Source organism: Pholcus phalangioides, unplaced genomic scaffold, assembly GCF_987345545.1.
Source record: "Pholcus phalangioides strain wild (caught in Gottingen) unplaced genomic scaffold, Ppha-v1.0 ptg000039l_1, whole genome shotgun sequence".
NCBI lineage: Eukaryota > Metazoa > Arthropoda > Arachnida > Araneae > Pholcidae > Pholcus > Pholcus phalangioides.
The window spans coordinates 29,623,991-29,829,605 of NW_028301625.1; the positions used below are offsets into that span (position 1 = coordinate 29,623,991).

The following is a 205,615-nucleotide window of genomic DNA, read 5'->3' on the forward strand; positions in this document are numbered from 1 at the left end:
GCCCTTCCAAGAATGTGACCATGCCCCATTTTGGGCAAATCTTCAAGAGGCAGCAGAAACAGAACTCTTTATACCGCCTTCTTGTGCGACAAGGGCCAAAAGACCAAGAAGGGAAGTGACCCCAGATAGTGCCTTGATACCCAAGGTTTAACGGAGGGGGATTCCCCGTCCAAACACAATATCTGCACCTCTCTCTCTCTCCTCCTCGTCTTTCATAAGCCAATAAGTCTTCAGAAAGGCATAAAAATGTAAAGGTCATGTTAAATGTCCATTTATTCTTTACACTAGTCTTTTACGTTCATTTTATATTAATTTCTTATTGTTTTTAGTATATTAAGTACTATATTTATTCTCTATAAAATGTGTTTTTGGTATTATTTTGGAGTGTCTAGGACTAATTAATTGAATTTACATTGATTCATACAGAAATAATTGCCTCGGTTTTTGTCGGTTTCGGATTTCGCCGATTGTTTTCAGGTGGAATATCGATGAAAACTAAGATATCACTGTATGCAAAACATTTTTTCTTTAATCAAATATGTTTCATATATTTTATTATAGAACAAATTGCATGACTAATTTGGAATAGAAACAATCATGTATAAGAATTTTCACTTTGCAAATACTAAACAAAAAATATATATATATATATATGCTCACCGTTCTCAGTCCTCAAGGTCATTTTGAATTTTATTTATTTTTAACTCTGTGAAACTGTCTAAATTTAGTTTCTGCCGACAGATAAGTATAAATAAGTTACTACCAAATGTTTACAACATCTAGAACTGATTCTGAGGTATCTCTGTGAACATTTCATTTAGCTAGCTGGACTTTTTCAAAGTCCTGCTTAGTGTCTCCCATAGGCGACACAGGGACTGAGGAGGTTACTATATCTAAAACCAGAGGTTCCAAATCTAACTTACATTTTGCGTAACACTTTCCTTCTAAGAAACAAATATTATATTTGCGCCCTATCTCATGGTCACAAAAGTCTACTCCTGTATTGTTCTAGATGTTTCGCTATCAAAAATGTTTAGTTAGTCACTGAAATGTAATTTTATATTTAAATACAATTTGTATAACAAGAGATTGAACTAACTTTGGATTAAAATTCTCACCACCTATAAGAAAATTTCACTTTTTTAAAGCTATAAGCAAAGTTAAAGGGTTTTTTTTTATATTCCTGTGTTACAATTTACATTATTTTTACGATTGATTGGTGTTATTATATTTATATTATGTTTGATGGGTACTTTTTTGTTTAAAAAAAGATGCTGTATCTTCAAGTAGCATCAGTTCATTTCATTTTTATCTTCATAAGAATCAATAGAAACACAAAAGAATGCAACAGATCAAAATATGGCTTATAAAAATACAGCGTAACAGAATTTTTTTTTTTTCTGCATCATTTACTTTATGAGTAGTTTCACATTTCTCCTGTTGTTCACAAAAAAAAAAACACAGAATAGTCTTAATCTTACAAATGAGCAACAGTTGCCGGGGGAAAGGATTGAAATTGTACTCTCCTTCTCCCCTACATTTTTTTTCTCGTTTAAAATTATATTTCCCAAAAAAGAAATAAGATGAGTATTATGATTGATATTTTGTACACACATGTTTGCATTTGTATTTATGTATTTGTACATCCTGGTAGTATAAAGAACTCTGTGAGCACAAGAGTGAATTATCAGTTATCAAAGAACAACAAAGTTCTATTAATAAAGATTGAAATCCTATAGGACAAATGTTTTTACAACAGTTTAGTGATAAAATAAATCATCATTTAACCAAGCAAAAAATACTTGAAAAAAACTGAAATTATTCTCAAGAGGTTTAAAAAAATAATCTTGTAAAATGTATGTTATATGTAATTTGAAAAAAAAAAGTATAACTCAAAAGCATTTTCCATCATGTGTTAGCCACTGCTCTACTATAAACAAAAAAGTAACTATTTTTTCTAATTAGAGCTACTCAGAATGCACTGACAGGACTGACAGCAATTAGTTTTATTTGCTGATAAATAAAATAAATAAAACTTCTTTACAAGATAAAATGAAGATCTACTTAACCTTCAATTATGGAAAACAATAATAATGATGTAGATGATAGATGAGGACCAGAAACTAAAGATTGACCCATCCCTTGTCTGGCTTGACATTTTATTCAAGCAGACGGTGTGTAGTCCACTAGGTCACTAACGATGCTGGAAAAATCAATAGGGTCTTCCATCTCGGGCATCAGCTCCATATTAATGCTGTCGTAGTCCACATCTGGTAACCTTGCCCCGACACTGCCAAAGACAAACCATAGAGAATTAGGTTTCCCTATAGCCTAAATATGTGAAGTGCCTACGAAATGCAATGTGCATTCTGAATAAGCTCTAATTTTTAGTTTCTGAAAATTTCAAATACTAATATGTAAAAAATGCCAATAACAAGAAATTTTACTGTTATGTAATGTTGAAAATATTTTTTTAATTAAGGTCAGTTTAAAAAAAATAGTATTTTTGTGAGGAAAAACAAAAAAAAAATTTGTCAAGCTCTTGCATACAGAAGTAAAAATTTTTTTTTTTGGGGCGGGGGGGGTTATTTCACAACTAATAACTTCTATGAATTAACATGGGGATTGGCTGTTCTAAAGTTCTTAACAGCCCAGAGTTCTTAAAAAAGATTTCATTATAAAATTAAATCAATTTTCCAAAAGATAAATGAAATTATCCATTCTGAAAACCAGCTATGCATCATATATCAGTGGCTGAAATTTAAAAAAATATTAATCGACATTGAGCCTGAATTACTTATGAAAAACTATTTGGAAACTCTTACAGATAACAAAAAGTTTAAAAAAAAAACACCAGATATAACACAGATAAAACTTAACAATAATGCCAAGCTAAAAGTTTAAAATTCATTCAGCCAAATTGTCTATTTTTATGAAATTTATGAAATAAAAGATTGTTTTGATTCTCTCCAAGTAGATATTTGCATAAAATATATAAAACTGGTTCACAATATGTATTTTCAAATATTTGTTTATTTGGAACAACACAGACCATATTGGACATTCATTTCATAAATACTATTAAAATCAGCCAAAGAAGTCAGAAAAGAGTAAACCTAAGATTACAGATTTATTGAAAGAATTTTTACGTGTTTCTGAAAAAACATTGGTCATATGAGTTTGTTACATATATTTTTGCATTTGCAATATTTTTCCACACATGCTTTTTATTAAAATTATAATCTCAATCATTGGTTTTAACAAATAATTAAATCAATAAAATATATTTCATTTGAATACCAGATGAAACAGTTTCCAAGGTAGAACAAGGGAGAAAAATATTTTATTTGAAAAAATTGGTATAGATTTCTATGCTTGCATCTCCTGAAATAATGACTTACTGAGCACTTGTTTGTAATAATTAATATACTATAAACCAAATCAATGTCATCTCTGTTTGGCTAAAAATGCCACATTTCAGAAGTAAGCAGATTTTTCTGAAATAAAATAATTGTGTCAAATTTTATTTGAGTTGCGAGTTTTCGAATCTTTTTCTCTTTAAGCCATCTCAAAGGCCTCTATTTTTATCTTGTCTCATAAAAAAATTAGACTTCAGAATGATGTCAAGATCCAGAGATATTTGATCATTTTTGTTGTACCACTGTCATTTTCTCAACATGAAGGCTAGACCGGGACCTACAGTTTATTGCAGATTTTATATGGCAGTGTGCTAACCCCTCAGTGGGAGCTTCCCTATGGTAGCAAATCTTTTTCTGTGGTCATGCTGTCACCATTTCTGTTGTACCCCCATGTCAGAGAAAATTTTGACAAAGAGGAATTGAGTATCAAACTCACAACGTCTGTAAACATCCTTCGATACTTTAAGCAAATATCTTATAGACCTGGGCTGCCATGCGCCCAGAGATTCTGAATTCCCCATATCATTTCAAACACCTGGAATCAAATAAATCCATGTATTTTTTTAACAATGAATCACCTTTTTAGTGTTCCTCCCCCCTTAAGTGTTATTGAGTGAATAAATTGTATGTTTTGTTTTGGATTTAACTGCTTTTTTTCTAGATGGTCAGTGAAAATTCTCATGGATTTTTTTTACCGAATGAAAATTATGTGAATTATGTTTTGGATTTCAAAATCTTGCAGCTGGAGGGCATAACCAGAGCTTGAGAAAAAAACATGAATTTTTTACTTTTCAACTCTTTAGATGAAATAAGTTTCACGATTGAAGGATTTCAAGCTACTGTTAATGAGTACAAAATATATGTTTTGCCCTTTTGAATGATGGAATCATCAGAGTTAATATTGAGCTAAAATTAAATGGCCAAAGAACTCATAATCCTTGTTATATAACACTAATTATTGGCCACAAAATGTTCAATATGCTTCAATTTTAACAATCTGCTGCATTAAAGAAATCCCATGGAAAATACACATGCCAAGTACACAAAATTTTCGTATCAAATGACATTGCGATAAATTTATGCTATATTCAAGGATTTCATAAATTTACCAGTAATTAAAAATTAAATAGGAAAGTTTTTTTTTAAGGATTAACATCGGGGAAATTTTTTTCGTTTTTGTTGTATGAGATTTTTCAACTGATCTAAGTCATTTCCTTATCACTAATTTCAAATCTGAAATCGATTTCTCTCTGCAAGCTAGTTTTATACAGTTGGATATTATATACTGATACATGGCCAAAGGTCCCGGGCTAATGACTAACAGCTTGCACTAGCTTAGTTGTACTAATATTTAGATTCACTAGTGTGTCAATTTATCAGTCTGTGTAGCTGAGTTTTATAAATTTACTCCAGTGACTACTAGAGGGCAGCACTTTTCTAGTATGCAGGGCATGGCATCAGGAAGATGGCCACAGTACATTTAGGTTGCAGATGCGATAAGAAAATGTCATATTCTGATTTCTCCTTAGTGTTATTTTTGGTGTCAGTTTTAAACTGAGTAGACAAGTGTGCAGGTGGAATTTGTTTCAGATCTGATTCATGACATGTAAATGTTCAAATAGTCCTAATACAATCACAAGGCCACAACAGGCAAAATGCCCAACGAGGTGGCTGAAGAAAAAGATGTCCATAACAAATATGGATGTCGTGTGTAAAATACAGCAACCCAATTAAAAATGCAATTATAAAAAATGTATTCTGTTATGTGGTTGTTGTTCACACCTGTTCGTCAAAGGCGCAATATTTCATTGTTTGTGAAGCATGCTTATAAAGCCTATTTTGAAATTCAGTTTGGGAACCAAGACAAGAAATGGGCCCCTCATATTGTCATAATTACGAGAAAATGCTTCATAACAGGACAAAAGGAAAATGAAAGGTTTTACCTTTCCAAGGGAATTCCAAACCATTGGAATTCCCATATCACATAACTAATTGCTATTTTTGCCTGGTCAACACAAAGGGTGTCGACAAGAAAAATCGGTACCGGATCTCCTACCCTGATACTGCATCCCGATATTTGACAGATTCCACACTCTGAGCAACTCCCAATTCTTATGTTTAATGGTTTTGGCTCATCTGAAAATGAAGACACTCAGCAAGATCAGCAAATGTGTGGTGTTCATGATATCCAGCTTCCAACATCTCAAAATTCCGCATCTTCTGATAGCGAGAATTCATCAGCCCCTCAGTAGTTTAGTCAAGCAGAACTGAATGACCTAGTGCACGATTCCAAAAAAGAAGCTGAGGTATTAAGCCTCCAGGCTACAAGAAAAGAATCTACTTGTGATTCCTCTACTGGATACCTCTACTTTCTGGCTTTCTTTTCGGAAGATGGGCAGTTCATTTACTGGCATGATATCCCAGGTCTTCTCGGAAAAATAGGTGTCACTTTTTATAGTGCAGCAGAGTGGAGGTTATTTTTGGATAACCGTAAGTACATTCCAAAATGTGTATTATTACATAATGTGTATTTGCGAGAAATGCATGAAGACGTTAAAATGGTCATTGACTAGCTGAAATATCATGAGCATATAATTGGATCATTTGTGTAGACCTGAAAATGGTTAACATCCTACTTGGCCAACAGAAAGGACTCACAAAATTTCCATGCTTTCTTTACATGTGGGACAGCCGAGCTCGAGACAAACACTGGACCCAGGAGTGACCTATCTGTAAAACTCTGGAACCAGGCATGCCAAACATTGTGAGTGGTCTAACTGTCAGCTGTGAGAGATGATCATTTCTACTCCACTTCACCTCAAGCTTAGATAGATGCAGCAGTTTGTCAAGACATTGAATGTTACCAATATATAGTTTTTCTTTTCCTGCTTTGTCTTTAGAGAAAATCAAAGCAGATGTATTTGATTGACCTTAAATTTGTGCCCTTGTACCTACAATCCTGAATTTCTAACAAAGATGAATGAAAAGGAGGAGTCAGAATGGCTGTCTTTTAAGGCAGTTATACAAAATTTTGTTGCAAAGAGAAAGGCAGATAACTATGAGATTCTTGTTACTAGAATGCTGTTAGCTTTTCGTGAGCTCAGGTGCAACATGAGTGTAAAGTTTCATTTTTTTTAGTCACCTTTATCAATTCCCCAAGAATCTCAGGAATGATTATATAAATAAAATTAAATAAGAAATCCATCAATTTCAAACAAGTTTTAAGGTGACTGAAAACTGCGGTATTCTCATCTAAATTGATAGCCATACAAAAATGAATATTACATTTCACTTGTGAAACCTTATATTTTTCATTGTTCAGAAATTCATTTCATATTTACATGCAAACATAGAAACAAGCAATTAATTCTGTGATGACAAATAAAATTCGTACAAAAAAAATCTCAATTGTATTTTAATATAATTTTGCAAATCACAATATTAAAATACAAAATTTCTTATATTCATCATGTAAGGAAGTGAAATGCATTAATATTTCTCATACATGAAAAAAACTAGGAATAATATATTAGGTTCAAAGCGCAACAGATACTAGAGATGTCGAGCGATAAAATTGATAATCTTGCCTACCAAACACGAGCTATAATAGATTTAAATAACAATCGACATAATATTGTTTACAATTAAATGAATGAATAAAACAAGAAACACTGAGAAATGAGTTCTTATACCATTTTATTATCAGCATCGATTATAAAAATGTTACACATTTTCAAGAAAACATGGTAAAACATAGTACGAATAAAATAAAAGTGTCCACTTTTGTTTGTTTTGCATGTTTCATTAATAGTTCAATGACGATATGGTGAAGTTATGAACTTTCTTGTTAAAAATTAAAAAATAGAACCTTTGAAAATAGTTATAGGAAGTCTGGCATCATAAGTGTGAAGAAAATAGTGCATATAAAAATAGTGTATGAATTAATAATGTATACAAAACAGAGGTGTTGCAATTTCAAACAAACTGAGAATTTTTTAAATGTCAAAAAAATGAGTCAAGGAAAAAGTTTAATCAAGGTTTTAGATGTAATAGATTCCACTTACTGCATGCGAATATTCTCAATCAAATTATTGTGCTATTCTAATCTTCATTTCTTTAAAATACACATGGGGTGAAAAGCTTACTAAACATCAAAATATTGGACAAATAAAAATCCTTTAAAGATAATGCTACTCTCCACCATTCATATAAAATATCAACAAACAATTAAACACTTCTAGAAATTTTTCATTTGGTAAAGAAAATTAACAAGCCTCTGCAGGAAATTAAACCACTGCTTCCTTGCAATCCAGGCGAGTGCACTAGATCAGTGGTTCTCAACCTTTTTAAGCCTGCTGCCCAGTTTAATTCATTATTGTGAGTCGAAGGCCCAGTCAAATACATGACCAATGGAAAATTAATAAGGAAAAATGAAACGCTAATCACTTGCGGCTCAATTTGAATGAGGTCAGGGCTCAGTACCGGGCCACGACCTCGCCGGTTGAGAAACACTGCACTAGATCACTAAGATAAAGAAAAGCTCTGATCCTTCTCTTCCTTGAACACATACATACAAGGTAAATAGGTAAGAGCGCATATGGCATTTTACTAGTGAACCGTTGATCCTAAAGACATACTTCCAATTAGAAAAAGTATCCAAACAACGTGTAGTACTCAGTGCATTCATGATGCAGGGGTTGTGGGTTGTATAATTATTAAAATGAAATTTCAACTTTTTATACAGACACTTGCACTCACAAACCCGATTAGAAAGTTTCCTTACCTCTTGATGCGACAAAAAAAAATTTAACGTTTCTAAGTGCAATATTCACTGAGATATTTGAATTTGAAAAATGGAGGAAAGTTGGGAGAAAAAATCATTAACTGTGGGTAAAATGGTTTAACCATATTTTTTTAATGCTGTTTTTTTAACAACTTACCTCAATTTTTCAAATTCGAATCTCTCAGCAAATTTGCACTCAGAAACATTGAATTTTTTTTTTGGCATCATGAGAGGCAGGGCAACAACTTTCTAATTGGGTTTTTGAGCACAAGGTGTCCATATAAAAAGTTAACATTTAAATTTTAATAACTACACAACCCCTTGCAACATAAATGCCATATCTGAGTACTACACATTTGGATACTTTTTCTGATTGGAAGTATGCCTCTAGAATCAACAGTTTTGCCAGTAATATGCCATATGCCTTGCTACCTATGCACCCTGTATATGCTGAATAGAACCTCATTAGCCGTCTCACTAGACATCATCCCTATATATCACCATCTGGTGGCCATACTGTTATGAGCTATTAGCCGAATCAGGTGACTGTCCATTGCACAGCTTAGTTTATATATGCTGAAAGAAAGGAAGGAACAGGGCTTCTCTAACATAGTGGTCTAATGCAATTGCCTGGACAGTGTTTTGATTAACCGCAAAGGAATGCAAATTTTTTTCCTCAAAATAAGAAATTTCTACATTGTATTCAGTTTTTCAAAGCCCTGAAAAAATCCTTTGCCTGATATTCTGCCCTCACATGAAAAGGGAGCAAGGTTCAGCATGGAATATAATATAAATACTCCATTGTGTATCATGTGGTGTAGAATCTTAAGGGGAATTAAAATTTTTAATAAACACATCTATGGTTGTTAGGTTTAGCTTTTCTAAATAGATTTCATCTCCAGTGAGACTACCAGTTCATAAGAAATCTATACACTTTTTTTTGCATGGCCTTCTATGTAAAATTTCTTAGAGCAGTAACTTGTGCCGATCTTTTGTATTTTTTGCTCATATCATGAACAATAATACCGTCTTCAACAATTGTTCTGATGGTATCAAGTTCATGGTTTAACATGTTCTGATGTTAAATGCTCTTGCTGCATATGTATGAAATGCTAAACGTCTCTGTTAAAAACAAACTTTATTATTTGCTTGTAATTTATTCAAATTTATTTATTCTTCACTTTAAATAAAGGCTTAATATTTATTTTTATATAAGTGTAAAGGTCAACTATATTTTGAACATAAGAGCAATATACGAAAGAAGTACAAAAGTAGTAATTACAGTGAACTCCTATAAAATACAGCAGAACATGTAGAAAACAAAATATCAAGATACAGAAATAATATAATGTCTTAGAAAGATTTCTGTTTTATAAACAGGCACATCAAAGCACTAATCATCAAACAGATTATCTTTTGATTCCATCTTAGGCAGGTATCACTTCATTCTGTCTAGCATTTATTTCACAGAATTCTGATGCTATAACGAGTTTGGCATTATATCAAACACGGTTTTACACATGTAAGGAAAAAGCCAAAGATTTGATCACTGAAAATTTATGGCGCTAAACAGGTTTGGTGCAACATTGGGGGAGGGACTCTATAAGAAGGTGTGACTGTATGTCATTCATAACGATACATTCTGTACAATACTTTTTTTGGTTTGTTCAGTATCGTTATATAGAAGTTTCAATGTATATTGAGAAACATACTATAAAACTTTATGGTAAAATTTATTCTAATGCAACTACAGTACCATATAAGAAAGCAAATGAAAAAAATCCTCATTAATTTTTATTAATCATAGAATGAAAACATGATTTATCATACAAGGAAAAAATATCTTAATATCATATTAAACAACATAATGCATGTAAAAAGATAAAGGTTTATAAGACATTTATGAAAGTATTATTGAATGATGCAAAATTCTACTTTTTGATTTCACCTCCAGATTTTGAGAAGAAAAAAATGTGTATTGTTTTTTTAACTAGCTCTTACTCAGGCATCACAATGCAAAAGAATCATATTTTAAAAATTTGAGTTTACAATATAGTTCTAGTGATTTTGCAATCATAAAACGATTACAAATTGTATCACAAAACCTCATGTTTAGTTGTTTTTAATTATCAGAAAAGAATCACTTCTATAAATGGTAAACAAATGGTCATTAGTTCAGCAGTTTTCTAAGCTGATTCTCTTCTGAGCAATAGTGAAATAAATAAAATTCTGATTCAGGGTAAAAGGCGAAAATAAGAATATAAAATCACAAATTCACACACAGAAGAGCAGAGAATCCCAAAACATGTTTTATTTCTTTTTTTTTGGATGGTGACTTTTGCACTTTCCTAACTCGATAATTTAAAAATATAAAATGCAAAACAGAAAAGAATCACAAACTAAGTATAGCTATAAAAATGAAGTTTTAGATAAACTACAGGATAGCATCTTATCTTCTTGTCTTAAATGGAAAGGTTAGGTCAAAATCAGCCTGCAGGATATATTGAAAAAGCAAATAAAGTGGTTTATTGGCTTCAATCATTGTTTTCATTAAATTCAATATTTTTAATTATTGAAATGTCCTTTATTCATTTATTACACAGCAAAAATTGAAAAATAGTTGCATTTAACACCTTATTTAATTTTATTTCAAACTAAGTGAATGTGTAATGGAAGTTTAAAAAAAAAAAACTTTTATAGCTCTCTCAAAATTTGACCACTTATAAATGTGCACCAAAAAGTTACTTTTATTCCCCCAAATGGCAATATGGCCAATAAAGTGGCTACTTTTATTGCCATTCAATGATAACATAACAATTTATTATTCTATTAATTATAATGCTATAAGAGATATTGAAGTTCCAATTATTGACTTGTGAAACCAAACATTAAATAAGAGGAAAACATACTGAAACAAGCATGGGAATAGGGTTGTCTATATTTTGTTCATTGTATCTGATCTGATAAAATAAATGAATCCCCTGGCAATAAATCAGATGGAATATTTAGCAAAACCATGCCTGCTAACAGACATAATAACAATTTCTAAAAAAAAAACACACACACACACATATATATATATATATCTTGTGAGGATTCAATTTCATACATTCAAATGTATGATTTTTTAAAACAGAAAATTTCCAAAAATAAACTTCATTTGGTCATTTTTGTTGCACCAAGACCATTTTATGAGCATGATGGCTAATTCAACCTGAACAAATGATTTAATTGAAATTTCAAATGGTTTTTCTCTCGTCTCTTACCATGAAGTTTGGTGTATCAGTTCTGTGTGTGAGGAGATTTTCAAAGTGAAACTTCTTTAGTGAGACATAGCAGTGAAATTTTGTGAGGGAAAGAATGCCAACATAAAAAGTGAAACAGAAGTGCTTCGTTTCACTCAGATCCGATTCCATAGGATAACTGGTGGAGATGAGCAGTTAAGTTGATGGTGGTGTAGAATGTTAAAGGACACATTCAACGATGTATGCGTACATATGCAGGGTAGAGAAAAGTAATAAAATGTCTGTGTTTAACACAAATTGCAAAATGCCTCAGGCAACCTTCTTGGATAGAAAAATGCCGGTCCCCTTCAGTAATTTCAAAGAAATGGGAAGAAAAAAATTTGGGGAATGTCTAATAGGTTCACTATGTTTAGCTCTAGGACAATATCTTTTCTATTCACCTCTATCATTTTTTGACACCTCATTTCTTGTGTATATTTTGAAATGTTCCCATTGTTGGCTACATGTATCCTTCCATCTTATTATTCTATTGGCATTGTATTGAAAGCCATAAAAAATATTGATTCCCAGAGGCCTGAAGACGATGCCTACATCCAGACATCATTGGGCACTGCAATTATAGAGAGCCTCTGCCATGTAAGATAAAGAAAAGAACGCTTATTTGTTGCTGGGGGAAGAGTGTATGCAGTAATAACCCCTACTTGTACAACCCAGAGTAACGCAAACTCTAAGTAGCATGAGCTTTGGAAATTTTTTGTGAAAAATACACATTTCTTTAATTTGAGTATAATTAAATGATAATTGCTGAATTGGTAGTGCTTATTAAGTTATAATCAAGTAAGAATTATTTGGTTGATCAGAACAGTATTAGTACAACATCTGATATTTTTGTAGGCTGATCAAAGTTTCATACCCGCAATTCAACGTTATGCCAGCCTTAAACAAAATTTGTTTAATGTGATGCTTATCAATGATAACTCAAAAGGTTTGCAACTCTTAATTAATTTCAACTTACATTGTTTTCTTGCCACCTAAGCCAAGGTTTTATGAAAACATTTGAAGCATACTACATACGTTTATTTGCACAGATTTCATGAAATATGGATTTTCTCAAGAACCTGATTGCGGCCACGAGGCAACTTAGATTTCATCGCTCATGATGGCACCATTAAAAAAAATGACTCTTTACTTTCCATTTAGTACTTTATACAAGGGTAACTATTTTTTAAAGTAATTTTCAATAAAAAAAAAAACAGGTGTTTTTCCTAAATTTTTGTCTCGATTAACTAATACGTCAACACTACTACTTGCATAGTGTCTTTCTATGCAAAATCATACCCCAACATACATGAATTTGAATATGTGGTTATCATTGGTACCACCTATTGCATAACTTTGGGTTATTACTACTCATTTTTTCTAATATCACTCCAAATGCTCACGAGTGTATATACACTCTTCCCACACCTCTTAATTCCAATAAATTTTATCAAGATCAGTGACATCAAAATCATGCTTCAACTTGCATCCCTTTGCAACTTTGGGTTCATGAAATTTCCAAGCGCATCAAACATGCCCATTTAACCCGTAATGACACAATATTAGGAATCAAAAGTTTTATATCTCATTTCCACTTACACAAACCAACTAGTTTAGAAGTTAGTTGTTAGATTAAATAAACAACTTGGAAGTTTTAACATCTATCATGTAAGATTCTCGCGTATTTTTATATTTTTTTATTTTTTATTTTTTACAATAGCGATGTACTGTGCGGTTGCGTCACCACCATACATAAATTCCATGATTCAAACTATTTCCTAGAAATACAGATATCCCTCTAGAATATACTTAGTTATGAATGACCAATTTGAGTATAAAAACTGAAAACCACAAGTACTTACATTGGATTTAACACTATAAGGACAATTATATGCAAATATTTTATCTTTGAATGCTGAAAATTTGGTTATAAAAATACAAAAATTTTGTCAAAGGCAGAGTCATGTCTAATTTGTATACCTTTGGAGTTTGTATAAGCTGGGTCCACTGCAACAGGGTTTGACAAAAAAAAAACATTCTTTCCAAAACTTTTGCTTTGCCAAATTTTTTTTGTTGAAGAAAGGGATCATTAAGTAGTGGGGCAAATGATCAGCAGATTCATTTCTGTTATTTATAATACATAACAAGATCAGGGGAAGAGCTAAAAAAATAGTCTCCTGTCTTAATTAAGCTGAATAATGGGAAGCTCAAGTATCTTTTCTGTGGTGGTAGACTTTCTCATCACTTTTGAGATCATATGAAAGATTTAATTAGAAATTTTTTTGTTTAATTATTCATGAATGAATTTTAGACCAAATAGATGCCTCATATTTCTAATTAGCAATGTAGTTCTTGAAAGAAACTTCAAATGAACAAAACAGCATTGGAAGATTTAGTTCCTGAATGAAAATTACTGTATGGTGTATACAAAGGCAAGGTTTAAATTATGAATGGTTTTCAAACTTTTTTTAAGGCTGCAGCTAATTCTCTATAGCAACTTATGATCCAGAAATTATAAAATACTCTTATCTCTAATCATAAATTCAAAATTTTTAGACTGAATACGGTATTCCTATTAGGTTTAAATGCTATTAAATTTAATGCACAGCTTCTAATGAAATATGAAGCATAAAATTGTACATAAAAAGTTTTGCAACAACTTCTATACACTTGATGAAGAAATGAAAATTATCTCTACAAATTTTACACTGGCTAAAACATGAAAAAAATAAGATAGCAAAGTTATGTTGCTTGTACATGTCCCAGCATTGCATAGAATTTTATTCAGATACAAAAGTTTTTTGCAGCATTATTTGTAAAAGAATATTTAAAATTTAATTAGTGTAAGTGTTGATCCATAAGGAATTTCAAGACCAATGAATTGGCCATGGCAGTTCTATACCTTGGTCAGCTAAATAACCAGATATGATGCCATATGATGTTATTTGGACGGGATACATTAAAGACTTCATATACCATACTTCAGTGGCTGATATCAATGATTTGAAGACAAAATTCGCAGTTGAAGTTGTGAACTTCAACATATATATGATGGAGCATGCTTGGAAGGAATTGCACTAGCGCTTAGATATTTTGTATGTGACCAATGGTCACTATGTTGAACGTTTCTGACTGCAAATTGGCATTTGTAATAGTTTAATTCAAATGTATATCTGAACTGAAATTTTCTTTTTTTAAATAGTTACAAAAACTTTTTTTGCATATAAATACACCCTTCCTCTCTATGCAATAATCTATATTAATAACATAATATATAACTATATCACACTAGTTCTTCAAAAGCCTAAGTAATTATAATATTATATCTGTAGTTAATATTATATCTGACCAAAATCTCAATCAAAAGAGTTATGTCCTTTTTCTGTTTCCTTCACACGCACACAAGTGACACTTCTTTCAATGATATTATCAATTATCTACATATGTAACAAGTCAATCTACTTGTATCAAGAAACTAACTTATGTTGAAATGAAATGAAAAGAACAGAGATATTACTGAGGTTTTTTAAACAAATTTTTTAAAAAGTTTTATTCATTTACTTATGTTTCTTAACTATAGTGTTTACCAACAGATAATTTTTATTATAAAAGAACTTTTTTATCAATGATTCTACTCAAGCCTTTCTGGCAAAACTTAATACTGGTGAAGCACAAGATGAAAAATAAGTTCTTTCATTGATAACATCCCTTTCCCCCATTCAAGCTAAATATTTTTCATGTTCTTCATTTTATCACATGCATCCACATTAAAAGTGCATATTATCTAAATCTTACTTCAAGTAATTTCTTTAAATATTGTTGTGTATCTTCACATACAAATGCATTGAAAACATTTTTAGTTACAAGTATTGCTATATATAGTTTCCATTTCCACCACTAAAATTCTAAAAAATTGCTAGTTTTCAAAAAGTTAAAAACTTGATCATTTTTATAACACATTATATAAGATAAATTGACTATCATAACGTTTCAGCACAAGTAAATACTTGCAATTTGCTTAAATATATCAATAATAAGAATTTCATTTATAAACTTTCTATTATTTTTTTAGAAAACCTACGAGGTTCAGTTAAAAAGTCACAGTCATGCTCTTTTTATAAGATTTAATGGTAATTTTTAAATAACCACAAATTTGTCGAACATATGTTTTCTACATAATCAATAGTTGCTATGAAAATCTTTTGTAAAGCAGTTTTGTTTTACCAAACTTACTGAGTATAGCAACTACAACAGAGAAAACGAATGAAAACTGCATCAAAATTCAATTTGGAAGTTGTAGGCAAGTATTAAAGGTTACAAAAAGCAAGAACTAGATGAAATAAATGGTTTCAATATGATTATAGCCACCTGATTCAAGAAAAGACTTGTATAAAACATTTTTCTATTCTGTTTCATCTTTTTTGCATACCATATCAAGTAACCATGTACCAGAATTCATATTAACAAATGCATACATTGTGAAACCTTGATATAACAATGCTCTCGAGCCAAGAAAAAATATTGTTGTAGAGAGATTATATTAAGAGTTGTTTAACATCAGACAATAGGCAATTCCAGATAAGGCTCACAAAAATATAGTTGCAGAGGGATTTATCGTTATATCGAATATCCTTGTAGTGAGGTTTCACTGCTATAACCTGTGTTCACAAATATTAAAAAAATACTTCAAATTGTTTTTAACCAAAAAATGCCTAAATATATAAGTTTGTAACAGATTCATTTAATAATGCTTACCACTTGCAAATTCATTGCATAACTTGTACTTAATAAGGCTCTTTTACGTTTGACTTTGAAATATTGTTTCCCCCCCCCCCCCCCAAGAATATGCACAACAGTAGAAATTATTTGTAAAGAAAAAATCATATTCTCTAACTTAAGATGTCTCAAATGTACATTTTAACAAGGTGGCATGTGTAAAAGTGCCTAGAATATTTAAAATTCTTAAAGAAAATATGTGATGAATATATGATCTCCTACCAAGAAAAGGCATAAGAGAATACTTTTTCCCCTCCCTCAAAAAACTCTTTTGAAACCAAACCAACATTTCTTTATCTATACTGTTCATACAACTATAAATGACATAAACCAAAGCTATAGTAAAAATTGATAAGTAGCAAGCAAATTTATTTTTCACAATTTAACTTACTAATTAGAATTTTAAAATGAAAACTATTTAAAAATTGAAAATGCACACATTTCACTCAAGATTAATTATTTTATTGCAACTCTCTGGGCTATGCTCACATAAAATATTAACATCACAATATTCGCATACAAAAAAATACAATGATTTTTTCTGATTATCAAGCTCATTCAGTCATACAAAAAAAAAAAAAAAAACAAAGCATGAATCTTAACAACCTTAAAATTTTTAGAACTGATCATAAAGCTGTATAATGATAAATATTGATAAAATATTTATCAAAGAGTATATTAATAATGTATGGCAGCATAAAAAGGTATATCGCACAAGAAATAATTTTCATAAACCCGCCAAAGAACTTTTAATGATAACTTCTTCGCCACGTAACCTGTTGTGTTCATTTTCTATTATCAGCTCTCGGCTGATAATGCACATATACATATAAATATACCCATAAAATAAATAAAACTGGATAGAGAAAAGTCTTTGGTAGATTGTATCTTTGGAATGTAAACAGTGCATCATTTGAATTCATCCTGCACGGTTAAATATTAAATTTCAAAACTGTCACACATACATACACACAAACACACACAAAAAAGCATGAGTCTTCGTGAAATAGTTCGAAAGACATCTGGGTTTTTCATTTTTTTTTTTTTTTTATTTAAACACCAAATCTTGACATTCTGAAAGCCTTTTTTTTAAAAGTTTAGTAATATATTAAAAAATACTTTATATATCCCCCACCTCAAAAATACATCAGGTGCTATGAATTTCAAAAATTTTGAGAAAATAATCATTTGATCTGCAAAAGCTAAAATGCTATAAAACAGTCTTGGACAAATATTTTTATAGAAAAGGCCTATATAAATTATTAAAAACTTTTTTCCCATACACCATCCCAAAACTCAGAAATATATTTTTTCATATTCTAAGACAAATTTTCTGTTGTCAGTGTTTTTTTTTGGATCAAAGCTTTGACAACACTCCAAACAAGCACATGGCAAAACTGAATGGAAACTTCAGCACAAATAAAATTTTAATGCATTGAAAACAAATCTATGCAAAGAATTTATATCACAGAATATTTTCTTGCTTTGAAACTAGCATTAAAAAGTTTTATAAATTATGAGAAAATGCAATTCACCAATATTCCTACCTGCAGTCATTTTTGGCTTTAATTTTTCAATTATAAAAATTATTGCTTTTTTTTGTATAGGATAGTTTTACTTTTTTTTTTAAACATGGTAATTTTTTTTCCCATATTCAACATTTTGATCCAATAAAATATATAGTTTATTAGTTAGCTGTAACAATGAATCTATTAAATTTATCCAATACCTCTGAATATTTTATAAGCATAACAATTTAAATTTATAGAAACTTTGAAACTGAAATATAAAGTTATATATATTTAACATATATGTACGATCAATAAAAAACATGAACTTATGCTTTTGATCTAGCTTTTCATATTAAAGCATAGAAAATGCCTTTTTATGTTTGATCTTCATAAATAACAAATTCAACAAACTCTCATCATATAGGTCCTCAAAAATTATTTTTATGCCAAATTAAATTGCATCAGTAAAAAATATTTTTGATTTCCAGCTTTAATAATTCATGTGCATATGAAGATGTGCACTGTGAAACAACTTGCACAAATTTTAAAAAAAGATACTGGTGATGAAATGTTTTGCATACAAAAATTATTAACATAATTGAGACACATACAACAGCCACTCCCAGATACATATCACAATTCTCATATGAGAAGAGCTATGGGAAAAACTCACTTAAGCAATGAAAACTGGTTAGTTTGGTTACATAAAAAAACAAAAACATTGCACATGGAATGACAAAAACTTATCACCTAAAATTCTAAGACATCATGATAGTTTTGTTGAAAATGCATAAAAAATGCAGCTTAAGAATACCAAAAGGGCACTTTTCAAATATTGTTAAAAATTCAAACAGCAGATATAAAATGTACCATCATATTTACATATACTTTGTTTATCAACCAATCCTTTAGTCCCTCTCTCACTTAAGTACATTACAAACTGAATTATCTGATTTTCATTGCATATGGCAAACAAATTATCAGTTTCACCAGATACCAGATCAAAAACCACAAAAATAGATCTGATGTTCATTAAAATGAGAAGTCCAAACACGGTTGCCAGTAAACTTGATCCTGGATGAAATACCTGCTTTCCTTTCGATCACACAAGCCTTTCACAGATGAAAATGGGTAAAGACAAATAGTGACTATCACTTACTGCATAGACTGTTCACTTGAAGCATGCATATCATTCATATAACTCATTTCTGGAGACTGTGGATGAATCACAGACTGGGGTGTACCAGGATAGCTGTCGAGACCAGAAGAGCCTGCTAACCTGCAATAAAAGAACATGATGAAATCTGGTTAGGCTGTTTGAATAAGCAAAGTAAATGATGCAAAGTAAAATCAACAAAGACAATGAATTTTCAGCCTCAGACTACGAGTTTATAGCAAAGTTCATCACAACTTGGATTAAATATGTGACCGGAAAAATGTTAAATTGGAAAAATATTTTTCCATCACCTATTCATTCAATTACTGCCAAATTTTTTCACTCGAAGCCATTGATCAGAAATAAAAATGAATGTAATGGTTTCTTTCTGGGAAGAGTGGACACCCCACCCCTCTTAAAACAATATAAACATAACCTAATAAAAAACTGAAATTTTAATTTTTTTTAATTTAAAACTATTTATTCAAATTTAAATACAGCATCCCATAAGCACCTAGGAGATCAGAGAAACTCTGCAAGGTCACAGAGTTCCTCTGTAATTCATGAATTTTAATGCAACCAGTCCCTGCACACACACACTAGGGTTGTACATACATACATTGGGTGACATAGACCCCTTCTCTCTCCTCAACATTTCCTTCATATCTCAAAACTTCTGCAGCATATACAAAAAAATTATCCTGAAACTTTATGGGCACGCCCACAGAATATAATCAAAATACCAATTTGTGGAAACTTCCTTCACATACACCTCCTTTCAGCAAGTAACTTAAATTACAGCTCACTATAAATTACCAACATGTTTCTGAATTTTCATCTAAGTTCCCTTATAATAGGGAAACACTGTCTATTCCGCCAAACTTGGATACTTGATCGACAATTGCGTGGTCAGAATGATGCTCACATCTTTACTATTTCTACAGGTTTTTTGCGTGCTCCATGATCATGACTCGTCGCAACTACTATATTACTCCATCGGAAGAAGCTACTGTCTCGCTGCATCGCTTGGGTTTCTTCTGCCTCTCAATCATGCGGACGTCATCTTTCTCGTTTTCAAGCCAACGTGACTCACTGCTCTCTAAAATGGACTCTTTCCCTCCTGGCTGCCGCTTTACAGAACCTGTTCTCTTACAACAGATGGGTGTTTCTCTGCTGGAATTTAATAGGCTCTTACATCTTTTCACAGGATGCTTGATGGACAAATTCGCAGTCAAAATGATGCTCACATCTTTACTATTTCTGCAAGTTAGTCAAAATCCTGCATGCGATACATATCGTAATTTAAATTTCATAATTTTATTTTCCACTTCTATTGTTGTCTCCCTCTCTTCGATCTCTCATCCAACTTTTGATTATTTCATGCATTTAATTTCTTGTTATATTTAGAATTACACAGATAATATGTTCGCTACTGATTTTCCCTACCTCCGCCAATTTTTGTGTAAAGTTGTTCCATTCAATATATCGTCTCTTCACCCGCTCCCATCCACTACTCACATGTTACTCTTTCTTTTGCTCTCCGGCGATATCGAGTCCAACCCCGATCCTAGAGTTAACCACTCTATTCTTCCCTCACAAATTCAAACCAGATCCAATTCTATCTCTGTAACTGCCAGACCACCAGAAAACTCCCCTGACTCCTTCATTCCTCGCAACTATCCAAGATACTTAAATCGCCTCTAGACAAACTTACTCCTCTCACAGAAACAGGATTCCTTCAACGCACAATTAAATTGATTGTTTCAACGTTTAAGTGTGATGGAAGAGAAATTTTTCCCTATTGATGATCTTCAAGATTCCAAGTTTCCGACCTCTCTTTAGACTTTTGTTCCTCACTCGCCTCCAAAGTAATAGATCTGGAGGACTGCTCCTGCCACGCCAATCTGATTTTTCGTGGTATCCCAGAGGAAGCCTCAGGCATTGAATCTACCTGTTCTCGAATCTAAAATAATCAAATGTTGCTCCAAACTATTAAATATTGAAATTTCACCATCCGATATCGATCATTGCCATAGACTTGGCTCCAAAAGGAGCCTTGGATCCAGAATTTCAATAATTAAATTAAACAAATTCAAAGTCAAATCTGAAATTCTAAAAAACACCTATAATTTTAAAGACAGCTGCTTTTCAGTTTCCGAGGACATTTCACCTGAGAGGTCAAATTTTTAGGACTTCCCAGAAATTCTGTGATAATGGCTTGAAGGTCAACTTATTCCATAACTTCTCCCTTATAAACACCAAATATATTTGGGATTCCAACATTAATGGCATCTCTCCCAAACTTTTTCTAGAGCTAACCCCCTCTTTGACCTTCCTCCTCCCCTTTAGGTCCCACCCCCATGAACAGTGTTCCCTTAGTTTCCCATGACAGGGTGTCAACTAAATACCAAAAACAAAATTCTGTGACTTTTCGGGGACTTTTCTGTGACCTTTTCTCATTCGCAGGGCTCCCACTCTAAAAATTAGAAAAGGTATGATGTATGGGAAGGGTACCCCCCTATAAAACATAATCATGACATAATGTTGAAAAAAAATCCCTATATTTTTTTTGAAAAATTTTAAAATTAATTTTTTTTTCACAGCACACTATTTCAGTATCCTGTAAGAATGACTCAAGCCAAAGCAAAATGATAAAAATGTCTTGGATACAAAAAAGTTTTTTTTGGCCAAAATAGGGTCTTAGCAACCACAGATAATTTTTTCTGCTCTCTTCACAATATATATACAATACACACAGCAAATTATGAAGATATGTAAGTTTTTAAGAATGACACTCTTTTGATATCATGCTGACAGCACAGTGCAAAATGTGTAAATTACAAGGTCTGATATAAATATGTCAAGGATGGTTTTACTGTGCTGTCCATCGATTTTAAAAAGGATTTGTTCAAATTTTAGTCGTCAATGCCATTGTAATCGTTTTGACAAATGACCCCCTTTATTTCTAGCTCTTTACTCAAGCATTGTAAATATTGTTTGTGTCTCTGCACGACCTAAAAATACAGAATAAAATTTAATGCTATTAGGTATCATCAGTCACAAAACCTAGAATAGGTCTATGTACCCAACTGCTTTGTTATGCAAACTACTGTTTAACCTAAACACAAAATGTGCACCATAATTTTAAACGATGAATGCTAGTTACTGTGCAAGACCATGAAGAGTAGTAAATACAAAATTATTTTTTTTCAACCTGGCAGAAGTTTTTAATGACTAGTCTACTTGTAGAACCCTCAAACTAAGCAAATGAAAAATTACTAAACCACCAATGGTCCAAACACATCACCCTCCAAATAACTTTAAAAACAATACAATTTCTGCTTTGGCAGAATCATCAATTGCAATCTACTACATTTGTATCATTTGGCATTATGTCCATGATTCCCTCCTCAATTAAAATCAATTTAAATTTTGTTGATAGGCAGTAATCCAGATGAACTAGAAGAAATGACACAAGAATTGGCGAAGGCATGTATTCAGGTGGGCTTGAAAATGAATCTGCAAAAGACTAAAGTTATGTTCAACCCCTTTGCGTTGAAGAGAACAATCTTGCTCAACAACACAGAGATAGAAGCAGAAAGCTATGTATACCTGGAACAAGAAATTACCATGGACAACAAAATCATTAATGAAATAAACAGAAGGATCAGCATTGGATGGAGCACTTTTGGCAAAAACTGCGTAATTCTGAAGAGTCACCTGTAAAAGATCTCCCCTCGAATTTCCTTACTCAATTAATAATTTTTTAATCACAGAGGTTTCCCATTACAAATACCTGAGTATGATAATTTCTGCCGACCTTCGTTGGAACCACCACATGGATTATATATTTTAAAAATGCCTTCAAAAACGTTTTTCCTTTGTCGTAACCTCATATATTCCACCCGCCACCTCCGGCATCTATGCTTCCAAACTTTTACCTTTCCTGTCCTCTCCAATGCCTACAAAATTTACGATCCCTACATGCAAAATACAGATAAGCCGGAGAGAGAATCTATTCAAAATAAATCTACCCACTTATTTTAAACTGCTGGTCTTCCTCTGTTTCCATCACACAGCTCAAACGCCAACTTAATATCGTTCCACTTACCTCCCATAAATATATTGCTCGCCTATAATTACTTTTCAAAATTATCCATGGCTATTTTAACATTGACACTAACTACATTTATATAATCAAATCTTTACATTTCTCCAATAGACTCAATCGCCCCAAAAAACTTATACCTTTTTTTACATCCCCACATTGCTTCAAATTTAGTTCCCTCGTACAATTATTGATTGGAACAACCCTCCATCAAATTCTGTAGACCATACCTCAATCTCTGATTTTGTATGTAGCATCAATCGCCTATGCAGGAATGGGATTGCTGTTGACTCTTTTCGGAGCAGTTTTGGAGCAGTAAATTTAGTGTTTCGGAGCAGCAATCTGTGAATTCGGAGCAGTATTTCATGGTAATCATTATTACCATTGTCAAAAATGAAAATTTTTTGAACCGAGGTAATCAGATTATTCAATTTTGAACATTTTAACCAGTTATGGGGTTCCGGCATCAAAAATCAGTTTTATACGCTTGATAAAACTTGCATCCACTTGTAGGGACGTAAAAATTATAAGTCATAATCCAAGCTGGGCGTAAGAAGAAAAAGTAAAAGTTTACAAATCAAACAAATAAGCATACATTAAAAAAAAAAAAACCTCATGACATTTTGTTGACTCATGACTCTGTTTTCCTCCAATTTCTCAAGAACACTACACATTTTTTTCTTTCAGTGTTTTCAGACGAACTTGCCCACTTTCGATGTCTACAAAGTTTCTTCTCTTTATCCCCACTTCTATCATTTTCTCTGTAGTGTTCTGCATAGTTTTTAATGATGACAACTGAATTTCCAACTCCCTTTCTTCTGCTTTTAGTCTTTGATTCTCATCTGGTCGTGGAACTTTCTTATCAAAAGTTTTTTGGTGCTGAAGTCTGTCTTGGTACTTCTGATGCGAGCTGTGAACAGCTTTCAGAAGATTGGCATCGACATCAATATCTTTAGCATTTCGAGAATGCTGTACATAAGATTTTATTTGCCTAATGCCATTGATATTTTCAACCGAAAGATTTGATCTATGTTGCAGGAAATGTTTGTTTACACTAATGCCCCTCTCGCAGTCTGCATTTCCATGTGGGCAAGACATATTAAGGCTTTGACAAGCACAAGCAAAATTTTGAACTTTGCACTTCCATCCAAGTTTTTCAGATCAAATATAGACCCCCAATATTTATCTAACCTTTGATAACTCACATGTATATCTTCACACTGCAGAGAAATCCATTCATCCAAGAGAACAGGGGTATTCAAAGGACAAACTGGCGGTAGCTTTGAAACAATCTACTTAATGCATGATAATGATGAGTTTTCCAGTCGGAAAATGGGATGCAAATACTTTTTTTCCAGCATGGTGTTTTCAAAAGGTAAAACTTTGAGCAAGTGCTTGATGATCTAGCACCTAATAGAAATTTTTTGTTGAGAACATTCCCCCAACTCAGCAAGATTGGATTCTATTTCAGCACCAACAACCACATTTTTCCTACAGTTCTCACTGCTTTCTATAGCTAAATTCTGAAGTTCAGCAATTCTAACATTCTGAATATGTTCAGATTTCAGGAAAAATGCCATAATTTTTCTAACAAGAGCTCCTAGCTCATCATACAAAATGTGTATGAGGGGCTCCTCTTTTTCAAATAATGTCAGAAAGCCATTCAAAAAGTTCTGATGCTTCTTTCAGAAACAAAGCTTTCACCAAAACACTTTTATCTGAAAGGACTTCCTGGATTTGATGCAGTCGAGATGAGTCTGATCTGGACTCCTTACTTCTGAATCAATGCTGAATTATCTCTTTCATTAATTCTGGAATTCTCTTTCAATAATTCTGGAATAATTTTCTTTATTATTTCTTTCACTAATGCTGAAATTATTTCTTTTATTAATTATTTCTTTCACTAATGCTGAAATTATTTCTTTTATTAATTATTTCTTTCACTAATGCTGAAATTATTTCTTATTAATGCTGGAATTACCTTTCATTAATTACATAATTTTTAATTAATGCTGGAATTATAACTTTCATTTATTTTGGAACTGAAATTATCTTTCATTAAAACTAGAATTTTTCTTTCATTAAAATTAGAATTTTTTCATTTTAATGCTTTAATTATCATTCATTAAAACTAGAATTTTTCTTTCATTGATGCTGGAATATCAAATAGATATTTTCTGCACACGCGTACTCAAAACTGATTTCCTTGAAATGCTCATATCTCATCGAATATTCAATTGTTTCACTTCCAACTCCACTATGGTGTGTTGTCAAATTTTCTGTAAGTTTTGTAAAAATAGATTATAACTCCATGTTATAAACAAAAAGCATTCAATGAAAATAAGAATTTTTGAAAGAAACATTTATATCTTTGTGAATACATATGCTATTTTTACAAAAATATGTACAAACATTATTCAAAGCAAGTAAAATATTTTGTGAAAGTTAAAAATCATTTGCAGGCTTTTATTCTTACAGAATTGACAGAAAAAACTTTTCGTATTTAATTTTTTGTCTGTCCCCTAAACACTCGTGTGACTGAATCTTCACTAGAAAATGAGTTCAAGCATTATGTTCACAAGCTGAAATTAGAGTAGCTCAAATTATAGAACAATCTGTCCAGTATTTTTCAAAATATTGGAAAGAATGTCTCAACTCTAAAGTAAACACTGACTTATGGCTATACATTATACACAGGGTGTCCTGTAAGTCCAAATTCTGTCTTCATCTCATTAACCATTCATCATAAAGGCATGGTTCTAATTAAAGAAAAATACTCAAAATGTGTTCAGGTATTCACTTGATAATGAAAATAGAGTGTCATAAGGTAAAAAAAATTTACATTTCTAATATGGTTCCTCCCGTCTTCCAACTTCCAATTAGAAAGCTGTTGCCTTGCCTCTCTTGAGGCTGACAAAAACATTTCATGTTCCTAACTGCAATATTCACTGAGATATTTGAATTCACCACATAAATAAGGAAAAGAAGCATCCATTAATTAATGCTGTTGTATTCCAACTTTTCTCATTCTGAATTCAAATATCTCAGTGAATACTGCACTTAGAAACATGAAAAGTGTTTTGCTGGCCTTAGGAGAGGCAGAGCAACAACTTTTTAATTGGAAGTTAGAGGACAGTATAAAAATACAGATTTTATCACACATTGTATTTTTACTATCAACACTGGTGCAGAGTTATTTTTGAACACTTTCTGAGCATTTTTCAAATTAAAACCATTTCACTACCATGAACAGTTGATGGAAAAAAGGCTGAATAAGTACCAACAGGACACCCTGTATACTTTATACGGGTTGGTAACTATTGACTGCCAAATAATTACACACGTGATTCCTTGTGAAAAACTGATTTTCAGTTTGTTCATCAGTGAGATTTTAAAAAAAAATAGAGCCGCCCCCATAAATTCTGAAATTTTGCAGAGATGTTTACTCACCACCTGTTAGTAAAATGAACTCCTTAGGTTTAGAAATTAACCTATGGGGAGTACTTTTTAAAAATTTTGAATTCAGATTTTTGAAATTTATACATTTTAACTTTAAAATGCATGAAATTCTAACAAATGATCAGATATCAAAGTTCATGGCTTATTTTACTGACACATCGTATAAATATTTCTATAAAATTTCAGAATTTCCAGTGTGAAGCAGTTTTTTTTCTCATGGGAGAGCTCAAAAATTGTAATCTGAAAAAACTGCAATCAGAGTTTTTTCTTGTTCACGTTTGTTTACACTATAATTCATCTACTTTTAATTTTATTTCGAAAAACAAATTAACCAGATCAACACAAAATTTTTTGCGTTTAATTTTCAAAATTGAATAAAATATTTTTCAGTCAATTGAAGTCATGTTTGAAAAATTTACTTCAGTGGTCATGACACCCCTTAAATAAAGTAACACTAGCAATTTTGAAAAAAAAAAAGATTTTCTTCCCACTTCCAATTCAAAAGTTTTGGAAGATTTACATGTGGCATCACAGCTTTTGATTATAATTCTGCAACACAATTAACTTGATTAACACAATAAGAAGGTTGAATGAAATCGATCACAGTTACAAATTATCATGATGTAGTTTAACCATTACAGTTTAAAATTTTTATGACATCTCATTTGTTATGAATGTGGTATGAAACAGTAGGCCCATACTCAAAACCATATTTAGAAAGACAGTAAAGAGAGGGCTTTCATTTTGAAAACTAAGGTGGGGGGCATGATTTTTCAGAAAAAAATTAATAAAATATAATAGTATCTCAAAGAAGCAGCAAAATTGGTAGTGTCTAGAGCAGCAACAACCTGAAGTCTGTCTGTTAAGAAGGACCGAGGCACCTCCCACCTTCCCCAGAATAAAACTTGACCAAGTCCTGTGCAAATCGTGCAGGCTAAAAAAAATTTCGAAGGAATATCAAAATATTTCTTGTAACAGCGCGCAATAAAGACCAATTGCAGTCACAGGGAAATTCAAAATCTTCATCCCAACGTGTAGAATTTGGCATGAAACTGACTTGATAGATAACCAATAGAAGAAATAAAATAAATCCAAAATCATTCATCATATTGCCAATTAATAAAATAACTAGCTTGATTAAAAGTTTGAATCGTTCTTATTTCACTGTTCCCACCAGTCACCTTCGTCAAGTTATCAGTTTTACATCCTGCATTGAAGCTTTTCAGCATAACAGTTTTGATGAAATTTTAAAATAACTAAGAAAATCTTGCCGTTTTATTGACCAACATGGGATCTAATTTGAAAGACGGGTAGAAAAAAAAAAGATCACTCAGTAAACATTCAAGTCATTCTTGTCTTTGCCACAGTTGGGATTGGGCATGCTTTTATCATGCTCCGCTCGCTGACTAATAGCAGAAGTTTTATCTGGAACTGTTGACAGGGGATTACCAAAGGATTATCCGTCCTTCGCCGCAAAATATAGTTCCCATATATTGAAGGCTTACAACAGGCCCATAGCCAGATATTTCGTTTGAGCGGGGGAGGGGGGGGATAGAACAATAAATTTGGCCATCCTTTTCGGGCCATTTTCTCACATTTGAGGGGGGCAAACCCCCAAGTATCCCCCCCGCACTATGGCCTTGGCTTACGATGATCATTTATGCAGAATATTTCAATTTTTTGAATAATTGAAAAAATATCGTTCTGAACCAATCTTATCTTTATTTGTTTAAAATTAATTTAAAATATCAGTAACCATTATATGTAAAAAAAGATTTTTCTCAGTGAGATTGGTGAGAATCAGCCATACCTTACCGTGACCGCACATTGGTTGAAAGGCTTCCGTTGTCATAGCAACGTGTGATGCAGTTCCCTCGTAGCTTCCCCTTTACTGCAATGTTAACTTGAAACGAACTATAAAGGGTGGGGGACAACTGTCCCGTGTGGCAGTTTTTAGGTGAGAACCGTTATAAAATTATCGAATTCCGAATTGGTGGGGGAGGCAAGACAATACAAAAATCTTTGTTATGGCCCTGCGTCATACTCCCTCCAGTAATATAAGCTCAATGGATTTCAGCACAGATTCACACATTGAAGCAAAACTTGCATTTGGCGGAATTTTTGTCTGGCACACTCAGCAAATCTTGATAGCAGGGATTTTTCAGCCATAAGTTATTAAAAGTACATACACTTGCCACTCATTTTTTGTTTTGTTTCTTTAAAGAACCTTGTACAAGTGCTCCACATCACTCCTTAATTAAAAAAAATCAATATTTTATTGACACTAAACAGAGAGGTAGCTTCGCTCACTTACGGACCGAAAGGCCAAATTTATTTCGGAAAAATTATGGAAAAATTAAGCAAAAATTATAAAACTTTTTTTTAAGATATTGATTTCTCAAGTCCTCCAGAAAAAATACCTAGTACAAAAGTTTAATGACTTCCAACGACTCCAAATGGGGACGACCAATGGGGGCCAGAGCGTGCCAACTGAGTTGCAGAAAAAACAACGATCGGAAGTTAATTTTGAACTCTAGCTTTTATTCCATAAAAGTTGCAAGGAAAAAAAAAACAAGATCATTTACGATCATAAAAATAAATAAATAAAACGGCCGACAAATAACAACAGGCAATCTCGGGGGAAAAAAAACAATCTCGACATACACGCGGAAAAAAACCAGCCTACAATATATAGCTGAGCTCCCGTGAGGGTGAGAGTACGCCACCGGCGATTTACATATTGTGTCGGGCTGAGCGGTTCCACGTGCACATGTAACAATAGTTGGGAACCTTTGGGGAATTTGCCAAACCTGCCTCTATCTCTTATTTTTGAAACATGTTTATATAGTTGTAATTGTATAATCTTTAATAGAATGTTATGTTATCTTACCTTTTATAACCGTGCATGGTTGATTCAATTAGTCTGTGATATTTTCATTGCTCATAGTCCGGTAAAATGTGCGATCTTGATCACATCGCCATTTTAATTTATTGTTGTTGCCATTCTTATTTTTGTAAAAGTTCCTATAAAGAATCTATTGTCATTTATTTATGTAAATTAGATGTTGTATTTTCCTATTGGCTGTGCTTTGATGTGTATTTTTCTGAGATGGTCGGTCCCAGGAGTTGGATCGTTCCATATTTCCTTTTTATAGGTATAAATATCCGGAGCCACTTCGCATTAACTCGCATTCGTTCTCGCCTTTCAACTCAAAATACATCACTTTAGGTGAAGGTGGTCGCCTTTGGGTGAGTCATCTGAAGAATGAAATAGTTCATCTCTCTGGTGCTATGACATCGCCGGCTGGTTCCGGACCCATCATGCCACATCTCTAGTCAATCGTTGTCGTCCCGGTTCCTGTCATCGTTCATCCGTCCGTCGCATGGTTCCGCATCGATCATTGCTTCCGATTGTCATTTCGGCCGTCGAGTTTTCAGCTCTTACCGCCACGTGAGGCTTCTTCTCAGATCGTGACCTTCCGTTCAAGGTCGATGGCGTCACGGCTCGTGTGACCGATTTCGCCAGACCAGAATCCTGGGTAGTTATGCTGGGTTGTTGCATATAATTTTGGGGGCTCGACCGGGATTTGAACACGGGATCTCTCGTGCAATCGATACACAAAGGAGAGAGACAAATGATTTCAAAGAAATTTCTAGTTTTTAACAAAAGTAAATTTATTAATTCTTTAACAATTAAATAGGTTACGAATAACAGAATTATTTCTCAATTTTCATACCGTACACCAATGCAAGTCCGTTGTCTCATTAATCTAGTCTGACTGCAGGAGTCCGGCGATCATTGTCGGGTCACACGAGCCGTGCCGTCATCGACCTTGAACGGAAGGTCACGATCCGAGACGAAGCCTCACGTGGCGGCAAGAGCTGCAAACTGAACGGCCGAAATGACGATCGGAAGCAATGATCGATGCGGAACCATGCGACGGACGGATGAACGATGACAGGAACCGGGACGACAACGATTGACTAGAGATGTGGCATGATGGGTCCGGAACCAGCCGGCGATGTCATAGCACCAGAGAGATGAACTATTTCATTCTTCATATGACTCACCCAAAGGCGACCACCTTCACCTAAAGTGATGTATTTTGAGTTGAAAGGCGAGAACGAATGCGAGTTAATGTGAAGTGGCTCCGGATATTTATACCTATAAAAAGGAAATACGGATCGATCCAACTCCTGGGACCGACCATCTCAGAAAAATACACATCAAAGCACAGCCAATAGGAAAATACAACATCTAATTTACGTAAATAAATGACAATAGATTTTTTATAGGAACTTTTACAAAAATAAGAATGGCAACAACAATAAATTAAAATGGCGATGTGATCACGATCGCACATTTTACCGAACTATGAGCAATGAAAATATCACAGACTAATTGAATCAGCCATGCACGGTTATAAAAGGTAAGATAACATAACATTCTATTAAAGATTATACAATTACAACTATATAAACATGTTTCAAAAATAAGAAATGGAGGCAGGTTTGGCAAATTCCCCAAAGGTTCCCAACTATTGTTACACACGGAGAATAAAAAGGGGAAAACATTCCAAAACAGGTTTTTGGCACCACATGAACCGATCTGGATCATTTCGCGTTGACAGAAACGTGTTACATAATCACACTACGCGTTTGTGTTTTCCTACCGTGGCACATCAGCTCACGGCCCTGGCATCAGCTACTCTGTCGTCTGAATGCTCCAGTTTGAAGGGAAGCATCGAGCTCGATGAAGGGGAGTGAAAGAAAACAGAAATGAAGAGAAGATCGGTGAAACGCGTGGTGCACAACACATTTGACTCCTCCAGAAGCAGTCGGCCAATCACACCTGACGTAAAACACTGCAGTGAGGCTTGTTGCACTCTCTAGTAAAACAGTCGAACCTGTTTTCTTATTATAGGTGAGTGGACAACGTGTCACGCTGGGAGATTCACTTTGCACAAAGCACTGAAAACCTGCTCCTACGAAAACCCGCCTTAAGAATAATGGGAAGAAAACATGCTTTAAATCCAATTATCCAGGGTTAAGAATATCCAGGGCAGAATTTTTTTTTTTTTTTTTTTTTTAAATTTCCTGTTAAAGGACTTGTGGATATTCAAGGCCTTGAAAATGAATTCTTTTTTCAAGGGCCGTACGAACCATGGGGGTCGCATATACAGACGTCTGACAACCCTACCAAACCCCCCCCCCCCAATGTTTTTTCCATATCTGAGTTCCTTCAGCACATACAACGAAACTTTCCAAAACAAGCTCCATGGGCACACCTGCGCACGTTGAAAAGGAGTCCTTAGTGCAAAACTATTGAACACACTATTGATTGATATTAAGCAGTGTGCACAACAGCCACGAAGCCCTGGGAAGCATACCAACACTGGGCTCAAAACAGAGCAAAAGAGCTGAATAACATTGAATGGAGTGAGGTGTAAGTGATCCAGCAGTTTTTCTATCGGTTCAACGATTGGCAGGACACCGTCGACGGCAGTTTACCACAGTTAATTGCCGTGCATCGCCAGACAGGGATGCGAATCAGAAAAAAACGGTGTCTAAATAGAATTGCACAAATTAGCCCATTTCTTTACTGATTGCATTATTGTGTGCAAACAAAACACATTGGCACAGGTAAAATAAAAAATTAAAAGAAACGTTTCTTATACACGAGACCCGAAGCAATCATGCACAAGCTTGTCACCATATCCCAATGGTTCTCTTTTATCAGCTGCCTCTTGTAGGTACCCAATTCATGGTTTTTCGGTGGCTTCCCAAAAAGTCTGGCAGATATTTTCCCATATACAAGAACCACGTCAAAGCATAAATAGGCTCACAAATCAATATTTTCAACACGCCTAGGAGCCGCAACACATTTTTAAAAACACACTGTGGTGTTCCTTCAAATTCTGCCTAAATGTTGCGTCACAACACCATTAGTGGCAAATGAGTCCGATGTTTGTCTTCCCTTGAACTATCTCGTTCAGTCACATACGTATACCGTATGATATCATTGTTAGTTATAACTAGGTAAAGATCGACGCAAGTTAAAAAAAACTTTCTTCCTTTGCGGGGGGGGGGGGGGAGGGAATCGGTGCCCTTACACCTGGCTCTCACAAGGATGGGCTGTCAGGGCTGCAGTCCCGAGGCTTGGGTAGGGTCTGCCCCGATGTAGGGGGTGACTGCACATTGGCATTGTTCTTTTTTGTAGCTACTTGCCCATCCATCCTTCCAGGGCAAAAAAAAACTGAGAAAGAGAAGAAAAAATATTGAAGCTTTTCTGAAGTCTAGATTTTAAGGGGGGGGGGGAAATAAAAAAAAATATCTCTGGAAAATCGCAAAAAAATCTGACCTTTACTCAAATTTTGCAACTTTTTCTGGACTTCTATGATTTTTTTCTTATTCCATGATGGTCGACACCATGTACATATATTAGTTTTAGATATCCCATTTACTGTCACCTCCACATGCAACTTTAAGGTAAAATGAAAAGGTTAAGGATTTTCGCATTATTAAAAAATATATATTCATCACCAAAATGACCCATTTCTGATTTTATCAGGAAATCTTCCTCAGGCGTGGTGCTTACGTGCAATGCAGTACACACACATTTCTGACCAGTTTCAGAAGCTACTAAGCAATTTTTTACAAGCAAAGCGCTTGAGATGATGCAACATTTTTTCTAGAAATTACAGTATATCATTTCCAACTCGTATCAAGTTCCAATACTGGTAACTTCTAACAAGTTAGTTGATAATATATTTAAAAAAAATCATCAACACATTGAAACTTGGGATCGTGTCTGAATTTGCTTACCCTGGAATATGAGTAACAAGCACTGGTCGTACATAGCCATTCGTTGATGAAGGTTGATTTTCTGAATTTCAAAAGCAAAAGAATGAACAATTATCAGCACATATTTTTTTGACATTTTTTAAAAAATAAGACAATAAATTATTCATCAATAAAAATGACAGATCAGAGATCTCATGGGAATAAGAGAGAATCACAATTATTATTAAAAATCAAGGTTGTTTAGTTATACCACATAGGTTTTCAAAAAAAAAACTCATAAAATTGGCCTAGGTATAATTTTTTGAAATTTTATTGAAAAATATCATATTGGTTTATTAGGAGCCAAAAAATGTTTAATTCTTACCACATTTTCTATTCTTGGGATACATTTTGATGGTATATCATTAAATGGTATAAGATGATATAAGTGGTTTTTTCAAAAAAAAATCTCGTAAAAGTGGCCTGAATAGAAATTTTCTTTCATACTAAGTATATTATAGTTGCTGAAAATTACATACAGTATCAAAATTTCTCATTCTTACTGCATTTTCTAACTCTGCGCTATATTCTGATGCTCTATCTCAGTGTTTCCCAAAGTGGGCAATATCGTCCCCTGGTGGGCGATGGAAAGGTCCAGTGGGGCGATAGAAGCTACGGGTATAACATAGGATCCTATGGGTTAGCTTGAGTTGGGGGGGGGGGGGCAATGAGAGAAAAACATTTCTGAAGAAGGGGGCGATGGAACAAAAAGTTTGGGAAGCTATGCTCTATCGAGCAAATTTGTGAATAAGGACTACATCACACATGCGGTGGTGCTCAGGGCCGCAACTAGGGGGGAGCAGGCGGGTCTTGTGTTCCAGGAGCTGATGGAAGGGAATGTACCCTTTAACTGCTTCTTCATTAGATGGGGGCACAAAAATGCATTCTTGCCCCGGCTGCCAAAGTATCTAGTTGCAGCCCTGGTGGTGCTGTATTATCTTACAGGCTTCCCCCCCCCCTCCCCTTCACAAAGCAGCAGAAACAGCAGTGACTTCACTGTCACGCTAAGGGCAGATGGTCTTATAATCCAAAAAGACACCAGTTGCTCCTAAAGGACAAGGACCAGTGTACTAGTGGTTACATTACCTCAGACATTTTCATTTTCTTTCCATAGGAAGTAGCACATCTCGTACCATATATCACCAACAGGCTTAATATTAAATTATTTTTTTACATATTTTCAACATTACCCCCAGTTAATCAAGGTTCTACTGTACAGTAGTAAAAGCCCAAAATTGGCCAGTTCGTGAAGTGGCCGGTGATCCTTGTCCAAATAATTTTCAGTTAGAAATTCCTTGAAATACGGACTGGGTCACCATTTGGTTAGGATGTACAGTAGTACATGATTTATGAAGAATAATCAGCTATATATACAGGGTAATATAATTAAAGTTCCGATTCCAAAACACGAATAAGAACTGCTGGTCAGAACGGCTTGAAAATTTCCATGGATCCATTGCATGAAGGAATGGAATTTAGTTTTGCATAAGAAAAAAAAATATTTAAAATATACATGTAGATGATGCTGTACTTGGCTAGCGGTATAATCTATTTTGCGCGACTCATTTTGGCACTTCCTCAGCATTAGTGTGTGAAGGTCTGACAAATTCCAGATGCCAGAGTGACTAGAAAATTTGTTTTGGCACCTAAAATTTTATATGCAATTATTTACAATTATTATTATTATTACAATTATTTACAATTATCACAATTATTTTTTGAGCTCTTGTAACTCATGGATTCATTTTCACTTGGCAGTTCACTCACGAGGTTTGAAATATAATACGTATGAGAAATTTTTGAAGAGATTGCGTGTGACGAACAAAAATAATTGTAAATAGCCGCAGAATCCCAAGCAATATAATACATATGCAAGACAGCTTTTCGATGCCAATCTCGTTGTACACTGAATAAATTCATTTTACCAACATTCATTTGTAGAGTAATAAAATTTCATAATTTCTGGCAGGAATTTCCTTTGTCCACGATTTAAATTTTGTGTGTGCATGGTACTCAAGACCAACTTTTTCTCTACTTAACAATTTTTTGCTCAGTCCAAAGCATAATCTGTGGAAAAATAATGGCTCTCCCCATAATCCTGCAGGGCCACTAGGCTGGGATATTTGGTGCTCTGCCCCCCCCCCCTACAGCTCTGTCCATAGGTAAAATGGTAAAAAAGAAAGATTTCTTTCATCATGTGACATTGTACCAGCAAATGCAATGCAGAAAAAAATGCAAAGATCCACAGAAAAAGCTAAATGAATTGAATAATGTACAACAATGAGTTTCTTCAAATCAAACTTCCTTTGACTGTACAAAATGGGTACAGATAAGAAGCAAATACCATTATAGAATATCTGTTCCCTCAGTATTAATGTTCACATAAGAAGCCTGTTCTGTTCATTTCAGCATGTTTTGCAATCATATTAGTTAAATATCTCGCAAGTGGTCAATTGCCATTTTACCACTATAAACTAAGAGACACAGGACATTTATATTTTTGAGAGAAAGAGAGAATTGTGTGTGTGTGTATATATATATATACACATTGAGTGCCTGTTCTTTGCCCTCCCCCCCCCCCTCGGAGAAAGTTGAAATGATGGCCCTGGGGGGAGGATAAGACTATTGAAAAAAAATTTAAATTTTTTAAATGCTAATTTAATCAATTTCTGTGAATTTGAAATGCTTTTTGAAGGTCAAAAACTCAAAATTTCCTTGATTCCCTCAGGGCTCCCACCCTAAAAATTAGAAAAAGTAGGACGGGGAAAAGGGTAGACAACATAAGCACATAAATAACACACCCCTTAGACAACATAACCATAGCATATAATAAAAAAATCCCTAAAAGAGTTTTTTTTTTTTTTTAAATTACAAAAAAAAAAAAAAAAAATTCAGAAGACTTTCTGTATCCTGTAAGATTGACTCGAGCCAAAGCAAAATGACTTAGTTACCAAACAAATTTCGGGTCAAAACAGGGTACTAGCTTTTCTTTTCTCTCACAATATAAATTACATTCTTTTTTTGGGGTCTTCCACAGTCCAGTCTGTCAACTCTCTCTCGACAATGCACACAGCAAATTATGAAGACATGCAAGTTTAAGAATGACTCTCTTTCTAGACCACTTCCAAAAGCGCAGTGCGTACATTACAAGGTCTGACATCTGCTGCTTCCAGTGGCTACCTTTTTTTTTAAAACGGAAACCGACACACATTTGCGCTTTGAAGCTGAAAGACCATTGCAAACCATCTTTCAGTTGCATGATCACGGACCGAAACCCTGATGAGGGGATGATAGTTTAAATAAGGAATTTGTTTAAGTACAGTGGAATGAAACGCTCTTCACTGAAGGAATCATTTCACAGCAAGCAGGAACAAAAAATTTTTGCCGTTCTTTCCGAAATTCCGGACATACTGAAGCAAAATTCGCTATTTGGCACAGAAAAATACGAAAATACACTATTGGTGCAAGATGTTAATTTTGGCACAGTGTGACACAATTGGCACAGAGTTCCCATCCCTGTGTACGGGTACCAAGCATGATACTTTCCTAAACGAAAACTCTGCCACCTCCAAACCGGCCCCTTTTGATGATGTTGGAGGGGTTATTGTGTGTTCCTCGCTCTCTCCAGATATACATCCAGAATCGCTATTCAGACTAAATCTGCTTTCATTCATAAAGAGTACTCGACCTTAATTTTTCAGCTTTGTCCTTAATTTTTGCACACCAATGTATTCCAAGATGAATCACCAATTACATTAGACAATAACTTTCTGGAGTAGCTAAGTTATACAAAAGTACCTGCATATGGAGTGTAATACTTCCCAAAAGCTTGATCTTTAGGTATAGCTGGATACAAATACAGCAAATTTTTCAAATCGCTTATCCTATCTGCAAGGGGCCTTATAGCAAAATCTCTACTTGTGAATGGCTGCACCATGAACACATCTTGCCCATCTAAAAACAGCAAAATCATATATAAGAATACATGTGGGGAAAAAATTAATTTAAAACATTTTTCGAAAATTATAGATGCATATAAATGTAAATTAGTTTTATATTCCATGAAATTTTGTATTACCAAACTATAAGCGCAAGTATAATGATCAATGAATATTTATACAATATTGGTTGGCAGAAACCTTTACAAGAAAATGTAGTGCTGAAGTTTGACAAAAATTATGTTATTCTACGATGTTAAACATCACATGTCCTGCCTGGCTGACTAATCATGGCGGAGTCAAAACTGCTGTAGCTATTAATATGAAATTTGATCAGTAGTTTTATTTTATAATGTAGATAATCGCTAAGAGAAGGGATTTTTCAAAATTCAACATCTAAAGAGTGTTAGGATTGTTTTGTCTTTCAGGCAAATTAAATGAACTCAACCATAACTGGATCGTGATTGATTCGATATGCAAATCACGAGGCGATCTCACACGGTTGTAATGTGTGTGTGTATATATATGAATTGTTGTGATCCTGCTTTGTTTTTTGTTAGTGTTATGAGTGTCAATATAATGTTTGTGTAACGCCCAAGTGGCGTGGTGGTAAGATGCTTGTCTCCCACCTTGAAGGTTGCTGTCCCGGGTTTGAATCCGAGGGAGAATAAAGATAAGATATTTTCTCTAACGAAATCGAGGCAACCACCGATAGACAGTGCCTTCATTTCCAACCCATCTCATTAATGGCAGTAAATTGTAATATAGCGATATGGCCAGAGTTGGTGTTTGGTGAAGTAGTATGTTTGCATTATTTTTGTCAGTATATCTTAGACACGATATGGACTTTAATTTCTCAATGATTTCTAGTGGAGATCAATATGCTTTCGTTAAATAAATCTGGTTATTTGCCAATCATTTTCGTCTGTACTCATGCATCACCACACTTTGCCAACAAGGGTTATGGGCCCAGCCACGAGTGCAGATTGGAAATTTTAAAGGTTGAGTTACGATTTTGAATTGGAAAGCGAAAAAGTCCTGTGTGCAAACATGCTCATACTTTTTCCATTGCATTTGCGACACCGATCGGCAAACTATAATTTTCATCAGAAACTTCTATTTGCAGTCCATAATATCTTCAACATCGGAATTGCTATCGATCAAGGTCATCATTGGGATCTCTGACTTCGTATTTTCACCGATCGCCAGCTTCATTGGGTCTAGCATATCCATCCCTCATCAAGCTCACGAGATCGATGGGAGCTACGTTTTGCCAATTACTGAGAGTTTCTGTCGATCACCAGAAAAGAACTGTCATAGTTTTCACTGGAAGTGTTTATTATGGATCGTCTTGAAATTCACGGTTTCATTGATTAGTTTTTTTCCGATCAAGGTAGTAACCGATTTGTTTCATCAAGGACAGCTTGGAAAAACTGGATTTACTAATGTGTGTTTCATTGATAACATCGCAGAATTAAAGACTGATCGAATCAAAATACCATGAAGAAGAAATTTTCGGGTATGAGAAAAATTCTAAAACTTTTCGTTGTCAATGCTAGTTTTTTGATGGGCTCCACCACCCAAAGAACAAGTTATTGGATGTAGATGGGTTTACACAACAAAACTAAATGAAAGAGGGAAACATTGTTAAATATGAGGCAAGCTTAATAGCCAAAGGTTTTTGGCAAAGAAAGGGGGTATCATATGAGAGGTTTATAGCCCAGTAATTAATTTCAGCATTCGATTATTTTTCTCTTTGTTGGCATGTATGTATGCTTGGTTGGGTACATTATCATTTATATGCAAAGAGTGCATATCTGTATGTGAAATTATTCAAACCTATTTTTATATCACAACCTGATTACAACAGTAAAAATTATGTATTTCTCTTAAAAAAAACCTTTTTATGGCTTACATCAAAGTGGGAGAGAATGGTATTTAGAACTGGATACAATTTTAAAAAAAAAAAACTTTGTGAAATTTAATTGGTGTAATTGTGTTATACAGGAGAGGGAAAACTAATATTAATGTATGTTGATGAAATAATAATTTTTGGAAAAAATAAGCACGACATAGATGAAGCTATAACTATTTTAAAACTTAAATTTGAATTAAAAATGTTGGGTAAAACCAAAAACTTTTAGGTATTGAATTTGAAGAAACTGGTGGTTTCTTATCTATTCATCAGCGTTCATATATTCATGAAATATCTATAATGTTTTCTAAGTATAATTTCAAATTGTCAACATTACCAATTGGCATAAATGCTTTTGTCATGCAAATACATATTATTTGCAAAATACGAGTAAAAATTCAAGTGTTAAGAGGGTTGCCATTGTTAAATAATCCTATGGAAGAATGCATGAGTTGCAAACTGGCAAAAACTAAGAGAAAACCTTTCAAACCTATTGATAAAATTTGATCTAGTAGACCTTTGGAATTATTACACATGGGTGTATGTGGCCCAATGCCTACTAAATCTTGTGGAGGGAATTTATATTTCCTAACAGATGATTATTCTCAAAAAGTGTTTGTTTTCCCAATGAAAAGAAAAAGTGAAATTTTCCAACATTTTGTAAAATTTCAAGAGACAGGAGAAGTTTATAAATTTAATAGTTACTATTTACTGAAAATAGTAACTGTTGGTATATATAATGGAATTTTGCCATCGAATCCTATCTAAACTTGACTCTCCATCAAATGAATACCAGATAAAAGAGATGTCAAAATTTCCATACAGAAATATTTTGGGTTGCCTTTCATTTATTGCAATTAGAATCAGACCAGACGTCTGTTATGCAGTAAATATTTTATCTCAATTTCAAGAAAACCCTTTAATTGTATATGTACTAATTTTTATGCTTGAATAAATAAATAAATTAGACATTGGAACTGTTTATTCAAATTATTAGGATTTGTGCAATATACAAAGGATTATAAATTAAACTTGTCAAAAATTAAAAATATTAACATGAATTATTTTTCTGATTCTGATTTGGCAGCCAGTAGAGATGACAGAATAGGAGGTACACTGATTTTACTTGACAGATCTCACATTTTTTGGCGCACCTTCAAACATAAATCTGTAAGTCTGTCAACAATGGAGGCAGAATATATTTCACTTATTACTGTTGTTTGCTAAAGTAGTAATTTGTATAAAAAATAGTCAAAGAATGTAGACCAATAGGATTAAAAATGACAATGTAATTTACTATGCGATAATCAGACTGCAATCGATTTCTTACTCTCTCCATTAGAGCCCCACAGGACAAAGCACATAGATATTAAATATCACTTTCTCAGAAATCCTGTTCGTGATAAGTACTTTAATGTTAAATTTATGAACAGTAAGAAAAACATGGCAGATACGTTAACAAAGCCTATGACTAGAGAAGCAAAACACAATTTTTGCAAAAAAATGTTTTGAATGTATATGTGTAATGTATAAATGTTATATATTATACTTGATACATTTGTTATATCTGTAAAATTTATTGTGTTATTAGAATTGTATTTTATATATATATTTTGAATCAATTTGCATGATAGGGCCGATTGTTAGGATTGTTTTGTCTTTCATGCAAATTAAATGAACTCAACCATAACTGGATCATGATCAATCTGATATACAAAACATGACGTGATCGCACACGGTTGTAGTGTGTATATATATGAATTGTTGGGGTCCTGCTTTGTTCTTATGAGTGTCAGTATAATATTCACATTATTTTTGTCAGTATATCTTAGGCCAGTATTACACTATAAAAGTTTGGTGTAAAAGTCCTTTTATAAAACTTGAAAAATGCAGCCAATAAGGTCACCGGTTGCATTTTCTCGAGTGTAACCAACAACCTCATTGGTTAGATTTTTCAAATTTTATAAAAGCGATTTTATCAAACATTTATAGTGTAATACTGGCCTTAGACACGATATGGACTTCTCATTTTCTAAATGATTTCTAATGGAGATCCATATGCTTTCATTAAATAAATCTGCTAATTTGTTGATCATTATTTTCGTATTATTTTCATCTGTGCTCACGCATAACCACACTTTGCCAACGAAGAGGTCATAAAGGGGAATTTTCAGATAACAAAATCCACACGAGCTGTGGGTAACAGGTAGGAAGGAAAAAAAAGCGTCAATTTTTGAAGAACACTGACTTTTTGTGACACTTGCTTGATGTGTTTTTTTTTCATTTCACATGAGTGATGATGGCAGTCTTTCCATGACCGATGCTTATGTCCATAACACAACTTGTACAAAAACGAAAAGTCTGCCAATTTCTGGAACGTTTGATGAAAGGACATTCATTGGGGAATAAGTATCTTCAAAATTGATTAAACATGCTTTTGCTTATCAGTAACTTCGACAAAAGAAATTTTGACCACATGCGCGTCACTATAATCTTCAATTATTATCCAAGAATTATTATCCAAGGCTGCTAAGCTATTGCCCTGCACGATAAGACAAATAACTTTCTTGTTACCAGCAGAGGGTTTGTAAAACTTTGAATTTCCCCATTTACGACGTGTGACGTCATTTCGAAAGGAAAAAAAAACAGAGGCAAAAGACTTCATGTCCCACAAGAAATTCCTTAGGGATGGTTTTCATAAGAGGGGATTTTTTTTTTTTTTTAAATGAAGTAGGGAATTTTTAGGGACAATTAGGGATTTTTGTGATTTTCGTAAAAATTCGGGAGATTTAAGAACTTTTCAGGGGGTCGAGGGATGAAGCTAAAATTCGGGAGACTTATATGCCATTATAATGAACTCCAAGAGACTGGAGAAATCACTTTGTAATAATGAAATTTTGTTACAAAGGAATTCCAGATGTTTATATTGTTCCTATGTAAACTTATCTGGGAAATTAGAAAAGTTTTCGTTAAAACAATATTTTTTTCCTTTATAACGGTATTCGTTAAAACGAGAGTCGACTGTATTTCATCTATTGAGCCATCAGTCTTAGAGACATACCCAACTAGAAAAAGTATCCAAATCACGTGTCCAAGATATGTCATTCACGTTGTAAGGGGTTGTATAGTTATAAAAAAAACTTTTTAAACCGTCCCCGTGTGCCAAAGAACCCAATTAAGAAGTTGTTGCTCTGTCTTTTCCGATGCCAACTAAAATAATTTGACATTTTTAAAAATTGAGGAAATTTGGGAAAAAAATAGCATTAAATGTGGGTAAAATGGTTTCCCCGCATTTAATGCTGTTTTTTCCCAACTTTCTTTGAATATCTCATTGAATATTGCACTTAGAAATGTTGAATTTTTTCGGTGAAGATCGGGAAACAACTTTCTAATTGGGTTTTGGGGCACAGGGTGTCTGCACGAAAAGTTATTTTTATTTTAATAACTATGTAACCCCTGGCAACACGAGTCAAATATCTGAGTACTACACATTATTCAGGTACTTTTTCCAACTGGAAGTATGTCTCTAGGACCAATGGTTCGCCAGTGAAATGTCATATGCCCCATTACATATGTGCCCTGTATATTAAATATAACACGGATTGTTATGTGAAATATTGTGTTGTGTTTAAGCTAACTCACACGTTGCTTCATTGATCTGCGAGAGAGTGGCCACATTATGAACCAAAAAGCCACTTGAAGGTAGCTTGTCATCCTACGAAATATCAGATTTGATCCGTATCAAAATTGAAGTCAACAAACTGATAATTTTCTTACTTGAAAATCTGATTATTTATATTTTCTGATGGGCTTGAAATCCTGATAATGAATCATTATTATGTTTTCATGAACAGTTTTGTCACTGCGTACATGATTTCTCTGGAATGAATGGTTCAAACAAATTTAAAATTTTTCCACACGTATTTTAGTTCATTTTTTTAAATTCATAGTAGGGCTACAACATGAACCTATATCCTTGATATATGTATTATTGTTGAAAACGATGCAAAAGGTTGAACTTTTCAATTGCGATTCATTTGTGTGGCTACTCCCTCATTACTACTTCTATCCATGAAGAGAATGGAATTAATAAAACTGCTTGCTACCACTTTTTGAGATTTTTATAATTATAAGAATGCGTATTTTGGAAGCTACAACTGACATTTATCAATGAAACTATAATCATTTACACAAAAAAAACTAATTTGGAAATAATACAAATTTCATCCAGTACAGTAACTTGATGAGTTTACATTGATTGAAAATAATTTATTCTATTTTTTTACTGTATTCTATTAAGTTTATTTTGCTTTTTCGTTATTTTCATAAATTAAAAATTAATCAAATTCAAACATATTTATACTTCAGACAATTTTTGAATAACTATCTTCTAATGGGAAAAAAGGGGAGGGGGAGGAGTAGAAAATTATTCATGTTAGCAAAGGGCCACAGGAATGAGAAATGGTTGAAAGGGGGCCATGGACAAAAAAAGGTTGAGAACCACTGGTCTAATCTATTAGAAAAATGAGAAGATTTCAACATAGCAAAATAAGAGTTGACATTGAAAATGTCATATAGGTGGATTTCAAAAAGCGGGGTTAATCAAGAGATAAGCAGATGTGCCAACTTTTGGAATCCAGAGATTCTCTCAAGGAGGGGTTCTCCTCCCCCACCCAGACCAGATCAAAAAAATATAAAAGTACTCTCCCCAGGTAGGCCCTGTGTGCACCCCTGAGCAGAATATACTAATGTAAAACATTTGCCTCGTCTTGAAAAAGCAACAATAACTTTTGATATGAAAGCATATGACAGTGACAATCAGAATTCACCTTTCCAATAAGGGGCAACTGTGTGTTTTGTTTTTAATTTTTATGCTATCTGGACTGTTTTTGAATTTTATTTTCAATGCAACTGCATGGCGATAGCTTTATATGATGCAATAAGCATACAATAGTGACGGCATAAAACTCTCGCAGATCACTGTATAGCTATCATAATCTACAGCAATATGTAATATTTTTCATAATGTATAGCAGAATCCAGACCAGCCATGCCAAACCAAACAAAAACAAATTTGGAAGCATGGCTGAGGACAGCACAGGCAATTCTGAAGGCGTGAAAGGACTGTAATGAAAGGGTTGGGGAAGTCTACATAAATGCTGAATCTAGCACTGGCAAGCGAGAAATTTGCATGTGAGCAGGCCAACAAGCTTCCAAAACATTACAAGTAAAAAAAAAATCTGTTTTTAGGCTGATGCCAGACAAGTGCAATCATTGCTGTTCGCCAAAGTTGACGAAACTCATAACCAGTTGTCAGACAAGCTATTTTCTATGGAGGAACCATTTATAGAACCAAAAAAAAAAAAAACCACCCATCCGGTCAAGTGCTGCACAATTTTAGCCATCTGCGATTGTCTGGCAACTTTAGTTTATTCTTCATCCCCCAATGCATATGTAGAAAATGACAAATGCACTAAACACTCAATTTTTCCACCAAAATCAAAAGAAAATCTTGTTTTTGGAGTAAAATTGGAAGGAAAATCCAGTAATTAAAAAGAGCAGGAAGATGGGTGAAAAATATGGCGTCTCCCATCTAAATCTGGAGAGTTAGCAGGTCTGGATAAGTGAGTGGTGAACGGTTGGATAAGAAAACACATATTTTGGGACACCCTTGTAATGTTGGAGATATTAAAAGGTTGAAGTTCGTATCCTCCCCTAGTCTGACACCCAGACATCAGACACTGCCCCCCCCCCATTACAATTTTTCTCTCTAGTTCTACTACCAGCAGTTTGAAATGAAGCAGGTTGAATGGACACCAATTTTTCAATATTAGCTAGAAGTAGGCTGACCATCCTTTCTTAAGAAAAATACAAGAAATTTGGTTCGCGAATAGGGGAAAATATGGGACATCCGCACTTTTTGCCAAACGGTTGCCAAATTATGATGAAATTGCCAATTACGACCCAACACTACCCAAAACTTTCTAAAATATCACAAATAGTTGTTTTAAATCCCCAAGTTTGAAAAGATTTTCAGAATTGTTTGTTTGTGGTGATCGAAAATTCTGAAAATTGTTTCTTATGAATCAAGGTTTTTCCATCCTCCCTTCCAGTGAAGGGAAAAGTATGTTACCAGAACATTTCTGCACTTGTTTACATTTTTATTTTGTGCTCTGAATTTTTTTTATTATATAATTTGCAGAGAAAACACGAAAGCATTTTCGATGAAATTCACAGGCCCTGTCCACGTTTTATTTAAAACAAATCAATGTTACTCTCAACATATAATATGTTGAATTAAATCTGTTAACTCCTGCATGGTGCATACGACTGTTCATAGCTACCTGTCAAGTGTGAAAAGCAGCAGGCTGCTAACAAAAAAAAAATTGTCGATAAAAATAATACTCTATCAGAGGTTCCCAACCTTTTTTAGGCCGTGCCCTATCAAAGCATCTCTTAAATCCTGATGTCCCCTTTTGTCTGAGGTCCCCCCATGGTGAAACTTCATAGGTCAAATAACAAAGGTTTTTTTCAGATGGAAGAAACATTATTTTTTGCTTTGGCCTCCTCAAATTTTAAAACCAGGAGTTTTTGCTTCCCCTTCTTTCTGTCTATTTTTACTTAGGCTGGGATTACACTATAAACGTTTGATAAAATATCTTCATACACAAATTGTTACATCGAATGCAACTGATTCATTTATTGGTTGCATTTTTCAAATTTTACAAAAGAACTTTTATAAAAAACGTTTATAGTGTAATCCCAGCCTAAATGAAAAACAGTGGGTCTTAATCAGGGGTTCTCGGAGAGACTTCGAGGGAGGGAGGGGTTCTTGAGCATTTAGCTCATTGTTTTTACATTGCTGTACACAGAATATTATTTTTTAAAGGGTTGTTCATGGTGTTCATTTTTCTTCCTTTTATTGGCACAAGGGAGTCCATAGACTTAATCTAACTGACACAAATTTTCCATGGAACACAAAACATTAAGAACTCTTGGTCAAACCCCTAACACTTAGAGAAAAATAAAATAAGTCATCAAAAACCTCTATAAAAATTAAAAATTTGAACTGATTTAAAAAATGAAGGGAGTTCTGAAGGTTCCTAGCTTCATAGAAAATCCCAAATTGCCCCCTAAAAAATCAAATTGCTCCCACATTGGGAATAACCGCTCTATATGGTTTATGTATGTTGAGAAATACTGCCTCACTCAATATTTCAGAATGCTTCAACTTGCTTTTTATCAAAGTACAGTGCGACAAGAAAAAACCAGTGTTTTTTTTATTATATATTTGACAGATTTTCAAATAAATATGCTATATCCAACTAAATATAAATTCTGCCTGGTGCATTAGTAAGCCACTTGAAGTATTGCAGCATGTAATGTTCTACATAAAGTCTAATGGAACAACCAGTAGTGTTTCATCATTGACTATTTTGTGTAATGAGCTAAAATACACATTAGTCAAAAGATAGAAAATTGTAATTACAATCTCCCTCCTTACAATGTAATACAACTATAGTCAATTCATGACAAGTTGAATTCTGATGAGCTGAATATCTTTCAAAGTTAATGTCTGTTTAAGTTGAAGTTTTTACGCAGCCCCAGAATCTTAAACATTATTTTAGTGATAGAGTTTCTCATTCACTAAAAGTTCTCTTTCAAGTCGAAGTTTTTGAGTATGTAATGAATTTTGAAAAATATAAACTATCTTCCAAATGAAGAATTAAAGGTGTGGCTTACATATAATTCAAGAAATTCTTTTCTGTGAGTGAATTCAGTGTTTAAACAACAGTGCAATTCTTGAATGTGCATAGATTTTTCAGAAATGTTGAAGCAAATGTTTCAAGTTTTAGATTTGAAACTAAATAACAAATGGATGAAAAAACAACTGAAATAAAATTAAAATTTTAAGAAAAAGCTTGTAGTTGAAAAGTAACGCATCCCTCCACAATACCTTAACAATCACAAAAAAAAAGGACATTATTCATGCAAGACTCTCTTACTTAGTCTTTTTTTTACATACAATACTTATTTACATATCTCATTTATAAAAGTATTGTGTATAACGTTGGTACTCATGATACAGAATGCATGTTTTTAAAAGCACTGTTATTTTATAACTATATAAACTCCCCCCTTAAAAAAAAAAATAAAAAAAAATCGGTATTTCTATAATCAGTCAAACTACAATAACTTGATGGTTTTTGTCAGCCATCACACATTAGACTAATTAAGATTTCACTATATTCAAAACCATAAATTTTGAAATTACCTCTTTGTTGAGCATCTGTTACCCATGCAATTGTAACACCACCTAATTCTGAATCACTGAAACGCAGAAGAAATGTACCATTGCACATTTTTAATAACATTTCTTCAGCTTGATGCCTGCCAACAAATCCTAAAATCAACCTGTAAAACATATTCATTTTTAAATACACAATAAAAATAGATTAGAAACATTTATGCAAATAAAAAATGTGTCTGAGTTAGGCACAAACTTTCACAATCATTTCATTGAATTCATTTTTATATCATTGAAAAACACTATTTAGCAACTTATTATCATTACCATTTATTAATCAAATTTTAGTTTTCCACTGCTTTACTAGTAAAATTGTAATAATTATCTGAATAGGCCAGTCAGATAGCTTTTATTTCTGTTGGAGACAATGACAGAATAGAAGGAGTGGTGGTTGGTCACAGAATATTCCAGGGGTGCCAAAATCATTTTCCTTTTTATTATAAACTTACCCATCTACCATTTTTGTTTGACAAGTTATTTTTTACATTATCTGTACATCGATATGCTGTATAAATATAATGATCTAACAATGCAACATTAACATAAATAATTTGTGCATTGAGCCCTAATGATATTTTTCAACATTGAAAATAATTTTTTAGGTTCAACAGTTGCCATGGGCAATCAATTATTTTAAATTAAAAAAATTTATACTCTTATTCCAATGTTATATTCTAATGTAAAAGAGATAAGCCTAAAAGATTCTAATTTAAAAAATAGCCATGGGTGCTTTTTTTGAGCATAATGACCTGTATAACCAATCACAATCTTATATTTTAACTACACTAAGGCTATCTTGTTTGCCTCTAGAATCTCACATGCTGTTCTGCATATGAAGTGACCACATGACATGTTATTTTATGGGACAATTTTTTTTCCACTAGCACTTTCGAAAAAATTTTCTTTTTATAATTTTATCAAATTCATTTGATTTAATTCAATGGTATTAGGTTGGTATAAAATGCATTTGAGGAATTAAATTGAAGACTTGAAATTTTCTATGGAAGCACATGCCTTTGGGCCTTCAAGAGCCCATACCTGATACAAGATATTAAATTTCAAAAAATAATAAAAATTCCAAATATTGTAAAAAAATTTTTAGAAAGGAAAGAATTAAGAGTCAACCAAGACTTTGTTGTGTATTAAAGCAAATTATCTGTTTCAATAAAAAAAAATAAAATAAAAGAATTATCAATTAGTTTAACTTTTTTCAAACTTACCCATCATTCCAGGGACCTCTCAGGTGTTCTTTAGTTATTTTCATAATAGCATAAAACCATTCCCAGAAAGTAAAACTCCTCTCAAGCAATGGTTCTTTGCAAAACTGGGACCAACTTAACATCATTGAGTTATCAGGCAGTTGTGAGTCTAAAAGAATAATATTACGATAAGCAATAGCATCAGGTTCCATAAAGGTTCCACAGATAACTCAAGATTACAAAAACTAAATATTAAAATTTATCACATGGCCCTCTGCCAAGTCAGACACCATTGATTTGACAGATCAGAAGAAAGTTTTACAATATCAAAGCTTTGATTCAAAAGTAGAGACTCATTGAGCTAATGTATCCTCTCCCTGAAATCATAAATTATAATTATGTTCTGGCATTTTGTGTTTGTGGCAGCATTGTAGCATACATACACATTTTCAAAGTGGAAAAAAATGATCTCACAGATTCAATGCACTCAGTTTAGTGAACATATTTTCTTTTTTCACCAACATATAATTTTTTGTACCACAATACTCTTTCAGATATTTCAAAATTAGCTTGACAATATTTTTTTTAATTTAAATATAATACAACATTTTTTATTCAAATAATTAATCTGAAAAATTTATAGTGCAAATTTACCAAGGAGGAAATTAATCTTTGTAGGCTTCATACTCTAAAACAGTTTCCCAACCTTATTTGTCCCATCGCCCCCCCCCCCTTTTTTCAGAAATTTTTTCTCACATCCCCCCCCCCAACGCAATCTAACCCATAAGATCCTGTTATACTTGTAGCTTCTACCGCCCCCTAGAACTTTCCATCGCCCCCAAGGGGACGTTAATGCCCATGTCGGGAATTACTGCTGTAAAGCAGTTTCTCAAACTTTTCGCCCTCTTCTTCAGAAGTTTTTTCTCTTATCGCCCTAGCAAACCTATAGGATTCTGTTACACTCGTAACTTCTATCGCCCCCCTCCCTGGACCATTCCATCGCCAATCAGGACGGAGGGGCAATATTGTCCACTTTGGGAAACACTGCTCTAAAACAATGGTCCCTAACCCTGTGCCTGCAAGTACCTTGCTACTGATACATTTTAGCAAAGCACCCAAAAACTTTTTTACCAGAATTTGATTCTATTAAAATGTCCAGTTCTATTGAAATGGGTGAAAAATTAATGGCTTCATAGCTATAGGGCACGGCTTGACGATTCAAAAAATATTTCTCAGCATCAACCAAATTTTTTAAGAACCAAGCATGATTTCTGCTCACGAAACATGCTCTTAAATCATGTTTCTCCAACACCATACAGGGATGAAAGCGGCACTCGTTTAGTTTGGAGCAGCAAACTTTCATTTTTAAAGAAAAAAAATTTCGAAAATAGAGCAGGACAAAAACAGACTATATCGGCAATATAATGGGTACTTTTCTGTCTTACTGGTAAAATGCTGAAAGTTTTGCCAAAAATATACCATCATGAAATTCGAAAAAAATACTGGAAAAAAAGACTTATTGCCTGCAGAAAGTTTTTCGATGTCTTTACGGGGACATCTAATAGTCTTGAAATTAAAGAGAAATTAACACTATGAGTAGATCAGATTCCTCCCTCCTCGAAATATACCCAATAACATCTGTTGATGTTGCGAAGCTTATCTTTTCCTTTAAGAAATTTCTATTTTGTCCCGACCCACTCATAAATTTTGAATTGCTTATTTAAAAAATTCCATTGGCAATTTTTGATGAAATCTGATGTTGAGAATGAATTTTTATTTTACCTCTAGAGTCAAAATAATGACTGATTCACTTTCTCAAGAAATGTTATTTTAATAGTGTTTGTCATTTTTGGGAATTTTTCTTTTAGTTTTTACCGCATGTTTTCAAATTTTCAGGGCATTTTTTTGCTACTATTTGAGTCATTTTTCAGAATTTTTTAGGTCAAAAACATCTGGGCCTTGCTTATTAGCTTAATCTTTTATTTTCCATGACATGGCTCAAAACCATTATGAATAAGAAATGGAAACACATATGCAAAGTGATTCTGAGGCTGAAATGAATAAATTGGCTCAAGAGAGAGTAATTCTGATGAAAATTTGTGTAAAAGTGCCTTTGAACACAAGTAGGTGCAATAGCTGCCAAAGTACCATTACTTTTTATATATAACGCACAGGAGAAAACTCTCTGAAATCCAAAAATTTGTTTTTGCCCTTTATACAGGGATGCAATTGGTCAGCCTATTCTTTGATAGCCCATGGGTTATACATACCCGTGTAGTACTTTTGTTGCACTTCAAAGTCACGAGTCTTTCCCAAGTCACGAGGTAGCGTGATGAGGAAAAAAGAAAAAATTTTGCGGATACTTTTTCCTCTTGAAAAGGACATGTGAAAATATTTTTATGTGTGCTTTTCTTAAATTCTGGATATTTGACATGCTATCACTGAAAAAGGGCACTGAAACCTAGGGAGCTTTCTGATCGGCAAATCTACGCATACAGTAAGGTCTTGAGAAACTGTCTCTATGATGTACCACTGTTGAATCACTTCGACCATAGGTGATGCCTTTCAAAGATCAAGTGTTATACTCTGACAGTTTGCTCGACTTCTGCCAATCTGCCAGAGATAGTTGTGTAGTCACACTATGAAGACTTCCAAGAGCCTTTAGAAGCAGACTTAAGAATTAGGTTCCCTTGTGACTTTTCACGTATAATTACAACAATTATTACAAGGCAGGAGTATGTTTGTGATTGCTAGGTTGCCAGGGAGTTGCTCTTTCATATCAGATGGTTCTTCCATGTGTTTTTGTACACTGGGACTCTTGTTTCACCGTTCCACACTTCAAAACAAGCCAGAGAGAAAAAGAATATGAAACCAGTAAGAGTATTTGAAATGTGTAAACAACAAGCTTATATAGTATTTAATATAATGAACTTCCTTGATATTTGAGATCATTGGACACTAGTAAATAACAAAGACTGTTGTATGCTTCTTCATATAGTAGATTCCCAATCCAAAGATGAAATCATCTGTTGCTAGTGACAACGATTTAAATGTTTCTGCTAGTAGTGGTAATTTGGAAGGTATGTAGCATATCCTTAATCACCACTAACATCAATTAACTCCATGTCGCGTAAGAATAACATATGAAATAACATGCAATTTATTGATTGAAAGGGAAATTTTTCTATCAGAAAGATGTGAAAAACATTTATGGATAACACTATGAGGTCACGTATATGAGTGTATGTTTTATTACTGATGCATTCTCAAATACTTTCTATAAAAAAAATGACTTGTGATGAATTTGAAACAAAAAGGAAAAAATGCCAAGTGAAAGGTAATAGAAAAACGCAAAACTTTCTAAATATTCGAAGAGGTCACCAACGATAAAGATAAAGGAAAAGCCATGAATTTCTAATGGTTTTTTGAAAATTTTCAAATTTTGAGTGAGGAACTCTGTTTCAGAGTAAGAAAAATCGTGACACCCCCCACTTGCTTTTGCTTTTATCATAGCTTTGCCTTTATCAACGTTGGTTTCTTTTTCAATTATGCCTATCAGGCAAATAATTATTACTTGTTCATACTTTCCACAAAGGGTTTTTTTTTAATATGGTGCAGGTGGTATAATTCGAAACAGCCTACTATAACATAAAAATGATAAAAGCATAATCGTTAAATGCGAACATGTCTTCATGTAACATTACTGTGATTTGGAAAGGAGACATCACGCAGGGTGAGAGACGACATGAGAAAGCTAAATTGATGTGTTTTAAATGAGCGGAGGAAATTCATCTGTTTTTGGTCCATTGCAATATGCTCATTCACAAATAACATCTTCCAACAATCAAAATATATGCCCCTTTCCACCTAAAATTTGAGATTATTCCCAATACGAAAACTTTTCGTAGGAAATTGCAGATAAGAACATTTGTTTTTATGAATCAGTGAATGATATCTAGAATTGTGTGTGTGTTCAACAATTTACATACATAAAAAAAATTTAAAAATTGTTTAAAGGAAAATGAAATAAAATTCGCTAACATCAACATCTGCTTACATCAACATAATTATTTTTCTATAGTCTTTGGGTTTCAAGTTATTGGGGTTCCATAGTATGTTACTTGGTACACGCCACAGATGATCACAAAAAATATATTTTTAACTGTACTGTTTACCCAAAACCACCAACTTACATTAAAATCAAATTTGCATATTTTTGAAATCAATATATTTGAAATTACTGAAAATCATTGAAATCAATATATTTGAAATTACTGAAAATCATTGAAATCAATATATTTGAAATTACTGAAAATCATTGAAATCAATATATTTGAAATTACTGAAAATCATTGAAATCAATATATTTGAAATTACTGAAAATCATTGAAATCAATATATTTGAAATTACTGAAAATCATTGAAATCAATATATTTGAAATTACTGAAAATCATTGAAATCAATATATTTGAAATTACTGAAAATCATTGAAATCAATATATTTGAAATTACTGAAAATCATTGAAATCAATATATTTGAAATTACTGAAAATCATTGAAATCAATATATTTGAAATTACTGAAAATCATTGAAATCAATATATTTGAAATTACTGAAAATCATTGAAATCAAATTATTGAAATCATTTATCAAAAATGTGTATTTTTGAATTTATTTCATGTGTGGACAGTTTTGTTTTTCCTACATCAATGAAAGGATTTTATATTCATGTAAAATAAAGTTGTCAACATTTTTCGAAAAATGTAAATAAACTTTTCCAATTTGACATTATTATGGTGTCTTTTATTGCTATCAAATAATATTTAGAAGTAAAAACGATACAAGGCTTTTTTTCTCATTTATCTGTTCAAAAATCAGATGTTTTCAAGATATTTCTGCAAAGGTTGAATTTTAGGAACATTCGATTTTTTTTAAAAAAGTCTCATACTTATAGAAATATCTGTACAGAATGATTGGTTTTTTTTTTCAAATAGAAAAAAAATTAAGGAATTAAGATGACTCTCTACAATGTATGTGTGAAGATCATCGTGAAATCATTGTTTAATTGAAAAAAAAAGTTAATAGTGCAGTGCATAACTGATGGGAAAGGGCAAATGAATTTTTTTAAAATGAGTGTAATGTGTTTATTGTTGAAAAATATCGATGTCTTTTAAGAAAATTTCCTGACTGGTTACGTGATTCAAATTCTTCAGGGAGAAAAAAACTTCAAAAAACATTGTCACCGTATCTGATCAGATCGTTAGGCTTAAGGAGGTGGAGGTTTAGCACTACTTCCAGTGACGTCACAATGCTATGCAAAGGCCGGTTATATAGGAGGTCGTGGTCAGGTACGACCGTCCATGTACGGTCCCTTTAAGTGCACAAGTTCCATGGAAGGATTGAGGGATTCGCTGTCTTTGTAGTTTAGTGGTCGGCAAACTCATTAGTCAACAGAGCCAAATATCAACAGTATAACGATTGAAATTTGTTTTGATAGCCAAATTTTTCAAATTTAAACTATATAGGTAGGTACATTGTTATTAACTTAATTAAGGTACTCTTCAGCTGGACTTTACTAAAAACGTCCTCGATCTGATTGAGGTACGTTCACTGAGGTCGACCCCTTCCAATTCTCCCATCCACACTCGTCTTTTATACTTGTTTCGTCTATCTTCTTTCGTCCATTCTCTCTCTCTATATATATATATATTCAAACCATTTCAACATACCTTTTTCAGTCCTCGACACAACATCTGCTTTCACTCCACAACGCTCCCTAAAATGAACTTAATAAACAGTTGATTAAGTTATTATTTTACTTGTTGTCTTACAGATATCTGGCTCCCTTCTCTGGGAAATGTGCGGAAGAAGGGTTCACTGTAAGCTCGTCCGACGAGATGTTAGCCGGAAGACGTTGTCGATGAAAGCCCAAGGTACTCCATCTTGTGGGGCAGAAGCCCTAGGAGCATCGTCTTTGGATGTTCGCCCCTGGTGGATTGCTTCAGCAGCGATGACTGATGTTTGATAGAGAGAGGTGGCCACGGGAGAGTCGTCATGAGAGATGATAGTCCAGGAGCATCAGCTTCAGATGTGTGGCCCCTGGTGGATGGCTTCTAGCAGTATTGCCTGATGTTGGATGCGGATGGAGAGAGGTGGCCACGGGTGAGTCATCGTGAGAGGTGGTAAGGTGGTGGTCGAGGAGCGTCATCTTCAGATGTGTGGCCCCTGGTGGATCGCTTCTAGCAGTGTCCACCAACGTTGGTTGGAGAGAGGCTTCGGGAGGCTGTAATGAGAGGTGGTGGCACAGGAGCATAGTCTTCTATTATCTGGCAGGGTAGAGGTTGACGTTCCTTACTTTGGAAAACATTGCATGCCCCTCCATGTTCTGCGAAGAAACTCGTCTTTTGAGTCGATCTACTCCGAGTATCTTAGGAAACAAGCCTCGTTTTCTACAACTTTTTCCCAAACTTCCCAGTTTCGGCCCGAAATCTAATTTTGATTGGTTGCAGAAGTGCAACATGACATCAGCTTCAGGCTTTTACTCTGTTTTTTGTGACAAAAAACCGCGAAAAAGATGATTCACTTGGGAGGGGAGAGAGGGAGAACAAAATGGCCAAAATGCGTGACTGAACATGATTTTGCAAAAATCTGGAACTTTTGTGTGCCCGCACATGGTATTTTGGGGAAGAGCCACACTCAAGGGGCCAAAGAGCTGCATGCGGCTCGCGAGCCGCGGTTTGCCGACCTCTGGTCTAGGGCGTTCACCTGGAAAGTAAAAGGAAGTGGGTTTGATTTCTCGCAAAGGCAGTGGAATTTTCTCTTTCCAAAAAAAATTCATCTTCGCAACAGGCAGTTGTTAAAAATGTTATATGGTACGTCATCCTTTCATATAGTCTCTATGCGGTTGAGTGGTTATCATTGGCGGGTGTCGTCACAATAGCTTAACATTGTGAAAATCTGGGTTTGAGAACTGCAAATGTGCAGCAGATGTGGGAGGGGCAATTATAATTGTGTAAAAAGTTTAAAAGATTGTCACATATTTTATGGGTACGGAATGATTCTTCCCACATATACATATATATATATGCTGTATTTAATTAAATTGACTTTCAGTTTAGTTTTTATATATTTTCAATTTAAAAAATCACTCTTGAGTGATTTAGACCACTGTGACACCACAGTGACTTGAACCATTTTGATTCTCAACCCCCTTGCATTTAATCCACATCATAGAATAACCACGCCTCCCCATAATAACTACATTATATAATACTTATGTAAAAAAAATTCTTACTGGTATGAACGTTACAATCCCAAGAAGGAGGAGCATGATGAAATGATAAATCAGCTGAAATAACCAGAGAGAATTCAATTAGTGAATATCAATGGTAATTGAAGCTCAATACTTATATTTCACAATACAATATTAACATTTGGAATGACAAGAGTATGAACTAATGTTAATTTCTTAGATAAAAATTTAAGATCATCTGACATATTTCTTTTGCAACTGAATTATAAATTATTTGAGATTCTATCTTCGTACATACACTTATAAGAACTATACATTACTTTGGATATTGATAGGTGAAATCAGCATCAATACAAAGATGGAGTGAAACCAGTGTTTTAACATCAATTTCTACATTATGAGTGGGGTTTATCAAGACAAAAACAAAATATATTATCTGAGGATGATGTCACTCTTCGCTATCCATGCAAAGGTTTCCAACAGCTTGCTGATACAAAGATATATTTTGGAAAAAGAAAATTTAACTGCCTCCGCAGGGAATTGAACCCACGTCCTTTCACTTTCCGGGTGAACACGGAATAAGTCGCCATCTGGTGGCATTGTCAGCAATTGTGAACTTGGTCTGAGTTAGGTCCTACCGTCCATGTATCGTCAAGTTCAGTGCAAACGAGCTCCAAGAAAGATTGAGATATTCATTGCCTCTGTAGTCTAGGGGGTTCATCCGGAAAGTGAAAGGACCTGGGTTTGATTCCCCGCAGGGGCACTTGAATTTTTTCTCTCTTTCCAAAATATATCTTCACATCAGCCACCTGTTAAAAGCCTTTGCAAAAGATGTTAGTGATTATAACTTTTGCCTGTGCAGCAGATCAAACAGAAATAAAAATTGAACAAATGGTGTAACTGTTTATTATACAATCAATTTGAAGTACAATAAGCGTTAAATTGTTAGTTGTCTAGAATTTTTAATATGCTCTACAATAAACTAAATTTTAAAGTAATTGGAGTTGGTCCAACTGGGAAAAGCCATACCCTAACATTCTACCTAAACGTCCCCCTCCCCAAGAAGTATGTGACACACCTACACTGGTGAAATTAAGAGAATTTGCAGATTATCTCTAGAACTACTGTACCGATTTTAATGAAATTTGATATGTACATACATTGATACAATACAAAACAAATAACCATTCAATAATATGAATACGCATGCATGATCGTGCATAACACTCGTTGGAGTCGGAAGGTATGGAACAGCGGTTGCAGAATAAACAAGAAAATGGGTTAATAGGGAGTATGGTCCCCTCTTACAGATATACAGGCCTCGCAGCGTGATTTCATACTTGAAATAAGGCAGTTTATCATTTCCTGTGGCAATTGGTCCCACTCGTTCAGCAATGCTGTTTTCATTCCCTGGATAGTTCCCGGAGGAAGGTTGCGAGTTGCAATTGCCCTCCCCAGAGCGTCCCAGACATGCTCTATAGGGTTGAGGTCTGGAGATCTGGCTGGCCAATCCATCCGGCGAATATCCTCACTCTCTAGAAAATCGTCGAGCAGAAGAGATCTATGTGACCTCGCGCTATCGTCCATTAAAATGAACTCGGGGCCAACTGCACCCCTGAAAAGGCGAACATAGGGCTCCAAGACGTCATCCCTATACCTCACACCAGTCATGGTGCCTCTTTCAAAGACATGGAGAGGTGTGCGGCCATCCAACATGATGCCTGCCCAGACCATTAAACCTCCTCCGCCATAATGGTCGATTTCGCGGACATTGAAGGGTAGGTAGCGGGTCCCTGGTTCTTTCCATATGAACGTAAGGCGAGAATCAGTGCTTAGGCTGAACCAGGACTCATCAGTGAAGAGAACGGTCGCCCATTGATCCATACTCCAATCTCTATGCTCTCTGCACCATGATAAATGGATTCTCCTGTCCGTAGAAGTGAGTGGAATGCAAACAGCAGGTCTTCTTGCAAACAACCCTCTCTCATGAAGTCTTTTGGAAACTGTCACCCTTGATACACGGGTTCCTGTGGCTGCATACAAGTCACGAGAGAGCTGAGAAGCTGTAGCACTCCTGTCACGCCTCGCTATAATCGACAAATGACTATCTTCTCTGGCCGTCGTGGCTCTTGGACGACCTTGCCCAGGCTTTCTCTCGATGGATCCGGTATCCTGGAACTGTTTCCACAAGTTAAACACAACGCTGGGCGTTAAATTGAACTCTCTACAAATCTGGACTTGAGATTTGGCCTGCTTCTAGCTTCCCCACAATTCGCCACCTCATTCCATCATCTAAACGTGTTGGTGGTTACTCATTTTTACTGTTACAATTTGAAATTAACCGATTGCTGCTAAATAACACCAAGAAATTTGCTGAGGTGTGCTAGCGAACGAAATGCGTCTTAGCTTATAAAGCCTGTTTCTCTACTGGCTCCGCCTGAATACACGTGTACGCTTACGTATTTGACGTACAAGATTTGCATTTTTGTCTAGAAGCAGTGGTTTTACATTCAGTTCAGTTTTTTTCATGAAGTTCGATAAAATATGCGAATTCTCTTAATTTATTTCACCAGTGTACATTACGAGTACTATGTCTGAGATTTTATAATCCAACTGATTAAAAGGAGATCATGCGTCACTTCTGGAATTTCATCAAAATGTAAAAACCAGACAAAATAAAACATGTTTATAATTTGACAGCAGGCACTGAGTGAAACAACAGTTTGGTATATGAACTTTAGAAGGCTTTTGCCAAAGATAAGCAAAGTTAACCTGGCTGTAGATTGGTAAAATAGAGAAAAAATAATCAAATGTGTGACTAATGATTTATTAAAAGAAATTAAGAATTTAAAAAAAAACACTTAGGACATCAAGACCGTAGCCAGAAATTTATTTTGGAAGGGGATAACTGACATTTTGGATGAGAACCAAAGTGATAAAACAATAGACTTATGCATGCTATTCCGTGTATACCAGCCATTTTTTAACATTTCTGAGGACTGGAATTCATGCTATAGCCTTGCATTATATAATCACAGGAAGAAATTTTGAAAGCAGAATAACTCAAACTGCTCTAGATGGGCATGCGGGTCTATCTTGGCAAGAAAAAGTGTGCCCTTGTAGTAATGAAATATTTTCATGTATGGAAAAAATAAGTGGTAATTAGAGAAAGGAAGAATATTTGGCTGCTATTCGGTATTCGACCAGATATCTGTAAATATAAGCACAACAAAATAATTTTTAAAAATTTTATTAATTGAAATTTTTCCCATAAATTAAAAATTTACTGATTATATTTTATTGTGTGGTGTATATCCCTTTATGTGAAAGGTTGTGTCAGGGTGAATTTCTAGGATAAGGAAAACATGAAACTGAAAATAGAATCTTACTGAACTATATAAGGTGAAAGTGACACAAATTACACAAGTTCACAGAGTCACAAGTACATCAGAGTCAATAATGGTTGACATTTTCTTAATTAGATTTAAAATTGTGATAAGTGTTGAAAAAAATCGATTCTGTAAGTGATATTAAAATATAATGTATTGTTAAATTTGATTGTCAGTATCATGGCAATAAAAATAGTTCAATCACCAGTATTTTAATATTTATTTAAATAACAAACTGCATATTTAAAATTCAATATCAATCACTGAAAATTACCAATAATTTTTTCAATTAAAAACCCTTATTTATAATTCTGATGAATTTTAAGAAGATCAATTTTTGGCCAAAAAATCAGCCAACTATTCAGTATTTGGCCAAATTACTAGGGTCAGGTAGATCTTTGTAGATATTTTGTCAATATGATACAAAAACCTAACTTTTGCATGTTCCTCCTCAACCAGTAATAATACAAAATGGAAAATAATAGTATTAGATTCAGCTTTAGGAGGGAAGTAAGAATGCTTATAGTATTATTTTTAAGTTTGTGTACTTTTTTTAAATAAACATGCATATCATATTTGTCCTCCCAAAAGGACAATTGTGATACAAGGCAAAGGCAAATATGTTACACCTTAGCTATTCTGCCCCTGTATTGTATAGGGAAACTGGGAGGGCATTTTTGACACACACGTATTGTAATGAATCACATGTCCAAAAATCATGCAAATTGGACATAAATGCCCAAGTTGGAGCATAAAATGTAAAGCACTGTCAAATTAACAAATTTAGGTATGGTAAAAAATTGCATTTTTTTTACACAAATTAAGTGATTAGGTATATGTTTGACTTGGAAAATTTATTTAGATATATTTTTAACTGTGTTAATTAAATCTGGTTAAAATTAGCATTTACAATTTCAGAATTCGCGCAACCACATAAGCAAAAATTTACTTATGTGGTAGCTTTTTGACATATTTGTTCACTATTTTATGGTCCGAATTGCTTGAAAGTTACTAAGAAGTGTTGTGCATACAACACCTTTTAGTTACACCAAGTTCACTTAATTTTAAGCCAAAATGAATCTTCAATTAGACCTAATCTGAAACAAGAAACATAAGCCTGGAAGCTCTTGAAACACTTAATAATCGTAACTTGAATGAAGTAAACGAAAGCACAAATAAAAACAGTGTGTATATAGAAGCAGCTGATCAACAAACATAACCTGTAATATATAAACACTTGTTAAAAAGTTTATCATATTTGTCCTCTGAAGTGTATATTTGCCCTTCTACTTTGCAGATAAACAAACACCACAAAAAGTATGATATTAATATAAACATAAATATAGCCAGAAAGGAAATTTCTTCCCCAACAATTTTATATACATCAATAATAAATATCTTCATTCTACAGCAAGTTACAATAAAAGTTGTGGATGTACCTCACAAAAGTTTTTGACTAAAAAAATATAGGAGTCATAATTATTTTAATGCCTTGAATGTTTGAAATTTTTTAAGAGATAATAGAACATGAAAAGATTAAGAAACGAGCAATTCAACTATATTTTTTAGGTTTGGTTTTTTGGTTTGGTCAATAATAATGTGCTTTTTTTAAGGTGTATCATAATTGCCCTCCTTTTTGAGTGTAACATATTTACCCTACTTGACCCTATTCATCCCATACCTAATGGTAATATCTTTGATCGATTTTCAAACTGGTTTTGTCACATATATTGACGTACAGTTAATTTGCAATGCGTCAAATATCTGTTCAAGCCTAAGTATTCTTTCGGCTCCCCAGAGCCTTTATTATTATTTCAGTGTTAACATTGTTCCTTGACTCAGTTTTTTCCCGTCAATCTCTTAATGATCACAGTTGAGATGCCTCATCGAAACACAAAAGGAATTCATTTAAGCTTTCACTGGTTTTCTTTTTTTTAACATTTTCTTATTATTGTAAAGTCTCATTGCAACCCTATAAACGAAAGTTGTTTTTTCTCTTCCCTGTTTTTTTCTATGCTTCTGTTTAGTGATTTTCCCACCACATATCCTCCCCCCCCCCTTCATGCCAGAAGTATAATTGTGTAAATTTTCAATTTTTGGGTTTATCAGTCTCAATTGGATATGTTATTTTGCTATCCAAGTTTTGCCATAACACTTATGTTACCTTTACTGAAACACGTGTTACAAATGATTTTAAGGAAATGACACTCAGAGTAACATGGGTAGAGTAAACATTCAAATGTCATTTCCCACATTTTGAAAATTTGCACGTTCATGCTTCTGGCACACGTGGGACGATATAATGTATTTTTTCTGCTATACATATACAGGGTGGTAACTATTGTCAGCCCAATAATTACATATGTAATTACTTGTGAAAAACTAATAATGAAAAGTGTTTTTCGTTTTACGATCCGATGAATATTTGATGAGTTAAGATGCTCTGAATTTTTGTGATGTGTCATTTTTCTAACATTCAATTACAAGTCAAACACTTAACAAAAGTAAATTTTTCCGCCAGCAGTGGGTTGCCACTTCTTGAAAATTAACCGAAATATTCAATTCCATTAGAATCCAAGTTCTGCCTTCTTCTTTCACAATTGGCGCTTTTTCGCTCAATGTATTAATGTAATGTGATAGTATTTACCTTGTTGTTACATGTAGCTCAGGTGTAATTATGTGTTAGTTTCATCCACTATATTGGCAAATTTATCCCAGATTTGTAAAGTGTAAGCCAAATGAGATCTACTTGAAATTTTTTCAACAGAATCAACACTTTTTTGCCAAAATGTGGTAATTTGTTCTCTTTCACTATCAAATCAATTTTTTTAAGAGAAGTTGCATACAGTGCATTGTGTTTACTATGCAATCATTTTTATATGCTATCGTTTTAATAAGATTACATATTGATCAATGAACCAGGGCAATATTTTTTTAGTTATTTTAAAATTTTATCGAAACAGTCACGAGCAAAAAAACTTCAATGAAAAATTGCAAAAATAGCAGCTTGACGAAGGTGACTTGTGAAAGCAGTAAAATAATAACGATTTGATCAGAAACATTCAATCAAACTAGTCATTCTATACGATTAAATAATCGACGTTTGGGTGTACCCAAAATTCCAAAACGAACATGGCTATACGCGTTTCGGAACTATATGAAGTTCCTTCATTAGTAGAAGAAACAAAGAAGAAAGAAAATATTGAAAAAATATGTTGTAGACAAGAGTCAAATTCAAAATGAACCGGCAACAAAAGAGTAGAGCAAGAGGACGGAAAAAAGAAAAATGGTGGAGCCAATCGCAACCGAGAACGTGATAGTGATGCTGATGGAGGAGAATAATTATTGTAGAAACTGTTGCCAGATTTTTGAGAAGGGTGGTGTGCTAGATAGACCGTTGACCAACTGGTTTGTGTTTTTGTTGATATGGAATGATTCGAAGAAGTCCAAGTCAGACAGTGAGGGACATTTTTGGATCATTTTGGCAGAAGAGAAATCAAATTTATGGTCAAAGGGCCAGCAGTGTTGGGCTATGTATGGATGAGCGGTTAAAGTCTTGGTTGCATACGTATCTTCTATGCTCATTTAAACGGTATTTTAGGGCACGTTTAGTTTGGCCTATATATGATAATCCTCATTGGCATGAAATGCTGTAGATGCCCCAATTGTTGAGTGTGTCAATGGGATCTTTTAGTTGAGAGAAACGAAGTTTATTGACAGGGGTAAAAACCACAGAGAAATTGTATTTTCGAAGGATTTCAGCGATGCTTTGGCTGGTTCAGGGGCGGTCTTAGGGCAGTGCGACTGGTGCAATTGCATCAAGCGCCAAATGAGAAGGGGTGCTGAAACGCGTTAAATAAACATTACTAGAAAAATTATCTTAAAATACGTATTTTTATAAAAAAAAAACTAAAATATACATGAAAAATGACCAAGATGAGAATTTTTTTTCAAAACAAAAGGTTTGAGAGTATATAATATTACGGTTATTTTTCGAAAAGAAAATTGATGGGCAGTGCACCTATATACGCACAGTACATAGCGATTTTGGTCAGATAAAAATACACACTCTCTCTCTAAAGCTCTTTTCGTTTACCCCTGCAGGAGATTTTGGGGGGAGGAGAAGCAATTTCTTTCTTTGTTGTTGTGCAGTAAAAAATAAAAATGATAGAGGAATCGCCCTCGCGGTCACCTAATTTTTCTACCAATGAAAGCAAAAGTGTTTTCCTGTATCGTGGGGAGTATTACAGGAATTGAAGGTGTCTTCTAATGTGGGAAATATTTTGAGCCAGAAGGCCTTTCATGGCTCTTTTTTCCCCGACTTGTATTATTTATTAAAAATGCGAAATCGAATCTCAATACAGTAAAGTATTTCCAAAAAAAAAAAAACATTTAAAAAACGAATGAATTAAAACCTATGATTAGCTGACCATTTTAAATGGGGATCCTGCACTTGGGTCACGTTCCTACCTGTCACACGAGGAGAAACAAAAATGTGCTCACATGAGAAAACCCATGCACTTTAGTGTCCCCGATCACTGGCCAGTCTCCCGACTCTCAGACTTTTCTATTAGTTCAACCAGGGGCAGATCAATGGCACTGGGTGTGCTCTAGAAGGGCGTCAAATCCGAAGTGAAAGGGCAAATAAATTTTGGAAAAATTATTTGTGCTCGCTGTAGAAGGGGTGGCAAGTCTGAGGTAGACAGGGTGGAAAAAAGTTGAGGGAAATGATTTCTGTTCCCCCTCTAGTAGGAGCGCCAAATCCGGCGTGAAAGGGTGAACGAAATTACAGAAAATTATTTCTACTCACTGTAGGAGGGTTGTTATATCCGAAGTGGAAATGCAAAAAAAAATTAGGAAAACTTTTTTGCGCCCTCTGTAGGAGGGGCGTTAAGTTCGGGGTAAAAGGGTGAAAAAATGGGAAAATTATTTCTGCCTGCTCTAGGAGAAGCGCCAAATCCAAAGTAAAAGGCCAAAAGAAATTTGACATATGGTTTGACATAAAATATCGCTGTTCCTTTGAACGCATCAAAATGAAGCGATTAAAACAAACATTTTTTTTTTAATTAGGGAGGTCAGGGGGCCCAAATATAGGTCCCACTCAGGTAGAGATTTTGTCTCGAGCCGACCCTGAGTGCAATGTGTATGTGAATGGGAAAATTTTAACAAACCATACATATACACAGCTGAACATCTTTTCGGAGTTTCATGGATCTTGCTCCAGATACCCGGTGAGTAACGGTAAAGGCTCCTATGAGGCTTCTAGACAGTGTCTCTGTCTAGGAGACCTTGGCAAGGTGTGGCCACAATGAGATTCTAAAAAGACATCTACATCTTTTTCAAGAAACTAATGAGGAACGTATGTCGGAAATTCAACTTAATTTTTTTTCCAACCGACTTTCAAAAAGGGCCAAAAAAACCTCAATATAAATTTGATCGAAATGAAAATCTGGTGATCCTAGGGAAATTTTCGAATTTATTTTTTTTTGTATTAGTTTTCTATGAGTGTTGTAAGAATTTTAATCATCATAAAAAAGTCATTTTGAAGGTTTCAATGTAAGTCATTTCCTCGACGTTAATCTTGAGTAAGAATTAAACAAAACCTATCAAATTTTGCTGCTTATAATCCACAAACTTCGCTAGTGTGAGGGAAAAAAAACACCATGTATAGTCCACAGCGGTATATAACCCACATGAGAAAATTTCATTTATCAATATGAAATCACTCTCAAGGAGGAGGGGGGTGTTGTGTAACACGGTTTTGTAGAGAAAATGTCAATTTTTGTACTGGCATCCACTCAATCTATAAATATTTAAAAAATATGTGTTTTTGTTAATAAATTTTTAACGTAATTACAATTAATGAAACCTCTCTCGAAAAAAATAAATAAAGCCATAGATAAGACGTAGCGGTTTACCCACACTAAAGCCACTTCAAAATAAAGACTCTTCTCATGCTACTTCGACTCACAATAATAAATTCATTTCCAACGTTTTGTTTTTATTTCAACGTAATTTTTTTAAACGTATAATCTACGGACTATACGCAACAGAATAAGTAGGTTAATTGGAACTTTCATGGAAATATGGAAATAAAGTAGTGTACCTCACATATTCAAAACAAGGAAGGGTGGGGGCAGCGGCAAATCCAGTTCGTATAAGAGAAATTTCGGATATGTATCTTCGTGTATTTGAAATTAGGTTTTTTGAAGCTGATGAAATATAGAATTAAATGTATGTTATGGTAAATGTGTGTGTGTGTGTGTGCGCACGCGTTGAATCGGTAAAGCATATTGGTAATACATAATCACCAATAGTCTCAGTCAGTTTGATAAATTTCGCAACATTACCAGCGCAATTATGCATAATTCCTTCTAGACCCTGTATGCACAAACGTGTGAGTTGCTTTTTTCACTTTAGATTTCATTTTTAACTTCAGGGATGTTCAGCCAAAACTTCAAGAATTGTGCATTATCATTGAAATTAAAGCTGAAGCTCCTGATGTTTAAAAAAAAAATCTACAGAGAGAAAAACAACCCCTTCCCAATACAGTCTTAACACATGGGCCTACCCGGGAGCCTCAAGAATAGAAGGGCCTCACGAAAATGAGATCTAGTTAAAATTTTCTAGAATTTACTAGGTAGGGCCTCAGATAAACCACTTGGCCCAGGAGGCCCATGATGCTCTTAAGACGGTCCTTTTCTTGGAGTGTCCTTGAAATGGTTATGCTCAGAAAAAGGAGGAGTTACAAGCGCCTCCCCCCCCCCTCATTCGGCTCGTTTCAACCGCCCAAATTGCCTCAAAATAGTTACGGACCAGCCCAAGTTGCAGGGCCTGGTGCTTTAGCTAGTGTTCGTCTGCCCCTTCCATTTCTTAGTACTGGGTCTGAAAGGGATAATTTCAAATGAAGTTCATAAATCTTATAAATATGAAATAAATCATATGGAAATATCACTTTTTAAATCATTTTTATTATCAGTTTAGCCTGTACGTGATGTGTGTACTATATACACCAATTTTACCATGAAATTCAATTAAAATAAGTATGAAGATAGATCCTTTGTGATGAATATCTTGCATTAAATGTGTGACATTTTGCTTTTTTAAGGTTTTTAAATCTCCTTATTAAATCAAACAAATTGGTTTTTATGCTTTTTTACAAGTTAAATAGCAGTAATCCCATTCTAGAAAAAGTTTTTCTGACTTCGTCACTTAATATCCAACCCAGTGGTGAGCGGGGGGATGGGGACGATCATCACACCAATAGTCTGATAATATGGTAGAATGAATCTATTCCGTATTTTACGGGAAAGTAATGACTAGCAAAAATTCACTGACACATCACTCTGGATTTTTGCCTGGGGGAGGGGGGGGGGGGAATGCGCCGACTACTGTTTTTGCACCGGGCACCACTAGACCTAAGACCGGCCCTGGGCTGATTTTTGGGAAGAAAGGCAAAATGATCAAGTTTTTGTGTGCAGGGTTTAGGCTTGGTTTTGGAAGTGTTTTTAATCAGTTTGCTGTGTAGATTATCAATGAGAGAGCTACGGTAGCCATGATGGACTGCTATTGCTCTAAGGATATTCAGTTCAGCATCGAGTAACATCGGCGAAGAGCAGATATTAACCATTTAAAGGCCGAAATATAAACAAAATCACTCATTGTTTTGAAATTTGGAATTTGAGGTCCTTTTGCATGCCTATGCATAGATCAACTTTGAAATTTGAAGAAAAAAATTTTTTTCTTTGTTTTTCACGATGTTCCATTTATGGAACATAAAAATGGAACATTGGCACTTGGGGAGAGGTGAAAGCGGAAACTTGTTTCGCCTATATTCTCACGATTTTTTATTTCTAGAGTACAGTTATCTCACGAAATTTTCTATTTTGGACTACAATTTCAAATTCGCAACACATACCGATTTTTTTAGCATAAAAATGAGTGAAGAAAATTCAAATTTTTTTATAATGTCCGTGATAAAAGAAGGAAAACATCTTTGATGGACCCGTTTGTCATATTGGTAGCATTTATATATAGTATTTTTTAGACACTGTCCTCGTCGCAGAAACAATATAATGGCCATCAGATGACCTGACATCTTTTTTCAGTTGACAATGTGAACCTGGATGAATAATTAACCCCTCCTTTTTTCGTAGAAGATTCATTGTCACTCCTCTTCGGAATTCCAAATGCAAAATAAGATCTGCTTCTCACAACTCTGAATGAATTATCCCAAAGTGCTATAATGGTTATATGTCATATCTTTTCAAATGAAATCCAGAGCTGAGGTTTTTGATCGGATTTTAGAAAGAATTTTTTTTATCCCAACCATTTTTTTTTTTCAGATTGCTTAAAACTGCCTTTTCTTGAAACCTTCACATGAGTGTTTTTTCTGCCCTAAATTTTTTTTTTAACGCATTATGGGAATTTCTAATACCTCATCATCGATGTTGCAAAATATATATCTAGCATTCTACATACATCAGTTGGAACTGTTGTCATAGATCATTTTCAACAATAACATCATCCGTGATGTTCCCATTTTTATTAGCAAGTAATTGGCATATATATATGTGAGTTATAAATATCCTACTGATTATGTATATATCTAAATGTTTCTAAATATCCTACAGCTTCTTCTAATGTGAGATATCTTCCGGACATGGTTACATACAGCTGAACATAAAAAGACTATGATTACAAATCACGGTTTGATTGGTCTGCGGTTCACAAAAACATTTATTTCCAAGAATGCAAGAATAAAAAGTACTCAACCAATATAAACAATTCAACCCCCCCCCCCATAAAGCACATTCCTGTTTCATATTACCCAGAATTCCCCCCATACACATGTCGAATGATGACACCACCCTGGGGTTCGAACAGGGAAATCGAAGCAGCATACTGCACATTAGATATCTCTAGAATCCAGCTCTCTTGAAAAACCAATGTTCCATAAATGGAACATGCATATTTGAACACACGTAGCTCTTCAATGTTTAACAGTACAAAGAAACTAATTGATTTACTTTGATTGATGTATTAAGTGGTAGAAACACACAAAATAATTTTCAATTTACTTCAAAATTGAAATTTTGGCAAATTTAAATCAAAATGGGGAAAAAATGCCCAAAAAATATAAAATTTCAAAATTCTGTCAGAAAAGATTAAATTAACATGAAGTTTCCGAATTTATTTCAAAAAATACTTTGAACTCTTCTCTATATACGATAAAAAACCGGAAATATTTAAAACAATTTTTATCTGATATTTTTGCAAATAAAAACTATGTTCCATTTATGGAACATTTGCCTTTAAACGGTTAATGGCTCGCTTCACGTATGTGTAGAACGAGGCATACTTTTGTGCCGGAGGATGCACAGAGAGGTTGTGAGGGGGTAGAGAAATAGCAAACGGTTTGCGAAATACAGTGGTAGAGAAAGTTTGTTCGTGGCGAGTGACCAATACGGCCAGGAATGCAATTTGGTTATTGTTTTCTTCCTCTATAGTGAATTGAATGCAAGGGTCGATGAAATTGAGAGTATTTAGAATATGGTCAATGTTAGCGTTACGGTCAAGAAGAACGAAGCAATCAGCTCAACATATCTGACATAAAAAGGAAAACGAATTTCACAGAAGAGTTTTGTTTCAAAATAATGCATGTAGATGTTACTAAGTACAGGACCGAGAGGGTTTCCCATGGCAAGGCCTTCAGTCATACGATAGAATTGTTTGTTGAAAGAGAACATATTTTGGTTGAGACAGACCCGAGTAAGGTCTAAAAGTTCAGATATTTCAAATTGGGAAAAATGGAATTCAGTAAGTCTGGTCTCCAGACCTCGAAGAGCACCTTCCTAATGAAGACAAACCTACACAGACGAATCTCGATGACTCTTCTCTCAGAAAGCGCCTATCAGAAGTTTTGGATATTGAAAATCCCATGGACTTTGCTGAAACTCCAGATCCTCAAACATATAAGTGCAATAGCTAATATTTGAAATTGATTTCTGTGATATGTTTAATTGTTTTTGTTATATTAAAATTTTCATTAATGTTAGCATGGTGTTTATACTAACAATTTTTGTGCAACTGTGTTATTGAATATTGAATAAATGTCTTAATCTCAACTTTGACTGCAGGTCAGTTCCTTTTGTTGTCAAGTGACTTGAATGATAAAAGCTGGGAATCTGGGAATGCATTCAATGCAAACTCATCTCCCCACTCCATGCATGTGCACAGTGGTAACAGCAACAGAGCAGTTGTGGACGAGATGATTGGAATACTGTCACAATATTTTTGAAGGAAGAGCCAGTTAAAAATTTAATGTGCTAGAGGTCGCAATGCATGATAGTCTCACCAAGGACTATTACCACTAAACCACACATGCATTTCTTGTCCATATTCCTCTATGGAATTTCTGATGAATGATGACATACAGTCGAATCCCATTATAACAAACTTCAAGAGACCGTATAAATCACTTCGTTATAAAGGAATTACCGGTTATTTAAAAATGTCCCTATGTAAACTTCTTTGAGGGATTAGAAAAGTGTTTGTTAGAATGAGATTTTCGCTCTAATAGTATTCGTTAAAACGGGATTCAACTGTATTAGAATGTATGTGTTGTGAACCGGGTGGGATGCAGTTTAGACCCCTTCAGAAAGTCACCAACTGTGGCACCTCGGAAACATTTACCTTCTGCTTCAACTGGATTATACTGCCTTCTCGGTCTGCTAGGACTAATCCTGCTTAGTGAAATAATATTGCCATGTTTCCGGTTGTGGTGAAAACAGAGTCGATAATTTTAGTCCAGGGGCCCACTTTAATGGCCGGAGGAGCAAAGCGACGTCCAAGCCCGAACTAAGTTCGGCCTACGGGTGTAGTAAAAGTAAAAAGAAAACAAACAAACAAAAAAAAACTAAACACAATATAACATGATAGGTCATGGTGGCCGCAAGCACGTAGTGATAATATTTTGATTGTAAAGAAAAAAAATAAGTAAGGGGGAAGAAGTTAATTTAAAAAAAAAAATTTAAAGTAAGTCCAAATGTAGTAAGAGAAAAAAAAATTACCACTTTTTTTCTTTCCATTTAAGGGAAAAAAGTTATAGGTGGGAAATTCATCCTAAAAAAAACTCAATATTTTTTATTGAAAACAGGTAGCAGTTTAATTAATTTTTTTTTTAAACTAATAATGAAGTATTATTGTTTAGGAGTTGACTAGACAAGGAGTTATAGAATTTAGGGATAAGATATGAAAAATGTTTCGTACCAATAGTTTTATAGATTCTAGGGGAGTTGATTCTTGCAGAAGAACGAAAGGTGTTCAAAGGTAAAGAATGTTGTTTATTGTCTTGGTGTAATTATTTCTGCCGACCTCTGTTAGAACCTCCATGTTGATTACGTCTTTCATAAGTGTCTCCAAAAACTCTTCTTTTTTTTTCCCTCGTCGAAACCTTAAAAACTCCACCTGTCACCTCAGACATCTCTGCTTCCAAACCTATATCCTTCCTGTACTCTCACATGCCTGTGAAATCTGGGACATATACCATACTATCCCTCATTACTCTCTCCAATATAGACAAACTAGAATCTATTCAAAATAAATCTGCCTGCTTCATTTTAAACTGCTGGTCATCCTCTACCTCTGTTACTGAACTCAAGCACCAACTCAATATCCAACCGCTTTCAACATGCAGACATCTGTCTCAATTAACCTTCCTTTTCTAAATCCTTTGCAGCCCTTTTCATATATTGACACTTCCAATATATGAACAGACGTGCCAACTTTTGAAATCCAGAAATCCTCCCGGGGGGGGGGGCCTCCCCCCGACACTCACATCACAGTCTAGATCAAAAAAAAATTCTGAAAATAAATTTTATTTTAATCAATTAAGAAAAAGTTACATCCTCCTCCCCCCCCCCCTCCAAGGCAGGTTCTGCACTGTCCCTGAGCAGAACATAATTTCATGTCAGTCTTTCCGTGCAGAATAGAGAAATCACATCTACATACTGTTCATAAAACGAGTTTCCTTTCGTGGATGCTATCAGTGATTCTATCATGGGTATATGAACTCCTAAAAGCTTTATATTTTAGCTTTATTATAGCTTAAAGTTTTATATTTTCTTTCTGAACACGTTTAATCGGAAGAAACAATTAAAAAAACAAATTACAAAGCTGCGGACGAAAAAACATGTTTACCGCACAGCTGTTAATGGATTACAATAACAATTATACAGGAATTTCGGCTTATTTTGCAAGTCCTCTTGCACACAACCCCAGTTCATTAACGCTGCCTCCTGAAGGGTCCTGACCCATAGTTTTTGAGAACTCATATATAAACCAAGTTGTTTTTTCAAAAACTTTTTCCTTTTGGGGGGGGGGGGGAAGAGCTGATACACGTCATTTTTTGAGGAGACAAAATGACAGAGCCCGAATTTTACCAACACCCGGGATGCAGTAGTTTTGGCCTGCAAAGTGGGTGGCTTTCTCTCTCTCTAATGTATTAAATCACGTTAGAGGGAACAAACATGATTTCTCCTCCCCCAAAGTGTAAAATTTGATAATTTTATAACAGTGTTTTCATTGCCATCTAAAATTTGATTTCCCAGCTAGTTTTCACTTTTGTTCTGGCATTGGGTTTCACCTACCCCATGAAAACAGAGTCATCATTACAGATCTTCAAGCCACCCGGGCCAAGCAATGCATTGATGTCCTTTACAAGTTAGAAAAAATCAATTTTAATTGCTATGCAAGGTCATCTAAGGTTTCTCACGCTCTAAGAGACCCAGGCAGTGCCCAGGTAAACTCATGCATTAAGGGTAATCCATCCGGAATAAAAGGAGTTTTCAAAATAAAGTATCAATCCACACAACATAAGTATACCCATTTGCAGAATGGTAGCCATCTCTTATATCTGGGGAGATTAAACATAATGTAAAACCATGCCTTCTTGCTCACGCAGTAGCTATTAATATGATAGAAAATGTATTATTACTGTCTCGTGAAGTGTCGGCACAATTAACGGGAGAAGGAAGATTTAGATTACTTTTATTGTAAATTTCATATCTCAGAAATATTTTTTTCTTTGAAATATATCTAATTTTAGTGGTCAGCGTTTGCATGGGTTCCAAATTTACCTGTGATTTTTCATAATTTTTTACCTTGAAAGGATAAACTCATATAAGATATAATTTTTTATATTATAATGATTTTTTATTTATAGTTAATGACTATAAATTTGTGATATGAAATTTTATCAGAAATCATCCATATAACTTCTTAAATCATAATATACAGGGTGCATAGGTAACAGGGTGTATGGCGTATTACTGGCAAACTTGATTCTAGAGGCATACTTCCAATTAGAAATTAGAAAAAGTATCCAAATAACATGTAGTACTCATATATGGCATTCATGTTGCAAGGGCATGTGTGTGTAGTTATTAAAATTAAAATGTTAACTTTTTATACGGACAGCCGTGCTCAAGAATCCAATTACAAAGTTATTCCATGTTCCTTCTGATGTTAACAAAAAAATTACATGTTTCTATTTGCAATACCCACTGAGATATTTGAATTTGAGAAACAGGAAAGTTGGGGGGGGGGAAACAGTGTTAAAAACAGATAAACAGTTTTACCCACACTTAACGCTGTTTTCTGAATTTTTCTGTTTTTGGAATTTGAATATCTCAGTGAATATTGCACTTTGAAACATGGAAATATTTTTGTCTGCATCAGGAGAGACAGGGAAACAACTTAGTAATTGGATTTTTGAGTACAAAGTGCTCGTATAAAAAGTTGGCATTTTAATTTTAATAACTATACAACCCCTTGCAACATGAATACAATATCCACATACTATACATTATTTGGATACTTTTTCTAATCGGAAGTATGCCTCTAGGATCAATGGTTCACCAGTATAATACTACACGCCCTGTTGCCTATGTACCCTGTATACGAAGTGGAACGTTAAGAGACTGAAATAATACTCTATTATACACCAATTTCTGTTCTATAAAGGTACAAATCAAAGCACTAATCATTGAACAGACTGTATTTTGATTGTTTCAGACTGGTTTCTGTCTTGTACAGTGTCCCTCTTAGATAGGTTTCACTGTGTGTGTATCACTGTCTGTAATCTTATATGTAAATACAAAGTAAAATCTTTCTAATCAAAACTAATTGAACATGTTCGGAGTAGCGAAAAATTAGGATAGCCAAAGATGGTCTGTCAAACATGATTTTTTTTAAACATAAATACAAATGGGTAACATAACATAATTTATTTGTCCCCAGTCAATTATGACGTAACTATACAAATTAGAGGTTAACATTAAATTAAAATTAAAGAAATTGAAGTTGAACATAGAACTGCAAGTTAGAAGAGATCCACCCATATAAATCTGATAAACCTATTTAACACACAACAGAGTCAATACAGCCTGGAACCCTTAATTCATGAGGGCACCTACAATAACTTTTCACTGCAATCAATTTCAGCGCACTTTTTTTTAACTGCCCATACTAACATGGTATTGGGAACTAACAGGGTTCATATAATAAGGGGAGGAAGTCTTGCATATGCACATGATTCAAACAACATATTCCTCTTCAGAGCCCTCTGATGAGGGAACCACACCAGGGTGCTGATTTGCTTACTGGTTTCCTTTCCAGTTATGAAAAGTGTTTTCAAGGTATATATAGACGTGCGAACTTTTGGAATCCAGTAATCCGGAGATTCCCCTCCCTTCCCAGTACTCATAGACTCAATCGGGAAAAAAAAATCACAAATTTAAAAAAAAACAAAAAAAATTTTTTTAATCAATTAAGACAAAGTTCCATTATCTCCCCCCCCCCCCCCCAAGGAAGGTTCTGCATTACCCCTGAGCAGAAAATAATTCTGTGTCAGTCTTTCCATGCAGAATAGAGAAATCACATCAATATATTGTTCATAAAACATAAGTGTTTCGTTTGGTGGATGCCATCAGTGACTGATAATCTTGGATATATGAACTCTTAAAAGCTTTATATTTAGCTTTATATATGTATAGCTAAAAGTTTTATATTTTCTTTATGAAGACATAATTGGGGGAAACAGTTTAAAAAACTTCAAAATACAAAGCTGCTGACGAAAAAACTTGTGTTTACCGCATGGCTGTTAATGGAATACAATAACAATTATACAAGAATTTCGGCAATCAATGTCATGCCTCTGATAAATGACTGCCGATAAACACTACGTAAACAAAGTCACGTCTTTGCCAGTTGCTTAAATGCAGTCACCAACTTTTTTTTACGGCTGCTTGATGGAAATGACCACAGCTGTCCTCTATGGGAGTTTTCCCTAATGACGATGGCAGTCATTGATGTCACGACAACATGAAAGCTCGTGTAAAATCTTATTTTCTACCAAAATCCAGAGAAATTAAACAATCCGGAAAGCAGGGGGAAGGATGAAAAATCCGGAGTCTCCTCCCTAAATCCTGAGAGTTGGCAGGTCTGTATATATCAAAGACGGTTTAGAGCACAAAAGAGTCTGTATAGGGAAATTTCAATCATCTCACATATTTTATCTGTCACTTTACGCTGTAAAAATAATATTCATGTTCCTATTTTTCTCAATGAAAAAAAGTGAATTCAGATACATTCAGAAGTTTAACCATTAGCTGTAGAAGTGTAGCATGAAACATGTACATTTCTTTTTCAATACAATCTGGTCTCATGAAAACATTTTTCATCAAAAAATATAATATATAAAATAAAAATACACTAAAATAACATGGAAGCTTGACATTTTAAACTCACTTCTGAATGCTTTCCCAGCTAGAAACTGTAAATTATCTTTACTCAGTTCTCGCCCAGTAGTAGCTTTAAACTTGGTGCTCAGAACATCTGCCATTTCAGTCCAATTCACTTTCTCGGGAACTTGGAACGGCACACGGCCCTGGTGAGAGCCAGGCAAACTATATACCTATGAAGTGATTTTTCGGGGGAGGGAAGGGTTAGTGCTCTAGGGAAGGTTAGTAGTGCTGAGTAGCAAGCGTGGAAACTATACTATCATGCAAAAAGCATTTTTAAAAAATGGCAGCAGAACTATAGATAGAAAGGAAAGGTGAAGCTGATGAAGCTGCTACAGCTGCGCTACTAAAATTAAGCTACCAAAACTCAAACAATGAATCCCATCAAACGTCTTTCTTTTTTAAAAATTTAGCACAATCAAGAATATTCATTTTTTTCCATAAATCACCAAACTAGCCCTATTTCTTCAGAGTAGATAAGAAATTTGTTAAGATCAAATATTCATTCCCATAAAAGTGATTCAGGATAGTGTGAAAGTTCTCACAATGACTAAACACCAAAGTAAAATAAATTTCATAGGCAAGAGAGAAAGACACAACATATATACATTTTTCCATTATCTTTAGTTAACCAGCCTATGTGTACACATTAATCAGTTTCAAAAAAACTTCCATCATTTAAAAAATATTTAGATAACTTCATGTGATTCTATATCTAACCTTCCCCACCCCCCTAAAAAAAACTGAACAAAAAAAAATTTAGTTCGAAGGGTAGATAGAAAATTCAACTTTACTGAGAAAAAGGATTTTCTGGATGTTATGCTGAAACAAATCTTTGCAAAGAAAAGTGATTTGTCTCTTCCAGGAATCAAACCTGGGTCCCCTTGCACACTGGGCAAGTGGACCTGGTTCTGGTGTATTTATTGGCTAATTAGCGACCCAAGTTGCTAACCAATATACCAGAGACACACTTTTTATTTCCTTATAACATGCATTATTAGCATGGAGCACCAGAGGCATAGCCAGGTTTTGGTCAGTGAAATTTAAAAAGGCACCACTTTTTTGTTCCAACTTTAGGCAAAAACTTATGAATTAGTAAACAGAACTTGAGATTTTTCAATTTAAAAAATCAAATTAAATTTATTCTGCTTTCAGTTGATATTATTTTCCAAATTAAATTAATTACTTTTCAATTGATTAATTCATTTAAATTTTTAATTAACTTAAAAAAATGTAAATTCCATTTTATGTTTGTATACAAATGCAAACACCAAAACCAACTGGGAACTGCCTAAAAGGTGGTTGCAGACATGCCATCATTGGCTTAAATTTTAACTGAAAGTTCATTAAATACAGCACCTCATTGGAACTGGAACCTAGAAGGCTCAGGCCACATGAGCCCCCCCCCCCTCCCCACCTCAAGAAGCAACTTTCAAGGTTGCCGAGTCCCTTAGTAATTAATGAATATTCAATACAATCGCAACCTGTATACGTCTTTGTGTACAGTATATACAGACGTCTAGCAACCCTAGACCCCATCTCCATTTTCTTTGTATTAGAGCTCCTACGGCACCTACGAAGAAGCATTCTTTCCGACGCAAGTTCTGCGAGCTCGACAATGCACTTTGCAAATGAAGCCGGGTTCGCCACACTGAGAATCACTCAATAACTTGTTTTTAACCCACAGCGTGGGCAGTTTTGACAGAAAACCAGTTTTTGCACATTTGGGCTCAAATACAGTGGAGAGTTTAGATGCACCTTTACAGATTGCCTTCCGCGCACAGAAAAAACTGATGAGCACTAAGTTTGTCTTCTCTCGAACTCTATCACATGCATGTTCATTATGGTAAAGATCGATGCAATTTTAATAAAATGATAAGCAAAACACTGCAAGAAACTCAAAAAAACCCAATCTTTTTAAAACCAATTTCCATAGTATTGAGACTCTCCCGTAGCTCAGAAGTTTATTGCAACCATCCTTAGAAACTACAGAGTTGGCAACTCTGTGCTTAGAAAAAAATTAGATTAAAAATGATTAAATTAAAAAATGATAGGAGAATAAAATATAATGGAAACTATATATTCTCTCTCTCAAAAATTAATCCAAGATATGGAAGTACAAAAAATCTTCATGCTTCCATTTAATCGCTTTCATCATGTTACACTCTTAGTGTAAGCACATATCACATATACACTACTACCACTCAATCCTACATGTACTTCCAAGACATTTCTCTTATGGAATTTCTAACAAATTGGTGCAGACCGGAAAGTTCATTTTTATATTATGTGTGATCATAACGTAGCTATGATGTCTTAGCGGGCACTTTTTATTTTTCCAAAATAGTGTATGTCCCCAAAACAGAATGTGCCAAAATCTGCGACGTACGTCTCAGAACAATTAGCGCTACTGCAGAAAATTTGGAAGAGTTTTAAGAAAAAGTGCAAAAAAACATTATTACATGTATGTGGATTTTTACCGCAGAACTCGAGTTTCACGGTTTACTGTTGCCCGAAGGCTTTATGACAGAAGACCCGTTGTTTGCATCCTGCTAACTGCAGCACACAAGAGCACGTTTAGCATGGTGCAAACAACATCAGCCTTGGACCAGACTTCAGTAGAGCACCGGGCTCTTCATAGATGAGTCAAGATTCAGCCTGGACACTGATTCTCTATGTACACTTATCTGGAGAGAACATGGTACCCAATACCATCCCTCCCACATCAGGAAAATGGACAACTATGGTGGTGGAGGTGTCATGGTCTGGGCAGGCATGTTGGGGGGCCACACACCCCTCCATGTGTTTGGCAGAGGGTCTGTGACTGCTAGGAGATATCTTAGAGCCCTATGTTTGACTTTTCAGCGGCAAAGTTGGCCCTTGGTTCATGGACGACAACGCTCGTCCACATTGGGCTCACCTGGTCAACGATTATCTGGAAAGTGAGGATATTCAGCGTATGGATTGGCCAGCCAGATCTCCCGACCCCAAATCCTATAGAACATGTCTGGGATGCTCATGGAAGAGCAATTGCATCTCGCCATCCCACTCAGAGAGCCATCCCGGAACTGAAAACTGTTGCTTCAGGAGTGGGACCGATTGCCACAGGGACTCCTCAACTACCTCGTGTCCAGTATGCCGTTGCTCTGCGCGACCTGTCTGACTGAGAGGGGACCATACCCCATATTAGACTCATTTTCGGTTTGATCTTGCAACATGGATTTTGGACATTCCTGCAATGATGAGCTTTACTGACAATCATGTGTGCGTACTACAACTTTTGTATGGTACATCTTTTTCTCTGTTATATATAACTGTATTTGTACCAAATTTCATTAAAATCTGTCCACTAGTTTTTCAAAAATTCAACATATTACGTTAATTCTCTTAATTTTACACATGAGTGTACATTAGACCAGGGGTTCTCAAACTGAGCAGTGGCATCCTGGTGCGCTTCCTTCGTCAGAGGCACCATGGAGAGGTGACCTCCCCAAAAGCAGAATGTGCCGAAATCTGCAACGTACGTCGCAGAACAATTACCGCTACTGCAGAACAATTTGGAAGAATTTCAAGAAAAACTGCAAAAAACACTATTACATGCATGGGGATTTTTACCGCAGAACATTTCTAGTCAGCCGAGGGCTCGTCGCAGAACAGTGCTAAACATTCTGCTTTGGGGGGTGACCCTGACAAAGGTTTTAAAAAATATATTTTTTGGTAAACAGCTCTAGGGAGCCGGCAGAACTCGCGGATAAGTATTGAATAGGGAAAGGGGGCACCTCAGGTGGAAAAGGTTTGAACCCCCTATTCTGGGCAGCTACGGATAAACGATGCCGAAGTCAGCGGCACGAGTACCAGAAGTTATTGTATTAATTGGAAGGGATATGTGAGCCATGAGTTTACAAACACACCAGTCAACTTTTTCCAGGGAATAATTTCTCCAATTTAGCACACTAATGTATATGCATAATTAGACAGTGATTCAAGGGAAAGAGAAACTACACCATAAAAAAAGACAATGATTCTGAGTAAGTCACATTTCAACACAAAATTATGCACTATCAATGTACAATATATATATATTATCCTACAAATATAGATGACTGTTATTTCCTCTCTAATTCTCAGCATTTCAGAACTCTATTGATCCATATTATAGGCTTTCTATTTCACCCATATTTAAGAAAAACTCTGCCAGAACCCTTTGTGTGCTTTATCTTAGGTTTTTTAGGGCTCAAAGGCTCAGAGCAGTTTTCCACCTTTTCCTAGTCTTTGACACCTGCAGATAACGTGGCATTTCTAGGCACTCTAAATCTAGCCCAGCCTCCTATACATAAGGCGGTATTTTTCTAGGAGCTCAAGCTCTACCTAAGAAATCCAAAGAAAAGGCAATAGTTCTTCGAGCTTGAATCCTGGCCATCACTTCATAGGTTCAGTGGTCGCTCCACAGTAGGTTCCTGTGCCTAATTTCTTCAGAATGTGCCTTAATCAAAGCTCTTGATGACCCTTTAGAACACAGTGAGCATTTCATGAACCCCATATCCTCAGAACTGAGGCATCTATGAAAGGTATTTCTAGGAGCTGTACAGAGAACAACCAATGGGGGTGTGAGATTCTGTCCTTTAATAAAGGTGGGAAAAGAGGCTGATCTGAGCATGCTTTCAGATGAAGAGCTTGAGAGCAATTTTCAAAAATTGTAATGTGAAAACCTCAGCCTACTTTTTTTTCTCCTCTTAAATGACTAGTACAAACCCAAATGTGAAACTGCAAGAGGCGCATATATAACTCATCATTTTAGTCAATGAAGGGGTAGAAAATAAAAAATTTATCTACAAAGTTTTTTTAAAGATCAAAAGATATTTAGGAGAATAGGTGCCCATGTAGGTAAAATTTTGATTGGCCACCACTGTGGAGCACTGAGTCGAGAAATTACAGTCTCCCTTAACTACAGCAAAGCATAATAAAACTCTTCATAAAGAAAAGTCCATATAATGTCAATAGACAATTTATTGCACACATACTAGTTAATAGTATGCTGTAACAAACAATAGTTTGGGTACCAATAGCTATTTGATACCTAGATATCCTTACAGCAATCAAATGTCATAGTGTGAGAGAACATTTGTTTTCCCCAGGATGTAATAACTGCTTGTCATAAATCTCTCACCAGACAAAGCTGTTGCTAAAGCACATGAAAATGAATTTTCTATTCATTTTCATGTGCTTGAGCAACAAACTTATTCTACACATTCTCAGTAGGAATAAAATATGTGTGTCCTGGAAGATACTACAAGTCTTTAAAACTCACTGGCTTGTTCTTGTTACCAAACTCAAGTCAATTATGAGCGATGGGGAGGGGTGAAGATTGTTTTAAATGTATGATCAATTTGTGTTTTCTGATCACCTACAAACAATTTTATTTTTTAGCATTTCAATAATCCGATGAGAATTTACGAAAAGTGTTCAATGGTAGAGGCAAAAATTGGATTTTTACCATCTCATCATTTTTTATTCTAATATGCTCTTGCATGACAGGATCGAAAGTGGCGATCATCTCTATTAATCCTAAAAAATTGCTATTTTTAGGTGTAAAATTGTTTGATTTGAACCCCTAAATGCAATGTTATGCTCGGCTAGGTACTTCAAGGAGTACATAATGCATTTCAATACCTTTCACCAGTGTTCTTTTTCTTTTTATTAAACACTGTTGCTTCTTGTCTATGGACAATCGACTGTTTATTCTGAGCTCACACTCGGTCCAGGCTTTGACACTCTCAGCATGTGCAGGTGATTGCTCATAGCTTTGCAGCCTACTGCTAAGATGACACCAATCATTATAACAATCAGCTGGCAATCTTCTTCCGCATTGGTTACCAAATAGTTTGCAACAAGAACAAAAAGCCAAGTCTTTGCTCTTGCTATAAATTAACCACTGCTTTAACATTCCTTCCCCCCCCCCCTCCCAGGTAGGATGCGGCTATACTACTGTGTACAGAAATGTCTGCCGTCCTGGCTTGAAGGAAACTCAAAATTGAGTAGGCTCTTTTTTTATCATGTTTGCCATGATTATGTTTTCTAAATGTGATATGCTTTCTAAATGATTTAAATTATCTGGACACTGTCCAGGATCTACAATAGAAGTCAATAAATCTTTTACCGGGCACTCGGAAAGATATTCAGATTCCTTAAAAGCAATAGAAATATAAAATGAAGAAATAACATTGACGTCAGAGGATTCTACACCCAAAGAAATATACATACTATCAGTCATATTGTTGGTTGCTGAAATTCCGGGCTGAGGCACCTTTTCTTGTGAAATATCATCCACTTCTCTTTTCTCTTTACCAGAAGGCTGAATTGCAGGCCGCAAAAAATTTTCAAATGCACCACATTGTGTGTTAAGATGTTTTCGCTTTTCTTTTTTTTTTTTTTAGCCTTTTCACTACCAGATTCATATTTCCAAAATTTATCACGCTCACTTGATGTCATTATTGCTACGAAAATAGCCTCAAGTTGAAAACTTGAATCTTACGACATCACTCACACAGAACAAGAAACTTAAAATCGCACAGAAACTCTACAAGTATGTTAGATTGAAATGATGTACTGTATAAGCATGCAAAATACAGCGCATCTCGAAAACAGTCAGTACAATGTTGCGTTTTGCAAAAGATGTCAATTGGAACAATAAAAAAACTGTCATTTAACCCTGATGTCAACACCGTATAGAGCAGCGGTTCTTAACCGTTTTTGATTCACTGAGCCCTGAGCCCTTTTTAGTATATAATTTCTATAGCGGAGCCCTACTGCCCTCTTTCTTTTATGTACAGTTGAACTCGATTATATCGACTTCGCTGGTAACGACAACTCGGTTATAACATCATTAATTAATGGTACTAATTTCCCCGGAGAATAACGTTCACAGACCTCACTTATATAATGTCCAGTAAAACGCAATGACCTCAGATATAACACTTTTTCGTAATTCCGTTTTATCATAATTAGGGTCATACTATGGCACGTATATGTACGGAAAATTTCGTAATTTCATCCTTGCCATTTTTTCTTCTATTAAAGGCCCTTTTTTTACAACAAAGCATACTTTAATTCATAGACCTTATTAAAATAGGGGATGGATGTTTGTGTGTGTGATAATTATGGCTATAAATATCAAATCCGTCTCAACTCCTGGGCACACCCAGGCACGGTCCGAGGGCCTCGTGAAAATGAGACCTGGTCAAATTTTTGACAGCGAGTATGAAATTGGGTAGATATTTCTCTCTCTAGTCAAGCAAGGGAGACCAGAAAAATTCACTTTGACCATGGGCCTGTAATGCTGTTGAGACGGCACTGGCTGTGTTAAACATTTTGTCTCAGAGAAATGCATTTTAACTAGACTTGCTGTAGCACTTTATTTCTTGCCACTGGTTATTTATAAGGTTTGATCATTTTTGTCGCACCATGGTCATTTTCTGCACGCAAGTGCTAATTAGACCGGGACAATTAGCAACATTTTAGAGAGAATTGGCGATGTCCTGTATACATGATTTTAATTTTCCGTATTTTTCCTGATTAGAACTTCATGCACACATTATCAGATTTCATCTGAAAACATTTTTCACACTTAAAAGGTCTTGAAACATTGATTTGGTTGTGACGACATCTTTGGTTATAACAACAAAATTTCGTGAAATCGTGGATGACGTTATAATTGAGTTTGACTATTTATTAAATGATTTATTTTGTTTTTCCTCGCGTGGCCGTTAAGCCCCAGGAAGTGCACACGGAGCCCTTAGGAGGGAAACCTCAAAGCACCAGTTGAGAAATGCTAGCATAGAATAAATAAACTTCCCCACTTATAGGCATGTCATTTTTCTCCTCTTAGATTTCCCCTCAGAGCTTCAATATGAGGAATGTGCTGCTAATATTCATCTGACGACATGATGGTTAGTGTATGTTGTACTTGTTATGTGTGTTTATGTCAGCTTATATATGAGCAACATGTGCTAAGGAATGTTTATACAAGTCAGTTTCAGTGGCTGTCGCCACTTGCACTAAGGAGATATTCCAACACAATTTATTGATACAATCTTGAAAGATATAATCCACACGCATATATATATAGTACCCATAAATAGATATTGGAGCAGTTGATGTTTAATGCATCCTTTCCAACTGCTTCCCACATATGCATTCAACAAATAACATTTGTTTTTGTTTCAACATTACTCTTTAAATTAGTGTGTGTATAAAAAATAAATTTTACTTATTCATTACATTTAAATTATTTCTAACATTTTTTGTCAAAATGCAGCAACCTTGTTTTATTATTGAAATTTTTTTTCTATTTTTTTTATTACCAGAAGTGCAGGGCCCAGTATGGCCGCACCTGTTGCACACCCTCAAGGGCAGCCCTGCTGCCATACCATGATTAGCAGTAATTATTACATAAAAAACTAACTGAAATACTATTTCAGTTTAGGAAAATTGTCCACGAAGGATAAGATATCTCTACTATTTTGAATGAAACACACAAGGACACACAGTCTATTTTTATCTGTAGCAGAAGCTTTTTTGATAGTAGCAACTTATACACTAGAAAGCTTAATAGAAAGATTAAAGCAAAAAGTTCTGTGGAAGCAAAAATTGGATTGAAAAGTATAGATCTAACTAATACTAAAAACCTAAATGCTTTCTTTTCATATTTGAATCTGCTCGTGAAGCTAAATGTTGAAGAAATCAAATCAGGCCAAAGGATTCATTTACAGCAGCAGTAACTACTATTTTAAATTCCTTAATGCACATGCTAAATGTTTTTAAACAGACATTTGAGAAGAATCTTGCCATGATTAGTAGTTGGGTGATCAAAACATAACTTATAATTTTTTAACAATTATTGCATTATTAAAGAGTAAAGTTGAATGTTAATGGTAAATCATGCAACTAGAATTTTCACAAATAAAAATGGATCACATCACAAAAAATAACTTTGTGTTAAAATAAAATCACATGGGGGGAAAAAATACACTGTTCAATAATGAACTCTGAAAATAACTATACTTTCAAACACTACAAAACTATATTTCAGATATGAAACATTCTTTAACTGTTCCAATCGGCTATAAGCAATTAATAAAGCTGATTACACTAACTACAGTAATACATTATATATCTATATACTAGTAATATCTGATTATACAGTAGATTCTCACTAATCTGGCACAAAACAGAGCAGGGTGTGCTGGACTATCGAAATTGCCGGATTACTGGAAGCCAATTGAAAAAGCTCATTTAACTTTTTAATTTGCCAGCATTGAAATATACAGAGGAGAAATGCCTATTATGCTATTACTTTCCTATCATTGTTCAAGAATTCACAGCAATATGTCTCTTTTTTACACATGGGTATTTCTCTACAAAGTACAAGGGTTACAAATTGGTTTTAAAAAAGGTTTAAATCGTTCTCGCTTGGTTTGTCAAGAAATCATAAAAATCTCACAAGTAAAAATTGAATGTTTAAAAATTGTTTAGAAGCATCAATGCCAAAACAAGCTCAAAATATAAAATGTGTCAACTTTGAAAATATAAGAAAACCATGTTGCTTGAGAGCAACTTCGCCAAAGAAAGGTTTGCTTGCCAAATGAACTTCTGCACAAAGACATCTTTTCTTCTTCTAAGGAAGGGGGTTAAAAAACCCCAGCTAAAAAAACTGGATTATTGAAAGTCTACTGTAATTCCTCAAACTAAATAATTTTCAAACAACTTTTCCCCATTTGATTTTAAAAAAACAATGCAATGAGACTAAAAAAAAAGCCAAATATTTTTTGCATCTTTGGAAAACTGAAAACTTCTATTCAACTCTGCAGTTGAAGGGTTAATATACACCATTGTATGCTGGTATATACAAACAGGAAAGAAATTCAAAACTAAAGTGAAATAAAAATCTGGTTCTTGATTTAAAAAAAATGCAATACAGTTTACAAAAAAAGTCAATGACAGAAAAAAAATGGACACTTCAATAAAAAAAACATATAGTGAACACTCGTTCTAACAACCCCCTCATCATTCTGTTAAAAATGGATTTATATCAGGCAGTCATTGAAGCAAAAAGGAAAGGTACAGATGTGGCAACTTTTGGAGTCTAGAAATCAGAAGATTTTCCCGAAGGGGGGGGGGAAGCCCCTTACCCCCGCGCTGTCATAGCCATAATCAAAAAAAAATTTTAGTTCATTTTTGAGAAAATTAAAAAAAAATTAATTTCAATGAAGTCCCAAGGATGGTCCTGCATATTTCCCCGAGCAGAATATAATAATGCAAAACATTTGCAGCTCAATCTTTATGCAATCTGGAATGTCCCCAATTTTCAACACAACCATATCACTTAAGCTTTTTCCAGGCAGTCAGCACATGACAGCGTCTTACAGATCTCTTATACATCACAGCAGCTGCTGTAACCAAAGGCAATCACAGTTGCTACTGTGAAAAAGAATCCAGACCAGCCACATGGTGACACACCAAACCAAACAAAAACTGATTTGGAAGCATGGCTGAGGAGAGTGCTGGTGATTCTGATGGTGTGACAGAACTAATGAAACAGGAGCAGGGGAAATTAACATATATATACTGAGTCTAGCATTGTCACGAGTGAGAAATTCACATGAGCTGGCAAACTGGTTTTCCAAAACATTGCCTGTGTAAAAAAAAGGAAAACAAAAATCAGTTTTTAGGCTCATGCTAGATGAGCATGATTATCGCTGTGCATAGAAGATGACGGATGGCATAACGAGTTGTCAGTCGAGCGCTGTTTTTCACTGAGAAGCCCATTTTGTAGTAGAAAAACCACCGTCCATCAAGAGCCGAGTGATTTTCACCATGAGCGATCATCTCTAATTTTATTTGATCTTCATTCTGCAAAGTGCACACTGGAAATGACATTGCAGTTAACACTCGTAATGTTTTGCAAAATAAAAAGAAAATATAATTTTTGGCTAAAATCTGGAGAAATTTCTAAAAATTCCAGAGAGGAAGAGGGAAAAAAATCAGAAATCCGGAGAACTGGCAGGTCTGCATCCGGAAAGTTGTTGATATAAACATTTTTTTAGCCTTATTCTCCCTAGCCCTCATATTCATCTCAATTTCAAAATTTATGTTTATCTAATTGAAAAACTGTGAAATTGGTTTCAGCAGACAGATGAGTATGAATAAGTTACCAAATGCTTGAAACATCCAGAACCAATTTTATGGTCTCATTTTCAGCATTTAATTTAGTTAAGTGGGCTTTTTCAAAGTGTTGTTTATATGCATCACCCAGAGGCAACGAAGAAACTGAGAAGGTTAATGTACCATGTGCTGTAATGCACAGTTGTTATAACGAGCATTACCCATAGTTTTTTTCTAAATGATCTCTTAAAATAAATCAACTTGAAGACATCAGACGAAATTATAAATTTTATATCTGTCTATAGGAAGTGCAGCACAAATACTTCTACTTAAAAAAAATAGTTGGCATTTTTCTTTAGAACTTAAGTAAAAACAGCTTTTTTCCTTCAATTCGTGTATACAGGGTGTTCTGTTAATACACAGACAAACTCAAAGGGTTGTTAGTAGACATAAAGAGGAACAAAAAATTGCAATGGAACATGGTGGTGTAAACCATGTTGGAAGGGTGAAAATTGTGAAAAACGCATGCAGGTTTTGACGTCACGTTGAAACGACAAAAAATATAAAAGTACAATAACTATATAACAATAACTATATACTAATAACTATAAGAAGATTTATTTGAGTAATAATTACAAGAGTTGTTGGAAGTGGCGGCCGCTGATGTCATTGCACAGTCTACAACGATGTAAAAACAATTCCCGGATGGGCTTGAAGCAGACAATCAACTGTTACATGTGCTTACTACTGCGATAGCGCTAATTTACATCGTCCACAGGGCGTGATCCTACCCCAGCACATGCCTTTTGCAATGCTGCTTATGTCAGCAGATATGGTGCGTGAACGCATTCAGCGAACAACTGACATCCACCTTTTGTCTCCTCTGGACTCAGAACCTGCATGTGTTTTTTACGATTTTCACCCTCTCAACATGGTTCGTGACACCATGTTCCATTGCAATTTTTGTTCCTCTTGATGGCTACTCACAACCCTCTGAGTTTGTCGGCCCATTAACAGAACACCCTGTATATATACATTTTTTTTTTCAGGAGCACAACACAATATTTATAGTGCCATAATTTAAAAAAAACTAAAGCATGCTTACAGGTTCAGCAAAGGCGTTGTCCCAAGTTACTGTTGCCCAAGCATGTGGTTCTTGATTACCGTGAACAATAACTACGACAGGAAGTGACAGGGTCTAAAACAGTGGATAAGAAATTGAAATGAAAAAATAAGATTGAGTTTTCGACTGTTTCTAATATATGTATTAGCTGCTGTTTCTCAACCTTAAGATAAAAAACCAGCTCAGTTAATTTTCTTCTGAAGTTAGTGCTGGTATCAAAAAAATATACTTTAACAACTACAACCCTGGTCTAAAGCATATTGAGGCAATTTACAAAATTTTATACCTGAAGAGACAAGTTGTATAATGTGGAGTGTGGCGTATATGTTATGTGTTAATCGGATACTGTCATCAATTTCTCAAATTGGCATGACATGTGTATATATACACATATATATGTTGAGGATCTGCTGCTTGCTGTGGCATGGCTTTATTGAAGGAAAAGCACATTTACACTTTAAATGTTTTTAGGTCAGCAAAAATGTTTATCTGTCAATCTAGATTGTACTGTTTTACTTTATTACTTTCAACATTCTTCTTTTATCACTATATGCGGTCAAATTTAAGAGCTTCCATTCTTTAATTCTCTAAATGCCTTTTTCTTTTCAAGATAAAAATTATTATGCACATTATCTGTGAATCAAAGAGGTTGTGATACACAAACACACTGTTTTATGAAAAAAGGGTATGACATCATGAAAAACAGAGAAAAGTTTCTCTGAAAATTACACCAATTGGTTTACTACCCGAACTGATTCTAACAGGTCTTTGGAAGTGTAAATAAATTTCTCTATTATTCCAAAGTTGGTTCTACAAAAACAAGAAACCGTTTACTATCTGCTTTACCCAAAAAAAAGGTAGACAAAACTAACACCACCATGATCACAAGAAAAAAATTCATCCATAGCTGAAGCATGCTCAAAAAAGGTAGTCGGAATCAGTAAGAAACAAATCCAAAATAGAGCTACCCTAGTGGATTCCGAAACCTGTTGATACAAAAAATTACCGAAAAAAATTTTAAGGAAATCTATTTCATTGATCTCTTGCCGAAAGATCCCTCAATCGATATTTGGATAAAATTGGATATCCTCTTATGCTTACACATAAAAGAAATTATCATTATGTAGCTTGGAAATCTAATTAGGATCCCTATTAGATGGTTTATAACACACCCTGACAATAAGCTTATAGCTTTTGTTTTTAAATTCCACTTATGTAATTTCGATTTCACTAACTTGTGATACACTCTCTAGCATGTAAGCATAATTTAACATATTATATCAAGACTTCCCCTCCCCCCCTACCTGACATATTTCTGAAAAAGCATAGTATCCAGATATGTGTAAAAAAAGATTCATTTCCATCATTTGCTCAAGTTTCAGTTATGACTATAAAAAGTAGGTTCCCCACAGCAATCAGTTTCAAAAAAAGTCTTTCTCATTTCCCAAACTTTGAGCATTCATTAGAACATATTTTAATTTCCCCACAATGTATTGTTAATTGAGAAACCATCCAAGTCGATATTGTTTAGTCCTCTAGTTTCACTCTCATCATTTTCAATGATTACCCCACATTCCCTTCTAACTGGCAAATTGTTAAAAAAAGACAAGATTGAAACTTACAATAGTAACAACAAGTTGATGAAACTGAACACGAAAATCAGGAGACAATGCAAATCAATGGGTTAAAGATGCAGTTTACACATCACCCCCCCACTTCCTCAATGATCCCGATACATAGTCAGACCCACTTTTATTGATCAAAAAACACAAGACAGAAAGAAAACTACAAAACAAACACTATTTTTGACCCAAAGGGATATAATCCTTCCATGGGTAATAAACAGTAACACGAATGAACAATATTCTCAGCAAACTTGAAAGTGTACAAAAACAATACTCAACAATATTACACAATAATATTCAATATCAACTTTTTTTTAGAAAATTCCTTAAATGTTTAAATGTTGCCCCTCTCTCAAATTACAGTGATTAGTTAATTATCAAATAAAATGAACTGTTCAATATGTTATTTCAAATATGCAATTTATTATAGCTCTTTTAAACATATTAGGGGCCGTTCAAGTATTATGCCATCATCGCTGGGGGGGGGGGGTTCAGATTTGCTGACTTTTGATGACAAGAAGGAGGGGGGGGGGTTTGGATAATGCTTACATCATCAACCACCTTTTATGAAAATATGAAATATTTTTAATGGCATCTTACTCAGTGCGCCAAAAACGAGAAAAACCTTTCGATAGTTTGTGGGCAATTGAAGTAGCATCCTCCTATTGATAAGTGCCCTACAGAGCCACTTCAGTGATCTCAATGTTTCGCGGATCCAAGTTATCTGGAAATGTATCCGGGCCGCTTAAGTGCTCTGGAACTGTGCCACGCATCACTGAAATAATCTGAGAATGGGCCGCAGGTAATTTGAGTGATGTAGAACCGCGCTGGGGGCCAGTTAAGTGCTCTAAAACTATGTCACATGTCACTCAAGGGAGCTCTAAATGTGTCACGTATCGCTTAAGTGTTATGGAACTGTGTCTCGGGTAATTTAAGTGAGCTGAAAATATGACACGGGCCGCTTAAATGTTCTGGAAGTGTACCACGGGACACTTAAGCGATCTGTAAATGTGCCACTTAGTTCATTTTTACGAAATTAGGTTTGAAGAGGCCAGGCCGCATCAAGTAACCCCCAGGACCATATTTGGTCTGCAGGCCAAGGAACTTTATGTGATTTATCATTATATGGCTTAGAGGATTGGTTGCAATGAATTTATTAAAGATAAATTTTGAGTTCATAGCCTTCAAATAACATTGAAATTAACAGAAATAGATTATAATAACATATAAATGTATTTTCCTCCGAAATTTAAATTTAAAAAAAAAGTATTTTTTTAAATTAAAAAATTAATTTTTGATTGTTGGAAGGGGACACGAGAGAGCCCCTATGCCCCCCCCCCCCCGGCCGTGTATGTCTCTGATCCCACCAATATGCGTTAGGATTCAGAGAGGCAGAGCTGATGACGAAATTTTGCTGACAAGGGGGGGAGGGGGGTCAAAAATGGATAAAAATTTGCTTACGCAATACTTGAACGGCCCCTTAAGTGAAATCTGTTTTCTATTAATACCATTAAATTCATTGCATAACCTTGGAGCAAGAAAACAAGGATTTTTTTATAAATTGTTTTCTTGGTAATGGTATGATATAGATTTTCTGTTTGCATAGTACTTCTTTGTGTAATTGCTCTGTTGTGATACCAGTCAGGATTTTTATACAAGAACAGCAATACTTTATATAAGTAATGTTGAAGTATGTTAAAATGAATTAGTGATACATCACATTGTGAGAAATTATTAATGTGCAGAATATCTCGTCAAAAAAATCATATAAATGGCTTAAAGATAGAATAGAATTTTTGTATGTTCCTCCCCAGACAGTTAATCCATGTAATATATGTAGGAATACCCATGCATAGAACACTTCTCTCAAACTGTTGCATGAAATAATAGATTTTAATTTAAACATCAAACTCATAATTGCTCTCAGTTTATTAACAATTAAAGTAATATGATCTTTCCATTTCATGTTGGACGAGATAACTAATCCAAAAGATATTTATAATTTACTACTCTTTCTATATAAGCACAACTACAAATAGTATCAGGATGAAAATCAACACATTCATGAAATTTGATTTCAGTTGTCTGAGTATTTAGATTCATTAAATTAAAATGCATCCATTTGGCTGTACTCGCATTAAGTTGTAGTCGAAGGCTCTTAATTCTTTTACTTATGGTGTAAATGTTTCTAAATTTTTTTATCAAATCTTCAGTTGTGTCAGCAGTACAAATTAAGACAGTATCATCTGCGAATGACACCAAATGACCAGAAATATTAAAATTATCTTTTTCATTTATATAAATTAACACTTTCGGGTCTAAGCCCGAGCCTGACTCGGGATGCCGTTTTTGTTCAAAGGAACAAAACATTTAACTCTAGCAGCTATAAAATGGCTGAATATATATGTGTTCTCAGTGTTTTTAAACATAATCTATAAATCCTCTAGTTCCAAAAAAATAATTAAATAAATATATATATATATATATATATATATATATATATATATATATATATATATATATATATATATATATATATATATATAGATGGCAGCAGCCAACCGATGTAGCTTGTAGCTTTATGAAATAATGTAGAAGTATAGTTGAAACACATTTGTCTTCCTAGGTAAGGTAGCCATGTTTGTTGATGACAAGATGATTTTTTTTCAATAAAAACCATTTTTAGATATTTGTACAATATTTGGATAAGTTTTTATTCAGAATTGCTTAAAATTTCATGTTAAAAATGTTTTCTTAGGCTGAATTTTTTTTTTTAAACTCTAAAACATAATAACTAATGAGAAATAATTAAAAAAAGTAATACCTTTAAATAATTGCTATATTATGAAAGAAAAAGAGTTTGAAATTTCTAACTAAAAAAAGTGTTGAGATGTATATATTCTAAGTATTTAAAAAAAAATCATGAAAAGTGCCAAAAACCCTCAGTCCACAGGGACAAACATAGTCGAAATAGCTCAGACCCGAAAGTGTTAAGAAACATATTGGTCGCAAAACCGATCCCTGGGGTACACCTGTATTTATTTTTTTTAAATCACTTATACCAGAGATGCCACTGACACGCTATAAAGCATCAAATACCCAAAATTTCAGGAAAGGACGCATAAAAATTTGATTCATGCATCTTCTGGGAAGCGTTCCTTCCTAGTTCCAAAATTAAAAAAAAGAAAAACCTCCAACTTTTTCCCTTTTTTTAGTCTATCGCAATTGTGTGACCTTGAAAAAGTGGTTTTACTACTTTGTATACTGTACTCTATTGTGTCGATATACTCCCAGGTTGTTGAAGATATTTAGTTTCCCTTAATGAGGGACCGTGTACAGAATTTTAAAAGAGAATTTCAGAGTTTTTACTCAACTGCGGATTTTCTCCCCTCTGGTTACATATCGGAAATTACGGTACTTTCACGGCTATCTGCAGTCATTCAAAGACAGTGGTCTGTATGGCATAAATTCGCATTGTTCTTACAAGATTACGAACACACATTTTCTGAAAAATCGTACAGACATTTTCTGAGATCCGAGGAAAAAAAAACAAAAAAAAATGAATCTGTAAAAAATTGAATATCCACAATTTTATCTAGCTGCTATGTGGTAGTGTCACAGCATCTCATCACAAAAATCATGGGTGTGCACCCAGAATCGGCTTTTGGAGGGGCAGAACGATTTCTTCCACAGAAATTGTTGGTCACTAATGCTCAAAAAGAATTTTAAATTAACATAGTATAAGACTATTTTTTTTAATATATTTTAATTTTCTACAAAATTATTTTCAATTTTTCATTTCCTTATGAGAAGGGGGGCGCTCGGGCACCATACCCCCAGATTTTGCTTTTGGTGAATATCCGGGTTTGAATGCATGATTGCGCAGTGGTAATCGGCTAAAAATACGATTTTCTAAGGTTTCCAATTTTGAGTTGGCTATTCCTTTGAAAAAAGCTCTAGTTGCCAATCACACAAACCTACAACACAAATATGTATACATTAAATTTAAAATCCATACATTATCAGTTTGGAGGATAGATGCAGGGCCGCAACTAGGGTGGGGAAAGAGCAGGCAGGTCTAGTGTCCCCCTCCCGGGCTCTGGGCTAGAGGAGGCATCGAATTCACCCTTTATAACTGCTTTTTCTACATTATACTTGGTGCCAAAATGTGTGTTTGCCTTGTTTGAGAAAGTATCTAGTTGCGGCTCTAGATAGATGGCACCACCTACTGAACACAAAACACGCTAAATGCTGGGTACACACACACAAACACGCTTAAGTTTCATCAACACAAATCTCCAGTATTCAGGTGTTAAAATATGTGACAGTTAAATGGCGACAGATCAGAGTGGTGGACCATCAGGGAGGGAAAAAATAAAATTCTACCAGGAAATTGCTTCGCAAGGATTGGTATGAAATCCTTGCTCGTATGAATAGAGAATCGAAAGATAAGTGTCAGAGAAAGTGTATACTGAAAGAGAAAAATAGAGAGAGAATCTCATTTGCTTTTTAAATTTAAATCAGAAGATATGATTAAAAGAGATGAGAGTTTTTTAAAGAAATGAAAAATCAATCAGAAGGGAATTTATAGATTGATTTATTGTAATATATAAATTTATATATATATATATATATATATATAGATAGATTTATTGTATATTAACAATAACTGTATATAACAATAAATATATATATAATAGATTTATTGTAAATATATAAATGTGTACCTCTAACTTTTAATTACAGTGGATCCTGCTTATAACATTTTTCGAAAAACGGTCATAAAAAACATACGCAGGAAAACACTTCAAACGGGAAATCTTAATAAGAATTAGTTGGGACCATGAAAATCTGTTGTACTGAGTGGAAAAATGTTCTAAATGGGAACAATATAAGCGGGATCAACTGTATATTTGCTTTAGATTTGTTATATGTGCTACATTTCATGTTAAATTCTCATTAATGGGCTTTTTTGCAAGCTTTTCCTACCAGTAGACAATAAAAGTAAATGAACCTTTAGATAGAACATGTTTTTAGAAATGAATTATTTGGTTCACAGAGATACCTCCTACTCAGAACATGGCCCGCTGCTGTGTCTCAATGAAGAGATATAAAATCATAATAAGATATGATAAAATAAAATATAAGCAGATGATATTCTAATATTTTTAAGTTTTTCTAATAAAATATCCCAATTGACTGAATCAAATGCCTTACTAATATCAATAAACAACGCTGTGCTCCCTTTTTATGATTATTTATATTTGTTATGTAATCCATAAATTTAGTCATAGCCATTTCAGTATTCATTTTTTCTCTAAAACCAAATTGACAATGTGAGTAATAATTAATAGCTTTTAAATAGGAATTTTAAGTTGTAGTTTAATCCATTTTTCTATTAATTTCGACCTAACAGGTAATATTGATGTAAGTCTGTAGTTGTTCAGATCCTCTTTGTTACCTGTTTTGTATATGGGTGTGACAATAGATTGTTTGATTTCAGTAAAAAAATTCTGATACTTAGAGATTTGTTGATCAGATGAATTATATAACCGAAGAGTGGTGACGATAATCTTGAGCATTCTGGGTGTTAAGCCATCACTTCCTGCAGGTTTTCTATTTAATGATTTAACCAAATTATCAAGCTGTGTGAAATTAATTTCTCGAAGAACAAATGAATTAATATTAGAATTTTCAATATGAGTAAAATTACTCTCTTGATTGTTTATATCATTTTTTACCATTCTTAGCAAGGGTCTGAACTTAACAAGCAAATTAATCCGTTTCGTTGGGGATTATCTCGAAAGCAGAATATGCTGAAATGTTTGATGTATATTGCATAACAATTAGTGCCGTTGCAGAACAATCTGGAAGAATTTGAAGAAAAGTGTAGAAAAATGCTATTATAGATGGGAATTTTTAAAAAAGAACATTTTCAGTCAGCTGAGGGCTTGTTGTAGAAAAATGCAAAACATTCAGCTTCTGCTTTGGGGGGTGTAATGCTAACTGCACAGCAAATATGTCGCTTATAGCAAGCAGGTATTTTACAGTAGTTGGGATTAACCATTGGTTTAAAATGGAAACTTGAAAAATATATATACAGTAAAACCTTCTTTAACTGCCACCTCCGAACATGGTAATCTCCAAACACTGGCCACAATTTGTTTGAACCGAACTCGTTCCATAGACTTAACATTACAGGTAACCTCCGAACAACACCCACTTTGGCCATGGAGTCAAAAGAAAAAATATGCATATCACTATGAGGAAAAATAATTTTCATGCTGATTTTCAAGGGAGTTTTTCCCACTCGAACTCTATGGGGGAAGAAAATTATGTATGCTTTCTTTTCCTGGGTATAAATGCTACTTGGGTACACTGAAAGTAGTGGAGAGGGGAAAAGAGCCACTGAAGCAATCTATAATTGTGCCAAGGGCCATTTAAGTGATCTGTATATGTGTCCGGGTCACTTAGTGATCTGGAACAGCACCCCGGGTCACTAATGTGATCTGAGAATGAACTTCAAATATAATACATTATATAATTATCATCAATTACAAAAAGGATTACCATTCTTCGTTACATAGATTGATAATTTTTTTTTCAGAAATAAAACGGCTATTCCCAATAACGGCCACATTTTCATGGTCCCGTTAGTGGTTGTTATTGGGAGGTTTTACTGTATATGTAAAAGAATGAGAGAAAATGATAACCGCTCACAACCCCCGGAGAATTGCTACCAGAATTTTTCTTTTTCATGCGTTGTGTTTGTTTCCCCCACCCCCTTTCAGGATGGGGTTGCTCAAAAGCAAATTTTTAACTGTTAAAGTTAAATATAATTTTCTGGTAGCAATCAAGTTTTAAAAAAGTTGGGAAACACTATTTTATATGTCAGATATGAATATAATCTTATATTATCGCTTTAAGTACTTAATTACCCACATTTAATTTTTTTCACTTGAGAATAGATTTAGTGAGTGACCAGATTTAACAAGCATTTTCACTGAAAAAGGACTCCTTGTTATAAGTTCAGTGTTATCACAGAATCGAGCATTAAACTTAGTAAGATGGATGTTCTATATGACACGTCAGACATTGCTCATTAAAAGAATTTCAACTGTTTTTGCAATATTAAATATTTCCTAGCCAAGCAGCAGTTCACTACAGTTGCAGATGTTAAAAATTTCACACACATTCCCCCACCCTTTTTATTTTCAAACCTAAGTCTGCACAGCCATCATATCCATCTGCTGCCAAAAGTATGGCAAAAGTTTATGCTAATGGGTAATATTTTGTTGAATTTTTTTGAGGGGGGGGGGGAGTAATTCCACACACACACTCAACATTTCTGCTTCCCCTTTAAAATTATTCAAAATTATTAAAATTACTGAAACGCCTGCATACTCTAAATGCCTTCTTACACACTACAGCATTTGTTCTCAAAGTGTGTGTCTTGGCTCCTAGGAGCATTGTAAGAACTTGGTATATCACTCATCTAACACATATGAGGTCAGGGTGTGCCAGATTATCAAAAATCACCAGATTACTGGAAGCTGGTTGAAAAGCCATTTGAATAATACGGTCATCATCATCAACCATTTTCAATCCACTGCTGGATGAAGGTCTCCTCTAAATTTTTCCTTGTTTTTCTGTTTGATGCTTTAGCCATCCAGTTGACTCCAACTACTTTTCTGATCTCATCGACCCATCTTGTGTGGGGACGCCTTCGCAGACGTATAACACCACGGGGGTACCAACCCAGAATACTTGTGCTCCATCTGTTGTCCTGTCTTCTTGCAATATGTCCAGTTCCATTCTAAATATTTCTCGTTAAATTTAAACGTTAAATTCTTTCCACGATATCATATACCTTTGAGTGGCTTCTTATCCAAGTGATTGGTTGTCTGTCTCTTCTTATGATGTCTAACATACATCTTTCCAGACTCCTGTGTGTTGTCTGTAGCCTTTGTATTGTCTTGCTTGTAAGTGTCCAATTTAATGATACAGTAAATGTGATTTGTTAGAATTATGAAGAATTTTATCATTCAGATATTATGACTTTTGCAAACTATGAAACAGACCAATATCATAACATGAGTAAAAATTTGTTGATAGTTATCAGGATTTCGGTTTGTCAATTTTTTTCCATCAAAAGTTTTTTTGACTCTGAGGTTGAACCAGATTTTTTTTCCCCCAATAAATTATCATAAATTATCATTAATGCGCTGCAAGACTGTAGGAGGTCAGAAGGTGTACCCTTTCCTTATCAACAATAGTTTCTATACTCGGTTCACAATGCCTTATTTGGGCAGTAATAGCAGCTATATAAATGGTCCACCTATAGTAGAAACAAATGTATAGTAAAAAAAAACCCTTCAGTTTTTGGTCAGTTTCTTTCAGTTTCACAATTACTCAGCTGAAACACTAATATTTTTTTTTTGAGGGGAGGGACTATGAAATGTACTGCACATTAAAAAAATTATAATTCGTATAAAACACAGACAGTTTCATTCAAACTCCTAAAAATTATTCTTCGAACTCCTCCTGATTTTGCCCAATCTGAAAAAAAAAAAAAAAAAACCCCGGGTGAAAAACCCACAAAAAATTACACCTTAAAACTGCACTTACTTCGCAAAATTTTAAGTGATCCGTGGCACATTTAGAGATGATATGTGGCACAGTTTTAGAACACTGGTGCGGCCACCAGTGCAGTTCTACATCACTCAAGTTATTAGCAGCACATTCCTAGATTACTTAAGTGATTCGTGGCATAATTACAGATCACTTGTATGATGCACGGCACAAGTACAGAGCACTTAAACAGATCATGGCACTTTTCCAGATCACTTGTATAACGCACGGCACAAGTACAGCACACTTAAACAGACCATGGCACTTTTCCAGATCACTAGGATCTGCCAAGTATTTGAAGATCACTGAAATGGCTCTGTAGGGGACTCGATAGGGATTGTTCAGGTGCCCAAAAATCAGTGAAAAGTTTTACTCGTTTTTAGCGCACCAAGTAAGACGCCATTAAGACTTTATTTTTATAAAGGGTGGTTGATGACGCAATCATCCTTCAAAGCTCCCCCCCCCCCCCCCTTATCATCAAAAGTCAGCAAATGGGAACCCCCACCATTGATGTAATACCTGAATGACCCCTAACATAAAGACACACAAAAGTTATTTTCTGAAGGTTAAAAAAAAGTGGGTTCAGCTAGCGGCTAGTCTTCCCCCCCCCCCTTCCTGTAAAACCAGATGTAGCTCGGCATCACCTCCTAGAGATAGAAGGCCTCCGCACTCTCTGTTTGTGACGTCAGTAAGTAGTCCATTTTCCCTCAGAATATTCAGGAAAAAAAATTCCCTGCTCATGCCAGTATCAATGTTGTAAGGAAAAGAAATGATCGAGCTTAGAATTGGCGATTTTTATGCCCCACAACCAATCACTATGCGGCTTTTGTGAGGCAATCAGGAAGATTCTACGCCAAAATAAGAAACAAAATACGATGCTGTGTGGCAAACTTGCTAGGTAGTTTGAATGAAGTTTATGGCAAACACTGCAGAGGCCTTCTATCTCTAGGAGATGATGGGCTCGGGCTCTGTCCCCTAAAGCAGAGTTTTCCTAGGAGCAGATTTTCTGTGGCGCGTGCAACGCGAATCACCCAGCGCAACATGCTGTCCACTCACCAATAAGAAAAGCAGTACGACTGTTTTCTTACAGAGCGTAATACGGGTAACAACAGCACCTTACATTGGGCGTGATTGGTGGACTGCTTCTGAAGGAGTTAAATGCATCGCATGCCATGCATTTCACAGATATTCATTTTTGTGTTGTGTGTTCTCTCTCCCTTCTCTTCAAACCAGAGCCTGCAGCTGATAGAGTAGCTGACGCCAGCGTTATATACTATATAGCTATCCTGAGCTGGCGCGTCATGCTTGGAAAACACAAATTTTAACGTATCTGGATCCGATCCCTCTACGTTAATGATGATCTCGTCGTTATGTGGGAAATTCCTGTTTATTTTAGACCCATCAGCTACTGGAAACCACCAGAGGGCCCGCTGGCGTACTGGTAAGGGCCAGAATGTTGGCTTAGTTTGGCAGGTGGGGTCTTACGGCTATCGATTGAGAACGGGCCAGATGTCGGGCTGCTGACGTCCCATATAAATTAATTTCCCTCATGATAACTGTCGCTATTTTCGTGGAGAGATCTGGTTCCAATTCCCATATAGTTGGGATGAGGGTTAATTGTTTGTCTTAAAATTTTATTATTTTTCATAAAAGGGACCTCCCAGAGATGGTATTACAATGTCTCGTTGTGTGGAAAACTTAGAGTTGTACTCACTTGTTTTTGGCGGGGGCTGCAGATCTCCGTCGGAACACTTCATTTTTCAATATTGTTTATTCAATGTTGATGTAGTCAGGAGAGTCTGATAAGCTCTCCGGATTGCGTCATGTTGCCAGGTTTCTGATATATATTTTTTTGTGTGTTTATTTTTGTAAACGCATGAATATGCGAATGTGATGTTTTTGTTGAGGTGGAAAGGCCTTATGAGGACATGTGGTCCTCAATTTTTATGAAATGTATGTGTATAAATTACTCCCTCTTTGGCTAACCAACGCTCTGTCTTTGTAATACTCATTCAACTAAAACCCTTTCCTGTTTCCCGGTATGTCCGGAATCGAAAAAGGTCCAGATCAGCACCAGGCAGATGCTCTGTTGAGGGCCAGATCAACAAGATGAAAGGTTATTGCACTTACCCTTGACGAAGCCAGTGTAACATGTTCTCCTCCGGGTCATGTTTTCCTTAATTAATGTCAAGAGTGTACTTACCTTTAGAGTTCTTAATCTGTTGGTGTCTCCCGGGAGAGATGTCACCTAGTCTCATTGGAGGTTGTTTTCCTTCGTATGTTCTAAGTTTTATGTTAACATAAGTATTTCGTTTGCGGACCTCCGTTGGTAAACTTTCCCAATTGTCGTTGGTCATGTTGGGTGAACCTGGCCAGTTCGCCTGACATATTGCCAAACGGTAATTTAATGTTTATAATAATATTTGGAAATTATATGCAAATTATACCGATGTTCTTATTGTTGTGACGTAATATTTTTCATGATGTGACGGAATATTTCCGCCATCCAAGTGGACCAAAATACTTGTTCCCCACTAGCTTATATATACAAGTTGCGGTTACTGAACGATTGCATTACATCTCATCACATCTCATTGCATTTCTCTTCACCTCACTCGTTTAACGAGTTCGGTGTTCCGATGTTATAGCACAGTGGTGCTAATTTTTCTAGTCAGGTCTAATGTAACGTGACCTCATCTAGCCTCAGGCTTGGAATCGTATCCTATCACGAGTATCTAGTTTTATATTTGTGTCTCGGCAGGTCCGAAGTTTTAATAGTAGCTTTATATAAGAGCGATGGCTTGGTTCTTCTAACACTAACCGGGTGATGTCGAAAAGGTCTCTACCCAGGGTTCCTGGTCTAGTTGGTATCGCCAACTATGTGAAATAGATGTGTCGATAACGGCTGTTCTCAACATCTGCCTCATCGCCGCCTGATTTCCGATCTCCTGCAGCTCTAGCTCTTCGGCACCCACTGGATTGACATCCGACGATTGTCTCTTCTACAGATTCACATCTGTTGCTTTGCCAGACTCTTGGTTCCGATGTTGTGCTAATTCGAAACAGTGCACCTTGAAATGGGAAACACGGCTCCCAGCCGGCTTCACCGATCTCGGGGCCAATGAGAATCTGCCTCTGACGGGTCTCGTCTCAGCAGACATCCACTTCGAAACCAGACTTTGTGTCTCTCCTATAACCATATGCCGAAGTTCCGGACCTTCCCCAGGTAAGTGAAATATATGAAAAAATCTCTGTGATACGTTTATATTTTTAATTTAACGTTAAACTAAATTTTTAATATCGTTGGAAAATTTCTCAATTAATATTGCAACTGTGTTTAGTTTTAATAATTGAATAAATGTCTTGATTTGAACACTGTTGTCGTTTTATTTCCTTGTGCTGTCAAAAAACTTGAGGATAAAAAATAGAATTCGGGAAGTAACATTAAAACGTTACACCAGCTCCTTTGTTATTTTTCGTCGGACGTCACTTCGACACGGTTTCTCATCTATGAAAATAAAACAACCTTTTTCAATTCCAACATGCCGGGAAACCGATTTAGATAATTTAACTATCACATAATGATCAAACTATTGGATAATTTTCCCAGCCTAAGGCCAAATGAAGTGGTTGTATAACGGACAACCGCCCAACTAAAGGGTTTAGTTTAATGAGTATTACAAAGACAGAGCGTTGGTTAGCCAAAGAGGGAGTAATTTATACACATACATTTTATAAAAATTGAGGACCACATGTCCTCATAAGGCCTTTCCGCCTCAACAAAAACATCACATTCGCATATTCATGCATTTACAAAAATAAACACAGAAAAAAATATATCAGAAACCTGGCAACATGACGCAATCCGGAGAGCTTATCAGACTCTCCTAACTACGTCAACATTCAATAAACAATACTGAAAAATGAAGTGTTCCGACGGAGGTCTGCAGTCCCCGCCGAAAACAAGTGAGTACAACTCTAAGTTTTCCACACAACGAGACATTGTCATACCTTCTCTGGGAGGTCCCTTTATGAAAAATAATAAAATTTTAAGACAAACAATTAACCCTCGTCCCAACTATATGAGAATTGGAACCAGATCTCTCCACGAAAATAGCGACAGTTATCATGAGGGAAATTAATTTATATGGGATGTCAGCAGCCCGACCTCTGGCCCGTTCTCGGTCGATAGCAGTAAGACCCCACCTGGCGACTGCCGAACTAAGCCAACATTCTGGCCCTCACCAGTACGCCAGCGGGCCCTCTGGTGGTTTCCGGTAGCTGAGAGGTCTCTGGGGTCTAAAATAAACAGGAATTTCCCACATAACGACGAGATCATCATTAACGTAGAGGGTTACAAAATGTGTAGCGTGATTATGTAACACATTTCTGCCGATAGGCATTCCATTTCAAATCACCCGGCAAAATGACACTCATAGTCTCAGATTTCAATGATTTTTTTTATTGCTTTTACCATCCTTATTAACCGTGTGAAATATTATTTGCATATCTCTAAAACTTTTTGAGAAAAAAATTTAAGTTTATCAAAAAATGATGCAGATGACTTTTCCGAGGCTCAATTTTTAAGCGGCATTGTTTGAGAAAATAAATAATTTTTTCAATTTTCAATATATTCAAGTGAAATTTTCACTAAAGTGTTCACAAAATAAAATAAATTCATACACTTGCATTTGAAATTTACATGCAAAAAAAATTGTAACTCTGTAAACTCTGTTTTTGTGGAATTTGTCGCGTATATTTAGACCAGAGACACAGCAGTTAGCAAAACAACTTTTTATTTTAAATTTCTCCTAAATATATGAAGTAAATGCAGGAGAAAAAAATAGTGGTTTTTTTTACCATTAATATATTTATTTGGGCTCGCAACACAAATTCATCGAAATAAGACTGGATCGCTTCGATTTCAAATCATTCAACTAGATACTGAAATGCAACCCATCATCCTGGATTCCAATTATTTTTTGTTTATTACTTCTACCATCCTTGTTGACCATGCAAAATTTCATGTACATATCTCAAAAACATTGAGAAACAAAATGTTTCTAACCTCACGAATGACGCCTCTTACATGGTTCATACAACATTTCCTAAACAAAAAGTAAGGAGTTTTTAAGGAGTTTTTAAGGAGTTTTCAATCGTTTTTAAGGAGTCATGGCAAACTTCATAATTTACGAGTTTTACAGTGAAAAAAATAGAGGAAGCACAAATGCAAACTTGTTTTGAATCTGCCACACAAACTTTCTTTCATCTCAAAAATATAGGAGCAGAGTGGTTTACAAATTACAACTTTTTCTTTTTGCTACCCAGCATTGTAAGAATTCATAAAATAATAAAATCCACATACAGATAGTCCATACTTTTATATTGTCACCGAAGTGTTATAAAACCTTCAAGTTTTGGTCAAAAGTGTAACTCATTATAGCGTCACACGAATTATAAAAATTCCAATTACTCATTCATTCCCCTCAATCATTCAAAATAAAAAACCAAAGCTGAAAAGGATTTCCTTTACAAAATTATATTTGTCGCAACTATGTATTCACCACTCTTGGTGAAAGTGGATCAATACATACACAAAAGAAAAGTTGTACTATTATGATCTGTTCAGAGTAAAAAAACTTTGTTAAACTTTTATTTATAAAACTAGGTATAACATGAAACCCAAAACTCAAAGGTGTTGGTGAATTTCCACATGTAGTGGCACAATTTTGTGACAGGAATTATAACTTATCTAGGTCCTTCTTTTTTATTTCAATTTGATTGTCAATTTCTTTGACAATGAATAATTCTTCTTTTACTGTTTTTCTCAATATATTGGACTTCAAAAACAAGGAGAGGTCTTTTTTTGATTCCCCTTTCTCTGCCAGCATGTCCGCTTCTTTTTCATTCTTTAAAATGTTTCCTTCAATACACTGTTTTTTTTTCTTTAAATTTGCAATATCTTCTTCAACACATTTTCTCTTTTCCCTCATTTCTGATGATTGTTTTTGCTGTTTTTGACTTTCTAGGTATTGGGTGTATTTTTGTCTGGCAGACGATGCAGAGAGCCTCAATTGCTTTGTGATGGGAACATTTAGAACCCCACCACACAACCTTATGTGATCATACACCAGTCTTTGTGCAATATATGATTCCTCTTTTAAATTCTCAACTTCAATGTCTTTATTCACTGAAAAACCTCGTTCCACAGATGCTTGTCCATGGGACAAGATCAAAACAACTTTGAATACACTCCAAAGTCTATCATATTTTTTTTCACTCAAGTATGAGAAGAGAAAACTGTCCAATGACATAGTTCTTGGATCGAACGTTTCAAATGCAAACCGATTTCTTTTCACAACTTGTAGGAAATCCTCATACTGGTTAAGAGTTTCATCTCCATCTTCATTGGATATTTGTTTTTTTTTCGACAAATAAGATAGCACTCTTCTGAACTTTGTTTTTGCATTTTCTTGGTATGTCACAATGTATCTTGGGTCTAAACATGATGAATTTCGTACCAACACGTAATTTATGGGGCATTTCTCCATAAGTGCCTGAACGAATTTTATTATGAATGTTTGGCATTCATTTTTTAATGTAAGGTGATCTTTATCTGTCACTTTTTTTTGGAACATTTTCTCTTTAAGTACCTCATCCCCAATAAATCCAAAACTAACATTATGTTTTGGTGAATGTAAGCTTTCATCACTGAAGTCAAATTTACAGAGATTTTCCACTGTTTTGATTGCTTCAATGCTGTCATTCTTCATTATTCTAAAGAGCTTAAGGCACTGTTTTATCATTTTCATTGTGTCTTCAGCAAAAAAAGGCAGCAAGGGTTTATCACTCTGGTAAGCAATCAAGAATGGTTGCAAAATATTTGAAATAGATAAGAACACATTAAATTTGATCAAAATAGCACAATCTTTTGAGGCTTCTGAGATGATTGAGAAGGACTTGCATGTCACTTTAGGAAATGTTCTGTTTTCAACTTTTTTTATGTAAGTCACAATATCTTCCCAAATTTCAATTGCTCTCTCAATCGCTGGACAATTTTCAAGCCATCTGATATGGCAAAACTTCCTGGGAAGTTTTTTTGTCTTGCTGATACTGAGAAAATCCTCCCTCCTTGCAGGGGAATCCTTAAAAATCCAGTATAAACTGCTCAATATAGATGATATATTCCAGTTAGTTGCACATGCTCCTTTCATAAAAGCGTTGTTTAATATATGGAGGCCACAACTTCCAATAATCACACATTGTATTCCATATTCTTTTTGCAAGTCATGCTGCAAATTTTCAAAGAATTTCCAGTTCACTGATGGCCCATCCATTGAGATTTGCAACAGTTTTGACAAATCCAATTTTCTAGTAGCTTCATAAAAAGAAGAGAGGAGATCATCAGCCTTTGAGTGACCCAAGAATGCAGAGGTTAAATACTGAGTCCTAACTTTATCATCACCTGAGCTCCAATATCTGACGTACATGTCCATTTGTTTTTTTTGGTTTTTACTATTAAGACTTTCATCAAAAAGAAGAGTATACTTCTCCAGGGCATTAAGCTGTTCTAAAAACATTGCTTGGTAGTGTGGTGCTAATCCAAAGTGACACAAGTAGGCAGCTTTCCTCTCTCCACAGCTAAATTTTTTTGCTATTTCGCTGTCAGGAAACATTTCTTGAAAGAGCTTTGAAGCATCTTCACAAGATTTGTACGAGTAATGATGTTTAACACATTTCAATACCCAAAGAATTTCAGCATCCAGTACTTCTTTCTTTGTTACGAATGAATTCACAGTGTTTTCAGATGTTGGGAGTTCCCCAGAAGAACAAGATGGTACATTTGATGAACATGCTGGGCTTTGTAAGTAATTTGTCATTGTCCCTGCAGACTGCAACTTATTGGTGACAAAACTTTTATGTTTAGCTCCTGAAAAAGAATAAAACACATTAATAAGCAATAAACCTCAAGATATTTCAAAGAAAAACAAGATACAATTCTACTGTCAAATTTAATTTTCAGATAATGCTTTTAGAAAAGAAATTCTTATTGTATCTTTTAATTTCATCTATTTCTCACAATTTTGCAAATCACAAAAACAGCTTCATAACTAAAAAAAAATTTATTCAAATTATAATTTCCTGTTAGATATGCAATTCAACACTGAGCAAAAGCAACTTGGGGGGGGGGGGTCATGTATTCTTTCCCTTTGAGGCGTTGCTATGAAAAATTTATTCCTAGATTAGGAACCTCTATCAAACGTGGCCAAGTTTGGAATCCAGACATTTTTGGGGTGGTACCCCGTCGGGAAGAGCGGGGGGGGGGGGGGAGCCGCCACGATCATAGGCCCGACGAAAAAAAATTTCTTGAGGGAAAAAAAGTAAAAAAAAAATTTCCCAGTCAAAGGAAAACTGTCCCCCCCCCCTCCAAGGCAGGCACTGCATAGCCCTTGAGCAGAATATAATATTGCAAGTCATTTGCATCCCTTCTTGAAAATCAACAACTTCTGATATGAAATTATATGAACAAAGACCATCAGAATTCATCAACTTTTTGATAAGAGGCAACTGTATGTAATTTGTAATTTTTATGCCATCTGGAACTGACGCAGATCTAGAGGGGCGGCGACACGGATCTAGGAGGGGGCGCCTCCCAAGCGCCGCGAATAATAAGGAAAAAAAAATCGTTCTGTCCCGTAAAATACGGGACGATCCAACGATCATTTTTGTCGCACCACGGTCATTTTTCTGCACACGAGGGCTAATTAGACCGGGACCTACAATTTATTGCCGATTCCGAACGGCAGGCTTGTTTTTTTTTATACTCATCGAGAGGTTGGTGCGCTAACCCCTCGATGGGGGACTCCCTGCGGTAGCAATTTTTTGCTGCGGTCAAGTCGCCGTTTTTTTTTTTTTGTTGTACCCCTGTGTCAGGAAAGTTTTCTGACAAGGACGAACCGGGTATCGAACTCGCGACACCTCTAAACATCCTTTGGTAGGCGAGCATCTTATCGACCGGGCTACCGCACCCACGATCCAACGAACCTACACACAATAAATCGGGACACCTCTAAACATCCTTTGGTACTTTAGGCAAGTATCTTATCGACCTGGGCTACCGCGCCCGAAATTGATCATGACAACATATATAATTTGATAACAATCTTTTTTGAAGTAAAAAAACATTTTTTTAAAATTAAAATTTCGAAAGAAAATTTTTTATGAAATTCATCACGAAACATATAAAGTTTTTTTTTTAAAAAAAAATGTTAAAAAAATTTTTTTTCCCGTCTGGGGGGGGGGGGCCCGGCGGCGCAGGAGCCCCCCCCCCCACGTATGTTTCTGATCCCACCAATATGCGTTAGGAGGTAGGGGGGCAGCGCTGACGAAATTTTGCTGACAAGGGGTGGTCAGAGTTTTGCTCACAGGGGATCAAAAATGGCTACAAATTCACTGACGTAATACTTTAATGGCCCCTTATTCTTCATACACGTGAGAGCACGTTTTGATTGGTTAGCGCAAGCGGAAGATGGCATGCTTAATGTATTTTTTTGCGAGCGCAAAATATGCACGTAAAACGATAATTGTTTGCGGAAACTCAAAAAACTGATGTCGGAAAATACGGAATTCCGCAAAAATACGCAGAAATCACGTCTGTACATGTGGTTTATTCCACATCAATTTACAAATATTTAGCTTTACACAAATGCAGAATAATAATTAATTCCATCAATCAAATAACAGTAGATTATAATAGACTGCAGAGATTTAATAAATAGCTATCAAGGGAAAAGATGCAGAAGGATTGAAAAGCGATCCTCACGAATCAAATTACGCACCTCTTTTTAGACTTCGCTTCTTTTACAAAATTTATCTTGCCAAATTATTAATTTTAAATTTGATAATTTTTGGCGCAGCATGGGCATTTTATGCGCAGAAAGACCGAAACCTATAGTTTAGAACCGAATCCGAACGGCTACTATTTCATTATTCAACGGAAGGTTCTTACTACATGTACAGCCGGCTAAATAACATATTTCATTAATTGCTGCTCAATGAATTGCACACAGAGACTATTTCTAAAAATAGTCTATTCAACTAAAATCACTGAAGCACGCGATTTCTATAAAAAATGTTTTCTTTGACAATCTTAATCTTAAAAAGTAAACAAAAAATGAAATTAAGACTTACCTTTCATATGCTTTCTAACAGCGGATTCACCCATGTTGGATACGACGAATATTTTGTTGCAAATTCCGCATTTCGCTTTAAAGCGGTCGCTATCTTGCAGCAGCCATTCTTTATACTCAGTTTTTTGCAACCAAGTTTTATTAAATGTACACTTTCCACCAGGCATATTTGAAAACAAAACCTGAGTTGAGATCCGGTATAAAAAGAAAAACTACATACATAAATCAAAGCAGGACATCACTCAGAAAGCTGACCTCCTTGACCTGAGTGGATAGGATTGTTAATGACCCTCCACACACACAGCCACATTGGATGTTCTAATTCCCCTTCCCTGTTTCCAGGTTTCTTATTACAAAAGATTTTTTTTTCTTTTCTCCCTTTCTTTTTATTTGGGGAGGGGACCCTTATCTCATTTTTCTAAGCAACGCTATTGGGATCTCCATGGGGAATGCCTATTCTAAGAAGGATCATTCATTCCTTCAGAGAAAAAAAAAAACCTTTTTAGGAGTGGCTATAAAAAGTAAGGAGTTATAAGGGCCCTTCCACAGGGAAATAAAAAGTAAGGACTTTTTAAGGAGTTTGTAAGGATGTGCGAACCCTGTCTTAGGCTAACCCCATTCAAGCAATATTATTTGTGAAAAAATATATCATAACTGCAGATTTTCAATACATTCAAATGAAATTTCCACTAAAATGCTCACAAAAAAATGTAGATTATGACTAGGAAAGAAAAGTTAAACCTTTGCATTAAAAAATTAGATTGCAAAAAAATCGTTGAAATTTAATTTTTGATTCTTTTTATAATAAAAAAACAATGACTCACCTTTGCTTTCTCATTTACAAAAACTCTCCTGCTTTTTGCACAGCATATTCAGTGGCATTGAACTCCTCACAGATTTTTTTCTTGTTCCATGAAGCAGGGGCAAGAGTTAAAATTTAGTTTTCCCCTTATTGTGATGGTTAAATTGAGTCTTATTTCTAATAAACTTTATCAAATAATCATATCATTTGCTTTCTGTTAAATATCTTCATTAAGTGTGCTTTGAGATTCATTTTCTGGTAATTCTTCTTCAAAAACTTTACAAACCTTTAATTTTAAAGTGTTAACAGGCAGATTCAACTTTTCTTTTGGCATAGTTTGACCTGCACTGGAGCTAGCCACCCTATGAAGTTTAGCTGATGACTCTTTTATATTCTGTAGAGATGAATTTATTTCTTCAAGTATTTCTTGTTTAGAAATTGACATTTCCAAGTTACTTATCTCTACATCAATATCACTGTTCATCTCTTCACAGTATTCAGTTTCTTTACCTAATTTATTGATGTGTTTATTCACTTTGTCCCTGCAGGCATGGCATATTTTTTGCCCTAGAATTGATTTTGTAAAACCATCTATTTCATTTATTTTCTGTGAAAAATACAAGTTTACTATCCTTAAACCTTTTATTTTTTTCTTATGACATTTAAAAGGATTAAAGCATGCTTTCGGATATATTTCATACTTCTTTGAGAAAAAAGCTCTATGATGCTTACACACAGTAGATAAATGTTCAGAACTTGCTCCACTCCTCAAGATCAAAAGAATGATGTCTGATGGGTCCAATGATGTAATGGAACCATCATCGGATTTTTCACTTTTGCATAACACTTTTTATGACAGTCAGATCCAATTTTCTTTTCCAACACTATAAATTTCAAGTGTCTTTTCTGACATTTTGCTTTGAATTCCAAAATGATATAAAATATTTAGCTCAAATGGAAATTGTTTTATCATACAAAAAATTTGCTAAACCTGGAGTAAGCTACTCTATGGAGCACATTCTCTGTTTCAGCAAGATCATAGTTGAGACTTGCATCATTTGATGGGGGGGGGGGGGCAGTTTAGTTCCAACACTTTTGTTTTAGTTTTCTCAATGAAGCAGCAGCAGTGACTTTATCATCACCTGCTGGGATGATAGTCTCATAATTAAATAAGACACCAGCTGCCCTCTGAAGGACAAAGACCAGTGTGCCATAGCTTATATCTTCACAGAAGCTATAATTATTTTTTACAATCATCATCACAACAAGAAACATCACATCTAATATATCACCACCAGGCATTATATACATTATGTTTTAATTCTACTCTCTTCCATCTGCCTCAGCTACAACAATCAGGTTGTATCTGATAATTATTTCATTCTTTGTGATTTGATGCCTCATATTCTGGCTTTTTATCAGCAATTTTAAATTATTTCTTGGGAAAAATTGATAGGCCTGTGTAAAATATTATAATGTAGAATTTTTTTTTCACACAAGTATAAAACCATTTCATATTTATCATATATATTAAATATATGTTTATTAAAATATATGCTGTAAAAATCAAATAAATTTTAAAAAAATTTAACACTGTTTTGGTAAAATAACTTTATAATTAAGCATGTTTAAAAAAGCTTCAAAATGCATCTATATATGATTAATAATATTATCTGGATTTATCAAATACAAAATAATTCTTTACACAAAAATATAATATCAGATTGCAAAAGTTTGCTTTAGAGACGTCATTCGAAAAGTTAGAAAACATTTTTTTCTCAAGAAGTTTTTGAGATATGTACATGAAATTTTGCATGGTCAACAAGGAAGGTAGAAGTAAGAAACAAAAAATAATAATTGGAATCCAGGATGATGGGTTGCATTTCAGTATCTAGTTGAATGATTTGAAATCGAAGCGATCCAGTCTTATTTCGATGAATTTTGTGTTGCGAGCCAGAATAAATATATTAACGGTCAAAAAACACTTTTTTTTCATCTATAAATATTTCTTATGATGCAGCAAGAGAAGTCCGGTCGATTAAACTGGAAGTATGGTCAATGCCTCTTGTTTTTATCTCCTGCTCCTGCCACAAGAAGGAGTTGTTGTTGACTTGCATTTCTTTTCTTTGTTTTTATTATTACTACTATTCTCTTGGGAGAAATATGTGAGTGCGGATGTTGACAATGCTCAATGTGGGAGGTTGTCCCAGGATTCCTCTGTGTATTTCACGTGAAGTGTTAATTACCCTTTTTATTGAAATAAATATTGTACTTTAATAAAACAGTGAAGTGTTTCCTCGTGGAATTGACTAGTCATCGTATTTGATCTTGGATTTTTTTTCGGACATAGTTTCTGCACACAGACATGCAGTCACATTTTTCTCTTCTAAAGTTGAAGAAAAACAGATTAAGAGAGAGAGAAATAGCAAGTTGAGTTTGATAATTAAATGTCGCTAGCAAGGTGAATACAGGGTAGTGAATAGCTGGAAGGTAGATGGATATAAATTATAACATCAAATCTTCTCTAAGAGCAATTTCTACTAGCAAAATATTAAAAACATAAATAAAACAAGAACATTAGTAAAAAAATCAAAATAACAAATAAAAAAATTATAAAAAATATTGAGAGAAAAATTCCTTTCATAATAAAATAATTTCTTTTTAATAAAATGAAAGAATGTTGACTGACCCAAACTTGAAAAACTAATTCGCCTCCACCAACTTTGAACTGTGACTGGAACAATAATGAAAACTTTTCATCCATTACAGACTGAAAAAAAAAATTATTTTTTATTATATTTTTGAGTATAATGTGATGATTTTTTTTTAAATAAAAGTATAAAATAATCAATTCATAAGATACAATGCATGGATTCAGTGTATACATAAAGGAATGCAGTGGCATAATTTTTAAAGTTGAACTTCTTCAGCAAGACACAGCAGTGAAATTTTGTAAGGGAAAGAATGTCGTCACATCTGATATATACAAACTATATACTCTGTAGCATAAAGATACATTCTCTACCCTATTCTTAGCTGCAAACTTAACACCACGAACAAACCATAGAACATATGGATTTCTATCTATATATTTTTTTCTTATCAATGTCTATAGCAATCTACATGGCAGTATACAGGGAAACAGGGTTTATGGCATTTTACTGGCGAACCATTGATCCTAGAGGCATACTTACAATTAGAAAAAGTTTCCAAATAACATGAAGTACTATGATATATCATTTATGTTTCAAGTGGTTGTATAGTTACTGAAATTAAAAAAACTTCTTATACAGTCCCCGTGTGCCCCAAAGCCCAATTAGAAGTTGTTGCTTTGTCTCTCCTGATGTCAACAAACAAAATATGTTTCTAAGTGCAATATTCACCGAGTTATTCAAATTTAAAAAAGAGGAAAGTTGGGGGAAAACTGCTGCATAACTTTGCCACTGGACTTATCCTGTTACCGAGATCTCTTCCAGCCCAGCTTCGTGGCAGTCTGAAACACTTTATTTTGTGTCAAAAAAGAAAAAAAGAGAACAAACAAAAATTTTTACAACATATTTTCCCTGGACAATTGGGTACTGTCGCGATTAACAAATTTTGTGGTGATTACAGACGAGATGGGGTTGGGAGTTGGAGAAAAGTTTTGGGGTTTCATTAAGACAGAGAATGTACGCGTATAAGGATGGAAGTGTATTTTAAAAGCAATTGGAGAGGGGGCCCATGCCATCTTGTCTGTTATCTTACACTTGCCATATTATGTACACAGGATACAAAAAAACGAGAATCTTATTGTGAAAAATAAAATATCCATCAGAGCGAGTCATCTCGCTTAACACCTTATTGGTGAGCAAATGGGTTTGATAACTTGCAGAGCCAGCATAACTTTGCCAGCATCAGTTTTATTGGGTTGAGTTCACTCTCTCCGGTGTATTTGATGAAAATATACAAAATATTGTGTGGGGGAATATATACAATAAGGGATCACTCGTGCCATATACACATATACACACATTTATATACATATGTACCAGTGTTTAAGCCACGGTCGCATTTTTCGCAGAATGCGAAAAAAGTAGTAGCCACTTCTACAAAAATGCGTACATGAGGTACACAACGAGTAGACATCCAACCATCAATCATTACATTAGGGGTCATTCAAGTATTACGTCAGCATCGGGGGGGAATTTCGGATTTGCGGACTTTTGATGACAAGGGGGGAGGGGTTTGAAGGTTGCTGACATCATCAACCACCCTTTTTGAAGGTATGAAATATTCTAAGCTGCTGACGAAATTTTGCTGACAAGGGGTGGAGGGGTCAAAAATGGCTAAAAATCTGCTGATGTAATACTTGAATGGCCCCTTAGCATTATAGCATTTTGCTAAAGCTTTTCCCCTCATTCCGGGTGACGCACTAGCGAGGTTTGACTGTATAACTGCCAGGCAGAGTTGTCTCGCTCTAAAACTATTTTGGTGAGCAATGTGGGATTAGTTTAAATAGGGAATTGTCTAGAGAGAGCTTTAGCTAAGGATCAGCTTCAGTCTTGTTGTTTTGGTTGATTTGCTCTGGCTGGTTATATTTATATTAAAAAAAATGAAGATATATAAAATAAAAATTACAAGCAATGGTCATTATGAAACCATTCATGTCCTCCCACCTACCACCCCTGCTAGAATAGCAGAATGGAGGAAACTTGTGGTTATCACATTTACATCATTGTAACGGGAATGTCATAAAAATTATTGTTCGGATCCCATTTATACATGCTATATCTTGTACATGTAATAGTAGTGGCAGTCATGTGGATATGATTTGTGTTGTTGTTTTTATCTGTTTTTTCCCTTATTTTCTTAAAATTTGAAACATTATTTTATAAATCTGATGGATAGATTTTTTTTGTTTTTCGTTGGCGTGTATATATTTGACAAGGCTTGTAATCCTTGCTGCTGTGTTTTTGATTATTTGAGTGAACCATTGTTTTAGGAATATTTGTACATGTGTAGATGCTTTGTAAATTTGCACTCTGTGGCATAGTGAACTGGAGTACCCACCATACCACAGGCACATTTGTCTGTTCGGCAGCATATCTGTCTGTGTAGATATATAGGGAATGGGCCATGTCCTGTTATGAAGATTGTCACCTCCCTGTTCCAGTTTAGTGTGGTGTATGTGACGAGGGACAATTTCGTGCACTTTCCTAGCTGTTGTTCCTTGGTCCCAAATTTGTTGCCATTTCTGGAGGGTTCCTTGTTTAAGTTGTCGCTTTAAGAGCATTAGTGGAAAAGGGTTATCAAGTTTATTATCACAGTTGATTGCAGCTTTGGCTAGAGCGAGTCTGCTCTCGTTTCCAATACATGGTCCTTGGTCCAACCTAGGAAAATGTTTTGGTTATCTGATAGACACCACCTCAATAACTGTACTATTGTGTTTCTATTTGTTGGATCTAGAAGTGCTGGAAGAGAAGAGCGGCTATCAGTTCTTATTAAAACTCGTTCTTCTGTTCCCATTGAGTATTGTGTAGCTGCTTTTATCACTAACAATTCTGCTTGAAAGTTACTATTGTTTTTATCTGGAGCTGCTGGTCATGTTTTCTTTTTTTTTGCATTGTTTGTGTATATACAATAGGCTGTCCTGATGCCTTCATTGGTTTTGGAGCCATCAGGGAAAAAACCGCTGTAAATGTGGGGAAAACCATTTTAATCTCATTTAACGCTGTTATTTCCCAATTTTCTTTCATGTTTTGAATTCAAATATCTCAATGAATATTGCATTTAGTAATATGGAATTTATTTTGTTGGCATCAAGAGATAGATGACAACTTTTGTCTCGCCCTCCAAAGAATCTAGTATCTACTTCATCCCATGCAAGAATTGCGAAAAAGGGTATATTGGCCAAACTAGGAGAAATCTTAATATTCAAGTTCTCAAACACCGAAAGCATGTTGAGAAAGGACAGACAAATAGTTTGGCTATTGCCCAACACTGTTGGCAGCTTTCACATAATTTTGATTTTAAGAAAGTGTCTTTTCAAGAAAACAACACATAACTCTGAACTGAATTTTCTCAAGGGATTCTTCCTCAGAATTTGCCAGGATTTCCTCGTTAATGATGGAAGAAACACGCCACCTATTTCGTCAGCTTGGACAGGCTTTATTAACTTCAGTCAAGACAATGTTTAACACTTTGCAACACATGGTGCCCCAAAGACCACTCTGCAAAAACAAAAAAGAACTCTTCGGACGGCCAAACATAAAGATCACCCCCCTCAACGACTCACTTGTGATTTCTGACCACAAGGTCCTGAACCACTGTAGAGCTGAAACGAGTTGACCAGTCAACCCATTCCAATTTTGTCTTAAAAGTGTCAATTTTTTGTATAAACTTTATAATTGGGTTTTGGGACACACAGGGACTGAATAAAAAGTTATTATTTTAATAACTATACAACCCCTTGAAACATGAATGATGTATCTGAGTACTACACATTATTTTGGAAACTTTTTTTTAAACTGGAAGTATACCTCTAGGATCAACAGTTCACCAGTAAAATGCCATGCATGCTGTTTGCTATGTACCCTGCATATTGCTCTTGAAATCGGAATCCATAATGCTGTTTAACCCATTTTAGCCTAGGTTTGTTACCCAACCCATATAATCATGTATCAGTAAGGGAAATCAGGTTTATATGTATTACAGTAAATGTGATACACGAGATATAGTGCATATAAAAAAAATCACCAGATTTATCACATTTACCATATAACGTATATACTACACAAGTAGATAATTCTGCACTCTGTAATAAGGGGTACTGGCATATTTGCACTCGATTGTTCCACCTGCAAATCGCTAAGTTCATGCATTTATAATATCAATCCATGCAATTGATGATCTTTTCATCTTTTTGTTAAAAAGAAACTTCTAGAACTTCATTTCAGAGCCCACTTTTAGGAATATGTCAATCAAAAATACACTTGTAGTTTTTATCAGGCATTCAGTTTTTTTAAGTGTGTCCTGCATCTTTGCACATGAAGAGTTCGCCTGGGGGTGGCACAATCTTTGTTCATTATTTTATTATTTCTATTATGGTAAAACTGACTACTAAATAATACCTTATGGATTAAGTATATATTTATTATCAGTATCTTTAAGAACCATACCATGAGTTTTGCACATCAATTATAAGAACGCAATTTCAATTGTGAATAAATGTCAGAACAGCACCAACATTTTGATATAATTTTATTCCCAAAATATCTTATGCCACACCCTGGTCGATCTCATATAACCCCAAAGTAAAAGGTCTCTCAATCCCCACACATCATTTGGAAATCAAAGCTCTACATTACCAAGATCAAAACCTAAATTTGAGTTTTATTTAGTGATTTTGTGATTGAATGTATACGGAAAGTATTTATCTTCAATATTCAACCAATTTGACTGAAAAAAACCCTTCAAATGATAAAAAAAAAAATCAAAGGCATTCTCTATTTCTCACACAATGAAAGTGTGACTGGTTTACACAACAGTGAACATTGCATTCTCATTGTTTTGCTTTTAAAATTCATTACATAAACATATGAAGCTGTAAAAGCTAGGAGCTAGCCTATTCATTTTTGCTTGCTAAGTTTGCAAGTAAAATTTCTAGCGATACTCCTTCAAATTTTTCAGTCCTTTCTTCTGGAAATAGTAGTGTATCTAGGGGATTTTTTCTCTTAAATCAATGTAATTAATAAAAATAAAAAATTTCTTTAGGCCAGGATTGCACTAAAAGCTTGAAAAATGCAACCAATAAGGGCATTGATAACATTTGCTAAAATGTAATCAAGTCTCATTAGTTGTTTTTTAAAGTATTGTAAAAGATCTCTTATCAAACTTTTATAGCATAATCCCGGCTTTACCCCAGGAAAGAAAATAAATCATACATAATCTCGTACATATATATTTAACACAAATTAATAACAGAAAAATTTAATAAGCTCACTTCTGTGCCCTTTTTTTCAGCTCTTTTAATTTTCCTAAGTTGCTGTAATGAAGGAAAATAAATATCAAAATACTCTTAAATAGAAAACATAAGAGTAAAAAAATAATTACGTACAATTCTTTTTTTTAATAGTATAAAAAAACATATCTTGGGGGGGGGGGGAAGGGGTGTCTTACTGCATATTATATAGAAAGTGCAGGGATTATAAAGTACAATTTTTATTGTTATTCTAGTTTTACCAATCATCTGGCCAATTAATATCTTTGTGTGTTACCCCATTGTGCCTCCTTTTATGAAGATGCAGGTGCTTTTATATCTTTTATTCCCATTTTATCAGAGTGTGAATATGATAAAATATATTTTTTGATCAAAATTTCTTATAAATACATTAAAACTGAGTTTATCGTGTTCTTTGCTGTTTTTTAACCTTTTATTTGGCAATGTTGCTCTCAAAAGCAACATGGTTTTCTTATTTTTTTTCCAAGACATTTTATATTTTGAACAACTCAAACATTTGAATTTTACTTGTGAACTATGCGTGAAGTTTCTACAAGTGCCAGCAGATGACTAAAAGATATTACATGTTTCCTACTTTTTGATAAGTCAAGCGAGGATGATTGTTAACCCTAGGATTTCACTCATATTTGATTGATATTTCACTCCAAAGTGAAATATAAAAAAGAAATATTTTGACGTGCATTCCTAGACAATGATAAAAAGTTACATTTTCAAAAAATAATGTTTTTATACTATTCAAAAACTATGTATTCATATGTATTTTATGTGTTGCCTATAAGGTTACATTACAATGATGAAGAAACTTTGTACAATATTTTCTGTCACTCTCATATGACATAATTGAACATGTTTCTAATGTAGACATTTAATACACTTCAAAGGAAAAAGTTTGAACTCCAAACCAAAAAATCAGATTTTTAGGGGAAAATAATGAAAGAAAAAATAGAACAGTCAATATGTCTTCGAATATAACCAACCAGCAAGTTGAAGATCTTAAATTGGTTTCAGCTTTATCAATAGCAGTTGATGAGTCTTGCGACATAAATGAAATACAGTGCAAGTTTCGTTTTTTGTATGATTTATTTAATATACAGGTCCTAAAGAAGAACGAAAAACTTTTAGGAATGCAGTCAAACCTCGTTAATGAGTCACTCTTGGGGAGACCAAAAACATTACTTAGTAAGCGGAGTGACTCGTTAAACAGAGTATGCCATAGCTGTGCCAATTCCTGCCACAATTGGGACTTCCAAAAAGTGACTCGTTAAGAGGAGTGACGTGTTAACCGGGTGACGCGTTAACAAGGTTTGACTGTATTGCCAATCAAAAGTCAAACACTGAGAGGATATAGCAAATGCTGTAATTGAGTGCATTGAAAAACATCATATTCCACTCGATAAAGTTGTCTCAATTTCAACAGATGGAGCAAAAAGTTTGACCGGCGTAAGAAACGGGTTTGTTGCTATTTTGAACGAAAAAATTAATCATGAGATACTTACCATTGCATCATTCATCAAGAAGCACTTTATGGAATTGGTGATTAAGATTATCAACTCCAGTATAGCTAAAGTTCTTAATCATCGCTAGTTCAAAGAATTTTTAGTTGAAATGGGGAGTGAGTATGCTGCATAACAGTAGATACCTTGGTTATCAAGAGGAAACGTTTTGAAATGTTTCACTTCCTTATTAACATAAATTAAAGCATTTCTCCTTGAGAAGGGTGTTCATTATCCAGAACTAATGAACGATCAGTGAATCCAAAAATTTTATTTCATGGTAAACGTTACATCTCATGTAAATCAGCTTAATCGTAAACTACAGGGGAAAGGAAACAATTTTTTCGATGTTAGAAGAAGTTATTTCATTTGAGAAAACAAATTATCTCTTTTTGCTCAAGATTTTGAAAGAAAAACTTCGATTCACTTTCCAAGCCTGTTGAAACATCGCCAAGAAAATAATTCTGATATTGACATTTGCTATTTCAAAACAACACTTTTAAATATGAGGGAAGCTTTCCTCAACAGGTTTCAGGAACAGCAAAGCGACGTTAGCCTTTGTTAAAAAACCTTTTAATGCTACTGTAACAGAATTAAATTTTTCTCCCTTTAATATTGACATTGGCAACTTTGAAATGCAATTGCTAGATTTAAAAAATAAAGAATTGTGGAGCTCGAAATTTGAATGTCTTTTTGCTGACATAGAAATATTGGCAAAAAATAAATGTGAACTTCGTTCACATCATAAGTGGTCTGCTTTGAAAAACTGAAGAAAGATATGTTGATTTTTAACATCTGGAATAGTATTCCTTACTGATATAATCAGCTGAAAAAACTAGCGTTTGCTGTCCTTTCCTTATTCAGATCTACACATTCATGCGAACAATCATTTTCAAGCATGAACCTTATCAAGAGTAAATTGAGTTGTCGTCTTATTGATGAGAATCTGGAATCATGCCTAAAATTAAAAACATACAAACCTGGCTTACTCAAACTTTCCAAGGAGATGCAAGGCCATTGTTCACACTAGTGTTTGTCAGTCATTGTTATGATTTCATTTTATGGATACCTTACTGTTGCGATCCGATATGTAAATCAGATGCTGCCGATATCAATCCGCCATGACGTCATCGATCATGAGCAGGCTGCCTATATAGAGGAAAATTTCCTCTGTGCACACACGCACTTAATCTTGCCTTCAGTTCGATATCATGGCACTGCGCACTCATGAGTGATGTTTTAATCTTAACTGTTTTATGTTTAGTTACGTTGAGCTCCATTGAATAAATTCATTTTAAACCACTGCATTTCCGCTTCTTAAAACATGGTGACGAGATAGTGATTCGATCCCTGAGACTGTTTTTTTCCGGTGATGATACTCGATTTTGTAACTTGTTGTTCCAGTGATGCTGCTCAATCGTACAAACTTGTTCCAGTAGTGCTGCTCGATTCTGTGGACTTTTTCGTCTATTCCAGCATGGGTGTTGCTGCTCGATGGAGGTAAGAGGATATTTGATATTTCGATCATTCGGTATGGTGTTCTGGCCATTTTTTTGGTCTCCCTCCTTTCTGGTCTGAAGAGGAAGAAATTATGGCATGTATAGGATCAATGTGTGAATATTTTGGGTTCTTTTTCATGGGACCTTTAAAGGGAAAATTTAATTTACTTTTCAGAGGCAAATTGCATTGATACACCCAAGCTAAAAGGTGCTAATTTGATCGCGGTATGCGGTACAAGGACCTTGAGTATAATTCATTCACTGATAGTGCCGGCTACAGTTGCAGATAAGTCTTGCAATGACCTCATTACTGCCCTAAAAAATCCTTTCAGTCCAAAAGAATGTCATTGTAGGTTTATGTATCATAAACCCATGCAATGACCCGGAGAAGGGATAAATGACTACTTTGCGGAACTGCGACGCCTTGCCAGGAATTGTGATTTTGACGCCACATTGGAAGAAAGATTGCGTGATCAATTCCTTTGTGGAATTGCGGATGGGGCTATTTAGAAGTGGTTGTAAGCCGAATCAGAATTAACTCTTGAAACCACTGTGTCTAGGGCCTTGGCCAATGAATTAGCCTCATCACAAGCTCAACAGATACATTCCCAAATGGGCGCTCATGGTTGCAACGCAGGCTTTGTGGATAAAGTGGAAATGCAGGAAAAATTCAAAATTCCAAAAAGGCTTGTTTTGGTTGTGGCGAAATGTATGATCGAGCCATTTGCCATTTCAGACATGTAAATTGTAGATCGTGCGGGGTCAACATTGAAAAAGTATGTAGTAAAAAATCAAGTTCTCATAAATTTCAAAAACAAAGTTTGAAAAAATTAAATGGTGTTCATATAGTTCATCCGAATAGTGTGATGTGATTATTCCTTAAATACAGTAAATCAAATTCTCTCAAACAAAATATTTGTTCGAAATATTGGGGGGGGGGGGAAATCGTTGATGGAACTGGATTCTGGATCTTACTATTTGTTGGGGGAAGAGCATGTTGACTGAGCTGAAGAAAGAAAAACAACGATCGGAAGTTCATTTTGAACTCTAACTTTTATTCTGTAAAAGTTGCAAAAAAAAGATCATTTACGTTCATCAGAAAATACGGTCGGCAATCAAAAGAGAGAGACAATCGAATCCCGACATACATACATGAAAAAAAACAGACATCTCACATATAGAGAAAAAACCAGTCTATATATCCGTGCTCCCGAGGGTGAGAACACGCTGCCGCCGATTTGCATATAGCGTCGGAACAACCGGTTCCCGCACGTGCATGGGGGGGGGGGGGGGAAGAAAGGAAAACAGTCTAACACTATTCCATTATTTTGTTCAATACTTTGCAATCTTTATTTGGCTCTAACAGACCAAAAGTGTATCGTACTGCTGTGAAATTGACGGATTTTCAAAAATTCAATGAAACTCGTGGGAAAATGTGAGGTGCAGGTTCAGTTCAAAAACTGTGATTCAAAGTTGAAACTTTTGATTGCCAATGCCTGCTGTTCCAATATATTGGGTTGTTTGTGGTTTTCTTCCCTTGGTATTGTCTTCAGTGGCATAAATTCTATTTCCGATCCTGTACAGGGCATTGTCGTCGAATTTTCGGGAGTTTTTGAGGAAGGCTTGGGAACTGCTTTTCCGTATCCGATCCCTTCCATAAATAGTTTGTTGTTGAACTTAAAGGGAGGCAGATTTTAGGCTAAAATTGATCTTGCACAGGCGTACTTGCAAACTGCCTGTAGATGAGTCATCTGCCGTGGCACAGACAATCATCACTCACAGAGGAGCCTTTAAGGTTAAAAGGTTACAATTCTGTGTTAATAGGGCTCCAGGTCTTTTCCAGAGCATTATTGAAGACATAATTGCAGGGCTTGAGTGGGTAGTCCTGTATTTTGATGACCTTCTCATAAGAGATGGGTCGCATGAAGAGTTGGCTTCCCATTTGAAAATAGTGTTAACTCGTCTGCGAAATTCCAGACTTCGCGCCAGAAAAGAAAAAAGCCTATTTGGTGTAACAGAGGTGGATTTTTTGGGGTTCCGCATAGATAAAAATGGAATTCATCTTTCTGAGAAAAAAATTGAGGCGATTCAGGATGCCCCATTCCTACTAATAAGCAACAGTTAAAGGCGTTTTTGAGGTTAATCAATTTTTATCATGAATTCCTTCATAATAAGGCTACGATTGCAAAACCATTGTACCGGTTATTAGCTAGTAATGCACTGTGGGAATAGAAAAAAGTTCACACAGACGCTCTAAATGCTCTAAAAAAACTAATCTCTTTCAGTGTTTTGGTGCCCTTTGATAGCTCTCTACCCATAATACTCACTTGTGATGCATCCCCATTTGGGGTGGGCGCCGCATTGAGTCATCAAATGCCAGATAAAAAGGGGAGGCTCCTATCGCTTTTTCTTCAAGAACTTTAAGTTCTACTGAGCGTAATTATGCACAAATCGATAAGGCCCTAGCGATTATATATCAGGTGTCAAAAAATTTCACCACTTCCTATACGGCCATAGGTTCATCATTAATTATTACTGACCACCAGCCATTGTTGGAATTGTTTAGTAGGACAAAACCTACCCCTGATATATCTCCACGAATGTTGCGATAGTCGTTGATGCTAAATGCATACGATTTTGATCTCCTACATCGTTCAGGAAAAAAGATAGGTCATGCAGATACTTTGAGGAGGCTACCACAGCTGAGTCCCAAGTTTAGGGCTCGGCCACCCACAGAGGTTCTTTTTATGAAAGATCTGGCGTGTCATCCGGTTAGTGCAAGGGACATAGCAAAAATGACCTTGCGCGATCCCATTCTTTCGAGGGCACTAAATTTTGTTTTGAGGGGATGGCCAGACACAAAATTAGGTTCGGAATTCAGAGCAGTTTCCTCAAAGCCAAACAAATTGTCAGTTCACTAGAACTGTCTGCTGTGGGGAAATCGAGTGGTGGTGCCTACGTCAGAGCGTTCAATGGTTCTGCGTGAGCTTCTTCTCGCTCATCCAGGAGTGGAACACATGAAAAGCTTGGCAACGCTGCTACGTATGGTGCTCAAATGGACTATATCAAAAATCACGTTGCTGGTTGTTCGCCTTGTCAAGAGACGAGACATGCTCCTCCACGTTCTCCTGTGCACCCATGGGAGGTGACTAGGGTCCTCTGGTCACAGATCCACATCGACTTTGCTGGACTGTTTCAAGGACGGAGAAATTCCTGATTCTCATCAATTCCTACTCCAAGTGGATTGAGGTGAAAGAAATGCCTTCTACTACTGCTGCATCTACTATAGATGAACTCCGAGACATATTTGCCATTCACGGAATTCTTGATGCTATTGTATCTGACAATGGCCTGCCCTTCAACTTTGAAGAGTATGAAGAGAGAAATGCCATTCGCTGAGTGCTCATAGCTCCTCGAAGACCGGCAGGAAATGACCAAGCCGAATGTGCAGTTCAGATGACTAAGGATGCTTTATTACGTATTTTGCTGGGACATTTCGTAAACGTTTAGCACAGTTCCTCCGACAGCAACACATTATGCCATCCTCCGTTACGGGCCTAAGTCCTGGCGATCGTTGCTGCAGCAACGATCGCCGTACGTACCATAATTTCTCATATATAGCAGGAAGCGAGAAAATCTGCAGGGTAATAAAAATCTGAAATTTAAAACGTGAGGGGAAATATTTTTTCCCTTACCACTCCTAATATTACTTTGGGATCATTTTTCCTGGTTTTTGGCATCAGTGGCTTGCTTAAATTGCATGTCAGCATGTGATACAAAAAAATGTTTTCAACCCTGGATTCCATTGGAAAAATTGTATACTATCACCCCTCTCATTTTAGCGGTAGAGTTTTCACACACCCTGTATAGATAAATCTTTATTCCTATGTGCCTAATGCAACTTTTTTTAACAGCATTTTCGAAAGAAAATAAATATTTTCAAGTTTTTTATTTTTTGCACTAAAAAAATTTATACAAAATTCATTAGAATTTCTCAAAGTCGAAACGGCTGGAAAATAGTTGTTGAGTGGGCTACAGCTTTGAAATAGCCACAAAAATCTTCAAAAGTTGATTTTTTTTTTTTTTTTTTTGGGTTCATCTTTTTTGCTCCAGGGGTAACATATGCGTACATTTGTTTTTAATGATTATAAACGATTTTAATGATTCTTTTTTCAAGTTAAAGACTTGAGGTATGTATAAGGGTGCATAATGTAATGGTCTTAGTAATGATATCGACCCTAATTAATGTTTCAAAAATATCATTTTTTTGACATACAACAAAATTTAATCAAAAAAAAATTTTTAATGGTAAGTTTTGAATCAGGTTTAAAGAGAATGAAGACCATGGCTTTAGAATAGAAAATACTACTACTTGAAACATGTTTTTTTTTTCTTAAAAAAATCTCATGAAAGGTTCTGGTCATGTTTTACTCCTGCATTTTCCCACTAGCATCTGGATATCTGACCTAACTATGTGGGGTTAAAAATTTTTGACAAGACCTCCGGAAATACAAATCAATTATTGTATCTGTACATGCAGACCTGTTTGGAGGAAGAAAGGTGAAGCTGTGTATGTATATGCTACTGCCAAAGCCCCGGAACGCAGACACTTTGTGAATTGGCTGAATGTTTTGGCCAACATCCAATTTCCAGAAATGATTCAGGCTTTGACCAGCCAGTTCGCGAAATGGCTGGAGATCCTTGGCCAACGTTCGATGTGCTGATGTAAGACAGTTGATTTGATATAGGTGCTACTTTTTTTTTTCATCACCATGTGAGACATGGCTATATATAATAGCTGTATTAGATTAGCTCTGTGTGACAAGATAAAAAAAAAAAAAGAGAAACAGGGTATCCTGTAAGTGCTAGCACAGCCTTTATCTCATCAACCATAGAGGTATGATTTCAGTTTGAAAAATACCCAACAGGCATTCCAAAATTACCCTGTACCAGTTCTGACAGTGAAAATACAGCGTGTAACATAAGGCGAAATTCAAATATTATGTCAACATCGATAGGGAGGGGGTTTCTAATTTGCTGACTTTTGATGACAAGGGGGGAGGGGGTTTGGATGATGCTTACGTCATCAACCGCCCTTTATGAAAATATGAAATATTCTTAATGGCATCTTACTTGGTGCGCCAAAAACTAGAAAAATCTTTCGATAGTTTGTGGGCACTTGAAGTAACATTCCCTCTATTGAGACACAAAGCCACTTTAGTGATCTCTAAATATTTCGTGAATCGAAGTGGTCTGGAAATGTGTCCGTGCTGCTTTGGTGTGAAACTGTGCCACGCATCACTCAAGTAATCCATAATTATATGCCGCAGATCACTTAAATAATCTGAGAATGTGCCGCAGGTAACTTGAGTGATGTAGAATAGCACTGGGGGCCACTTAAGTGCTCTAAAACTATGTCACAAGTCACTCAAGGGATCTATAAATGTGTCACGGTTCGCTTAATTGTTCTAGAACTGTGTCCCGGGTCATTTAAGTGATATGAAAATGTGCCACTGGTCGCTCTGGAATATTACCACGGGACAATTGAGCGATCTGTAAATGTGCCGCTTAGTTCATTTTTACCAAATTAGGTTTGAGGGAAGGCAGCATCAGATAACCCCCCCCCCCCAGGACCATATTTGGTCTGCGGGACAAGGGCCTCTATACGATTTATCATTATATGGCTTAGAGGGTGGGTCGTGATGAATTTATTAAAGATAAACTTTGAGTTCTTACCATTCAAATAACATTGAAATTCACAGAAATTGATTATAATAACATGAAGGTATTTTCTTCCGAAATTTCAATAAAGAAAATATTTTTTATTAAAAAAAATAAATTTTTGATCGTCGAGGGGGGGGAACGAGCCCTCCCTATGCTCCTGTGTACGTCTCTAATCCCACTAATATGTGTTAAGATTCAAAAGGGCAGAGCTGATGACAAAATTTTGCTGACAAGCAGGGGAGGGGGTCAAAAATGGCAAAAAATTTACTTACGTAATACTTGAATGGCCCTAATAAAAAAATTAAATTTTTACATATTCCCCATGCTCTAATTTCCAATTAGAAAGTTGTTGCGCTGTCCCTCCTGATGCCAACAAAAAAAAATTCCTTGTTTCTAAGTGCAATATTCACAGAAATATTAGAATTAAAAAAACGGAGAAAATTTGGAAAAGTACAGCATCAAATGCAGAAAAATCGTTTCACCCGCATTTAACACTGGTCTTTCCTAAATTTCCTCCATTTTTAGAATTTGAATATTGCACTTAGAAACATTTTTTGTTGCCATCAGGAGGGACACAGCAACAACTTTTTCATTGGAAGTTAGAGAACAGGGGGACCGTATAATAATTTAGATTTTTTTATTTTGTTACACACTGTATTTTCCCTCTCAAAAGTGATAGAGTAATTTTTGAATGCCTGTTGAGCATTTTTTAAATTGAAATCATATCTCTACAATGGACGGTTGGTGAGATAAAGACTGTGCTAGCACTTACAGGACACCCTGTATAATAATATATAGTTTTTCTGTCAAATTTTAAAAAGAGAAAAAAAGATTACCATACTGTGAATGCAATATGATGGTTTGCGATAGCTCATGTGGACATAATCATGAAAAATATGCCAAATGGCAATGACCCCTGGATCATGTCTCTTCTTTTCAAACTTTGATGCTGGGGATCTCCAGCCATTTCATGAACTAGCTAACCGAAGATCAAAATTCGGATTTGTTTAAAAATTTTGCTAAATCAATTTGTGAACTGGCTGATTTCAAGTTTTGGCAGTAACATATACACACTATATTAGTCAGAAAAAAGTAAGATAGATTAGTATGATTGAAAAATGTTAGTTACAGATTACGAGTAGTTTACCCAAAAGGCATTCCAAAATTACCCTGTACCAGTTTTGAGAGTGAAAATACAGCGTGTAACATAAGGGGCCATTCAAGTATTATCATCAAGTATTCATCTTTTATCCAAGAATTGACTAAATTGGCTGATTTGAACTTTTTAGTTCCCTCTTAGCTCTCAACCTTGAAGAATGAGAATCAGTGAGATTTTCACACTGAGAACCAAATTTCTTATAAAAACCCATACACCAAACACATATAAAAGATTTTAAAAAACCTAGAAGAGATATTTTGTTAATAGAAATAAAATCTTGGGGATTCTTTCCCTTTGGAAAAACGTGCCATAATGAATTCAGGGGGAAAAAATACCAATTACCACCAAACAATGAGTTAAATTTGCTCTCATTACTAATCATATTAAAATAAAGCCAAATAAAAAATTGCCACCGGGACCAAAAACAGGACATATGGTCAAAGTTGTCATACCAGCATCAGTTTGTTGATTGGTTGAACTGATGCTGGCTGTTTTTGGTCTTTCCTTCACCAAAATGCTACATTTTTTTTTTCATTTCCTTCATATTCCTTCTTGTAGCTGTATTACAGGTTTTGAATTTGAAATTCTAGCAAAATTTCATGAGCTAAATGGAGATATAAGTAGAATCACAAAGTATTTCTATATTTATCATGTGAGCAAGATCAGAATAAGCAGCACAAAAAAAAAAAAAAAAAAAAAATCAAGGAATTGCAGGTAGAACTCAAAACACATTCAGAAATTACCCGGTACCTTGATATGCAAAAAAATCTTACAAAATATCCTAAAATGAAGTTTGATTGGAAAAACAATATATATAAAGGGCTAATGAAGTATTAAAAACAATGTGCATTAAATCTGTAATAAAGGGTTTATGGAATAGTGGATAGCAAATAATAAAGAAAATGGTGATCTGCTCCTTACCTAATGAAAGCTCAATAGTAGTTTGAGAATTTTTTACTGATCTTGTAAATAAAAATGAAAAACAAAATAGAAGAAGATAAAGATGTAGAGATTATGAAAACAAACCTTACCCAACTAGGAAAAAAATTCAATGCAATAAAAGTTAAATTATTGTATGTATTCTATGTTAAGGAAAATGATTACCAAATCAATGCAATAAGAGTGAATAATTTTTAACTAAGTTACCAAATTATAGAAAAAAGGTATAAAAAGTATTGTTTTTATTTGCTAATTTTTTTTTCACTTAATATTGATATCAGTCTTTGTGGAATGTTCTGTGATCCTTAATAAATTTCATTTTTCCTGGAATGCTGGGAAAAGATCATACCACAACATGCTAAAATCTGGTGTCACTCAAATTTCACATCATGGTTGCTAATAGGGAAGAATGCAACAAGACCTCTCTCTGATTAACTAATCTCAACAATAACACCTAATACAGAAAGTTCAAACTTATGTGACAATTATTGTTTTTCGCTTGATTCAATTTGTTTTATTTAGAATGTGTTATAAATTGACGCGAGAAAATTTCACAATTTCATATATGTCTCTCTCTAACCTCAGTTTTTTTTCCCACCAAACATTCTATCAAAACTTTTAATGTGAATATAAAGCATTAAAAGTATTTATACCAGTCACACAATCTAATTATAAACAGTAAAGTAATAAACAGCGACAGAAAATTGATGGCATAATATTTTATAGTAATACCAGAAAGTCAGTAAAATAATGAACTTTTGAATAACAAATGTTTTTGATGGAATGAAGTGTCTTCTTTATTTATATGGAGAAAACTGTACATAGGTAGGATTTAACAATGGGAAAAAAACATCCAGACGTGCCAACTTTTGAAATCCAGAAATCCGGAGATTCTCCCGAGAGAGGGGGGGGGGTATCGATCAAAAAAAAAAGTGCATAAAAGAAAATTGAAATTTTTTTTTAAATCAATTAAGAAAAAGTTACATTCTTCCCCCCCCCCCCAAGGCAGGTTCTGCATTGCCCCTGAGAAGAATATAATTCCATGTCAGTCTTTCCATGCAGAATAGAGAAATCGCATCTACATACTGTTCATAAAGTATGCGTGTTTCCTTTCGTGGATGCTATCAGTGATTGATAATCTTGGGTATATGAATTCTTAAAAGCTTTATATTTAGTTGTATATACCGTAAAGTTTTATATTTTCTTTCTGAAGATGTTTAATCGGAAGAAACGATTTAAAAAAATTCAAATTACAAAGCTGCGGACGAAAAACCGTGTTTACTGTACAGCTGTTAATGGAATACAATAACGATTATACGGGAATTTTGGCAACCAAGGTCATGCCCCTGATAAATGATTGCCGATAAACGCTACGATAACGAAGTCGCATCTTTGCCAGTTGCTTAAATGCGTTCACAGACTTTTTTTTACGGCTGCTCGATGGAAATGACTACTGCTGTCCTCTATGGGTGTTTTCCCCAACGACGACGGTAATCATTGATGCCACAACAGCGCGAAAGCTCGCGTAAAATATAATTTTCTGCCAAAATCCAGAGAGCGGTAAAAAGGATGAAAAATCCGGAGTCTCCCGCCTAAATCGGGAGAGTTGGCAGGTCTGAACATCAATTTTAAAATAGATCCTTTAAATATACAATATAAACTTTTGTATGAAATGTAATATATGATGTAAACTAATATATGTATAAAGACATAAACTGTGGAATTAACGTGTGATTATTACACAAACTAAAGAACAATTATTAAACTTCTTAATCTTACCATATTTCTAAAACTAACACTCAGCTGGCGTGTAGCTTGATGGTACTCCATAGTTCCCATATTGTTCAATATTTCACCACTCGCTTCACTAGAATAAAAACTGTCCTAAGAAAATGCTTTTATCTCAAAAAATATATATATTTTGATAAATAAAAGAATGATTAAATATATTTTTTTCATAAAGTATTAAGTTTTGTTTAAATTTAAATGTTTTGTGGGTGACTGTTACATTCAAAAGAGTTATTGTATTTTGAGGTCTTTCTCAAAACAATCTTGGATGGTATAACCAAGGTTTTTAAAAAAGATATACTGTGGTGATTCCTTTTCCTAAAATTCAGGCATGTTATACAAACAGAATGTCTAGACAGAATTAAAAAATTCAAAACAATACTGTATTTTCATGCTTAAAATAGAGCCTGAACTAGGGTTGGGGTTTCAGACAAGATATTTATGGATTTCACAGTGCAAAACTGTCTATACATCAAAAAAGCAAAAAGTATAATATATAAGGAGCAATATATTTATTCTAAATCAATAAAGTTAATATTAAGTTTCTGACAAATTTTATAAATTTTTAACCAGCATAATAATGACATTGTTTCAAAAGCATCAAGAAATATCAGTTTCATAATCCGCAACAGCAAGTTTTTTAAAAATGCAGAAACAACTTTCTGCTTCTTTACAATTCATATGTTCAGACATGCTAACATTGGCTTAAAGCACGTCAGTAGTGATGTATGTTCAGCTTCGTCATGGGTCGGTGGAGAACAATCATAGTACAATAAAAAATTATCATTCAAAAATTTTTTAATTTTCAGTTGAAGGTTCATCAAATACAGCACCTGAGGGACACTGGAAACAGGAGGCCACGTGAGCCCTTCATCCCCACCTCTCAAAGCAACCATTTGAAGTCACAGAATCCCTTAATAATTCATGAATATTCAATGCACTCCTAACCTGCATACCCTTGTGAGCTGTACATATGGACATCTAACAAACCTAGACCCCCCATCCGTTTTCTTTGTATCAGAGCTCCTATGGAAAAATTCTTTCTAAAACAAGTTCTGCGAGCTTGATCATGCAGTATGTAAATGAAGCTGTGTGCGGACCTGGCACGCTGAACCATTCAATAAGGGGCCGTTCAAGTATTATGTAAGCTAATTTTTTAGCCATTTGTGCACCCCTCCTCCCCCCCCCCCTTGTCAGAAAAATTTCGTCATCACTGCCTCCTACCTCTTCACGCATAATGGTGGGATCAGAAATGTTCGCAAGAGGGGGAATAGGGGGCTCGTGCGCCTCCCCCCCCCCCTAGATGAAAAAAATTATTTTTAATGCAAAAATATTAAAAAAAGTTTTTTAATAATTTAAAATATTTTTTTAATAATTTAAAATATTTTTTAAATTAAAATTTCAAAAGAAAATATCTTTATATGTTATTAATTTATTATAATTGATTTGTTAACTTCAATGCTATTTAAAGGGTAAGAACTGAAAATTTATCTTAAAAAAATTCATTGCGACCCACTCTTTAAGCCATGCCAAGTAAACCCTTGACCTGCAGACAAAATGTGGCCCTGAAGGTTATCTGATGTGGATTGCCCCTTCAAACCCAATTTTGTAAAAATGAATTTAGTAGCACATTTACAAATCGCTTAAATGACCCGTGGCGTAATTCCAGATCATTTAAGTGGCTCGTGGCACATTTTCAGATCACTGAAATAGGTCTCAAAGATCACTTTCATATTCAAAGATCACCTAAGTAACCCGCGACACAATTACAGAACACTTAAACAATCCGTGGCACATTTAGAGATCCCTTGAGTGACATGTGCCACAGTTTTAGAGCATTTAAGTGGTCCCCAGTGTGGTTCTACATCACTCAAGTTACCCGCAGAACATTCCCAGATTACTTAAATGATCCGTGGCATAATTACAGATCACTTGAGTGATGCAGGGCACAGTTCCAGAGCACTCAAGCAGCCCGGAAACATTTAGAGATCGTTAAAATGGCTCTGTAGGGGACTTATCAATAGGTGGAATGCTAGTTCAGGTGCCGAATAACTATAGAAAGGGTTTTCTGTTTTTGGCCGAATAAGATGCCATTAAGAATATTTCATATTTTCATAAAGGGTGGTTGATGACGTAAGTATCATCCAAACACCCCTTCCCCCCCTTGTCATCAAAAGTCAGCAAATCGGAACCCCCCCCCCCCTTCATCGGTGCTGATGTAATACTTGAATGACCTCTAACCTGTTTTAGCCCACAGCGTGGGGCAGTTTCAATGGAAAGCCAGTGTTTGCGCATTGAGTAGAGCGACCACCTTCTATAGCAAAAAGCCTCCGCTGGTGATGTCACCTAAGTCGTCCATTAGTCATTGAATATACTACAAAAAAGGTAAATATTTCACATACGTCAGTCTGCTATACCCAATAGCTAAAGGTGAAATGGATGACTTCAGTGACGTCAAAACTTCACATGGAGGCTTTCTGGTTGCCGGAGGTATTGGTAGAGTGCTGAGTTTAGACATGGCTTTACAGACTGCCTTCCGTGCACAGACAAAACAAATCAGCTCCGAGTTGGTAATTTTTCTCAAACTTTCTCACAAGTGTATATGAATTCATTGTTATGGTAAAGATTGATGCAATTTTATAAAAATAAGTAAAACACCACAAGAAACTCAAAGACCCAATTTTTTAGACCGATTTCTGTAGTATTGAGAACAGCTCCATAGCTCATTGCAGCCATCCATAAAAACTACGAACAATCTGTAGCAGTATGACAGATCGTTTCTAGAATATTCTTCCATAATCTGGAATCCATATTACTCGTTCAATAAGATTAGGATTAAAAGCATACAAAATAGACTTTCGCGCTTTGTTTATTTCAAGAAATTTCAAATTCTTGATATTCGAAGTCTTACCGAAACGTTCAGATCTGCTTTTAGCTATGAATCACTCAGTCTGCCATGAATGCAATTATCGCTTCTTCTTTTTTTGTAAAAATTCTGCGCTTCAACCTGAATGTACCAGACATTTTAATGCAAATCCGTTTTCACTGTAATAGCATCAATCTTCATAACTTCAATCTCTTCTATGTCCCATCATAGCAAACTAACAAGTTGGAAAATTCTCCTCTTTGTCGCCTCCTCAGGTGTGGAAGTTCTCATGTGCTTTTTTGATGTTTTTTCTCTTTGCTGTTGCGGATTATAAAACTGATATTTCTGGATGCTTTTGAAACTATGCCATTATTATGCTGGTTAAAAATTTATAAAATGTCAGAAATTTAATATTAACTTTATTGATTTAGGATAAATATATTGCTCCTTATATATTATACTTTTGCTTTTTTGATATATCGACAGTTTTGCACTGTGAAATTCATAAATATCTTGTCCGAAACCCCAACCCTAGTTCAGGCTCTATTTTAAGCATGAAAATACAGTATTGTTTTGAATTTTTTAATTCTCATTTTATTATTGGAACAGTGTAAAAACTGTTGCAATAAAATTTGTATTATGAATAGGATTAGGCATTAATATGATGGAAATAAAATTTGTATTATGAATAAGATTAGGCATTAATATGATGGGGGAAAGGACATTTTTTTTTATTTACCTATAGTATGTTTTGAGATAAGAACAAAAGACATATCGATGGCATAGTGTAAAAACCTTGTCAGTTTGCTTCAATTTTTCAGGAGAAGCAAAAAAACGTGTGTACTACTGCATTTACAGTTATATGAATTATGAGGTTTTAAATTTTAGCAAAAAATGGCACTATGTTTATTAATGATGATGTAGAAATGAATTACCTTTTGGGTTTGATAATACGATTGAATAATCAACGTTTGGGTGTACCCAAAATTCCAAAACAGTAGCAGAAACAAAGAAGAAAGAAAAATATTGAAAAAACTCCTTATAGCGGGATTTACTCACTGTTGTAGACAAGAGTCAAATTCTTTGTTGCTGGTAGACTCTTTGTTGCCGGTTCATTTTGAATTTGACTCTTGTCTACAACAGCGAGTAACTCCTGCTATAAAGAGTTTTTTCAATATTTTTCTTTCTTCTTTGTTTCTGTTACTCATGAAGGAACTTCATATAGTTCCGAAACGCGTATAGCCGTGTTTGTTTTGGAATTTTGGGTACACGCAAACGTCGATTATTCAATCGTATTAATGATGATGTGCTTTGTTTGGTTGATGAGATACAAGGTCTACTTTCCACAGACACAAAAACATTATTTTCGGGAAAAATTAACAAGCAGTTTTCACACTAGGCCATCAATGTTCAGTTAATTTTCACTCTAAACATGTATGTACATATCATATTTTTTGCATTATATTTATGGAATTTTATTATTATACTTGTATTATTCTTTGCCTTTCTGTACTGCAACGTGCTGTTTGTTTTTTTTTTTTACTTCACTATAATTGGGCATATGCCTGTTTTGTGAGTTTATCAATTAATAAATGAATAAAAATTGTCGTTAATTAAAATATCACAATATTGTCTAAAAACTGTTAGTGTCAAAATATGACAATAGAATGATAGTTTTTCCTTTAATGATACTACTATTTAAAATCACATGATTAGAAAAACTCATAAGAAAATCCAAAACACCTTAAAGTGTCATTTGATTTTTGCTTTCTATTTTTTGTTAGTCCTTTTGTGTAATTTATAAATTTAATATTAGTTATATAAGTTTAAAGTTGAAACCTAAGTTCATAACATCTTTTATTTTGTTATATTTTTACTTCACAATCTTATTTTTAAAGTATGGTTTGAAGTGGAGATTTCAAATGTGGAATTCTCATTAGATAATTTGTCATAACTGAGACAATGCATTTTTAACTTTTTCTTATTAATTTCAGAACTCACCCAGGTCCAACTTTGTCATTTTTCAATAGTGCAATAGCTTGTGTTTCACTAAAAAAGAAAAATTAATCAGTGCAAAAATATGCTTCGAACATGAACAATTTTTAATTCCAGCCAATGAAATGAAAATTTACTATTAAAACTTAAAACCATCAATGGAAACTTAAAAATATAGGCCTACCTAACAAGTAATTTTTGGTTTCATTGTTAAAACAATTAAATACATTCTAATTTTAAACTCGCACTGTATAGCCCTTCAGTGGTTTCATTGTTAAAACAATTAAATACATTCTAATTTTAAACTCGCACTGTATAGCCCTATTTCACAACGTGGGGCACACGCCCCACAAGGTGGCAATTTAATTTTTAAGCGGGGCAATATTTGAGTTTCTCTATGAAGACATGGAACCTTCTGAATATATTTTTTAATATCAGTTCAAATTTTTAAATAGTTTCTTCCCCCCCCCCTTTTCAGTGAAAGGGGTTTAACTAAGGATTGTTAATGTTTTGTTGTTCCCTATAAAATAAAATTTTTGCTAGCAAGATAAAGTCTACGGAATCCCTGTCTCATTAAAATGAAGAAAAGTAATGGCCACAAACTCTTTTAAAAAATAATATTCTGTGTATAGCAATGTAAAAACAATGAATTAATTGTTTTTTTATCCAAGCTCACAGACCCCCAGAAGTCTCTTGGAGGAACCCTGATTAAGAGATAAGAGCCACTACTTTTTTTTGACTAAGTAAAAGTAGACAGAAATGGGGTGGGGACAAAGATCCCTAGTTTCAAAATTTAAGGAGGCAAAAAAAAAAAAGCAAAAACTAATTCTTTCATTTAGAGAAAAAAAAATTACTGAAGAGGGGGGGGGGGTAGAGTGGTACGCCCTGAAAAAATATTGGGGGGGGGGGGCATCTGGATTTCAGATATGCTTTGGTGAGACATGGTCTAAAAAAGTTTGGGAAACAATACTGTGTAGCTATTTTCATCTGTTTTACATTGTAGAAGAGTTTATTTCATAGCACCTTTGTGGCTTATAAAGGAAGCAACAGCATTGACTTTCTTAACACCTGTCAATGGGGGGAAATAAAAACTGAACAAGACCAGATGCCCCCTAAAGAACAAAATCTGGTGGGAAATCAAAAAGAATGTAACGATATTTCAAAAAATTTATTTAGTTCATTGTAAGGTATGAAAAAACTATCATTGTGCAATGGCTTTTGTTATCCCTTCCAAAATTGTCCTATAGCGATCTATCATATTAAATGTTACTTTACAAAGAGATGTAACAGCATATCAGTAGATTAAAGACAAAATTCCAAAATATTAAAAATATATTTTAGTGTAAGATATTGTTAAAGCAAGGTGTTGCTGTGTGTATCATGGTTTATACTCTTTGAAAGTAAAAAAATTCAAGGAATATTCAAGCACTTTTCCAGACAAAATTTTAAAATTCAAGGACATTCCCATTGCGGTTGATAAAAATCATGACTTTTTGAAAAAGGAAAATTACTGGATTTTATTTATGTTTAACATTTACTCATTTTTAATTTTGTGTTTGAAATGCTAATTTATTGAAGATATATACTTTTTAAAACAATTATAATTCATCATTTCAACTTCTAGACAATGTCAAGTTCTAAAGAAGTCTTTTTAAAAAAAAAACACCATTGTAGTTCAGAATGCAAGTAATCATATATCTAGAGTGACTATTTTATGACATGTATTTTCTGAGACATTCCCATATTTTCATGTAATTTTAGTCATCCCAACTTTTCATGAAAATGTTCCATTATTCTCCATACATTTTCAACAAAGCCTACTGAAATTTTTATTCTTTACTGAAATTAAATATTAAAATCCTTTTCCCAATCCTATGAATTATTAGGGGGACCAAAAAGTAATGTCATTTCTGCTCATGTTGATATTCGTTTGTCATTTATCAGCTCATTGTGTACTTCAAAGTCGTGCCAAAGACATTTTAAGGTTAGAGTGAATTGTTTACTCGTAAATAATTAAATAAAAATTTTTTTGGCAATTTATGATGAAATGGCCAGCCAAATACCAGAAGAGGTACATATCCGGCATTGTATGCTTTTTGAGTTTCACAAGGATAGTAATGCAACAGTTGCTACCAAAAACATTTGCGATGTGCATTCAAGTGCATTAGTCGTTCGTAAATGAAAAAAGGTGGTTTTCTAAGTTCAAATCCGGTAATTTTGATCTTTCACACTCGTATCGGTCAGGAAGACCAACAACTTTAGACAATGACATGTTATGGGCGGAAGTTGAAGTAAATATGTGTCAGACATTTGAGGAACTGTCAAACACTCTTAACCAACCTTGGTCGACCATCCAAGAACATCTGCAGCAGATTGGTAAAGTAAGCAGAGCAGGTGTTTGGGACCCGCATAACCTATCCGAAGAAAACAAAGCTAACTGGCCCACCACATGCAACTTATTGCTTCAGCGGCACAATACAGAAGAGTTTTATGATCGCTTGACCACTGGAGATGAAAAATGGGTCCTCTATGATAATCCAAAATGCAAAAGGCAGTGGCTCTCCGAATGAATCGCCACGCACACACCCCAAAAAAGACGCTTTTGTGTGTTTGGTGGAGTATTCGCGGGGGTCGTTCATTTTGAAGTGCTGAAACCTGGAAAAAATGTGAATGCAGACCTTTACTGTGAACAACTGGATCGAGCAAATCAATCTTTAACTGAAAAGTGCCCAGCAATTGTCAACAGAAAAGGCGTTATTCTGTAACACGATAATGCAAGACGACCCCTGGAAAAAATTAATAAATTGGGGTGGGAGGCATTGCTTGACCCACTATCAAATTTTGAGTTGGCTCTTCCTTTGAAAAAAACTTCTGGTTGCCAGGGCGATCACACAGATCTACAACACAAACATTGAACTTCAAATGCACCCATTACCAGTTTGGAGAATAGACGCAGGGCCGCAACTGGGAGAGGCAGGTGGGCCTAGTGTCCTGGGCTGTGGACTAGAGGGGGGCACCAAATTCACCCTTTATAACTGCTTCTTCTACATTACATGGGCGTGCCAAAATGTGTACTTGCCCCGTTTGTGAAAGTATCTAGTTGCGGCGCTAGATAGATGGCACCACCTACTGAACACAAAACATGCCAAATGCTGGGCACACACACATAAGCACACTGTTAACTTTCTCCAACACAAATCTGACAAAGCTCCCATATTCAGGTGTTAAAATATGTGACAGTTAAATGGCTACAGATCTAAGTTGTGGACCATCAGGGAAGGAAAATAAAATCATTTTACCAGGATAACCAAAGTATGAATAGGGAATGAGAAGATAAGTGTCCGGAGAGGAGATCTGATTTGCTTTAAATTTGATCAGAAACTATTGAAAATGCTAAGATATTCTTAAAAAAATGTAAAATCAATCAGAAGGGAATTTATACATTGATTATTAGTAAACATTTAAATGTGTGCCTTCAACTGTTAATTAAAGTGGATCCTGCTTATAACGTTTATTAAAAACCATCATAAAAAACGTTATAAACAGGAAAACACTTTAAACAGAAAATCGCAATGAGAATTATATTGTTAGGACCATGAAAATAAGTTGTACTAAGTGGAAAAACATTCTAAGTGGGAGAAACATAAGCAGGATCAACTGTATATTTGTTTTAGATTTATTACACGTGCGTAATTCCATACGTTAAATTCTCAGTGCTAATGAGCTTCTTTGCAAGTTTTTCCTTCTAGTAGACAATGAAAGTAAATGAACCTTTTTGGATAGAACCTGTTTTTAGAAATGAATACTTGATTCACAGATACCTTCTTCTCTTACCCAGAACATGACCCACCGCTCAGTCTCAACCAAGAAATATAAGCAGGTGATCAAAGACCTGAAGCATACTGGAAGAAAATTCATAGAGATACCAGTGAATTATGGGAGGGGGGGGGCGCATAATTTTTTTCAAGATAAATTTTTTTTGAGAGGGACCCATTTTCACTCATAAAGGACTCTGATTTTTCAAGTCCAGTGGCATCTCTGAATATATTATGATAATTATGACTTTAAATATTGTATTGTTAACATTTTCCCACCCACCAACCATAGAATTGATAATTGGCGATTTTCCCATATTTTTATCGAGGAAATATAGTCAGCCGACATATATGTAACTAGCATTCATCAATTCCATAGTTTAAAATATTTTGGAGCAATATCTTAAGCATAGCGTTTTACTGCCACTTTTTAGATAACATCTTTTTAAGCATAGAAATACCTCATATATGGGTGACCATGTCCTATTTTGAACATTCTCATAATCATTGTATCATTGTTGCTCTACACATTTTTGCCTCAGTGGAATATGGTTTAGAGGGGGATTTAGTTGAAGGGGAATAAAAATTGATGGAACAAATTCGCACAAACAAAAAATTCAAGCAATAAATGATTCAAGCACTACAATGATTTTTCAAGGACTTGAACTTTTTCTTTCAAAGGGGCTCCAACTCAAAAAATTATAAAAAGTAGGAAAAAGCCAGACTAAAGAGTAGGACGGGGGAAAGTACCTCCCTTAGACTACAATCATAGCATAATAAAAAAAATCCTTTAAAAAATATTTTGTTTACTTTTAAATTAATTTTTTTTTTCATAGTCTCCCATAGAAATGACTTGTTACAAAAACAATTTTTGGCGAAAACAATGTACTAGCAACCACAGATACATCTTTTCTGTCTTTTTCATCACAATATATATTACTTTTTTTTTGTCTTCCAAAATGTAGTCTATCAACTCTCTTCGAAAATGCACAGCAAATTATAAAGACATGCACATTTTTTAAGAATGACGCTCTCTCGAAACCACTTTCAAAAACTCTAAAATTTATAAGTTACACACAAGGTCTAAGGTAAATAGGATGGTTTTACTGCGTTTTCCATCCTTTCTTTAGAGATTTTTTTTTTTTTACATTTTTCTATTCAATACCAGTATCAGGGTTTAAGCTAGATAAAAAATTCCTTTAGCAAAAAAGCAAAAATGAGAGAAAAGCTTTAGCAAATGCTAATGATTGATGGTTGGATGTCTACTTGTTTCGTACCTCCTGTATGCATTTTTGAAAAAGTGGCTACTGTTTCTTCCGCATTCTAAGATTCTTTTGCAAAATGCAACTGTAGCTTAAACCCTGACCAGTGTAATCGTTTTTGAAAAATGAAGCACTTTCATTTCTAGCTCTTTGCTGAGCATTGTAAATATTGTTTATGCCTTTTCATAACTTAAAAATACAGAAGATAATTGAATGCTATTGAGTAGCATCAGAATCACCAAACCTAAAATAGGCTTATGTATCCAAATGCTTTGTAAAGCAAACCGTTGTTTCACCTATACACAAAATGTGGACTATAATTATTTTGAATGATGAATGTTAGTTACTGTAAAATGAAAATTATTTTTTCCAACCAAACAGAAGTTTTTCATGGCTACTTCACTTGTAAAACCCTTAAATTAAGTAAATGAAAAATTATTAAACCAAATGGTCCACATACAACCTGAAATAACCTTAAAAACGATACAATTTATGCTTTCGTAGCACCATTAATTGCAATTTACAAAATTTTTTATATTTGGTAATATATTGATGATTCCCTACTCAATTAAAATCAACTACACAAATTTTGGTGATAGGATTTGTAAAAAAGAAAAGAAAGTGAAACAAAAATTAGAAAGTAGGATATTTTACCAAAAAGTAGGATGAGTGGGAGCCATATTTCAAGGATTTTAAATTTTCAAGGACTATACAAACCCTGTGTATTGCCTTAATCTCGTATGTATAATCTGCAGATGCAAATTTTACTATCTTGAAAAATATTTAATTGTATAGTATATAGCAGTCTATAATCTGCAGGGCATGACAAATCTGGAAAAAAAATTGTCCTGTCAAGTTTTTCAAAAGCCAAACATTCTTAACTCGGCATAAGGGTTAAACACACACATTGTCTCCCCTCCCTAACCATAGCCAGATTAAGATAATTAAAAATAATAAATTTTCAATTTATAAAAATAAAATGAAACAGAGTATCTAAATACAGCACTTTATAGGCACTTGAGCTCAAGAACAAACTATATCTGTAGTATTGAGAGTATCTCTCACAGATCCGCAGTTGAATGCAACCATCCATATAAACTATGGACGATCTTTAGCAGCTGGCAAGTCTAAGGAGCCAATGATTTTCTCCTATGAGAATAACTGCTTTAAATATTTTTTCTGACTTTCCAGGGACGTAATGACATATTTCCCAATTTGTAAAAATTTTATTGTCCAAAAGTTCCAGTTTAGTAATCATGCATGCAAAATCGTAGGCACAAATTTCAATTTTTTTTTAGTCAGGCTCGAAACAAGACACCTGGAATTTGCCAAGTCATCAATTATGAAATCTTAAGGAATGGAAGGGATTGTTTATTATGTTTTGAAGATAAAATGTCGATGTCAATACCTGCATACATAAGTCATCTGTAAAAAAAATATTTTTAAAAATGTTAAAGATTTTTTTCTTGCCCTACCTCTCAGAAAAAAGGCAGATGATGCACAGCAGTACATTACCACTCAAAAGTCTTTAAAAACAATAAATGTATCTAAAAAGACATGAGTGCATTGATTCAGATTAAGAAATACTTAATTTTTTTTTTATCGTGTAACCCGCAGATTATAGGCACGAAAGTATGGCAGGTACAAAAATGAAATTATATCAATACAGATCGAAAAATAGCTATAACAAGAAGATTTGTGAGCTATAACAAGAAGATTTGTGAGCCAAACAATTTAAATTTCAATTCAGTTATTCAAAGTAGTAATTGTGCAATCAAAGTATGTCTTAATAAGTATAGCTAGGATTTTTACGGCCTAAAACCCAACAGAATATGCTGTATAAAAAAATGCATTTACAACCTAAAAATATGCCATTATAAATAGGCTGACCATATTTCCTTGAGGAAAAAGAAATTACGGAAAATCACCAATCATTGTCAAAAACAATGCCAAAAGTACACAAATAAAATTGTCAATTATTGTGAATACCACCGAAAAATTGCTAATTGTGGGGAAGTGAACTAGAAAAAAATGCTTGCGGGAAAAATCCCTCTTCGTTGAACTGCTGAATTATGCTCAATGCTTTAAAAGATGAAAATATGCCTTAAATTCTGAAAATCATGAACAGAATGTCTTTAAAGTACTGAAAATCATGGGAAAATGCTCTATCACATAAGAATAGTGAAATATGCAAAATCATAAAAAGTATGCAGTCAGAAATCTTAAGATCTATTAATAAGTTTTGTCATGTTATATTAATTTTTATGCACATGATGCTTGATTCAAGTATTCACCACTGAAAACTACCAAAAAGGCATTTTTGCCTGACCCAGGCCTCCAGCCCACAGAAAGTTATTAAGAAGTTTAGGTAATGCACATATGTCATCTTTTCATGAAATAATAATGGGTCTCAAATTTTAGAAAGACTGCACTCACACTACCACATTTCCTTTTCGAGAATAAAATGAAAACAAACATTATGAAATAAAAGCTCAATTAGTCACTAAAATTAGTTTATAACTAAATACTATAGAAAAAATAAATAAAAACTTAACAAAATTCATAATAAATCTGAAAATTATAGAAAAAAATTGAAATGTGCTAAATAACCATACCTAATTATTGTCACTTTTACTTGTGGGGGTGTCATATAAACACTCAACTTTGAACCAACTAATAAACGAACAGTTGCTGTAAACCTTGTGTTCGTTTTCATCACTTGTGGGGGCTGCTTTTCTATGATAAAAGTACTGAAATAAAAGCAATAAAATTGTTTCAGGATACCTCATATTGAAAGAGAACTTAAGCTTTTAAATAAAGCATATCTAACCTAGTAACAAGTGACGATAAAAGCCCAGTTATTTGCTGATTTAGAAATGGAAGTTTTTCCATGGTGTTCCCAGACATATTAAGTGGCACTTGGCTACATAACATTTCTACTTGTTTGATCTGTTGACGATTCTGCCAGATTATATCTGCAAGAGCTTCACACCTGAGCAAATGGAAAAGGGGAAAATAATGAAAATACTCATGAGAATCTTATTCAAAAATAAAAAGTAAAAAAAAACTATTAGAACAAAAATTTAAAAAAAAAATCAACAAAGGAGCTGAATTGCTAAAACAATTAAACAGAAATACATTAGATCCAGTTATAGGAAAGGAAGTTAAAGGAAGTCATGAAGATATCAAATACAGTGGATACCACTTATAACATTTTTGAAAAACCATCATGAAAAACATTGTAAGCAGGAAAACGCTCCAAACAGGAAAGCTTAATAAAAATTAGAGTTGGCACCATGAAAATAAGTTGTACTAAGTGGGAAAATGTTCTAAGTGGGAACGTTAAGGACAGGATCAACTATACAAATTTGTTAAAAAAATATTAACACATCAGATAAATTTGCAAGCACAGTAATTCTCCAAATTAGTTATTTGTTTTAAGCTATCAAAATAAAATAAGCAAGAACTTCTAAATCCAAGGAATATGGAAAAACTTTATATCTGTGTTTCTTATAAGCAATAGAAAAGAATTCCAACTGTATTTCAAAAGTTCATTACAACAAAGCTTTAAATATGTTGGGTAGGGTAAAAAATCTATCACTTTGGAAGGGGTAGGGAAAAAAAATGTGCAAAGTATTTGTTGCTTTGATTTAAAAAGAAACAAACTTGATTATTTTTCAATTTCAATGAAAAGTAATTACAGATACTGATCCTCAAATAGTAAAATAATTGCTATATTAACTTGAATCCTATTTTTTCCACCTGGATGCACATCAGAATCAGTGAAAATATTACGATATGGGTACATTCATATAAATACAATAATTGATAGCAAAGTTAAAAACAATTGAAAGGAAATTTCAGGAAAAACAAGCTTTTTACATTCCACTAAAAAGCACATCATATGTAGCTGTTAAGATTCCACATGTGCACTCAGGTTCACTACATACTTATCCAAAGGAATAAAACTTTTTCAATATTAAAATATAATTCACCATTCTTGAATTTGGTCCAAATTATTTTCAAATGGAACACCATTTCCTGCTAACTGCTGTCCTCTTTTCCAACGAATTAGTTCCGAGTCTAAGATTCGTTTCTGTAAATCATTCAATTCTATGAAGTTCTTCTGATGCTGCTCAACCAATCTCTAGAAATATGCAAAAGAAAAATTTTATAAATAAGGATTCATGGTATATAACAGATTTTTCTCATTAATCACCATATAATTCGTATTATGATTCCTATACACTTCAAAATGAATGACAAGATATGCAAGTACTAAACGCAGAAGGTTATAATATATTAATATATTCAACACGGAAGAATATTCACAATTTGATGCTTTTTATTGGTTTTAACCAGGGTTGGGTTTTTGACATGACAAGTGTCAAAAACTGTCTGGTTCAAACCATCAAAAACCCTATATGAATGCTTTTGGATGATATTTTAAATACAACAGGTTGATAACATGATGGGAAATTTACTTTTTGTATATTATGTTTTATTTTTAAACACTTATTTATTACAATAATTAAAACAAAATATCAATTATAATTTGCAATTTTGAATTTTTCGACAGAGTCAAGAACAGATAATATATAATTTTTTGTTCCATTCTATCTAAACCATAGTTTCCCAAACTCTTTGTTCCATCGCCCCCCTTCTTCAGAGAAATTTTTCGCTCATCGCCCCCCAACTCAAGTGAACCCATAAGATCCTATGTTATACCGTGGCTTCTATCGCCCCCTTGGACCTTTCCATCGCCCACCAGGGGGCGATATTGCCCACTTTAGGAAGCACTGATCTAAACTAATGATTACCTGTGTTCAATTTCCTAAGCAAAATAGAGCTGCTTATTCAAAATATGTGTGATAGGAGATCACAGGGTTTAGGATGTTGATCTCAGAAACTTACTCAGTATTAAAACAGTCAAAAACGTCAAATATCAATGTTGTCATTCATGCTTTTGCACTTAGTTATAGGAGCTCTACTTAAGCATCATATGCAATAGGCACAGCTAAAGTAAAGGACATTTTAGTCCTACAATTTAGTATTTTTATTGCTAGCAATATTCTAATGTTATGCACAATAAGGGTATCGTTTTTTTAAGTATTTGTGATCATTTAGATAATTTTATAACAGAAATCAACTTTACATATATGGCATAAAAGAGCTTTTTCAAACACCTATCTTATGAAAAAAGTACAACAAATGTTTATATCTACATACATAGCCTACTTAAGCAATCAAACAAATTTTGGAAGAACAAGAATCATCTTGAATTGAAGAATATCAAATTTCGTAGTTTTTCCTTCAGCTCTTATGTTATGCTCTATTCAATTTGTTTATTTTATAAGAAAAAAAAACATTGTCCAAAACAATTCCGTAGAGAGCAGAAAATAATTTTACAATCATATTAAGAGTATTTATTCTTTGTATAACATAGTGACTTTAAACATTACATGCAATCAATGTGTGTATTTTCAACAGGAATTTTTACATTGAAAAGCAATATTTAAAGTTTTTGACAAAAGTTTATGATGGAGGGTTTTTGACATGACAGTTTAAACCAGTTTTTCAAACTTTTTTGTTTCATTACCCCTTTCATCAGAAATTTTTCTCTCTCATTGCCCCTCAACTCAAGTGAACCCGTAGGATCCTATGTTAAGTCTTTACCTTCTATCGCCCCCTTAGACCATTTCATTGCCCACTTTGGGAAACACTGGCTTAAACTGTCAAAAACTACCATATTTTTGCATCAAAACCTACCAACCCTAGTTCTAACTCAAAAAAAAGAGTAGATTTACAAAGAATTTCCCTTCAAAAAATTCTTCACATCACATGTAAATAGCCAAATATGACAAAATTTTTCTCTGTATGTCACCATCTGGGGGCTATTGTCCTCATGAGGTATTTATTAAGTGACAAGGAAAGGGTCCAAAGGTGTCATCCTCAAAAAGTTTAGAAAAAATTATTACTAATTCTATACTAAAATACTAATATTCATTGAAATATGCACAAAAATATAAAAATATTCAACGGAATTATTACGAGTCACTCAAAATTTTTTTTTTAACATTAATATTTTGAATGTCAATTTACAGGCCAAAAATAAATTAAAAATCCCACAACCCTACAGTATTGAGTGAAATCATTTAAACAGCATATGTGACTATGTACAACATATACAACGAAAGAGGGAAAAAACAGTTTCTTGAAGAGAAATCTAGAGGAAAAATAAGGGAAAAACAGGGGAGCTAGGGTGGGAAAAGAATTTTTTTTTATAGACATCGCCAAGGAGAACGAGAGAAAATGAGCAGCCAACTATTGTAATTTTCATTAAATTTTTGCACCTTTATTAATTGCACTCCACACCTAATTTTGGGATTTTTATGTTTTTCTGGGTGAGATGCACGATGCATATACTTGAAGTTTTTATAATTTTTTTAGGATGACACCTTCGGACCCTTTCCTTGTGAGATAGAAGGCTGCCCATTGCAGTCCCAGTTCAACATACATTATCATACCCCCCCCCCAGGGAAAAAGTTGTATCATTGACATAGGTGGGTGGACATTTGCCCCCTTCACTATATATATCCTTGGTGAACCCTCTCTTTGAGGAGTCTATTCGCTTATGAGTGGTATAGTGCAGATTTGCAGATTGTGGGGTGGGAGACTGCAGTAAATGAAACCAGACATGTTTCTTCCACAAAATTCATCTTCATATCACAGTCAGTTATCTAAGTTTTGTATCTCTAAACAAGCTCAGGAAGTTTGAACTGAAACTATGTAATTTACATTAAAATTGCAAAAATTAATTTCCAAGAGCAGTGGGTGCAAAACATTTTCAGTCTTAGGGCCAGATGTGAAGAACGGCTACTAGAAGTGGGACATTGCTGACTCCGCCAGAGGTGCTGCTGACACACTATAGTGCATAAACTATCTGGAATTTCTGAAAAAGATGCATAAACATTTTGTTAACACATCCCACAAAGAAGAAAAAAAATTACAAAGGAATAAAAAATCTGTCCAACTTTTCTTTTTTCCCTCTTTCTACCATCTATCAAGTACAGATGAAGCAATTTACTGTATGGTATAGATATAACCAATGGGTTTTTGGAAAATAAGATGACGAGAAATCCAGTTGCGTTCCTGAATGAAAGGCTGTATAACAAATTTTCCAATTTCTGAGTTTTTTCCTGAGGATTACATACCAGAAATTATGGTACTTTCACAGTTATCTGCCAGCTTTCAAAGATAGTGTCTGTATGCTGTAGATTTGCTTTGTTTCTACAAGATCACGATTGAAAAATCATAAAAGATTGGAACCCAATTGTAAATTTTCTGAGATCATTGGGAAAACCGAATCTGCAAAAATCTCTACCTTGAATATCTGCAGTTTTGCCATTTAACTACAATGAGGTCATCACTATTTCGCATCGCGAAAATCAAGGGTGTGTATGTAGAATCAGCCTTTCAAGGGGCACAAGGATTTCTTCCTCAAAAATTTTGGGTCACTAACAGGGCGTGACAAATCCCAGTTGCCAGGTCAATTAGAAAGTTGGCATCCCAGTGTTTCATTTTTTAATATGTATGATAACTGAAGTCTTGGGAGGCATAAAATTATCAGAAATTATGCTAGTGTGTCTGCTAGCATAGAAAAGAGTCCCTAAGAAGACTCATAAAAGGCCATAATATAACCAGGCTCATAAATAACAAGGGATTGCTCCAGACAGTTTTTATGAACATTTTCCTTATTTTTGAGAAAAAGATCATTAATTTTGTGAAAAGTAAGTAACTTTTTGGGAAGTGAAATAATCTAGTTAATTAATCACACAAAAAAATGAAATGACAAATTTATGGTTTCATTAATTTGTATTTTGTGAAGGAACTGTTTTTCTCAGATCTAGAATTTAATGAAGGGTGATCTAGAATTTAGTGAAGGGTCTGTTTTTCTCAGATCCAAAATTTAGTGAAGAGGCCAGAAAATGGACAAACGTTTCAGTTACACAGACCCCTAGTAAAACCACCACAGATAAAAAATGCTTGGTGTCATGACCTTTTGCTGGCTCCCTAAATTTTTTTTCCAATTCGTCAAGCCCTGGTCCCTAACACTCAAAAAGAACTTTAAATTAACGAAGTATAAGAAAGAAAATTGTAAAATATTGAAAAATATACAATCTACAAAAATATTTAAAATATCTTTAATTTTTCATTTTGGGGTAAGGGACATGGGCTTTCCATGCCCTCTTCCAAGTTCGCTTTTGGCAAAAATCTGGGTTTGGAACCCATGATTGCGCAGTGGTAATTGGCTAAATACAATTTTCTAAGGTTCTGAAACTTTCAGTTGACCATCCCCCTTTTGAAAAAAAAGAAAAGCTTTGTGTTTCCATGACAATCACACAGACTTACAACACAAATATGTATACACTAAGTTTCAAATCCACACATTAGCAATTTGGAGGATAGATGGCACTACCTACTGAACACAAAACATGCGAAAAGCTGGACACACATGCAGTTTTAGTTCCACAAACACAATAATGCTCTGACATAACTCCTATATTCAGGTGTAAAAATATGTGGTAGATCTGAGTTGCTGACCCAAGGAAGAAAAATAAAATCATTCCACCAAGAAATCGCTTTGCAAGGATTTATATGAATACTTGTCAGAATCATTTGTTTCAAATTAGAACAGAAGATATTATTGAAAGAGCTAAAATTTTTCGAAATGAAAAATCAATCAGAAGAGTTCCTAGATTGATTTATTAGTAAATATATAAATGTGCCAAACTTTTTTTATATTTGTTTAGAGATGTATAACAAGTGACAAATTCCATATGTTGAATTCTCAGTGTGGTTTCATTCCAAATTTCATTTGTAATGGATTTCATTCCAAGCTTTTGCTACTGGTAGACAGTGAAAGTAAAAGCAGCTAATAAGCAGCAGTATAAGCTGACAAATTAACCTATTTTTCAATGAACCTTTGGGCTGAATATGTTTTTAGAAATGTGAATCATGTATTTGATTCACAGGAATACCATTGAATGATTGGGGGGAAGGAAGAGAACCATACTAGAACCATACTTTAATTTTTTTTTTTGAGAGAGAGACCCACTTTCACTCAAAAAGATCAGGTTTTTGCCAAAAAAAACTTTTTTTCCTACTCCTTTCAGCTATCTAGTACCATTATTTAACACTTTTGTTTCTAATAACTTTTTATGCACATTAGAAAGCATATCACTTAAAGGCTTTAAGCTATTTATTATAAAAATTTTCCCTTTATTAGGATTGTACAGTTGACATTCAATTTTATAAATATCCAATTTATGTATCACACGGCTTTAAAGAATTTTCTGGTCTCAAACAATATTCCTTTAAATGTCTTTCCTATTTAAAACTTTCAATTTTACGAACTAATTTTCCACATTCATACTGGTTCGTAAAAACGACTGTACATAAAAAAAAAGAAAAAAAAAAAAAGAGACTAAATTGGAGAAAATTTAGAAGTGAAAAAACAATCTGCACAAATCAATGAAAACCTTGAAAAGTAATAATGTTAGCTGTAAGATATGTCAGATATCAACCTCATTAATTATAGTGTCATAGTGGCTTCCAATTTCCTATTCTCAAGCTATCATGGCCCACACATCCTGATCTAATGCTACCATATGAGAATATTTTTGGTGACCTTTCAAACCATGACTTTTAGAAGGTGTGGATAACATTAATTTTCTTCTAAATTTATAAAGTATAAAAAATTTAAAATGTATAAGGTTGATTTTTGGACCATCATGCTTACTCTTGTGGATCATGATTGTAAAACTTTTTCACTATTCAAAGTAGAGACTGTCTGCTCACAAATGCAGGTAAAGCTGAACATTGTAGAGTATTTGGGGGAGAGGCAGATATTTTTTTTTCTGTTACATTTATGTGCATTGGTGTTCCCTGTATTTTCTTTTCGTCAGCTTAATAGCATTTTCTTCTAAAACCAAATCAGAGCCATCTTAACACAGGCCCAGCTTTGGAGTAGGGCTAAGCAATATTGAAAATGTTACATCATGATGCATAGTCATCCTTACATCATAATATAATGTTATATCAATATGACCCACCTTGATCATAAACAGATACAGACTTGAACTGGGGGGGGGGGGGTGCGAATCATTGAGAGAGTATATATAGTGAACGAGGGGGGGGGAATCGAATTTCAATCTCTACTCTTAACTAATTTTTTAATTAACAGGGGGATAAGCTCCCCCTTCCGGTCAGAGCCTGGGATCTAGGGACCGTACCATAATGTTTTTTCATGCTATAAATTTACTGTAGAAAAGTCTGGCATGGGGCCCACCAAATATCCCAGCCTAGGAACCCTGCTCTAGGATGTGGGAGCCCATGCAACATATAATGTGGGCTGAGTTACGAAGAAAGGGGTGAAATATTAAATTTTCCAAATAATTCATACCTGATGAACATTAAATATTAAAAAGTTTATTCTACCAACTTTTTCTCCATATAAAGGAGAATTTCTAATAATTCCATTTTTGCAAATGTTCTAGACATAGCTACTCCATATTGATTTAACATTGTATACAAAAGTTAGGGAAAAAATTTTGGCAAAAAATCAAAATACTTTTTAGAAAAATGAAATATTTTGATAGTGGTGATATCTAATGGCATCCACCAAAAAAAAAGATAAAGTTCATCAGATGAAAACAGTGCAAAAATATTGATAAAATAACAGCCATTTCATAATGCCCATCTACACAATATGGTCACTATTTTTCAAAAAGAGTTGGTAAAAAAACTAGTTATCCATCTCCTCCTGAATAAGGAGCTATGAATGAATTTTATTCTTTCCTCCTTATCCCTTGACAGAAAGCGATGTCAGCATTCTTGCATGCGTACTTGCTCATAAAATCTGAATTTGTTATACCTGCTGATGTATCGCAAATTCTGATGTCCAACATCATTACACAGAGGCTACGATGCCAATTTAACTAATTGTACCGATTCAGTACCGGGAATGTACTGAATCAGTACATTAATTATTTGGGGGCTCAGCTGGGATCTACAACATTAAGCTATTGTAATATGAAGAATTTCATGATATTATTGACTGTAAAATCGGTTCATGGCCAACCAACAGCATGGAGGTAAATATTGCACTTTTCAAGTATAATTACATTTACAAACATTCCTAAATAAAATTATATTCCAAAATTATCACATTTACTCCGAGGTAGATGACGACTCGCTGTGGGGTTCCCACCGGCGATCCAAGGGATACTATCATTCGGAGAGGAAGGTAACAGGATGAATTCCAGGATCCCCACACAAGTGTTAACAGAATTTAGATAGGACTTCAGCAGCCCGACCTCTGGTCCCGTTCTTACCCAACAGCAGGGAGACCCCATGCTCTGACTGCTAAACTTAGTGAATTTAGCTGGCTCAAGCCAGAATGCCAGTGGGTACCTCGGATAATTTCCAGTAGCCAAGAGGTCCTTGGGGTCTAAACTAGAAAAATTAATGAAAAATGTGGGATTTATGAAGGATCCTAAGTCATCATGTTACAGAATATGCACAAGATATCTAGAAATCCGATGTTATCAGAGTATACAAATTATGCATTCACTATATCAGTAATTTATCATAAATCGAAACATCGCCCAGTCCTACTGTGGAGGCACGAGGCCTATGATTATAGAGTATGAATTTAAATATTGGCAGGCTAGCACATTCAGCCAAGTAAAGGCCCATTGTGCTGTTCAGACAGCCCTGGTTGAAACATTTTTAATAATTTTATAATTATGTTTCAAATGTCTGATTTAAAATGTCTGAGGCAAGAAAGAGCAATGAATGTTTAGAAATAAATGTAACTATACTTAATTAAAGTGGCATACATGAATTTAAAAAACTTCTGGATTGCATATCTTTTAGAAATCAAATATCAATGGTACCAGTGAATGATGAAAGAAAACCAATTTTAATTTTCTTATAGAGGACCCACTTTCATTCCAAAAGAGCCCCGGTTTATTCAACAAACTGGATCCCAGGGATCTAAGCAAGTTAGAATAGTGACATAAATGAATGAGACTTGCCATTCGTAAATGAATGAGTTGCTGCATTTTCTGCCTCAAAGCTTGATCAATAAGGTCCTTCTCTTTTTTCAATTTTGTAACAACTTCAACATTTGCAACATTTGTTGTGAGCTGCTGCTGTATTTGAGCTAAAAAATAAAGAACAAAGTGAAACAATGAAAACAAATTTTCATCCTTTATATCACATGTATATGACAACACTTCCCAATGATAATTGAAAAATTAACGCATAAAATTAACTTCTGTGAGTTGCCAGAAGATAACACCTGATTAAGATCGATACATATCAGTTTTCTTTTAATTATTCATTATACAGAGAAAATTTCCTGTAATGGACACCTCTGAATGGCCACTTTGAACATGGAAATGAAAAAAATACATATTGCAAGATATATAGCCCCACAAATAGTGTTACAAGGATTTTTACCCTAGAACTCTATAGAAAGGAGATTAAGAATGATTTCTATTCCTAGGAAACAAACAGCTGGGTTAAGTGATAGCTTTTCCTAACCACCGCTGGGTGTAATAAAGGATGTGTTTGGTAATTTAAGAATGCATGGAAAGCATTCAATAATGCATCAGTACTACATAATACTGTTCATATGAGAGTGTCTCTTTTTTTGCCTAGACAAATTACATTTCATATCTGCTAGCTTTTGCAGCAGATCAAAGCAATCTGCCTCTTTTACATTTCAACACTGTGTGATTGCAGATAACAATAAGACCACAGTCTTCCCCCTTACAAAAATTACACATCCAAAAGTCAAATTTCAACAATTAACACATATTCAACAATGTCTTGTAAGAGTACAGAACTTTAAAAAAAAGTAATGGATATAAAATAGATTTCCACTCTATGTGTGTATGTTCTCAATACAAATATTCACAATTTGAGTCAAATCTTCACAAAAAGAGAAATTTTTTTTCTCATCTCATATATCAAGAGGAAAGGCTTTCTGGATATTATGCAGAGGAAGCTCTGAAAAAAAAGTTTGCTATCTCGTTCGTTGTTTCTCAAAGTTTGCTGGGAATCAAATCTTTGTCCTCCCAATCCGGGCAAGGGCACTACCAACACACCATGACAGACACAACTTTGCTTTCCTTCCAGCACACGCAGTAGCGTTGTACACCCCCCCCCCCCTGCTATACTGTCACCATTTGTAGTCATTTACTAAAGTTAAGAGAGGCTAAAAAGTCTCTACTTCAGCATGTCACATTACTGTGCATGTTATATGGAAACCGAAGTTGTGTATTGTTAATGTGATTGCCTGGATTACTAGAGAACCAAGGTTGAATTCCTGGCAGAGACAGCAAACTTTTCTTTCTGAGTTTACCTTGCATAATATCTAGAAAGTCTTTATCCTTGAAATTTTGTATGTATATTGAAACAAGTTTAATGACAGACTACTTTTAATTTTTTTCTAAACTTTGAAAATGTCAAACTTGGAGGGGGAAAAAAGTGATTCACACATTGCATAAAAAAAAATAAAGCTTCTTCTCACTAGCAAAGAAAAAAGTTTTGAAGACAGAACCCCTACTAATGGGAAAACTACTCTTCTGCAGTAACAAAAATGGTTTTAAATGTTGGGAAAACTATGTCTTCCTCCCTTGAAAACGGGGTCATGTGAGGGTGGCATATTAAAGAATTCACCAGGGGTGGTCCCACAATTGGCTACTCTGGAAGTGTTTTCTTTCACAATTAACCAATTTGTACTCATTGTATTCATTTGAGAACAGCTTAACAAGAAAACGTGTGTGTGTGTGTGTGTGTGTGTTGCAAATTTTTTCAAAAAAAAAATACTTGTGGACACAAATGGGTCAACTTGAGTTCGTGACCATTATTCTATTGTCACAAAACAATAAAGCAAATACAACAAAACATATGAAACATTTTTAATACAATTCTACACAACCCAAGTAGAATCCCTGACCCCAGCATGGCAATGGTTAATGTTTTTTCTCTGAAGACGGCACCTGTAGTGTTGAAATGCATTATTGTTTTGGTGTATTTGCTTTTTTGTTGTTCTTTTGTGATTATATCAAGAAAAGGATTGTTTACTCTTCCACATTATTCTATTACTCTGAAACATAAGAGATGTTCAGATATATTGATAAACACTATGTCATGCTTTGTGCATTTATCACTTTTCCCACAAAGCACTGGTTATTTCTGCTAGTTTAGTAGAATTGATTCACAAATTACAATGTGGGGGGAAAAACCTGTGTTACTAAAGCACAAATGATCTTTTGACACAGAAATTTCAAGTCAGCATTTGTTTAAAAGCAAAGTGAAAAGTTTTACAGAAAGTTCTCCTCACCAGTAGGAGTCTGTCTAGCATCTGAGCACCTGTGTGATGCCTACTTCCATCAGTTATTAGAAAATAAATTCACAAAACATTACAAAAGGTGCAGCGATCAGGCAAGAATTACCTATCACAAGGTAGCACTAACAACAGAGGACATCATCCCATCGCATTCACAATGATCAACTAAACCTACAACACAATGCTTCTGTTTGCAGACAGAACTCAAGTTTTTCACTGATAACAAATTTTAACAAAGAAATTAAGATCTGCCAAACCCACACAAGCACTGCTACATGAGTGAAAAAAACTGAGCGAGATGTGAAGTAAAAATACTGGATTTCTAAACAGCAATCACCTCCATGGCGACATTTTTTTGCTCCAATCAGTGGCCACTGTTGGGATGTTTCAGGGAAACTATTCTTTTTTATTATTTAACAGTGAAGGTGTGAGTACTCTGATAATAGACCATCTCTCTCTACCAATGTGAAAAGAGGTCTATTTTTGAAGCATTAAGGTTTGGAAACTCATTCTTTTAAGGAACCATACATGGCAACGGTACAGCAAGAGCAGTGAGGTATGTTAACTTGAAGGTTACAGCTGTGCGCTGTTTCCATTCAACAAAGATGCCAAAAAAGTTTTTTTTTTGTAAATTATTTTCATTTTAAAATAGCACCTATGCCCAGAAGGGCCATAAGCTAAATCTATATACATGATAAAATATTATACAATGTCAATAAAAAGATTATGGAAGTATGGTATTTTCCATTGTATGGGTTGCTTTTTCTTCATTTCTCTTCAATTAATACCTCCTAGATGGTTTGTAATCTGTATGAATTATTTGCAGGTGTTTCGGATACACTCCACATGTATTAAGAGTGTTCCTTCAACAACAAGAATTGAAAAATATTGTACTGCAATATATTTTGAAAAACGATTAATACAATATACGTGTTTTCAATTTGCATACTAAGTTGATATTTTTCTATTTTATTCCTTCAAAAAGAGATTTTACAAGTCACAACTTGTGCTTTTTTGCTTCTTATATTAACACAAGGTGTTTTCCTTTGAAGATTGTTTCTTGTGACCCAGAAGTAAAGCTCTTTCACAGCTCAAATATATAATCTCTAAATATGTATCAACTTCTACTTCACCAAACACCAACTCTGGCTATACTGCAATCTACTGGCATTAATGAGATGGGTTGGAAATGAAGAAAGCTGGAAAGACGCTGTCTTTCAGTGGTTGCATCAAGTTTGTTAGGGAAAATATCTTATCTACATCCTCCCTTGGGTTCGAACCCAGAACACTGACAGCAACCTTAAAGGTGGTAGACGAGCATCTTACCACCACGGCAATGGAGCTGTATTGAACTTCTGGTAAACAACAGAGCTATCAATCTAAATGCAACTTACCTTGCCTTTTCAAGCTTTCTTGATACTGTATCACAAATGCTTCTTGCCCTTGTTGCATCTGACGAAGTTCATCAGCTGTTTCCTATAATTAAAAAGAAAAATTTTGACAGATCTAGTATTACCTACAAGCAAAAAACAGTTCAATTTTTTTAATGCTACAGAGAAAATTTGATGTAACTACAGTGTAACTCCTCTAAGACGGCCACTCTGCATTCTGAAAAAAGTGGCCGTCTGCAGAAGTGACCACCTAATAGAGGTTGTATGATGGGAAAAACACATTTCAGGGGGTGTGTCAAAACAAATGTTTTCAATGTCACAAAAAAATCTTATGCTAAATTTATTTAAAATGCCTAAATAACGAATACATATACGGTGAAAAACCTCGCTACAACAATACTCGATATATCGATAAATACCTCTACAATGGCAGTTTTCCAAATTTTGTTTGGAATATAGTCTGTAATGTTAAACTACAAACTTCTCTTGATGCAATGATATCCTTTACTAGGATGAACCCCTCTGTAACAATATTTTTATGTGTATTTTGAAACTGCTAAAACGTTTATTATTTTCATTTATTTTTTTCTCGAAATATTCTTCAGTATATTTTTTTAACTCATCTTCAGTGTTCAACAATGCGCATCAAGATGCGTGGTTCGCGCATCGAAATTCAATTTTACCCCTCTAAATTTCATAAAGGAGTGTGAAAATACTCCTTTAAAATTAAACAAGTACATGTATTTTCTTCATATAATATTTTTTTTTACTCTGTTTTTCATTTAAAAAAAATGCCTCTTATTTTACAAAATTACTCTTTAAAATTTTGGAAAGGAGTGAAATTACTCTTCCAAAATTTTCTTAACATTGATAACATTGCTCATCTCATGTTTCAGTTGTTCCGAGAACATCTAATAATATTGGTATTGGGCTTCACCTAATCACAGCTGGTGTTCTACATCACTTCCTTTTATGTGATAGTGTATAACGATAAATCCTTTTACTGCGCCAATGCAAATCTAACTGAATTTGTTTTAACAGCTGATCAATTAAAATATTTTGCTGCAAATAAATACTCAAAAGCACATTTTTTGGTTAACTACGAATGTCGATTCAGAAAAGTTGCGAATAGCTGCATAAATTTGATGGCACATGATGTGTGATAATAATGTTGTCACTCCATATAATGACAATTCCTCTACAAAGTTGTTTTTTCTTGGTCCGGTATTGTTATGTGTGTCAAGGTTTCACTGTATTTTATGCAGAACTTAAAATACCAGATCATCCGATCAATTCCTTAATATGTATTATCAGGGATCTGTTCTTTTTTTATAGCAAGTACTATACATCTTCTTTCCTCACATTTCTTTTACTCTCTTACTATTGTTCTACTGAATCTGTGTGTGCTAAAAGGTGAAGAAAGTTTACGCAAAGCCAAAACTTCCACAACCTTTACCAATTCAGTAAAGATATAGGTTATTTTGTCTGGTTTACCCAGTCATCCCGGGAGAAATTTTTTAAACTGTCTTATCAGCAAGCAGCAACCATATAACATTAGCCTTAGTCATCCACTTTATAAATGTTTCCACCCTGATAATGTCACACATGAACAGAAAATCTGATTGATCCGAGAAGGTATTTATGCTGATGTATAAAGATTATAAAGTTATACAAAGGGAACTACCAGCTTTGCATGCAATGGGAAGAAAAAGCACACAAAACCTTTTTTTAAAACTCTTATTTATAAGGAAATGGCTGTGGCCAGATTGGCCGCTGACAGCATACAGAGGTGACCGCGGTATAGGGGTGATTTTTGTATTATGTCTATGGAGCCTATTGTACATTCGAAACAAAAACTGGGAACTGAGGAATATGGGTGGGTTGGCTGCCTATGGAAGTTGCACTGTATATTCTGCAGACCAAGGAGAAAAATATCATTGTAGAGGGATTATCTTTATATGGAGAGGCAACATTATCATCACGTGCCATCAAATTTATGCTGTTGTTGGCAGGCCCAGCACCAGGCATGAGGCGACTTCCTGGGACCGATGTTTGACCAAGACGACCATGTTTTCATTCTCACAAATTTTTGCACATTGAAATAATTTTGAAGGGAAAGCACGAGTGGATAAATAAGCACAGGTAAATACAATATTTTTCAGTATTGAAATGCTATTCAATGCTCAATTCATCTGAGCACACCTTCTTTCTTGCACTTCCAAAAACTACCACCTATCTCTAGAGAAGCTGGTTTCTAAAAAAATAGGTTCCTTCTCTCTTTTTTAAGGATCTTTTCACTCTTTATCAACATTTTTCTAATTGACTTTCCTTTTTTTAGTCAAATACCCCAGCATAAGTTTACAATCCTTGTTCATCTTCCAACAAATGCCTCTTTCAGCCAACACCATACTAGAAGTATCTCTAGTGTGTGTGGGGTGCTGTTTGGTTCCAGAGTGTTCTGACTGCCCATTTCTGTGTACCTATATCGGTTCTCTTAATCAGGAGTTTCCAACAAAGTTTCTTGTGGAACTCTTGATAATGAGACTGTTCTACAGAATGCAAATTTTTGAATATTTATCCGAAAAAAAAAATGTGTCCCTACTGCTATCTAAATAATATAATAGCCCCATGGCAAAATGAAAGAGGACTTCGGAACTTATTTATTTTTATTCATGTTTATTGTCATAAATCATATCTTATCGTGAAAGTTCCTACTCAAATGATGTCCTCTACATGGCCCCCAAAAAGAGGGGTCTGGTAGGGTTCCTGCATGGGAGCCTCATGTGATTCTCATCAGACTACAAATATTTCACACTACAAATTCATATTAGAGGGTCCACTAAATATCTAAGCCTGGAGGACCTACTGTGGGATGTGAGGCCATGGGTCTATATGCCATGCCCGGATGAACTCATGGTTAGGACTCACAAGGTTGGAGTGCTGTCAGCCTATTGGGAGGCATATTCACGAATCAGAAACTTTGATTATAACCATCACCAGACAAAAAGCACCCATACAAGAATCCTAATATATGGCTTTGACTGAAATAATCATGATGCCAATCATTTGAATCATAGGTAGGGTGTTCATCTGAGTTGTCAGTGAATATCTTCTGAGAACAATATCAAGCATCCATTCTCAATAGCTAAAGTGAGCATCATGACCCTCGCAAGGGTAGGGCTGGCAGGACTCTAGCACGGGGCCTGGGACAAACCATGTTTTTTTTACATTATAAATTTACTACAGAGCCCACCAAAGATGTCTTAGGGAAAGCCTAGCTCAAAAAAGGGGGGGGGGATGATGAGTACCGAGATGCTCGCAGTAAAAATTTCATTCTTACATGAAATGTGCCCTTTGACTTTTTTTCCCCAGTTGGGGGCCATATTGTCTTTTATTTCACTTGCACAAACCTGTTGTTCCTCTGCTAAAAGAATATTGATATCTGTGCTACTACTAAACCATACATGCACCTTGTCCATATTCCTCTGTGGAACTTCTAACGAATTGGTACATGTTGGGATGTGCGTGTCCATGTTGCGAAGCTTGTTTTTGTGTAATGCTTGTCATAGTGCTGAATGACAAAATAGCATCCTACCTTACACAATGTAAGGAATTTTTTTCAGAGCAGTAATAAAAACCATGTGTACACAGCAGGCGCGAATCTATGGGGGTAATCATCCACCCTCCCCACCATCAAAATATGCAATATTGCCCTAATGCGGTAATTCATGAAATTTTTGTAACTTGTATGATAGTATTGCGTTCAATCGATTCGTTGAAAATCACCTTTATCAATGTTTTTGATTAAATAAATTCAAGAAAACCTAAAAAAACAAGAAAAATCTGTACCAAAACAATTTTAGATAATATAGGGTCGGATGATGCAGAACTCGCATTGGCAAGCAGAGATTGCATAAAAAGTTTCAGTAGAACACTTCAACATTTTATACGATTCCTTTGGCCTATTGGTTTGAAAAACATGTGTAGTATCTATATGAAATTTTCTGTTAAGAGCATACAATTTTCGTTAAGCAGGTTAAGTTCAATCCAGGTTTTTAACGTGTATTTTAACAATGAAATCACAGAACCAAGATTTTTTCCCTTGGAGACAAGTTTTACCGAACTATCAATTAGACATCCTCGGAAGAACTAAAATATGTGACAAGTTGAAAAATATATTGGGGGATATTTGGAATGAAATATAAAAAAATACTGTTGTAGATGTTTCAAAATGTCCTAAAAAATATCCTTATAGAGGATGTTATCATACTAAAGGATATTGTTATATATATATATATATATATATATATATAAATTTAGCAATTAACTATAGGCAATTCCAAACAATATTTGAAATTATCAATGTAAAGGGATTTATAATTATATCGAGTATCACTATAGTAATGTTTCACTGTATTTGAAGTTGGAAGAAAGAGATAGTTTCTCAAACACACAATATGCATACGCGAGACATCAATATGCTAAAGACACAAACACTTCCCGGCATGCGCCAATTTGTTAGAAATTCCTCAGATGGATATTTATGATGAGTATGTATGGTTCAATAGTAATCCAATTCCACTGCTGTGAAGTCATGTGGGCATTGTGATGGACTCTTTTCATGAGGATCCAGGTACCAACCCTGTTGGCAGTTCAATGGTGGTCACTGAAGTTGGTTTCTGGGGTTTTTCAACTTGGAGGCACGAATGCAAGTCTTGTCTCCCATATGAAAAAATCTCTCAGCAGAGAGCAGGAAGATCTTCAACACGATACTTGCATAACATGAAAAATTCTGGCATCTGCCATTTTCACTTCAAAATGTGAAAAACAGGTGGCATCACCAGTATAACACTAAACAAGCATAACTCTGATAACATAACCACATTAAACACACACATGTTCCTGCATGTACCAATTGGTTAGAGCAATTCCGCAGAGGAATGTGAACAAGGTACCATGTATGGTTGATTAACAGTAGACCAATTCCAGAAAACTCAGTGTGGTCTCTAACCTACTTCACCAAACACCAACTCCAGCCATATCGCTATATTACAATTCACTGCCATTAATGAGTTGGATTGGAAACAAAGGTACCATCCATCGGTGGTTGCCTCAAGCTCATTAGGAAAATCTCTCTCCTGGGTTCTAACCTGGGACCGTGACAGAAACCTTCACAGTGGTAGACAAGCATCGTACCACCACGCCACTTGGGAGTGAGGTCTCTAAAATGTCTTTGATGTTTTCTTCACCACCACAAGTGTGTCCTACTATATTACATATGAGGAGAAATTATATGTTTCTAATCTCTAGTCTCTGTAATCACCATAAAATTTCAAAACATTTCGAAAAAAAATAAGGAGCTCAAAGACTATGATATATCGAGAAGCTCAAAGCACATGATTGTCTTTGGGAAACAGACTAAAATGGAACAAAGGTGAAAAAGTGAAAAAAGAAAATTTTTCCCACAAAAAACTGGAGAGATTAAGTACATAATAAGTATCAGAAATTCTAAACATGATTTGATTCTATTCCTTCCTCAATTTAAGATTCTTCAGTACCATCTAAGTTAATATGAAATTACGTCAACACAGGCAAATAAATGAAAAAAAATTTAAAAATGTGCTTCTATGTGCTTTCAACTCTAGGCGTGTTCATATATGCATTCTTCTTACATAAAAAAAGAAAATGTAACAAAAATAAACAATAAAGATTCTAACCTGTGTCTGATGCCTGAGTTTTTCCAAGGCAACATTTATTTCTTGAACAGGATCCGAGGGTATCTGTAAATGATTCGCATCTCCTTGATAGAACTGTAAAAAAATTTTAAAAAGAAAAGTCAAAATAAAAACTCAAGTGACTACTTTTGAGAAGACATCCTTACAGCAGGGAGTGGCCACACACACAACATGTGACATAACCATACCATCTGCATAAATGCTTTGGTGTTTTTATGATATTTAATAATATCTGATGTTAATCCTATCAATACATTGTGGTGCCATGGTATGAACATTTTTGTTACACTGAATTATTTCACGTATACAAAGGTTGTATGAAACATCACTAACATCCTTTATATGCATTGTTGGGCATTGGTATTTCAAGTACGAAAGCTGTATAACTTTATAATTATCGGGTAGCAGCACAAGTGTGGGACAACTTATAATTTATATAGGAAGAATGTAATCAAAACAACTTGTTTTCTTGAGTATGATGACTTCTGTATAAGCATTTACTTTCATTATAGTCATTGTAAGCAGTTATTCTTGCAACCTTACAGAGGCAATAATACTAAGAAAAGGGTCCAGGTGAATGCATAATATTTTTTTCTTTACTCATTAGTGATCCAAATTTTGGTGTATTTCAGCATTCTTGTAATATACTAATGTTTCAAATACCACAAGCAAATTCATGTAGCGTGGTATTTATATAGCAAATACCACGAGTACATTGTGAGGTGTAGATTGTAAATAGTGATGAACTGCAATTCTATTATAATTTGAATGTTTTATAGTCTTTGAACTAAGAAAAAAAGTAGAGAAAAATCACCCAAACTTTCCCCCCCCCCTTTTTTTTTCTTTTTACCGTGTATCATGATCGCGTGACCTTGAAAAACTGGTTTTACTACTTTGTAAAATACTGTATTGATATACAGGCGGGTTGTTGAAGAATAAGATGAGGGATATTTTTGGTTGCTTCCCTGAATGAGGGGCCGTGTCAGAAGTTTCAAATTTTATTATCCTGCAGATTTTCTCCCTTCCGGCTATATACAGGAAATTACTGTACTTTCGCGGCTATCGGCCGGCATTCAAAAACCGCGTTTATACGGTGTAAATTCGTCTTGTTCGTACAATATTGTGAATGCGAGTTTCTTTTTTGCATCGTAAAGGATTGGAACGCCCATTCAAATTGTGAAACCTTCCCGATATCGTGGAAAAAAACCGAATCTGTAAAACCTCGACCTTGAATATCCACAGTTTTGTCATCTAGCTGCTTTATAGTATTCACCATTTCGCATCACGGATGTCTACGCAGAATCGGTTTTTGGAGGGGCACCAGAATCAAATGCTTCACAGATAGTATAAAATAAATTATTTTATTCCAATATTTTAATTCTCTACAAAAATATTTTTAATTTTTGATCTGGGGGGAGGGGGGGGGGAAGGAAGAGGCTCCTTATAACCTCCCCCAAATTTTGCTTTTGGTGAAAATCCATGTTTGGAACTTGCGATTGCGCAATGGTAATCGGTTAAAAATGTGATTTTCTAAAGATTTCAAATTTTGAATTGGCTATTCCTTTGAAAAAACTTCTGGTTGCCTCGACGAAAACACAGACCTACAACACAAATATGCATACATTGAACTTCAAATGCGTGCATTACCAGTTTGGAGAATAAATGCAGGGCCGCAACTGGAAGGGACAGGTGGGCCTATAGTCCTGGGCTCTGGACTAGAGCGGGGCACCAAATTCACCCTTTATAACTGCTTCTTCTACATTACATGGGTGTGCCAAAATGTGTACCCGCCCTGTTTAAGAAAGTATCTAGTTGCGGCGCTAGATAGATGGCACCACCTACTAAACTCAAAACACGCCAAATGCTGGGCACTCTCCCATAAACACATTGTTAACTTTCTCCAACACAAATCTGACATAGCTCTCATATTCAGGTGTTAAAATATGTGGCAGTTAAATGGCCACAGATCAAAGTTGTGGACCATCAGGGAAGGAAAATAAAATCATTTTACCAGGATAACGAAAGTATGAATAGGGAATGAGAAGATAAGTGTCCGGAGAGGAGATCTGATTTGCTTTAAATTTGATCAGAAACTATTGAAAATGCTAAGATATTCTTAAAAAAATGTAAAATCAATCAGAAGGGAATTTATACATTCATTATTAGTAAATATATAAATGTGCACCTTGAACTGTTAATTAAAGTGGATCCTGCTTATAACGTTTTTCAAAAATCATCATAAAAAACATAATAAATAGGAAAACACTTTGAACACGAAATTGCAATGAAAATTACTTATTGTTAGGACCATAAAAATATGTTGTACTAAGTGGAAAAACATTTTAAATGGGTGAAACATTATAAGCAGGATCAACTGTATATTTGTTTTAGATTTATTACATGTGCGGAATTCCATACAGTAAATTCTCAGTGCTGATGAGCTTCTTTTGCAAGTTTTTCCTACCAGTAAATGAACCTTTTTGGATAGAACATCTTTTTAGAAATGAATTATACTTGATTCACAGATTCCATCTTGTCGTACCCAGAACATGACCCACCAATCAGTCTCAATGAAGAAATATGAGCAGGTGATCAAAGACCTGGAGCATACTGGAAGAAAATTCATAGAGATACCAGTGAATTATGGGGAGGGGGGGGGGGGCATAATTTTTTTCGAGATAAATTTTTTTTTGAGAGGGACCCACTCTTTCACTCAAAAAGAACCCAGATTTTTCAAATAACCTGGGTCCCAGGTAAATTAGGGTCCAGTGGCATCTCTGCTACCTGTTCTTGGCATATTTTCTAAATGCGAGTTTTTAGTACCACCATTGGTATTTATTCGCCACGTAAAATTATTATCAAAAAGTTTATTAATCTCTTTAAGTACAGGGTTTTGGCAACAAATTTGGATGATCTGTGGTTGAATCACTGGCAATAAAACTGGCATCCTTGTTTGTCAGTAAGAAATAGAAAAGGGAAAAAAGATTAGTGGCATAATAGTTCATTTTTTTCTTTTGTGTTCCTTACCCTACCCTAAAATTTTGTTAAGATGTTTTCCCTTGTAAAATTGTTTACTACATTACACTTTTGTAGGGTGTAGCATACAAAAAATTAACTTAAAAACAGGAAAAATTCACTTGAATTTTGAATAATATTCTGCTCAAAAACTTTTAATGTCACTCGCTGACATTTGTACTATGTTGTGGTTGACTATATTTGCGAAATAGAACTCAAAGTCTCAAAATAGTTTTGTTTCAGTACAATCACTCTTAAGTGTTCTTCAACAAAAGTATGGAATGAATTACATTTCCTTGTAATAAAATAATTAATATTTGTGCACTTGTATCATTCAACATATTTGAATCGGACCATGCAGTACTGACAGATTACTCTAAAGCAGTGGTTCTCAACCTTTGGAAGCCCATGGCCAGGTAATAAAATACCACACAATAATTTTGTGTAATTTCACTTACACAAAATTTTGTGTGGATGAAAGGCCCGGCCATACACACAACTAATAAAAAATTAATGGGAAAAATGAAACTGCGAATGACTCGCAGCCCGGTGTGACTAATGTTGGGGCCCGGTATGGGCCACAGCCCAGCAGTTTAGAAACACTGCTCTAAAGCACCAGGTAAATTAATTCATTATGCAGATGCCGCTGTACTCTAATTTACCTGGGTCCCGGGATTGGCAAAATACAAATACAACGCCACAAGAGACAAAATGCCCAACGAGGTGGCTGAGAAAAAGATGCCCATAAAAATACGGATGTCATATACTTCAAAAATACAGCAACCCAATTAAAAATGCAATTAAAAAAATTATAAACAATATATACACATGATAAAATATTATACAATGCCCATAAAGAATACTTATGGTTGTCTTAATCTAAGTATGGACAGAGTCTCAATTTACCCCAACATGTTCATTGTATTTCTTTTTAAACGTGTCAATTGTGTTAGAATTTACTAATTCCAGGGGTAAGCTATTCGATTTATTAACAACCCTATTAGAGAAGAATTCCCTGCGACACCATAACCTTGCATTGTCCCTCACCAATCTATACTGGTGTCCCCTTGTAAAAGTGGTCGATTGGCGGTGTACTAAAAGTTCATGTGTTGTCCATCCTATCCATCCCATTGAAAATTTTGATCATATCTCCTCGAAACCTGTGTTCATCCAATGTAAACATATTCAAAAAATGAAGTCTCTCTTCATAACTCAAGCCCCGTGCGCCAATAAGGACATGCGTAGCTCTTCTCTGCACCCCTTCAACCAAGTCTATGTCCCTCTGTAGGTATGGTCTCCAAAACCTTACAGCATACTCCAGTCCAGGACGAACTAAGCCTCGAAAAAGTGGAAGAATGACTTTAGTCTTTTTTGAGTGAAAATGGCTCCTCTTAAAAAAAATTAAAGTACAACCCCCCCCCCCTATTCACTGGTATCCTTGTGAATTGAATAAATAATTTCTAGAAACATGCTCACAATCCAAAAAAGCTGGTAAAATAATTTTTACCAGCTTATAATTAGATTCTTTTACTTTCATTGTCTACTAGTAGAGGAAACTTGCAGAAAACCCATCAACTTTAGAATTTAACATGGAATTTAACACATGCAATAAATCTAAAACAAATATAATTAAGTTAAGCACATAAATATATTTACTAATGAATCAATCTATCAATTCTCTTCTCTGATTGATTTTCCATTTCGGAAAAAAAACCTTAGCTCCTTTAATAATATCTTGCGATTAAATTTAAAGCTAATAATTCTGATGCTTATCTTCTGATTCATATGTAGATAAGCTTATATACACACAGTGAGTATATCACACTATAGTGCATGAGCAACACCTCTGATTACGTGTTATTTTAAATTACATTTTAAGGTTTCATCAGAACTAAAATGACTTTTTAAAAAAAATATACATGATAATTATATATATTTTTTTCAAATGTGGCAGATTTTTTTTTCAAAATGTGACACACACAAGCAAGATGATACAAAGGCTAACCACAACATGAAGAAGCATGGAAAGATGTATGTTAGGCATCACAAGGAGAGACAGAAAATGAATTGCTTGGATAACAAGCAACACAAAGGTATAAGATATCATGGAAAGAATTAAACATATAAAATGGAATTGGGCTGAACATATTGCGAAACAACTGGACAACAGATGGACCAGAAGTATTCTGGATTGGTAACTCATGGTGTTAAACGTCCAATAATACATCCCCAAACAAGATGGATGGATGAGATCTGTAAAGTGGCTGGAGTCAACTGGATGACAAAAGCATCAGACAGAGTTAAATGGAAAAATTTAGAAGAGACCCAACAGCGGATTGAAAATGGTCGATGATAATGTTTGTATTATTTTTTTTTCTTTTGGCTAGAAATGTAAAATTCTTGAGAATAATCATTAGGAAAATATTCGAGAATAATTCTCTGGAAGAACTACTATTTTAAATAACTTGAAAATATTCTTATTATTGTCAATGAGAATATTTTCCACTTATTTATAGAGCCTAATAGTCCTTCTAGAGAAAATTCTCAAGAATACTCTTATAATACATATTATAATATTCTTTATAAATAACTTGAGAATAATACTGGATCATACTGGAGAATATTCTCTGGAAGGCAACTATTATTTAAATAACTTGAGAATATTCTTATTATTCTCGATAAGAATATTCTCCAGTTATTTTTATAGATGTAAAATTCTCTGTAATAATCTTTTGAAAGATTGTCGATAATATTCTTGAAGTTACAATAAATAACTTCACCTTATTTTCACTTGGTAATGAATGTCTCCAAAATTAAAAAATAAGTATGTTTATAATATGCTACATTTTTATAAATAGTTAAAATATATATATAACAACAAATAATGGTAAACTGAATTCATTATATTAACATTTGTGAAGAAGGGAAGCTGTATTATGTTATTTTCTTGCAAACAAAAATAACTACACCAAAATAATACCCATTTTCAGAGGATACAGAACTTAAAAACCGGAATTAAAAATAATTATTCACAATAGCTTTAAATTGAATAGAAAAAAGAAAAAGCAATAATAAAGGTGAATGATGAGAAAAATCATGGATCCTTTGACATGTTTGTACATAACAAATTAGCTAACCTGGTAGATCAAAATACCATCAGTACATAAAGGGTTAAGCAAAGATGAGCGTGGATCAGAATTTATTCACCATTTGGCAACTGCAGAAGGTATGCATGAAAGGGAATTTTTAAAGCTACCCAAATACCAGAAAAATAGGATTTTCTGGAAAGATCAATGTTATAGGAACTCAGCAGAAAACATTGGTGCTGTTACGTGGTGGAGGACTGGAATGAGTTTGGCAGAAGTTGCATTCTAAAATTGCTGCAAGAGCTTTTAGAACCTCATACATACAGCAAAAAGGAATTGTCAATAGAAAGAAGAAAATAAAAGTTTGCAGCCCACAATATTAAACTTTTAAAGCAAGAAAATGAAAACAACATAGATGAATTGAACTACTTGCAAAGAAATACGAGTGATAAAAAATTTGAGTGCATGTTCTCATTGAGTTTATTGAAGAAAATCACACAATCTTCTTTAGAATGAAGGTGATCATAAAAATGGCTCTCTTTCTCAATCAACTTTAACTTATTTTTTGCTTTGAACTTATTTCTGAAAGTTTATCTAATTTCAAAAGAAGTTTTTAAATCTTCAAAAGGTTTCTAAAATCTTAACAAAAACTTTTGAAACCTCGTCATGACAGAGAATATTCTTGAAAATTTGTTATTACGAGGTGATTATTCCAAAAAACAAAAAAATTGTTCTAAATGTTTCAGGCAATGAAAACTGAATTATATTTCATAATATAAACAAAATTACTAAAAAATTTTCATTATTTAAATTAAAAAAGAATATTCTCGATAATTCTCCAATTTTTACATCCAGAAGAATATTCTCGTTCCTTGAGAATATTCTCACGTCACATCTCTACTTTTAACTTAATAATAAAGTGTTACAACTACTGCCACGAAGCTGAGGTGGAAGAGATCTAGCCAACCGGATAATTCTGGTGGCATATCTGAGGTCTACAGAATATGGCCTCTAATATTCAGGAATAAGGACATTTTGTATTTTTAATTGTGTGGGTTGCTGTATTTTAAAAATATATGGGCTTTTTCTCTGCCACCACATTTTCCCTATTGCAACCTTGTATTATGGTTTTTTTCATGAAATTTTCAGTTTTTGTGAAAACCAGCTGCATTTCGCATATCTATAATGTAAGAAAAATATTGTTGTTTGAATGAAATTAACAATGGAAAAAGTATTGAATCACAAACTCAAAGAATCACAAAAAACCGATTTTCATGCAAAACTTTATGCACGTTCAATGCAAAGTAAAGGTCATGAGCTCGAAAATCAGCTTATTTTAATTAGATCTATTTATAATATGAATTATTAGGATTTTACGTGCCATCAAAAATTTTTCTCAGGACTATTGATTACCTTAATAATGGTAACTTCCCAATAATCGCAACATTTCCTTGATCTTATTAGTAGCCGTTGTTGGGAAGTTTCAATGTATATCATGTCGTGAATTCCTATGACTATTCTCAGTGGCCGTTCAAGTATTATGTAAGCACATTTTTAGCCATTTTTGACCCCCTTCAGCAAAATTTCGTCAGCACTGCCCCCACCTCCTCACCAATAACAGTGGGATCAGAAATGTACACAGGAGGGGGGATAGGGGGCTTGTGCGCCTCCCCCCATATGAAAAAAATATTTTTAATGCAAAAAATATTTTAAAAAATATTAAAATTTCGAAAGAAAATATCTTTATATGTTAACTTATTATAATCGATTTCTGTTAATTTCAATGCTATTTAAAGGGTAAGAACTCAAAATTTATCTTCAAAAAATTCATTGCGACCCATCCTTTAAGCCATACATAGTAAACCCTTGACCGGCACACCAAATGTAGCCTTGAAGGTTATCTGATGTGGTTTGCCGACCAAACCTAATTTTGTAAAAATGAACTTAGCGGCACATTTACAAATCGCTTAAATGACCTGTGGCACAATTCCAGAGCACTTAAGTGGCTCATGGCACATTTTCAGATCACTGAAGTAGGCCTCAAAGATCACTTTCATATTCAAAGATCACCTAAGTAACCAACGACACAGTTACAGAACACTTGAACAACCCGTGGCACATTTAGAGATCCCTTGAGTGGCATGTGCCAGTTTTAGAGCACTTAAGCGGTCCCCAGTGTGGTTCTACGCATCACTCAAGTTACCACGTAAAACATATTATTGGGATCAGAAACATATGCAGGAGGGGAGCATAAGGGGGGCTCATGTGCCTCTTCCCCCAGAAGAATTTTTAATTTAAAAAACAATTAAAAAATTAAAATTTCGAAAGAAAATACCTTTATACGTAATTATAGTCGATTTCTGTTAATTTCAATGCTATTTGATGGGTAAGAACTCAAAATTTCTCTTCAAAAAATTCATTATTAACCCCCCCCCCTCCCCTCCCAGCCATATATGGTAAATTCTTGACCTGCGAACAAATGTGACCTTGAAGGTTACCTGATGTGGCTTACCCTCCAAACCCAGTTTTGTAAAAATGAACTAAGCGCCACATTTACAGATTGCTTAAATGACCAGTGGCAAATTCCAGAGCATTTAAGTGGCCCATGGCACATTTTCAGATCACTGAAGTAGGCCCGTGTCGCATCCAAAGATCACTTAAGTAACCCACAACACAGTTCTTGAACACTTAAACGACCCATGGCACATTTGGAGATTCCTTGAGTGACATGTGGCACAATTTTAGACCTTTAAGCGGCCCCCAGTGCAGTTCTACATCACTCAAGTTACCCGCAGAACATTTCCAGATTACTTAATCCTGGCATAATTACAGATCACTTAAGTGATGCGTTGCACAGTTCCAGAGCACTTAAGCAGCCCGGAAACATTTCCAGAGCACTTGAAGGATCTGTGAAACATTAGAGATCGCTGAAGTTGCTCTGTAAGGCATTTATCATTAGGGAAGAATGTTAGTTCAGGTGCCCACAAAACAGCAAAGGATTTTTCTTGTATTTGGCACACACAGTAAGATGCCATCAAGAATATTTCATATTTTCATAAAGGGTGGTTGATGCATAAGCATTATCCAACCCCCCCCCCCCCCGTCATCAAAAGTCAACAAATTGGAAATCTCCCCCATCGTTGCTGACGTAATAAATTTATGACCCCTTATCTTTTAATTGAACATATTTTTATTTTTGAAATACCACAAGGTCAAAATCTATGGAAGTATTTTCAAACTTTTTGATGATGCAGACTCCCTATAGTGAAGGTCAATTCTCCGCGGTCTCCCTGGAGTGAAGGTGAATTTGGAGCACACTCCACCCCATTAAGTTCAAAATGTTTTGTTTTATTTAATTTGCATATCATAAAAAATTGATGTAATAAATCATAATTTCATGGCACTGATGTGTGGCACTTCTTACAATGGTAGTAAATGAAAAAATTATACCACAGACCCCTTATAAAGTACTCACGGACCACATGTTGGGAAACACTGATCAATGGTATACTATAGATGCCAAAATAATTGTTTATGACGTGGAAAATATTAAAGTCTGAGAGTGCCTGCAATATAACTTCTTAGTGTAGTCTGCTGCAGTTATTGCTCAAGTGTGGCAGATACTAGTGCAGTTATAGACACCAAGAGCAAATAAAGCATTGAATAGAAAGAAAAAATTCTAGCATTATCTTTTTTAAAATTCTCTCACTAGAATATCCATTCAACTAATGAAAATATTATTAAAAGGTAAAACTTACATTCACTGCATGTTCCACTATCCTCATTTCAGTATGAAGACAATGTTTTATAATACGCACTAATTGTTGAGGATTGGCTGAATACTTGAGCTAAATAAGAAAAGAATAAAATTCAAATGTAAGGTACATCAGTATGAAAGTTTAATCCACAAAATGCAATACATTATCAGGGCCTGACTAAATCCTACGAACTAAGCTGCAGCAGAAGGCATCAACTGAAGAGGGCGATGGAGGCAATTTTTTCATCATCAAAATATTATTCGCTTACACTTAAAAAATGTCCAGAACCATCACTGTACGTTGTTCATAGTAGAATTTATAAAAAGTATGAAAAATAGGTGTTTTCATTCTTAATCCTTTAAGCAGTACAGCAGAAATCACTAAACCTCCTTCACAATATGCCATCTTTCTATAATGAAGTAGGCTTTCTTCCAATTTTCAGCAGGTGTGAACTAAAGGGTATAGGGAAAAGTGTTCCATTGAGAAATTAAGTTACCGAAGCATCTCCGGGCTTGTCAATGCTAAAATAAGTAGCTTTTAACCCTTTATAAATATACAAATACAACCCCACAACAGGCAAAATGCCCAACGAGGTGGCTGAGAAAAAGATGCCCATAAAAATATGGATGTCATATGCAAAAAAAAACACAGCAACCCAATTAAAAATGCAATTAACACAAATTATACACAATATATACACATGATAAAATATTATACAATGCCCATAAAGAATACTTATGGTTGTCTTATTCTAAGAATGGATAGCTTCTCGATTTACCCCAACATGTTTATCGTATTTCTTTTTAAACGTGTCAATTGTGTTACAATTTACTACCTCTGGGGGTAAGCTATTCCATTTATTGACAACCCTATCAGAGAATTTATTTAGCATTGTTGCTCTAAAAAAAAAATGGTTTTCTTATATTTTTCATTAAAGGCATTTTATATTTTCAGCTCATTTCCGCATCAAAAATACAGTGTATCCCTAAAATACAACATACCATACTTTTTAAATGTTGACAATTTTTTATCATTTTTTTGTCATGTGATGGCATTCAGAGTACCTTATTTGCTACCCCTTAAAACTTTAAGGAGTTTATAACCCCTTATAAACCCTTAAGCTATTCTCTCTCATAACTCCTTAAAAAAATTTCTCTGGATATTTCAATTATTGCCAATTAAATGGTTAAGAAGGTTAGGGCTAATAAACAATGGTATTTTATATTTTTAACGTGGAATTGAAGATAAAAAATTTGAAGATATTATGAAAATTACCTGCTTACAACAAAGAACATTTTTCATTCGGGATACATTATCAGAATATTATCATATCAGAAAGCAAATTTCTATTTGAATTTTGCATCATTTTAAAGTAGTGATTTGGCCATTTTCTCTCTCTCTACATCCTCTTTTTTTGCCATGGCCCTGATTACCGAATGATGGGTATTCAAGGGATATAAAATTTATTCATCATGCGCAGATTGTATATCATATTCTGTATTATATATGGATCGTACATTATATTATTCAAAGTACAAATTTCAAAGAAGGCTATCTTCAAAACATTTCTCATGATAGACATAGCAATTAAGAGTCTATAATCTTATTAATGGTCTATAATCTTAAAATCTCACAAGAGTTCTGCGAACTGGTGGAATACTGTGATCATCATAATATAAGTACGTAATTGCATGTGATGCCAATGATCATCATACAGCATGGGGCTGCTCAGATATAAACCAGAAAGGTGAAACATTGTTAGAATTGTCCTTTCAAGTCATCAAGCACAGATAGAATATATCCTATCTTTCCACAAAAAGGATGGAAAGTTATTGGCAATGAACTGATTCATCTCTACCAAGTCCCAGCCTAGTTTTAATAGACATACCAAAAATATGGAGGAGCTCTAAAGGTATCTTCCCAGCAAAACCAGGAAAAGACACCTATTATAAATCATCTTTCAGAATGATTACATTATCTTCATTTCAATTGAAGTTATTGGAAAGAGTGATACACTCTGGCATCTTCAAGATATTCCCCACTTAATGGGCAAGATTAGTTTGAACCAGCATGGTTTTAATACTGGGTACTCCACTGACTCTCTGCTCTTCATCAATTGACCCGGAAAATTGAAAACACAATTGTCAATGACCATTGGTATTTTTCTAGACATTGTTGGAGCATTTGCTATATAACGTTACTTTCGACTCTATACGAAAGGAACTAATAGATTATAACATTCCACCTATGATAATCAGATAGATCGATCATATGCTCAGACACCGAACAATTACTAATACAAATACAATGCCACAACAGGCAAAATGTCCAACGAGGTGGCTGAGAAAAAGATGCCCATAACAAATATGGATGTCATATTTTAAAAATACAGCAACCCAATTAAAAATGCAATTACAAAAACCAGAAACAAATATATATTTACATGATAAAATATATATTATACAATGCCCATACAGAATACTTATGATTGTCTTATTCTAATCCCAAGCTGAAAGAACTATCAGGAGAGGTTGCCCGCAAGGGGGAATTATTTCTCCATTTTTATGGAACATAGTCTTGATCTCTGATCTAATAAAAGGAACAGGATATACTCAGACTTATGCAAATGATTTAGTCGTGATTGAATTGGATATTTATAATAGGAAACCTCGTTTATTAGAGAATTATTGATAGAGGAAGTCTTTTGCCAGTAAGTTTCATAAAAACTGTTTTTGAAGAATTAAGGGGTAATTGTCATTCTGAAATAATGTTGAGATTGTTTTTGAGAGATGCTTGGTCGGATTCGTTGTGCACTGTTTGGTAGATGACGCAATCGTCTGCAAAGAGTCTCATATAGCAATTGCCGGAATTAGGAAGATCTTTTACATAAATCAAAAATAATGATACGACATGATGTCGCTCTACGCTTGTTAATGCAAGATATACAGAAAACTGGATGTTGTGAAGATATTTATTTTTTGAGATGTTGATTTTTTAAGGAAGGAAAAAGGTAGAGGCAAAGATAAGTTTTTCCTTCCCCAAAAAATCAACATCTCAAGAAATAAATATCTTCACAACATCCAGTTTTCCGTACATCTTGCAAAAATAATAGGCGAGAGAACCAAACCCTGGGCATGCTAGACTTAACTTGGAGAAATGGGGACTTCTGAGTTGGTGAGGAAGGCTTCCACCCATTTAAGCAGTTGAACAAGGCCAAAGTTTTGGAGTTTAAGTAGAAGTTTATTATGGGGCACCCTGTCAAAAGCTTTAGAGAAATCCAAGAAAATTGTATCAGTTTGGACGTTTTTGTCAATACTGCTTGATAAATCATGTATGAAAAGAGCTAATTGGGTAGTTACTGATAAAGATGATCAAAAGCCATGTTGATTAGGGAAAAAGAAATTTATTGAATCAAGGTGTAAGCGAATTTCCTTGGCAACTATGTGCTCAAAAAGTTTGCAGCATGTAGAAGTGATAGCGATTGGTCTGAAATTAAGGGGATTTGAAAGATAACCAGAGATTTATGAATTGGGATTATCTTATTAATTTTCCAGTCAGAGGGCAAGTTAGATGAGTTTAATGAGACATTTTGAAAATAATTAAAAGGTAATTAAAAATTTTATCAGCGCACAAATTTTAGAATCCCATGGGGGCCAGTGGAATGGGATTTCAATTTTTTTAAAAGATTCAGGGGGCCTACTTTAGTGAAGCCGACAGAAGTTGAATAATGAATCAGAAAAGAAGTACTAAGAGGGAGTGGGGTCAGAGGAAAAAACAGGAAAAAGACTGAATAAATTGTGGCGATATCAGTAAGAAGTAAGGTCAATGTTATCAATTTTAAGGGAAGAAGGACCAGCGGATTTAGGGCAAAGAAAATTCCAAAATTTTGAGGGATTAGTTTTAAGGTATTGAGATAAGTAGTTAAGTAATTTGTTTTTCTGTGAGAGATGAGATCCTAAATGTTACGTGTGAAAACAGATCTTATTTCTGAGAGAAAGGGAGTTATTGAATTTGAGTTTGGAGCCATTTCGGCAAATTTTTCTTTTTAAAATGGATAATATCACGATTGATCCAGGGGTAAATATTATTTTAAATATTATTTCAGAAAATTAAATTATTAAAAAAAAAACATTCTTCTGTAGTCTATTTAATTTAAAATTCTTTTTGAGAGTTAGCGACTCAACATTTCTGTGAAAGAAATCCTTGTGCCCTCCTACAAGGGTGGGGCTGCAGCCCTGCGGAATGGGAAAAAATATTTTTTGTATTTTCTACAAATTCATTATAGAAGAGACCCACGGTAAGTCTGGCTTTGGGGCCTGCCAAAAATCTAAGCTTAAGAGCCCTGCCCCAGGATGGGAAAAATTGACCGATTCTGCATACACATCTTTGATGTTTGCAATCCAAAACAGTGACGACCGCATAGCGACTACATTATAAAACTGTGGATATTCAATATAGAATTTTTACAGATTCAGTCCCCTTCTCCACCGATCTCAGAAAAGTTTTTACAATTTGAACACCGTTCCAGACAGTTATTATTTTTCAAAAAATATGCATTCGCAATCTTGTAGAAACAAATTGAATTTACACCATATAGACGGTCTTTGAATGCAGGTAGATAGCCATGAAAAAGTACTGCAATTTCCAGTATATATAACCTGCAGGGGAAAACTCTCTGAAATTGGAAAATTTGTTATACAGCCCCTCATTCAGGGATGGAACTTCATGCCTCGTCATCTTATTCTTCAACAACCTGTAGATTATATCAGTACAGTAAAATGCTTCACCTGTACTTAATTGTAAAAATTGTTTTCAAGGTCGCGCGATCATGATAAGAAGAAAAGTTGGGGGAGGTTTCTTTCTATACTTTCTTTTTCCTTGGAACTAAAAAAGAATGTGTCCCAAAGGACACAAGAACCAAATTTTTATGCATCCTTTTCTGAAATTTGCGTCATTAAAATCTGTTGATCTATTAATATTCTCATTTAGTTTTTAAAACATTCTGTACAAATGACCTCTTTCTATAAGTGTCAGTGTTAAGGAAACTCTAGAATCTTTATTTACTATATCCCCAATAGAATTTCAATGTTACATCGCCTTGAATAGGTGACATTTTTACATTTTACAATTACATCATTTTGAATAGGATGAAGGATGTGACCTTGCTTTATTTTTTTCACAGTTCAAAGCACCTGATGATCTTTTTGTAGAGTTCTACCAAGCTTATGGATTTAGACTTGAAAAAATTCATATAATTACAGCGATATAGAATCATTATCAAGCAATCATGCCAACAATGAGTTTCTTTCATGAAATATTTTCAAATCCTTGACATCCTATTTTTTTTTTAATTTGTGTCCTTCAGAAACAACTCCTGGTGTTCCTCGTATGCCACGAGGCTTGACATCCTATTGACAAGGAAAATATCGCGATATTTCATATATTTTCATCTGCAGCAGTTTCTTTGCTACCGATAGACAGGATATTGGAATCTCGAATATTTATGGAAATCAGTTGACGCTTGGGTTTAGGACAAGGCTTTCATTGGTGGCTTCACAATGTGGTTTGCATTTACTGTTTCCAGTAGTATTTTATATTGCGTCAGCTAAGGCATTGTTGGAGGCATAGTTTCATTCTGATTCACACATTCATCATCAATACTTCACAAATTTTGCCTGGGGTAGTTTTCATTCTACTCTGCATTCTCATCATCAACACCACTCCTTCTGGGTTTGTCTCTCGTAATCTTCCCCAACTTTTGAGACACTTCCTTTTCAGTCAATCTTTTTGTCATTCCTACAGCAACCAATAAGCATGTGGATATTTCACTTTTCAGTACAAACAATTTATGGGACAAAATGACAAAAGTAATTAACAACAAAAGCTGAGAGACACCTGTTGACCAACATCTGCAGATAAGAATGAGAGTAAAAAAGATCTCATGAATGGGGGAAATAACACTATTAGTTGCACAAAGAGACTCAAAAGAATTTGGCCGTGAAAACTGAATTGTGACAACGTTGGTAGAAATTATATGGTGAATGTGTTCTAAAATATATGGGAGGGTCAGTGTGACACCCTTCCATCTTTCTAGATATATCCGTTTGTGTATCTGTTACTAAGAAAGACAATAAAAAAACCTTTGGTATACAATAAGAACATAATTCAGGAGAAGTGAAGAAATTTTAAAGCTTTTGGTCTATACTTACTTGAGATATGAAAGCAGAAAGAACACACAAGATCACACAGACCTTATCTGTCTTTCTAGTGTTAAAATTCAACACTTCTTTATGCAACTAATTTTTACAACTTGACCTTGAATTGTTTCTCAGAATAGCATTCACAAAAAGAATACAATGATGGGTTTATTTTAAGAATATCCAATATCCATTGAAACCTTCAGCAATTTTGAAACAACTTCGATCACAAATTTTTTGTGATCAGAAATAGTAATCAATGAGCATCTCAATACACATTGAATTATAGCTATGGCAAAGTAATTGGAGGGAATGGGGACATAGATATTTGGTTGAGTTTAGACTGAATGTTCATTCAAAATTTTGTCCATGCAAATATTAGTGCCAAGTACAATAGACTCTCACTAATTGGGCTATGCCGGATTACTAAAATCGCTGGATTACTGGAACACAGTTGAAAAAAAAAAATCCATTTAAATAATGTAAACTTCTGTGCAGACGCACACAGGGCTCGATTTCCAAATGGGAAAATGGGGCATTTTCCCAGGTCCTCGTGATTTTTGGGGTATCAAAATTTTTATAAAATATATTCATTAACTAATGAAACATCTTTGACCTATCAAATTAGGGTCCTGGATGTGAATTAACATGTTTTCGTTCTTCCAAACAAAGGAAGCCAGCTTGAAAATGTTGGATTACTGGATAGGCCAGAGTATAGAGACTCTACTGTACTTTAGTATACTATAAACAAGTGTTCAAGATTTGTCAAAACAGAAAGACGAGTTATAAAAATGCTTAAATGACAGAAAAGAACCATCTAGTTTTGCAGTTGATGATCAGAAAATAAAACAAAAATTCCCGAAGCTGAAAAACAATCAATTAAACTTATGTTTTTAAATAATTAGATAAGTTAATAAAAGGTAATTGAAAAAGACCAAAATAAATTTTAACGTTTGTGCAATGTGGCTAATTCAAGACATGGAAGCCTAATGACAATTTCAATTCGTCAAATGGTTAGGTCACTGGAAAAGTTTCTTAAAATTATATCACGTAAGTTTAACCATAGCAAGTGCTGGACAAAAATTCAAACCAAAAACCCAAACAGGTCTGTAACTAGGCTACTTTACTGCACATCAACTTTGGTCATATATCGCCATATGGCAATTTCCAACCAGTGGAGTTGGGTGGGAAATGAAGGCGGTTGCCCCAGGCTCAGTAGGTAAAGAACTTATTTCTGATTTTCTTTGCACAGATTCAAACCCGTGGACCTTGACGGTAACCTTCATAGTGGAAGATGATTGGATTGGGAACAGATCAAACAGAGATTGGGGCCCCGAGCTGAATGGGGGCCTCAAAAACCCTTTTTTTTAGAATAATCCTTTCAAGGGGATCCCACGAAAAGTCTGCCCTGGAGACCCGGGAAAAATATGCTATAGCCCTGCATGCAAAGGAGTTCTGCCTAAACTTGCAACTTTCACGGAAGATTACTTAAAAAAAGGGAAACAAAATACATGTTTAGTTGACACAATCAATTAATGAGGCAAATTTTCAATAAATTGAATAATATCATAACCCATTTTATCTGACATGTTATAACTGCCAACTATTCCAAATTGAAAAATTGTGGTGTCCCTCAATTTTTTTGGCATTTTGGATCATGTCTGGAAATACAGTAGTTTATCAGCTTTTACAAAAAACTACTTCCTAATTAGTAACTTCCCAACTAACTGAAGAAAGCACCTCAATATATGGTAAATAATAACGTTTAAAATTTTTAAACAAAATAATTTTTAAAGGTAGGCTGTAAAATGGTTAAATTACAAAAGCTGGTTTTTGTTAAAATGTGAAATATTTTAGGTAAATTTATATCAGAATAGTGTTAATTACATTAATAAACAATTTTAATTATTTAAATAATCAAAATGATTTTTCAGAATCAATCTTTTTAATGTGAATGCTATTTAAACCTTAAAAAAACAGATCTGAACAAAAAAAACCATGGTATTTTACCAAACTTGTGCAGCTTAGAGGAAATATTGGTCATAAGAAATTTTTCACCTGTCAGATCAGTGGTGGTAGGCCTATATATAACTCTGAATTATTTTTTTTTATAAAAATAGAATAAGATTTTGCTCAAACATGTCTCACAACCCCCCCCCCCCCCCAAAGTCAAACTTGTTTATCCGGATGAATGCGTTAGAATCAATGAAAAATATGGAACATCTGAAATCTAATAAATGCCTGACTGTAATTTGAGTTAATAAATACGATTCATTTTAGATTTGAGCAAACACGGTAAATTGGACATAGTCCAAACAATCACAAACTTTTCTTATCCCACATTTGTGATACGTGGCTGCTGATAAGTTGGCCAATCACTATCTGTAGAGATAGCCATAGAATGACTGATGAATAACGAATTTCGTGAATGAATGAATTCGTATTACAGTAGACTCTTGCTAATCCAGCACATATCAGACCAGGGTGTGTTGTATTACCAAAATCACAGAATTACCAGAAAATCAATTGAAAAAACCTAATTTAAATAAAGAAAAAACAGTGAAACTTCATTGTATGTGAACTTTGTTATATCTGTACCCGTTTAAAGAATAGTTCACCATCCAAAAACGTTTTCTAACTTCTCTTTGCTCTCATGGATAGCAAATTGCAAGGAATCTCGAATTGCTTTGATACCTCACTGTTTTTCCATTTTTGACTTTCAAGCAACTGTAGAGCTTCAATTTTCGAAGCAACCGACAGTTTTTTGATCTTGAAATTGGCACAAATTAACTCGTGCCCAATAACATCAGCACAACCAATGTATGAATCTAGCTGAAGATTAGCAAATGCACACTGAATGCGCTTTGGAGGTTAGATTCTTGGGAATATATGCTCAGTCTTTTCTTCTTGATAAGGTTTTCTGAAAACAAAACAGAACAGAGAAAGTAGGAAAAAAGTGAGGAGCCCTTCTAGTATGTCTTTCAGGTCAATAAAAGGGAGGGGGGGGGCATTATTAGTTGTACCTACACATTGTGGAAAGGTAAATTTACTGGTAAGAAGGTTTAGATAAGATTACAAATAAATTCCTGTTTGAAAACAGGTTGAAAATTTGTTATAGGCATACTTTGCTGAAATTAATGTTCATTATAAGCAAAATGATAGATGAGCAATACAAAATTCACAGGACATGAGAAAATCTTTTTCATATGTAGAAATTTGTAATATGTGTGTTCATTATAAGTAAGCCCAACTGCAATATAAACTTGGGAGCAGTGACATGTCATCTTCTTTGGGGAGGAGGCTGAAAAAAAACGCCTGCCTAGAAATGTCAGATTACTGGACGGGCCTGACTAGCACACAGCCAAATTATTGAGAGTCTACTCTTGTTAGAAGTATTTCTAAGAAGCCTATTGTTTGTTTCAAAAAAAAAACTGGCCATGAAGGAATATCTCCTGTGGAAACCCATGTGGATATTTTACTTTTTTTAACTTTAGACTTTTTATGGATTCCTATCATGCAGCAAAATTACTAGATAAAATTCTCTCCTTTATTGAAGCTTTGATACATTATTCTATTAAATAATGTAGATTACATTTGGTGATTTAATGTGTACTAACTCTGAAATCTCTTGCTGCTTCACGAAGCTTTAAACATAATAGGAAATTATCTTCAGATGACTCTTTGGATGAAATCTTGTTCTCCAATTCTTGAACTAATGCACTGACCAACTGCGCTGCACAGGCATCATGCTGTGGATTATCAGGATCTAGTTCACTCCTGTAAAGTAACAGAAATATAATAAAAGGAATTGACAAAAAAAACTTGATTGGCACAAGATTGTCCAATAAAGTGGTATATATAAGTAAGTAATATGAACTGTCAACTGGATGGCTAAAGCGCATCAGACAGAGCAAAATGAAAAAATTTAGAGGAGACCTTCATCCAGCAGTGGATTGAAAATGGATGATGAATATCAGCATTTCAAATTTTTGTATATTCATATTGTCAAGAACAGTGTTGAAAAATTTGGATTCTTTAATTTAGATTACATGAAAAAAATAGATTTTTCATAATCATTTCTCATATCCTTCATTCCCTGGGATTTTATGGGTCAATGATAACCTCCTTTGATATGAAAAATAATTCAAACTTTTCATATTTTTCACAATAACAAAAGGATTCTTCTCAAACAGATTTTCTTTTTTAAACAAGAAATGAGTGGAATTCTGTGCAATTCACCAATGTTTTGTCTGAAAAATAACACTCACAAAATTATTATTCTATTTAAAAGTGAGAAAATTTCACAAGATTGGTTAAATCTGCACTAGAGTGAAAATGCATCACTAATTTAACTCTCAATTCTTTTTTTTAATCTATTGTTAAATAAATTGTTTTCTATGCATAACAGGAACTTTACTGTAAGCTCAACTCTTTCTCAAGGTCACAACCAGGAGGGTTCAGGATAGTAAGTTTCATGAACTGAGAACCTGCAAAAACTTCAGGTTGAATTTTGGATTGACCAAATATAATTGTGTTAGTTTTTTTTTCATTCTAATTAGACAGAAAGCACGTCAAAAAATTAGTACAATAAATGTCAAACCATGATCCACTGAAGTTAGCATCTGGTGTTATAACCAATACTCATCTTAGCATCCATATTACACAATAAATAATACTATAATAATAATTCAGATCAAAAAGATGCAAAATTGAAAAATTGAAGAAAAGACTAGCACATTGAAACATTTTTGTCAAGTAAATATTGTAATAAACGCATTGTATAAATGCTGTGTAAAATCTATTACTGATTGTAATATTAAAATTGATAATTAACAGGCTTTGCTAATAATGGGCACTTTCGAAATACTGTAGTACGATATGCTTTAGGGGAAATTTTTTGATTTCCAAAATTATACCAAATAAAATTTATAAAAATTTGAGTAAAATACATACTAATATAAAAATTTGCCCCCCCCCTTAAAATATGGGGTCCTGGGCAAATGTCTATGTTTTCCATGCAGAAATCTGGCCCTGCATGTGTCTAAAAAATCATGCCATTTGAAAAAAACAATTTTTATAAATAATATTTCTTGACCCTGAAAACCCAGAATAAATTGAGCTAAGAAAGAGTTACTAGGAATACAACATATAATTACATACATTAACAAAAGAAAACTTTTTCAAAAGATTGATTTTTTTTTGTCATGTTAATTTTAAAAATAAAACTTCCTAACGCAGAATCAAAAACAAATCTATTGTATCAACCTAACTTCTCCATTGGCTGCTCGTAAAAAATATTAAATTCACAATGTAATTAAATAACAAACCAAAGACGGGTTTTGAAAAATACACATATTAGCTGTAAGCATGTACCAAATGAATTCAGCTTTATAATAACCCTTTAACCACTTTGCGATCAAAGGACGTAATATTGCATCCAAACACCAGTCGAATGAATTCAAACAAGTTTACTCTGTTTTCCTTCCTCTCCACTGATAATCCCGAAGCTTTGTTGCAACCTTGTAATTTTTTTTTTTCCTTTTGGTTTTCGTATACCCCATCATATGCAAGGGAAAAAAATCACTTTCTTATAAGAGTGAAAAAGAACAGGTAAGGGTGAAGAGAAATATAACTTTGCACCTACATCCTTATCACCTCTTATCTTTTATACTATCTTACTCTTTTCTTTGTGGTTTTTTCCTTTCCCTTTTTCTACCATGAGGTTAGGTTAAGACACAAGGTTACTATATTTATTGCCGATCTGTCAAATAGCGAGCACCCAAATTTCTTGCAAAGAGGTTAAGACTGGGAAATTTTTGAAAGCATGAATTTTTGTTAATATCTCACTCTCGCACAGTCATTCGGGTTTAAAGGGATAACATGCACCTTTTTATTAGTTGTCATCCTGCACTCTCCTCCAAAACCCCCTGACCTCGCTATGACATTGCACAGATAGAGGCATGTTGGCAAAAGGTGCTAGATGCAGATGGGGACTACTTTAATCCCTTTCTGCCCAACATCCCCATTTGATCCTCAAAGCAGAGTGTTTTGCATTGTTCTGCAATGAGCCCGCGGCCGACTGGAAATGTTCAGAGGTTAAAAATTCTCATAAGTGTTTTCTACACTTTTCTTAAAATTCATCTAGATTGTTCTGCAGTACACTGATTGTTTTCCACATACGTCATAGATTTTGGCATATTCAGCTTTGGGGCATTTGAGGACAGCAAGTATTTTGTATAATGCTTTATATAATATTTTGCTTGTATAATATTTCAGCCCTGCAGCTAGACATTGTATATTTTAGCATGACATCCCTACTTAAAGATTGGCATAGAAAAAATTCTCGAGAAGCCATTTCCGATTTAAAAATTAATTCTTGAAGTGTATCATCTTGTTGGTACTTTTGTTTTCCACCTTATATCATCAGCATTATATTGTTATTTTCATGCAAGTGATTTTTTTATAACTGATTATTTAGATTACTATTAAATGTGAATAACACCATTCAATATTCTGCTTCACTTCAACTTTTCAAATATGTTGTCATATTTGACTGTTCTTAATTGAGGACACTTGTCACCCAGTGTCATATTTCCTGTTGACATATTTAAAAAATCTCTGAATATTTTTAATTGGTGCAATTTCAACAAAACATCCCACTATTGAAATGGAATTCAAACCACATCACGGGGTGCAGGCATTAAGAGGTTAAGGACTAACAGTATTTAACATTTGTGTAGTTTTTTGTTTCTGATAATCAGAAATGGCATAGTGTTTTGGTTACCTTACACTTTATTATTGCAACAATATAGCTACAAGACGATAATTAAAAATATCGTCAAAATACAAAGGTAGAACTGGAAAATTACCATGGTTGCATTTCAATCCATTCAGCCAATGCACACCGTACATCTATAGGAAAGTTCTCACCATACACTAAACCTACTTGCTGCAAAGCTTCAACATTAAGTTGTTGCACTTTTGCCCACCTTGACATCTAGAATGAAAAAAAAAGTAAATAATGGCACATTCAATTATCCCTGAATGTGTGTGATGAAATTTTTTTTTTTAATTGGAAGCAATGTTCACAAATATGCATCAAAATTCAATTTTACTCCAAATTTTGCTGAGTGAAAATGCTTCAAATTTTAGGTTTTTTTAATAGAGTTATTTACAAATACAAATATTTTTGATAAAAAAAATAGCCCTCTTTTTACATGATCCCTTAATAGATCGTCATGATCCCTTAAAATTTTGAACAGAAGTTAAATTACTCTTAAAAATATATTTTCAGATAACACTACTTGAAAGGCATATAAACTGAAGAGCCAAAAAAACTGGTACAGGCATGTGTATGTAAATAAAGAGATATGGAACCAATCAGAGTACGGCGCTGCGGTTGGCAACGCCTATATAACACAACAAGTGTATGGCATAGTTGATAGATCGGTTACTGCTGCTACAATGGCAGGTTATCGAGATTTAAGTGAGTTTGAACGTGATGTTATAGTCGGCGCATGAGAGATGGGACATAGCATCTCCGAGGTAGCGATGAAATTTGGATTTTCACGTACAACCATTTCACAAGTGTACCGTGAATATCCTGAATCCGGTAAAAAGTTAAATCTACAACATCGCTGCGGCCGGAAAAAGATCATGCAAGAACGGGACCAACAACGACTGACGAGAATCATTAAACGTGACAGACGTGCAACCCTTCCGCAAATTGCTGCACATTTCAATGCTGGGCCATCAACAAGTGTCAGCGTGTGAACCATTCAACGAAACATCATCAATATGGGCTTTCGGAGCCGAAGGCCCACTCGTGTACGTACCCTTGATGACTGCACGACACAAAGCTTTGCGCCTCGCCTGGGCCTGACAACACCAACATCGGACTGTTGAGGACTAGAAACACGTTGCCTGGTCTGACGAGTCTCGGTTCCAATTGCTTTGAGCTGATGGACGTGTACGGGTATGGAGACAACCTCATGAATCCATGGACCCTACATGTCAACAGGGGACTGTTCAAGCTGGTGGAGGCTTTGTGATGGTATGGGGCATGTGCAGTTGGCGTGATATGGGACCCCTGATACGTCTAGATACGACTCTGACAGGTGACAGGTACGTAAGCATCCTGTCTGATCACCTGCACCCATTCATGTCCATTGTGCATTCCGACAGACTTGGACAATTTCAGCAGGACAATGCGACACCCCACACGTCCAGAATTGCTACAAAGTGGCTCCAAGAACACTCTTCTGACTTTAGACACTTCCGCTGGCCACCAAAATCCCCAGACATGAACATTATTGAACATATCTGGGATGCCTTGCAACGTGCTGTTCAGAAGAGATCTCCACCCCCTCTTACTCCTACGGATTTATGGATAGCCCTGCAGGATTCATGGTGTCAATTACCTCCAGCACTACTTCAGACATTAGTCGAGTCCATGCCACGTCGTGTTGCGGCACTTCTGCATGCTCGCGGGGGCCCTACACGATATTAGGCAGGTGTACCAGTTTTTTTGGCTCTTCAGTGTATGTGCCATAGATGAATAAAACTGACAATAAAATTTAAAAAAAAAAATTTTTTTCTTATGAACTTTTTTTTTTGTCCCGAAATTTTTTCAAGTTTTAAAATGTCCACTCTGTTAGTCATTTGGGAAATTTTGTTTTTATACCAGATTAAATCTGATAACACTTTTCAGCTCATTGAAAGGTTTACTTTTAATGCTTGATCAACTTTTTTGGATTTGACTGCTGCAAAATGACTGAAATATTCAAGTTATGTCTTTAGTACCAGATTTTTCTCTGTCGGATATCCACTCTTTTATGTCATTATCATAAATAATTACAATTTTTTTTTCATCCATATCAACATCAAGTGATAGTACATGGACATATGCTTTAAAATATAAAAACAGTTTTCATCAATCATTTAAATTTATAATGAAAAAATAATTTAGGCTAATTTGTCCACTCTGTTACAGCTTCCAAAAACTCAAGCAATGCAACAGAATGGAAACTATGATTTAAAGTTTTCTTAGTTAAAAGGTTTTGAAATTTTAAATTAGATTTAAGTTATATATTCAATTTAAACCCTTTACCACATCCTCCATCATGTTATTTTTTCAGTTAAATACAGAAGTAAAGTAGTACAGATTGTTAAAACCACTGCCAGGCACAGATCCAGGGATGTGTAATAAGGGCATTTGAGTATTAGTAAAGGTTGTTATATGACAATACATTCTTATGGGTCAGAACCATTATTTTCCTATATTTTTGTTTCCAGGCCCAAGTCCACTCTAGATCACTAATATGAGAGGCATGAACGCAAGATTTATACCAACATCAAATTACTATTAAATTTCAACAAAAAAATTTTAAGTAAAACAAATCATCCTGATGATATAATACACAGCTGAGCAAGTCCAGTGTACACTTTGATCAGATTTTATTATTTTTACCAGACCAGAATTCAAACTTTGGGGACGGGGGGGGGCGTGTTTTTTTAGAATTTGTTCATGGGGGTGGACGTTTTTCAAAGGTTATAGAGAGGAATCTGGGTCACCTATCACATGGTATTTGATTTTTGAGAGAATAAAAGTGTATTTGCATGGCGTATTTAAAATACACTGCTGGCCACCCAAATTGCAACACCAAGAAAGACAAGAGATATCGCAACAATATTTATTTTGTAGATAACATGTGGACCAAGCATCAAATGATTAAATTTATAGACTTCTGTGAAGTGTGGTTCCTGCCAAAATCAGTAGCCAGAGTAGCCGCCATTGTTGGAGATCACCGCTGCCACACGCCTCGGCATCGATTCAAAGAGACTTTGGATGTGTTCTTGGGATACAGCAGACCAAGCAGCTTCCACGCGTTGCCAAAGTTGATCTGGTGTGGCAGCTGGGGATGTAATCTGGGTCAATCGTTGAGCAACCAAAGACCACATGTTTTCTATCGGCGAAAGATCCGGAGAGCGAGCTGGCCAGGGAAGCAATTCAATCTGGAGATTGACGAAGAACCTTTGGACAATGCGTGCCATGTGTGGTCGCGCATTATCCTGTTGAAATATGGCTGTGGGCAAGCCCTGAAGGTAAGGAAGGACAACTGGCTCCAACACTTCGGAGATGTAGCGCTGGCTTTTTAAAGTACTGGCAATGCGTACTAGAGGAGTGCGAGAGTGATATCCAATACCGCCCCATACCATAATACCCGGTGCAGTACCAGTGTGGCGGTGCATAACGCAGCTGTTCAGCATCCTCTCTCCACGGTGTCTCCAGACTCGAATCCGACCATCGTGGTGTTGCAGACAGAAGCGTGACTCGTCAGTAAAGACAATTTCATTCCATTGTGCCGTCCACATCCTTCTTTGATCGCACCATTGGCGGCGGAGACGTCTGTGGTTCTGCGTCAAGGGTAGACGAAGCAATGGACGTCTTGCGGACAGACCACTCTGCTGTAAACGGCGTCGAATGGTACGCGCAGACACTGGATGATGCGGTACAGACTGAATGTGCTGTGCTATGGTTCATGATGTGGCTGAGCGATCAGTCACTGCCATACGCCTGTCATCACGTGAAGTGGTGCACTGAGGTGGATGCGATCGAACACGTCGGTCTGTCGTACCCTCCTGCATCCAACGATCACATATCCGCATTAGAGTTGTTTGGTTTCGTCCAACACAACTACCGATTTTCCTGAAAGATAATCCACAATCTCGGTAGGCCACTATCCTTCCTCTATCGAACTCGGATACTTGATCAAAAGATGATCGCTGTTTTCTACGAGGCATAATTGATCGTTTTTTTGAAAAAACCACAAGAAAAACACAATTGCCGTACTTTAAATCGTCGAAATCTCCAAGCCTTAAATAGCGCTTTGAAGTGGCGCCACAGGCGCTAGTGATGTGCGTCTGCGCTGAAATTCTAATCATTTGCATATCTCACCTCCGCTAATGCATGTTGTAAATTTCATATTATTTGCATGCTTCCTTCAGGGTGTTGCATTTACGGTGGCCAGCAGTGTATATTTGAGATATCTCTCTCAGTTAAACATTTTTGTGCACTCTGTTGTAATAATGTCCACTGTTACGGGAAGCATTTTTACAGTTCACAGGCAAAAAATTTTAAAAACACTTCAAACTAAGATGTTAAATTATAAATTACCAACCCATTGTCTGTCAGAAATAAAAATTTTTACTTTTGAGCAGCTGAATATGTGTAAAAAATAAACTTTCCCATGTGCTATTTTGAAAAAATCATGAAAATCCATCAAAACGACAGAAAAAAAAGTCAATTTAAAACTTTTTTCCTCAGCATATGTGTAAGAACTAATCTGATTTAATTATTTTAAGGGTTAAAAACAGCAGAAATACTAATTATTTTTTTACAGTGATATTTGTTTTCGTAACAGTGGACAAAATCCGTGACTTTCAGTCATAAAACACAAAAAATGAAATTATTACAAAAAAAAATAAAAGTGAAAAATATTTATGAAGTATTAAATTTCAAGTCATTGGCTATAATTTGAGATCAATTTTGTTTTGAAAATTTAACTTTGAATTTTTCATTTCAAAAATGTGGAATGTACACTTTTTTTGGGAATGATCCATATTCATTAATTTTTGGAGAGCTCAGCCTCCACCCAAAATTTATTGGGAGGGACTCAAACTCAAATGGCCTCAGCCAGCAGGTTCTGTTGCCTATGTCAAAATATTATTCTGGCCCCAATGCACTTTTCATAATTTTTAATATATTCTATATTTAACGATACTTTTCTTCAATTCCTTGAGTATCATTATGGAAGAGTTCTACTATATATAGTACAATCCGAGTCTGAAGCATAGCATATTTGCGAAGTGACCGACCAGTTGCTGACCAAATAGCAAAGACATTAGACATGGACCACAACATAGGCACATCTGTGAACAATAGCAAGATTCATTTAGGTGGTATGGGAGTTATCAGCAGAGATGTCGCTGTACTCTAATTTACCTGGTCCCGCGACCCAAGTTATTAGAAAAATTTGGGTCCCTTTTGAGTGAAAGAGTTCCTTTAAAAAAAAATTATGTAAAAAAAATATGGTCCTCCCCCTTTAACATGATGGGTACACAAATCACAAATATTACGATGGGGAGGTCCAGCGGATCGCTAGTGGGAGCCCTGCAGAGCCATCGTCTAATTCAAATATAATGTGATAATATAAATGTGCAATATAAATTTCAATTACAAATGTTTTTTCAAATATAGTTATACCTGAAAGTGCAATATTCACCTCCACACCATTTGTGGGTCATGGACTACTTTTATGGTCAATAACGTCATGAGATTTTCATTGTGCAATATGCATAGTATTGTAGACCCTGGCCAAGTCTCCAATGTTTTCATTTTGAGTTGTTGCCAGATCCCATATGAAATTGTTGTACAATATTGTTTTACTCTGTATGATTATGCAAATAAGAACAGGGTGGGCAAAAAGTACGTAGAAACTTCAAAAATTCACAAAAACCAGAAAAATAACAGAGAAATAAAAAACAGTTTAAAGGGTTTGTATCTCTAGGTCATGGGAAATTTTTTTAAGAGAGGGAGAAAAACTAAAAACAAGCCAATAGGTGGCACTGATGTACACAAGTCAAAGAAAATATACACAAATAACGAACAGAATGCCTCAAAATCGTTTATTGCAGCAGTATGTGTTCCACAGAGGATAACACATTGCAGAAGAGTCACAAATCCAGCAATGGCAGAGTGCAGCAGGTCCGGATGTATACATGACACCTCTCGGCAGATCACTCCTTCCACTTCCGACAGATTGGATGGACCGGATTGATACACTCAGGATTTTAAATATTCTCCATAACCAAAAGTCTGCCTGTGTCAAATCTGGAAACGAAGAAGGCCATGGGAACCTGCAAAGCCTGCTAATGATTTTGTCTTCCCTGAACATCTGTATCAGGAATGCCTTGACCGGAGTAGCAGTGTGTGACTAGTTGCTCCATCTTTCATAAACGTGACGTTAGAAAGCACATTTCTTTCATGCAAACATGGCACAACCTTCTTAAGCAGAAGCGTTAAATAACGCTGCACATTCGCCGTAGCCATTATCCACCCATTTACTGGGCACCACGTTTCAAAGAAGGGTCCTATAATGAACGAACCTGTGAACCCCCACCACACTGTCACTTTTTGGGAATGAAATGGTTCCTGCACGTACTCAAGTAGAATAGACGTCGCCCAGATGCAACAGTTATGGGTACTAATGTCGCCATGAAACAAAAAATGAGCATCCGTCCACAAGATGTTAAAGACCCAGGTGGGATTCTGTTCGATTTTGGAGAAAGTCCACCTCACAAATGCTTCCCTCCGTACAGTATCCGATGGTAAAAGTTCTTGGCACAACTGCAATCTGTATAGGTACAGATCAAGGATTCCATGAAGAATATTGCGTACTGAGGATAGTGGCAAGCCCAAGCGTCTGGCAGCTTCACGAGCACTGCTGGTCCCTGCAGCTGATTTGGATGCTAATGCTTCCATTTCAACTGCAATACGATTCAAACATGCCTTCCTAAAACATGGTAGTGGGGCTCTTACATGATCCTCCAACATTCCAGTTTCCTCAAACTGCTGAATAAGCTTTATGAAGCCTGTTGCTGTTAATGTCCCTTTTCCAGTCCTCACATTCTTCTAAACTCTGAATTTACACAAGCCAATAGTCGCCGATTCTTAGTTCATGTAAAACAACTTCACCAACAAAGCTTTATCTTTCGCACTCAGCATCCTTGTTCACATCCACAATCTACAACGGTGAACTGATTGTGGATTAGGAGCACAAGTTCTTATAACCGTCTCATTTGCATATTTCCACCGAAGTTTCTCATACCAGCGCCATCAATCAGCTGTTTTTTGAGTTTTTCCAGTCTTAAAAAAATTCCAGTGACCCAGTGATGTGAACGGTTTTTTTATTTTGGTTATTTTTCCTGTTTTTATTCATTTTTAAAGTTTCTACAGACTTTTTGCCCACCCTGTATTTGTCTGTCAGAATTGTAAATTTTGCAGAGCTGTCGGTCTTACTTCATGATTGGTTGTTATGATGGGAACTATTTTTCTCAAATAGGCCTACAAGCGGTGTACTGGGAACAAGCACACTTGAAACGCTTCAAATTCAGATAAATTACTAAGCCTCCCTCTTCACTGAGGTGTGTGTGGGATAACACCTCTTCTGTCACTGCGTATCGTTGATTTCAGTGGCGTGCATTAGCACTGCTTGAGTAGTCCGACCTCTTCATCTGGCTGCTGCATCACTGCCTAATCAGAATTTGATTATGTATCTTCCTGTACTATAGCGAGATCTTGCCGCTTACAACAGTCTTGCAGATGCCGTTCCTGGATTATAGTTCACTGCTGATAACAAGTTCTTGGTTTCATCATCCCTGGGTTCATTCTCCTTAGATACACGCTGAAAAGGCATCGCTGGAAGATGATTGGAGTGAACATTCGTAACCAAAAGTTGTGGTTCCCGTGATAGAGGGAATATGAAGGGTGTCTCAACGGACTATACCAGTGAGAGCTAACCATTTAGTTGAACCTTCATTGCTAATAACTTCAACAAAAAAATTTTGTGATAAAACAAGTTAGAAAAGTTGTGTTGTGTAAAATTCAGTATTTTCCTTCAAATAAATGTTAAGTGGAAAAATTGAGTGTCTTTTTCATTGTTGTCATCCATTCAAATAAATCAATGTTCAGAAACATAAAAAAATAAACCAGAAATGTACTGAGAAACAGTACATCCCCATTCACTGGTATCTTTTTTCCAGCATGTCCCAGGTTTTTGATCATCTGAGGAGGTATCTCTGTGATCAAATAAATAATTCATTTTTAAAAACATGTTCTAAACAAAGGTTCATTGAAAAAAATAATTGACCAGCTCATAACTAGGTTCTTTTACTTTCATTGTCTACTAATAAGAAAAGCTTGCAAAGAAGCCCATTAACAATGAGAATTTAACTTATAGAATTTAGCACATGTAATAAATCTAAAACAAATATATAGTCGACCCCACTTATAATGTTCCCATTTAGAACGTTTACTTGCTTAGTACAACTTATTTTTGTGTGGTCCCAACTCTAAGTAATTCTCATTCAGATTTTCTATTTAACGTGTTTTCCCGCACAAAACATTTCTTATGACGGTTTGTGAAAAACGTTATAAGCGGGTTTCACTGTAATTAAAAGCTGGCCCACACATTCACATATTTACTAATAAATCAATCGGTAAATTCCCTTTTAATTGATTTTCTATTTCGTTAAAAAAATCTTAGCTCTTTCAATATCTTCTGATTAAATTTAAAGCAAATGAGAGATTCTGACACTTATCTTCCAATTCCCTATTCATATAAATCCTTGCGAAGCAATTTCCTGGTGGAATGATTTTATTTTCTCTCTTTGATGGTCCACCACTCTGATCTGTCAACATTTAATTGCCACATATTTTCACACCTGAATATGAGAGCCATGTCAGATTTGTGTTGATGAAACTTAACAGTGTGCTTGTGTGCGTAAGCCCAACATTAGGCGTGTTTTATGTTCAGTGAATGATGCCATCTATCCAGGACCGCGACTAGATATGTTCGCAAATGGGCATGCACGCATTTTGATGCCACATGTATTGCAGAAGCAGTTATAAAGGGTGAATTCGGTGTTGCCCCTAGTCCAGAGCACCAGACCCGCCTGCTCCTTTCCCTCCCCCCCCCCCTAGTTGCGGTCCTGCATCTATCACCCAAATTCATAATGCGTGGATTTGAAATTTAATGTATACATATTTGTGTTATAGGTTTGTGTAATTCCAGTGACAATCAGAGCTTTTGCTTCAAAGGAATAGTCAACTCAAAATTCGAAAACGTTAGAAAATCATACTTTTAATTGATTATCGCTACGCAATCTTGGGTTCCAAACCCGTATTTTCACCAAAGGGCAAATCTGGGGTTGCTCTTCTCACACAAAGATCAAAAATTAAAAATATTTTTGTAGAAAATTAAAATATTGAAAAAATACATACTTATACTATTTGTTAATTTAAAATTCTTTTGAGTAAGTGACCCACAATTTCTATGGAAGAAATCCTAGTCTCTCCTCCAAAAGCCGATTCTGTGTACACACCCGCAATTTTCATGGGAACAGATGCAATATGGTCCGCCACGACTTTGGCGACTTTTTTCTCGCGATAAGTCGCCAAGACCGTCATAATGCTTCTCTGGGTTGCCATATTTTTTAACACTTTTCCAGTTTCGTTAGGTGATACTAGATGGCGCTGGCTTCACCAAACAGGATTTTTCTTTTGTTCCCCGCGTTTTTTCAAAAATTCTAAGCAGACGTTGTTCCATTTCCAGCGCGTCTCTCTCTCATTATTATTCCTCCCTTCTGTAGCTCTAGTTACTTGGATTATCTACTGCTCAGGTTATATCATACCATTTTATTATTTCGTTGTATTTATTAGTTATTCATCCATTGCCATGCCTTCTGTTTTATTGGTTTATTATTTAAAATGAACCTACAGAATTTTTCATGCCCGGATCCGTTTATTTAAAAAAAAGGGGCCGGGTTTTAATTTTAATGCATAGAATATTTATTTATTCAACATGAACGGATCCGTTTATTTAAAAAAAAGGGTTCGGGTTTTAGTTTTAATACATAATTATTTACACATAATTATTACGCATTTTAATACATAGAATATTTATGTCCGGAATTCCTTATGCCCCGATCTTTTTATTATTAAAAAAATGGACCAGGTGTAATTTTTTTTAACTGATATTTTTTTCTATTTTTATGCTTGGTGGTTTCTATTATGTTTTGTACGCTGGTTTTTTTTTCGGCGTCTGTAGTGTCTGACGGCCTTGGCGACTCTTTGTCGGGCCATCAGACATGTGTGGCGCCAAATAATCACCAAGTGGCGGACCATACGACAGCTGTTCCGATTTGTTTTTTTCTCAATGATCTCTGAAATGTTTTTACAATTTGTATGGGTGAACAGGAGTTTAAAAAAAAATCCTTCACAAGTTTTTAAAAAGCGTGTATTCGCGATCTTGTAGGAACAAGCCAAATTTTTGTCATATATATGCTGTCTTTGGAGATAGTCGCGTAAGTACAGTAATTTCCGGTATGCAACTGGAAAACCCGCAGGGGAATAGAAACACTAAAATTCGAAAATTCAGTATACAGTCCCTCATTCAGGGACAACTAGAGAGAGATCCATCATCTTATTCTTAAACCTGTGTGTATATCAATACAATGCAGTATAGTAAAATGCTTCATTTGTACTTCAAAATAGCAAATATACTTCATCAAGGTCGCACGATCATAATAGACTAAAAAAAGGGGAAGTTGGGGAGATTTTTAGCTCTACTTTTTTTCCTTCTTGGAACTAGAAAGGAATGCATCGGGGAAACGTGAATCATATTTTTAAGAGTCACTTTCCAAAATTCCGGGTATACGATGGGCTATATATATAGCGCATCAGGGACATCTCTAATCAGTCCATTGTTTAATTATGACATTTAGTGAAGTCACTTTATTCCAACTAAAAAGTTTCTCAAAAAACCTGGGTCCTCACAGAGGGATGAGAGAATTAAATTGTTCACGTTCATTAACGAAACTTCGAGTATTTAACGCGCTGTAGCACCTGTGACTACACTGACATCCCAGTGTTTATAAAGGAATTCAGTGTTTACAAATAGAACTCTGATCTTCATTACATTTTTTAACATTGGTTTTTTTTGAATTTGTTTTCTTATTGGATGCGATTTTAATGAGGTATTCTAGTTATCATATATAACTCACCTTGTTTTAAGCTTGTTTCTTTTCGCGCTGGATAGAAGTTTTAATTTGTGCTTGGATGACGCCGAAAACTTCTACGTCTATGAAGCAAGCAAAGTTCAATCGACTTTCGAATAACATGCCCATAAAAAAAAGTAGGATGGTCAATATTGCTGGCTAAGACACCCCAGGCTACAACATTTGCCACGAGTTTTATTTAAAAGGCGACCATCAGGAAGGGAGGTACTGTAAGCTTGAATGGTAGGCTTAATCATACAGCTGCAGCTTTAAAAAGTTTCATGACACACAAAGGTGGTGGATTGATTACTCCAACTAAGTCTTTCGAATGTTTCTACGACTGGAAAAGTGGAAATGGAGACTTCAAACAAATTTGACTAAAAAAGATGCACTTTTATAAACAACAGCCCGATTACGCGTTTCTCAGAAATTTCAAGGTTCTTTTCTGACTCAGTCACGTGATCGGAAGCTGTTTTGATGCCACTGCTGTCATAGAAATAATAACTATCTGACAAGCTTTAACATTTTGGTCTCGTTGAGTTCAAAAATTTCAGAAACAGTAAACGTCGCTTATTAAAACTATGGATAATGTTATCATTATTTTTTTCACTTTTACTGAGTACTAGGCTGACCATATTTCCCTAAGGAAAATAATGCAAATTGGGATATCAAATACTCGACATTGCCAATTATCGCCAAAAATGATGAGTAAACTTGCCAATTACTATATCCCTGAAAATGCTGAAATGACTGAAAAATGACTATAGTTCGTTTCAGGTTAACTTTGCAGTGAACGGGAAGCTACGAGGGAACCGCATCACTCGTTGCTATGGGAACGAAAGCCTCTTAACGAATGTATCGATGCGCGGCCTTGGTAAGGTATGGCCGATTCTCGCCAATCTCACTGAGAAAAATGTTTTTTTACGTGTAACGTAATGAGTGTATAAAAATTACACAGTAAATTAGTAATAACCATAGAATTAAAAAAACCACTGCCGATATTTTCAGAAATTCAAGTGAGATTTTTGAAATAATTTTTTTTTTTGATTAGAAAGTTTTTTAAAATTTAGAAAAATAATTATCTTACATCAGCGCGTCACTTACTCTTCATTGATGTGCCGTAAGTAACACTAAAAATTTCGAAAAACAGTAATATTTTTCTGCAATACTTCCCTTCCCTTAGCTGAAATTTATTTGTAAAAAAAATTCCAAACAATAATATGAAAGCAACGGATAATTTTAAAATACTGTATATACTAACCATGGCTCTCAAAAGCTTGGGGATTTCTAATTGTTTTCTTCAATTTATATTTAAAAAAATTCACGTTAAATAAAACTTTTGAAGCCAATCAAAAAAAAATTAAGAACAGATTAATTCTGTTTTCACGTGAAAATTCAGGAATAGCACAAAATAATAATAATAATCAGTGGCGTCGGAGCCGGGGGTGCAGTGGGTGCTCAAGTACCCACGGTAATTTGTGACATGGATCCGAGCACCCCCAGAATTGGTACAGAAATTAAAATTTCCGATATAAATCTAAAGACGAGCACCCATAGTTTCGAAACAGTTCCGACGCCCCTGATAATAATGCGGAAAAGTTTAGAAATTTTTTACTCACTTTTCTTGCCGAAATTTCCGTTGCTCACCCCGCCCCCTTTCCCGGAACGGTATAACGTCGATGACACTTGTTTTCACGACAGTTTTATTCTTTTGTTATGGTTCATGTACCGCTCATGGGGTTATTATGGATGATTCTTATCGAGTTTTGTTTACAGCGAGTATTCAGGAATGGAAGAGCCAGAGAACGTTTTAGCGTATGAAGAGAGATATAACTGTCACATAAAGCATGAAACTAAGCCTAACAAACTGTGCCCCCCCCTCTCTCACTTATTTTATCTGAAGAGAAACTAAAAGCAAGGACATCTGGAGAAACAGGTGGCCCTACTGGGTGGAACATGGCGTTTGTGTGAGTGAGACTCGTGTCAACAATCTCCGTGATCGGCAATAGGGGATTCAGCATCCACTACTCTCCCAAGAAAAGACGGCAAAAAATAAATAATTAAAAAAAAAGGAGGATCTAAAACCAAAACTTCTGCACCCATAGAGACCCTCTCAAGATAGTGCGCACTCTCGTGGAAGAGAAACACTTCCTGTTATTTATAAGTGAATATCTGAATTCACTGAAGCCTATGTTCCGGAGAAAAAAAAACTGATTGGATATTCGTATTGATGTAAACCTATAACAGCATGTAAAACTGAATGAAATATTGTATCGTTATGGAAAATTCAACCGAATAGCGATGTAAAATATGTATGTATATTCAGTATATAACTGGGTGTAACAAAAAAAAGCACGACAGTGATATTGGCGGAGAAAATTTCTAGGATATCGCGCCAGAATATTGTTGCCGTTGCTGTGGGATCTCGATAATAGTAACCAATATTTTTTCTTATTTAAAAATTTTAAACGAATAAACATCGGTTCAAAACCATATTTTTTCAGTATTTTTTTCAAAACCATAGAAAAAATTGAAATATTCTGCATAAAAGATCACCGTAAACCTTCGATGTATGAGAACTATATTTTGCGGCGAAGGAATACACTCTCTACCTTTCTTTCACTGCAAAGTTAACCTGAAACAAACTATAGTAGGTGTTGGGCGAGCACGTGCGCACTGTTCATTCCAAGGGATTTTTATCCAGAAGATGGTTAAATACAGTCATTTTGAACAATGCTAAGGATTTATTTCGAACACTCAATGGCAGAGAATTCCAAATGTGAATACCCCGGAACAAAATCGCATTTTTCTAGAAATTAGTTATATGGATATCCGTGTGCAGTGATAGGAAAAGAGGGAATATGTGTTAGTTTATGTAGTGATTCATACATTATTATAGCTAATCGATATTTTACCAAGCTATCTAACGGAAGAATTCGCCATAGTTTAAAAAAAGGAGCCATGTGCTCATTAAATGAGGCAAAGCTCATTACCCTCAATATTTTCTTTTGAGCAATTATCAGGGGTTGTATAGATGTTTGAGTGGCAGATGACCATACTTCCAAGCAATAAGTTAATTCAGAGAAAAAAAAGGAAAAATATAACATGCGCATTACATGAAAAGGTACGAAATGCTTTGCTTTCGAAAATATGTATATATAGGAGTTTAATGATTTGCTGACTTCTAGTATATGGTTAGACCATGAAAGATGCTCATCAATTAAAACTCCGAGGAATTTAACCGAATCGACAAACTTTAACTCATCCTATTTGAATTTTATTGCTAATGTCACAGTGTCCGACGGCTTTTGCCAGGGTCTGAAAAGTATGCAAACTGATTTAGAAGTATTGAGTTGTAGTTTATTCACTGATAGCCAGGTGCTTAATATGTTCATATCGTAGTTGATTTCATCTATGATTTGAGGTATTTGATTTCCTGAATGTAAAAGGGCCGTGTCATCTGCATACATAAATACTTTGAAATTTCTGAATATTTCATAGATGTCATTGACATCGATCAGAAATAAAAGTGGTCCGAGGCAAGAACCTTGAGGTACCCCGCAAGTGACGTTGTTGACACTAGAGTTGTACGCTCCGATATTTACAAATTGTTTCCTGTTTAACTCTCAAACAACTTCAATGCTACACCACGAATTCCATAGAGAGCGAGTTTTTTTAGTAAAATTTCGTGGTTTACGAAATCAAATGCTTTCTTAAAGTCTAAGAATATTCCGTACGTGAAATTACCATCATCTATAGCGCATCGCACTGTGTCAATGAACCATATAAGTGCAGTTTTAGTTGACGTATTTTTACGAAATCCAAATTGTTTTTCATATATGGAGCAATTGTTTTCTAGAAAATTCGAAATTCCATTGTACATCGCTTTTTCAATGATTTTACTCAATGTTGGCACAACTGAAATGGGACAATAGTTTAGGGTATCAGTTCGATCACCCTTTTTTACAATGAAATCTCTTGAATTGGAAGAGGTGAAATGGCTTTATATATTACTTGCATGATCTACTACTCCACCAACTCTGGCCATATAGCAATTTACTGCCATTAATGAGATGGGTTGGAAATAAAAGCACAGTCTATCGGTGGCCGCCTCAAGCTCGTTGAGAAAAATATCTCATCTATACCCTTGGGTTTGAACCTGGGGCCGTGACAGCAACCTTCATGGTGGTAGAAGAGCATCTTTCTACCGTGCCACTCGGGCACTGCATGATCTACTAGCATCACGAGCAGTATCCTCCTTTTCAAAACTGTGATTTAGAAGGTCGCTTATACATTGCAACTTCTAATCAAGACATCTTGATGGGAGAATAGCCACCAGTTGCTTCTTTTAACCCTCCAGTAGTTGCACGTGATATAGGAGATGTGTGCCTCAGAGATGCCATTGACGCGTTAAATACCCGGAATTTCAGAAAAGGACTATTTAAAATTAGTAAAAATTTTGTTCTCGCGTCCTCTCCTATTTCTAAGAAGAAGAACGTAGAGAGAAAACCGTTTCCTTTTTTTTTTCTTTTTACCGTGTATCATGATCGCGCGACCTTGAAAAACTAACTGGTTTTACTACTTTGTACACTGTACTGTATTGATATACACGCGGGTTGTTGAAGAATAAAGCCGGGTTTTCCTAGGAGCAGGTTTCCTGTGCTGCGCGCAATGTAATTCGCCCAGCGCGACACGCCGTCCACTCACCGATAAGAAAAGCAGCATGACTGTTTTCCTACAGAGCGCAATACGCCTCACGACAGCGCTTTACGTCGGGCGTGATCGGCCCACTGCTTCTGGAGGAGTCAAATGCGTCGTGCGCAGCGCGTTTTGCCGATGTTCTCTTCACTCTCTCGCTTCCCTTCAAACCGGAGCATGCAGACGGCAGAGTAGCTGATGCCAAGGCCATGTACTATAATATATGATCTGATGCGCCACGATAGGAAAATACAAACGCGTAGCGTAATTATGTAACACGTTTCTGCCGGAGCGAAATGGTCTAATTCGGTTCACGCTGTGCAAAAAAACTTATTCTTAGGAAAACTGGGCTTAAGATGAGGGATATCTAGTTGCTTCCCTGAATGAGGAGCCGTGTACAGAAGTTTCTAATTTCGGATTTTTATTACCCTGCAGATTTTGTCCCTTCTGGTGATATAAGGGAAATTACGGTACTGTCGCGGCTATCGGCCGGCATTCAAACACAGCGTCTCTACGGCGTAAAATCGTCTTGTTCCTACAATATTTCGAATGTGCGTTTTTTTTTTTTTTAAATCGTAAAGGATTGGAATGCCCGTTCAAACTGTAAAACCTTCCCGATATCGTAAAAACTCGACCTTGAATATCCAGTTTTGTCATCTAGCTGCTATGCGGTAGTCACCGTTTCGCATCGCGAAAATCACGGATGTGTACGCAGAATCGGCTTTTGGAGGGGCACCAGAATCAAATGCTTCACAGATAGTATAAAATAAATTATTTTATTCCAATATTTTAATTCTCTACAAAAATATTTTTAATTTTTGATCTGCGTGGGGGGAGGGGGAAAGGGGAGAAGGAAGAGGCTCCTTATAACCTCCCCCAAATTTTGCTTTTGGTGAAAATCCGTGTTTGGAACTTGCGATTGCGCAATGGTAATTGGCTAAAAATGTGATTTTCTAAAGATTTCAAATTTTGAGTTGGCTATTCCTTTGAAAACACTTCTTGTTGCCAGGGCGATCACACAGACCTACAACACAAACATTGAACTTCAAATGCACGCATTACCAGTTTGGAGAATAGACGCAGGGCCGCAACTGGGAGGGGCAGGTGGGCCTAGTGTCCTGGGCTGTGGACTAGAGGTCGGCACCAAATTCACCCTTTATAACTGCTTCTTCTACATTACATGGGCGTGCCAAAATGTGTACTTGCCCCGTTTGTGAAAGTATCTAGTTGCGGCGCTAGATAGATGGCACCACCTACTGAACACAAAATATGCCAAATGCTGGGCACACACTGTTAACTTTCTCCAACACAAATCTGACATAGCTTCCATATTCAGGTGTTAAAATATGTGACAGTTAAATGGCGACAGATCAGAATGGTGGACTATCAGGGAAGGAAAATAAAATCATTTTACCAGGAAAACCAAAGTATGAATAGGGAATCAGAAGATAAGTATCTGAGGGAGAATCTAATTTGCTTTAAATTTGATCAGAAGATATTGAAAATGCTAAGATACTTTTAACGAAATGTAAAATCAATCAGAAGGGAATTTATACATTGATTAATAGTAAATATATAAATGTGTGCCTTCAACTGTTAATTAAAGTGGATCCTGCTTAAAACGTTTTTCAAAAACCATCATAAAAAAACGTTATAAATAGGAAAACACTTTAAACGGGAAATAATGAGAATTACTCTCTTATTGTTAGGACCACGAAAATAAATTCATACATTCTAAATGGGATCAACTATATATTTGTTTTAGATTTATTACATGTGCAGAATTCCATACATTAAATTCTCAGTGCTAATGAGCTTCTTTTTTGCAAGTTTTTCCTACCAGTAGACAATGAAAGTAAATGAACCTTTGGATATAACATGTTTTTAGAAATAAATTATACTTGATTTTCACAGATACTTTCTTCTCTTACCCGGAACATGAGCCACTGCTCAGTCTCAACAAAGAAATATAAGCAGGTTATCAAAAACCTGGGGCATACTGGAAGGAAATTCATAGAGATACCAGTGAATTATGGGGGAGGGGCATAATTTTTTTCAAGATAAATTTTTTTTGAGAGGGACCCAGGTAAATTACAGTCCAGTGGCATCTCTGTGCCTGATAAATTCTATTTGAAATATTTTAAGCTAGAGCGCACAGCACTCTGCTGCCCTTGACTAGTCCGTCCCAACTTTGCCACCATAATTGGGTCAAAAATAAAAATTTTAATTTTGCATTAGCATATCTAGGAAATACATGTGACTTTTCATATAGCACCTGCTAGGTTAAACTGCAGGAGATTGAATATTCCAATGAGGCTTTTCGAATAGACACATCATAATCATCACACTGAAAAAAGGCCAAGCACAAGATTATCACTATAGCAGTCAAAGAAAAAAAAGTGTTAATTTCACTGTGGGAATATAATAAGGTTTTCCACCATGTGAATAATATAAATGATTTGTTGAATTCTTCAGTTTTGAAATCGGATTCGTGTTTGCATAGGGATAAGTCCAAGAAACATGGGCAGAGATGTGGGAGACCATTGCCCCCCCCCCCAAAGGTCGAGTCATCTGATCTAGTGTACAAGTGCATATATGAATTGACATCATTTTGCCCCTCCCAAACTTTCAAGTCTATCTCCACCTATGCCAAGAAATTTGAGTAGAAAATAAGTCAAACCTACTTTTTTGAGTTTGATATACAAGTGATAACATTGATTTTCAACTTGAGTTACTAAATTAAATGTGTAAAATATATATATATATCTATCAGGGTTGGTAAAAAAAAACTGGATTTAAAAAAAAAAAACCCCAAAAAACTTGGTTCAAACCGGTTTTTTTGGTTTTAAATAGTATTAACATTAAAAACAATAAAATTTCTGAAAAATCATTCAAACTTCTAATTAATTAAAATAAAATGTTTATTAATCTAATTAACACTATTCCCATATTAATTAATGAATAAATATTTCTTACATTTTAACAAAAATCAACTTTTGCAATTTAATTATTTTTTTGCTTAACTCAATGGATTAATTTGTTTGAAAATTCTTTTAATGTTATCAATCATATAATATAAAGATGTTTTCTCCAGTTAGTTTCAGTATGCTTAATTAGAAAGCTATTTTACAAAAACTGTAATAATATTTAGGTGAATATAATGTATTTAATGAAGCATAAATAATGCAGATGAATTAACGATGATTTAGGATATACAGGGTGATTATAACTAAGGTTATGATTTCAAAACACTGTGAAAAAAAGAACGATTGTCAGAATAACTTGAAAATTCACATGAATATTCCTGAAAAAATACAATTTTATTTAGTAAAGGGGAAAAAATACTTAAAAGTGTAAAATAAATGGCATTATCCAACACATGGAAAATTTGCTTGCACAATGGAAATGATAGCCAGTCATGGCAAAATGATAACTCAATTATAGTATTGCACGATTTCATAATTCATGGAAACATCACAAAAAACGAAGTAATTGAACAAATAACTACAACTTAAGAAATGTTAAATACGTTGTCCACAGTGTTCTGGCTATGAGATGAAAGCACAAAAATTCTTGTTCAACAACAGATCAGAATATGCCATGGTCATGATGTGGATGTGCTTGCAATTCACCTTTATTACACCAAACGCACCCCCCCCCCCGTTAATACTCCTGAGGAACTTCTAACATATACAGGATGTGCTGGAGTTTGCAATCTGAGCACTATTCATTACCCTCCACAGCCAGAAGTTGCATCCTAGTAATGTCAAAATGGGTCTTCAGCAGCTGTTTGCTGGTATTGAAATGTGCATATTGATAGTGCCGAAATGTGGCTGCACAAAATAGATAATGCTGGACAAGTACAGCATACATTTTGCACCACTTTTTTTTTTCTTTTGCGTATGAAACTTCCGTGCAAATTTTCAAGTCATTCTGACCAGTACTTATTGTATAGTTTTGGAATCAAAACTCTTAAATTATAATCACCTTGTATATAGCTGATTATTTTTCAAATAAATCTGTTATTACTATACAGTAGAACCATGATGAACTGGGCTTAACAGTGAAAGTATAAAAAAAACTATTGAATATTAAGACTGGGAGATATACTTCTTTTGGGAAAAAAAATTAAAAATGTCTGTGAGGTAATGTAACTACTAGTACACTAGTCTTTGTCCTTTAGGGACAGCTGATGTCTTTATTGGATTATAGGACCACCTGGCCCTAGCACGATGGTGTAACTACTATTGCTGCTTCTTTAGCCCCGTTCACATGTGCAATAAAACATCCCAGGAAGTTCCCGGTAACTGGGATTTGCACCACAAACCATTCACATGATGTTTAGTTTATGCCGGTAATCCCCCTCTTCTTTACGGAAGTCATTACTGGTTACGTAGGTTGAACGGAAGTGACTGATTCAAGATGGCTGACGAAGGAGCTTACAGTAGTTTTTGCGACGCAAAGGTTTATGGGAGAGAAGGTCGGTGTCGACCACCAATTCACCCCAAGATAATGCACTTTTTTGATGAGCTTCTCTCCCACCTTTTTCTTCCTTACAAGGGGGAAAAAGTTGTCATGCAGGTAAATATCAACAAAGTGACCCCCAATCTTACACATGTGAACAGAGCTTTTGTGAGAGGAAAAAGAAACCCTGTGAGATTACACCACTACATTTAAATGTGTAATGCAATCCTTATTCATGCCTTTGCTAAAGATAGGGCATCAGAACAAGCCTTTTTTTTACATGTTAACTGGTGGGGATTTTGCCCCACTAGCCTTTCCATTTGCCCCACCAGTGAAGATAAAAAAGACAACTATAGCAAAGAATTTTGTTTTTCTGAAGCAGCTTGAACTTCAAACCCTACTAATATGATAGAAGCCAACGATAAAACTTAAGCAAAAAAAAATTTGTCCCACTATTTGCGAGGCCGATTTTTTATGACCTTGTTTCAGGGAACAGGAAGACATATAGATCTACTGAAAACATACTCCGTGGACCAACTTTCTTGAGATAGATCTTTTGCTTATCGTACAAAGAACAGATGGAGTACCACTGATGTGAAGGACATTATGACCATTGATTTTTTTTTCTTTTGAATGCTCATTAAAGTAAAAAAAAGATTTAGTTATATAACTCTGGGAGTGGAGAGAATCAAAACTTAACCATTTAGTGCTCATCAAGATGCGGGGGATGTAAATTATTCTAGTTTAGAACAATATAGATAGATAATCAATCAGCGTAGTACAAAACCATTCAAATTTCACATCGGATGGTCTCAGGTTTCAAAAAGAGGGGAAATGGAAAAAGAAATACAGTAGAGAAAGAGAACCCTGTTCATACGACTTTCAAGAGGTGAAGTCGAAACGTCTGTTGCATAAACATGAAAAACGCACAACTAAAACCTAGTTTTAATCAACTCCCAAATTCAGATTTTGCTTAAAAATAATCTGAATATAAAGAATAATTAGGAAAAAATCATGACATTAAATTCCTCAAAATGTCGTAATGAAGATGGCTTTGTTTTTACTTCAATCTTGAGGATTCTCACGATATTTTTTTTAAAAATGAAAAAACAAATTTCTAAGATCTTCTGCAAGTAATACCTTTTATTTACAGATTTATTTTCATTAGACTATTTTTACAAACGTCTCCAAAAGTAACTGAATATTCAAAGTAATTGGAAATGTTGGAATGGCTCAGAATTATTGCCATCCATTTTTGAGAAAAAACAGGTTTGCTTCTTTGAGTGATGTCTCAGAAATCATTAAAAAAAAAAGCAGGATAAGGAACAGCATGGCAGTAATACTGACACTACACTTTTGCTCGAAAATGGCAGATGAGTCAGACTGATATTTCGAGGATTATTTTTTGATTTATTATTTTTGAGGATTTATTTACATTCTAAAGTGATTGTTTCAAAGCATGAAAGGGTTTCATATTATTATCTAACCTCAATTATTTTAAATCTTTTGCAAACAAATCAATCTCTGGAATTAAATCATTTGCTTCCCTCAACTGCCCAACTAGGCACAGACTTAATGGTACAAACAATTTATATGTGTGTCCTAACAAAATTATCAGATTAATGAGTGACTGCTTTCAACATTTTTTTTACTCATGCTGACGGGTATCTACCCTCAGCGGTACAGAGATTCGACAAATAATGGAAATAGTTTTTTTTTTTGGACATCAGTACCGTACAACGATAATATTTATTTAAATACGTAAGTGCAGCAAGAATTACGGTTATATTCAT

General features: G+C 34.7%; 2 protein-coding genes and 2 pseudogenes across 3 annotated transcripts; all 4 read right to left on the reverse strand.

Annotated features, from left to right (window-relative positions):
* Window positions 1-1,400: 1,400 nt before the first annotated feature.
* Window positions 1,401-195,124, reverse strand: Stat92E (Signal transducer and transcription activator Stat92E). Of its 2 annotated transcripts, none has more exons than XM_089253448.1 (23): window positions 194,667-195,124; window positions 183,692-183,819; window positions 180,440-180,599; window positions 170,626-170,715; window positions 160,749-160,841; window positions 155,035-155,116; window positions 151,317-151,444; window positions 143,211-143,362; window positions 142,046-142,207; window positions 141,831-141,965; window positions 134,145-134,192; window positions 129,269-129,356; window positions 116,658-116,699; window positions 111,366-111,446; window positions 87,411-87,503; window positions 75,153-75,291; window positions 55,996-56,049; window positions 48,721-48,868; window positions 47,468-47,607; window positions 37,138-37,293; window positions 33,322-33,382; window positions 18,933-19,052; window positions 1,401-2,290 (listed from the first exon to the last, which is right to left on the reverse strand). In XM_089253448.1, the coding sequence occupies exons 2-23, from the start codon at window positions 183,817-183,819 to the stop codon at window positions 2,164-2,166; spliced, it is 2,427 nt and encodes an 808-aa protein (XP_089109574.1). In that variant the 5' UTR covers window positions 194,667-195,124; the 3' UTR covers window positions 1,401-2,163. The 2 variants fall into 2 exon arrangements, with proteins under 2 accessions (XP_089109574.1, XP_089109573.1); XM_089253447.1 differs by having other exon boundaries at window positions 1,403-2,290; window positions 75,153-75,318.
* LOC149065807 (uncharacterized) lies at window positions 62,594-69,061 on the reverse strand (annotated as a pseudogene).
* Window positions 102,785-108,284, reverse strand: LOC149065808 (uncharacterized). The gene is made up of 2 exons (XM_089253988.1): window positions 107,867-108,284; window positions 102,785-105,650 (listed from the first exon to the last, which is right to left on the reverse strand). The coding sequence occupies exons 1-2, from the start codon at window positions 108,039-108,041 to the stop codon at window positions 103,426-103,428; spliced, it is 2,400 nt and encodes a 799-aa protein (XP_089110114.1). The 5' UTR covers window positions 108,042-108,284; the 3' UTR covers window positions 102,785-103,425.
* A 2,352-nt stretch (window positions 195,125-197,476) lies between the features above and the next one.
* On the reverse strand, window positions 197,477-198,130 carry LOC149065809 (uncharacterized; annotated as a pseudogene).
* Between the last annotated feature and the right edge of the window lie 7,485 nt (window positions 198,131-205,615).

Coding starts and splice junctions, on each gene's coding strand:
- Stat92E (XM_089253447.1), bottom strand. CDS start 183,819: ATGTCAAGGTGGGCAAAAGTGCAACAACTTAATGTTGAAGCTTTGCAG. Junction 134,193..141,830: donor GTAAAAGTGACAATAATTAG/GTATGGTTATTT, acceptor TTTCTTTTTTAG/TGAAACACAAGCTATTGCAC. Junction 56,050..75,152: donor AGCTGGGAAAGCATTCAGAA/GTGAGTTTAAAA, acceptor TGGTTATTTCAG/CTGATTTATCATTTCATCAT.
- LOC149065808 (XM_089253988.1), bottom strand. CDS start 108,041: ATGCCTGGTGGAAAGTGTACATTTAATAAAACTTGGTTGCAAAAAACT. Junction 105,651..107,866: donor GCATATGAAAGGTAAGTCTT/AATTTCATTTTT, acceptor AAATATCTTGAG/GTTTATTGCTTATTAATGTG.